The sequence below is a fragment of the Schistocerca cancellata genome, chromosome 2 (genome assembly GCF_023864275.1).
Source record: "Schistocerca cancellata isolate TAMUIC-IGC-003103 chromosome 2, iqSchCanc2.1, whole genome shotgun sequence".
Taxonomy (NCBI): Eukaryota; Metazoa; Arthropoda; class Insecta; order Orthoptera; family Acrididae; genus Schistocerca; species Schistocerca cancellata.
Genome location: NC_064627.1, coordinates 841,509,150 through 841,797,507, shown reverse-complemented (window position 1 = coordinate 841,797,507; position 288,358 = coordinate 841,509,150). Strand labels below are relative to the sequence as shown.

General features: G+C 41.3%; 1 protein-coding gene and 1 non-coding gene across 2 annotated transcripts; both read left to right on the top strand.

Moving 5' to 3' along the window:
• The first annotated feature begins 41,067 nt into the window (after positions 1-41,067).
• On the top strand, positions 41,068-41,142 carry Trnas-aga (transfer RNA serine (anticodon AGA)). The gene has a single exon. It is a non-coding gene; the product is annotated as a tRNA-Ser (tRNA).
• A 28,384-nt stretch (positions 41,143-69,526) lies between these two features.
• Positions 69,527-252,861, top strand: LOC126162758 (sodium-independent sulfate anion transporter-like). The gene is made up of 12 exons (XM_049919446.1): positions 69,527-69,611; positions 162,087-162,337; positions 181,830-182,025; positions 208,929-209,149; positions 209,233-209,407; positions 209,792-209,956; positions 210,967-211,128; positions 214,533-214,673; positions 230,813-230,958; positions 236,451-236,615; positions 241,554-241,707; positions 246,667-252,861. Exons 1-12 carry the CDS (start codon positions 69,536-69,538, stop codon positions 246,693-246,695), a joined length of 1,881 nt encoding a protein of 626 aa, XP_049775403.1. The 5' UTR covers positions 69,527-69,535; the 3' UTR covers positions 246,696-252,861.
• The last annotated feature ends 35,497 nt before the right edge of the window (positions 252,862-288,358 follow it).

The following is a 288,358-nucleotide window of genomic DNA, read 5'->3' as shown; positions in this document are numbered from 1 at the left end:
ACCTGTCATATAAGTTCGCTGTTTGATAACAATAGTAGCGGCCGGCAGCTGTGGCCGAGCGGTTCGAGGCGCTTCAGTCGGGAACCGCCCTGCTGCTACGGTCGCAGATTCGAATCTTGCCTCGGGCATTGACGTGTGCGGTGTCCTTAGGTTAGTTAGGATTAAATAGTTCTACGTCTATGGGACTGATGACCTCAGATGTTAAGTCCCACAGTGCTTAGAGCCATTTGAATTTTGAACAATAATAGCGAATCCTCGTAACCAAATTGCCGCATCTGTCCATCTCAGAACCTTCCCAACAACTCGTTTCTGTCATTAGTGTGACTATCTATGTACTACGAAATTTTGATTGTTAGCAATGAGTGTTTAATCCCTTCAAGATTTAAAGTGTCAGTTTTGGAATAAATTACAAATATACTACATTACTCAGTTATTTTCCCTTCGTATCCATGAGTCATATGTCCCTAGGTACGAATAGTAAGAAGTTCAGCGAGACCCACTCGGCTCAGAACCCAGTAACAGATTACGTTTTATTAAATTCAGTTGCATAATTTAATCATCACTGGCTCCTGGTGAGTGATCTGTCGCCGTAACTGCATCGGTCAGATCAATCAGGCGCAAAACCAGAGTTCTCGTAGAATCTCGCACACTTGCATCACATTTGGCATGGCTGACAACGTGTTCACGTAAAGCATTTATCGTCTGGATCTCTTTCATTTCCTAAAAAAAAATTAAAACATTTCCTCAGTAATATTTACCAGCTACAACTACTATATGAAGAACGATTGATAGCGATGTGTGTCGTTGTTATTTAAATAAATGGTTTTATCTCAGAAACTGTTATTGTATTCTGAATAAGTTACATTCTGTAATTGATTTTCACTTGCATACGGACAGGAAAAAACTAAATAAACCCGGTACGGAGTCATCTTTCAGCAGTTGTATATCAGCTCCTGGACGAAAGACACAGCAGTCTTTTGATCGCTGCAAATGACACAATATTTCGACAGAGTCCAGTATTCCCTTCATACTGCATGCACCCACTTTTTTAACTTCAGGACGCAAGTGAGGAAATCTGAAAAGATTTTACGTATCTCTGTAGCATTTTTTACATGTCTCAAACATCATTGTCTTTTCATAATACACTGCCTGAAAAAAAAAATTAGTACGCCTCGACATACTATGTCAGTTTTGATCCAATCACGGTATATGCCACCTGTGGGACAGTAGATGTACTGATAATCGTTTCAGCGTCGTGCGTCAGCAGATAGCATAGTGGCATAGCTATGAGAGCGCCATCTGTGTCTCACATTTAATAGGATATACTCACAGCCGGAAGGCTCAGTGAGGTGCAAACGTGTGAAGCAAGCAAGCAAGCAAGCAACCATCTCACGGAAAAGCAATCGAACTTCCTATACCCAAATGAGTGAGTTTGAAAGAGGTCAAATTGTGGCCTTCCGAGTGTCGGGATAGTCCTTTCGGAGAATTGTCAAACAACCCCTCCCGAGGTTCATCATATTGTAAGGGCAGCAGGCTTGTGAGCCCAGACTTGTCAATATCAACTGTTGCCAAGCGGTTACTAGCAGTGTGACTAGGGGCGCACATACATGTAGCCTCTCTTCCACTCACAACACAGCATCGACTGGTGCCATCAGAGGATCACTTGCAAAGGTGCGTCGTGATCTTCAGTGATGAAAGCAGTTTCTGCCTGCACGCAAGCGGTGAACGTTTGCACGTACGGCATAGACCGGCTGACGCTGTCTCGTAGACTTCTTACGTCCAAAACACACCGGCCCCGCCCGAGGCCTCATGGCCTGGGATGCGATAAGATAAAACTCTCGTTCACTTTTGGCGCTTCTGGAGGGGGCGCTAACACGCACTCGGTAGATGCAGGATGTTGGTAGACCCTGCAACAGGAAGGTGGTGGTGTGGTATTCCCACACGATAATGCTTGTCCTCACTCTTCCCGTGAAAGTTATCGTGCTCCTCAAGATGTGCAGCAACGTCCCTGGCCACCACGATCTGCGGACTTGTCTCCAGTCGAGCACGTGTGAGTTATGACGGGACGAGAAGCGACGCGTGCGACTCGTCGACAACAAAGTTAACGGAACTACGTCAACAGGTCGAGCAGGCGTGGCATAATGTGACCCAGGTTAGTACTTGCCTTCTGTACGATGACTGAAAGACGGAGTCAGCGCCTGTATTGCCGCCTGTGGAGGCAGCTCTATGTACTAACATGGATGTTTCGGCGTGGGTCGATAGCTGGTCCCACAGAACCGCTTGTGCTACTGATACGTTACTCTAATCATTTCATGTACTCCATATGCACAGTTGCAGTAATAATTCTTGAATCAATTGAAAACCTCTAAAAAGGCATAAAAACTTTTCTTTGCGGCAGTGTATTGATGTGTACGTAACTTACTTATGGAACTAGACGCCACTTCATGTCGTCCAACGATAACTGCAACTGTACATCTACATCTACATCTACATTTATACTCCACAAGCCACCCAACGGTGTGTGGCGGAGGGCACTTTACGTGCCACTGTCATTACATCCCTTTTCTGTTCCAGTCGCGTATGGTTCGCGGGAAGAACGACTGTCTGAAAGCCTCCGTGCGCGCTCTAATTTTACATTCGTGATCTCCCCGGGAGGTATAAGTAGGGGGAAGCAATATATTCGATACCTCATCGAGAAACGCACCCTCTCGAAACCTGACGAGCAAGCTACACCGCGATGCAGAGCGCCTCTCTTGCAGAGTCTGCCACTTGAGTTTGCTAAACATCTCCGTAACGCTATCACGGTTACCAAATAACCCTGTGACGAAACGCGCCGCTCTTCTTTGGATCTTCTCTATCTCCTCCGTCAACCCGATCTGGTACGGATCCCACACTCATGAGCAATATCAAGTATAGGTCGAACGAGTGTTTTGTAAGCCACCTCCTTCGTTGATGCACTACATTTTCTGAGGACTCTCCCAATGAATCTCAACCTGGTACCCGCTTTACCAACAATTAATTTTATATGATCATTCCACTTCAAATCGTTCCGTACGCATACGCCCAGATATTTTACACAAGTAACTGCTACCAGTGTTTGTTCCGCTATCATATAATCATACAATAAAGGATCCTTCTTTCTATGTATTCGCAATACATTACATTTGTCTATGTTAAGGGTCAGTTGCCACTCCCTGCACCAAGTGCCTATCCGCTGCAGATCTTCCTGCATTTCGCTACAATTTTCTAAGGCTGCAGCGTCCCTGTATACTACAGCATCATCCGCGAAAAGCCGCATGGAACTTCCGACATTATCTACTAGGTCATTTACATATATTGTGAAAAGCAATGGTCCCATAACACTCCCCTGTGGCACGCCAGAGGTTACTTTAACGTCTGTAGACGTCTCTCCATTGATAATAACATGCTGTGTTCTGTTTGCTAAAAACTCTTCAATCCAGCCACACAGCTGGTCTGATATTCTCTTACTTTGTTCCGCAACATAGCTTTTAACCATTTTTGCTAAAGGCAAAAAAAAAGGATAAAGGCAGAATCGCTCTAAAGTCGCAAGCAGATAAATACATACGAATGCTCCTCTCCACAATGGTGGCTCCAGCGAAGATTCACGTTTTCCTACTAGTACCAGAGCCCACAAAAAAACCATGTCTCACCGTTTTACGGCCAAAATAATCCGAGTAGGTAACCCTCTAGGGGTAGCGTCTTTGACTAGTAATCAAAAGGCACCATGTCCCGGGTTCGAACCCCACCACTGCTTAAATTCTGAATATAAATCATCAGCAATGACGGCCAAAGACTTCCGACATAAGTCATCAACATCCTGCCCAACACCTTGTCTTAGAAAGAGCAAGAACGGGCAGAGGTTCAGGGCACTCTCTTGCCTCTGGGATGGGAATCTGTCTCCAAAAGACGAAAGAATCAGCAATGATCAACAGCATGAGGATGCAGAAAGCAAAGGAAACCACTGCATTAAAGACGCATAATGTATATCCACAGGAAATGTAGCCTGCAAGGAAAGGAGAATGCCAAGGGGAAGCAGGCCATGAGAAAAAGATTGAATAACCCACGAAAGGATAACGTTTTATGAGTCGGAGCGTCAGAGATAAGAACTTGGTAGGGAAGGTAGAAAATCTGGTAAGGGAAATGCTGAGGCTGAATCTAGACATAATGGGGGGTCAGTGAAATGAGATGGAAAGAATACAAGGATTTCTGGTCAGATGAGTATAGGGTTGTATCAGCATCAGTAGAAAGTAGTATAGTGAAAGTATGACTCGTTATGAAAAGGAAGGCAGGGCAGGGAGTCAATTACTGTGAACAGATCAATGATTGATCTGTTGTCATCAGAATCGACAGCATACCAACAGCGACAACGATAGTTCAGGTATACACGCTGGCGTCGCACGATGAAGACGAAGAGACAGAGAAAGTGTATAAGAATGTTGAACGGGTAATTCAGCACGTTAACGGAGATGAAAATCTAATAGTCATGGGGAATATGAACGTGGTTGCAGGGGAAAGAGTTACGAGAAAATATGCGCATGGCTGGACGAGTGAAACAAGAGAAAGGCCAACTGCATTCTGCAGTAAATTTCACCTAGTAATAGTGAATCACAAGAGGAGGAGGTATGCTTGGGAAAGGCCTGGAGATACGGGAAGATTCCAGCTAGATTACGTCAAGGTCACACAGATTTCGAAATCATATATTGGATTTAAGGCGTACCCGGGAGCAGACGGCGATTCAGATCACAATTTAGTAATGATGAAGAGTAGTCTGACGTTTAAGAGAGTAGTCAGGAAGAATTAGTGAGCAAAACAGTGGGATACGGAAATACGAAAGTGTGAAGAGATACGCTTGAAGGTGTTTGAGGCTATAGATACTGCGATAATGAATAGTTCAGTAGGCAGTTCACTCTAGGAGGAATGGAAACGTCTATAACGGGCAGTCACAGCAGTTGGAAAGAAGAACATAGGTACAAACCAGGTACCTGCGAAGAAACCAGGGTATCGTAAGAAATACTTCAGTTGATCGACGAAATCATACAGTACAAAAATTTTCATGGAAATCAGGAATACAGAAATATAAGTCACTTAGGAACGAAATAAATAGGAACTTCAGACAAGCTAAGGTGGAAAGGCTGCATGAAAATGTGAAGAAATCGAAAAGGAAATCATTGTCCAAAGGACTGACTCACCATACAGGAAAGTGAAAACAGCCTTCTGTGAAATTAAAAGCAAGGGTGTTAACATTAGGACTGCAACGTGAATTCCACTACCAAATGCAGAGGAGAGAGCGAATAGGTAGAAAGAGAACACTGAGGGACTGAATGAGTGGGTGGCCTTACCTGACGACGTGATAGAAGAAGAAACAAGATTCGATAAGGAAGAGAGCATTATAACAAAATTTAAAGGAGCTTTAGAAGGCTTAAGATCAAATAAGGTGCAAGGGACTGATAACATTCTGTCGAAATTTCTAAAATCATTTGGGGAATGTGGCAACATCAAACTTTCGGATAACATAATCCACACAATTCCGGAGATTGCAAGAGCCGACAAGTGCGAGAATTGTCGCACAATCAGCTTAAAAGCTCATGCAGCCAAGGTGCTGACAAGAATAACATACAGGAGAATGGAAAAGAAAATTGAGATTCTGTTACATCTTAAGAAAGGTAAAGGCACCAGGGAGGGAGTTCTGACGTTTTGCTTGATATTGCAAACGAGGTTTACTAAAAATCAAAACAAGTTCATAGAATACGTCGAACTGGAACAAACGTTCGACAGTAAAAAATGGAGTTACATGTTCGAAATTCTGAGGAAAATAATGGTAAGCTATGGGCGAAGACGGGTACAATATGGACAAGAATCAAGAGAGAACAGTAACACTGGAAGACCAAGAACGAAGTGCTCGGATTAAAAATGGTTGGAAGCAGGGATGTGGTCTTTCGCCGCTAATTTTCAATCTATAGATCGAAGAGACAATGACAGAAATAATATGTGGCATTAAAATTCAGAGTGAAAGGACATTGATGATAAGATTCGCTGATGACATTGCTATCCTGATTGAAAATTAAGAATAATTACAGTATTTGTTGAATGGAATCAGCAGTTCAATCAGTACGGAATACTGACAGAGTAAATCGAAGAAAGACAAAAGTGATGAGAAGTAGCAAAAATGAGAACGACAAGACGTTACATCAGAATTGGTTACCACGAAGTAAAAGAAGTTAAGGAGCTCTGCTATCTATACAGCAAAATAATCCACGACGGACGGATCAAGGAGCACGTAGAAAGCGGAATAGCACTGGCAAAAGGGGCATTCCTGACCAAGAGAAGTCTACTAGTATCGAATTTAAGGAATAAATTTCTGGGACTGTACGTTGGAGCACAGAATTGTATGGTAGCGAAGCATGGTCTGTGTTAAAATCGTAACAGAAGCGGATCGAAGCAATTTACTATGCTACAGAAAAACGTTAAAAATTAGGTGGACTAATACGGTAAGGAATGAAGAAGTTCTACGCAGGATCAGTGAGGAAAGGGGTATATAGAAAACATTGACAAGAAGAAGAAACAGAATGATAAGACATTTATTAAGACATCATGGAATAATTTCCATGCTACTAGAGAGAGCTGTAGAAAGTAAAAACTGTAGAGAAAGACATATCGGAATACATCCAGCAAATAACCGAGGACGTCGGTTATAAGTGCTGCTATGAGATGAAATGGTTGAGAAGGGAGACATTTCCGATGTCACCTTTACTTCCAAAAACGGAAAGTAGTTTTCAGCGCTTGTTACGCTCCCATGTTGATCACTGCTATTTACTTGTTTTGCTCTTGTCCGTCGATTCATATCTCACGAACGCATCAAGTTAGACCATCGAATTTCTCAAAGTAATTGAGAAATATAAAATTTAAAGAAGCTCTTTTCGAATTTTAATTATTAGTTGGTCACAACAGGACAAGGCATAGATTATCGTGAGCAAAACTAACCGTATTAATCGTAACATCTGTTATGAAAATTGGTTTGATTATGGTACTAAAAAAACGTAAATGTCGTGTGACTAGGAAATCCCGTAGGGTATAGCTAATGGAGATCTAACTTGTCAAGAACACGAGAAAGCAGATACTAAGATTTTTTATCTTGTTTGTCAAATTAGTTAACGAGGGTGAATATCTAGTCAGTATTCAACACTGACTTGATTATAATGCTTGGTAATATTGAGTTTGTGAAAAGTTCCGTCAAGATTTCGGTGGATGTTGGCATTGGTAATTCCAGCCGTTATATTGTTTCACGTCTGTATGAAACAACAGGATCGCTCAATGAAAATCTTTACCTGCTTTTCATGCTATGACCGGCTGCGACAATAATCCTGCATTCTATCGCAAGGAAGAAAACAGGCCATCGACAATGCTGAAGAATTCTACAAACTAACAACAGGCTCTCACAGATTTAGGCAGACATACTTCTGACATTGGGAATATACTGAATGTCTTAAAAGAATTGATGTGCAGACTAAGCAAAGAAAATAATTAGTTCTTCCGCCAGTCTGGTTGGTTGGTTCGGAGGGAAAGGGATTAACCTGCAAAATCATCAGTCCCTTCAACGGTTAAGTGGCCAACCAGGAGTGGTGGTCAAAGGAAAGAAGCGAAAGGCAAATCCTGGGAAAGCTAAGTGTGAATAACACAACAAAAACAGAGATAAAAGCTTAGAAAGAAGACAGCACAGACAAGTCGTTGAAGGACCAGTCAAAACAAGGCATTGAAATCGAGAAATGAAATGAATAAAGAGAATGAAATGGTGGAAAGGGTATAGCTCTCGGACGCCCAGACTTTTCCTGCCCCTTCGAACGCCCAGACGGTTGATTTTGACCCCTACCATTTAAGAAAAGTTTTCTGAACTATTATTTCGAATTTTTAAGCATTTATTATATTTTAATGTTTACAAGATTTATAGCCATTTCAGATACATGGTTGTGAATAAAAGGAGCAGACACAAATTATATTATTTACTGACATATATACAAATTTTACTGAACCTGGTAACACTGAAACAATTGTAAGCATATAACAGGCTTTTCTTTGTTCTAAATTTTTTAAAAATTGATCTTTTCATGCGTACAGAAATTTCAGCTACTTCAATGTTTTACATAATTGACACATTCGTATTCAGTTTCCTCTGTACATTTTCCACAAACCATCTTCCTACAAACACAGCACTTGGAAATAGTTTTATTACAGTTGCAGAATTTGAGAACTTAACATTTACGGCGCTTCTGTGCCATTTCGTCTTCCCCTTCATTTTCATTCTTTTCATACTTGTCTGCGGTCATACGAGGAAAGCGACTCTTCACATATTCAGAGCGTAGTTCATCTGCAAGGTGCTGAATAAAATGTCTTCTTATGATCTTTTTCTCAGTAACAGCCCTAAATACTACATAAGTTATGCATTTATCGTCTGCTAGGTCAAGGATATTGCAGAAGGAGTTCACTGGCCATCTTCTTGAGGAAGCCTTGACTGAATACTGCGTCACCATTTTGTGTACTAAGTCAACCCCAAATTTCGTTTTGTTGTAATAACGTACAGCTTGTGGAGTTTTTCTCATTTATGGTAACGCAAGGATGAAGGGAAGACATTGCTAGCACATTTTTTGCTATATTTTCTTGATGACTGTCAAGGAAATATCATGTTTTAAAACTTCTGTGGAATACAGAGGACTCTTCAAAGACTTCAGAGCATGTGGTATTTCTCTTCTTGCTTTATTTACTGTTTCTACAATTGAGATTGATTTTTCTTTCAATTTTTTGACTAGTTCGAGTGAAGTGAAGTAATTTTCTGTAGTAACATTTCTGCCTTTGCCCAGAAATGGTTCCATAAGACGCATCACTACATAATCTGAAAACCTTTCGTATTGGGATCGTGCAGTATCCTTACCAAGATAAGGGAAACAATTGAGTATACACTTTCTTTCAAGATTTACAGCTAACCAGTAATTTTATTCTTACTTGTAAGGCGTTGAGGCCATGAATCGTGTGAACAGGCACCTAGTTTTACTTGGGAAGAGCTGCTCGTCTATTGTTATGTCACTTCCAGTTTTCTATGAATTTGTTTCTGACAGCAGAAATGCAAACTAATCATTGTGTAATCGTACAGGGCGAGTAGACTTCTCGTCGAACCTAAGGAATTTCAGTCTCACAGAATCTATTTCTTCTCATGGTTTCTACACAAAATAGTAGGTCCCAGGAATCTGAACATAAGCTGTGAAGGTCTGTACTTCGGCAACCATTCACACCACGAGCATAAATAATTGCAATAAATGCTTCTAATTCTTCCGTGGTCATTGACCAGCTGTCATTCCTAGCACTCTGTGTGCCTCTGTTATAGTACATTTCAAGATATGTTTGATCATATTGTGTATGAACAAGTGATAAGTGCTTGATACAAGTTCATCACTTACATTTCTTTTTGCATGTGGTGTAGATCTAGGAGATTCTCTAAAAATATTGTGATTGGGAAGACGCTCACGTTTTGAATTAGGCACTGCTTCTATCCAGATTGTTCCACCAGGAGGAACTTCTTTATGTCTTTCATCAGACGATGAAGAAGCAGCCACTTGTTCTACACTCGGAGGAACAGGATTATCTCCTCTTCTATTACATCATTCTTTTAGATCTACAGAGCACAAATAATAGAACAAATGTAAGAAAGCCACCACAAAATCTAAATTAATTTCAGTAAAAGTATATGAAGGGCTTATTTCAATAGTGGTACAAGTCCATTTTTGTTCGTTCTGAGATACAGAGTCCTAAAGTTAAATGAGCGCTGAAAAATCTGCAGTTGAGATACCAGAAATATTCAAGTATATATTATATAAGTGTATAAATATATATATATTCAAGTGTATATATTCAGGTGTATATATATAGTATAATATATAATATAATGTATTCAAGTATAATTACTTGAATATTTCTGGTATCTCAACTGCAGATTTTTCAGCGCTCATTTAACTTTAGTATTCTGTATCTCAGAATGAACAAAAATGGACTTGTACCACTATTGAAATAAGCTCTTCCTATGTAGATAATAATATGATGATTATAAATTAACAGCAATAACAATAATATGCTTACTAGACTGTAAACTTCCATTATCTGTATCTGAAGAATCAGAATCATTAGTATTAGATGATTCAGCTTCTCTCAATGTCTGCAGCAAAAACTCTTCCTCTGGATCCTCAGAAAAAGTTCGCCACCATCTGAATCACACTCCACAACTCTTTGTAACTCTGCAAGAACCTCTTCATCTCGTAAATACTCTTTCCGATTCATTTCAATCTTCAGCTCACAATCACCTTTGAAAGACTGATTCTTACAAGGGAATGACGAACAACGGTGAACCGAGTCCATTGTTGTCATTTCATACAGCAATAATATGAACGAAAATAAATTATTGCACTACAGAGTAAACCAACCGAGGCTTGTGAACTCATGAGATACATGTATGGCATAACTAGAAACAAAATTATGGTTTTTTTCTATAGGGGTCAATATGAGCCCTCTGGGCGTTAAAAGTAAAAAATGCACTTTTTTTTAATATAATGAAAGTACGTGTCGAATAAATAAATTTCACGAAAGTAAATGTTGCCTGAATCATTCTTCAAAACCGAAATGGGTCATTTTGACCCCCCTGAGCGTTCGAGTGATAGGCCATGCTGTGCCACCGAGCAGGGGTGGCCAAGGGACCTCTAGAGTGGGGAGGGGGGAGCAGGGGGGAGGACAGTTTCGACGATAGGAGTGAGCTGTGAAAATCGGGCTGTGAAGCGTACTTGGGTAGCTTAGTCGGTTGAGCACTTTCCCGCTAAAGGCAAAGCTCCCGCGCTCGAGTCTCGGTCCGTCACACAGTTTTAATCTGCCAGGAAGTTTCATATCACCGCACACACTGCTCCAAAGTGAAAATCACATTCTGAGAGCAGAGGTAGTTGCGTCCATAATCCTACAAATTTTTAGGCTAGCCAAACTTGTAACGGTATACAACCTTATCCCGTTTATTTTGGCTTTTACATGTCAAAGGTGGACTGAAAATGAAAACAAACCATAGTACACCATCATTTTCAGCTGCCCAGTTCGCGGAGACTTCAGTTATGTTTGAAAGGTCAGATTGCCTTTGTTTTCTAAGTCCCTTCGCATGAATTCGAGGATAGCTCTTGTAATACAAGACATATTCCTGAGTCAGTGCTCCGTCTCTAATGACTACGATGTCGACGGAACGTTAACATCTAGCTCTCCTCTGTTTGTTTCTTCTTTTATCTCTGCCTGGACCTGTACACGCACTGAGTAACTGACTGAAGGTCGTTGCAGCAGATAACCGTCACTGTACGAGAAATGTCACGTGCCCTCAGCAGGTTAATTGACGAAGCGTGAGAGGAATGATTGATTACATGTCTCCACGGCTGATGCAAGTAATGTGACAGCGCCTACAAAGTCTGCACATCAGTTCAATGGCATTCCTAGATTTATCGGTGGAAACTGTTTCCTATTATCGCCTAAGTATATTATTCGCAATGTACTTGCAGTGGTATTAAAAGTGCCCACCAGTACGTGCAGCTTGTGTGCAATAATATCACAAAAATGAAGAAATAATTCCCGTCTTCGTTGTCTTGTTACTGGCTTTATAATTAACGCCTCCAACTCCAAGTGCTAAAGAACTCCTCCCAGATGAGTGGAACACATTCTTCTCTAGTTGTGGCAGTGATACCACTGTCTATAATCTTCACCAATTTCTCTTTATATATTCATTACATTTCATACCTCATATACCGATGATGGAGGATGTTTTAACAGTTATGCAAACTTACTGAAATAACACATATACCGTGATTAATTCAAGATCTGAATTTGGGTACGTAATCCATGGTGTATTCGTCCAGCGGCTACATGAAATGTAGATGTGAGCCTAATGAGATGGCTGAATGGTCCACACACTAGAATCAAGCAATTTTTTAGGTTTCAGATCAGCATCTAACCATCGTGATGTGCATTTTCTGTTATTTTCTTCAATATTTCAGGTGAAGGCACTTCCTCAAGTAGTTACAAAAAATGCCTCTGAGCACTATGGGACTTAACTTCTGAGATCATCAGTCCCCTAGAACTTAGAACTACTTAAACCTAACTAACCTAAGGACATCACACACATCCATGCCCGAGGCAGGATTCGAACCTGCGACCGTAGCGGTCGCTCGGCTCCAGACTGTAGCGCCTAGAACCGCATGGCCACTCCGGCCGGCTCAAGCAGTTACAGGTCGCATTGATCCTTCACTCTTCCGCATATGCGTTACTGTTCCACATATCCGATTTATTTTCTCTTGTAACTGCCCAGATATTTCGCTCTTGTATTCTCGCAGAGTATCAGTTCAGACGCGCACGTGAAGATTGATGTTAGAGTAAGAGTGATCAGGCACTTGGTTTTACACTTCCTGAAAGTTCGTTAGTAGTTACTCGTTAGAACGCGTAATATGTTAATTTATTCATGGTCCAGTCATATTAATATGACCATCACGTAAGTTCGATGTTAACGGGAAATACCCACTCACGGACGGCAGGTGGAAGCACTAGCAGTGGAGGGTATATAAAGAGTGTCTGGGGAACGCGGAAAACAGTGCAGTCGCTGTAATGCGGAAAATGGGGCAATTTATCTGATGTCCAAAAGAACATGATCACTGGCTTTGGATCAAAGGTGGAAGCAGTTCCGAAATCGCGCGTGCCGCCATGGTTAAAGTATACAGTGCATGGTAATATGACGCAATCAAAAACCTGTGTGAGGTAACTGTTATGCATCATCGCCCATAGGGGTGAACGACGAATACAGAGATGTATGCTGGTGAATAGACGTGAAATTGTTGAGCAAATGCTCGCCCAAATGAACCAAGGGGCTAGCAAGAGTGTCTTCTCAACGACCGTTCAGCGGACGTTGCTGCGGATGGGCCTCCGCATCAAGCGCCTTGTTCATGCACCCAAGCCGACTACTGTCATCGATGACGAAGGCTTGTATTAGCAAGCTAATACCGCAACTGGACGTCCACTGAGTGGCCACAGGTGGTATTTTCAGATGAGCCACGTTTCATGCTCCATCGGACAGATGGTCGTTGAGGTGTGCGGCGTGGAACGTCGACCAGTTGCAGAATTTAGGAACACGAATTATGTAGTAACCAAAACCAACTGCGGGAACGGCTTGGGCTGCGGATCGGAACCGCCTGGCGGGGAAGCCGTCGGCGGTGGAGCACGCACCACCAGGTAAACACTGGACGAGTCGGACGACAGACCAACGACAACTGACAACAACCGACCACGACCGACTATGAGCGACACAACAAGGAAGAGATAAACAACGGAGGCTTGTGGAAACCACAACACCAAACACCAACAGTAAATCCACTCGGAACCAAAGCCAGGCAAATGTCAACAACGAGCAACGACCAGAACGCAGTACCGGCGACATAGGAACGAAATCCAGAGCGAGTACCAGACTGACTGGACTAGGTCTTTTTCTTTTTTCTTTATTGTATTTCAATTCCCCATCAGGGCGGGCTGGCAGCAGCATATGCGCTGCTCTTCAGCCGAAAGACATAGAACAAACAATAGAAGACATTTAAAAAGAACAAAGGAGAGAATATGGTGAACATAGATATAAAAAAGGGGGAACATCATGGAAGGCAATAGACAAAAAACGGGGTGACCGTAAAAGGGAGATAAAAAACTGTTAAAACTGATTAAAAGTAGCACACACAAAAAGCCACACACTGCGACAATTAAAAGAACACAAGGCACAGTATGACTGGAGCATGAAAGGTATCGACAGATGGTGTAGCACATAACAAACACTGACAGCGAACCTCAAGGCAGTACACAATTAAAATCACACCTCTTAACGCACAGGAGAAACAGCACTAAACACAACACTGATGTGGCACACTGACGATGATCAAAACAGAGGATCTGCCAGGTGCAAGGAGATGAGGGAGACTGGAAGAAGGGAGGGAGGGAAAGAGGGGGGGAGATGAGCGGGGGGTGGGCTGAAGAGGGCCAGGTAGGGAGGGATGTGGGAAGGAAAGAGGCAAGTATGGGGTGCAGGGTCTCAGGGGAGGGGGGGAAGGAGGAAAATCCGCTCTGGGAGAAGGAGGGAAGAAGAAAAAAGGGAACCCTGGGGAGGGGGGAGAGAACAAGGCCAGGTTATAGTTGGAAGGAAGGGTAGATGTCAAGGCGAAGTTCGTTATCTGGGAGGGGGAGGCGCTGGAAATCGCCCTGATGAAGGAGATGTAGGGTGTGGAGGTGGAGAGAGGGAGGGATACAGCGATAGAGGCGCGGCAACGGGCGTGGGGTGGATAGGAAGGAGGAAACCAGAGGGTGGGGGGGATCAAGCCTGCGGACAATGTAAAGGATGTGGAGATGTTGGAGGAACAGGAGGAGGTGGGGGAAGGGGATCAGTTCATACAGGAGCCGTGTGGGGGAAGGAAGGTGGATACGGAAGGCAAGGCGGAGTGCATGGCATTCAAGGATTTGGAGGGCCTTGTAAAAGCGGGTGGGAGCGGAGATCCAGGCAACGCTGGCATAACAGACGATAGGACGGATGAGGGATTTGTAGGTGTGGAGGATGGTAGAAGGATGCAATCCCCATGTCCAGCCAGACAGGAGTTTCAGAAGGCGGAGGCAGGAATGGGCTTTCTGCTGGATGGTCTGGAGATGAGGGGTCCAGGTGAGGTGTCAGTCGAGGGTGAGGCCAAGGTATTTCAGGGTGGGGGTGAGCTGGATAGGACGACCATAAAGGGTGAGGTAGAAATCATGGAGGCGAAAGGAGCGAGTGGTGCGGCCTATGATGATTGCCTGGGTTCTGCCGCGTGTTCGACTTCCGCGGCGGAAGGTACTAGGAATTATGTTCGAGTATTATGACTTTTCTGGAGACTAGAAATCTACTCTGTAGGAATCAGCACGGGTTTCGAAAAAGACGATTGTGTGAAACCCAGCTCGCGCTATTCGTCCACGAGACTCAGAGGGCCATAGACCCGGGTTCCCAGGTAGATGCCGTGTTTCTTGACTTCTGCAAGGCGTTTGATACAGTTTCCCACAGTCGTTTAATCAACAAAGTAAGAGCATAATGGACTATCAGACCAATTGTGTGATTGGATTGAAGAGTTCCTAGATAACAGAACGCAGCATGTCATTCTCAATGGAGAGAAGTCTTCCGAAGTAAGAGTGATTTCAGGTGTGCCGCAGGGGACTGTCGTAGGACCGTTGCTATTCATAATATATATGAATAACCTTGTGGATAACATCGGAAGTTCACTGAGGATTTTTGCGGATGATGCTCTAGTATATCGAATTCCATAAATTATCTGGGAGTAGGCATCAGGAGTGATTTAAAATGGAATGACCGTATAAAATTAATCGTCAGTAAAGCACATGCCAGACAGATTCATTGGAAGAATCCTAAGGAAGTGCAGACCGAAAACACAGGAAGTAGGTTACAGTACACTTGTTAGCCCACTGCTTGAATACTGCTCAGCAGTGTGCGATCCGTACCAGATAGCGCTGATAGAATAGATATAGAAGATCGAATGGAGAGCACCGCCCTTCGTTACAGGATCATTTAGTAATCGCAAAAGGGTTACGGAGATGATAAACTCCAGTGGAAGACTCTGCAAGAGAGACGCTCAGTAGCTCGGTACGGGCTTTTGATGAGGTTTCGAGAACATACCTTCACCGTGGAGTCAAGCAGTATATTGCTCCCTCCTATGTATATCTCGCGAAGAGACCATGAGGATGAAATAAGAGAGATTAGAGCCCACACATAGGCATACCGATAATCTTTCTTTCCACGAACAATACGAGACTGGAATAGAAGGGAGAACCAATAGAGGTACTGAAGGTACCCTCCGCCACACACCGTCAGATGGCTTGTGGAGTATGAATGTAGGTGTAGATGTAGATGAAAGCAAATCGTCGGAATGGTCCAGGCCTGAGGAATTTTTCGTGGTATTCGCTGTGTGATATGGTCATTCTGGAAGGGTCAATGGATCAACACAAGCATTCTTCTATCCTTAGGGACCATGTGCACCCCTACATGCAGTTTGCTTTTCCTTGCGCGATGTCACCTACCACCATGACAATGCAATGTGCCACACGGCTCCCATTGTACGTTTGTGGTTCGAAGAACACCAGGATTAGTTTACAGTGACTCCTGGCCACCAAACTCTCCAGATTAAAACATAGTCGAGAATCAGTGGGACCACCTCGATTGGGCTGTTCGCGCTATGGATCCTCGACAGAGAAACCTGGCGCAGGTGGCCATGACAGTGGAGTCGGCATGCCTCCACATTCCTGCTGCTGGTACCTTCGAAAACCTCTTCCTGCACGTCTTGCAGTGGTCTATGTTGCAAAAGTTGGTTATTCAGGTTTTTTAGAGGTGGTCAAATTAATATAACTGGACAGTGTATTACTTTCAGCACAGTCTGCATTCTGGTTAGTTTTTAATTCTCTGCTCAGAAAAAATCAATGTGAAATTTCTTCCGTTTCTATTATTTTTTTCCTCTTTTTCCTATATAGAATACTGAATTTTTCATTTCGTATTAAATTTCACCCCTAATTATTTTACAGTTTTATTCCAAAAGGGTCCTATTGTGATTAAGCACGAGAAAGGTGAATCATCAAGGAGATTAATAAAATAAAAAAATTAATAAAATTTTCTTGAAGTGTCCAGTCGCAATGAGTTACTAAATTCCACCTGACGGAGAAGTAAAAATGAAACTCACACACACCATCGTACGCCGGCGCGTCCATAATTTCAAGACAGAAGATACACCGTTCCACTATAAATCAGCAAATACGAAATCCCGTGTCGGTAACAGCAGGAAACAACGCTACAAGAGAGTCTGACAATAACCTAGTAGTACAAGGTAAAAGAGTGCAGTGGAGCAGATAACAATGGTAACTGGTGGGGACTAGTGAATGGGAACAGGCACAATAGCTGTTGTGTAAAGCTGAACAGAACGCAATAAAACTGTAAGCAGTGACGTCGATTTACGTAACGTTAGAAAGTCAAATAAACAGTCAACAGTGATGTAAACATTACGAAATGTGCCCTACATGCCATCAAATTCTCTCAAAGCCGTTATTCTTCTGCTGCCGAAATGGCAAAAGCGGAATAATATAGCAAGTACTGCAAGATATACTGAATCACCAACTTGAAATATTTTATTGCAATAACCGTGACAACAACAAAAGAAAAATACATGTAGTCCAAAGGTAAGCTCTCCTCTGAAAAATAATTTTATTAAGAGGTAAGACTTAACTAAACTATTTCTCAATGTTGGTCTTTATAACACGATAATTATTTCGTACTAGATGACAACCCTGCATTGCCCGAGTGTTCATTTTGCTATTAAAAGCTAAAAACTGTTGATAGAGTAACAACTAAAAATTCTCATTTCCATGTGTTCGTGAAAACACCTTCGAAATTATGAAACAGTCGTACAAACAAACATGCATAATATAAAAATCAGTAAGTACTGTACACCGTACAATTTCTGTGCGCTGCGCGTGTGTACAACGCAATTTTGTAAACGTCTCTATGGCAACGCCTCTTCCTATCTCTACAGACGGCTACTGTTCTTACCTACAGCCGTTTGCGCATAGCAGTTGAAAGCTCTCAAAGGCATTGCTACGTGTCAGGAATTTCGTTGAGTTGACTACAGAGGCAGTGTCCTAGTAGTAACTAAACTTCATGGGGATTACAGGCGAATGGGATACAACCCATCGGCTTTGACCAATAACATCAGAAGTTACCAGAGATGATGTATTGTACATATTTAACAGCAAAGAGGAATGTTGAGAAACAAAAAACAAAGGAATGCAGGACAGAAGAATATAGATGGTAGACTTACCAGGTGTAGAAGTATGAAACCGGAATTTGGTTGCAATAATTACACCTCTGTTGTTTGAATCTGATAAACAATATTTTATTCAAAATAATCTCCACTGCTATTTATACATTTGTCCCACCTTTCCAGCAGGCTATGAGTGCCACGCCAAAAAATCAGTTCTTCTGAAGCGAACCAGCCAGCGAGCCATTTTCGTACATTTTCATACGAATCGAAGCGTTGTTCAGCGAGAGCGTGTCTTATTGATGCAAACAGACGATAATTGTACGGAGCCAAGTTTCGAGAATAAGCCACATGCCCTAGTATTTCGCAGCTGAACGCCTTGATCGTTTCTCTCACCCCTTTTGCTGTGTGTGATGGGGCGTTATCATGGAGCTATATGACTTTGTTTTGCCTTTATCCATATTCCGGTCATTTTTCACGTAATGCTCGATTTAAAGTGATCATTCACCAAGTTTTAGCAGCCCATAATAGATGACACCCTTTTGATCCCACCGAACACAGAGCATTGTCTTCTTTCCAAAGCGATATGGTCTTGCAGTGGATGTCGATGGTTTGCCTGGATTCACCCATGATTTACGACTCCTAAGATTCTCAAAATATATCCATTTTTCATCACCTGTCACTATTCGATGGAGAAACGACTTTCTTTTGTATCTGGTAACCAGCATCTCACAAGTTGTCTTTCGATTTGCTTGCTGTGTTTCATTCAGTTCATGTGGAATCCATTTTTCCACTTTCTGCAACTTTCCCATAGCTTTCAACCGAAGAGAAACAGCTTTCTGCGTACCTGTTGGGTTTGAGTATCATCTTCATTCGACAAGACCTGCAATTACCTTCGACCTTTTTCGGTAGTTTTCCGCACTCGCCGTTTCTCACGTCAAAATCACCACTTTTGGGTTTTTTGAACCACTCGAATCACCGTGTTAACCCAAGAGCACGTTCGCCGAAGGCTTCGACAAGCATTCGATGCGATTCTGCAGCTGGTTTCTTCAAATGATAACAGAAAACCAGTGCTGTCCGCAAATCGTAGTTCGTAGGCACAAAACTCGATATGTTTGCGGGTTTTAAACACATACCGATGTATGGAACTTGGGTTACTGTGTGTTCACATTCGTCGTCAGCTGTTACAGGAAGTAGATGGCGCTGCATACGCGGTCTCAAGGGCACTACACTGACGGCTAGAACCATATGTAGGGAAATTACGGTTTCATACTTCTACACCTGGTATATTACGTACATACACATTTCGAATATAATATTAAGTAATATGCAGAGGAGAGAGCAGATAGGTGGAAAGAATACATTGAAAGCCTCTATGAGGGTGAATATTTGTCTGATGTGATAGAAGAAGAAACAGGAGTCGATTTAGTAGAGATAGGGGATCCAGTATTAGAATCGGAATTTAAAAGAGCTTTGGAGGACTTACGGTCAAATAAGGCACAAGGGATAGATAACATTCCATCAGAATTTCTAAAATAATTGGGGGAAGTGGCAACAAAACGACTATTCACGTTGGTGTGTAGAATATATGAGTCTGGCGATATACCATTTGACTTTCGGAAAAGCATCATCCACACAATTCCGAAGACGGCAAGAGCTGACAAGTGCGAGAATTATCGCACAATCAGCTTAACAGCCCATGCATCGAAGCTGCTTACAAGAATATTATACAGACGAATGGAAAAGAAAATTGAGAATGCGCTAGGTGACGATCAGTTTGGCTTTAGGAAAAGTAAAGGGATGAGAGAGGCAATTCTGACGTTACGGCTAATAATGGAAGCAAGGCTAAAGAAAAATCAAGACACTTTCATAGGATTTGTCGACCTGGAAAAAGCGTTCGACAATATAAAATGGTGCAGGCTGTTCCAGATTCTGAAAAAAGCAGAGGTAAGCTATAGGGAGAGACGGGTCATATACAATATGTACAACAACCAAGAGGGAATAATAAGAGTGGACGATCAAGAACGAAGTGCTCGTATTAAGAAGGGTGTAAGACAAGGCTGTAGCCTTTCGCCCCTACTCCTCAATCTGTACATCGAGGAAGCAATGATGGAAATAAAAGAAAGGTTCAGGAGTGGAATTAAAATACAAGGTGAAAGGATATCAATGATACGATTCGCTGATGACATTGCTATCCTGAGTGAAAGTGAAGAAGAATTAAATGATCTGCTGGACGGAATGAACAGTCTAATGAGTACACAGTATGGTTTGAGAGTAAATCGGAGAAAGACGAAGGTAATGAGAAGTAGTAGAAATGAGAACAGCGAGAAACTTAACATCAGGATTGATGGTCACGAAGTGAAAGAAGTTAAGGAATTCTGCTACCTAGGCAGTAAAATAACCAATGACGGACGGAGCAAGAAGGACATCAAAAGCAGACTCGCTATGGCAAAAAAGGCATTTCTGGCCAAGAGAAGTCTACTAATATCAAATACCGGCATTAATTTGAGGAAGAAATTTCTGAGGATGTACTTCTGGAGTACAGTATTGTATGGTAGTGAAACATGGACTGTGGGAAAACCGGAACAGAAGAGAATCGAAGCATTTGAGATGTGGTGCTATAGACGAATGTTGAAAATTAGGTGGACTGATACGGTATGGAATGAGGAGGTTCTACGCAGAATCGGAGAGGAAAGGAATATGTGGAAAACAGTGATAAGGAGAAGGGACAGGATGATAGGACATCTGCTAAGACATGAGGGAATGACTTCCATGATACTAGAGGGAGCTGTAGAGGGCAAAAACTGTAGAGGAAGACAGAGATTGGAATACGTCAAGCAAATAATTGAGGACGTAGGTTGCAAGTGCTACTCTGAGATGAAGAGGGTAGCACAGGAAAGGAATTCGTGGCGGTTCGTATCAAACCAGTCAGTAGACTGATGACCAAAAAAAATTAAGTATATATCGCTTCTTTGAGTCCTAATATTCATTCTTCAGTTGACATCTACTGTATACTTCAATTGAAGAATGGGATATTAGCGCAAGAAAGAGAAAAAAAAGGGTTAGCATGGAATACCCCGGTTGACATTCATGAGTATAGGTTAACTGCTGTACGGGCTACAAATTTAATGTAAGTCGACTCTTTCGCGTTCGCTGGCACTAGCATCCTATTCTTTAGTTGGCCTTCAGTGCTTGTCATAAGTTTTGGGACAAACATCGTGCACAGTATACCTGGATATGAAAGAATTTACGATGGTTAATGCGGTCTGCAAGTTGTCCATGTAATTATGGGCGATGAGAAGTGCAGTCACATACGTTTGCTTGTTTACAACAGAACAAGACCCAGTTCTTACGAGAGATATGCAACTCTGCACTTCTAAAGTGTTTGAACAAATGTTGGCATATTTCCGTTATTCGTTACTTCCTGAGATGTCAGTTATTACCTGTCAAGAGCTCAAAGGACATACAAGTGTGTTTGTATATAATGGTACGTAGAGGTAAAAACAACACTTTTGAACAGAGGCAATTAGTAATATTCCACCACGAAAAGGGAAGAAAGTGCCGAGAACGTTACTGAGCGTTACTGAATATGAAGAAAAGTACTGTAGGGAACATCGTTCGTCGATACAAATACAAAGACGGGATGGAAAATATGCCACAGACAGGCCGTCCAAGGAAATGTGCGAGGAGAGAAGAGAGGGCAATACAACAAAAGTTCAAGAAAAATCCACGAATCACAGCTACACGAACTGCCATTGAGGCTGAGGAAGTTTGGAAAGAAGGCCAGTCCTAGCACAATGGGACAAGTACTGTACAGAGAAAATTACCATGAGCGAGCTGCAAGAATTAAGGCTCACATCAGTCCTGCCAATAGGAAGAAGATGCTGCTATTCGCAGGAAACATATAAACAAGAACATGGAGTGGTGGAATCAAGTAATTGTTTCGCATGAATCAGAATTTAACATATCAGGACCAATTGGACGAATAACGGTCTGGCGGCAGCCAACAAAGAGCTGGAAGAAAAAAATACGCAAGCTACAGTGAAACATGGCAGGGGCTTTGTTGTGGTTTGGGGTTGTAAGGTCGACCCAGTGAGCGGGTGAACTGGTCTTCATAGACGAAACAATGGATAAAAATGTGTACCTGCAGATTCTAAGGAACAATTTGAAGAAGAGCGCAGAAAGTATGGAGATTGGAGATTGTTTCAGATTTTATCAGGACAACAACACCAAACAAACCGCCTATATTGTACGGTTGTGGCTCCTGTACAACTGTCCAAAAGTTGTAAAACCCTCTCCACGAAGTCAGGACATGAACCCCACAGAGGATTTATGGGAAGCGTTAGAAAGAAATGTTCGAAAAGTCCCCATACAGTCCAAACTAGGACGTCAGGAGACAGCTGCAAGAAAAATCGGAAAATTTAGGCATTTCGTAATCAAAGAATCTTGTACAATGTACGCCAAAACGGCTGACACAAGTGTTACAACGTCGCGGTAGAAGTACAAAGTACTAATACCTCATTATTCCCTGGTTTTTGGTTTATTCTTTGTCCCAAAACTTTTGCGAAGGCAATATGAAATTATTTGTGTTTTGTGAGCCATTAAATGAAGTAAAATGTTCAATTTATTGCTCTGTAAATATCATTCTGTCTCTTGGAATAACAAACGTAATACGTTTGTTTATATGTTATTTCTCAAAGTAAATACAAAACTATTCTCTTTGTCCCAAAACTTATAAAAGGCACTGTGTGTAGATCAACTGAAGAACGGGATACAAATTTTGTAGATGCTTTTTTCGCCTCCGCTACTACTAGCACCCTATTCTTCAGCTGATACTAGTACTAGCGAATGCGAAAACACCAACATACGTAAAATTTATATCTCATACTTTAGCCGAGCTATATAGGAGAACTGAAGAATAGGATACTAGTGCTAGCGCAGGCGGAAAATAGCGACATACGTAAGATTTATATCCTACATCTCAGCTGACCTATATAGGTCAACTAAAAAACTAGTGTCCTATACGTCAGTTGACCTATATAGGTCAGTACGGTATAAAAATATTTCGTAAATCGGTCTTTCCGCCTTCGATAAACTAGTACCGACTGAAAAATATCGTAGTAATATTAGTGCTACCGAAGGCGGAAAAAAGCGACAAATGTAAAATTTTTATTCCGTGCTGCAGTTGACGAATCCTGCTTCAAATCTTCCTTATTCATATGAATAGATAAATCCATACCTGCAAACGAAAATCAAAAGGTGAAAATTGTCCACAATGAAAAACAATTCTCCAAAAATATCTCAAACTCACTAATAATGAAAATAAGTATGCGAATGAATTGGAACAAACAAATGATTCAAATTAATACAAACGACAAAAACTGTACACAATGTCTAGCCCTGTCTTTTAAAAGTACATTAATTTTTTTCAATTTACAATGATGACGCCTCGCCAGAAAAGATAACCGATTTATTATCTATGGCTCGAAAAGAAAGACATTAATGTCTATGAGTAAACTATGACGACAATGGTCAAAGCCGTCGGGTTGCATCCCATTCTTCAGTTGACCACCTTCATGCAAGATGTGGCATTTTTTCCACTAATTTCGGTGTTTATGACGTCATATCGTTTTAACTATGTGACGTACAAGGATATATTTTTGTAGGTACATTCAGCAACATATATGGACATTATCTGCGAAATATGTTGCAAATGGAGTTAGTAGCAAAGAAGTAATAAATTTAAATGTCATGCAAAAAGCGGCAGTTTTTTGCGTCTCAGTTTATGACGTCATTCGTGCTGAACTATGATTCAGTAGATAGGTGGTTCTTACCCCCGACGGCACTTGTTGCCTGACAGTAAGTCATATGTGTACCAAGTTGAAATCGATCCAATGGTTTCGGTAGAGATGTGGAACATGCACACAAACATACATCCATTTTTACAGTATGTTGGATTTCACAGATTTACATTAGGGCTCCGAAGTTTAAATCAGGAAAAACTGAGAAGTAGGAGGAAAGAGGGAAACATATTATTTCCTCCTACATATGTCTCAAAATAATCGCAAAGAGAAAATCTGAGAAATAGGAGCTCATATAAGCTCTACCGACAGTCATACTTCTCACACGCTGTTCTCGAATGCAATAGGAAACGAAGGAACAAACTAAATGTACCAAACATACCCTCCGTACACACCATAACGTGCCTTTCAAAAATGTTCAAATATTTGTGAAATCTTATGGGACTCAACTGCTAAGGTCATCAGTCCCTAAGCTTAGACACTACTTAACCTAAATAATCCTAAGGATAAACACACACACCCATGCCCGAGGGAGGACTCGAACCTCCACCGGGACCAGCCGCACGGTCCATGATTGCAGCGCCCCAGACCACTCGACTAATCCCGCGCGGGTAACGTGGCTTTCGGAGTATAGATCTAGGTGTATATAGTAGATACAGATGTAGAATTAGATGGACAAACAAGCAAAAAATTAGCAAGCAATGCACTTACGTAGGGCGGAAGAGGTCTCTTACCAGAAGAAGAGATATATTTACAAGACTTATTTTAGGAACGTTAATGAAATAAAAGAAGGAGTAAAGGCATAAATTTGTGTCGAGTGCTAGATAGGGAAGTGAAAATCATTGAACTGTCATTAGAGGCTGAATGAAGAAGGAGTACGTAAGTAACTGTGTGACGTAGCAATGGAGCGGTGGTGTTCGGGTTTACAGGCATACGTAATGACGCTCCAATGAAAAAAGTTTCATGCTTTTATTACACACAAATATTTAATCCGGAAACCTCAAGAGGCGAACCCCCAGTTAGCCTTAAAAGAGAATCGATAAAACAATTTTATCACACAATGTTTCTTTAAATACAACTTTTAAGATAATGAGCAGCGAAAATTTAAATTTAAACTTTTATTCCCCTTTTACCTTTAAGAAACAACTAATATTAAGACAGGCGCTAATGAACCAGCATGACATAAACGTACTTGGAATCAACCAAAACAACTTTCAAATTATGTGCTGTGTTCACCTTCCTGCATTTAGAATAAACAGTTTTAAAAGGGCCCACAGATCATCTTTACATAAAAAAATAAATCCAGTCAACTAACATCGCAGATAGAAATCGCACAAATCTCACTAGCAATTAACAAGGAATCGGCATGACATAAGCGTACTTGAAATCAACCAAATAACTTTCAAATTATGTACTGGGTTCACCTTCCTGCATTTAGTATAAACAAATTTGAAGCGCCCACAGATAATCTTTACATAAGGAACAAATCCCATTAACTAACATGGCAAACGGAAACCGCACAGGTCTCACCAGTAATTAAGGAGAACAATTTAAATTTACGCACTGAGTTCACAGTCTGCATTTCAGGATAAATAAATTGCCACAGGTAATCCTCACGCAACAGACAAGTCCATTACGACTTTTAATTGACAGCTCACAAATTAGCATTAACATATGCAGCCCTCCTTCCAAAATGTGAACGACACCCTTTTGAACAATAATCAAATGAATAACAGGATACACAGTACTCAACAGAATATAAGAAGAGTTCAAAAAGAAACACGCTGGAGGCATAATTACAGAAACCAGTACCTGTATGTCAGAAGTATTGACCGTGGCTGTTGAGACACTTGTCCCACTGTGACACAAGGCGGTGAATGGCTGTCTCATAAAATTCCCGGCGCTGCGATGTTAACCAGTTCCGCACGTACTGCTGGACGTCGTCGTCCGAGGTGAATCGTTCGCCCCTCAGAATCTTTTCGATGGGACCTAAAACGGCTTAATCACAGGGAGAGAGGTCCGGACTGTATGAATGGTGGCCGAGAACCTCCAATTTGAATTTCTGCAGGAGTGCAGCGACTGTGTTGACCGTATGAGGCTTTGCATTGTCGTGGAGCAGAATGACCCCATGGGTGAGATTTAGTGGTCGGTTTGATTTGATCGCTTGGCGTAGGGTGGTCAAGGTTTGCGAGTAACGCTGGGCATTCACTGTTGTCCCGTGCTGCAGGAAGTGAATCTGACGGAATGAATTTTTGGCCCCTTAAAAAGACTCTGAGGAGAAAACGATCCACCTTGGACGACGACGTTCAGCTGTACGTGCGGAACTGATTAATATCGCAGCCCGGGAATTTTATGAGACAACCATTCACCGCCTTGTGTCACAGTGGGACAAGTGTCTCAACAGCCAGTGTCAATACCTCTAACATACGGGTACTGGTTTCTGTAACTATGGCTCCGGCTCGTTTCTTTTTCTACGCGCCTTATGGTTCTTGTCAGGACAAGCACTTGCATCTAAAACGACGTGGACTCAATACAATAACCACAATGCACACCAGTAACTTACTTCCCTACAATCAAGTCAATCGTGTGAGCAGTAAATGCCGTTTTACAAGCTGTAACGTCTACACAAGTCCATATAGGCTAACAGCTGCAAATAGCCGTCTCCACCAACATCATCTTTTTTATGTGGCTTTTTAAGGTCGCTCAGAGTCCACAATTCGGCGAATGGCGATATGCAGCGGTTCCAGCGGGCCGCTTCATAAAATTCTTCGTGCTCACTCGATCCAACAATGGCTTGGAACCTCCGGTTGACCCAGCATGTGCTCCGACTAGTCCAACTGGCCACCAAGGCAAGGACTGCAGTCACAACTGGTCAGCCGCCTCTCTCGCAGCGAGGAGTTTTTGTTGTCCCACTCTGGAAGGATCTGCCCGCATGCTGCCAACAGCACGGACGCGACCGACCTCGGAGCGCCCTCTCAGTCACTGCGGCCACCGGAGGCAACACTCGGCGGGAATTCAAAGTGGCGGCCGCTGGCGCCGGAATCGAACCGTCACAAACTGGTTATACTGTTGATGAAGGAAACAACGAGAGATTTAAATCAGGATATTCCTACCACATCTGTCCAGAATAAGACACTAGTGTCTTAAGTGCTGTATGACATTTATCGGCTTCAGAACACAGATGAATGTAGAACCAAACTGTGAAGGGCTATCTTTGTTATTTCATTCACATTGCCCAATAATGATAGCACTGCGTTATAAAACTAGCATCTTCATCCAAATGATTTCTGAACAACAACGCAGATCGTACCAACAACATTTTGCAACCGTAAATAAATAAATTGGAGGGCAGCGTGGAGGGTAAAAATCGTAGAGGGAGACCAAGAGATGAATACACCAAGCAGATTCAGAATGATGTAGGGTGCAGTAGTCACTTGGAGATGAAGCAGCTTGCACAGGATAGACTAGTACGAAGAGCTGCATCAAACCAGTCTCTGGACTGAAGACACAACAACGACAACAGATAAATAAACATACTTAAAAATTTTCAAGTCAAAGTCTATTTTGTGTTAATAACTAATAGAGGTTGTGATCAGTTTCTAGGTATAAGTTTGATAAAATTTGGGTAAGGATGAAGATGATAGGGGAGCGATGAATCTTACGCATTAAGGTTAGAAGAGAAGCCCAGAGAGGTATTTGACAAAATGATAAAGGATGCTTATAGGAGGGGTAAACGGATGCAGAAAACAGAGCAGAGAGTGTGGTTTGGTGCGGTTTCGGAGAGACTTCTAAAACTCTAAGATAGTGATGGTAAGCTTGCCAATGACATTGTAATTCTGCCAGAGCCGGATAATGACTTGGATGAGTAGTTGATCGGAATGGCTAGCGGCCTGAAAAGAGGCCATAACAAGAATGTCAACAGCAGTAAAAGAAGGGAAGTGGAAAGTAGTCGAATCAGGCGATACTGAGAAAATTACATCATAAAATGGGTTACTGAAAGTAGTAGATGAGTTTTGTTATTTGAGTAACAAAATGAGTGACGACGACCGAAGTAGAACTGGTATGAAACGTACAGAGGTTGGACAACAACATGGAACCACCACGACAAATGTATGATTGAACGCAGATGCTAGACAAGACTGCATCTTGCGCTGTTGCATTTGACCATGGCACCTATCCAATGTACTCGGTACGTTGCTAGTGTCAGTTGTTGACAGAAGAATGTTCTGTGTAGTGCTGACTACATTATGACGGAACTAAGCGAATTTTGACGTGGCCGAGTTGTTGGCGGCAGTATGGGGAGTAGTTACGTAACCAAGGACTCCATTGCGTTTGGTGTTTGAAGAGGCACCTTGTTGACGACCTATAGCGAATACAAGGTAAGCAAAAAGAAACGTTATTCGCTAAGTCGCAACGCGAACGAGAGTGCGTGTTGGTCAGCCGGCCGGTGTGGCCGAGCGGTTCTAGTCGCTTCAGTCTGGAACCGCGAGGCCGCTACGGTCGCAGGTTCGAATCCTGCTTCGGGCATGGATGTGTGTGGTGTCCTTTGGTTAGTTAGGTTTAAGTAGTTCTAAGTTCTAGGGGACTGATGACCTCAGATGTTGAGTCCCATAGTGCTCAGAGCCATTTGAACCATTTGAAGTGCGTGTTGAGCGATCGTGACAGACGGTCACTGAAGAGTATTGTGATGAAAAATAAGAGAGCGTCAGATGCAAAAGTCACTGCAGAACTAAATTTCACACTCGCGAACCCTGTCCTGTCAGCACCAAAATAACACGAAGGGAGCTCCGTAAGCAGAGAATTCCATGACGAACTGGAACTCCAAAGCTACTCATCAGCAATGCAAATTCTCGTTACATGAAAGCCGTAAAACCTGGACTATAGAGAAACAGAATACATCGTTTGGTCAAATCAATCTTATTTCACGCTGTTTTCAACTTCTGGCAGAGTTTACGCCATCCCAAGCTTATGATGCAGATTGCCTGCTGTCAAAAGTGAAGCCTAGAGTTGGTTCGATGATGATTTGGGCAACCATACCGTGGTATTCCATGGGCTCCATGGTTACTCTGCAAGGCTGCATTTGCACCGAGGATTATGTGACCATTTGGACTGATCAGTTCCGTCCCATGGCACAATAGTTTTCCCCAACGGCAGTGTTGTGTTGAAAGACGGCCGGGAACCTGTTCAGACAACTCGCGTCGTCCAGGACACGAGGTCGAATTGTCGCTTTTCTCCTGGCCGCCACAGTCACCAGATCTGAATTTTATTGACACTTTGTGGTGTACTTTACAAGGAAGGGTGTTTGACCGCTATTCGCGTCCATCAGCGTTACCTAAATTTGCCACTATTTTATAGTAAGAATTGTTTAAGAGCCGGCCGTTGTGGCCGAAAGGTTTTAGGCGCTTCCGTCCGGAACCGCGCTGCTGCTACGGTCGCAGGTTCGAATGCTGCCTCGGACATGGACGTGTGTGCTATCCTTAGGTTAGTTAGGTTTAAGTAGTTCTAAGTCTAGGGAACTGATGACCTCAGATCTTAAGTCCCATAGTGCTCAGAGCCATTTGAACCATTTTTGAATAGTTTAAGATTCTCTTGAAAACCATCCATTCGGAGACGACTCGAAGCTCCGTTGCAAGTCAAAGGTTTTGCTACACCATACTAGGAATGGTAATGTGGTCGCTGTTTTGGTGTTTCCATATTTTGTCCAACCGCTGAAAGGTATCAACATTGCAGAAGCATTTATGATAAATAACATTTTGTTAACATCAGATACAAATATAAACTTTAGGGGAGCCTATTCTGAGACTGTGTGATTGGAATTTATCCTATTATCGAAGTGCATGTGGACGATTAACAGATCAGACAAAAAAAGAACTCACTAACCGTAAGAAAATCGCAACACCAAGAACGAGTTCTGTGACATAAACGAAAGTTGCTGGACGTATTTCTACATCTCAAAGATGTCTAATCAAATTTCGCGCCAGCAGCATACGAGTGCTGCTAGTAGCACCACTATGAGGACGCAAATGAGGATTAGTTTAAACAGACGCTGTAACTGTCGCGAGCGTTCGTTACTTTGAGAGTGGACGTGGTGAGTTTATGTTAGTCAAGAAAGTCTTTAAGGCGACAAAACGCCTTTATAAACACCTTGCTGAGTTTGAACGAGGTCGTATAACAAGGCTACGAGAAGATGGATGTTCCTCCTGGGATACTGCAAAAAGATTTGGCAGGAATCTAGCCGCTGTACATGACTGCTGGCAACGGTGGTCACGTGAGTGGACTGTCGCAAGAAGGCCGGGCTCCAAATGACCACGTGGCACTACCGAGAGGGAAGACCATCGTTTTCGGCGTATGGCTCTAGCGCATCATACTGCATCTGCAGCAGCAATTTGAGCAGCAGTTGGCACCACAATAACACAACAAACTGTTACAAATCGGTTACTTTAAATATAGCTCCGAGCTAGATACCCCGTTGTGCGCATGCCATACCCAAACCACCGCCATTTGTGATTTCAAAAAATGGTTAAAATGGCTCTCGGGATTAGCCGAGCGGTCTGGGGCGCGGCAGTCATGGACTGTGCGGCTGGTCCCGGCGGAGGTTCAAGTCCTCCCTCGGGCATGGGTGTATGTGTTTGTCCTTAGAATAATTTAGGTTACGTAGTGTGTAAGCTTAGGGACTGATGACCTTAGCAGTTAAGTCCCATAAGATTTCACACACATTTGAACATTTTTTTTTTTTTTTGGCTCTAAGCACTATGGGACATAACATCTGTCATCAGTCCCTTAGACTTAGAACTACTTAAACGTAACTAACCTAAGGACATCACCCACATCCCGGCCCGAGGCAGGATTCGAACCTGCGACCGTAACAGCAGCGCGGTTCCCGACGGAAGCGCCTAAAACCGCTCGGTCACAGCGGCCATCATTTGGGATTTCAGTGTTGTCAAGGGAGTACTTATCGGAGGGCAAGGTGGAGGTATGTAGTGTTCTATGATGAATTCTGGTTCCGCATTGGTGGCAGAGATGGCCGTGTATTGGTTCGAAGGAGGCCAATTGAGGGCCTGCAAGCAACCAGTCTGCTTGCTAGACACACTGGATCTTTCGTATGACAGCAGGAGCACTCTCGTGGTTACCCCACGCACCCAGACTGCAAATCTGTACGTCAGTCTGGTGATTCGACCAGTTCTGCTGCCACTCATGAACGACATTCCAGGGGGTGTTTTCCAACATGATAAAGCTCGCCCATGTACAGTTGTTGTAACCCAACATGCTCTGCGGAGTGTCGACATGTTTCTTTGGCCTGCTCGATCGCCATATCTCTCATCACTGGATGACAACTCTAGCGTCATCCACCAACAGCAGTAACTGTCCCTGTACTGAACAACAAAGTCATGGGGCTAAATCCCAGAAATTGACGTCCGGCAGCTGTACAGCACAATGTATGCACGTTTGCATGCTTCCATTTAATATTCTGGTTATTAATGTACCAGCATTTCACATTTGCAATGGATTATCAAATGGTTCAAATGGCTCTGAGCACTATGGGACTTAACATCTGTGGTCATCAGTCCCCTAGAACTTAGAACTACTTAAACCTAACTAACCTAAGGACATCACACATATCCATGCCCGAGGCAGGATTCGAACCTGCGACCGTAGCAGTCGCGCGGTTCCGGACTGAGCGCCTAGAACCGCTAGACCACAATGGCTTATCTCACTCTTACATTAGCCTTTGATCTTGCAATGATAATCACTAAAATAAGTCTCCTAGACAAATGTATTATAGAAATTTCATTTCGCTACATTAATTATTTTTTGGTGCTGCGATTTCTTTCCGACCGTGTAGAGGCTTTCGAAATGTAGTGCAACAGGAGAATGCTGAAGATCAGATGTCTGCATGAGATAAATAATGCGGTACTGAATTAATTCAGAGGAAAAATTTATGTCACAATTTGACTAAAAGAAGGAATCAGATGACAGAACGCATACAAAGGCATGAAGAGATCGTCAGTTTAGTAACGAAGTTAAGTATGAGGTTTAAAAACTTTGGTGGGAGGCCAAGAGTAGGCCAAAGTAAGCAGGTCCAAATGGAAGCCGTTCGCCGTACTTATGCAGAAATGAGCAGATTCGTACAGATTAGACTAGTGTGGAGAACTGTAAGAAACGATTTTTCGGAACCAAGGGTGTAACGGCAACAGGCGACAAGAATATTATACAAATATTATACGACATGCCGTATTCTTCTTCACTAAAGAACAGACTTTACAGTCCATGAAACACCTTTGATATGGCCGCTGATGTCTACATTTTGATGTTAGTGATATAGTGGTTTGAACCTTGTTGTGTCAGTTCTACTTCTGAGGAAATGACTCGTCATGCAGACCACGAACTGTGTTTCATTTGAATGAGGAGGAAACGGGATGTATGCTCTTCCTGAAAAATGATGGAATAATTACATTTAAGTGGCCAACTGCGGCAGGTGCTGGCACTGACCACGCCCCAGATACCGACAACAATACGTGTGAGGCAGTGAACATGCAGTGGCCATGCAACAAATGAAAAGCGAGCTTTAATTGTAACAAACTTAAATGCTGCAGTTAGGGCGGAACTGGGAGCTGTAAAATGACAAGTTCCAAAGAAAAAAAACGTATATTTGAAACAGAGATGACAATTTACTTATTGAAATATGTTACTGCAAATATTTTCGTATTTCTTTAGCACACCTTTGGTAGTTCTGGGAAACTTCAAACAAATTAAAGATACACTTTCAGAATTAGAAACTGAAGAGTTTAGCTGAAGATACCAAACTATTAAGATCCACCAAATGCAAACAAATGAATATTACAGTTTTAGAATTATGAACGAAACAAATTAATTTAAGGTCGCAAACGTCACCTAACTGTTGTCGTTCTCTTTTATCAGATATTAACAAGCACAGTGTTAACTAAAACAGACAGAAAAACATTTCCACTAGCAGTTTTCGCATGCCAACAAACTAAAATGAATGGACATTTAGACTTTAAGCTGTCAGCTCAGAGCAGGCAATGAGCCACTATTAAAGATCACTACAAAACTAATGGACAATAATAAAAGGTGTACAAATAAATTCGAAAAACGACGCCCAGCTGACTTCTACTATCAGTAATAAATATACTTAATCTGAGTACCCACGGCAGCCCAAATAATACTCGTAAATAACAAATTGAGCCCGAATCTAATAAACAGGAACAATATAATGTAAGCAGACAAAAAAGCTCAACAATGTACATAGCTTTCCTTTCTAAATTCAATATAACTGGAAGCAGAATACCTACACGGCTTCAATTAAAACAGGAAAATTGAAGTGTCCTTTTAGGTGAGTACACATTACAGATATAGTTCGTAATATCCACGAATTATCTACAGGGCACAAAGGCAATAGACAGAAAACAGCGCGAAGCAAAATAAAATTCACTAATGTTATTGCCGGTGATCGCCTATCAGTAACACTGGGGTCAGCTGTCATATAGAAACCACGATTTAAGAATTCTCACGAAACAGCGGATAACTCGAACAAGCTTCTCGTACAAACAACATATTACGATGCTCTCCAAGCAAGTCCATATGCCTCAGCCATTCCATTTTGCCTGCAGTTTATGTAGATACCAAACAACAGACGTTAACACCACCAGATTCGAGCGCCGTGTTTCTCAAGCATGTAAATTGACAGATTGTCAATGACGACATTGCTTAAAGTACTATTCAGTTCCGGCAGTTGCTAGCAGTCTCTATGTCCCACATAACCAACAAAGGCTGCCAATGGATAGCCGTACAGCTGTCATCCTTCGGCAACGACTGAAGCCGAGCTAACCCGCGGCAGACAGAGCGCGATCGTCTGTTGGCGGAACGCTAAGCAGACCGTTGCTTAGCTACAGGCAAAGAGTCTGAATCGCACTTTTGATTACATACCGGAAACGCCACGGCTCAAAATGAACGGACGCTGGTGACAGAAAGAAATATTATTAGCCTGCCGGACAAAATATTGGGAATCGCTTGAAAGAGCATACTGGTCACTGGAGCGATGTAAGCGGTATAGAACTGTGACCCTCCACTGCACCACAGCCGTGAAGTGGGCAATAGAGCAAGGTCCGTTTCCACCCGTTTACTTTGACTTTTGACGTTATATTTTGAGTAAAGAGCGTAGTTTACAAGGGTTACTAAGACAACCACAGATAACATTTAATAACAGACTGATTGCATCCTTCGCAATGGCGACTTCAAGATAGAACGTTACGATCTAAAACAAAATAAAAAAACACACGAAAAAATCCGATCAGTTAATGAAATGAAATTAACGGGGCAACCGAGGAAATTAGAAGTTTTGGACGGGAACAAATTAAAAAAAAGAAAAAAAAGATAATTGAAATATGAATAGGCCTACACGAATTTCTCAAGAGCAGACAGACCAAAAATGCAAACATCGCACAATTAAAGTCGAATATTTCGCTTGATCTGTATAGGTTAAACGACGACAAGGATACCGGATACCCCCCCCCCCCGCCCCAAACTACCGCTTAATGGAAAAATAACACGTACAACTATCTCCAGACTTAACTGATAGAAAACATATTTTAAAAATTGAAATCGCATTACAAACTAAAAGTAACAGTTGTAAAACGGAAAAGAAATAGCTAACCAGTAAATACCAAAGACTTGATCCGATTCAGCTGAGCTATTACCACAAAGAAAATCACAAAAACAGTCACGCACCACAAGAGTGAGCCTCGGGAAACAAAAACACGACCCCTACAGGAACAATCCGTTTAATATAAGTAGCGCCTCCACGACGTCACAGTCGAAAGAAAAAGAACAGCTAAACATGTGTAAACATCGTAAACATCAAAATTGTAAGTAAAATCCCTACTTGTTTCACTCACGAACATTTCTTCTATGTACTTAGTTCCTGCCTAACGTCGTCCACAAAAAACGTGCTACATTACAAAAACAGCCACATAATTGCAAGACATGACATTATTATCACTCATGATTAAAATTATTATGGTTGCTGCACCGCGTCATTTTGTAAAATACTTTGATTATAAATAGTAAAACCAACGTTTCGACCGTATTACAACTGCCTTCCTCAGGACAAGACGGCCGAAACGTTGGTTCTGCAATTTATAATGAAAGTATTTTGCGCAGTCAGTGGTAAAACACCGAGAAGAATTTTAACCATCACGACACTGGCCTCTAAAGCCTACGTAGTTATTATAGTCGCTAATACACTCCTGGAAATGGAAAAAAGAACACATTGACACCGGTGTGTCAGACCCACCATACTTGCTCCGGACACTGCGAGAGGGCTGTACAAGCAATGATCACACGCACGGCACAGCGGACACACCAGGAACCGCGGTGTTGGCCGTCGAATGGCGCTAGCTGCGCAGCATTTGTGCACCGCCGCCGTCAGTGTCAGCCAGTTTGCCGTGGCATACGGAGCTCCATCGCAGTCTTTAACACTGGTAGCATGCCGCGACAGCGTGGACGTGAACCGTATGTGCAGTTGACGGACTTTGAGCGAGGGCGTATAGTGGGCATGCGGGAGGCCGGGTGGACGTACCGCCGAATTGCTCAACACGTGGGGCGTGAGGTCTCCACAGTACATCGATGTTGTCGCCAGTGTTCGGCGGAAGGTGCACGTGCCCGTCGACCTGGGACCGGACCGCAGCGACGCACGGATGCACGCCAAGACCGTAGGATCCTACGCAGTGCCGTAGGGGACCGCACCGCCACTTCCCAGCAAATTAGGGACACTGTTGCTCCTGGGGTATCGGCGAGGACCATTCGCAACCGTCTCCATGAAGCTGGGCTACGGTCCCGCACACCGTTAGGCCGTCTTCCGCTCACGCCCCAACATCGTGCAGCCCGCCTCCAGTGGTGTCGCGACAGGCGTGAATGGAGGGACGAATGGAGACGTGTCGTCTTCAGCGATGAGAGTCGCTTCTGCCTTGGTGCCAATGATGGTCGTATGCGTGTTTGGCGCCGTGCAGGTGAGCGCCACAATCAGGACTGCATACGACCGAGGCACACAGGGCCAACACCCGGCATCATGGTGTGGGGAGTGATCTCCTACACTGGCCGTACAACACTGGTGATCGTCGAGGGGACACTGAATAGTGCACGGTACATCCAAACCGTCATCGAACCCATCGTTCTACCATTCCTAGACCGGCAAGGGAACTTGCTGTTCCAACAGGACAATGCACGTCCGCATGTATCCCGTGCCACCCAACGTGCTCTAGAAGGTGTAAGTCAACTACCCTGGCCAGCAAGATCTCCGGATCTGTCCCCCATTGAGCATGTTTGGGACTGGATGAAGCGTCGTCTCACGCGGTCTGCACGTCCAGCACGAGCGCTGGTCCAACTGAGGCGCCAGGTGGAAATGGCATGTCAAGCCGTTCCACAGGACTACATCCAGCATCTCTACGATCGTCTCCATGGGAGAATAGCAGTCTGCATTGCTGCGAAAGGTGGATATACACTGTACTAGTGCCGACATTGTGCATGCTCTGTAGCCTGTGTCTATGTGCCTGTGGTTCTGTCAGTGTGATCATGTGATGTATCTGACCCCAGGAATGTGTCAATAAAGTTTCCCCTTCCTGGGACAATGAATTCACGGTGTTCTTATTTCAATTTCCAGGAGTGTAGTTTCATTCAACGATTTAAGTTGTGGTGTAAAGTTCCTTCGTAAACTTGCTCTCGGAAATCGTGCCAAATGCAGAAACATTCAAATATTTGTGAGAAAAAATAAAGAAAAATACAATCGTTAGTTGTTTCTCTATTAATTTAAGCTGAGCTCTGAGAGTCCATCCTGACTACACCCCCGTACTTCAAGAGATATTTGCAGTAAAAGTAAGACAGTCACAGACATCATTTAATAACAGGTCGCCCACATCATTCACAATGCCAATTCATAGCGTTACCAGGACGTCATGACCCAAAGCACTCGGGTGGAACCTGATCATGAGCTTGACCAGGCAATCGCTAGTTTGGAATCAACGCAACATGATGCGTCATCGTAGAGACGTAATTTTGCTTCTTTCCACAAAATGCAACGCGTCGGGTGCTTCGACGAGCCAATGCGACGCTCATAACGCATTGTCTGGCTGCGTTAGTTCAGGCTGGAGTTGGTGCTGTGATGTTTTTGGAGTGTTTTTCGAACCACTACCTCGGCCAACTCTTTCTGGTTGTCCTGAATGCGAATCAAGATGTTATCGTAACATTCACCATGAACTGGAGTTGCCTTTTCTCGCACATCTTCATGATGTGTGTGCCGTTCACACTGTGTCTTCCGCGATGACTACAGCGTTGTTGACAGGGCGGTACGCACACGTTCCGGCTTTCACAAACACTCAGGCACACTATAGCACCTTTTGCTGATGTCGGTTGGACCTAGAAATGGGTGCCGAGGAATACGTAGGTGGGTGCTGTGACAGAGAGCAGAAACAATGAGAAGCACTCGTAATACGTACGTAACTCAGGTTTACTTAAACTGAATTCAGCAAGTCAAAATATACTCCAAAACAATTTCGTGAGACCGGCAGGTTCGTCGCATACAGTAACAGCAGAGAGTAACTAGTAATGGTTTGAACGCACCGAGAGAACTCCACGAACATACTGGGCTGGCGTCGCTTCAGTGCGGTTAATCGTAAGTCGGCTCCGTGCTGGAGCCCAACCGCGAGTGCTGCAAAGGCAGTCTTGGAGCCGGGTGCAGATCGGCGGATGACTCGCAAGGATTACTGCCAACCTCCCGATTTGGAGTGCCTGGCTTGGTATCGATAACGTACGACACCACAGATGGCCCGCTAAATCATTCGATTTTAATCCCACGGAAAATATCTTGGACTTTTTGAAACAGCAGGTGAAACGTATCAGTCATACTCTCTGTAGCTTCTTGGTACGCTGATACTGTACGCCGGTCAGGGACCTTCGCCTTTCGCGGAAAGTGCTCTACTGACTGTGCTATCCAAGCACGACAAAGTACTTGCCCTCACATTTTCTTCCCACACACACTTTTCTCCTACTTTCCATATTCGATAGAAGTTCTTGATAGCTTTCGGGACTAACACTCCTGGAAAAAAGGATATTGCGCAGGCATGGCTTATTCACAGCATAGGGGATTTTTCCAGAATGAATTATCAACGTACGGAATGCCAAGATCGGAAGATGCCGCGTGAATTCAAGAGAACATAATTTCACTGGAAGACATGAACATGAAATCGAGGTGAACAACTACTGACTGTTCTGAAATGGATCATACTTTGCAGAATTACATAAGTATTCTTTTTTTCTTTTCACTCGGTATTCCACATAGCAGTGAACATTGCCCATACCGAGCGAGGTGGCGCAGTGGCTAACACAGTGGGCTCGCATTCGGGAAGACGACGGTTCAATCCCGCGTCCGGCCATCCTGATTTAGGTTTCCCGTGATTTCCCTAAATCGCTCCAGGCAAAAGCCGGGATGGCTCCTTTGGAAGGGCACGGCCGACTTCCTTCCCCTTCCTTCCCTAATCCGATGAGACCGATGACCTCGCTGTCTGGTCTCCTCCCCCAAAAACAACAACAACAACAAGATTGCCTCCGTTCGACGTCAACGTGAAATAACCACTCAGAGACGGTAGGTGGCAGCACTAGCAGTGGAGGGTATATAAAGCGTGTCGGAAAACAGTGCAGTCGTTGGCGCATGCTGACATAGACCGATTTATCTGACGGCTTTCGGGCCAACGGTGGAAGAATTTTCGAAACGGTCAGATTTGTAAACTGTTCGCGTGTCGCAGTTGTTAAAGTATACTGGGAATGGCAAAATGGCGCTGTCCAAAACTGGCACCGTGGCAACTGTGGTGCAACACGGGGCCGGCCGCGATGGCCGAGAGGTTCTAGGCGCTTCAGTCTGGAACCGCTCGACTGATACGGTCCGAGGTTCGAATCCTGCCTCGGGCATGGATGTGTGTGATGTCCTTAGGTTAGTTAGGTTTAAGTAGTTCTAAGTCCTAGGGGACTGATGACCTCAGATGTTAAGTCCTATAGTGCTCAGATCCATTTGAACCATTTGCAAGACGGGCCAGAGACGACAGGGGTCAACGACGGCTGCGGAGATGTGTATGGGCGGGCAGACGTGCAACTGTTGGGCAGCTGACAGCCCAAATGAGCCAAGGGGCTACCAACGGTGTCTCCTCAAAGGCCGTTCTGCGAACGTTGCTGCTTATGGGCCACCGCAGCAGGTGCCAGGTTTATACACTTGTACTGGACACATGTGCTGGCTGCTGCTGATCGGCGACGAAGGCTGCATCTGGGACGCCAGTACCACAACTGGACGTCCACTGAGTGGCGACAGGTGGCTTTTACGGATGAATCACTTCTTAAGGGGGGTAGGACGTTGAACGGGCCGACTTGGAGCAGGAGAGGCACCACGGGACATTTTATTTTCTACTGTTCTCTACTGTCTGTAGTCGGCGTGGCTCCACATCCACATGTCGATACCTTCCAGAATGTCACTGACTCTCGTCTTGCGTGTACACGCTGCAGATGTTGGACTTACGGGGTTTTGATAGCTCGTCACATTAATGTCATTGGAACGTGTAAAACACAAGAATTTCTGAGCAGTATTTTCGCAATATTTCATGCTCATCTGGTCTTATTCTTATTACAGAAAAAAGCCACTGCTATGGATGTGATGCTTGTGGGGTATGTCTAACCTTACTGGAATTTTTCTGATGGAACTCGCAACACAGCATCCCAGAGGACGTGTACGTGCTGCTTATCACCATCACTAGAACTTAGAGAACGATCGAATCATTGGCATAACGGGCATGGGACCATCATAACGACATATCACATAGTGTAATGACTGTAGAAAGACTTGTGACAAGATGGACTCAGGACAACGAAGATGCAAGAAGAATAGACATGAATCTTTTCAGAAAGTTTAGAGAAGATAGTATTTAATATTTTTTTCATAATGCGGGTCCACTGTCATGATATATTTCTTTAAAGTCATTATCGCCATTAGACTGTTGTTTATTTACAGTGTTACATTTACACTTACACAATCATGATTTCGGCTTCAAAGTGCCATCGTCAAGTGTTTTAAGTGTTATAAATTGCTTAAGATGGCATACTGTCGTATTAAAATACACTATTAGACATCATAGGCAATTTATAACACTTAAAACACCCGATAATGGCACTTGGAAGCCGAAATCATGATTGTGTAAGTGTAAATGTAACACTAAATAAACAACAGTCTAATGGCGGCACTGACTTTAAAGAAAGAAGATAGTATGGTGGGTCGACTTGGCCCGACGAATAGACAGATGACAACAGCTGAAATCCAGGCAGAGGTCACAGGTAGAGTGTCACCACGGACAGTCCCGAAAAGGTCACTAGAAGCTGGGTTGAGATCAAGAGTTGCCATGCGTCTTTTACCACTGACACCATACTACGGACATCATGGACGTGCATGGAGCAGAGACAGAGTCAACTGCGACGTTGAGTGTCATTCCGTGTTGTTCAGCGATAAGTCATTCTTCTGTTTCTAGTGGTCAGATCGACGCCACCTTATCCACATGTGTGTACACGGCATGGTGAAATGTCGTGGGAGTATGATATTTCTGCAACTCCTGGAATCGTAGTGTGGGAAGCTGTGGAAAGTAACAACAGCTCTAAATTAGCAGTTGTTGAAGGTTGGCTGAATTACAGCCGGTTAGTGGCAAGAATTAAAAACCTTTTTCATCATGGCCTTTCATGACCAGGACACCAATGATATAGACCAGCCCCATAATGCAAGATGCTACAACGCTATTCAGAGAAGCACCGCGTTGTGGAATGCACGGGTACTTTATTCGCCTGCCCAGTCTCCTCTTGATTTGTCATCCATAATGACTGGGAACCGACGGGAAGACGTTTAGTTTCATACCAGCCTCCAGTAAGCAATCTTCATTATCTGACACGCAATGTACGACTGGCATTCAATAAGTAATGCAATTCAGATTTTTCTCGGCTTATTTCTGTTGTATAAATGTTGTGTGACATCATAGAACATTCCCGCTTTAGCTCCTATAGTTTGATGAAATTCCAGTATGTGGCGGAGCTAAACGTAGCCTTCAACATGGCATCTGTAACGGAAGCGTGTTCCAAGCAGAGAGCTGTCATTGTGTTTCTTTTGATGGAAAACAAGAGCATCGAAGATTCACAGGCTCTTGCAGAATGTCTACGGAGAGCAAGCACTGTGAGTCGTTGGGCGAGACGTCTGTCATCATAGCAACAAAGACGCGCAAACTTGTACAGTCTCCAGAATTAGACGAGATACTGGCAGAAGTAAAGCTGTGAGGACGGGGCGTGAGTCGTGCTTGGGTAGCTCAGTTGGTAGAGCACTTGCCCGAGAAAGGCAAAGGTCCCGAGTTCGAGTCTCGGTCCGGCACACAGTTTTATTCTGCCAGGAAGATTCTTGTCCAGTCTCCCACACGCCAGCCGGACGCACACAGTTATGACTCCTGCAATGTTGGACCGTGCGGACTCGCTCATTCGAGGTGATCGACGGATCATAATCAAACACCTCGGTACTCGACTTGCTGTCTCTGCTGGAAGTGCTAACACACACATCCGTAAGTTGGGGTACTCAAAGATGTTTGCCGGCTGGTTTTCATGGGGCCTAGCGCAAGACCATAAAGAGCAGCTAAGGACCGTCTGTGCGGAATTGCTTGCACGTTACGAGGCTGATCCTGACAATTTTGCCGAACATTGTCACAGGTGATGAAACATGGATTCGTCACTCCGAATCGGAAACAAAACGGCAATCCATGGAGTGGTGTCACACCACCCCTTCTTCGAAAAAGAAGCCGCACCGTCAGCCGGTAAGGTCATGACGACGGTCTTCTTTGACTCTGAATGGATTATTCTGCTTGATATCCTCCCTCATGGTGCAACAGTCAGCTCTGGAGTATATTGCTCCACCCTCACGAAGATGAAGAATCTACTTCAGAGTGTTCGTCGCCACCAAAATGCAAACGAGACTCTCCTTCTCGTTGATAACTGAAGACCTCACACAAGTCCGTGCACCCGACAGAAGCTGACAAGGCTCCACTGGACTGTTCATCCACGCTACAGCCCGGATCTCGCACAGTACGACGTCCATGTGTCTGGCTCAATGAAGGATGCACTCCACGGGGAGGAGTACGTGTATGATGTGGACGTTATTGATTCAGTAAGACGTTGACTTCGACGTCGACCAGTAGACTGGTACCACGCGAACTTAAAGGCCGTCGCTTTGAACGAAGGTTAAGTTGAAAAATAGGGATTTTTAACCAAAAATTTGGTGAATTATTGGAATCCTGCATACAGACAGATTAGTAATGATCTGTGGAGGAATGGCAGCCCGTCCTGCCTCTGGAGGCGAAACCGAACAAGATAACGATGTTGGACGCTGCGGTACGGAGCGAAATATGCATTCTAACTAGTCCCATAGGTATTCTGTGAGCTCAGGTCGGAACTCCGTGTGCGCCAGTCTATTTGATGAATATTATTTTGCCAAACAACTGTCTCACAGACGCTGCTTTATGAAAAGGTGCATCGTAATGCTGATACAAACAGTCATCGTATCCTAACTGTTCCTCTATTGTGCGTAGCACAAATGCTGTAAGATATGTTCATAACTTTCCCCATTTGAGGTAACTAATGGCACCACGTCCTAATCGCGAGAAACACCCCCATGTCGTAGTACCACCTCCTCTGTATTTCACTGTTACCATTACACATGATACTTGGTAATGCTCTCCAGGCCGGCCGTTGTAACCGAGCGGTTCTAGGCGCTTCAGTCCGGAACCGCGCTGCTGCTGCGGTCGCAGGTTCGAATCCTGCCTCGGGCATGGATGTGTGTGATGTCCTTAGGTTAGTTAGGTTTAAGTAGTTCTAAGTCTAGGGGACTGATGACCTCAGATGTTAAGTCCCACAGTGCTTAGAGCCATTTGAACCATTTTGAATGTTCTCCAGACATTCGCCAGACGTAAATCACTCCATCGGTTTGACACAGCATATAGCGTGATTCATCACAAAAAATTCCTCGTTTCCATTCATCTGCTATCCAGAGTCTTGTGCGGAAGTGTTCGGCTATTGCGCCTCGCTCTTTATAACTTCCTGCTTGCAGTCACTGTGCTATCAGGATTGTTGGTAGCACCTGGGAAGTCACGAGTGATTGATTCCTCTAATTTGATGAGATTTTTGTGCAGCCACACTCCCCAGTGTTCGACGGTCGGTCACTGTCCTTCAGTACATCAGGCTTGCCTGGTCTTGTTTTGGCTGTCGTTCTCCCTTCACGTTTAAATTTCATAATCACATCACCAACAGTCGACTTGTGCAGATTTAGAAGCGTTGTAATGTTCCAGATGGATCTGTTTCTCTGGTGACATACAACGACTAGTTCGAAGTCATGGAGCTCCCGCGTTACTGCTTCTCTACCGACAACGCAGCACTCCCCACCTCCTGTGACACTTGCGGGTCCAACTCACGTGACATCTAGTTGCCAATTCCCCATTATATTAATATCGCTCTGATTTCAGTTTGTGTATAGATGGCATCTGTAGCCTCAGCATCAACAGTGTATCAACACTTATTGAAATAATCAGCAGACAATAGCACGAAAGAAATTTTATTATTTTTACCTGTTTCAGGCATCTTGTGCCCTTCTTCAAAAGGCTGCGCAGAAAAATATTCTACAAATGATTACAAGCTGGATAAGAATTTTAAATTTAAAAACGAAATGTTTAAAAATTTTAATAACTTGAAGATAAAAATTGTACATACTAATAATTATTGCATTATTTTCGAGTCTCGAAAGTAAGACGCATGCGGCATATTGCTGTGGTTCTTAAAACATACAAGAACAATACGTAATACAATAATAAATCCATTAATACAAAAAGAGCTCGTAAGTGCTTACATCAGATTCATACCACCTGTATAAAAATTATATAAGGAAGACAAACAATAACGGCAGACATCATGCTAGAACTCGAACTTATCAGCTAATCACATGCATATTTCGAGGTTGGTCTCAGGGTGGGGGTACAAGTACGATAAAATAATAAAACAAAGCCTTACACAATAATAGTTGCTAGCGTAAACAAAAATATAATTGCGTGTAAGCAGCACAGTAAATAATACCCACATCAACAAAAGTTTTGCATCACCCCAGTTCCCAGAATTCCTGAAGATAGACGTTGACAGCGGATGTTGTACCATAGACACAGTCCCATTCAGAGATGTAACCTAATCCACCCAAAGATGTAAACAACCATGCATGAGCAGCGCCTATTAGAAGGAGGGGGTCCAACAGCCGACCAGTTCCAGTCATTCTATCAGGAAGGAGGTACACGGCTCGTGTTGTCTGTAGTTCAACCATGCCTAGACGGTCAAACCGCGGTTCGATCGCGTCCGCATTGTTTCTTTGTGCCAGGAAGGGCTCTCAACAAGGGACGTGTCCAAGCGTCTCAGAGTGAACCAAAGCGATGTTGTTCGTACAACGATGCTGTTCCTGTCTCTGAGTAGAGACAGGAATTGTCGATGACACGACTCGCTCAGGCCGCCCGAGGGCTACTACTGCAATGGATGACCGCTACCTAGGGATTATGGCTCGGAAGAACTCCGACAACAACGCCACTGTATTGAATAATACCTTTCGTGCAGTCACAGGAGTTCGTGTTACGACTCAAACTGTGCGCAATAGGCTGCACGATGCAACACTTCACTCCTGGCGCCCATGGCAAGGTTCATCTTTGCAACCACGTCACCATGCAGAGCAGCACAGATGGCCCAACAACAGGCCGAATGGACCACTAAGGATTGGCAACATTGTAAGTAGGCCGTTTAGGTTTTTATGTTGGTAACGCCACGTAGCGCTCTGTATGAAAATCACTGGCTGTGCTGTGTGCAGTCTGTGGCTGGTTAGCATTGTTGTAATATTCGCTATTGTAGTGTTGGGCAGTTGGATGTGAACAGCGCTTAGCGTTGCACAGTTGGAGGTGAGCCGCCAGCAGTGGTGGATGTGGGGAGAGAGATGGCGGAGTTTTGAGAGCGGATGATCTGGACGTGTGTCCATCAGAGACAGTAAATTTGTAACACTGGATGTCATGAACTGATATATATATTATGACTTTTGAACACTATTAAGGTAAATACATTGTTTGTTCTTTATCAAAATCTTTCATTTCCTAACTATGCCTATCAGTAGTTTGTGACTTCAGTAGTTAGAATCATTTATTTAGCTGTCAGTATTGGCGCTCACAGTATTGCAGTAGTTTGAGTAATGAAGATTTTTGTGAGGTAAGTGATTCATGAAAGGTATAGGTTATTGTTAGTCAGGGTCATTCTTTTGTAGGGATTATTAAAAGTCAGATTGCATTGCGCTAAAAATATTGTGTGTCAGTTTAGTGTTGATCGGAATAAGTAAAGAGAGTACTGTCTGAGTGCATTCAGTTTTGCTCAGCTGTTTGAAAAGCAAATAATGTAAGAGGTTTATTAGAACAGTCATTCACACATTTTTCTAAGTGGACGTTTCATATGGCAACCCTGCCAGGATACCTCACTGGAATCTTCTGATTTTTTCTTGTTGTTTGTGTAATTAGTGTAGTTTTTGTTTATTGCTAGTGCGTAATTGTAGAGAGAATCTCCTTTGTAGTTGTTGTTTTTCATTGTTGTACAGTAAAACAGTTGTGGCATGCATGTAGATTTGCACCAAGTATTTCGCAGCTGCACTTGTGATTAACTAGATATTATTTTCAGTGCTATGTTAATGTGTTTTCTTATTTTTGCTCTTCAAATTGTGCTTTTCTGTGTTATCGTGTGAAATATTGTGACAATTATGGCATGTGAAAAACGTAATACTAGGCTCCAAAGTAAACTGAGAAATGACAGTGAAGATGAAAGCAGTGTGTTAGCGCCACCGTGTAATGAATTAACTAATGTTCAACATAGTAATTTGGTAATTGTGCATTGGGAAATGGAGCGGGGGGCAAACAATGGTGTAGACAGTGAAACAACTGGTGAACAGGGAAGCATTATCGATCGATAGGTCGGCAACAGCTCGCCCCAGGAATCCGAAATGACAGGACACAATCTTGCAAATACTGCAGATTCAGGTTTTGGGTCCTCACCGTTTTCTCAAATGAGTCAAGACACATTTTCTGCTAGTCAAAATGTGAATGTTGCCGGTGAAAATGCACTGCTAAAAAGCATAGAGAAACAGATTCCAGACACTAATATATTATTATTGCAATTAATGCAACAAATGAAACAAAATCAGAGACAAACACAGCAAACGTTAGACACAATGGAACAAAATCTTCGAAAGTTAGATACAATGGAACAACACCAGAGACAAACACAGCAACAGCTTCAAAAGTTAGACTCAGTGGAACAAATGCTTGAACAAACACGTGAATATTTAACTGCAGAGTTACTTAAAATCGAATATAAATGTCTAAAACTCTGTAATGACGTAAAAACACAAATTTGTGAGCATTTTCAAATTTTTTTTCGCGTCATGAAAATGCATTACAAAATCACGAAGCAACCATAAAAGAACTGCAAACTATTGTTCATGAAAATCACGATACCTTGCAAGCTAAAATTGATTCAGTTATATCTACCGATTCGGTTATGCAACTTGCAAAAACTCAGGAAAACTTAAAGGACACAGTAGATACGATTTCATCACAAATGGACACTCTGAAACTTGGTTCAGAAAAACACACTGAGGAAATCAGTTCACTATCTGAGAAAGTAGCCGAACTTTCGGATCAGTTCAGTAACTTATCTACAAAGGTAGATGATGATATGAATGACACAAAACCCATAGCCTTCACTGACAGAAGAGTATGAACAAATTAGAAAATTCAAACAAAATCAAAATCAAATCAATACACAGTACAAAAGAGAAATCCGGGAAGTACAAGATCAATTGACACAGGTAATACAAGAATTACATATTTCAGAGGACACTCGCACTCCAATACGGGAAGAGGGACATAGAAACACGGAACAGCCACAAAATAATAACACAGGACACTTCGGAAATTATGAAAGAAATTGGCGAGGTACACCGAATTTTGAGATGGAACCGCCGAAAAGAAGTAACAATGACCGATATGCGAATCGCCGACATGATGATTTTGACTATAAGCTGTTCATTACTACACATAAATTCAAACCATTTAAGAATTCTGGCAACGACATTCATCCACAAGAATGGCTCCATCAAGTCTCTCATTGTTTTCCTCCCAACTGGTCATTGGAGCACAGGTTAGAATTTATGTGTGGCTACTTAGAGAATGAATCATCTGTAAGAATATGATCGGTCATTCACGATTGTCACAGTGAAGGAGAATTTTATCATGCCTTCCTCTCAGCACATTGGTCTCAAGGTACTCAAGACCGAGTAAAACATTTCGAACAATCTGAATTTTCCAGTCTTGTCAAATATTTCGAAGACATGTTACATAAGAATCAGTATCTTTCAAACCCATACAGCTCCTCAGAACTCATCCGCATTTGCTTAATCAAATTGCCTGAACATTTATGACATATTATTTTGGTAGGACGTTGCAAAGACGACATAGAAGATTTTCAGGGACTGTTACAAGAATTGGAAATTGACACAGACCATCGCGGAACGCGAAAACAGGAGCACAACAATTACAGGTCACATCCGTCACAATTCCGTGATGACAGAAATAATAACTGGACACAACAAGGCTGTTCTTACAACGTAAATCGTGACCAAAACAGACACCACCTGTATGACAACCATTGGCACAGTAGTAAGAATTACAGGGAAAGATCATCTCTCTGTGGTAATGACTATCACAGAGACAATCAGAGAAACAGACAATATGGGAACCAAAACAATTATTATCAAGGGAGACAGAATAACTCCAGACACAACGATCCACCGCGCAGTTACGATTCAAGGAGAATTTCTCCACCACGTGACCGACAAGAAAGAAATTATGGAATCTACCGACATGACGACAGACGATATAATCGTAACGACAGACCTGAATTTCATCAGAACTGGCAGGATTCAAACAGGGCAGGGCCGTCTGGACAAGGTGAATTTGTAGTAGTTAGGTCCCCTAATCCCAATAACGACGCGCGCCAACAAAGAGACAGATAATGACTCGCACCGCAGGCAGCCACATGCGTCAGCTAGATCAGCGAAAAATAACATAGATGCTAACCTTGAGAAAAAATTTTAGCATTTCTTACTGACGTATACAACATGATAATTACTTTGAAGTTGAAACTCTGCGTACTAGAAAGGGTGAAGTATTGCACCCCATTTCACATGTAAAACCGTTTCTTGAGAGATAATCTGCTTTTTAACTTAGTCTTTGCTATAAAATTTTTCACTTCACGTTACTGGTACTCTTTGACACACTTATAAACTGTTAACATGCAACTATGTTATAAAATTAACTATCCAGTCTAGAACCTATGGAACATATTTAGACAGTAATGACAAATGCATTGTTATAGTGAACAGATGACGCAGTGTTATTGTGTGTGTACATTCTTGCTTGTTAGCTGCATGATTACATAATGACTATAAGGCTTACATACTTAGAACATATACCAGTACTGCTAATGAGATTTTACTGCAACATTTTGGTTTACTTGAAAATACATTATGGATTTAAAGTGCTTTCTGAGTGATACGAGATGACACAGTGGTTAGTTTATTTGACAGCTACACGACTATATCACGACGCTACTAATGTGTGACACAATTTATATTGTTGCTGTTGCGGTGTATCTGTTTTATATCTGCACAGTTTTTCTGTATTATTCTGGAAAGTAAAACATGTTTTAGTAGTAACTTAGTGGTATAGCTACAATGAGACAGCCTTTTCTGTAGCATAGCAGTACGTTACAGTACAGAACTTACTTCATCACGGCAATAAGCGTAACAACTACAATATCTATACGCATAGCAATTCACTTTGTTTATTACGAGGTAAGTACATTGACATATACAGAACTTTGCTTACGGACGATGATAATTACGAAACTTGGCACGTTTTTTACCCTCAAGTAATGACAGAGATTATCTTACAACAAGACGCACAGTCTAGCGCTACAGTACACGTATTTGAGTGATTAATTTTGTACTTAAAACATTTATTTTCAAAGATATTTGAATTATAGATATTTGAATTACAAGGATACAAAGGTTTTCCGTGATACATTTCATTCCATTGCTGTAATCTGTAACACCTGATGGTATAATTATATAATTATATAATCCTCAGGGGGGTACACGCTTACTTTGCGTACCATGTGTTTGGCAAGCACAAGGAGCCCTAGCTAATATGGTATTTGCTTATACAGCTTTACACATGGGTACCTTATTTCTCTAACACAGAATTACACAGCTATCTGATTATTTAACAGAGGCACAAACATTTTTTTTACTATGTCAGTGACAGATGTTTACGTAATTACGCAGTTGGATAACTTCACACTTATGAAATTGTATTTTGTCTGTACTTTGTGAACTGTTCATATTTGATTGGAACCATTGTGATACTATGAGAGCTTTGAATGATGTATTTGGTATGGGATCATGATTTTTAAAGTACGTTTCAGGTAGTTGACACTATTGAAATGAGCAGAGAATTTTTTTTTTAGGTTTTGACATTATTGCAGAAAGCTACGACGTTTTTGAGATTTGACTGAGGTGTTATGCTGTTATTTTTCCGACGACGATGTGTATTATGCTGTTGAGGTATGTTTATGATCAATAAGCTGATGATATATGAGGAATTTATTGTGATGAAATATTGAGCAAGTGTCGACGAATACGTATATGTGTAATAAGGTAAGGAATACTGAGTAGTGGTTAGGGACTCTGATTTGTGAAAAAGGATGTTGGAAACCAAGAATCGTACTTTAAGAGTTATGAAATGTGTGTAAATGCGTGAATGTATTACAATGCTGACGAAAATTTTTTGGACACTGTTATATTTTCAGGATTTTGTTTCTACACATTTGCAACGCAAATTCTCGACCTGTGAAATTTTGTATACAAGACTATCACTGTAGTGCAAACTGGTGTCGTAAATATTTCGGTAAGAAAGTTAAGTAACCTTGATGTAATGCGTTGTGGACACCAAGCTGTGCCAATCGCCTGAAAAAAGAAAGCTATTAGGTGGAAAAAAGAGGCCATTATCCTCGCAATTGACATTTCTTTGTAGAAAGCATCTCAAATACGACACGCTAAAACTTCAAAACATATGATTACACTGTGGAGCTCTTAATTTATGATATTTACAAATATGCCTAATGAAATGATGAGAAACATTTTTACATCTATTGTCTTTCTAGTTGAGAGATTTTTTTACTGCCTTTGGAGACGCCATTTGCCCAGTGAATGATGTTTCATACCTTCCTTTATACATATATTTGCTCATTTTGTTTAATATATAGTTTCTAGTTGCACTGCAGCATTGGTTAAAATAAAATTTAATAGAGGTACTGATATCACTATTTTCTGTCTACAGACCCAGTAAAGAATAATTTTATGATCTACTTTCTTAAAAAAGGGAGCACAAATAGACATTTCTCTTCACAGGAATTGCACACATAATTTTTTTTGATGACTGGATAACTTCTTTCATAGAGTAATTTATCGTCATGCATCACTCTAGTGTTAAGCTCTGATGTAAGTGTTAGACATATCCTATTTTTACTGTAATATTTTTTCTGTTTGAGCCTTGTCATGTTTAGATATTAGTTATTGCATTTGCTGCTGCTGTGTGCCAGGCATAGTGCTACTGAATTTCATTTTCCATTGGTCTGTTAAGCTAGTTTTACTACTGATTGATTTTTCTTATTGCTGCACATTGGCTCATATTAGTTGTAATGTTGCATTTGCTCTGCTCATTTAGATATACTACTGCTTGCTTTGCCAATTTGCATTTTTTTGTCATTGCTGTTTGTGTTAACTTGTTATGTGCTGCTGCATTGCCTCGTCCCTTGGTATATATATCTGAGCTCAGTAGATTTAAGTTAGCTTAAGAGGGGGTAGACTATATAAGAAACTAACTATGAAGAATACAAAAGCATGCTTGGATAGGATTTTTTGGTGGAAACAAATGCTGAAATAAGAGGAAAGATCTATGGAATGAAGTTTTGGGTTGGACTGCAGTACCAAATGTTACACTGAAAACAAACTCTGTCCTTTCCTTTTGTGTTATCCCGCTATGTGTTTGTGTACCCTTGTGTATTTGTGTTCTTCCTGTCTCTGTGTACTGTTTCATAGAATTTTTTTTTCTCTTCTAGTACTAAGCTACATTCACTATGATGAGGAATACTGTTATCCTCAAATATAATTTGCATTAATAATATGTTATTTTCTTTGTAAACATGTTTATAAACATGATTAATTCTGTTCTGTTTCAATACTCATATGTGAAATTAATGTTTCGAAAACTATTCTCATTATTTTATATACTTACTTATGTCATAATTCCTGTAACACTGATGTGTATGTTTATTTCCATTCTTTTGTAAAGCCTGTATTACTACAAACGTTATCTGTACTATTATCTTCTTTAATCGTGTATTTTGTACCTTTTTAATTGTATTCTTATGTTGTAAATTTATAATTTTATAGACACCAGTTCTTCAAATTAAGTTACATTTCACTGCACACGTTTCTGTTGGTCACAGTATATGCACAATAGATGAGAAGTTGGGACTGTTAGTGTTTGCATGTGTGTTAATAATTCAGCAAGGGACTGGTTAACAGCATTGCTGGTTCTAAGGACAACGCCAAAAACTTTATGAGTGCACAAGTGGTGGTTTATGGACTTGCTATATTATCCGCAAGACTCTTCGATGGTGATTGTGCACCTGCACAGTTGCAACAGATGGCTGCTGGCTGTCTCTACAAGGACCGCAGTGGATCTGCACCTCTGGTGGCCCACCAATACCGTAATCTCTAACAGGACTACAGTGGGTCTGCTCTGTGATGACCTACCTATCAATATTCTTCAAAACTTCGACTGACTCTGCTGTGGGTTTGCTCTGTTGTGGCCCATTGCCTGTCTGCATGTCTAGAGTCAGCACTGTATTTCCGTTGGAAAGACTGCATGGAAATCCACTACTTCTGTGTGTATTTTCTTTTACTGCTCACACTTTGTGCATAAAAGTGTAATTAATGCTATGATAAGTGATCAGGACTGTCTTTATGAGAACAATTTTTGCTTTTGACCAACAGTGTATCAATAAGTGTGAGCATTTGATATCTTTGTTATTGTAATTATGACAAATTTTTTTCAAATCTGTATTGGCCACTGCCCAAAACAATTTGTAAAATTTTTTGTGGGGAGCATGGGGGCTATGTAAGTAGGCTGTTTAGATTTTTATGTTGGTAACGCCACGTAGCGCTCTGTATGAAAATCACTTGCTGTGCTGTGTGCAGTCTGTGGCTGGTTAGCATTGTTGTAATATTCGCTATTGTAGTGTTGGGCAGTTGGATGTGAACAGCGCATAGCGTTGCGCAGTTGGAGGTGAGCCGCCAGCAGTGGTGGATGTGGGAAGAGAGATGGCGGAGTTTTGAGAGCGGATGATCTGGACGTGTGTTCATCAGAGACAGTAAATTTGTAACACTGGATGTCATGAACTGATATATATATATATATATATATATATATATATATATATATATATATATATATATATATATATATATATATAATGACTTTTGAACACTATTAAGGTAAATACACTGTATGTTCTTTATCAAAATCTTTCATTTGCTAACTATGCCTATCAGTAGTTAGTAACTTCAGTAGTTAGAATCTTTTATTTAGCTGGCAGTATTGGTGCTCGCTGTATTGCAGTAGTTTGCGTAACGAAGATTTTTGTGAGGTAAGTGATTCATGATAGGTATTGGTTATTGTTAGTCAGGGTCATTCTTTTGTAGGGATTATTAAAAGTCAGATTGCGTTGCGCTAAAAATATTGTGTGTCAGTTTAGTGTTGGTCAGAATAAGTAAAGAGAATAATGTCTGAGTAACTTCAGTTTTGCTCAGCTGTTTGAAAAGCAAATAATGTAAGAGATTTATCAGCACACTCTTTAATAAATTTTTCCAAGGGGACGTTTCAACATGTTCTCTTCACCGATGAGTGTCGCATATCCCTTCAACCAGACAATCGTCGGAGAGTTGTTTGGAGTGCAACCGGGTCAGGCTGAACGCCTTAGACACTGTGCAGCGAGTGCACCAAGGTGGAGCTTCCCTGCTGTTTTGGTGTGGCATTACGTGGAACCGACGTACGTCGGTGCTGGTCATGGAAGCCGCCGTAATGGCTGTACGATACGTGAATGCCATCCTCCAACCGAAAGTGCAACCGTATCGGCAGCATATTGGCGAGGCATTCGTCTTCATGGACGACTATTCGTGTACATCTTGTGAATGACTTCCTTCAGGATAACGACATCGCTCGACTAGATTAGCCAGCATGTTCTCCGGAGATAAACCCTATCGAACTTGCTTGGATCGCCGCACGGTAGTAGCTGAGCGGTCTGGGCGCTGCAGTTATGGACTGTGAGGCTGGTCACGGCGGAGGTTCGAGTCCTCCCTCGAGCATGGGTTTGTTTGTTTGTCCTTAGGATAATTTAGGTTAAGTAGTGTGTAAGCTTGGGTACTACTGACCTTAGCAGTTAAGTCCCATAAAATTTCACACACATTTGAACATTTTTTGGAACATGCCTGGGATAAATTGAAAAGGACTGTTTATGGAAGACGTGGCCCACCAATCACTCTGAGGGATGTACGCCGAATCGCCGTTGAGAAATGGGACAATCTGGATCAACAGTGACTTAATGAACTTGTGGATAGTATGCCACGCCGAATACAGGCATGCGTCAATGCAAGAGGACGTGCTACTGGGTTTTAGAGGTACCGGTGTGTACGGCAATCTGGACCACTACTTCTGAAGGTCTCGCTCTATGGTGGTACAACATGCAATGTGTGGCTTTCATGAGCAATAAAAAGGGCGGAAATGATGTTTATGTTGATCTCTTTTCGAATTTTCTGTACAGGTTCGAGAACTCCCGGAACCGAGATGATGCAAAACTTTTATTGATGTGTGTATGTTAAAAAAAACTTGCCTATAAATGAAATAAATTAATATCAATGACAAGTGGTGCTGTGGATTGGAAATATGAGAACTAATTTAAAAACAGCCGCAGTGACGTCAGCATATCGCTAGCAGGGAAATTGTCATCAGAAAAGAAGTACGAAGCGCATAATGAAGCTGGAAACTGTAACTGGAGTAAGTGGTGAGAGAATTCTCAATCAGTGACTAATATGGCAGAAATTGTCTATGGAGGAAAGGAAGCGTTGATACAATTATTTACTTCTATTATAGTGAAACGACAAGTACTGGAATACATGCAGGTCGCACGTATAATTTGTGAAAGAATTGTAACTAACGGCATTGATACCAGTTGTATGGCACCGTAAATTTAAGAACACATCGATGAACCGATGTAGAGATGTAAGTAGCGTGCTAACAGGAAATTCGACCGCGCAAACAGAGCACGAGATACGCCAAGGGGCGACACCCAGAAACTGGAGTAAACGGAGAAACGATTCCCAGTCAGTAGGTAAAACTAAGCGTCAAAAATAACTATAAGAGAAAGGAAACCTCGCCATCGGTGTATACTGTTGTGCAATAACTAGTTCAGAACTGTATACAGAGTTATAAATACGCTTCGTGAAGAAAATACACGGCGAGTCACTAATTATTGCCGCCTAGAATAACTCCGAAAGTATGAGAAGACATTGTTTTTTTTGTTTTTTTTTGTTTTTGTTTTTAGGTGGTGTCGCTTCAGAGATATGAAGGTCAACTTTGTTTTTTTTATTATTTTTTAAATGGGATGCTGTAGTTTGGTACTTATTTTCTGATAACGGCTATCGAGACGAATCCAATGATGTGTAACAATAAGGTCTTTGAAGGTCAACGAAGATCACAAAAGTGGCATGAACGTCCCTTTACAGAAGGTGTTCGAAGTGATGACCATTGGTATCAATGCAGTGCTGCAATCTTCTTATCATGAATTGAGTGGTATTCCTTATCACATCGTCACTTATCGAAGCACATGGTCTGACAATTCTCTCTCTCATATCTTCAGGTGTAGTTGAAATGTCTTTATAAACAGTTTCTTTTGCGAACCTCCACAAGAAAAAATCCAGAGGCGTCACGTCCGGCGAACGAGCCGGCCACGACACATCTCCTCCGCGTTCAATCCAACGATATGGGAATTGTCTCTGGAACTCATTTCTAGCCGTCAGCGAGATATGTGCCGGACACCCATCGTGTTCATACCAGATTCTGCTCCTTGTTCCTACAGGTGTTTCTTCCAATAACAGACATAATGTTTCTTGCAGGAATGTGGTGTACTTCTTACCATCAAGATATCCTTCGATGAAATAGGTGCCTATAATTCTGTCCTCCAGAATCCCACACCATACATTCAGCGACCGCGATTTTTGGTGTGCAACTTGCCGCAGCCAACACGGATTTTCAGTTGTCCAAAAATGCATGTTATGCAAATTGACATTTCTGTGGTTCGTGAATGTAGCTTCGTCAGTAAATAAAATCACGTTAATAATTGTGTTATCCCTCTGACTCTACAGTTGAGCCCATCGGCAGAATTTAATGCGACGCATACAATCGGTATTAGTTAATTCTTGGTGTAGACTGATATGGTAAGGATGATATTTATGGTGATGCGAAACACGAACAACACTACTCTGGCTCATGCCACATTCTTCTCGCGAATTAACATAAGGATCTCGAACCACAGTGGCAAGAGTATCAATTTCCGGTTCTTTGTTAGTAACTTTCCTTTGCCGGATATGGTTCCGATGAGTTAAAGATCCAGTTGTTCTCAAGTTATCATACAGATATTTGAATGTACGACGTGTAGGGTGAGAACTTTGAGGATATCTTTCAGCGTACAAGTCTCTAGCTCTCAATGAATTTCGTTGGCATTCTCCGTAAATGAGGAGCATATCGACTTGTTCTTCGAAGGAATACATCATTCACATTCGCTTGATTCGACGATGCTAGTCTTACCGTTCCTATTAGTGTTGTATTGCGAAACCGTCGAACGATGTTTACATGTCAATGGCACGTTAGGTGGATACGCCATATTCGGCAAATATTTAGTATTTGGACGATATACAAGAGAGAATTGTCAGAGCATGTGCTTCGATAAGTGCCGATGTGATAAGGAATATCACTGAACCCACGATAAGAAGATTGCTGCACTGCATTGATACCAATGGTCATCACTTCGAACACCTTCTGTAACTGGATCTTCATGCCACCTTTTTGACCTTCAAAGACCTTACTGTTACACATCATCGGATTCGTCTCGATAGCCACTATAAGAAAATAAGTACCAAACTATAGCATCCCTTTTAAATAAACAAAGTTAACCTTCATATCTCTGACGCGACCCCGCCTAGTAAAGAAACACCAACGTCATATTGTGGCCCCTGTGGTCCCATGCAACATTTGTTCCACGAACTTTTCAACTTCTATCATACTTTCGGAGTTATTCTAGGTGGCAATATTTAATGACTCGCCCTGTATAACTAGCGACAATCACATTCACATTAGCTGTATGAAATAAGTACAATAATTTTGACTTCCTGACAATGAATGACTGAAAGCGCATGTATTAACTGTAAATATAACATATAACTGTAAGGTGGAGCATCTGAAACTATGTCTATAGTTCATATTTATATACAGCAAACCACCTGTAGCAAAAATGAATCGACACGTTTAGGTTGAATTATCTGCAATAATAAATGGTTAACTACCTGGTAATGAAGAATTACTAAAAAGCTGTGTAAAATAAATAAAAAATTGACTATATGGAAGTTATGTACTGAACAGCGAAAGGTTGACTAATTGTACCTGTGAACAGCTGTTGAAATGTGACTGTATGTAGGTAACTAACAGTAACTAAATGCAACAGTGCATGGCCAAGCTATAATGTGTTTAGTACTACTAACGATTTACTGGTTCTAAATAGTAAATTAGTGACCAACTGAGTATAGCAACTTACTGTGTATTATTGAAAATAGGGTACTGATTGCAACATACTGACTATAACTTACTGAATATAACAGCAAACAAGTAGTTGTAGTAACGACTGTAACCTACTAAATGACAATGTTCTACTTATGAAAATTAATAGGTTCGTACAATTAACTGTCTATACCTAAGGATTCCAATTATACACCAGAGACTAACTGTATAGCTGTGTAGCACTACAGTCGTAATAGACCAATAATTAGGAAGACGTGGGGCGGGGGGGGTGGGTACAGTAGGGGGAATTGGGGGGGGGGCAGTCTGGGGGGATTGGAGGAGAGCAAATGAGGTGGACTGGTTTTAAAAATACAGGAAGAGGGTGGCGGTTGTGAGGGAGGGAGAGGTGTGGTAAGGTGGTAAACAGGGTAGAATGAGTTGGTGCGCTGGAATGCTGGACGTGGGAGGGAGATGTGATAAATTGGGACAAAATTGGCTTGTAACAGCTAAATTATTGCAACTGATAAGGTATAGGAATCGTGATAATTAGTTTGTAACCTCCCAACAGAAAAATTCCGAAACCTCCCAACAGTAAAAATATAATTATTTATAATTCACGTTCAGCGTAACCTACCAACAGTTTACTTCCGTAACCTTGGAATAATAACGTGACTAATTTCTCAATAAAATTGTGGCTCCCTTATAACCTTTCAATTGTTGACTGTGAATTTAAACTGGTAAATTTTGGACGTCAGCAGTGCTGCGTCATGGCCCTGAAAGATCATTCTTAATAAATTGAAAATTCTTACCTCAATAAGGCTGCCGGATAACGCATATATATCTGCTCCTATAAGGAATTATTTTGGCACAGCCGAGTGCAATGCTGGCCGATAGATTTGTCATGTATAAAAAGAAACAACTGATTTTTCTTTTCAAGTTCTTACAAGTTGCTATGTGATTATACCAGATTCCTGAAAACTATTGAAAACAACATACTAATTGTAAACTTACAGAGTGTAACCTACCGATTATAACTGTAATCGTGTGTTTGTGTCACCAGCTATCGATTACCAAGTAATTACATTCTGCCTATGAAGAGTTGTATGTTAATATAAGTAAATTTTGGTGAGAGAGGAATTAACTGCGTATTAAGAACTAATAATGAAGTACTGCAGTTACAGGAAGCCAGTTGCGGAAAAAAAGTGTGGGGACAGGGAGGATGCAGAACGAGGATGTGGAAAGGTTTTAAATAAACACAAAAGAGGAAGGAAAGATGCAGTATACTACTACGTGAAACTGAGTGAGCAAAACACATGACATGGGCAGTGTGGCTTGATGGCGGGCGATCAGCACAGGTGAGTGGGGAGGGGGGGGGGATTTGATAAGATGATAAACTGGGAGGGGGGAGGGAGGAGTTGTTGGCATGGTGGGGTTTGGAGGGAGAGAAGGGGGAAAAGTGATGAATAGGAAAGAGTGAACAAATTGGCTTATAAGAGGTAGATTCTTGTGACAAATACCATGTGGCTATCAAGATAATTAGTTGCTACCTGATTATACCGAGTTCCAGCAAACTATTGAAGCTAATATAGCAACTGCAAAACATTCAGTATAACCTACTGATAACAGTTGTAGTCAAATGATTATAGCACTAATTTTGGCCTACTGAATAATAACGTTGTACCCATGAAAGTTAATAGGTTATTGTAAATTATTAGCTGCACCTTAAGAAGAAAATTAATTATACATCAGAGAAAGATTAAAAAGCACTGCAATCATAGAAGACTAATTCATAGATATTGTGGAGGAGGGGCAATTTGGGGGAATTGGGAGGGGGAAAGGTAGGGAAATCTCTGCTGAAATAAACCGAAAGGGTGGATGGGGAGGGGTGTGAGAAGAAAGAGAGCAGATAAACTATATGAGCAAAACTGCATCAGCAGACCATACCGAGCTGAGAATGGGAAGACTAGAGGAGGGGGAGGGAGGGGAGGGAGTTGGGGAGTGTGGGTGGAGTTGGGGGAATTATGCAAATAGCTAGGAAAAATAGTAATATTAATGCAATTGGTGTCTGCACTTAATGTTTTACATATAAAGCAGTTACAGACAGGTTGAACTGAGTTGCAGTTACAACCAGTTTTACTGTTTAGTAAGCGTTACAAATTTGAAATATTAAATTTTGGCGCACTTGGGAGTATATACACACAATCTAACAAAGTCTTGTTTTTAAAGATGTTTTTCCATCAGTAAATTAAATTCCTGTAGCTTGGATTGTTTGTATATTTCTATCTCTTCTAGGAAGTTCATTTTGACTCCCTTATTAAAAAAAGTGCAAAATGTCTAAATTATCAACAGTTGGAGCTCTATGCTTTTTATCTATGAGGTACTGAGCAAAAGTTGATTTATGTGGACTTTTTCCTTCTTTTATTGGGAAGGCGTTAATGGAATCCAGTTTTAAATGCTCTTCCGATTTGCCCGATATACTTGGCTAGACGGCTTTCACAGTTCATTTGATAACTGCCAGATTTATTCAATGTTTTACTTGTTGGTTGCTCATTGTGAACAAGTAATTGAGTGCCTTTATTCTCAGTACAAAAGGCTGCTGTAATACCATATTTTTTAACATTTTGGCGATTTGATAACAGATATTTCCAATAAAAGGAATGTGCAGTGAAGTAACATGTTAAGATGCACGTGTTACTTGTTTAAATAACCTTTGTATTAAATTGGGATTACAACCATTGTTATCTGCCACATATTCAGATTATGGAACTTTCACTGAACACCATTAGCAGAGAGTAGAATCAAAATAATTGTGTCAATAACAAAATTGAAATAGCTAAATTTATGACTTTTTGGATGACAAAAGGTACTGTGAACAATGCTATCTTTAATAGTAGTAGGTTTCATAAATATACCAACAAAGATGTTATTGTCTATGATCTTGCTGGACAAATCTAAGTAATCAATACTGCCTGCATCATCTTTTAATTCATAGGTGAAATTGATATTATTATACTGGCTGTTTAAAGTTTCCTGAGTGTGCGAAATATGCAAAATATGCAAAATTGTCCTGGTTGCGTGCAGACAAACGCAGAGATTTCCGTACACTCTGTCTCATCTACTGCCTTATAAATGTACACTGTCCCTCATATCTCTCCTCGTCCCTAACGCTCGTGTCGGAACAACATGACAGAAACACACGTGCCCATTATAATAAAATCCTATCTGTTCCACTGCATCGCTCAGTCATCTTCTCCAAGTCCTTTACAGTAGCGGGAACCTGACTCTGGAATATCCTCCCTCGTTATGTTAGAGAACTCAAAAACATGTCCGGCTTCAAAAAACAGTTAATGACGTATCTACTTAAGCAACAGTAATGCCTTCCTCTGTACATGAATGCACTTTACCTCACTACTTCCCTCTTTCCCCCTCCTTAATCTCCCTTCCCCAAAACTTGCTACACTAGTAAACATCTACTTTACACACCAAGATATTAATGTACATCTGCACAAATCTTCATTACTATTGCCAATTTTTCTCATGTTTATCATTATTATTTGATTTTTTTACTGTTATTATTATTGCTTTTATCATAATCTGTATGTATAGCACCTGTTGTAAAAATACTGCCAGCATTTACTTTATTAGGTCTTAATCATGTTTATCATTATTATTTGATTTTTTTACTGTTATTATTATTGCTTTTATCATAATCTGTACGTATAGCACCTGTTGTAAAAATACTGCCGCATTTACCTTATTAGGTCTTAGTCACTACTCTTTATTCATATTGTCACTAGAGTAATCTAATTTTGCTCATTTAAACTATTGTCATGATGTAACTCTGATGGCCGGCCGATGTGGCCGAGCGGTTCTAGGCGCTTCAGTCTGGAACCGCGCGACCGCTACGGTCGCAGGTTCGAATCCTGCCTCGGGCTTGGATGTGTGTGATGTCCTTAGGTTAGTTAGGTTTACGTAGTTCTAAGTTCTAGGGGACTGATGACCTCAGATGTTAAGTCCCATAGTGCTCAGAGCCATTTGAACCATTTGTAACTCTGTTGTGTGAAATGCTGCATGTGTGGAACACTGGTCCGATGTAAGAGAGGGCCTCATGGCCCTAAGCTGATCAGGTTAAATAAATAAATAAATATCGTTTTTAGAACATGATGTTTGTGTCAATATTAGGGAAATGATTAAAAAATGGCACTGAGCACTATGGGACTTAACATCTGAGGTCATCAGTCACCTAGAACTTAGAACTGCTTAAACGTAACTAACCTATGGACATCACACACATCCATGCTCGAGGTAGGATTCGAACCTGCGACCGTAGCGGTCGCGCGGTTCCAGACTGTAGCGCCTAGAACCTCTCGGCCACCCCAGCCGGTTAGGAAATGATTAACAAATTTATTTTTCGGTATGTTAATAAAGATATCGACCATACACCCAGCTAGGGAACTGCCCATATCTAGTCCATCTTCCTGTTGGTCTAGTTTATTATTGGAGGAGAAAAGATTGTACGTAAGTGCAGTGTGCAACAACAACAATTTCATCTATTCCATAATTACTAAGAATACTTTGAGCTCTTAAATTACTCTCAATGACTTGGATAGTTTCCACAGCAGGTACTCTGGTATAGAAATTTTACATTTTATTAGCTATTTTATTAATACTGGTACTGTGCATGCACCACAGATGCACGTTTCGTTTTGTTCAGTTAAAGCATCGCCAACGATAGGATTTACTCGGCAGTTTCTTGCTCTTAAACGCAAGTGTGATGTTTGTATGCTCATTTTACTAAAATGTTCCATTTGGGCTCTTGTGATGTAAATAAAAGGTAAAATAAACTGTGAAACCACAAACAACAAATAAAGAAACACAAGAAGCCCGACAAAGTCTAGTAGCAAGGCATTATTTGTGGATGACCAATATCAGAGAGGGTCAAAGGCCTTGCTATAGTGTTAACACCGGTTCCCGTCAGATCACTGAAGTTAGGAGCTGTGGTGCCAGGCGAGAACTTGGATGGGTGACCGTCCGGGTCTGCCCAGCGCTGTTGGCAAGTGACGTTACGAAACAACTCTAATCACTTAGCCGGCCGTAGTGGCCGAGCGGTTCTAGGCGCTTCAGTCTGGAGCCGCGCGACCTCTACGGTCGCAGGTTCGAATCCTGCCTCGGGCATGGATGTGTGTCATGTCTTTAGGTTAGTTAGGTTTAAATAGTTCTAAGTTCTAGGGGACTGATGACCTCAGCTGTTAAGTCCCATAGTGCTCAGAGCCATTTGAACCATTTGAACCAAATCACTTAATAAAGGCAAGTCTACCGGTCCAGATGGTATACCAATCAGGTTCCTTTCAGAGTATGCAGACACAATAGCGCCTTTCTTATCAATCATATGCAACCGCTCACTTGACGAAAGGTCTGTTCCTAAAGATTGGAAAGTAGCACAGGTCACACGAATATTCTAGAAGGGAAATAGGAGTAACCCATTGAATTACGGGCCCATATCACTGACCTCAATTTGCAGTAGGATTTTGGAGCATATACTGTACTCGAATATTATGAATCACCTTGAAGAAAATGATTTATTGATACATGACCATCATGGATTCAGAATATATCGTTCCTGTGAACACAGCTAGCTCTTTATTTCCATGAAATAATGAGTGCTGTCGACAAGGGATCTCAGATCCATTCCATATTCCTAGATTTCCAGAAGGCTTTTGATACCGTTCCTCACAATTGACTATTAATCAAATTGCGTGCATGTGGAGTATCGTCTCAATTGTGTGACTGGATTCGTGATTTCCTCTCAGAGAGGATACAGTTCGTTGTGATAGACGGTAAATCATCGAGAAGAAGAGAAGTGATATATGGCGTTCCGCAAGGTCGTGTCATAGGCCCTCTGCTGTTCCTAATTTTTATAAATGATCTAGGTGATAATATGAGGAGCCCCCTTAGATCAGGGCTTAACAACTGGCCGGTTTTGAGCTTGAGTACTCGCGTCTGCTCAGGCACGTGTTCGCGTGCAGGTGCAAGGTCGTGGAGAAGGGAGGGAGGGGAGGGAGGGGAAATGCGCGCGCATGCTTGAATAGGGCCGCAGCGTGCCTATTGAATTCGCGCCGACTGTGTAACGTTTAAAGTACTACGATCAGCTCAGATTACAGTCACTTCGCTGGTTAAGAATCATGTCAAGTCGCCAAGTTGTGTAACCCCAACCATGCTTTCGCAGTTCAGTATCCATTGGGATGAATTGTATCGGTTTACAAAAAAAGATGGTGTTGCAAAATGTTTAGTATGTCACAAAACGCTGAATTCTTTTAGGAAATTTAATTTGTAGCGATATTATATGTCGTACCACGCGAAAGACCACGGAAGTGGAAAATGTCATGGACCAGATCGTGCACAGGAAGTTATTAAACTTAAAAGGAAGCTATCCGAAGAAGATCTGGACGACGAAGAAAAATCAACCGAGGCAGCTCTCAGAGTGAGTTACAAAATTGCTTTGCTTTTAGCAAAAGCCCTGCGCCCCTTCACTGATGGCGATTTAATAAAAGAATGTTAGGTAGTTGCAGCGGAACATTTGTGTCCATCTCAAGTTGAACAGTTTCGGATTGTGCCATTATCTAACATGACCATTATGTATCGCATACAGGACATGGCAGACGACGTCCAGAGCCAGCTTGCAAATACTGTAAAGATTTTATGGTGTATTCTCTAGCTCTGGACGAAAGTGTTTATATCACTGGAACAGCACAGCTTTCCATATTTATTAGAGGTGTTAATAGAGATCTTCAGGTGAGGGAGGAGCTCCTCGATGTAGTAGCCATAAAGAACACTACAACCGGAGGTGATATTTTAAGTAGTGTTGAAGAAACTGTTGAAAATATAGGATTGTCGTGGAATTCTTTAGTTTCAGTGTCTGCAGACGGTGCACCAGCGATGTCAGGGAAAAAATCAGGTTTCGTTGCGCTGTTGAAGGAGAAAATGCAAAAACTGACCGTGCCGAATGAAATAAGGGGCGTTCACTGTGTGATCCACCAGGAAAAATTACGTGCAAAGAGTATCGCTCTAAAAAATGTGATGAGTGTTGTTGTTCGTACAACCAATTATATAAGGAAGCATGGGCTACAACACAGGCAATTTAAAAGCTTTCTTGAGGATGCAGAAAGCCAGTATGGTAGCCTGCCTTAATACAGCGAGGTCCGCTGGCTTAGTCGTGGCGAATTATTAAATCGATTTTTTTGCCTATTAGATAAGATAAATATGTTCATGGAAATAAATAACATGTGTGTTCCTGAATTGAAAGAGCCTTCATGGAAATGTGATCTCGCGTCCTTAGCAGATTTAACTAGGCATCTGAATGCTTTGAACATTTCACTACAAGGTAAAGATCTGCTAATTACACATTTCATAGATCGAATACGAGCTTTTAAAACGAAATTGACACTTTGGGTGAGTCAGCTGGAAACAGGAAATCTAGCTCATTTTCCTAAATTATTATCCATGCAAGATGTTCACAAAGACTGTGAACGTTATTCACATAGTTTAGTTGCCCTTAAGGAAGAATTTGATCAACGCTTTGAAGATCTGACAGCACTAGACAGTGATTTTGAACTGTTCTCCTCTCCATATTCGGCGAATATTGAAGAGATTCTTCCTGAGCTGCAAATAGAAATTATTGATCTGCAGTGTGACAGAGAATTCAGAGACAAATTTCAGAACAAGAAAAACATTTTGGAATTCTACAGACACTTCCCTCAGGATAGAATTCCTCGTTTGCACAAATTGGCGGCTACAATTATATCAATGTTCGGTTCCACGCATGTTTGTGAACAACTGTTCTCTGCAATGAAATGTAACAAGACGCGCCTGAGAAACGCATTGTCTGATCGAAATTTAAACTGCACGCTGCGCCTACAATGGAAAAGAACAATTACTCCGAACGTAGATGCAATTGGGGAAAAAGTACAAGATAACCGAGAATCCCACACTTGAGTGACACCTTTTATTGTGTAACAGTTCACAAATTAATACGAACGTAGAGGCATACACTAAGCTAATAAAATTATGTGGCACGTGTGCATTCTCCTTTATTTGTTTCATTTGTCGCAGTAATAATTCGCGAGTGATATCCCTGCAGGTGGCCGCGGATTTACATTGACTGGCGGCAGCTGTTGTGTGCCCCACGTGACTCTCCCCCCTCGCCGCTCTGTTCCGGTAGTGGGGGTAGCGTGCTCTGCTCCGTGCTCGCGCCTTGCTGCTCACAGCTTGCTCTGCGAGTACGTATGTTGTGAAGCCCTGCCTTAGATTGTTTGCCAATGACAATGTAATTTACCGTCTAGTAAAATCATCAGACGATCAATTCCAATTACAAAATGATCTAGAGATGATTTCCGTATGGTGCGAAAAGTGACAATTAGCGCTAAACAAAGAAAAGTGCGAGGTCATCCACATGGGTACTAAAAGAAATCCGATAAATTTTGGCTATACGATAAATCGTACAAATCTAAGGGCTGTCAATTCGACTAAATACCTAGGAATTACAATTACGAGCAACTTAAATTGGAAAGACCACCTAGATAATATTGTGGGGAAGGCGAAGCAAAGACTGCGCTTTGTGGGAGGAGATGCGACAATCCCACTGAAGAGACAGCCTACATTACGCTTGTCCGTCCTCTGCTGGAATATTGCTGCGCCGTGTGGGATCCTTACCAGGTAGGATTGACGGAGGACATCGAAAGAGTGCAAAGAAGGGCTGCTCGTTTCGTGTTATCACGCAATAGAGGTGAGAGTGTCACTGATACGATACGCGAGTTGGGGTGGCAGGCACTGAAACAAAGGCGGTTTTCTTTGTGGCGAGATCCGTTTACGAAATTTCAGTCACTAACTTTCTCTTCCGAATGCGTAAATATTTTGTTGACACCCACCTACGTATCATCTTAATAAAATAAGAGAAATCAGAGCTCGAACGGAAAGATTTAGGTGTTCCTTTTTCCCACGCGCCATTCGAGAGTGGAATGGTAGAGAAGTAGTATGAAAATGGTTCGATGAACCCTCTGCCAGGCACTTAAGTGTGAATTGCGGAGTAATCTTGTAGACGTAGATGTAGATGTAGATGACGTGCACTCAGCCTTCGTGAGGCCAACTGAGGTACTACTTGAACGGGAAGTAGCGATTCTGGCCACGAAAACTGAGAACTTACATAATTTGAAGTTGGATGAAGGAGAAACGAAAGGAAAGGAAAAGAAAGAGAGGAAACTACTGATGTGAGTAAAAGTGGGACTTTATGCGGAGTCAGCTGCGGCGACTAAAAACGTGTGCCTGACCGGAATTCGAACTCAGGATCTCTTGTTCACTAGGAAGTTGCTAACCACTACCCCATCTGAACACAGTGCGTACCGCAATTGCTCGTAACAGCTCGGTACGTCCCTCGGTCGACACACGTACCCACCTAGCGCTACCTGCCCTCAGTCCCCTTCCATGTCCTCCATGTTCGCTGCTTTGAGGTTCCCGCAAGAGGTCGAACGTAATCGTGCATCTGCACTGACGATGGTGAATTCATTGCACATCGAGGCGAATCAGTTATATAAATGCACGGTGTTTGTTCTTTCAGAGACGCCTGAAAGAACAGACACTATGCTTACACATAAAACTAACAACAGCCAGGCGAGCGATGTGCTGACCACATGCCCCTCCATACCCGCATCCTGTCACGCGTATCGGCCGAGGATGACACAGCGGTCGGCCAGTATCGTTGGGCCTTCCGATGCTTGTTTGAACGGAGTTATATCAGACACCACGGGAAACACGAACGACCGTTTTTCCACTACCCATAGGCATTCTTCTTAGCTACTGTAACACCCTAATGAACCCCAAAACCCGATTAGGAAAGACCATCATGATGTAAAGTAGGGAAAAGTTATCCTGACAGGTACGACAATTTTGCCGGTGATATAACACCAGAAAGTCTTGATAAACACCAACTTTAAGCATTACAGAGTATGTTTTGGTAGAAAGGAAGAGGAAAGAAAGGTCATCTTTAGTTATTTGCCAAAAATCTAAGTAATAATTGAAAATTAATATCATGAAAGTTAAGTACAAAGAAATGTCGGTCAGAGTCAACTTTTATGTGGAAGAGAGTTGTAAACGGAACGAAGAAATTCAATGCGTCTACAATACTCATTCACGGAAAAAGTAAGTCGCTTGCTAGCTATCGTGCAAGTCATACGAGAGCAGCTCTTGTCATAGTTGAGCGAACGGAGCGCGATGAGATTGTTATACTTTCAAGAGTCGTTGTCGCGTGACGTAGACGCACGGATTTTGTGAACTGATATTCAGACTAGAGACTTGAACCGAGATAGTATGCTGACTGTGTGTACCGAGTTGTTGGACTTTATTAACGAAAGTAGGCAATATTGGACTCAACATTTATATAAGTGAAATAATAGAAAGGAATGGACAAAGTTTCAAGAGACTAATACGCGTTTAGTCTCGAGTAGGAGACATTGACACGAATACATGAAGAAGATACAATTACGCCGAGGGTTAAAGCTGTCGTAACTGTCACAATACTTCAAACTAACAGAACTGCCAGTCCTAATTAACTGTGTGTGCGTGTGGCGTGATGTTTATAAAGTATTTAGCGAAAAGGAACAATCAAATTGTTCATCAAAAGTGGAAATTACACGTGTCGCCTCCATCATTCTATGAATATCTGGTAATTGCTCATCAAAAGTTAATGAACAGTGACTATTTAACTTGTAAGTAAATTCGTGGACTGTTAGTTGTGACAAGGAAGGTTTGGACATACATAGTATTACGACGCAAGATAATTAAGACATTGTTAAAGAGTATCTGTGGATCTCGCGTCATATTGAGCGAACAATTGTACTCAGCAACGAACAAACAACGACCAATACGATCTGCAATTGAAGTTTTTCCTCGCTTTTGGTGATGTGGACGATGCGCATGAGGGAAGATTCATCAATTACTGCACTAAAGTGTTAACCGGGCACATAATAATTCAACTTCAAACCATAAGAGACAATCAGAGTGCGCAGTTCGCATTAATAAGGAAACTGTGCGGACTCGCATCAAACTTTAATCATTAAGGGAGGAACGGTTTCTTAAGAGCTTTTTGAGATCTTGTCTCTCGTTAACCGACGGAGACATCCATCATCGCGCATCGCGTCTCGACTCCACCGACCGAGGTGTAGCAGTAACAGCTCCACGGCGTCGACAACACCAGCACGTGGCGGAGAGGGGACGTGACACTACCTACTGTCCCTACGTCGCTGACGATCGCGTGCGATGATATCTGTGGCGGCTCTTATCCTGATATTAATAATCTACATCTACATACATACTCCACAAGCCACCGTACGGTGCGTGGCGGAGGATACTCTGAAACCAATCATTTCCTTTCCTGTTCCACTCGGAAATAGAGCGAGAGAAAACGACTATCTATATACCTTCGTACAATCCTCATTTCTCATAGTTTATCTTCGTGGTCCCTACGCGAAATCAGGTTGTCGGCAGTAGAATCGTTCTGCAATCAACTTCAAACATCGGTTCTCTAAATTTTCTAAATATTCTTCCTTGGAAAGAACGTCCCACCGTCGCTGACGATCGGGTGGCATGATATCTGTGGCGGCTATTATCCTGATATTAATAATCTACATCTACGTACATACTCCACAAGCCACTGTACGGTGCGTGGCGGTGGCTGCTCTGAAACCATTACTAATCATTTCCTTTCTTGTTCCACTCGGAAATAGAGCGAGGGAAAACCACTATCTATATACCTCCGTACAATCCTCATTTCTCATAGTTTATCTTCGTGGTCCCTACGCGAAATGAGGTTTACGGCGGTAGAATCGTTCTGCAGTCAGCTTCAAACATCGGTTCTCTAAATTTTCTAAACATTCATCCTTAGAAAGAACGTCCCACCGTCGCTGACGATCGCGTGGCATGATATCTGTGGCGGCTATTATCCTGATATTAATAATCTACATCTACATACATACTCCACAAGCCACTGTACGGTGCGTGGCGGTGGCTACTCTGAAACCATTACTAATCATTTCCTTTCTTGTTCCACTCGGAAATAGAGCGAGGGAAAACGACTATCTATATACCTCCGTACATTCCTAATTTCTCATATTTTATCTTCGTGGTCGCTAAGCGAAATGACGTTGGCGGCGGTAGAATCGTTCTGCAGTCAACTTCAAACATTGGTTCTCTAAATTTTATAAATAGTGTTCCTTGGGAAGAATGTCCCACTAATGTCCTATATGCGGTCTCTTTACAGATGAAACACACTCTCCTAACTGTCTCCCAATAAACCGAAGTCAGCCATTCTCCTTCCCTAAATAGAGACTAATCGACGAAATCGTTGCTTAATTTGAGGCACGAGAACCTGCGCACTTGTTAGCGGCAGAAGCTTTTCGATTGTCCTGGACACCGCTGGGTGGAAAACAGTAGTATCTCAAAGGATTACGGTAGCTGATGTCAGGGGCAGAGTGTGCGCAGCGGGACGCGTCCGGCGTTCCGGCGTACTCGGCGCCCCACGGACTGTGGCACCGACCTGCCATCTAGCGGCGCTGCGCCGGCGCCGGCGATGGCCTGCTTGCCATATAACAGCTGCGGCCGCGGACGCGCCCCTCACAGTGTCCCGTGCAGCAGCCACAGACACACCAACAGCTACAGAATGCCGCCACAGCAGGGGAATAGCGCGCCGCCACAGTCTGCGCACCCAGAGGGCGTCCTCGAGTCCCTGCCCACAAGTAGGTATCTGCCCTTGCCTGCTTACGTTCACTGTCAACCCTATCCACCAGCATCTGGCTCATTATTATTAACTCGTTCCACCATGGCATTATCTTCATAATGGTTATTTTCGCCGGAACGCCCAGGGGCGTAGTCAGTGTTATGAAATTACAGCTGGTAGTCACATTACGTTGTTTTTTACCCTCGACCAGTGATCCTGTGTCAGTATTCCGTCATTGCTGTAAGGCATTCCTCTTGGTGTTATTCTAAAATCAGTCATTGAATTGAGGTACCGACATAAAACATCATATGTTGCTAGGCACACTATCCTTTAGGAACAACAATCTGCCCTACTAATTTGATATCAGGTAATGAAGGTCGAGAAAGACATTTTCATAGTACAACCCTCACATTTACTTCTTAAGGGAAGATTATAAAGAGCTGATAGAAACGATAAGTTTTTATTAATTAAGGCGACTATATTTCCTCATTATTTAAGACGCTCACCCAAGCTTACGTAGGTAATTTTCTCCCAATTTATAAGGGATGCTCCCTACAAAGATAGAAACAGGCGTACTCGGGGGTTAGATCTGGTAAGATTTAAGTGGTGACATATTAATTCAAACTAGTTTTTATACTTCATCACAAGCCTAACAGTGGAGTCCATCTAGACGCTTAGCGTAAAAACCATACAATGGCGTAACAGACAACTATGTAAATGGTCGTGAATACAGCAACGACACGCCGGTGTTTGACCTCACACTGTACAGTGCATGCCACCTTACGAAAAAACTTGTTGTGTCTCTTGTTTCAGTTTTCTTGCTGATAAATATGGAAGATGGTCGAGAGTCCCATTACAGATATGCATCATACTATTGTCACAAAAATACCTCTTCAGCACTGCACTGCATTAACTTCTTCTGGTATTTCAAATGCAGAGACGTTTATAATTTAATCTAAACTACGTAAACCGATATGGGCTTTGATAATTACTTCCTTGAGTAACCTTAAGCCTCAAAATATTTAAAACAAACTAAATTTTGCATGAAATTTCCAGTGTTCCTTCTTCTTTCTATCGCAGTGTTACTCTGTTATTCAATGTTTCGTAAATGTATGGTGTTCGATAAGTTTATTGTAAGTGTAGGCTTCTATTGTCCAATTGTCTTACACCAAAACGTTTTCACTACATTTTCATCGAATGCAAACATGTCTTATTCCAACTTGTTGTTTATTTGTTGAAATTAGAAACTTCTACATGATGTTGTGTTCCGGTACAGTATCTTAAAGGGCTTTCATTCTGTATAAAGTAGTGAATGAAAACTCAGTTAAGTGTTGCAAAGTGAATCAGTAGGACATTTGTGAGTGATGCCGATATCCAAAAGTTCACTGTAAGTGAAGTTTCAGAATAACTGTAACCATATTTCAGGATAACTGTCACCACTACGAATCCGGAGCGAAAAGGAAGAGCGCAATTTCCTATCTGACAGAAAGAGTACCAATTTCAATAGTTCACGTCCACGTCTATTTCCTTCAGCACAATGTGAAACAATGCACACGACTGTATCTTTTACTAGATTCTTGGGATCACCTCCGCTTATAAAATTTTTCAAGTTTTTTTTTTTTTTTTTTTTTTTTTTTTAGTAGCTCATTCGCAGTCGATTCAGGCGAAGCAATTCTTACCTTAAATTAGATCTTCTTGTCCGCTCTAAGAGAAGAGTGGAGTTGATAGAAGAGAATCAGACCAACCTGTTACTGCAGCAAATAATCAACTTGCGTCAAAACTAATTTGTGAGAGACGGCTTCATTTATTATTGCAACATGATGTCACTAAAAGAACCAATGGAGCAATGGTTGTTAACACACTGGAGTCAGGAGAAGCAGTGGTGCTGAAATTCCCGTCGAGCCATCATGGCTTAGATGTCCCATTAATTCCCTGAATCAGTTAGAGTGACTGCTAGATTGGTTACTCCCGATGCCTTTATCATCCTTGCTGTGTCCGAACCTGTTCCCTGTCTTGATCTTATGGATGACGGGATATCAAGCCCTAACCGTCATCATTTCCTTAAAAAGTTAAATCTCCTTCATTGAGAACTCTTGGCAAACGTACACTTGTAAAGGTAATTTACTGTCATCAACCTCCAAACTTCCGAAATGGTGGTCTTAGAAATTGGAGACACCAGTGCCAACATAATCACTATGTGAAGGCTCCATGATGTTACACGTGTCTCTAAAACGTACCAGAGTTCAAACCTGTTCGACAGTCACCTAAGGAAGACCGTAAGTTGGCATCTTCAAGATTAAAATACAGTTTTGGATCTTTCCTTGTTGTTTTTGTTGTCTTCAGTCCGAAGATTGGTCTGACGCATTTCTTCACTCCAGTCTAACCTGTGTAAACCTCTTCACCTCTTGATAACTCCTGTAACCTATATACATTTAAACCTGATTACAGTAGTCAGTCTTTGACCTCCCTCTACAATTTTTACCGCACACACTTCCCTCAGTTAACAAATCGACGATTCCTTGATGCCTCAGGATGCGTCTTGTCAATGGTACCTTTCTTTTAGTAAATTTACGCCATGACATTCTTTTCCTTTCAATTCGTTTCGGTACCTGTGCACTAGTTATCCCATATGCCCCTCTAATCTTCAGCACTCTTCTGTAGCACCACATTTTTGTCTCACCTTTTTTTCCCGCCCACGTTTCACTTTTGAACAGTTCACGGAAAGACTTCCTAACTTTTAAATCTACATTCGATGTTAGCAAATTTCCTTTTTTTATAAAAGTTGTTTCACTGTTGCCAATTTGGATTTTACACTACGCTCATTGTCCGTTATTTTGTTGCCCAAATAGCAAAATACATCTATTATTTTAAGCGTCTCTTTTCTTAACATATTTCTCCCGGCATCACCTGATTTGATTTGAATACATTGCATTAAGCTTCTTTCACTGCAATCTGATTTCTATGAAAATTGTAAGTAAAGTTTAGGTGCCTGTATTTTCATCCCTAACACTTCAGAATTTAAAAGAGTGTCTTCCACTCAACATTGCCGAGACCTTTCTAAATCCAGAAATGTTGTAAACATAGGCTTGTCTTACATTTTTGTATCTTCTAAGACAACTCGTAGGGGTAGTATTGCTTCACATGGACCTACATTATTCCGGAAACCAAACTAATCTTCCCCGAGGTCAGCTTCCATCAGCCTTTCCGTTCTTCTGCGAATAATTCTTGTCAGTTATTTGGAATCGTAACTTATCAAACCGATGATTTCGTAATATTCACGCCTGTGAGCACCTACGCGTACTTTCTTTGGAACCAGAATTATTACTTACTTTCTTTATAGCCAAGCAAATACTTGGCAGTGATGTCTCGTGAACTATCGATTTTATGTCCTCTGGATTCTGAAAGTGTAAGACCATTGTTGTTTACGAAGAGTGAGACTCAACAGTCGGTAGAGGTTTCCCAATTTTTGCCCTAATGATTCTGGGGACGCCTTCTCTTTTTTGTTGCTCTAATCTTTGAAATAAAGTAGCAAATGCGTCGTGTTGAAAAAAAAGTAACAGTTTCTTGAGGCTGTTTGTACATCTACACCAGTAAGAGCTCCATGTGGGGTCTAAAACATTAACTCTCCTACACCGGTCGTTCTTGTGAAATACTCTTTCGCTATCTGCAGATGTTTATTTGTTTGTCGTGTCGTCCTGACGCTGCGTAACTCACCAGCTGTCAAGTACGATGACAAGTCGACTTAGCTCCAAGACATTCCTCGCTGCGCGACAGAAGGCATGGAACAGGCAAAGGTTTCCATTCAGTAAAAAGAAATACCAGAGAAGGGACACTAGAACCACCATCATCCTCAGCGCTTAAATAGGGCGATTGGGTTTCAAACCGAACTGTGAATCAATGGCACACCACTTATGGGACAACTTTCTCTACAATCGTTAATGACAACGAGATTATGAAATTAAATAGCGATTGATCTCTTGACTTGCCTTTTTTGGAGTTGACAGTCATCGATGACTAGCACAAGAGAGTTGATAGCGTAGTTCCCTTTCCCTTCTCTGTCCAGTTTTGTGTTCACTAGTTTTATTACCTCCAAACAGTAATCTCTATGACTGAATAGTGCAAGTAATTCTTAACACACTGCTATCTGTTCCTCAGACGGTAGCTCTGACTGGAGTTTGTACATAAACATATGGAACCCCCAAACCGAACTGTGATTCAGACTCTACGGTTAAGTGATGCCCGCCTCCCCCCCCCCCCCTCCCACACACACACACAGGCAGATTAAGTAAGATTCTTCCTAGTAAATTACGGAGTTCAAACCGTGTTACCTTTTTTTTACCTTAATCAGCATGTTTGTGCTAATATATATTTTTTAAAATATACTGATTTGCATGAAAGTAAACGTTGCTTCAGGAATGACTTAAATGCATAACTGTATCGTTCTTTGTGAAACCAAAACCATTTAAATGAGACCCCCAAAATGCACACTGTATCCTAAGAAGTTGTCTGTAACACACGGGTTCACACCACATGTCCGTGTTGATTACCCCTGTTGATTAGCAGGCAAGCGACTATCATTCCATATCACACACTTACTGAGCGCAGAGCTGTGAGTCACTCATACTTCCTGGTCTTTCTTCTGCCTGAATCTGACAAATGAATTAGTAGAATACTGTACTGCACATAACATTCGTTTCTTGTCTGCGTGGTTGCAGCACATAATTATATTTACAAATTACACATTCCTAGTGCCAGCTGTTCTGTATGGGAAATATGTAGTTTGCTAAATATCTGTTAGTAAAATCACTTCTAAATAAGTGATATGGAAAGATTAAACATTTTCACTTTTGACAGAAAAGACGCTGCATTCATCAATTGTGAGAAGTTAAATAGGTGGGACGTTCTGGAAATCTATCTTGGACTCACCCATTGACAAAAAACGCCCTATCTATTAAATCCCCTAGGCACGACTTGCGGACTGAGTCAACCTTTTGAAGTTTCAAAGAAAGTTAGAGAAACCAGCAGCAAGTTAAAGCTTCCAGAGGGTCCTTAATTTGCGCCTGGAATTCCATTGACCGAGAAAGACGTTTGTCTGCGTTCGACAGCTGTCCAGCATTCAATTGCAGCCCAATTATCATTCCATCTTAAATTTCAACTATATGAATTATATGCGATGCGCCACAGGCACTACATCAGGTGTTCCGTTGGTCCAGACTGGCAAAGAGGACCGACTTACGTAACAGCTGCAGAGATACATATAGCAATCGCTTTTCACTGACAGGTCGTAACAAGATAATACACACTGCCAACATATTTGGACCGTAAACCTTCCCAAAAAATGTAAACAGGACGGGCAATTTCGTGTTCCTTTACATTTTTATTGAGTCGTTCAATAGACATTACTCTTATGATAGATTCCCGCTCCCTCCACCTACGGTGTCTCAGAGACGTAGATACGAATGCTTTCACAGAGTTCGCAAAGCTTTTCCGCTCTGCACCGCACTGCCGATTAGTGGACCACCGTACATAGTAACTCCACATATGTGGAACTAGCTAGAAGAATTCTTGACGGATACGACCCAGCATACTTCCCTGGGTGACTTGTGCGCAAATGGCACAAATGTAAAGCATGCGCATCATATGGTGGCTTGTGGTCTCGGTGAATATCAACCACGTATGAGTCAGTGTCAGCAGACTCTCAGATAATTCGCTAATGAACATCTTATCTGCAGGAAAATACGAGTACTGCCGCTAACGAGGTGCACATACAGAACGACGAAGAGAAGGTTCCACTTCCTGTAGTGAATGGGACTGCACCTTTTGTATGTTTGATGACAGGCATAAACAGAAGGAAAGCAATCTGGTTGTATCCGACTATAGTGATAAACCTCTGTACATTTTCTAGTCGCTTTTATAATTGGAAGGAATATTAAAAAGCTATATTCTGCAGTTTGTATTGTACGTGCCCTCTTAAATTAACGTGACGAATTTACGAAGATGTTGAGTGAAACAAAGGACTTAAAAAATCTGAGAAAAGGTCTTCAGTATCAACTGTGAATCTACTAGCATTTAAGTCTCTTTTTATTATCTGCGATAATCATAGAAGCAGACGAAATGAATTAAAATTTGTGCTGCGGCAACGAAGAAGTCCCGGGTTCGAGTCCCGACGGCAGCACAAATTTTAATTCATTTCGTCTGCTTCGATCATTATCAAGAGCGACTCGGTGATTGGTGTGTTTTGGTCTTCTGGTAATTCCTTTAGAGGTAAGAGCAAGGTTCCGTTGCATAATGCGGTGTATTCATTCATCACTTCTTCACGACGACCAGCTGTAAGCCCTGTCAAGCGTTCTTCAGTGACTTAAGGACTACAAATCTAAGCTGTTAATCAAATAAACGTTTTGTATGAGTATAAATAACAGGTTACATCTGCGTGCCAGACCAGATCTCTAAGGAATATAGTACGCATTTAATTTATAATACTACTCCCAGTCATGTCGTTGACTGATGCACCTCTTCTGCCATTCCAAACTTGTCCACGATGACATACCTAAAACAGAGGATCTGTAGGACACACAGTCTTGTCAAACGATATTAAAATAACGTTGTTCCTGAAAATACGTATAACACTTCATTTAGACTACCTTTTACTGCTCTTTGTTGTAGTATATTTCACAGTTTGTTACATAGAATTGTATTAAAGACGTTGGAGAGGTCTATGAAGGCTACATATATTTTTAGGTTGTAATCCTATTGTTTTTGTGTGAATTAAAGTAAAAAAGCGTTGATATGCAAACTTGTTTTGGCTTTCATCGAGCATGATGTTGTGTTTCTTGTATTAACCGATATGTCACAACTGAAAATCAATGAGGAGGTTATGTTCGTGTAATTATCAGATTCTTTCCTGTCGCTCCTTTGAAGGGCGACAGAATATCATTCGTATTCCATTTTCTAATTTTATGTATCATTTTATTCCTTCTACAAATTTCGACGCGCAATTGTAACCTTACATTGACACTGATGTGTATATATCAATTTATTTTATTTAATATTTGTTGTTTATTTAGCCCAGTCAGATTACTAATTTAACGCACTCTTCTTATGTGGCACCAGACAGAACATGAATAAAAATTATTACAAATCGTTCTCAGTCTTTTTGCGCACTACTTTTTCAGTTGCGTCCGTCTGAGAAATTATTATGAAAACTGTTATAACTGTCAAAACAAATAATAATAATGAATAATAACCTTTGGCATTAATAATAATAATAATGTATGAGTACATTCCTCAACTGCTACGCTTCAGGAAATAAAGTGGAAAACTCGCACTTAACAGTGAAGAGAACTGTAAGCTACTGGCAGGAAATTTTAAGAACCTATTTATGTGTGAGAAACAGACCAAATAACTGGAAACCCATGATAGTATTCCAAATGAAAATTCAAAACTACCAAGTTTCGATATGATTAAAAGTTACGTCAAACAATTTAAACACAACAAAAGCCCCAGGTAAAATGATCTCACAGCAGAATTTCCAAAAGCTAGTGGAGATCTAAGTATCATAATCATGAAAGACGCTCAAAATGGAAGGTTACGTTAATTCACCCATTTCAAAAAAAAAAAAAAAAGTGGACAAAACAAACATCATTAATTACAGAGGAATTTCATTAGTACTCTTAGAATACCAGATCTTATCGAAAGCACTTCTGGGCATATCGAATTCCCAATTAGATAAACAAACTGGAGAGTAACAAGCTGCTTTTATGAGTAACAGATCATATCAAGAGCAAATTCTAAACCGTAAACAAATAATTATGTACCAGTATACGAAAATATCAGATTAAAACACGGCTAGTACTTGTTGATTATAAAAATGATTATGATTCGATAGGCAGAGACTCCTTCCTCAAAATTTTGGAGGAATTTGCAGTAAATTAGAAAACTCGGTAAATAACTAAACAAATAACACAGTAGGCCTATCTACAATTAAAGATCTTCGAACAACTTCAGTCACTTCCAAATTTTATAAGGAGTCCGACAAGGAGACGGTTTGTCATCACTATTCTTCAACTGTGCGCTGGAAAAACTCACAAAATGGAAAATAGAGGAAGGAAAACAAAAAGGTAATAACTACAAATATCTGAGTACATCGAAAGGAACGATAAACTGTTTACCTTTTGCAGACGATCTCGTAATAATACCTACAACTTTAGAGGATTGAAAGAAAACACTAGAACCTCTGAATGACACATATGGAAAGACAGATCTACAGATATTGTTTGAAAAGAACGTATGGCCAAAAATGTAACTCGTCAGTAAGACAGAAAACTTCAACTATCTGGATGGAAATATAAAAATGACAAGTGAGAAAAAAAATCATAACTGAAAAACGAAAGGAAAATATGTGAAAGTGTTAAATCTGCACAATAATTTTTTTTCCATGGATTTGATTTAAATATTATAATACAGCTGTAAAACCAACCGAAAACACTATTATTATCGCGAGACAAAATTAAATTAGAAGTTTTAGAAAAGACTAAAAGAAAAATCTTGAGAAAAATGTTGGGTCCAGTCCTGAACAAAGATGGAAATTCGGTTTTGAGACCAAATAAGGAAGTATGTTCATTCTCCCCCAATTAACAGATGAGATCAGAAAATGACATGTTACACTCTACTGACATCTAAAGAGAACGATGGAAGAGTAACGAAGAAGAGCTACATAACCTTCCAAAACAGGAAATTGACATAGAAAATGGATAGTGTGTCAAAACAAAAAAGAAATGCAAGAAAAATAACAAACGCAAATTCGACAGAAGACTTCACTCAACAGAGACAAATTCAAACAAGAAATCAAGAAATTCATAGCTGTCCAGTGAGACAAAACAAACAGAAAAGCATCTGGAGTCAAATGGTCAGATGATAGGAAAAGAGCTCATTCTGAGAAAATGAAAGAATTTTGAGAAGGGAGAAGAAAAGAGAAATAAACATTTATTTTATGTGATCCTCAGTTGCCCTGGAACGAAATCAAATAATAATCAAATAAAGGGATCAAGAATACCAATTACATTGATAATTTTAGCACATTTGAAGCCGTTTTTCAGTATCACAAGTAACGGAAGGGATAATGAAAGCGGGGAAGATTGAACAATGGCTGTTAAGAAAGAACAGACTTTCAATAGAGTACTCTGCTGACAAGGGTCGAAGGAAAAGTGGAGGGGGAAGGGGGTTGACGAGAATGAGCTGCAGATAAATAAGTGGAGAAGATTTCTATTGGGATAGAAGATGGACCACTAGCTGTCTTTTGAAGTTTAAAAGAAATTTAACTTTTCTGAAACTGTTCGGAAGTCGGATTCTAAATAAAGAAAATTATTTTGAGAATATGGATGTGTTTTGTAGTTACACAGAAGAAGTTTTAACTTTCTTGATGTCGAGTATGTCTGCAGTGCTGTTCAGGTAGTGGTGTAAGAATTGGAGATAAATTAGGGGAAGTGGAAAGATTGAGAAGACGATACAGCAAACACAGGGCATGATGATAACCTCTATGTTTATCGGCATGTAGCTATGATAATTGTAGGCAGGAATGATGTGGTCGAAACAGACTGTCACAAATGTATCGCACACAAGCATTCATCGCCAGCTTTCTCGCAAAATTTCTAGGAGTATAGCATAACCATAATCAAGTATTTTGAGCGTTAGTGACTCTACAGTCTTCTTTTTAAGCTCAAAACTAATTTTTTTACATATTTCTGTAATGAATGATGTGACGCTGCCACCTCCTTAGGAGAAAGGGGCCCATACCAACTTACTAAAAGTAAAATTGTCTTTTACAGCTCATTAATGCCGATTGAAATTGTATAAATATGATTTTACATCGGACAGGGCTTTCTAGAGAAGCATATCCGTAAAAAATTCAATATGAAATAATTAGTTTCTCTATGAATTCACATTTTCAAAAATGTCATTTTGGGCTACCAGGTGGGACAAAGGGGCACACCTTTTCTCTTAGCAGAGTAATTCCTTCATTTTTACTATTAAATTGTCAGAATAGGCTTAAATTATAAAATAAAGGTAATTATATTAGACCTTAATTAAGTTTTATTACTGTAATTCTAACAAATTAAAAACGTCAATTCGTAAAATATACCAAAATTTATGGCAAATTATTTCCAGGAACTAAGAATCTTACAATTCACATTTAAAACGGAAGTAGTATTCAATTTATGAATAATATTTTCATTTCAGATAATTAGGTTGTCATTATATTATTGACAGCTCGCACACCAACTTTTTTGTACGCTTAGAAGTCCAGCACAATCAGCTGTGTTCCGTTTTGTACAGCTCCTCCAGTTAAGCCATACTTTCCTTTCATTTGATCGGCTGAATAAATCACAACCGTAAATACACTCTGCGTCCTCTTCTTCGTTTGTAGTTAAGTTCATACATGCTACTTCTTCTTCTTCTTCATGTGGAGATGAAGCCATGGTCAAACGTCGCTTCGCAGTGGCTTGGTTTGATTTTCTCAGTTGCTTTTCCGTCAGTACTTGCAGACGATCCAGAATTATCCACATGTTCTTTCCAGAAGAAGAAAAAGTTACCTCTGTACAGTTTAGGATTAAAAGCGGAAGAGATTCTCTCAACTGAGGAGTTTGTCTTTTGTGAGTGATTAAGATTGTTTTAGATGGGTTACGTTTCAAACCAATGTTCTGCGCTCACTCTACTAAAGCAAGTGAGTCAGCAGTTACATGCTGGATGGCTGTGGTGCGCTTACGTATAACTGAACGTTGTCAGCGTGCAAGATATTGTATGTGTATATTCTCTCTCCGAACAGGCCTGGGAAGGTCCAGCGGTAGCGACGGACTGCCACGTCATCTTCATCCGACAAGTGTCACTGGATGCCAATATAGAGGGGTATGTGGGTCAGCACACCGCCCTCCCAGTCGTTGTCAGTTTACGAGACCGGAGCCGCTACTTCTCAGTCGAGTAGTCCCTCAGTTGGCCTCACAAGGTCTGAGTGCATCCCGCTTGCCAACATCACTCGGAAGACCCGGACGGTCACCCATCAAAGTGCTAGCCAAGCCCGGCAGCGCTTAACTTTGGTGATATAGTGGGAACCGATGTTAACCACTGCGGCAAGGCCGTTGCGTGTGTGTATATTCTACTTCTACAAATTATCCTCGTGCTATTTTTGCCTCAGACCTAGAAGCAGCATCCTGTTAAACTGAGTAGGCCCATTTCGGGATGTCGAATAAAAAGCTTTGTCCGTGGTCGTTCCGGGCCGCTTCCCGTGCTGGAGCGACACCGCTTCACGGTGAAGGCCGGTGAGAGGCCTTCGACTGCCCGTGTCGAACTCGAGGCTGAACTTTTTCGAGACGACTTCTGTGGCAATCGATACAATAGGGGAGTCCGCAAAACGACGCCGTCACCTGGGCTCTGTATTCGGAGCACTCGTAACGCTGAAGCAATCCAGAACTTCCGCCGAACTCGTACCGGTAACGTAGTCGAACGCTACACAAGAAATAACCTCACCGGAGCATATTTTGCAACAACTAGTTCCCAGCATGCGCAGTTAATTTTCGTCAGTAACTTCTTAAAGCAAGAATAACTGTTGCTAATGGATTTTTATAAAAAAAGAGAGTTTCCTACCCTAATATCCGCTATTACCACATCTGCTTCTATAAGAAAGACAAGATTTCTATTCTTTATACCAATAATTACTTATATCTCATGGAAGAATTGGAATTAAATCTGGTGTGGTCATTTGAGGAGCTCATTACTGCCGTCCAATGATTTCCTGAACCCAGGATAAACGCAACGGTCAGCCAGTATTACACTGCAGCTGGACTTGATCGCGGAGTAATGTTACGTTACTAAGAGCACTAGCTTTGTTTTTTTCGTCAGCCTCCTGAATAGTTTGATGCGGCCGGCCACAAATCCCTCTCTTATGCCAACCCCTCTGTCTCATTGGGTAGTACATCTTGCACGGTATGTTCTCAATTATTTGTTAGATGTACTCCAATCTCAGTCTTCCCCAACATTTTTTACCCTCTACAGCTTCCTCTAGTAGCATAGAAATTATTCCCTGATGTCCTAATACATATCCTATCACCCTGTCCCTTATTCCATGACGTTTCGGGATTGCAACCGGATGACACTGCCTTCTTCCCGCAATATTTCGGCTGATAACCGTTCAGCCATCTTCAGGTGAGCGTTTTGCGGTGGAGACTGATAGCTTACATCGCTGACTTTATACCAAAAATGCCGCGGTGACGCAAGCTCAAAGGCAGCCGCTACATGAGCGACCTTTGTCGAGTTTTGCGTACTCTTCGAAAATTGTTCCATCCATGACGCGAAAGTGCATGCATAACAGTGATACCACATATGTCCTCTCTGTCGTAACACGCGCTCACAGCTTTAAAATTCGGATGTCAAAATTAATAAAATTACTGTCTCTATACGTCTCATTAGTCATAAAATGTTTTCTTTCTGAATAAATTAAACAAATCACCTGGCCCCAAGCCTTCTCCAGTTGAAAACTTTGATGATTAATAAGATCTTCCGCCAAACTCAGTTTCTCCTTTACTGTGTTTCAGTTCCCCAACTGGCAGCACCATATGCACTGCCCTTCAGCCAAAAGACAATAATGATACAACAGAAGACATTTGAAATTACAAAGGAGAAAATATGGCAGACAAAATATATAAAAAAGGGGGAACATACTGGAAGAGAACAGACAAAAGGGGGCGACTGTAAAATGGAGATAAAAAACTTAAAAAACTATTGTGCACAAAAACCCTCACACTAGAACACTTAAAAGAACACAGGGCGAAGTATGGCTGTAGCATAAAAGAATCGATGGACGGCGTAGCACATAACGAACACTGACAGCAACACCATGTACAAGTCCAGCACATAATTGAAATCACAGATCTTGATGCACATGAGAACAGCACCAAACACAACACTGACATAGCACACTGATGATGATAAGCAAAACACCGGATCTGCCAGGGGCATGGAGATGAAGGAGAAGGTAAGAAGGAAAGAAGAGAGGGAGGGGTGTAGAGGGGGGAGACATGCGGGGGTACGTCGAAGAGGGCTGGGGAGCGAAAGACGTGGGAGGGACACAGTTGAGGAGGGGGTGCAGGGACTGAGGGAGAGAAAGGAGGAAAATCCAATCTGGGAGAAGGAGGGGAGGAAAAGGGGGCCCTGGGAAGGGGAGGGAACAAGGCCAGGTTACAGTTGGAAGGAAGGGTAGATATAGCGAAGTTCAACATCCAGGAGGGGGAAGTGCTGGAAATTGCCCTGATGAAGGAGATGAAAGGTGTGGAAAGAGGGAGGGATACAGCAATAGTGGGGCAGCAAGAGGTGGGGGGTGGAGAGGAATGAGGAAACCAGGGGGTGGGGGGGATCAAGCCTGTGGACAGTGGAAGGATGCAGAGATGTAAGAGGAAAAGGAGGAGGTTGGGGAAAGGGATGAGGTCATCCAGGAGCCGTGTGGGGGAAGAAAGGCAGATATGGAAGGCAAGGTGGAGTGCAAGGTGTTCGAGGATTTTGAGGGCCTTGTAAAAACGGGTGGGTGCAAAGATCCAGGCAATGCTGGCGTAACAGAGGATAGGATGGACGAGGGATTTGTAGGTGTGGAGGATGATGGAAGGATGAAATCCCCATGTCCAGCCAGACAGGGGTTTCAGGAGGCGGAGGTGGGAATTGGCTTTCTGCTGGATGGTCAGGAGGTGAGCGGTCCAGGTGAGGTGACAGTTGAGGGTGAGGCCAAGGTATCTCAGGGTGTGGGTAAGCTGTTTGGGATGACCATAAAGGATGAGGTAGAAATCATGGAGATTGAAGGAGTGAGCAGTGCAGCCTATGATGATTGCCTGGGTTTTGGAGGGGTTGAGACGAAGCAACCACTGGTTACACTAAGTTGTGAACTGGTCAAGGTGGGTTTGGAGCGTGCGTTGGTACCGTTGAAGGGTAGGATAAAGAGCCAGGAAGGCGGTGTCATCAGCATATTGGAGAAGGTGGACAGGTGGGGGTGGCTTGGGCATATCAGTTCCGCCAAACGTATTTCCACCGATTCCTTAATAACTGAATCCCAGAAGGATCTCGTCCGGGCCAAGATTATCGTGGACGTATAATCCATGGAATGTCCTACGGAGATATAATGCTTGACCATCACTGACTTACTGGGCTTGGAAAGGCCAGTGTGACGATCATGTTCAACATATCTTTCCGACGTAGAGCGCGCATGTAGTTATCACACCAAGGATGAGCCTGCGCCGTATGTGGAGCAGTATTCGAAGAGGGTGCAAACTCGACAGAGGTCGTTCATGTAGCGTCTGTCTTTGCCCATGCCTCTCCGCTCAGACTTTTTGTATAAATTTAGCTATGTCAGCCAGCATTCTCCACCGTAAAACAATCATCTGTAGATGATTGAAAGGTTGTCAACTGAAATATAGTGCAAGTTGTCGACGTAATCCAGCTGCAAATTCCGAAACTTCATGGAATACTTCAGGAATCATATCCTGTTTCTTCTTCTCGTTAGAGTTTTCCTTACTTTCTTCGCCGATTCTGAGGAGAACCTCCTCATTCCTTACCTTAGCAGACCGTCTAATTTTCAACATTCTTCTGTATCGCCACATCTCAAACGCTTCGATTCCCTTCTGTTCTGATTTTCCGACTATTCATGATTCACTACCATACAATGCTGTGCTTTGAAGGAAGGGAACGAGGAGCTGGGAGCGGAAGTTGCCAGGCTAAAGGAAAAACATCATTCCCCAAAAGAAACGAAAATTTTATTTGCTCAGGCCAGCGCCGCATTAATCAAACAAGAAGCACTAATAGTTGCCGAAAGGCTTACATTAAAAGAACACATCGTGCCAAAAAGAGACCAAAGGGGTTCGTAACAGACTTGATGATCCATACAACCAGGAGCCGGCCTCGGTCACCAGTTCTGGAAACTCACTCTGCCAGAGGTCTAAGTTCCCGCAGTAACTGGTCGTACTATAACATTAAAAAATAATTCATTACAACCTAGGCATAAAAGTTTTATATAAAATAAACAAGGCGACCACCTCCATGAACTCTTAAGCCCCAGACGTATCTCATCTGCAATCTTTTGACAGTGGAGACAACATCATGACACGTTTTTCAATTACAGGTCACTTGTCCTGCGGATATACCTTAATGGTTCAACGCAATGGTTTCCTTTGCCTTCTGCATCTGATTCTTCCGGCTCTTAGAAGCGGGTTCCCATCCCAGGGTTGAGAGGGTGTCCTACACCTCTGTCTTCCCATCTGGCCGCTGGCAGAACGAGGGTGACTCATTATACTGGAAGTCTACGGTCACCATTTTTGATGATTTGCTCCTCAGAGTAATGCAACACCTGGGAACTGTTCTGAGGAGCAATGGGTACTCCACAAATTACATTATAAGTGTAACAGCGCCAAACACTCGGCGAAGTAAGGAACCAGAAAAAGAAATGTCGGGTACGGCCTTTCTGCCATACATTCCCAAAGTGACGGACAGAATCGGCCGTATATTGCGCAAACACGGCGTAAAGACGATTTTCAAACCGACAAGGAAGATCAAAGAGTGTCTTAGATCAGCGAAGGAGAAAAGAGACCCACTTGCAATGTCGGGAATATACCGTATACCATGCACATGCGGAAAAGTTTATGTCGGAATGACTGGACGATCAATTAACACCAGGATCAAAGAGCATAAGCGACATTACAGGTTGGGGCAGGTGGAGAAATCGGCCGTGGCAGAGCACGCACTGAATGAGACCGACCACGTAATAAAATTCGCCGACACGGAAGTTCTGGCTGTAGAGAAGCACTATCACACGCGCTTGTTCAGAGAAGCTGTAGAAATCCAAAAACACGCGAACAGTTTCAACAAGAAAGAGGAAAGCCTTAAGGTAAACGGATCCTGGCTTCCCGTACTGCAGCGAATGACCGTCGCAGGTAGCAAGAGGAGAACCGCACCGGAAATGACCGCGGAGAAGCGCTCGGACGTTGGCGCGCCAGGTACATATAGTCTGCGGCCGCGAGCTCGACTCCAGTTCACCTCCGGCAATGGAGGGTGAAGCTTTGACAATGCCAGCCACTCGTGCTGGCGAAACGTCAGAAAAATCATTAGATGAACGTCGGCCGAAGAACCCGAGACAGAAGCCAATAGGCAGTTTGTCATGGTATTGAGCCGGTACATCTCGATATTTAAACTGTTTTGTTTTTTGAAACCACCCGCCATCTCTGTAATCACCGCGATGTCAATATCGAGATCGGATTGGAGTCTCTGGTCGCCGCATATCGTTCGCGAGTTGACTTCCCGCGCACCGGGAGGCAGACAGAACGAGGAAGAAGCGGGTTGCTCGGAGTTATCAAATGGCTGGCTCTGAGCACTATGGGACTCAACTGCTGAGGTCATTAGTCCCCTAGAACTTAGAACTAGTTAAGCCTAACTAACCTAAGGACATCACAAACATCCATGCCCGAGGCAGGATTCGAACCTGCGACCGTAACGGTCTTGCGGTTCCAGACTGCAGCGCCTTTAACCGCACGGCCACTTCGGCCGGCTGCTCGGAGTTAGCTCTGGACTGTGCGAGAGGAGCGACGTCGCTGTCGGAGGGCAAGGCCGCTTGGTCGGTGGGCCCCGCAGAAGCAGTCGGTTGGGTACGGAAAGCCGTGGCCTGGGAGATCCTTGTGTGGAGGGACGGTGTTGTGCCGATGGCGACCATCCTGTGGTCATCCAAGAGCTGCAAAGTGATTTCTTGGTTCTGCTCTTGGATTCCGATGAAGAATTACGGCAAGTTTGGTGTATGAGGTGAATATAAGAATTCCAAAAAGGTACACGTTGGTGGATGTAATGGTCGCCTAGTCGTAGATATTCCTAATTGCTATAATCGCACTATTTCACTCCCATTTACGGAGCTTGTTAGCACTTGATGTTAGGTTGGCACCATTAAAATGCATTGTGGTAATCGCTGCTGCTTGCTGGATCGCTGCTGTGTCTCGATGCTGATGCTGGCTCTAAATCTGGTTGTCTAGGGTTAAAAACATGAGATCCCGTGTTATTTATGTGCTTTTGATGATAAAGAACGAGCGAAACCAACAAATATGTAAACTTCAAATATTTATTACTTTGGTGGCCATCTTAATTCCACTGTCCACCAAAGACCATGACACAACACAAAGTAGTACTTTCTTTACATGTTCTATGCATTGTTTATCCACCTCAAACAATAACACAGAAACACACTTTACTAAAGTGACATTCCGACTGCACCCCCGACCCATCTTGCTGCTGATATTTATAACATTGTCAAAGAACTAATAAAAAGAGATATAGTTTATAAGTCACATGTACATCTGTTATCATAATTTGTGCAGAAAAGTTATTAATTTGCATCGAGTGACATAATTTAACATGTTATTAAAATGACAGACAGATTTGTTGACTTGACAGAATAATTCTTTGTTACAAAAAGGCCGTTTTTTAGAAGTTTGTCAATTGACTTCTCTAATTTGCATAAATAAGTAAGTAACATGACTTATTAAGAATTACATTGGTTTTCGTCTAAAATAGGATTGATTACATGAATACTGAGTGAAAACGCTCCTAGTGAACAAATAGGTTTCACTGGGTGATTTTTATTTAAGGAGATCCAAAATACCTAAGTTGGCCACTATTTTTCGTACTTCATATTAATTATTTAAGATGAACTTAATGTTTTTACATGATAACATTTGCTGTATCAGTGATCAAGTGATATTAACTTTTGTGTGGGTCAGTTATTCAGTATAATTTAATGGGTTGACTGTTTATGGAGACATGTTATGCAATCATTGTTAACATACACAATAACTTTTCTATAATCATAAATACTCGTTAAACTGGTTGAATTTGGAGGGTATCGCATACTTCGGTAAAGTAAAGCCTTTAATATGTTCCGTTACATGGAGCGTATATCAGACTTGTGAGTGGTGTAAGCTTTGCTTCGGTACTGCGGTCTCCAGTTAGAGCGCAGCCTGGGAGGAGAGCGGTAATATCGGCATTGTCATCTACACTCCTGGAAATGGAAAAAAGAACACATTGACACCGGTGTGTCAGACCCACCATACTTCCTCCGGACACTGCGAGAGGGCTGTACAAGCAATGATCACATGCACGGCACAGCGGACACACCAGGAACCGCGGTGTTGGCCGTCGAATGGCGCTAGCTGCGCAGCATTTGTGCACCGCCGCCGTCAGTGTCAGCCAGTTTGCCGTGGCATACGGAGCTCCATCGCAGTCTTTAACACTGGTAGCATGCCGCGACAGCGTGGACGTGAACCGTATGTGCAGTTGACGGACTTTGAGCGAGGGCGTATAGTGGGCATGCGGGAGGCCGGGTGGACGTACCGCCGAATTGCTCAACACGTGGGGCGTGAGGTCTCCACAGTACATCGATGTTGTCGCCAGTGGTCGGCGGAAGGTGCACGTGCCCGTCGACCTGGGACCGGACCGCAGCGACGCACGGATGCACGCCAAGACCGTAGGATCCTACGCAGTGCCGTAGGGGACCGCACCGCCACTTCCCAGCAAATTAGGGACACTGTTGCTCCTGGGGTATCGGCGAGGACCATTCGCAACCGTCTCCATGAAGCTGGGCTACGGTCCCGCACACCGTTAGGCCGTCTTCCGCTCACGCCCCAACATCGTGCAGCCCGCCTCCAGTGGTGTCGCGACAGGCGTGAATGGAGGGACGAATGGAGACGTGTCGTCTTCAGCGATGAGAGTCGCTTCTGCCTTGGTGCCAATGATGGTCGTATGCGTGTTTGGCGCCGTGCAGGTGAGCGCCACAATCAGGACTGCATACGACCGAGGCACACAGGCCCAACACCCGGCATCATGGTGTGGGGAGCGATCTCCTATACTGGCCTTACACCACTGGTGATCGTCGAGGGGACACTGAATAGTGCACGGTACATCCAAACCGTCATCGAACCCATCGTTCTACCATTCCTAGACCGGCAAGGGAACTTGCTGTTCCAACAGGACAATGCACGTCCGCATGTATCCCGTGCCACCCAACGTGCTCTAGAAGGTGTAAGTTAACTACCCTGGCCAGCAAGATCTCCGGATCTGTCCCCCATTGAGCATGTTTGGGACTGGATGAAGCGTCGTCTCACGCGGTCTGCACGTCCAGCACGAACGCTGATCCAACTGAGGCGCCAGGTGGAAATGGCATGGCAAGCCGTTCCACAGGACTACATCCAGCATCTCTACGATCGTCTCCATGGGAGAATAGCAGCCTGCATTGCTGCGAAAGGTGGATATACGCTGTACTAGTGCCGACATTGTGCATGCTCTGTTGCCTGTGTCTATGTGCCTGTGGTTCTGTCAGTGTGATCATGTGATGTATCTGACCCCAGGAATGTGTCAATAAAGTTTCCCCTTCCTGGGACAATGAATTCACGGTGTTCTTATTTCAATTTCCAAGATTGTATTTAGCTGCTTCAAGGTAAATGGCTGTTTTGGATCGAAGGTGAAACCAAGTGAAGGACCGAACCATTGCCTCTCTTATTAAGAAACCTAAGTCGGCCCCAGCGTGTTAAACTCTGTTATCTATAGTTATAACGAGTAATTGAGACTCTGGTAGCGTCCACGAGTGAACTTTGGAGGTACTGTTAAGTGTATGTAGTAAGGGAAAGGTTGACTGTGGAGCTTTTCAGTCGGACGCTTATGAACCACGTTAATTGTCAGTTCACTTATGGTATTTTACGGTCCTACTCGTCGTGAGGAAATCGCAGATAGTATTTTCATAATTTAGCTTGAGACGTCATTCTGTGGTTTGGTGTGGCCCTCCCAAGAGTTTAAAGTACCAGATATTTCCTTACTGCCTTGCTGAGGTTGCCCTGCAACATGTGTTGATTTGTCTCTTGTCTACCCCACGTACTGCTGTTTGGTGCGGAGCGGTATAGTCGAAGTGTTCAGTAGTAGTACAGCATCTACTCCATCGCCCGTTTTAAGATTTGCGAGCCGCATCCACATCGACGTGTAATCAAAGTATGCAATTTGTGTAAGTTGGTGGCCCCCTGTTAACGTTTTGTACATCGTACAAAATGAATGTACATCGTACAAAATCTTTCCCGTGCCGCGTGTGATCCTAAAGAAGAGCACGGTGCACAACAGCGCATGACCACGACAAAACCAAAAGATATGTACTATATATTTTTCAGCGGATGTTGACACTGAGCTTAAGAGTTGATTTGTGTGGTTTTTTAATTATTCTGAAAGTAAATATAACATATATGCTTAATTGTCATAATTTATTGGGTGTAGCACGCATCACATGTAGGGAGGTTTATAGTGTAAAGGGTTTAAAAGAAACGAAAATATTTTGTGATACTTTGCCCATCGTAGAGGCTGCGGGATTTGAGCGTACGTTGATATTAGTCAAATTTTATTGCATTTAAGTTGTTTTAATTACAAATTTTGTGATCAATATTTTATTGTCTTTAGAGATCACAGGTGATATCTACGAAAATTTTGGTATTGCCAAGTGGTGTAAGAATCTTATATTTAACCTTACATTATGCAATTTGAATTTTTTTCTTTGCTTAAAAAGAGGTTTTGAGTTTTAAGCGTTGTGAATTGATTCTGAGAGCTGTTCTCTGATCTGTTAAAATAATACTTCAGGAACTTTCATTAACAAACTATACTGAGTACTGTAACCTCCCCACAAGAAAAATGAAAATGAAAATGAGCTAAGTGTAAACTCCCCACAATATAATAATTAAATGAATTTTAAATATTGTAACCTCTGAACAAAATTGGCTCCCATTTATAGTCTGTGTGCAGAAATGCATTCACATTTAATGTTCCCACAAAATTCTTTTCTCATTTAATGTCAAGTTCGAAACAGAAAAATTCCTGAACACCAAAATAATAAAAAAAGTTTAGTAACCTGATAAATTTTATGAGGACAGCAGCGCTGCCCTTCGGCCCTGTATTCTGAATAAAAAAAGCAAAAATTCTTACCTCAATAAAAACTGCAAATATATCTGCTCTTAAGAAGATATTTTTCGACACAGCTTCGTGCAATGCTGGCGTATTTTTTTTTTTTATTATTGGAAGGAATGATCATGCATTGGAAATATTCTTTAAATTGAAATGAATGCTTTTCTTTAAAAGAGTTACTTTATATTATAAAATTTATTATTTGGGCATTTTTTTTGGAACAAATTAAATTACAATTAACATACATTATTAAATATGCGCAAGGCTGCTTCTTTACCTTCTACAACAATACTCATCCTCCAGAGTCCTGACCAGAGTCGCGAGCAGAGCACACAGCCGACACATGCCGACTCCACCAGACTACTACACACTACTGTCGACTCGCGCAGACAAGCGCAACTAGCGACAAGCAACAACTAACGATAAACTACTCTCTGGTCAGGGATTCTGTCATGCCTCGCCCATCGCCGGCAAAGCATACGTCTTACAGTACCTTGTTGTTCATGATAACGAATGTTCACTTACTATTTTAAAATCAAGTTAATAAAGTTGTAAAATTTTGAAGGTAAGAAAAGGGCTTTTATTAGAGAAACGGTGGTTGACCATACCCTCCAAACTGCCACGCATTCAAAGCATTAGCCTTCGGGCGTTGTCTGATCTTTACCCCGGTATCTATCCCAGATAACGCATGCGCGGCCGTGACAGGGATATCTCCTAATATTGTATAGGACCTCATTTTGCCCGGATCTGTGCAGCAAATCGACGTGGCATGAGCTCAACAAATCTTCGGAAGTCCCCTGCTGAAACGGTGAGCATGCTGCCTCCATTGCCATCCAAAACTCTGAAAGCATTGCCGGTGCAGGTTCAAATGGTTCAAATGGTTCTGAGCACTATGGGACTTAACATCTTAGGTCATCAGTCCCCTAGAACTTAGAACTACTTAAACCTAACTACCCTAATGACATCACACACATCCATGCCCGAGGCAGGATTCGAACCTGCGACCGTAGCAGCCCCGCGGTTCCGGACTGCAGCGCCTAGAACCGCAGCCGGTGCAGGATTTTGTGCACGAAATGACCTCTCAATTACATCCCATAAATGTTCAGTGGGATTCACGTCGGGCGATCTGGGTGGCCAGTTCATTCACCCGATCTGTCCAGAATGTACTTCAAAGCAGTCGCGAACAGTTGTGGTCCGGTGACTTTGGGCATTGTCATGAAGTCCACGAATGGCTGCTAGTGGTCTCCGGGTAGCCGAACGTAGTTTCCTGTCAACGATCGGTTCCGTTGGACCAGAGGAACTAGTCCGTGGTCCGCAGCTCGTGGTCATGCGGTAGCGTTCTCGCTTCCCACGCCCGGGTTCCCGGGTTCGATTCCCGGCGGGGTCAGGGATTTTCTCTGCCTCGTGATGACTGAGTGTTGTGTGCTGTTCTTAGGTTAGTTAGGTTTAAGTAGTTCTAAGTTCTAGGGGACTGATGACCATTGATGTTAAGCCCCATAGTGCTCAGAGCCATTTGAACCATTTTTGAACTAGTCCGTTCCCTGTAAACACAGCCCACAACCAGCCTGCACACTGCCTTCTTGACAACTTGGGGCCACAGCTTCGGAGCGTGCGCCACACTATAGCCTTACTACTAGCTCTCACCAACTATAACCTGGACTCATCTGACCAGACCATGGTTTTCCAGTCGTCTAGGATCCACTCGATATGGTCATTAGCCTAGGAGACGCGCCGCAGGCTGTGTCGTGCCGTTAGCAGAGGCACTCGCGTTGGTCGCCTGTTGCCATATCCCATTAATGCCAAACTTCGCCGCGCTGTCCTGACAGATATATTCGTCGTACGTCTCACATTGATTTCTGCGGTTATTTCACGCAGTGTTGCATCTCTATTAGGACTGACAGCTCTACGTAAACACCGTTGCTCTCGGTCGTTAAATGAAGGCCGTCGGCCACTGCGTTGTCTGTGGAATTTATTCTCAGCACACTCTTGACACTGACATGCATCTAGCTCCAACTGCCGTTCCACTTTCAAAGTCTGTTAATTCCCGGAGTGCGGCCGTAATCACGCCGGAAACCTTTCACATGAATCATCTGCATACAAACGACAGCTCCGCTAATGTGTTGCCCTTTTCTACCTCGTGTACACGATACCACCGCCAACTGTATATGCGCATATCGCTATACCATTACTTTGTCACCTCACTGTGAGTCTTCCGCTCCAGTATGTTACGTGATTCACTTCTTTGTTTTCAAGATTCTTCTGTTATTTCCTGATAGGTTGTAAGATGGCTGTTTTTGATGAGCCGGCCGAAGTGGCCGCGCGGTTCTGGCGCTGCAGTCTGGAACCGCGAGACCGCTACGGTCGCAGGTTCGAATCCTGCCTCGGGCATGGATGTGTGTGATGTCCTTACGTTAGTTAGGTTTAACTAGTTCTAAGTTCTAGGGGCTAATGACCTCAGCAGTTGAGTCCCATAGTGCTCAGAGCCATTTGAACCATTTTTGTTTTTGATTATGTTATTGTGTGTGTTAATATTTGTAAAGGAAAATGATATATTTGAAGATTTGTGGTCAGAGAAACAGTTGTTAGGCAACAATTTCTGTGTCTGCAATGGCAGCACTGTGGAGTCGTAGAATCTTTGACAGTCAGTAGTGGAAAGGTGCGGTGTGCAGTAGACGGGTTTCGTTGAGTGTACAATCTATTGCATGGACTCACTTTTGGAATTATATATTATGAAGAGGAATGATATTCAGAACAATGGTTGGATAGCAAACGGACATAAAAAATCTTTCGAAATAAAGAACAAGGTATTATTGATGAGGCAAGAAGTTTATTTTCATTTGTATTGTTGGTCAGCTTCACCCTGGTCACTGTCTACTTTTTGATAATTATTCTGTTGATTGATCTTCTGAGTTAATTTTGCTGTACCATGGAAGTTATAATATTAGATTAATTTTCATATTAGTCTGTAACTTATAAAAAAGTTCTTTCCTAACTGAAATTTCAGAACTTAAAGGTTGAGTCATGTGTTTCATTGGAATTCTGTATCAAGATTATGAACTCTGTTTCCCTGGACCAACTACAGTTACTTTTAACAGTACTTTTCTAAATGTTGAGTCTTGCTGTGTTGTTATTTCTGGCAGTACTTCATTTTGCAAGTAAGATTTATAATGCGTGATTGTTTCGTTTCCTTTGCGCAATGTTGGTTCTGTTACTTTCTTTATTTTACCAGGGCCATATGTCAGCGCAGAAATTTTCATGTGTTTCAGGTTACACTCTTATACAGGTCGACATTAGTGTCCCTTTTGTTTAATACATTTACAGTTTTTTAAACAGTTCGCATCGGCCAAATCTACTGAGCGTGTAATTATCAGTTTCCTTATTTATTTGCTTGTGAATGAGATAGGTTTTCACACACACAGGATTCTTTTCAGTTTCGTGGAAGTGATGTGGCTTTGAGCTGACTAGCACGTTTAGGCTGTCAGTTCACATTCCCATTTTTGCATTTACCACAACACACACAAACACACACACACACACACACACACACACACACACACACAAAGTAAAGGCTACTCACTCACATGATATGCTTTCATTGCTCCGTAAGACACCTTCAGTTTCTGAATAGTTTTTACTACTACAAATAAAAACTGGTGATATGTGCTTCTTTGGCAGAGGCATCAGAAGCTTTAGTTTCAGAACCCTATTTAGTATAACAAAAGCACTCCAGACTATTTTTACGCTTTCTGTCCGTCCACAAATTGTCTTCATGTGTCGAAAATCAAAGGCTCACCTTCTGGTTCTATGACTTTGGTTACGAATTTCTGATCATCACGATGCAGTCTAACGGAGGTTGTAGGATATACTCCTCAATAAACGTCTTATACAATTTTATGTTCTTCTGGTCTCGACTTATCATTATTGTGTTCCATATTGTTTGTTGCCACAGTTCGTGGAAAAAAGAGGATATTTAAATGATTAATATGCAAATAGCATTTTTCATTCGCTTAGGGCTTAATTGTTCATGCCTCGGTGTGGTGCAATATGTGTAGGTTTTATAATTATGTAAACTCTGATTATAAATGCTCTCACTGATTCTTTTTCTTTCAGAACAAATGTAGTCACAGTGGGTGATTTAAAAGTCTGTATGTTCCGCGAAATCTTGTTTATAAAGCGTTTGGAACTAACTAACAGAAATATCTACTTAACCTGAAGTGAATCGCTATTTTACTGAGCAAACAATTATATGTTTACGTTTGCTAACCCTTAAAGCTCTTATTATGATTTATTAATTTATTTTTTATTATTAAAAGAAGGAAATAGTGAATCATTGAAATGAGGTGATTATTAAAAACGATAGACTATTTCGTTGCTTTCCAGGAGACATTTAATTCCTGCCAGCCGCTGTGGCCTGGCGGTTGTAGGCACTTCAGAGTGGAACGACGCTGCTGCTACGGTCGCAGGTTCGAATCCTGCCTCGGGCAGGATCTCTTTCGGTTAGTTAGGTTTAAGTAGCTCTACGTCTAGGGGACTGATGACCTCAGATGTTAAGTCCCATAGTTTTTAGAGCCATTTGAACCATTTGGAATGTTCAACTCAAGCGTCACGTTGGCTTGAATGTCGAGTATGTCGTCAAAACGATGGCCATTCATACGATTTTTTAATGTTTGGGACTAAAAAAAGTCGCAAAGCGCGAAATGTGTGAATATGGATGGTGGCTGAGAACTAACACTTCTTTTCGCTAGGAACTGCACTACAACTGCAGCCGTCTGAGCTGGAGAAAAAGACCCTCCAGTTCTACTGCTGCGGACGAATCCTCTGAATCCTCTTGCGCAACTGATCCACGACACCCAGATAATTCTGGAAATTTCCAGTGGTGCTGGCAGGGACAATTTGCCTATGAGTAATGCTGTGAACATCAAAACAGCCAATCAGCATTGTCTTCACTTTCGAATTTGATAATCACACCTTCTTCGGACTTGACGAACCATCAGACACTACCCATTCTGACTTTGGCGTTTTGTGTACGTTCGTGATGATAACACCGCGTCGTCACCCATGATGATTTTATACAGAAAAAAATTGTTCGCGTTTTTCATTTCAGTGAGAGCGCCGCAGCGTCCACATGTTGCTTTTGTTCGGGAGTCAAGGTGAATGAGACAATCTTAGCACACACTTTTCTCTCCTTCAAAATACGCAGAAGAATGTCTTGAACACTTCCTTTAGAAATGTTCACTTCTTCAGCGATAGCTCTGCGTGACAGATGACGGTCAGTTTTCAAAAGATCGGACACACTGACCTCTCATTGTCCTCGAACGACACCTGTCCTTTAAAACGTCCGAGTGAATTAAACAGCCGAGCGTGACTTAAAACGCTATCGCCATAAGCCTTTTGCACGGACTCAGATGCCTCCATAGCCGTTTTAGCGAGTAGAAGGTCAAATCGAGTTTCTGGCCGTTGCTCCATTGCGATTTGTGACGCAACAACGTTGACTCGCTAATGCAGAAAGTCCACTACTTAACACTGCCTACTGACTATTGACTGGTCGAATGCGCATCTGTTGCTTACAGCTGTCAGTTCGAACTTCCACCGTTGATACTGCGCTGACGTTTTTTGTACGCCAGGAATAAAATCAGTTTCGGAGATTTTTTGGCAGGAACGTGTAGTACAAGTAGTACTTGACGAAAAATAATATGAACAACAGGAACATCACGAATATGTACACAGTGAATTGAGCACGGCACTAGAAGACACGTTTTACCGAGGCTAACAGAAAAGAAAAATGTGATTGATGGGAAGTGATTAAGTGGGCACATTGTTCTCTGTAGCTGATTACGTATTATTCCGCCATCGATCATGTCTTGTCTCTGTAAAGACCAGTTACTGCTTTCCTGAATGTCAGATATCTTCGCTACCGCTGAATGTGTCGAATATTCGATGGGCAGTTTTTAAAGATGTATCGAAACCAATATTTAAAACACACCTAAACAGATAAACAGATAAACAGCGGTGATGGGCTTCAGCATCGACCGAGATAGAGTGGAGATTTTTCTTCTTCCTTTTTCTCTCACATAGAGCGAAATGGCACAGTCGCTGCAATACACACTTCTTTTAAGACAAAAAAAAAAAAGGACTGCACCACGAAGGAATTACCCGAAAGACGCGAAGTGGTAGGTCTGATGTACATGTGCAGACAAACAAATGATAATATCAAAAAATAGGATCTTCTACTCAAGAGAAAGAGTTTCACAAGTGGAGGAAGGCAGTGCTGCTTTGGTCTACCTGTGGCCTGTGTGCAAGCAGTAATTTGGCTTGGCATTGATTGACGGAGTTGCTGGATGTCCTCCTGTTGAATATCGTGCAAAATTCTGTCCAACTGGCGCGTTAGATCCTCAAAGAGCTGGTTGGAGATCTTTCTGGCCAAGATAGGGTTTGGCAAGCACGAAACAAGCAGTAGAAGCTCTCGTCGTTTGCGGAAGGGCATTATTTTGTTGAAATGTAAGCCCAGGATAGTCTGTCAAGAAGGGCAACAAAACGGGGCCTTGAATATCGTACACGTACCGCTGTGTTGTAAGGATGTTGAGGATGGAAACCAAAGGGATCCTGCTATGAAAGGAAATGGCACCCCAGACCATCACTCCTGGTTGTCAGGACGTATATGGTGGACGACAGTAACACACCAGTGATCGGTTCGTCTCCACATATGTCTTCGCCGGTCGTCAGAGCTCATTTCAGATCGGGACTCCTCACTGGACAGTTCTGCCCCCGTTAATGAGATCCCAGGCTGAAGACGTGTCTGAAGACGCCCCGGACAGTGGTGGGCTTCCAACCTCACTGTCGCCCACCTTTATGGCCCGTCATTTGTGAAGCTTTTTCTCTTGAATAAATCATCCAATCTTTCTGAAATTGTAATTACTTGTGCGATTTACGTCTCATTCGGATAATTCCTTCGCGGTGCGTCTTGTTTTTTGTCTTAGAGTGTAGGCCTGCTAGTGTAGGCCTCGGAAGTATAGCTGTCCATGGTTTCTCAAAGTGGAGTAAGACGAATGCAGGGATCGCTTCTTTGAAAACGGACAAGTCGGGTTATCCACCATACCCCATTGCAAACTTGTCTTCCATCTCCAGTGACACCGTCGATAAATCGCTAACCACTAATGCTTTCTGTCTGTCTCTCTCTTGCACGCATACACACACATTCTAAAGCATGGCATAGTAACAAAACGGATGAATTATATCTTCATAAGTACGGCTTTCGTAACTTACCATGAACATATCAATTCAACCTTTAATGTTTACATCTACCTAATTTACACAGATAATTCAAAACATTATGACCACTGCCCACCGCCCCGTTGGATGCTGCCTGGTGGCCGTAGCGGTCACCAGACGCCGCAGCAGAAGTATGTAAGCGGAACAGACACGGGGGATCATCTTAGCAAAGGTGTGGGCAGCAAGTGGGAAAATTAGTTGAGATAAGCGACTTTGACAAGGGGCAGAGTCCTGAACGATGTGTCGACAGTGGCGAAGCTGGTCGAATATTCACGTGCTACTGTCGTGAGCATCGATAGAAAGAGCTAGATGGACAGTGAAACTACCACTAGGCGCTAAATGGTTGGACGTCAACGACTCTTCACAGACCGTGAGGTTCGGAGGCTTGTCCGCTCTGTAAAGTTGGATAGCTAGTGATCTGTGGCATCTTTGCCGAAAGAGCACCATGCTGGTGCACGCACAAGTGTTTCGCAGCACACCGTTGATTGTAAGTTGTTGAACATGGAGCTCCACAGCAGACCACCACTACGTGTTCACATGTTGATCGATCGACATTGTCAGTTACGGTTGCGGTGGGCATGAGGCCATCGGGATTAGACCGTCGATGAATGGAAGCGTGTCACATCTTTGGGTGAATCACATTTTTGCTGCACTAGGTCGATGGTCGTCTCGACAAACGCCATCATCGAGGTGAACAGCGGCTCGGAACGTGCAGCGCGCTACGGACGCGGGCTGGTAGAGCAGTATTATGCTGTGGGAGACATTCTCCTGCGCTTGCGTAGGACTTGCGGTGGTAATCGAAGACGCACTGTCAGCTGCGAGCCACCTGCATCCCTTCATGCTTGATTCTTCCCCGATGGCGAATTCAACTTTCAGCAGTATAATTGCCCGTTTCTCGTAGCCAGAACCGTGCTACAGTTGTCTGAGGAGCATTATAGTGACATCACGTGGATGTCTCGGCGACCAAATTCGCCTGATGTAAATCCTCTGGAACCCATCTGGGTCGTTATCGCGTACGCAAATGGCCCGTTATTTATGCGAATTACATGACCTGTGCGTAAACATCTAGTGCTACATACCCCCATAAACCTACCAACAAATTCCCCGATCCTTGATATGCAGAATTATTGATGTATTCCGTTCCAAAGGCGGACAAACCAGCTACTAAGCCGGTGATCATAATGTTTCTGCTCATCATTGCATAGTCTGCAAGTCACCGTACAGTGCGCGGCGGAGAGTGTGTAATATCATATGCTTTTATATCAGTTTTCTAGTTCGTTTTCATTAATTCCTGGTTCAGAATTTTGTTTCAGTCACATCTGTCGAATTTTGATCCTTCTTCAGCATTAGTGCCACAAAGAACGACACGGTATCTTTACGCAGGGATTTTGGATTTGCCAAATGTGTATCTCTGTCGGTTCGACAACTTTGGTACTAGCACAAACAGGCAGCCTGGGTGGCTGACTAAAGGTATAAGAATATCTCGTAGAACAAAGTGGCAATTATATCAAAACGTTAGAAACAGTCACAATCTAAATGCAGTAGCCCATTACGAACAGTATTGTAAGGTGCTTAAAAAAGTTATTAGGAAGGCAAAAAGTATGTGGTATGCAGTAGAATAGCTAAGTCTCAGGATAAAATTAAAACCATATGGCCAGTCGTAAAGGAAGTGGCTGGTCTGCAGAGACAGGTCGAGGATATAGAATCAGTGCGTAGTGGGAATGTCCGTGTTACTGATAAGTCGCATATATGTACAGTATTAAATAATCACTTTCTGTATATAGCAGGTGAACTAAATAGAAACCTAGTCCCAACAGGGAATTATACAGCGCTCGTAGAAAAAAGTGTTCCGAGACTGTTACCTGAAATGCTCCTCCATGATACTGACAAGAGGGAGATTGAGTTAATAATTAAATCACTAAAGACCAAGAACTCTCATGGATATGACGGGTTATCTAGCAGAATACTGAAGTATTGTTCCATGTATGTTAGCCCAGTACTTAGCCATATCTGTAACTTTTCCTTTAGGAGTGGTCGGTTTCCTGACCGATTAAAGTACTCGGTAGTGAAGCCACTTTATAAAAAGGGAGACAGGGATAATGTTGATAATTATAGACCTATTTCTATGCCATCGGTGTTTGCTAAAGTTATCGAGAGGGTTGTATATACAAGGTTACTGCAGAATTTAAATTCACATAATTTGCTGTCAAATGTACAGTTTGGTTTTAGAAATGGCTTAACAACTGAAAATGCTATAGTCTCTTTTCTCTGTGAGGTTTTGGACGGATTAAATAAAAGGTTGCGAACGTTAGGTGTTTTCTTTGATTTAACGAAGGCTTTTGACTGTGTTGACCACAAAATATTACTGCAGAAGTTGGAACATTATGGAGTAAGGGGAGTAGCTTACAATTGGTTCGCCTCTTACCTTAAGAACAGAAAGCAGAAGGTAATTCTCCGCAATATTGAGAGTGGTAGTGATGTTCAGTCCCAATGGGGCACTGTTAAATGGGGCGTTCCCCAAGGATCGGTGCTGGGGCCACTGCTGTTTCTTATTTATATAAATGATATGCCTTCTAGTATTACAGGTGATTCAAAAATATTTCTGTTTGCTGATGACACCAGCTTGGTAGTGAAGGATCTTGTGTGTAATATTGAAACATTATCAAATAATGTAGTTCATGAAATAAGTTCGTGGCTTGTGGAAAATAATTTGATGCTAAATCACAGTAAGACTCAGTTTTTACAGTTTCTAACTCACAATTCAACGAGAACTGATATTTTAATCAGACAGAACGGGCATGTTATAAGCGAGACGGAACAGTTCAAGTTTCTAGGCGTACGGATAGATAGTAATCTGTTGTGGAAAGCCCATGTTCAGGATCTTGTTCAGAAACTAAATGCCGCTTTATTTACCATTAGAACAGTATCTGAAATAAGTGACATTTCAACACGAAAAGTAGTCTACTTCGCATATTTTCATACGCTTATGTCATATGGTATTATTTTTTGGGGTAATTCTTCTGATTCAAAAAGGGTATTTTTGGCTCAGAAACGGGCTGTTCGAGCTATGTGTGGTGTAAGTTCCAGAACCTCTTGTCGACCCCTATTCAATAGTCTGGGAATTCTGACATTGCCCTCACAGTATATATTTTCTTTAATGTCGTTTGTTGTTAGCAATATTAGCCTATTCCCAAGAATTAGCAGCTTTCACTCAGTTAATACTAGGCAGAAATCAAATCTGCATGTGGAATGCACTTCCCTGACTCTTGTGCAGAAAGGAGTGCAGTATTCTGCTACATCCATTTTCAATAAGCTATCACAAGAACTCAAAAATCTTAGCAGTAGCCCAAACGCTTTTAAGTCTAAACTGAAGAGTTTCCTCATGGCTCACTCCTTCTATTCTGCCGAGGAGCTCCTGGAAGAGCTAAAACATTAAGCAAATTCCAGTGTTACATTCTTGATTTTCTTTGTTTAAACTAATGACGTGTCGCCTGAATATGTTTCTTATATTTCATTTTATCTGTTTCTACAATCGTGTTATAATTTCATGTATTGACTCGTTCCATGACCATGGAGACTTCTCCTTAATGTGGTCCCACGGAACAATAAATAAAAATAAATAAATAAAATTAAATAAACTATGTAGTGGAGTACACATCAGCAAGTGGGACGCCATGGTGACTGTCGAAATTTAAGGCTTTGTAGCATTTATTTACACTGAACTCACAATTATAAGTAATGCATCGAATGAAAGAGCAACTCTTACAGTTTTGTTTTTATACCTGTCTGCTATGGGAGGAGTATGGAGCGACGAAGAGTGACTAAAGAACGTGTTGAACGAGTGAGAGTCTTTCACGCATAGTCCGAAGGAATCAGTTCGGAAGGCTAGTCGTGAATTAGCAGTTATGAATTAGCAGTTACAGTGATGTCTGTATGTAGACACGTAAGGAGACGCTTACAACTAAGTCCTTATCGACTGCAGTTGTTCCAAGTTCTAAAGCCTACAGACTACGCTCACGTGACAACTTTTCAAAAGAAATGTTGCTGCACGACAATGAAGATTTTTCTGGCTCGTGTCATTTTCAGTAATGAGCCGACATTTCACGCAAGTGGAAATGTGAACACTTGTAGTATGCGTATCTGCGGGGTCAGCAAATCCCCACTAGATGGCACAGTTGCAACGAGACACATCTAAACCTAATGTTTTTTGTGCAATATCCCGGCGGAAAGTTTATGGGCTTTTCTTTTTCATGCCGGCCGCTGTGGCCGAGCGGTTCTAGGCGCTTCAGTCTGGAACCGCGCTGCTGCTACGGTCGCTGGTTCGAATCCTGCCTCTGGCATGGATGTGTGTGATGTCCTTACATTAGTTAGGTTTAAGTAGTTCTAAGTCTAGGGGACTGATAACCTCAGATGTTAAATCCCATAGTGCTCAGAGCCATTTGAACCATTTTTTATTTTTCGCTGAAGCAACTGTAACTGGTATTTCTTATCTGGATGGGCTAGAGCTATGGCTCTTTCCTCAACCGAAATAAGCTGCTTTATTTGGCATCAAGATAGTACGCCGTCTTACTAACATAACACAGTGCGCAAATGGTTAAACGATGTTGTAACCGATCGCTGGGTTGGCTGCAAGGGGCCCGATGACAGATTTTGTTTTGCACCACCTCCACGTTCACGCACATTCTGACGCCATGAACTTTCACCTCTGGGGATTCACAAAGGATCTCTACATGTGCCTCCGCTGTCGGCTGATCTATGCCGTTTTAGAAACAGCATTGTTGCAACAAGTACTTCAGACACACTGATCAAGGTTTGTGAAGAACGTGCCTATCGACTCGATATGTGACGAATTGTTCTCACATTGAGCACTTGTAAGAAAAACTGAGTTGCTCTTCATTTTGTGTATCATTTGTAACTGTAAGTCGGATGTAATAATAACAATGCTTAAAACCCATGCATTCGTTCTGAAACGTCCTGTACTTTCGAATCAACACAGCCGTGATGTCAAACCGCAGTACTGATGATTTTTACGAGGAACACCCTTCCACAACTAAGGAAAAATGAACTAAGTATATACTTTGCAACTTAACGATAGTGTTAAAACCAGTTGGCCAAAGGGTTGATAATGCAGCACTCGAGTGCATTCGGGCAATAGGCGTCGACGGGCAGTTCACATGACGGACGGTAGCTATCGGTGAGTTCCCATGAGCGATCACTATCCCGTAATTTCTATCAGTTATGAAATTGAGAGCACTTGTCAAGATAAAGTCTAATGAGGGTATCAGGTAATATAGCTTAACATGTTCTAAGACGTCGATTGGTTGGCCACGCTAATCCTTTTTCTTTAAAGCGACGGTAATCATATAGATACGAAAGCAGATTATTTTCCAAGATTTCAGACTCTTGTGCTGGAACTGTGTGAAACGTATATCTCTTTGAACAAGTCGACTATATTATGCTTAAGAATTGATTTGCAGATGTCTTGCCAGATGTGAATGTCGCGACAGCAAATCATCTAATTACATTATTCCTGTCTGACGTTGTAATACAGTATCTTAACATTCCATGTCTGAGGGTATTGTCTGTAGACGTTAGCTGATACTGTTATGTTAATTGGGCAGCAGTATATCATAAACAGCGTTAACTGTTGCAGAGTAAACACCTCACTTTTCACCAGAATCAGTGCTTTACTGAACACAGACTACTGCGACGAGATAGTGTGGCGAATGGAAACAGTGTGGTAAATCTCACACCGGGCTCGGTACCCTGTTATCTTTTGTAATTGTCGTTGTGAGACGAGAGAAAATTTCTGAAACCAAGTTTGATGCATTTTCTTACAGTCACATCCCGGAAAGAGAATGGATCAGGTACATTACAGAGATATGAGATTTAGGTCTGTTACTATGCTAAGCAGTTAGAAACTCCCATGTTGAGTATTTGCATTTTAACCGTTATGAGTGAAAACCGTCTTAGAGTTAGACGACTGGCGTTTCTGTTAGCAGCACTTTTGACTCTATCAGATTCCAAAGAACTTGCAATTAAGGAAAGAAATCCCTTAACTGCATTTACATAGCATCGATATATTATGTAGCAGGTTGTTACAGAAACTATCATGGATTTCTTCACAGACATAAACATAAAATGGCGCAAAAATTGTCTGCTCTGGAGGAAGTTTCCAGAAATACGACATAGTTCTCAAAAAGAAGAAGGTATGTGTTGAATAAAGATTAATCCTTTGTGCTGTTATTAGCGTAAATGAATATGTGGCTCGTAGCCAGTTTCGGGGATCAGGAAATATTGTGTAGTTTCTCTGACGGACGTAAGTCCAAACGAACACCTTAAGAAGAGAGAGCACAAGACAGGACTCTGTGACAAGGCATTGTCTAGTGAACACACTACAGTAATTTTTTGCGTTTCTTATGATAATCTGGAACCAAGCACGCCTAAAACGAATTTATAAAATGAAGTAACGCGACTTCGGAAATTGATTGTTTTTAGTTGAAAAGCGAAAGCAGACGAACCGACGGAGGCGGGAACTAATTTCCGAGAAACCGGAGTGAAATGAGAAACACGGACTGTCGATTATAGCCTCAACAGCAAACGAAAAAGCAGATTAGTGCTGGCCAGTGGCACAAAACTGACAAGTTCCGTGTTTCTGACAATACATAAGACGGGTGACAGAATAATTAAAACACTGCATAAATAAGATGTAAGCTTATCACTTGTTAGAAATCTATTATTCTTCTTCGTCAGAGTCGTCTGCGTTCGTTATCGCTCACAGACGCCCCTCACCTGCTGACTGACATTATAGTAAAAAAAAATGGTTCAAATGGCTCTGAGCACTATGGGACTCAACTGCTGTGGTCATAAGTCCCCTAGAACTTAGAACTACTTAAACCTAACTAACCTAAAGACATCACACACATCCATGCCCGAGGCAGGATTCGAACCTGCGACCGTAGCGGTCGTGCGGTTCCAGACTGTAGCGCCTTTAACCGCTCGGCCACTCGGCCGGCCATTATAGTCATTCAGCAATTGACTTTCTGGCATGATTTACAAAAGAATTTACTGACGGAAGCTTCTGCAGACTGAGTCAATTGGTGTGAAGTTCGCTTGATGGCATAACCGCAAGTGACTTCAAGACGCATGGCCCGAGGTCCACGAGAAGCACGGGCCCCGCAACGAACTTGTGACGTCACATTAGTTGCCTTGCCCGACATGCAATGTGAACGCTCGGCTAAGACCGGAGTGAGGTGGGAAAGCAGTTTGAAAACGAAAGGATACTCACTGAAGTCATGTGTTAGCGAGAGTTTGACTGTGTGTAAATAAGCAGCTACTAAGTATTAAACTGGTGTGAAATATTAAGTCCCTGCTGCAGACGGTCGCTGCAACTCAGCATAGCCTCACCCATGCACTGAAATTCACCACCACGTTCAGGTCGATAGCGTTAACGAGCCATAGCAGGCTATACCGTGTCTGACCAGCAATCTTGCGCAACGATTAACTGATACACAACAAAGTTTCCGCGAAAATAGTAAAAGTCCTATGTGTCTCAGGAACTAAGTCGGGAATCAGATGAGTGTGGTAGAGAGACCTTCTTTGCGAATATATTATGGCAGACAAAGACACTAAGTCCCTGTGACATGGCGAAGGTCTGGTCCGCAGACAAGTGAAAGTGGTGTAGGTACACCAGTAGACCAAGAAACGTGATTCCAGTAATTAACGTCGTTTTTCTCCTCTATTGTGATCTGTATCCACATACTGATTCACGGACGAGACTGCTAGCACCAGATCGGATATCCCTCGAACAACAGTGTATTCGTCGGTAGAGGAAGTGGCTGATGACTGACAAAGAACTGCCTTTTCTTATGTGCCCAGCTTACCTGTAATCCACAAGGATTTGACTACAGACAACGTATAAGACACTGAAAGTATGAAAGTCATCTCACAGAGTACTTTGTTAAGCACCATACTATACGAATGCCTAGCGTAACGGAACGTTATAAAATCTGAAGAGGTACGTGACCTTTGTACCAGAAGCTTTATTCCAATACCAAAAAAATGCTTATTCATTACTTCCAAAGAATGTTGAATGCATCTTTTCTGCATTTCTGGTGTACGTTGTTCAGTGACGAAGTGATAAAGCTCATTTAACCTGTTGGTTATTTGGGAACGTGTTATTCATTTATTCATTAGGAGCGTTGGTCGGATTGTTTACACATGTATACATTTGGTTCTGGTAGAAGCTATCTCTCGTATTATTCTTCAGAGACTCAAATAAATCCTACCTGGCGTCTGATTTGTTCTCTTGCCGTACATACGCTATAATGGTAGTTTCACACTGCACTGGTTTCTGATTTAGCCCACAATTCGTATTACTCTTCTGTACTTGTAATTGGCGTGTTGTGGCAATGCAGATCTGCAATACCTCACTAGGTTACGAATATTTCTTTACGACTGCATTTTTCATCATAAGTAGTGTAATCACAGGACTCACACTTTATCCTTATTTTGGAGGAACGCTGTAGCAAACAACATCGACTAAGGTTTTGCGAAAGGCAGAATTCAAAAGTCCCATATTTTCCGCAACGCTCTAAGTCAATTGCGACACAGTTTTGACTCGTTCTCTTGCATACACTGAATACGAACAGTGAGGCACAATTACTGCCTTTAAACATAAATGAAACGCTCTTTTAAAATTTCTACTAAGTATTTGGTAGTACCAGACACTCCTGGGCAATCGTCGACTACTGCACAGTACTTCTCCTGAAAGTTGAAATTCGTTGGCGGACACACAAATCGATTCCACGGAGAGAAATGGCATGTTTTGTTAGAGACGCCGTCAGGTGCAAAGTATTAGGAGAAAGCATTGTTAAACACTTATATCACGAGTGACTACAAGGCTGTCGTGTTTTGTTAGAGACGCCGTCAGGTGCAGAGTATTAGGAGAAAGCATTGTTAAACACTTATATCACGAGTGACTACAAGGCTGTCGAACCTACTCCATTTCATAAAGTAATAGCAAACAGGGAAGACATTTGATACGCGTGCCAGGAGGGTACCTTTTCGATCGACTTCATGTTTTCGATGCCATCAAAGGATGAAGGCGCCCTCAGAGAATCAAAATTGAAAGGAAATACATCACTTACTGAACTACTTTTGCTTTTTATAAAGGAAACTTCTAACTGAGATAGGAGATAGGAAACAATCTATTGTGAGAATAAAATGACAAGAGCAGTTATGGCGTCATCAAATCGCTGATGGCGAAAAGTATGAGGACATTTATTAGTGGACATTAATATGAGGTGTCTCCACCCTTTGCCTTTAAGATAGCTTGGACTCTGCTGGAAATACATTCAATGAGATGTATGAATGTATGTGAAAGAATGGCAGCCCATTTTACCAACAAAGGTTGAAGGAGAACTCAGAGAACTACAACTGAAAGGAAATGCATCGCGTATTGAATCAGAGAAGGTAATTACAATAACCGTTGCGAATCTATTCCAATCCCAGCTTGCTGCAGATACAGAGAAGATAATGTTGTTTGACGCTTAGGTCGGAAGCGAAATAATCTTCTAACTCATCAGAAAGGCAAATGCGTTCCATTGGGTTCAGTTCGGGACTTTGAGCAGTTCTCAGTTTGAGGAATGTTATTTTCCGTAAACGATTGCCTCACAGATGCTGCTTTATGAAAGGGTGCATCATGCTGGTAAAAAAAAATCATCGTATCCGAACTGTTCCTCTGCTGTACGCAGTAAACCCAGTAAACCATGTTGTAAAATGCATTCATATTCTTTTGCATTTAACATTTTCGTAACACAACAAGGGGACTTCAACCTAATTACGAGGCCCACCTCCCTTTATCGTTGACACCGACTCCTGCACACTTCACTGTTGGCACTACACAGAATGGCATGTAACGTTCCCTAGGCATTCGCCAAACGCAAACCCATCCGTCGGATTGCCACAGGGTGTAGCGTGAATCGTCAGTCTAATTCACTCGTTTCCAGCGGTCCTTAGCTTAGTGACGTTGCTCTTTACAGCCTCACAAGTGTCGCTTAGAACTGACGTATGAGAGATCATAGACCATTGCACTATATTCTTTTCAACCTCCTATACACTTTAATATGGCATCTGGACTGCTGGTAGCACGTTGGAGAACTCGAGTGATTCTTCCGCTCATTTCACTCACCGCAGTGCTGTCCGTCAGAACATGAGGTCTCCTTGGTCTTCGTTTAGCTATTGTTGTTCCTTTGCGTTTCCGCTTCACAGTCACATCACCAACAGTAGACTTCGGCTGAACTACGAGGATTGAAATGGCCCTGATGGATCTTTTACGTAACATCCAGTGACTAGTCCACGTTCGAAGTAACTCTGCTTTCCTGACTGACCCTTTCTGCTGTCATTGGTTCTCTACTGACAACAAAGTAGTCCCCGCTTCCTTTTATACTGGCGGGTCCGCCTTTCGTGACATCTAGTGGTCTTTTCCGCACTACATAGGAGGGTTTGCCAATACTTTAATCAGGTAACTAATACTTTTGATCAAATGGCGTAAGTGTACAGCTGTGCTGCCCTACTGAAAATGGTTCAAATGGCTCTAAGCACTATGGGACTTACCATCGGAGGTCATCAGTCTCCTAGACCTAGAGCTACTTAACCTAACTAACCGGAGGACATCACACACATCCCTGCCCGAGGCAGTATTCGAACCTGCGACCGTAGCAGCAGCGCGGTTCCACTCTGAAGCGCCTAGAACCGCTCGGCCATAGCCGCTGGCAGGAATTAAATGTCTCCTGGAACGCAACGAAATAGTCTATCGTTTTAATAATCACCTCATTTCAATGATTCACTATTTCCTTCTTTTAATAATAAAAATAAATTAATAAAACATAATAAGAGCTTTAAGGGTTAGTAAACGTAAACATATAATTGTTTGCTCAGTAAAATAGCGATTCACTTCAGGTTAAGTAGATATTTCCGTTAGTTAGTTCCAAACGCTTTATAAACAACATTTCGTGGAACTTACAGAGTTTTAAATCACCCACTGTGACTACATTTGTTCTGAAAGAAAAAGAATAAATATGAGCGTTTATAATCAGAGTTTACATAATTATAAAACCTACACATATTGCTCCGCACCGAGGCACGAACAATTAAGCTCTAAGCGAATGAAAAATACCATCTGCACATTAATAATTTAAATATCCTCCTTTTTTCCACGAAACATAAATAACAATATTTTAACAGGAGTAATGAAAACACTTGAGGAAGCGGCGAAATACAAGGAAAGCTGGATGCGAGATTTTGACTCTGGGCCTAAAAATGTGAATACAGTCTAGTGTAAAAATTCACTGTCGGAAATGTCACACTTACTAAAATTTTCCGAACTGTTATGCCGTGGTCAGATGAATCTCTTGTTGAAACCCAACGTTTCGTTTCCGTCTATGGAGGAAATCTTCAAGGCAGGTTGCAGTTTTTCCGAAGGTCCGATGCACACACTATCTCGCTACCGACTGAACTGAAATCCCGTTTCCATGTGCTCCCGTGAAGAGTCGTGACGTCACATGTTTTGAATACTCAAGCCCAATTAGCCTTTGTCACTTGTTGTCGTCCGTTATTGCTACCACAGTGTTGGAAGACTGGTGCACATCTTCAGCAACTGAATATGGATGTCATTCAGTTTCACGTCCTCCTCCATCCGTCTAAAATTATTTAAAACCTCTATGGCCTCTCTGAACAGCCTTTAATAAGATCCGCTGCCAGTAATTGAATCTTATCAAACCAAATCCGGTGGTTTCCCGACTGAAAAACATGTTACATAAGAGCTCATCTCTCTCTTTCTCTTCTTCTACAGTCGCCCTTGTGTTCTAATAAAATAAAATTAAGATTCGAGTTTGTCTCGGCGTTAGGAGATCACCCTGTCATTTTCAAGGCAAAACTACAAGTAAATCTGAAACCTCGCTTTGCAGAGCAATTCCGGAAAGATGACACACACACACACACACACACACACACACACAAACTGTAAACACTTGCGGCACCACACCGACCAAAGATCACAGTCGCCAGAAGTTACTGATAGAGAAAATTACTTAACAACGGGTGAAATAGCATTAACTCTTTCCAGCCATTTGAAAAGAGAGAGAGGTCTTCCAGCTAGCAAGTAACCTTGTAAATAGAGATGGAAGTTTTTGTTTAAATTCTGCGTGGAATTCTATTCTCTTTTACCTTGAAAATGACAGTGCGATCGCCTGTCGAGATATTGGCGGTTGTCGACGACGTCATCCGGCTGCATTCCCGTAAGATATTTGAAAACATTTACTTGCTTGAAAGTAATCAAGGTAATTAAGAATAATTTGGAAAATTGCAATACAGGGTGGTTGAAATCAAATTTTCCCTACTTGTGCCAGTGAAGACGGAAAACTATTTCCTGTATGGGTACTAAACTTTACGGGAGACACGTTCAGTCTGTGCGCTGTAGTATTTGCATTGTTTCTAGTCGTAGTGTTGAGAATGCCCTTTAGGTGCCAGTACTGGTACAGCGACATACGGTTGAAACACAAGCATCAGTGAGAACTACAGTTGCAGGCAGTCAACACGGGCCTCGACGAGGTGAGCAGGGCTTCACTCATAAAGCTGTTTTATGAAAGCAACGGCAATAGCGCTGCTGCTCTGCTAGCGTGTCGATGCCTTAAAGCCTACGGAGAGGTCCTCCTTGCGCACCGAGTTGAAGAACATGATTGGGATCTACGAATTACCTGGCGATTTGGCCACCAAGATCATCAGATTGAATCTGTGTGATTTCTCATTGTTAGGGTACCTGACAGGGTTTATCAACGGGACATTATCACACACTGGACGTTGAAGGTGAGTATAGTGAGGGGTGCAGCCAAATACCACCTGAGATTTTTCGGGCAACAGTCGAGCAATCTCTAGTGCAGTTCCAGGCTATCACGAATGCAGATGGTTGTTGCACTGAGCAACGTTTGTAACCTGGAACAAATGTTGACCTCCCATACAGAAATTAATATGTGTTTCTTTCCATGGTTTATTCGTTATTTCTCTTACGTATGTCCTTACAAATGTTGCCACAAAGTTTTTTGTCCTACGATCATTCGTTTCTCATGGGGCTCTCTCAAGTGGCTAACGTTTAATTACGACCACCCTGTATTTCACGAACAGCTGTTGCTAATGTAATGTCAAAGTCCGTCTCTTGAAGGCATAGCTATTTTTCTCATAAAAAAGTTACATTGGTGTGATATTTAAATGTAAAAAAAGGCTTCCTTCGAAGCATGTACTAAATTTAGGATCTTTCGAGAATAGAAGACGCTTGAAAGGCAAATGAGGTGTCAAAAAGTTCATTTCTTCAAGGCATAGTTATTTTGAGAACAAAATGTACCACTGGAGTGATATATGATTTTTTAAATAGATTCCTTCCAATCAGGTACTAAATGTAGTGCATTTTGAGATCAACAGACACTAGGAAGACAGATGAGATTTCATAGTTTCATCTTTACAAGACGTAGCTATTTTACGCTTACAAAGTTCAGCAGTCAAAACGGTTTTCTTCAAAACAAGTACTAAATTCAGAACATTTCGAGAATAGCAGACGCTAGGAAAGCAAATCAGTGGTGAAGGAGATCATGATTCTGAACAAAATTTAAAAATAAAAAACAAATTCGAAAGAAAGTCGGTCAAATGTGATGCGAAATTATTTAACTAAAAATAAGAAAATAAATAGATCATAGGAGCATTTCAAGCGTCTTTGAATAACGCTCGAAATCATACACAGCAGAGGAGGCTCTACTTTATTTCTAACTTGTAGGTAAATCATTTCACAAAACCTTTGACCGATTTCTTTCATCTTTTTCTTGTAAATTTTTCCGACCGTTCTTTTAGCAGTACGCACGTACAACCCACCTTGAAGATGTCCTCAGCACATAGGAGTTCAACGTTGAGTTTTAACAGGAAATTCATGCGACCACGATATAGTAACCTGGAATATTGTAATGACTGTGACATTTCCAGCCGTGAATGCTTACGTTAGCCTGGATTCGCACTCGGCGGTACGGAGTTCAAATCGGTAATCGAGCGTTCCACGTGTTACCCTACATCGATTAAGGCAAATGCTGAGAAGGTTCGCTTGTGAAGCAAATTGCAGATTTCTTTTGCCAGCGCTGTCGCAGTCTAGCTTGTGCTCCGTCTCTAATGATCTTGTCGTCGACGAACGTTAATCGCTGATCTTCCACTCTTCTCCTCCATTACATTTATCTCAATGAAAGAGAACCTTCGATTAACAACACTGCCATTTCTGCACAGCAGTTTGTACACAACGATTTCCATACGTGACCATTAGAAAAAGTAATGAGGGTAAATAGCATCGCCTCCTTCGATGTAGGAGTGGTCTGGAAAATAACTTTTGGGAGTGGAACAGGGAGAGAAGACGCTAGTTGTGGTACGAGGTACCCTCCGCCACGCGCCATATGGTGGATTGCGGAGTATGTATGTACATGTAGATGTAGAACGTTTCCGATTCATATCCTTAGTGTATTCCTGGCCAAGAGAAGACTACTAGTATCAAACATAGAGCTTCAGTTGAGAATGAAAATTCATTTGCATTTAACACACAACTGGGAACGTAGGTTGCAATTGCTACTCAGAGATGAGAAGGTTGTCACATGAGAGGAATTCGTGGCTGGCTCAAAAAAAGAAAATCCTTAGTTTGGTTTCCCTCAACTTTATGCCATGTTTATAGCTCAGCAATTGAGTCGCCAATGCTTGTAAAAGTTTCACGAAATAAGTACTCCGCAGTTTTATTCTATTGTTGCTTAAAGTTATCCTTCAAATCGTTTTACTGAAAAGGTTACTTTACCTTCTTGGCTTCCAACTGCGCAGTCTTCATTTCATTTGTATGAATCAGTTTCGGCTTGTCTAGTGAAGGACATCTTGAACATGCTAAGAAAATACGCTAACCTGTCTCGTTGCTCCAGGCGCGGACCATTACATGCACTACTATCATCGACAGTGAATCGGTATTTCCCCTGAATACCTTTCAACCTGTAGAACGAGGGGTGCAGTGCAGACATGTACCGGAGGATCAGAGCTCATACACACTATCTGGCTTCCAAATTTAATATTAAGTGGTTTTTCTTCAGGTAATGACTGCAATTGTTCCCTCAAAAATGTCAAATCTGAGCCTTTTCTGATATTTGTCCAATGGAGCTGAAGCTTTGTCTCCAGCGATCTCTAACGTTTATGGAAATTCAACCTCTACCACTCCATCACTTTGTCAGTCTCTTTCTTTGGATCATGAGCAGTAAGCATAGTGAAGCATTTGTCATCTTCTGAGGAGAGATTTGTTCCCACTACTGAAAAAGAGTAGAGTCACGCCCATTTACAAATAATAAAATAGAATTGATAGACAGATATTGTCTTGAACAAACCACAACTGTTTATAGCATCATCCTGGAGCATCTTCTGAGTTCAAACATAACGACTTAAAGAAGAACTGCACAACTTCGATGGAGATCAGAATGTATTCTGAAAACATCGCTCATGTGAAACTAGATCCACTCGCACTCGTCGCATACACTATCCTCAGTGCCACAGACAGAAGATACCGAAATGACTAGGCGTCTGCACTTTTAGCCTCCACATAAAATGCAACAATAATTGGTTTGCTCCAGACGAGTGTAGTAGGACCGTACGATTTGTTGCTGTTCTCCTCAGTCCGAAGACTGGTTTGATGCAGCTCTCCATGCTACCCTGTCCCTTGCAAGCCTCGTCATCTTTGAATAAGTGCTGCTAGTTGCATTCTTCTGAATGTGCCTTTACTGTATTCATCTCTTGGTCTCCTTCTACGATTTATATCCCCTACACTTCGCTTCAATATTAAATTGGTCATCCCTTGACGTCTCAGAATGTGCTCTGTAAATCGATCCCTTCTAGTCCGGCTGTGCTACAAATTTCTTTTCTCTCCAATACTGTTCAGTAGCTCGTCGTTATTTATGTAATCTACCCACCTAATTTTCAGCGTTCTTCTGTAGAACCACTTTTCAAAAGATTTTACTCTCTTTGTGTCTGAACTGTTTATCGTCCACGATTTATTTGTATCTAGTGCTACACTGCCTAAAAATACTTTCAGAAAAGACTCCGTGACACGTAAATCAACATTCGATGTTGACAAATTTCTCTTCTTCAGAAACACTTTTCTTTCCACTGCCAGTCTTTATTTTATGTCCTCTCTACTTCGACCGTGATCAGTTATTTTACTGATCAAATAGCAACCTCATGTAGTACTTTTAGTGGCCCATTTCCTAATTTAATTATCTCATTATCACCAGATTTAATTCGACTTATTCCATTATCCTCGTTTTGCTTTTCTTGACGTTCATCTTATGTCCTCATTTCAAAATACTGCCCATTCTGTTCAACTGCTCATCCAGATCCTTTGCTGTCTCCGGCAGAATTACAATGTCATCATCAAATCTCATACTTTTTATTTCTTCTCGCTCTCCTACTACATTTTTTTTTTTTTTTTTTTTTTTTTGCTTTCCTTTACTGCTCACTCAGTATAGAGATTGCTTATGATTGGGGATTGGTTTAAACCCTATTTCATTCCCTTCTCAACCATTTCCTCCCTTTCATGCCCTTTGACTCTCATATCTGCTATCTGGTTTCTGTACAAGCTGTAAACAGCCTTTCGCTCCCTGGATTATACTCCTCCACTACCTTCATTCAGAATGTCAAAGGCAGTATTTCAAACAACATTGTCAAAAACTTTCTCTAAGTCTACAAATCCGAAAAGCGCAGGTTTGCCTGCCCTTTACGTGTCATCTAAGATAAGCCGTAGGGTCACTACTGCCGCACGTATTCCCACATTTCTCTGAAATCTAAACTGATCTTCTCCAAGGTAGGCTTCTATCAGTGTTTCCAACCTTCGCTAAGCGATTAGTGTTGGTATTTTGCAACCACGACTTATTAAACTGATAGCTCGGTAATTTTCACATATATAAGCCACTACTTTCTTTAGAACTGGCGTTACTACATTCTTCTTGCACACCAGATGGAAGAGTTCTGTCATGGCTGGCTTTCCCAAGGCTATCAGTAACTCTGACGGCAATGTCGTAGACTCCCGGGGTCTTGTTTCGATTCAGGTATTTCAGTGCTCTGTAAAATGCTTCTCGCAGTTTCGTATCTCCCGTCTCAGGCTCATCTACGTCCTCTTCCATTTCTACAATATTACCTGCAAGTTCAAGGTTCAGCGACTAGTATTGCATGCACTCCCAGGCTTTTCGCAAATGATGTAGTTACCTATAAGGAAATAATATCGGTTATAAATTACAGCAATATACGTTTACACGTCGGCAAAATATCAGCCTTGTGCAAACGCTACCAATTAGCTCTTACGTAGAGAAAAGAAATGTATACACTTCACGAAATCCAAGATTAATGAATTGCATTTTCTAAAGTCCGTCATGTCACACAAATATTTTGGAGTAACAATGTATAGAGATATGAAATGTATCACATTTTCAGATGTAGATAAAATAAATGACAGACATCGATTCATTGGTAAAAAGCTGAGAAAGTGTGGTTGGTCTACAAGAGAAAGTGCACACAGAAAGCTTTCTCGGCCCATTCGTGAATGCTTCGCGATTGTGTGGTGCCCATATCAGATCGACGGAATACAAAGGGCAGCCTTAAAAGTTGTCACAGGCTTGTGGTCCGGCGAACGACTGTAACAGTAATGTTGAAAACAGGTATATCGCGAACACCTGCTTTGGAAACGTCAAGAACCGTCTTTCAGGGCATTAAATACGAATACTTTTCACCGCTGCACACCACCCGCTGCCACCCATCCTCCAACGTAGCAATCACGCAGTTAAATTCGGGCAAATAACAGCTCAAACAATTGCGTGCAAGAAGTCATTCTTCCTACACTGCATCCATTTCTCACAGCAACATTATTCTGGCTTTCCCACATTATATTAGACTAAAAACTGTTTGTCGCTATTTCTGTCCTCAAAGCCGTTGCACTTACATTCATTTGTGAAGAAATATAATTCAAGCACCAGTAAAGTGTCTGGTGCATCGTATCTGTCCAAGCATAATTCGGCTGCTTTCGTTGTCTATTTATAAATGTAGCCCAGAAACTAAGTGTCTCGGTACAGCTCTATTATATCTGCTTCGTTCCTTCCGAGAACATTACTTTTTCCCAGTAGAATTCTCTAAAGAAAAGAAATAGCTCTTGTACTGGCTGTACAACTCTTGCTGAACTGTGCAGGAGTAACATGGACTCCTTGTCTCAGGCATATCTAAGAATCTGCTGCTGAAACTTTGCAAATGGCAAGAATAGAAAAAAAGTCTCCGATAAACTCACTAAAGTAACAGAAAGCAGATAACGGTGTGTAACGTTCTTATTTAGTGGGCCGTCCATATTATATCACCACAAAATTACTAACGCCGTAAGATGCAGGTCTTATCTCCATATGGGTAACTACCAACTTTGAGAACATTAAAATTAATTAACTGACGAATTTTGCACATTTTCATCCAACGCCCGGAACTGAGCACCTAGAAAATATTTTTTGCGATCTGCTTTATGAAACACTGCACTGATTCACTACATTCGTGATGAATCGTAGCCCTTAGTTTTTCATCCTTTCAGTTCACTTAAGTGGTGCTCTCGAGCCGCTCAACACTGAGTAGCCAAACGGTATCTTAGATTTTACGCCTCCTTAATTGCTTTACATCTTATTTTCTGAATATCAGATGACATTAACTACAACACATGTTCAGTCTCTTCAATTACTTGTACATTCTTCAGATGGTGCCATACAGGCTTTAAGTACGAGCAGAAGCTGTTATTAACGCAAAACAATATTTTGTGAAACTTGTTCCGAACTAATAAGCCCTGCTGAAACTTTGCAAATGCCAAGAATAGAAAAAGTCTCCAATAAATGCAATACAGTAACAGAAAGGAGAAACAGTGTAAAAACGTCTTATTTAGTGGGCTGTCCATTTTATATCGCGACAAAACTACTAAAGCTGTAAGAGTCAGGTCTCATTTCCATATGGGTTACTACCAGCTTTGAGAACATTAAAATCAATTAATTGACAAATTTTGCTCGTTTTCATTCAATAATATTCTGGGTTAATTTTTCTTAGGTGAAAAAAGCGTTCATTACATTAGTAAAAGATAGTACTTACACGTATTTGAGTTATTAAGACAGCTACATGTTGCAGCAATTTTATTTATGTACTTGGAAATACTAACAAATGCCTAACAGTAAATTTTCTAATGCTGAGAATACTACTGAAGCCCGAAAGTAGACTAAAAAGTAATTTATAGTCCTCTCAATCTAGCCTAAATTTTGTTCAGAAGCGACTACAGTACGTAAGCGGAAATCTGTTTGTTAAACAACTGGAAATAAACAAAAATATCTGATAGGGCATCAATAATGTTTTAAATCACAGATTAAGGTTTTCCTTCAAATGATTTGTTCCACATCTTAGCGTTTGTCGTAAGGCAATCAACAGAGAATGTAAGTAATCACAATCAATCCAACTGAAAAGAAGCACGCTGCAAGTAAAACTGAACAAATACAATTTTTAACTTCAACATTTCTGCCTTTCCCTTCACTGACATTGTGAATATAATACAATAATTTATGGATTAAAGCTGCATGAATACTTCCACTAATCTCCAAACGACAATTTCTTGCATTACTGAATTTTCAGAAACTGACGACAGTTAGATATTTATTTTAAGTGGAGTCATCCATAATCTATAATATTTCAAAAAAGTATCGATATATAGAAACTTATGAAATAAAAAGCCTTTGCGGAGCTACTATCGTTGCTTTTGTGTACATTCTCGAGTATTCGGTGAAAGTTCAGTTCGTGTCAGTTGTCCTTCCTTTTCCCAATAAAGAGAAGAAAACAAAGGGGGCGATCACGACGACCCAAGCAACAAAGGTCAGGCTAGAGAAGATTACGTTCGAGGCAATCCCCGTGCAGTAGAACTACAAGCGGATGTTGTGTGAGTGCTCTGGAAAACATTAGTATACCAGAGTGCGACATCTTTTTCCGTACAGTAAGCAGTTGCTAAAATCAAGTTTACCTGACAAATGTTTTTAACTGGTGTGAAATAGGAGACTCTTGAAGTTTACAGCAAAGTGAGATGTTTCTATATTTTTACGACTTATTTCTAAGTAACAGTTGTGTGGCTCTGGGATGTTGTTGCTGGTATCTCGTTCTCAATGACATCACACGGGCTATTAGCAAATCGAATTCTGTTGTTCACAGAGCAGGTAGGTATGTAGTGGAAACGGCTTGTTTAATGCTTTTTACTTGTTCACATGGTTTGAATTAAACAAGGCAATGAGCTAGCTTACGAAATCACAGAAGCTTTCATGGGTGACCAGTAACATGCAGAAAGACTACGTCCGGTACTGATGCTTAATCACTTAATGCTAACTTACCGTTGAATAAATGAGTATTCAGTTGATAACATGTTAAGTCATCATAAAGGTCAATCCCATCTGTAGTGTCAAAGCAAAAAAAGTGTTGATTCAGTCCCTGCAATGAATAAATTTGAAACTCTGTATGAAATATCATTTGATTTTATCTGTGCCGAGTCTGGTGTGCAAATGAGAGCTTGCTTACTACGCAGTATATATAATAATTCATTGAGTTGGCCTCAAGCATAGTTCCGCGAGGAAAAGTGTATGCGCTTCTGTTTGTAATCACTATGAAACATGTTCATAAGCATACTGTGTGGAGACTCCACTATTCACCTAAGCATAAGCCCGAAAATCATTTTCACCAATGTGAGATAATACGAAGATGAAGGTTCAGAGAAACCAAGCTTCATTCTGCCGTCATTTAGCAGAAGCATAGTTGCTACACTTACAGTCAGCAGTTACCTTTCCCTAAACAGTACTCCAGTGGAATATAGCAGCACTACGTGTACGTCCTACAACACTGTAATGGTTCAATAGCCTGTTCGGAATTTGACACTAATAAATCAACAAGTCTACACCGTGAGTTACGTCGCTAAAGCGTAGTACTGTGGCCTTCTTCACGATGAAAGTTTGATTCTGGTTCCGGGGAAGAAACCAAATACAAGTTATCAGTGCAACCTATTCTACAGTAACTCCTTAACACTAAACTTTAAAATGAAGGCTCGCGGTCCGTCTCTAATGATCTTGTCGCTGACTGTAACTTTAGTCATGGATCCAAATTTTCTAAGTGCAGGGTATTCTAGAAAAGTCACGTTGTGCCATTGTTCAAATTTATCGTTACACTGTAGCATCGCCTATAACTGGTTCGTTGAGCTGAATCTCTGCTTAGAGGAAGGCTACAGCACGTCATCTCCAGAGGAAATACTCATAATAAAGCACTGTAGTATTCAAACCAACCTTAGGATCGATGACAGCTTTACTTTCGGGACATGAACTAGAGGTGGCGTGGATGGGCTGTGTTGGTGGTAAGAGCAATGTTTGAAGGGTTCATGTGGCGTGGATGGGCTTTGTTGGTGGTAAGAGTAGTATTTGAAGGGTTCATGTGGTGTGGAAGAGCTTTGTTGGTAGTAAGAGCGGTATTTGAAGGGTTCATGTGGCGGGGTTAGTATACCCGGTTATCGATCCTGGCTAAGCATTACAGTGAGGTAGAAAGGGGACCTGACATGCGAAGGGGAAGAAAGAGTCTGTTAAAATTCATTACGTGGGGCAGATACCTGGATGGATTTCAGGAACTAGGATACGAATTTAAGTTTCGTTGAGTTGGGAGATGCTGCAGCGTGGGTGTAGAAGTAAGGCTGAGATGAGAGATGTTCTGGTATGATCAACCGAATACCAGGATTGGCGATGATGAGAAAGTGTATGCTATTTTGTGTATTGAGCTAAACAGCGCGACCCCATCACTTCAAATTTTGCCATTTATCAGAGTGTGTCAGGTGATGCCAGGATATACGAAAAAAACTGGAAGCAGGTCAGCTTGGTCATGGAAAAAGGTAGAGGAATCTTTGGGCCCTTCTGTATTTTCGGTTCAGAGCATTGTGCAAAATCACAGCACAATGAGGAAACTTTGTCCTTGTTGAACTTGAAACTTCGAAGTGTTTCTGACAGTGTAAAATGGAGGATGTTGCTTGCGATGTGTTTTTGTGTTCTTGCTATTTTCATATCGAAGTATGTCGTTTTTTTCTTATTTTTAATGCGAGTTCCTTTATGAATACTAGACGTATCCTGGCTATCAGCAAACCACGTAGTTCTAAATCCGACATTATCAATCCATGGCTGTGTTAAAATGTTAGATCTCATTCTCCTGAGTGTAATGAGTACCAATATTCATGCGTAATTCTGGATTATTTCGCGGTTCCTGAATTTATCCAAGATTTGAACGTATTTGATTTGCAGACTAAAAATTGTAGCTATTATCAGTATTCTGTTTTAGGTTGGTTAATACCTCCAACTACAAGCGCAAGAGCAACCATTAATGTTTAATTTACCCAGGGCAACACGTCAGGTGTTGAAGTGTGATCACATGGACACAAAGCGGTTGGGCTGTACTTACAGGCGTACTCCAGTTACAGTTGCAGTTATGACAGTGCAGAAAACAGCAGGTAGTAAATTATGTGATGTTTGCATGAAGACTTTTACACACAGAGAAAAACAACAAATACACTGATATGGCTACTTGTTAAGGTACCACTGATCACAATATCTCCAATTATACCCCTAACATCCTGTATTTATGGAAAGTTCCTCCCAGTTAATGATTTACATATTTTTGCACATTTAAATGTGTTGGTCGTAGACTCCACTAGTCCACCAAAACTTACCACCCCGACATTCTCCAACCACCCATGGTTTAAACTTACAACCCCGGCATTCTCCAGCGCACTTATGGTTTGGCCAGAATTTAGCCATTTATATTAGAATGGGTGAGATCCTTCATTCGAATATGAACCCCTTCTCGTTCCTATTTGATCCTCTGATCTCCATTCAGCGCACTGTATCTGATTGTTTTACGCTTTTTATTTCGATATTTTGCATGCATCTTGTTCGTAAGGGATCCTTTATAGCAGACTATATTAAATCAAGGTACGTTCATCAGTGATGCATGGAACTGATTTCCGTTTTGATCTTAACGAATGATCAATAAATTTCAAAATGATTACTAATCAAAGCCCCATAGTTCATAACCGCCTTGCCATTCAGTCACTCTAAAAACCCACAAGAAATACAAATTGAATAAGAGATTTGAGTAAATCCGTATTAAAATGAAGCTTGACCTTGTGCGAGTTAAATTAATCAAAATACAGAGAGTACTGCACTGTTCGTACCACTGTTTTCCACATCTCCTACATACCCATCGAATTCTTAATCTCATCATCCTCTGCGCATCAGAAGTACACTATGTGATCAAAAGTATCCAGACACCTGGATGAAAACGACTTACAAGTTCGTGGCGCCCTCCATCGATAATGCTGAAATGCAGTACGGTGCTGGCCCAACCTTAGCCTTGATGATTGCTTCCACTCAATCAGGTGTTGGAAGGTTTCTTGGAGAATGGCAGCCCATTCTTCACGGAGTGCTGCACTGAGGAAAGGTATCGACGTCGGCCGGTGAGGGCTGGCACGAAGTCGGCGTTCCAAAATATACCAGAGGTGTTCTGTAGGGTTCAGGTCAGGACTTTGTGAAAGCCATTTGCTTAAAACATCAATGTAGGCCTGTGCTGTGATAGTGCCACGCAAAACAACAAAGGGTTCAAGCCCCCTCCATGAAAAACACCACACCGTAAAACCACCGCCTCCGAATTTTACTGTTGGCACTACACACGCTGGCAGATGTTCACCGGACATTCGCCATACCCACACCCTGGCCTCGGATTGCCACGTTGTGTACCGTGATTCGTCACTCCACACAACGTTTTTCCACTGTTAAACCGTCCAGTGTTTAAGCTCCTTACACCAAGCGAGACGACGTTTGGCATTTACCGGCGTGATGTGTGGCTTATGAGTAGCCGCTCGAGCATGAAATCCAAGTTTTCTCACCTCCCGCCTAACTGTCATAGCACTTGCAGTGCGTCCAGATGCAGTGTGGAATTCCTGTGTGATGGTCTGTATAGATGTCTGCCTATTACACATAGTCAACAGACGAGGTCGGCCTGTACGCTTTAGTGCTGTACGTGTCCCTTCACGTTTCCACTTCACTATCACATAGGAAACAGTGGGCCTAGGGATGTTTATGAGTGTGGAAATCTCGCATACAGACGTATGAAACAAGTGACACCCAATCACCTGACCACCTTCGCAGTCCTTGAGTTCCGCGGAGTTCCCCATTCTGCTCTCTTAAGATGTCTAATGACTACTGAGGTCGCTGATATGGAGTACCTGGCAGTAGGTGGCAGCGCAATGCACCTAATATGTAAAACGTATGTTTTGACCACATAGTGTAGATCCGTTATTAATTAGTTTCGGTATTAATTAAGTGATTGATTGTACGCATACAGACGTAAATATTACGCAGATGAGCGAGCACGGACTGCGGGACTGGCGTAGGTCAAAATAGAACATAAGGAGCACAGGGCCAGTTTTCGGCACCACTCAGTCGATGGTACCTTAATAGCATTGACTCAATAACAAAATAAAGAAGAGTAAGTGGAAAACACGAAGACATAAACTATTTAGCATATGACGTAAAGCGTAATAGATTACAGCCTTGCATAAATTAAAATGTTAAATAAGGATGAACACACCATCTTCGCAACGAAATAACAACCTTTAGTAAACAGCTGACAAAGCATCATAGTATCTTACGTCGTCATATAGATACATGAAAGAAGTAAGCGACAGCAAGGAGACATCATTGTATCAACATAATGTTTAAGTGTCTTAAATATTTCACGTACGACCTATGGTCAAAGCAGACTGTAACACTGCATAAAATATTCAGGAAAATTGAAATACTCTTTATTTGCAGGTAAATGGAGACTTTGGCTTGTTCCATGATGGCTAATACTGATTATCAGTTGTCTCACACCTCATTACAATTTCACAATGTAAGTTCTCAACAGGTTATAAATGTTGAGCACAATATTTACGATTTTTTGTTGTAACGACTCATTGTGCTTTGTTTTGGTTTTTCGTTTTAAGTGCACGCTTGAAGATGATCTGTTAATGACTGAGCCGGCCGGTGTGGCCGACCGGTTCTAGGCCCTTCAGTCTGGAACCGCGCGACCGCTACGGTCGCAGGTTCGAATCCTGCCTAGGGCATGGATGTCTGTGATGTCCTTAGGTTAGTTAGATTTAAGTAGTTCTGAGTTCTAGGGGACTGATGACCTCAGATGTTAAGTCCCATAGTGCTCAGAGCCATTTGAACCATTTGTTAATGACTGAAACTAGGCGTGTAATAAATTAATACTGCTGTGTCGGACTACGATCTTTCGACAATTTTAACTACCTGTAAATCGCCGCATGCTCAAAATAATAATTCTGCTAACTGTCGAACGTCCCTTGTTTCAAGGGCATATATTTTGAAAAACTGGATAATTCGACTTTCCCTTCCGCATCTGACTGCGGACCCGTTCGCCACCACGCATCACGGCGCGTGTCGCCAATTTACGTGATCTCGGGAATGTATGGTGCACTCGAGTCGGCCTAAGCTGACAGGGGCAGAAAATTAGTGGCTGATAAGCTCATTTACGTCCGGAGAGCATCGCTCGGCGTTATCAGCGATACGAGGCGAGGTTCCGCGATAGCCACCCGCTCACTCGGCTGCCGGCCGCGCCAGAGACGATGCCCGCGTGGGGGCAGGTGAACGGCGCAGCGCCGACAGCCGCCGACTGGGAGAGCAAGGCTGCGCTGTACGGTCAGTAGCTACGCCCGGCGTCTTACGCTTCTTCTTGAGTGTACGATTTCCACGTGTCTCATTTCTTTGTGTGCCTGCACTTGTGACGCAAGTGTGTGTGTGTATGTGCGCGTGTGTGTGTGTGTGTGTGTGTGTGTGTGTGTGTGTGTTTGTGAGAAACACACCGTGTATCTCCAAGGTAAGTTTTTGAACAATGCGAGTCAACAAACTATTTAAACAGATATAGCTCCGCCAGCCCATTCTTAGCACTTGTCGCTCAATCGTCCGTGGGAAACAACCACTGCTGCTGTTCACGAAAGCGTCTCAAGATTCACGTAGTACACAGAGCTAAAAATTTTCACGTGTGGAAGATGGAAGTTGAGGGGGAAGGTAGGAGGGAGAGGAATAATGTAATTGAAGAGTACCTGCAACACCATAGCGACAGTAACGACCGTGCAGCATTAGAGGTGCTTCTGCAGACTCTACATAGCTACCGATGGCGCCTCCAACATATAACATACAATGGATATTTAAACATATAATGGGTATTTTTAACGTAACTGGTAAGCGGAAAGAGGCATACACATCTTGCTGGTTACGGTGTTATCGGCATGAACGACTCTCTTACAGCATATTGACAATGTCCCGTGAAGTACAGGCGCTATAATCTCTCAAAAACAATTGCCGAGGTGCGACTACGATCGAGGGTTTTTCGCACAAATTTAATTATGTACATAGAGTGTTCATCCATCCTGGGAATCCGGAAACCCAACGATTTTTGTCTGTTATCGATATCGATGCGCCAAGATACTGGTACCGGGAATTCCAAGACTGTATCAAAATCTCAACAGTAGTTCCTCAGACTAGCCCAGTCCTAGAAAAAGAAGAAAGCATAAAACTTCAGTTTATATAAGCAGAGTGAAGATTTAATAAAACACTTTTCGTTTGGTTACTGAAACATGCCATTTTATGTTTGCATGCAATAATTTTTGTGCATTATGCTTTTGACGGATGATGAATTCAATGTATGTTCAAAAGGCGAAACGATTTTATATGTGATACAATTACTACTTAACAAGTAGTAACAGATTTTACTTTATTTGTACTGTGAAACTTGCTTCTTGCCAAATTTAATGATTCCAGGTCAACGGGAAGCATCCTATAGGTTTTGATCAGTGAGCTTTCGAGTGCCAAAATATGTGACGTAAATTTCCGTATCTTTCATTTGAATTGACTTGGAAACTTAAAATTTGTACACTGCAAAGAGATCTTTGACCTTTATATGTGACATAAATTTGAGCTTCATACGTCTACCCATTCCTGAGGACAAGGGTTCTTAACTCTCGGGTAGACAGACTGACAGAGAACAAAGAGTTCGTATAAGGGTTTCGTTTTTACATGAGGCACGGAGCCCTAAAAACGGCTCCACAGTAATTTCCATCACTAGTAGTTTCCTAATAACAACAAGCACTGTTTTGTTTATTAAACAGAAGCTACGAAAGACGTTTTCTATTCTTATAATTGTACAGGTTGTCGAAGTTCACCGTCAGTTGAGAAGTCTTGTAGGTAGTGTGATGGAGTTTAAGACAGGATGGTTTTCCATTGTATTTTTGTCGCCACAGTAAGAACGTTGCATTAGAAAGAGGAATGAGTGACAGCTATCCACTTCCATCTTGGCTACCTGAAATTAACACTATATTGGAGGAAGAATGGAATACGATTCCCTTGAAAACAGTAAAAGACCTTTGTTTATCCATTCCGAAACGATTGGAAGATGTTTTAAATACCAACGGTTTTCATAGGCCATATTAAATATGGCAATGTATTGTGCTTTTGTTGTTTCCATAATTTTTGTCCACTCCTGTATATGCGTTCTTGAGGTTAGTACAATCAATGTACTTTTCATTCTTAATGGCACAATTGAAAGTGTACCTTCAAAAAATTGCGAAGGATTGAAAGAAGATGGGTACGATTGGACAATCCAATGATGTCATTGCTTGTCGAAGACAGTGCAAGAGAATTACAACTTCGTGAGCATTGTCGGTAGTACCGAAAACGCACAATCTAAACTGAACGCAATAATAAACCAGCTTAACTGAATGTATTGGTGAGCAGACAGACAACAAGTTTTTGTAGGAATGAAAGCCGAATCGTCAGGGACTATTGTCTGGCATGGATTGCCCTGAATCTCTTGTCAAATTTACGTATTTATTTATTTATTTTATTTACACTAAACGTTCCGTAGGAACAAATTGAGAAGCAAATCTCCAAGGTCATGGAACGTGTCAGTACATCAAATTGCAATATAAAAGTAATAACAGATAAAAATAACATGTTCATGAACCCGAAAAAAGTCAAGCCATAAGCTTAAGTAAACGCAATCAACAATACAACAAGAATCAGCTTAATTTTTCGAGGAACTCCTCGACAGAATAGAAGGAGTGACCTATAAGGAAACTTCAGTTACGTTTGAAAGCGTGTGGGTTACTGCTAAGGTTTTTGAATTCTACTGGTAGCTTACTGAAAATGGATGCAGCAGTATACCGAACACCTTTTTGCACAAGAGTTAAGGAAGTCCGATCCAAAAGCAGGTTTGATTTCTGCCGAGTATTAACTGATTGAAAGCTATTTATTCTTGGGAATAAGTTCATACTGTTAACAAGAAATGATAGTAAGGAATACATATTGTGAGAGGCCAACGTCAAAATACCCAGACTCGTGAACAGGGGTCAATAAGAGGTTTACGAAATTACACCACTTACTGCCCGAACCACCCGTTTCTGAGCCAAAAATATCCTTTTAGAATGGGAAGAGTTACCCCAAAATACACACATCAAAAAGGTTTTGCATCACCTCGGTTCCGAGAGTTCCGGCGCCTCTACAGAAAATTGGAATAGAGATCATCATAAACATCATTTCCGCCCTTTTTATTGCTCATGAAAACCACACATTGCATGTTGTACCACCATACAGCGAGACCTTCAGAGGTGGTGATCCACATTCCTGTACACACCGGTACCTCTAATACCGAACAGAACATCCTCTTGCATTCATGCATGTCTGTATTCGTCGTGGCATACTACCCCCAAATTCATCAAGGCACTGTTGGTCAAGATTGCCCCACTTCTCAGTGGCGATTAGCGCAGATTCCTCAGAGTGGTTGGTGGGTCACGTTGTCCATGAACAGCCCTTTTCCATCTATCGCAGGTATGTTCGATATTGTTCATGTCTGGAGAACATGCTAGCTACTCTAGTCGAGCGATGTCGTTATCCTGAAGGAAGTCATTCACAAGATGTGCACGATGGGGACGCGAATTATCGTCCATGAAGAATGCCTCGCCAATATGCTGCCGATATGGTTGCACTATCAGAGGATGGCATTCACGTATCATACAGTTGTTACGACGCCTTCCATGACCAGCACCGACGTACGTAGGCCCCACATAATGCACTCGCTGAACAGTGTGACTAAGGCGTTCAGCTTTATCGGGTTTCCTCCAAACACGTCTCTGATGATTGTCTGGTTGAAGGCATATGCGACACTCATCGGTGAAGAGAACGTGATGCCGTCCCTAGCGATCCATTCGGCATGTTGTTGGGCCCAGCTGTACCGCGGTGCATGGTATCGTAGTTGCAAAGATGGACCTCGCCACGTACGGCGGGAACGAAGTCGCGCATCATGCAGCCTATTGCGCACGGTTGGAGTCGTAACACGAAGTTCTGTGACTGCACGAAAGGCATTATTCAACATGGTGGCGTTGCTGTCAGGGTTCCCACGAGCCATAATCTTTAGGTAGCAGTCGTCCACTGCAGTAGTAGCCCTGGCGCGGCCTGAGCGAAGCATGTCATCGACACTTCCTGTCGCTCTGTGTCTCCTCCATGTCCGAACAACATCGCTTTGGTTCACTCAGAGACGCCTGGACGCTCCCTTCTTGAGAGTCCTTCCTGGCACAAAGTAACAATGCGGACGCGATCGAACCGCGTTATTGACCGTCTAGACGTGGTTGAACAACAGACAACAGGAGGCGTGTACCTACTTCCTGGTGGAATGACTGGAATTGATCGGCTGTCGGATCCCCTCCATCTAACAGGCGCTGCTTATGCATGGTTGTTTACATCTTTTGTCGAGTTTAGTGACACCTCTGAACAGTCAAAGAGACTGTGCCTGTGGTACAATATCCCCAGTCAATATCTGTCTTCAGGATTTTTGGGAACCGGTGTGATGCGAAACGTTTTTGATGTGTGTATTTCATAACGGCTGTAGTCACCGCAGTGCCTGTTCCTGTGGATGTACATGCATGTCCAAAGGAACTTTGCTTCGTAATCAGAATTACACAGGCACTGTAATATCATAACCAAAGCTATGGTACCACTGCCAAGCAACACATTCCGGAGAGTAAGGCTGGATTGCTTGAATAGCATATTTTCCACAATGCTACGCGAGCAAAATATGGACGACAAGAGCTTATCAGCTATGCAGAAACATGAGAGCTCTTTATCCGTGTAAGTGTGTCGCAGCCGCGTTCACAATAGTAGGCCACCCACGGTGATAATCAGAGCATGCAGTATCTGCACGAAACACAGATATTCCTGGTGTATTAATCCTTTGATTGTGCCCTTAACCCACTACGAGCTCGTCATCCTATTAGGAAGAAAGACTTCCTCTCCAGCCTTGAAAGGTCTAAGCATTGCGTACTTTGTGACGCGGTGCCTACACGCCTATAGCAATTTATTTTAATGATACCCCAGTAGATTGTGCAGGTGAGTATGTTCGACTAAATCAGTGCAACAATATGTCTGCTTAAAGCACTTACCACTTGTCACAGCAACCAGTTTGTGGTAACAATATTTACTGTCGCACCTACGACTTGTTAGAGGTTCACTTATTTTGCTAGGTGAGTATTATTACGATGCTTTTGTGTGCTAATTTGTTCCTCCGGCAACTACCAGTCGCTGCAGTTATGCGAAACGAAATGAGATAAAACGAGTAGTGGAGTGGTTAAGACATGGGACTTGCATTCGGTCTAGGCGGTTCTAGGCGCTTCAGTCTGGAACCGCGGGACCGCTACGGTCGCAGGTTCGAATCCTGCCTCGGGCATGGATGTGTGTGATGTCCATAGGTTGTTGTTGTTGTGGTCTTCAGTCCTGAGACTGGTTTGATGCAGCTCTCCATGCTACTCTATCCTGTGCAAGCTTCTTCATCTCCCAGTACATACTGCAACCTACATCCTTCTGAATCTGTTTAGCGTATTCATCTCTTGGTCTCCCTCTACGATTTTTACCTTCCACGCTGCCCTCCAATACTAAATTCATGATCCCTTGATGCCTCAGAACATGTCCTACCAACCGATCCCTTCTTCTTGTCAAGTTGTGCCACAAACTTCTCTTCTCCCCAATCCTATTCAATACCTCCTCATTAGTTATATGATCTACCCATCCTATCTTCAGAATTCTTCTGTAGCACCACATTTCGAAAGCTTCTATTCCCTTCTTGTCCAAACTATTTATTGTCCACGTTTCACTTCCTTACACGGTTACACTCCATACAAATACTTTCAGAAACGACTTCCTGACACTTAAATCTATACTCGATGTTAACAAATTTCTCTTCTTCAGAAACGCTTTCCTTGCCATTGCCAGTCTACATTTTATATCCTCTCTACTTCGACCATCATCAGTTATTTTGCTCCCCAAATAGCAAAACTCCTTTACTACTTTAAGTGTCTCATTTCCTAACCTAATTCCCTCAGCATCACCCGACTTAATTCGACTACATTCCATTATCCTCGTTTTGCTTTTGTTGATGTTCATCTTATACCCTCCTTTCATGACACTGTCCATTCCGTTCAACTGCTCTTCCAAGTCCTTTGCTGTCTCTGACAGAATTACAATGTCATCGGCGAACCTCAAAGTTTTTATTTCTTCTCCATGGATTTTAATACCTACTCCGAATTTTTCTTTTGTTTCCTTCACTGCTTGCTCAATATACAGATTGAATAACATCGGGGATAGGCTACAACCCTGTCTCACTTCCTTCCCAACCACTGCTTCCCTTTCATGTCCCTCGACTCTTATAACTGCCATCTGGTTTCTGTACAAATTGCAAATAGCCTTCAGAATTTGAAAGAGAGTATTCCAGTCAACATTGTCAAAAGCTTTCTCCAAGTCTACAAATGCTAGAAATGTAGGTTTGCGTTTCCTTAATCTATTTTCTAAGATAAGTCGTAGGGTCAGTATTGCCTCACGTGTTCCAACATTTCTGCGGAATCCAAATTGATCTTCGCCGAGATCAGCTTCTACCAGTTTTTCCATTCGTCTGTAAAGAATTCGCGTTAGTATTTTGCAGCTGTGGCTTATTAAACTGATAGTTCGGTAATTTTCACATCTGTCAACACCTGCTTTCTTTGGGATTGGAATTATTATATTCTTCTTGAAGTCTAAGGGTATTTCGCCTGTCTCATACATCTTCCTCACCAGATGGTAGAGTTTTGTCAGAACTGGCTCTCCCAAGGCCGTCAGTAGTTCTAATGGAATGTTGTCTACTCCCGGGGCCTTGTTTCGACTCAGGTCTTTCAGTGCTCTGTCAAACTCTTCACGCAGTATCGTATCTCCCATTTCATCTTCATCTACATCCTCTTCCATTTTCATAATATTGTCCTCAAGTACATTGCCCTTGTATAGGCCCTCTATATACTCCCTCCACCTTTCTGCTTTCCCTTCTTTCCTTAGAACTGGGTTTCCATCTGAGCTCTTGATATTCATACAAGTGGTTCTCTTTTCTCCAAAGGTCTCTTTAATTTTCCTGTAGGCAGTATCTATCTTACCCCTATTGAGATAACCCTCTACATCCTTACATTTGTCCTCTAGCCATCCCTGCTTAGCCATTTTGCAGTTCCTGTCGATCTCGTTTTTGAGACGTTTGTATTCCTTTTTGCCTGCTTCATTTACTTTTATATTTTCTCCTTTCATCAATTAAATTCAGTATTTCTTCTGTTACCCAAGGATTTCTACTCTCCCTCGTCTTTTTGCCTACTAGGTCCTCTGCTGCCTTCACTACTTCATCTCTCAAAGCTACCCATTCTTCTTCTACTGAACTTCTTTCCCCCATTCCTGTCAATTGTTCCCTTATGCTCTCCCTGACTCGTGACGACTGGGTGTTGTGTGATGGCCTTAGGTTAGTTAGGTTTAAGTAGTTCTAAGTTCTAGGGGACTGATGACGATAGATGTTAAGTCCCATAGTGCTCAGAGCCATTGCTCTCCCTGAAACTCTGTACAACCTCTGGTTCTTTCAGTTTATCCAGGTCCCATCTCCTTAAATTTCCACCTTTTTGCAGTTTCTTCAGTTTTAACATACAGTTCATAACCAATAGATTGTGTTCAGAGTCCACATCTGCCACTGGAAATGTCTTACAATTTAAAATCTGTCTTCCCATTATGTAATCTATCTGAAACCTGTCAGTATCTCCAGGCTTCTTCCATGTATACAACCTTCTTTTATGAATCTTGAACCAAGTGTTAGCTATGATTAAGTTGTGCTCTGTGCAAAATTCTATCAGACGGCTTCCTCTTTCATTTCTTAGCCCCAATCCATATTCACCTACTACGTTTCCTTCTCTCCCTTTTCCTACTACCGAATTCCAGTCACCCATGACTATCAAATTTTCGTCTCCCTTCACTATCTGAATAATTTCTTTTATTTCATCATACATTTCTTCAATTTCTTCGTCATATGCAGATCTAGTTGGCATATAAACTTGTACTACTGTAGAAGGCGTGGGCTTTTCGTCTATCTTGGCCACAATAATGCGTTCGCTATGCTGTTTGTAGTAGCTTACCCGCACTCCTATTTTTTTATTCATTATTAAACCTACTCCTGCATTACCCCTATTTGATTTTGTATTTATAACCCTGTATTCACCTGACCAGAAGTCTTGTTCCTCCTGCCACCGAACTTCACTAATTCCCACTATATCTAACTTTAACCTATCCATTTCCCTTTTTAAATTTTCTAACCTACCTGCCCGATTAAGGGATCTGACATTCAACGCTCCGATCCGTAGAACGCCAGTTTTCTTTCTCCTGATAACGACGTCCTCCTGAGTATTCCCCGCTCGGAGATCCGAATGGGGGACTATTTTACCTCCGGAATATTTTACCCAAGAGGACGCCATCATCATTTAATCATACAGTAAAGCTGCATGCCCTCGGGAAAAATTACGGCCGTAGTTTCCCCTTGCTTTCAGCTGTTCGCAGTACCAGCACAGCAAGGCTGCTTTGGTTAGTGTTACTAGGCCAGATCAGTCAATCATCCAGACTCTTGCTCCTGTAACTACTGAAAAGGCTGCTGCCCCTCTTCAGGAACCACACGTTTGTCTGGCCCCTCAACAGATACCCCTCCGTTGTGGTTGCACCTACGGTACGGCTATCTGTATCGCTGAGGCACGCAAGCCTCCCCACCAACGGCAAGGTCCATGGCTCTTGGGGAGGGGTCCTTAGGTTAGTTAGGTTTAAGTAGTTCTAAGTGGGACTGATGACCTCAGGTGTTAAGTCCCATAGTGCTCAGACCCATTTGAACTTGCATTCGGGAGGGCAGCGATTGAAATCTGTATCTGGTCATCCTGGTTTAGGTTTCGTGTGGTTACCCTAAATAGATCAAGACAAGTGATGTGACAGTTCCGTTGGAAGGGAACGACTGGCGTCTTGACTGCTTGTGTTCTGGATGTATTTACCACAACGTCAGTGTAATTTTAAATCTGCCTTTTTCTCCCTGAAACGAAAGAATATGTCTGGTTCCAAAGAAATTATGAACGTGCGTAAGTCCGAAACTTAGGAAATTTAAATTTTTTTTAGTTTCAAAGGTACGAAGGCCGCACATCAATCCACATATTGTCGTTTCTCTTTTGAACGAGAACATAAATTAAACTAGTACACAAATAAAACATGACACAGAAACACCTGTTAACTGCATCTCTAGGGGAACAAACAGAAAGCATTCTTCTTGTGTTCAAAGTCTAAGTTTCTATATTAAATGTTTCAATAAAACTCATAAATTCAGATTCTACCCTCCGCTCAAGCAATTTTTTCATAGTTCTCAAAGAGTAAATTTATAATTCTTAACACAAGTTTCAGTCTCTGTTTTACTTCAGATTTTCATTCTACCTTAAGCTTTATTTTTTATACTAATGAGTTTATTTCCCGTTTTTCCTGTAATTGCAAGTGTTGAATTTGTGGAGGATTCTTTCCACTGATCTTTGATACACTGAAGCTAGAATGTGTTTCCATTGCAACTGAAGTAAGGTGAACAACATCACACCTACAATGAAGCTGCTCAGTTTGACTACAGATACGCCATGTAATTTTGTAGTATAATTATTTTCAAACCAGCCATACTCATTTCCGTTCTGAGTTACTTTTACTTTTCGGGACCTAACCTATTTCTGGCGATTATCAGCGCCTTAACTCGAGAGAGTATCGGCAAACTTTATCGCAAATGTAAACGCAATGCAAGGTGATGAAACTATTCGCCTCTCAATCACTTTGAAGAGTTCACAGCCAGTTGTCAACAGATGCGTCTTCTACCAACACACGTCCAGCACTAGTCGGACTAGGAATGTTATTAATATTCACATCAGTTACATGAAGAGCCACTGCATGATGAGAAAAGAGGAGTATAGCGTGAAATTAGTGCACCACGAACTACTGAACCGATCTTCTTCCATCTAACAAACTCATACTACATACAACATACTGCAACATTCTTCAGAGAAATATCTACAAAAACAAGTAACATTTTTCAAGCATGAAAACATTTACGACCATGGCTCGTTGCGAGACTGGATGCCGCATTATTATGTTACTGTACAATATATGTGTTGACGCATGCATGTCAGAAAAAACATTGTATAAAGTGATTTGTCAACACAGAAAGTGTACAGTAACATAACGAGTATTATATGACTACACAGGTTAAAACAACGATCGCATCTAATATCCCTCTCAGGGGAGAATCTTATAGTGTGTGTGCGAGCATTAGATGTGTACAAAAAATGGTTCAAATGGTTCCGAGCACTATGGGACTTAACATCTGAGGTCATCAGTCCGTTAGAAGTTAGAACTACTGAAACTTAACTAACCTAAGGACATGACACACATCCATGCCCGAGGCAGGATTCGAACCTGCAACCGTATCAGTCGCGCGGTTCCAGACTGAAGTGCCTAGAACCGCTCGGTCACTCCGGCCGGCAGGTGTGGACAAGCGTGACATGTGGAGGTTTGAGGCAGTCCTGGAGGCGTGTCCGGATAGCTGAAGTTGCCGCTCGAGTTAAGCAGGAAATCTGGGTTCGAGTTCCGGCCTGGCACAAATTTTCACATGGCACCTATGAATAGTGCAGTTGAAGTCAATTTAGATTCACAGTTTGCGAAAAAGATTTCGCAATATTGAATGCCGCCTGGTGACGTTGCCGGCGCGTGACGTAGTAAGGAACTAAGTAAGTGGAGCGAAGATGAATGAGAAGGCCATCAAAATGGGAAATCAGTTGACATAAGAGACTCTGAGCAGGCGATGAGGTGTTTCACGTCAAAGCCTCATCACACAGCGTGGAAGTAGGAGGTATCTCAGCTCTGTAGCGCAGAATAGGTGGCGATCTGTGGCAGTTCTGACGACATAGTACAGTGCTGGCGCAGGTACACGTGTTTCAGAGAACCCCGTCAGCGCACGCTGTTGAACTTGGAATTCCCCAGCAGACAACTCCTATGTGCTCCCATGTTTCCCGAAAGATGTCGTCTGTTACGTTTATAGTCGGCACTCGATCATCGTGGATCGATATAAAGGAACCGTCAGGTCGAATCAATGGCGTTTTTTCTTGTTACACCACGTCGATGATCGTGAGTGCATACGCCGTCAACCAGGCGACCGACTGCTTGAAATGCACTGCGTCACCGATGCAGGCCGGTGGGAGCAGTATAACGCTACGGGTGACATTGACCTAGGCATCCAGGGGATCTGCGGTTGTAATCGCATGACCACGGCAGCTGTGGACAACGTGAAAGTTATTGCGCTTCTCAAGTACCCATTGTTGCTTGAAGTCTTCTCTGACGGCGATAGAACCTTCCAGTGGCTTTACTGCCCATGTCATAAGGCCATAACCATCCTACGGTGGCCTGAGAGGCTTGGTAGTGAAGCTGGTCGGTCGGCCGCTAAATCCGTCTAATCTGAAACTACTAGAAACATCTGGGACGCCATCGGACGCAGGTTCCACGCCCATAAACCGCCGGTTAGTAATTTGCCGGAATTGCGTGACGTTTGCGTAGACATCTGATGCCACATTCCTTCAGAAACCCATCAAGAACTTGTCTAATCCATGCCGCGCAGAATCGCTGCTGTATTACGTTACAAAGGTGGACCAACAAAGAATTAAGTAGGTGGTGATACTGCTTTCCCTCATCAGTCTATTTCGATACTATAAAAACACTGAACAGTTGTTATCGTTACAACAATCATAGGTATCGAAGAAATGTCGATTCTTCCTCTTATAAGGTCGGAAGTTTCCTAGCTGGGGCTGTGTAGTGCCAGAGAGCTCAAGCAGGAACAATACACAGGGTGCCGTTAACACTCTGTAAGCCGGCTGTGCTGGGCCTCGCCAGACTTCATTGTTTCTCCTCACCTTGCCCGCTGAGTCCTGAACCCTATATCTCCAAATCGGGCGCATAAGCGTGCGTTATAGACCATGTCTGCTATAGGTTTGGAAGAGGAAGGAAGAGACGTTATTTCGCGGTAACATCACAGGGTGGTCCTCCTAGGCATACAAAACTCTTGTGAAACGCCAGCGAGAGTGCCCCACCTTGTAGCCTTATGCTTTCGTGTCCCATTCAAGGTCACTAAGAACTCTCCTTTGACAGATTGTGGTAGAAAAAACGTAATATTTAAATAAACGACATATTTAAATAAATAAGCGCGGATACCCTTACTTCACGTGTAACTGGTTCAGTAGAGCTTCCGAGGAATTTAAAGCACACAGTTTGTAGTTTATTTCCGCAGGTCGCCACAGTTGCACTAACTTTCTCGGAGAATTTAACGCAGAAACGCATATGGTTATTATCGACACTGATAAGGCTTTCGACTGTCTGAATGTGAAAAGTCTCTAATAATATACACCGTGTAATAACAACAGGTAGGAATCAATTAGTAGGGATAGTACTAACCATGTCGTGAGACAGCCGGCCGAGCGGTTCTACGCGCTTCAGTCCGGAACCGCACGCTGCTACGGTCGCAGGCTCGAATCCTGCCTCGGGCATGGATGTGTCTGATGTCCTTAGGTTAGTTAGGTTTAAGTAGTTCTAAGTCTAGGGGACTGATGACCTCAGATGTTAAGTCCTATAGTGCTTAGAGCCATTTGAACCATTTTTGTTGCAAGACAAGGGTGTGGTTCATTAGGCTTTATTCTTCGTAAGTGGAAAAGTAAAGTCAATAAAAGAATTTTGATAGAGTATTATGAGTACCTTAATGATGGGCAAACATCTATTAGGCGCACTACGAATGTAGTGGTGTGGACATGTTGGGAATGTGGATCTCACGGGGAGCGTGCAAGGGATAAGTCCCTGCAGACGCACTATCCTCTGTGCCCGCGGTGGCTCAGATGTATAGAGCGTCTGCCATGTAAGCAAGAGTTCCCGGGTTCGAGTCCCGGTCGGGGGACACATTTTCAACATGTCCCCAATGAAGTTCATCAACGCCTGTTTGCAGCTAGGGTGTCCATTTAATTATCATTTCATACCTTAATGTGCTTCTGTTTGAAAATGATGTCGATATTGGTCGAAAGAATGAAGATGACCTCCAGACACCAGTATTCCAGTTGAACAAAATGTGCAAGAAATACAGTTTAATGGGTTCTAGTAATAAAATGGAAATAATGACCAGAGGAGAATATCCAGTCAGATCAAAATTTCTTTAGGTAATTCGGTGATATAAATTTTAATTTTGATTCCTTGAAAATAAAATGCACAGATTCCAGTCTGTCTGTGGTATTATTAGTTGAACTTCGGGCTGTAAAGAAGAAAACGAGACCACCATGAAATTCTATAAAGTGTTGGCGCTTCCTGTATTTTCCTATGCAAGGGAAAGTTGGATTACTATTAAAAAATTTTAAAAATTTTAAAAAATTATATTCAAACAGCAGAGATGAGGTTTCTGAGGTGGATGAAGGGCTACACAAGAAGACACATGATTAGAAATGAAGACATTAGAACAGAATTAAATATTCCAAGAAATTAATGAAAAAAATCAAAATTGTCGTAAAAATGGGACACATATCTTGAGAATGAAGGTCATTACCCACCAGGTCGTTAACTACGATCCAAACTGAAAAAGAGGTATCGGATGACTTCGGAAAGATGGGATTGATTTTGTTCGTGAGTTCTCAACATGTAACAGTCTACCCCTCTAAAGGAAGACAACGTTGAATTGTTTTCACTACGCCTTCTGATCCTTTTTTAACGAAATTTTTAATGTTAGAGGCGAAGTGTATTCCAGGATACATAGTTTTTCTTTTCTGTTCAGTTTTCCATGTTTATCGAGAAGAACATGTAACTTCATACAATGCAGCTACGGTTTTATTCTTTTACGTTTTCACTTACTGTCCTTCGTAATTTGTTATTGATCGATAACGCGAGTTTTTCAATGAGTTTAATGATTGTGAAATGTTCCCTGTACTCATATAATGTGCGAAGCTAATGACGGATTTTATATTATTATCTTTTAATTTTGTGTCTGGTATTCACGTACCCATACGCCTACTACTTTATAGCTTATATAATCCTGATGTGCGCTCAGTGACAAGAGAGGTTACAGTTTAATAGCTCGAGTGCATGAAGTCGTCAGTGTATTAGTAGTCTGTTACCACAGAATGCGAATCAATGGAAACAGGTCCCAATAGACATTCTAATCCTCCTGAATAACACTTATGAAGTCGCCGAGAGTGACATCTGCATCCCAAAATGCAATCACCATCCGTGAAACATTACAGAGAAACTTGAATATTATTCAGTTACGTTAGTGTACAGTGTTATGATCGTAGTGTACACGCTATCTTCTCTTCTCTACTTGTCCGCCAATAGCTAGTGATTAAAATGTCTGCACAACTCAGCATGGTTTATCAGTAAAATATCATACTTCGTCGGTTTCAGCCATGGAGGCGCGCCTACACGATATTTACACTGAGTGGTCGGCGATAAACTAGTGTAAAAATCGTCTCGTGCACCGATCGATGCGATAAGTTAAAAGCGCCGAGCACAGACTTCTTTCCTTTTGTGCGGATACTATCGTGAGAAACCTGGCGCGAAATGTTGACAAGATCGTTGATAGATTCTACGTCAGTGGTTATCTCTTGAGATAATACCGTGATAGAATGATATTACCTAAAATACAACACACCGTTTGAGAAATACCGCGATAATTTGAAACTGTTTTTAGATCTTCGTAATGCGTCAGAGAAACAATCTTCAAATATTTTCATATCTGCGTAGTAATGTAGAGTAATGAAATTGCGAAAAGACATTTGCCTTGGTAACATATTTAAGTGATTAACATTTCAAGATCATAGGTTAATGAAGCTGGAGATAAGCTATTGCAAATGTGAATTACTCATACATTAACAACCGGAGTAACCGCCGAAACGTTGAATGCAAGCATGCAAATGTGCATACGTTGTGTTGTAAAGCTGGCCGGAGTGGCCGAGCGGTTCTAGGCGCTACAGTCTGGAACCGCGCGACCGCTACGGTCGCAGGTTCGAATCCTGCCTCGGGCATGGATGTGTGTGATGTCCTTAGGTTAGTTAGGTTTACGTAGTTCTAAGTTCTAGGGGACTGATGACCCCAGCCGTTAAGTCCCATAGTGCTCAGAGCCATTTGAACCATTTTTTTGTGTTGTAAAGGTGCCGGACATCAGTTTGTCTGATGAAGTTCCATGCCTGTTGCACTTGGTCGGTCAATACAGGAACGGTAATGCTGTTTGTGGACGACGCTGGAATTGTTGTTTGATGATATCCACTATGTGCTCGATTAGAGACAGAGATGGTGGTGGAGGAGACCAAGGCAACATATCGATACCCTGTAGAGCACGTTTGGTTACAAAAGCGATACGTGAGCGAGCTTTATCCTGTTGGAAAACACCCCTTGAATGCTCTTCATGAATGGTAGCACAGCATGTCGAATCACCAGTTGACGTACGAATCTGCAGTGAGAGTGGGGGGGGGATAATCAGGAGAGTGCCCCTGCTATCATACAAAATCGCGCTGCAGACCTTTACTCCAGGTGTAGGTCCTGTGTGTTTAGCAGGCAGACAGGTTAATTACATGCCCTCAACTGGCCTCTTCCTACCCAACACGCGGCCATCACTGGCACAGAGGCAGAGCCAGCTTTCGTCAGAAAACGCAACAGACCTCAACCCTGCCCCGCCCCCCCCCCCCCCCAGTGAACTCTCGCTTGCTTCACTGAAGGCACAAATGGCGGTGGTTTTTTGCGACTGAAATTCACGCTAACGTCTCTGTTCATTATAGCAAAAGGATAGAACGTTAATGTTTAACTGGCTATAGGTGACGACACCATAACAGATAGACCATTACCTCGTATAGGACAAGAGTGGTGAAGAAAACAGACAGTTTCCATCTGAAATGTCTGTATCGGAATTCGCTTTAATCGACTTCGGGAAACAACTGAAAATCTAAACCAGAATAGCCGGACGAGGATTTGAACTCTTCCTCCAAAACGTGTGATTCGGGCATGCTAACCGCTGCAGCACTAAATTGGCTGCACTGTAGAAATGTATTTCTGCTTGACTGATACGGCCGTAAAAGTTTAACAGCATGTTCTTTCCGATTTGCCGAATGTTAATAACATCAATTATATGAAAATGAAAATATTGTTCACAATTTGATTATCTACGGATATAAACTGATAAGTTGCTGCCCTTTCACTACTCGGTTACTTTTGTAGCTGAAACCAGTTTTCTAGCGCAAATTTCACCTGCAACGTTATGCAGGCGTTATTAGAGTGCAGTATTGTTCATCATGCTCTACATAATTTCGGATTAGGATGAGTATCAATGACGTGATAATAATGCGTACGTAATTATCTCAGATCTCAAGGACAACAAAGGTATCAAATCTGTTGCCGTTATCTTTCTATAACTGAATATGTTTAGGTTCGCCTGAAACAAAACACATTTAATAACGATACTTCTCTCTCACTATTTGTGGAAATGAACCAATATTCCATTTTATAAGAAGTACGTTGCCCATACCCCTCCTCCACATCTATAACTCACTACATGTCAGAAAGGTCAGACAAAAGAACACTAAAAATGAAAGAGTATGGAGTATCCTCTACGTCGTTAGCCCCAGTTCAGTGTGGCAAGGACCCGGAAGTAAATTGTTGCCATTCCAGACATCATCAGGGGTAATTTACAAAAACCATGGTACTCTGACATTACGATGATTGGATGGAGATTTGGATCCTTTTCCTGTCAACTGCGGATCCAATACCTTAAACATGTCCACCTCGCTCCATGTCACACGGCAGTTGTGTCAACGAGGAAATAAAGGTAATGACTTTTACGCGTTTAATCCATACACTAAGAAGAAATCTAAAGTCTATCAGAATGATATGGTGATGCCTAATTGTGGAAAGAAACCGGGATTTATCTGGATTCTCCGAAGAAGAGCGGTTAAGATAATAAGATCTTGAGCTGATAGAGTGTGGGTCACAGTACAAGACCTTGCAGCGAACACAAGACAATGGCGATCGCTTCTGGATGTACTGTGGTCGGGGGAACAATGGGAATAAGTCAAAGAAACGAAAATAGAATTGGTGGAATGAGAGTTCCCTGGAAGAAAGAGACAGACGCGGTTCTTACAGCCATCTGCCCTTGACTACACTGCCGCCTGCTTTTTATTCGGCTGTCGTTGTGGAAAAATAAACGCTGCCGGTATACTTTTATTTTACTGTTGGCGTTCAAAACGAAACCTTCTGAGTACATACTTCCTAAGAAGAACATGGGTGTTAACGGTCCCGCAAGAATACACTAACCAAAAAAACTAACTCACCTTTCCACCAATGTGAAAATGTTAGTTGACAACATTAACGAAAGATGTTCCGATTATGTCTTACGTCTTCCATACTGGAGTACATAGCTTACCACTTTTTTTCTTAAACTAACACTGGTGATAGTAAACATCTCCAGTTTTCTTATGAAAGAGTGTGGATTCATCACGAAGAAATACCACAACAAACGAAATCATCAGTTTTTTGCTCATGGGATCATGTTCTACAGCAGGAATATAAATTTTACGTTCCCAATCACAAAAGATAGCATTTTTTCTATTACAGTACAGACGATTTTTGCTTTTATTTAAAATCGTCTTCGCTGTCTGTACAGGAATATTACACGCTTTTGGTTTCACAGGTTTACAGCAGATGCTGCCTGTTTTAGCGTAAGTTAAACAGGCACTTACAACATTTTCCTTTAATTTGCGCCTTCTACACACTTCCGCGTATTCTTCCTCCACGTTAATGCTGTCTGTGAACGTTTCATCTCTATCGGACCTCCTCAAACACGCTGTAGTTTTGAAACTGATGTCGGAGGCTACTTGCTTATGGAAAAGAATTGTTAACTATCTACACTTACTGTTATGACCAGACGAAAATACAATCGTCCAACCATAACTATTGGTTCTTTGACTGCTCTGAGAGGTGCCTCATCTGAACTACAACAAATGTATTGGTTCATTTTATTATTTGAATGATAAAAAGATTTACTCGATACAAACTTTTGCCGCAAGATTACTTGATAATGTGCATCTGTCACTGACTATTAAAGCCCCACTTGACACACTAATTAACAAACTCTCCTCTTGTACTACAATGTCCAACATTTACAAATGTACAATTCAATTTGAGCCTTGAATAACTCTTTAGCCCCTATTCGATGATAATGACTACTTCAGCTGAGGTCACGAAGTGGGCAGAGCGGATCCAAGCACAGCTCTATATTGACCTCCACGTGAGGGCGCTGCAGTGCTCAGACAGAGGGCGTGGTTTCTTCAGCCTCTCCCATTCGTTGTTGCCACCTGCAGCGAGACATCGATAATATTTGTGGTATCGATGTGTGTTGCCGACTTCGGTGTGGCGCCGCGATCTTTGGACGATATCACACCTACGTTCCCAGTCGCCACTGAAAACATGTTACAAATACTTTTTTACACACTGCAAAGCGACCCTGGGGATATAAAAGTGACAGTAACATTGTCCGAGGAAGAGTAGTTTACTACAGCCAGAAGGAGAAAATGAGTGAGCGTCTGTGAAGCCTCTCGGTAAATGAAAAGCAGAAATAATTTGCACAGTGGATGGAGCGAATGCAACTTTTGAGGACTCTAATGGGTCCTATTTTTAAGGCGATCACCAGTAATCGAGCGTATGTGGTAACTACACAACCAAAGCAACTGAAATCACTCAGCAGTGGATATGCCACTGGAACTGAAGGCTTATCAGTTCGATTTACACGGAGTATTCGAAAGGACTTGTCCCTCGTGTAGCCGCAGTGTACCGTAGGTCTATAAGGAGCGAAGCGTTCCTAATGATTAGATAAAGACGCAAGTTATTCCTGTTGTCAAGAAGTGTCGTTGAACAAACGCTCAGATCTATAGGCCTATATCTCTTACGTCACTCTGTTCGAGAATTTTTGAACATGTTTTATGCTCGCATTTCGGAAGACCGAAAATCGCCTACAAAGGAATCAACAAGGGTTCCAAAAACAGCGATTGTGTGAGACCCAGCTCTCCCTGTTCGTCCACGAGACCCGGAAAGTACTAGATACAGCTGGCGAGGTAGATGTCGTGTTCTTTGACTTCCGGAAGGCGTTCGATACAGCTGCACACTGCTACCTAATGAAAAAAAATAGGTACTTAGGAATATCACACCATCTGAGTGACTGGACTGAAGAGATCATAGCAGACAGAAGACAGCACGTTATTCTCTATGGGTAGAAGTTTTCAGACCTAAAAGTAATTTCGGGCGTACCTCCACAAAGGAGAGTTATACGACCATAACTTTTCACAATATAGATAAATGACTTGGTAGATAACGACGGGTCCCCTGAGTCTTTTCCTGGAGGGCGCTGCTGTGCACAGAGAAGCCGCGACACTTGAAAACTGTGACGAAAGACCTGCGGGGGACCGACTCTTGGTGCAAGGGTGTGTCTCAATATAAACAAATGTAAAGTATTGCGAATTCACACTTCAAAAAAAGTTTTGCATCACCACGGTTCCGAGAGTTCCGGAACCTGTATAGAAAATTGGAATAGAGATCAACATAATCATCATTTCCGCCATTTTTATTGCTCGTGGAAACGACACATTGTACGTTGTACCACCATACAGGGAGGCATTCAGACGTGGTGCTCCAGATTGCTGTACACACAGGTACCTCTAATACTCAACATCGCATCCTCTTGCATTGATGCATGCCTGTATTCGTCGTCGCACTCCATCCACAAGTTCATCAAGGCACTGTTGGTCAAGATTGTCCCACTCCTCAACGGTGAGTCGGCGTAGATCCCTCTCAGTGGTTGGTGGGTCACGTCGTCTCTAAACAGCATTTTTCAATATATCCCAGGCTCTCCGGTAGGGTTCGTGTCTGGAGAACATGCTGGACACTCTAGTCGAGCGATGTCCTTATCCTGAACGAAATCATCCACAAGATATGAACGATGGGGACGCCAATTGTCGTCCATGAAGACGAATGCCTCACCAATATGCTGCCGATATGGTTGCACTATCAGTCAGAGGATGGCATTCACTTATCGTACAGCCGTTACGGCGCCTTGCATGACCAGCAGCGACGTACGTCAGCCCCACATAATGCAGCCAGAAACAGCAGGGAAACTCCACCTTGCTGTACTGGCTGGACAGTGAGTCTAAGGCGTACAGCCTAACCGGGTTTCCTCCAAACACGTCTCCGACGATTGTCTGGTGGAAGGCATATGCGACACTCATTGGTGAAGAGTTGAGCCCATACTCACCTTTTTTAGATGAGCTCAGGTTTGTGAAGAGAGTTGCTGCTTTGTTGGGGCTCAACCATTCGTTTCTTTTCCTTATGTTAGCGTGAAGACACCATTTCTCGTCATCAGTAACGGTGTGGGGTAGGGATGGTCGGTGTTGTTCACGATCCGGTAGATGACAAGCATGCAGAGATACGCAATTGGCACTCACTGATTGTTATGATTTTCACTTAGATCGTGCGGTACCCATACAACCGATTTTTGAGCCTTTCCATTGCATGCAAATGTCGAACGATGGGGAAAGGCCGCAGATCATCACATTTACCAGTTCTTTAGTACACTGACGAGGATCATCGTGGATTAATGTGTTTAAACAATCTTCATCAAACCCCGAAGGTCTTCCTGAATGTGGAGACACTAATGTCAGCCGGCCGCGGTGGCCGTGCGGTTCTAAGCGCTGCAGTCCGGAACCGCGGGACTGCTCCGGTCGCAGGTTCGAATACCGCCTCGGGCATGGATGTGTGTGATGTCCTTGGTTAGTTAGGTTTAAGTAGTTCTAAGTTCTAGGGGACTGATGACCTAAGATGTTAAGTCGCATAGTGCTCAGAGACATTTGAACCAATTTTGAACACTAATGTCAAAATGATCTTCCTTAAACGAGAAAACAATTTTCTTGCCGTGCTCTCTCCAGTGGCGTTGTCCCCATACACGGCGCAAATGTTTCTGGCGGCCTCCGCTGATGTCACCCCTCTATGGAACTCAAACAGAAGAATATGTCGGAAATGTTCAGATTTCTCCATTTGTTCCAATAAATATCTCCAAATAAGAAAATGACAATATGTAAACTCAAATAGCAACAGTAAATGGAAATGCCGTGTGGCCAGGGCCTCCCGTGGGGTAGACCATTCGCCGGGTGCAAGTCTTTCGAGTTGACGCCACTTCGGCGACTTGCGTGTCGATGGGGCTGAGATGATGATAAGGACAACACAACACCCAGTCCCTGAGCGGAGAAAATTTCCGACCCAGCCTGGAATCGAACCCGGGCCATTAGGTATGACAGTCCGTCGCGCCGACCACTCTGCTACCAGGGGCGGACATAGCAGCAGTGAACCACAAATTTTAAAAATGAGATCGATAAATAAATCCATAGCAACCGGAATACCAACATGCAAAGCAAGAACGCTACGAACTTACGCACGAACCTAATAACTTTCACGCAAATGAAGACAGAGTGTAGGTGTCAGGTCGAGCTATTTTGGTCTCGTCCTTCCAGAGCAAGTGGGAATGGCACTGCAGTTTTCGGCGATACCCTTATCCGGGTGACTGGAAGCAGCGCTCAGCTCGGCGCCTGACCCTGCGGCAGTCCCACCACGACCCTGGCAGCCTCGGCCCAGTCAGTGGCGCGTGGGCGCCGCGACGCGACGCGACGCGCCGGTAACACGGCCGCCGCGGCGACGCCGCCGTGATTGCCTGGCTGTCAGGTTGACGCGCGTTAACGAGCTCCAGCACGCAAATTAGAGCCGCGGCTATTCTAGGCAACAGTGCCTTCCCGGTGTGCGTGCGTCCGGCACGGCGCTGACCATGGATGGAGCTTACTCGGTCGCCGACCGCGGCGGCAATCGGCCAGAGGACAAGTGCGAGACGAGTGGCCACCAGCCGCGAGTAGCAGGTATTCAGTCGCCAGCGCCTTTCGAGTAGATCGTTTCGGCGATGAGATAGTCAATGAGAAGCCATTCTTTTCTGTCAATAGTAATAATATTGCATAGGGTATTTTTTTTCTCTTGTCACTTTATTTCTCACTTGCTGTACCAGTGATGAGTCCCGCTTCGAACTGAATCCCGATGGCCAACGTACTTTCAATGAAGAAATGGGGTATTTTACAGCAAGGCTCGGCACATGAGCTGCCCGCGAAACTGTCCGCAGCAACCGTGGGCATTTGTATCGCTGTGCATTCTCTTACAGTTAGTCGCTGTCGACAACACACTATCGACAGCTGATGCTCGAAATTGTAATCACGTTAGATTGTTAAAAGTAGATTGTTTTCATTGTCGTGATTATTATAGTAGGACGACGCAAATACAACATGTGTTCATATTTGACGATGGTAGCCTCCCTTGTATTACATAAATGTGCCATCGAATGAAAAAGCAATAACATTTAGCTTATAATAATTCTGATGTGAAGCAAATCAGATGAATTTACGCTAGTGTACAGGTTTTTATGCAACAGCTTGTTCAAAAAAATGTTCAAATGTGTGTAAAATCTTATGGAACATAACTGCTAAGGTCATCAGTCCCTAAGCTTACACACTACTTAACCTAAATTATCCTAAGGACAAACACACACACCCATGCCCGAGGGAGGACTCGAACCTCCTCCGGGACCAGCCGCACACTCCATGACTGCAGCGCCTTGGACCGCTCGGCTAATCCCGCGCGGCACCAGCTTGTCCATAAGACTTTACTCGTCAGTTATTAGCTTCTAAAATAGTCGTGTTGTTTTCCAAAGCTTTTCAGTGAGCGAAATTCTATTTGTAATATATCTTTTCTGTGCGCCCAGTTCATGTTCCACTTGACTCTGAACTCGAATGTGCCGTTCTCACTTATTTCGAAAAAACTAAAGGCAGGTACACGTTCAGGCGATACCAGCAGACGATAGGGAAGTCACTGACCGTCTGTAGTTCGACTGAGGCACAATACAGCGACAAAGAAACGAATAAAGTATAACCTTTTCACTTCGTAATGGCTTATTGAGCACAGCAGAGCCGCAAAGTAATACACTGCATAGAGATGGCAGCTGGTACAAGCAGTACGATTCGTTGCAAACTTTGAAACTTTGTCTTTCTGTTCGCTGGAGAACCGGGGTTCGGAGGGGGCGGGAGGGGGGGAGGTGGTTCAGAGATAAAGTAAATAACGAGACTTACTATCAGTCTCATCGACTTAATTTCCCAATCCCAAATACAATAACCGAAAGTTAACATCTGAGGTCATCAGTCCCCTAGACTTAGAACTACTTAAACCTAACTAACCTAAGGACATCACACACAGCCATACCCGAGGCAGAATGCGATCCTGCGACCGTAGCAGCAGCGCGGATCCGGATTGAAGCGCCTAGAACCGCTCGGCCACAGCGTCCGGCAGTGTCCAGTGATGTGAGAGCTCTATGTACTAAAGTTCGCATAGTGTTTCTTCCCTTGCAGCAGAGAGAGGTGCGCCCTACAAATGCTTTTTTATTAAAAATCTGTTAACTTAATCTTACTGAGAAGTGTTAAGTTCGGAGCAGGCACGTCTTACTGCACGCTCGCCAGTAACGAACGAGTCATGTTAGCACAGTGGTGGAGGGGGAACTGCTGGTGGAAGGGGAAATGCTGGCTGATAACGCCCGCGGGCAAGCAGTGTGTGCGCACACGGGCTAAAATGGTTCAAATGGCTCTGAGCACTATGGGACTTGACATCTGAGGTCATCAGTCCCCTAGAACTTAGAACTACTTATACTTAACTAACCTAAGGACATCACACACATCCATGGCCTAGGCAGTATTCGAACCTGCGACCGTAGCGGTCGCGCAATTCCAGACTGAAGCGCCTAGAACCACTCGGTCACCTCGGCCGGCGCACACGAGTTCCCGGTCCCGCGTTAGCACATTTGTCCATCCCTGGCTTACAGCGAGACAAGTATACACAAGGATAGTGCAGTGACGTCTAGAGTTTCACGGACTGTCGGCACAGCGACGATTTTTGCATCTTCCCTTGCAGCAAAGAGAGGTGCGCCCTACAAAGCGCTGGGCACACATGTGCCACCACGCCGTCTTCTCAGACAAGTTCCAGTTGTGTATACAGCATTACTATGAGCGTATGCTTATGTGGAGGCTCCTGGGAGGACGAACGTACCCAGACAGTTTTGGTCATCCTCGTAAGGCCTCTGCATCAACGGTGAAACAATAGATTGCCACTGGGTGCACATCACAATCACATCTGGTTCGCATAGTCGATTATTTGGTCAGCAGCCGTTACATTCTTGATCTGTTATGGTTGGCAGCTGTGCTCTGTTTCATAGATCTCCGTGACAATGCCTGTTGACAACGGCGCTTAGGAGCATACTGTGTTCCTTGACATCAAGAAGGCATTTGACACCGTCCCGCACTGTCGTTTAGTGAAAACAAAAAAAAAAACGAGCTTGCCGTGCATCGGACCATATTTGCGACTGGATGCAGACAGAACTCGACACGTCGCTCTTAACGGAAAAACATCGACAGGTGTAAAGATAATTGTCGAAGTACCCCTAGGAAGTGTGCTAGGACCGTTAATGTATACAAGGTACATAAATGATGTAGTAGAAAGTGTTGGATGCTAATTTAAGACTGTTTGCAGATGATGCAGTGGTTAATAACAAAGTAGCAATGCCACAAGACCGTATCGAAATGCAGAATGACCTGTAGAGGACTCATGAATGATGCAGTTGACACTGAATGAAAATAAAAGTAACGTACTGCCCTTACACAGGAAAAGATAGCCACCACTGTACAACTTCACTATTGATGAAAAACTGCTGGAAACAATATGTACCCTAAAATATCTGGGAGTAACTATCCAGATCGAAATCAGTGGAATGACGACATAAAAAAACTAGTACGAAAAGGAGGCTCCACACTGAACTTCATACGAAGAATATTACGTAAGTATAATTCATTCGCGAAGAAAGTGGCATAGAAGTTGCTTGTTCGACCGATTTTTGAGTACTATTTATAAATCTGGGATCCTTACCAGGTAGGACTGATAGGAGAGACAGAGAAGATACAACGAAGAGAAGAGCGTTTCATCACAAGTTTGTTTAGTCGGCGTGAGAGCTTTACAGAGATACTCAACAAACTCCAGTGACAGATGTCGCAAGAGAGGCGTTGTGCATCATCGGGAGATTTACTATCGAAATTTCGAAAGAATACTTTTCGGGAAGAGTAGGAGAATATATGACTTACTTCCACATACAACTCACGTAATGGTCACGAGGAAGAAATTCGAGAAATTAGAGCCAACACAAAGGCTTACCGAGAACAATTCTTCCCACGCGTCATTCGGTAGTGGAACATGGAAGGGGGAATCAATTAGTACCCTCTGTCATATATCGTTAAGCTGCTTGTGGAGTATGATGTAGATGTAGAAGATAGCTCAAGACCTCGGGTTACCGATGCCGCTCTGACCTACCTGGCACGTCCTCTATTTCTCTCACCCACTGAAAACAACTGGTCATTGGCTGCCTAGAGACTGGTGCGCCATCTCTCGCCAGCCACTATGACTGGCTTAAAGTTTAAGCACCATATAATGGAGTGTCTGCATCTTTCATCCCTGCTCAGTTACCTCAGTGTCCAGTGGTGGTTCAAATGGCTCTGAGCACTATGGGACTTAACGTCTGAGGTCTTCAGTCCCCTAGACTACTTAAACCTAACTAACCTAAGGACATGACACACATCCATGCCCGAGGCAGGATTCGAACCTGCGACCGCAGCAGCAGCGCGGTTCCGGACTGAAGCGCCTAGAACCGCTCGGCCACAACGGCCGGCAGCACTATAGTGTCACTGTCAGCTATGTTCCACGCCAATATGTCCCTCTCTTTCTCTCACAGTGCCATTGTCTCGTATTTTGCAGTCTCTTTTCCACTCTCACTGTATCCTTCTCTCTCAGCATAAAAAAGCGCGAATATGTTCACAATCCAAACTTTTTGGGAAAATTTTTAAAAGGTGCTGACGAAAGTGGAATGAGGCAGCCAGTACCCCACTTTTCAGACAGAACCTTTTAAAACAAGAACGTATTCGCCTCTTTTGTGCTCCGATAAGAGCATTTTTCCGCCGTTTCCCTTCATTTCCCTGCTGCAGTAGAAAGTGCCACTCATACGAAAAGAACTTTATATGTCAGTAAACGTTTAAGAGTTTACTTAAGTGAATGTGAAATAACGCAGAACTAACTTTACATCTCAGACTGTTTTTCACGTACACAAAAATTTTGCATATCCTTCAGTACCACAACAACATGGGGTTCCCAGAAAGCTTGCGATGATAAGGGAGACACTTTACAGTATTCCGCGCTACGTCACTTCATAATCCACCTTCCGCCTCACACCGGATTTCACGTGTATAAACAGTATAACTCTGAATCACAGTACCTCGAAAACGGTTAAATATACCAAGAAAATTTTGCGGTTGTTCGGAATCAAGATATTGTAAAAAATTCAACGATATGCTGTGCATCGCCGTCTTTGAACCCACGCCTCGGTTTTGCAACTCAAAAACCATGTTTTTCGGATTATTCCAGAGGCGCCCATGAACTAAATTCTGACTCCATAAGCCTCTCATGGCGCACTGTAGACCGTAACTAATGCAAAAAGGACCAACCGATTTGATTCTTTTGCCTAAGCTGGAGGAATTGTGCAATATTCAGACTTTGACCCGGTGCTCTAGGACAGTTATAGCAAGACAATCCTTCAGCTTGTTATATAAATTGTCATCGACTCAAAAGCTATCCGAATACATAACCCTACCTTTCCATCGCAAGTAGAACCCGAGGTATGGGGACCGAAAAAAATTCCGTTTTTTATGCGTGGAGTTTTGGATCGTATTAGGTAGCGTATTAGGATGTTTCAAGAATACCATTATGAGCATCATTCTCTTTCTGAACTGTGGCGTATTATTTAAAGAAAATTTCAAGACCGAATGAGGGTACAATAAAGCGGCAAATAAAGATCTGCCTCTTTAAACAGTTCTCTGCCTAAGGTTCGTGGCTAGAGCAGCTTCTTACTTAATTTGATACTATAAAATGTCATTTCTTCTAAGAAAAGGAGCTACGGTTTACACGACTTAATATGTTTCGGAAAATATCGACTTGCACCACGGGACATTTAATGTTTTTAAACTGAGTGAATATGTGAATAGATTTCACAGTTGACCTACCATCACAAATCTTAGATCCCTTTAAGTGTAGTATCAGTACCAAGATGGAATACTAGAGAGTACATTACTTTGTTAGAAGGATTAATAAAAGTTAACCAAGCTATATCTATCGAAATCACACTGCTCAGCAGTAATGACGGAAGCCACACCCAGAGACTAAGGGCAGGAAACCAGCCTTAACAGGCCCCAGGAGCACGTGGATTGCTCTCTACTCGACTCGACCATGCCAAGGCGCCTATTGATTTGGCAAGAAAACTCAAGTGGCCTCTGAAAATGCCGCTGCGATATCGCTGCATCGGAGATCGTTACCTCAGAGTCAGCGCGTTTCACTTACAACAGGCCCATGAGCCAATTATGTTTTCCCAGCTGCTCTCTTCAGATACGAGAAGGCCATTTAACGCAGCTCCAGGAATTCCTGATTCCGCTGATCATTCCGCTGGTATTAGACTCTTGTGGTGAAGGGCTGTCTGGGAGAATACACGACCTGGGGCAAAACAGCAGCACAGTTCCCGAGTATTATCACCAGAGCGAGTCTCATCATTGTGCAGCTCACAGTCATTCCTCCTCATATATTCACACTGAAACACGCTGCAAGGTTTCACATGCAACATGTGCGTGTACCTAGGTAGAAAACACAGACAGTCAGCTCCTGGAGGAAGGGTTGGAAACACCATTTGCTATTAAGTACCACCTCCAAAATTAATTAGCCGACAAGACGTTCTTTTCCAAAACAGTAACAAGAAACAACCATCAATGTATTTTCTTCTGTTTAAAAAGTGGGAAAAAATTAAAGATCAGCTTTAAGAAATATTATTAAACTCCAAATACCAGATTTTAAACAATTCCGTCATGCTTCACATTTTTAAATGGAGTACAAAAGATCAAGCACATTAAATATTAAGCAATTACGACTGAGCAGCCCGATGTCAGATCAGGGCACAAACCCACTGACGACACAACGGACCCCAGACATAGAACTGGAGCCCCCGCGCCCGGGCCGGACGGTGTGGCCGAGCGGTTCTAGGCGCTTCAGTCTGGAACCGCGCGACCGCTAGGGTCGCAGGTTCGAATCTTACCTCGGGCGTGGATGTGTGTGATGTCCTTAGGTTAGTTAGGTTTAAAGGGTTCTAAGCTCTAGGGGACTGATGACCTCGGATGTTAAGTCCCATAGTGCTCAGACCCATATATAAGCCAGTTTTCTTACGAGAAGAAGTTAAGGAGTTGAGCACATGCCAGCGGCCCTTCAAATATACACCAATTAAATGTAAAATGTGCCAACGAAACACAATTGAAGTTGGAAAAGGTAATCACGAAGCGGATTCAAACAAACTCCAGGCACTATAGACAAGTTTCTGGCGAACATTGAAAAGGACGCTCATCCATAAGCAGGAAGAGACAGAATGTGGCTCTGTCCTCCACTGTGAAATCCAAGAAGGCGTAGACCCGGTGTTCGGCAAAATCCCACGATGAAGGCGTTCCGAGCGACTAGGATAGCCCGAGGCACGATTCGCAGGCTTCGCCGAGTCGCGCTGACTTCGGCAGGAGGAACCACCGAAACCGCTCATACTAGCGCAACTACGAGGGCTATTCGGAAAGTAAGGAACGATAGGTGAAAATCAAAACTGTTTTATTTGCAACGGTTAGCTACACCTTCCAGCCTCTTCTCTACACAGTCGCCGCTCCGACTTAGACATCTGTCGTAGCGTTGTACCAACTTTTCAATTCCGTCCTTATAGAAGACAGCCGCCAGTGCTTTTCGTCAATTTTCTACTCTGGACTGCAGCTCGTTGTCTGTGTCAAAATATTGTCTTCATAGCCAGCGGTTCATTTGAGCAGAGATGAACCTCAGGGCTAGCCAATTACGGGCTGTATTGTGGGTGACCAAACACTTCCCATCGAAAAGGCTGCAGGAGCATCCTCATTGCCCCTGCAGAGTGTGGCCGAGAATTGTCGTGCAGAACGGACCGCCTGATAGTTATGTTACGTGGATTGCATAGCTTCAGGCGAAATCTTTCACCAGGCCCTCATACTTGGCGGGAGACGCTAATTTGTAGCCGTCTTTACGTTCCCACTGTGAGCTCAGAACTGAAAAGAGCGACATGACGCGATCGATGGGCATACTAGACACAGTGTCCAGCGCATGTGCGCAAAGCTTCATCAGATTTTCACTGTATTTTTCATTTCGTGACAGACCGTTCCTTACTTTCCGAATAACCCTTTTAGTTCAGGTGCAGCCTTGCCAAGCACGTCAGCTACCGCACCGTCCTGTGCGGTAAACGCCGGCTTTCGGCGCTCGCACTAAAAAATCCTTGCGCCAGAAATACTGGCCAATTGCTCCTCGCCAATTGCACGTTCTCTTCGCTGGACACCACTACCAACACCCGTTAGCTTCGAGCACCTCCACTCCTTTCGTACCATCATAATCCTCGAATCGACAAAGAAAATGCTCAACTCGCCGAGCGCGAGCTATCGATCTCACAGCACGATTCGCAAGTGTTTTCAGTAGATTAGTTATCATTACATTTTCAAGCGCGAAGAATAAAACTGCATGGTCGGTTGTCAATCGCCTGTCTTTCAAATTAGGTTCTATAAAATATGTACTAAGTTTCTAAAACAGGACACTGATCTGCATATTATTCAGACAGGGAGTTGTGGGTTTTATATTGAGATTTACCTTATCTTACCCAATAACCTTCCGTTATCAGGTACAAAAGCCATGCGCTACACGTTTCCGGAGCTCCCTTTCGCAAACAAAAGAGTGTCACTGTGAATTTGTGACGTCCGTTGCGCGCCGCGTGCTTCGAGCAGCAGCTCGCGTGGATGGAAGCGTATCTACACACAACCATCAATCTGATGTTACAAGGAGCGTGAATTATCAGAACAGGTGACACGTTTCCATTGATAGACGGTCTAATCTCGATGATCCCATAGCCACTGCAATCGGAACTGATCTCCTCGTTGTATCAACTAGGAACACGTAGGGGCCGTCTGACGAGGAATCACATCTTCAACAATGTGTTCCGAAACACTTGTGCCTGCAGCAGCATTGTTCTGTACCGTTGGACCTGCCTCATATCGCCGCCTATCCTGCTGTACAGATCGGGTAATGCTGCTGCCTCTAAGTTCTGTGATTAGGCGTGGGCGCCCAACACCTTGTCTCTGCTCCTGGTTACACTGTCTACAGAAGTTGATGACAGTAGCACGCGATTAGCCGACCAGTTTCGCTGTTTCCGAGATTCTCGTTCCCAGGCACCAGGCCCTTACAATCTGCCCTTTGCCCAAGTCATTTATATTAGCTGAATCTTCATTTGCGGCCCATATCGTTCCTAAAATGAGTCCCCATTTGTCTCTGCTCCACTTACACAGGGGATGGACAAATATATGGAAACACATTATCATACCTAATATGTTGTAGGAAAACCGTTGGCACTTAAAACAGAGTCGTCTCGGAATGGATAAATACAGGTCCTGTTTCGTTTTCTAGGGAATCGTATGCCGTTCTTCCTCCAAAACACTGGTAAGTCCAAGTAACGACGATAGAGGTCGACGGAGATCACGTACCCTTCTGTCCCAGGTAGACCACAAAGGCTTAATAATAGTGAGTTATGATGACTGTGGTGGCCAGCAGAGATGCGAAAATTCACCCTCGTGCTCACAAACCGAGTCCTGAACGATGCGAGCTGTGTGAACAGGGGCCCCGTCGTTTTGGAGCCCATCAGCACCATTGGGGAACAAATAATTGATGGACCTGATCAGCCGAAATGGTCACATAACCCTTGCAGAGTAACCATTGGGCTCCTGAACTACCCCGAATACCCGCCATGTTTCATTCTTGGGACGTTAGGTGGGCCATAAGTTGTTACCAGTGTGAAACAGAACCCATACGACCAAATAACTTTCTTACATTGTTCCATAGTCTATATTTTATGGTTTCGGCACCACATTTTCCTTTTAGGGGCATTTGCGTTACTGATGCGTGGTTTTGGAATTTCAGCCCGCGCTGCACTTCCTGCTTCTAGAACTCCCATTCTGTTCTGGTGCTGACAGGGTTCACAAATGTAACATTCAGTTCTGCAGCGACTTCTACAGCTATACGCCTTTTCTTTTTGACACAGTTCTCTTCGATGACCATCACGGTGATGTTTCTCTGCTTTCGCGATATAAATCTTCGAAACACCAAACGCTGCGGCTACCTTAGTTACGGAAGAACCAACAACTTCCCGGCGTTATACAGGGTGGCCCATTGATCGTGACTGGGCCAAATATCTCACGAAATAAGCGTCAAACGAAAAAACTACAAAGAACGAAACTCGTCTACCTTGAAGGGGGAAGCCGTACGGCGCTATGGTTAGCCCGCTAGATGCCGCTGCGATAGGTCAAACGGATTTCAACTCCTTTTCTTTTTTTTTAAATAGGAACCTTCATTTTTATTACGTATTCGTGAAGTACGGAAAGAAGTATGAATGTTTTAGTTGGACCACTTTTTTAGCTTTGTGATAGATGGCGCTGTAATAGTCACGAACATATGGCTCACAATTTTACACGAACAGTTGCTAACAGGTAGGTTTTTTAAATTAAATACAGAACGTAGGTACATTTGAACATATTTTTTCGGTTGTTCCAATGTGATACATGTACCTTTGTGAACTGCTGTTACAGCGTGATTACCTGTAAATACCACATTAATGCAATAAATGCTCAAAATGATGTCCGTAAACCTCAATGCATTTCGCAATACGTGTAACGACATTCCTCTCAACAGCCAGTAGTTCGCCTTCCGTATGTTTGCACATGCATTGACAGTGCGCTGACGCATGTTGTTAGGCGTTGTCGGTGGATCGATGGCAAATATCCAACTTTCCCAACAGGAAGAAATCCCGGGACGTCAGATCCGGTGAACGTGCAGGCCATGGTATGGTAAGTCGACGACCAATCCACCTGTCATGAAATATGCTATTCAATACCACTTCAACCGCATGCGAGCTATGTGGTTGAGGTTTCACATGTGCCTGAACACTTCCTTTTTCCTTAAATAACGTAACTATCCGGCGAACGGTCCGGACACTTGGATGATGTCGTCCAGGATACCGAGCAGCAAACATAGCACACGCCCGTTCGGCATTTTGATTGGTAAACGGTTCATTTTAACGAAGCAAATACCGTCCGCACTAGCGGAATGTTAATTGATACCAGGTGCTTTTACGTTTGTGACTATTACAGCGCCATCTATCACAAAGCGAAAAAATTGGTCCAATTAAAACAATCATATTTCTTCGCGTACTACACGAATATGTAATAAAAATTGGGGTTCCTATTTTAAAAAAACGCAGTTGATATCCGTTTGACCTATGGCAGCGCTATCTGGTTTCCCCCTTCAAGCTAGACGAGTTTCGTTCTTTGCAGTTTTTTCGTTTGATGCTTATTTCGTGAGATATTTGGCCCGGTCACTATCAATGGACACCCTGTATGCTTCTGACATGGTCAGTCTGAGGGTGATCTACAACCTATGATAACTGAAGACAACTTTACAAGCCAAGATCGCTAAAAAAGCATTTTATTGGATGACCAGTTTCAAAAGCGTTATGCTGTCCTCATCGGACCTTACACTTTGTGATGGACAACATGCTGTAAAAATTTTAAAGCGTAATAACCGATGGTGACAGTATAGCTCTTTTGAAACCAGCCATCCAATGAAATGCTTTTTTAGCCATCTTGGCTTGTGAAGTTTTCTTCAGTTGTTAAGTTCTCCACGTCTGAATACACTGAGCTCCGACACAGTGGACTCATAGCTACACAGACCACTATTCTGACTACGACGGACGCGTGCAATATTTTGAGGACACTGCACGGGTGCCATTCGTGGTCAAATGCAACAGCGCAACCTGCAGCCTCGGCTAGCATCTGCATTTACATTCAGGCATGTGTTTCCCGTTGTCTTTCGAAATTTTTGTCCAACCCCCTGATGGGGCTCATCTAACTAAAATAATGCCAAGGTGTCGAAAATATTAGTAACTACTTAAACACACCGAGTATGTTCACTGATAGCGTAGAGTAATGAAAGCATCGTAACGACAGCTAAGAGTAACCTAAATACATCTGTAATCTGTGGTAGTCAGGATTAATACGGGTACAGTTTCAGGGTGCCAGACTGCCAGAATACCTTTTATCCTACCATTTCAACATAACTTTTTAAACTTCGGATATCACGAAAACTTCTTTATGATCCATGATAAAGAAATTAACTACATATTTCGCATACAGGTGTTGCTGAAATGTTGTGAAGCAACAGTGCAGTCTTGCCTGAATGAGAAAGGTGCAAGTTTGGGAATATAATTGCAGATATTAAAGTTTTAGTCTACATAAAAATGAATGAAATGTAGATGTATTAGATAAATCATACGAAGAACTAAATGTACGAACAATCCTGCGATGGAAACTAATAACATAGTAGTTAAAGCCTTGTGGAGGAGAAAGGGAAAGACGGGCAGTGAAAGGCCTAAAAGTAACTGCAGAGGAAGACAAAATTAATGGACGGTCACAAATTACATACGACGTCGGACGTATACGGGGTGAGTCACCTAACGTTACCGACGGATATATTTCGTAAACTACATCAAATACTGACAAACCGATTCCACAGACCGAACGTGAGGAGAGGGGCTAGTGTAATTGTTTAATACAAACAATACAAAAATGCACGGAAGTATGTTTTTTAACACAAACCTACGTTTTTTTTAAATGGAACCACGTTAGTTTTGTTAGCACATCTGAACATATAAACAAATACGTAATCAGTGCCGTTTGTTGCATTGTAAAATGTTAATTACATCCGGAGATATTGTAACCTAAATTTGACGCTTGAAACCTCCGACGTTCAGTTGCGTGTTGTAACAAACACGGGCCACGGTCGGCGAGCAGCATCTGCAGGGACATGTTTACGATGACGACCGTGTTTACGAGTGTGGCTGTAGTGCACTGTTGTGGTTTGGTCTAGCTGTCGCAGTGTCCGCATGTAGCGCTTGCTGCTATTGTTATTCTGCATTGTAAGTAGGCTGTTTGTGTTTTCTTATTGGCAACGTTACGTAGCGCTCTGTATGAAAATCACTGGCTGTGCTGTGTGCAGTCTGTGGCTAGTTTGCATTGTTGTCTGCCATTGTAGTGTTGGGCAGCGGCAGCTGGATGTGAACAGCGCGTAGCGTTGGGCAGTTGGAGGTGAGCCGCCAGCAGTGGTGGATGTGGGGAGAGAAATGGCGCAGATTTGAAATTTGTAAGATTGGATGGCATGAACTGCTATATATATTATGATTATTAAGGTAAATACATTGTTTGTTCTCTATTAAAATCTTTCATTTGCTAACTAGGCCTATCAGTAGTTAGTGCCTTCAGTAGTTCGAATCTTTTATTTAGCTGGCAGTAGTGGCGCTCGCTGTATTGCAGTAGTTCGAGTAACGAAGATTTTCATTCTTTTGTAGGGATTTTTGAAAGTCAGATTGCGTTGCGCTAAAAAGTATTGTGTGTCAGTTTAAGCACAGTCTTGTATAATTTGTCTAAGGGGACGTTTCAGCATTCGTCTCCGCACGCAGACCAACTGTAGTACACCGTGTTACCAGACGTCTGTGATAGTGTAGTGTTGTAGGAACTGTGACCATGGTGTATTCGAACTCTGAAAAGGCGGAGATGATACTCATCTATGGCGAGTGTCGACGAAATGCAGCTGAAGCCTGCAGGGTGTATGCAGAACGGTACCCGGACAGAGAGCATCCAACGTGCCACACATTGCAAAACATCTACCGCCAACTGTATGCAACAGGTATGGTCGTAGCACGCAAACGGGTTCGTAACAGGCCCGTCACAGGAAAAGCGGGTACAGTTGGTGTGTTAGCTGCTGTTGCCATGAACCCACACATGAGTACACAGGACATTGCGAGAGCCGGTGGACTGAGTCAAAGTAGTGTCATGGGCATACTGCATCGTCACCGCTTTCATCCGTTTCATGTGTCACTACATCAGCAATTACATGGTGATGACTTTAATCATCGAGTGCAATTCTGTCAATTGGCATTAACAGAGAATGCGTTGCAGTTCTACCTGTTTACCGATGAAGCGGGTTTCACAAACCACGGGGCAGTGAATCTACGGAACATGCATTACTGGTCCGTGGACAATCCTCGCTGGCTCAAACAGGTAGAGCGACAACGACCGTGGACTGTAAATGTATGGTGTGGAATCATTGGCGACCACCTCATTGGTCCTCACTTAATTGCAGGAGCCCAAACAGCTGCAACATACATAGCGTTTCTACAGAATGATCTGCCAACGTTGCTCGAAAATGTCCCACTGGAAACGCGTCGACGTGTGTGGTATCAGCGTGATGGTGCACCTGCACATTCCGCAATTAAAACTAGGCTGACCCTTGACAGGATGTTCGACGGGCGTTTCATAGGACGCGGAGGACGCATAAATTGGCCAGCCCGTTCTCCTGATCTTACACCTCTGGACTTATTTCTGTGGGGTACGTTAAAGGAGAATATGTACCGTGATGTGCCTACAACCCCAGAGGATATGAAACAACGTATTGTGGCAGCCTGCGGCGACATTACACCAGATGTACTGCGGCGTGTACGACATTCATTACGCCAGAGATTGCAATTGTGTGCAGCAAATGATGGCCAACACATTGAACATCTATTGGCCTGACATGTCGGGACACACTCTATTCCACTCCGTAATTGAAAACGGAAACCACGTGTGTACATGTACATCACCCCTCATGGTAATGTATGTACATGTGCGTCAGTGAAAAAAACCAATAAAAAGGTGTTAGCATGTGGACGTAATGTGCTGTTCCAGTCTCTTCTGTACCTAAGGTCCATCACCGTTCCCTTTGGATCCCTACGTAATTCGGTGCTCTCCAATACACACGATCGAACAGCGGAGGAGCGGTACTCTAGCGTCAAATTTAGGTTACAATATCTCCGGATGTAATTAACATTTTACAATGCAACAAACGGCACTGATAATGTATTTGTTTATATGTTCAGATGTGCTAACAAAACTAACGGGGTTCCATTTAAAAAAACGTAGTTTGTTTTAAAAAACATACTTCCGTGCATTTTTTTATGGTTTGTATTAACCAATTACACTAGCCTCTCTCCTCACTTTCGGTGTGTGGAATCGGTTCGTCACTATTTGATGTGGTTTACGAAATATATCCAGCGGTAATGTTAGGTGACTCACCCTGTATAGCGGAAGAGACATACAGATTTAGAAGACTGTCGTAGACTGGAATGTGTCGTGTACGCCACTATACTAACGTCATAGTCTTAAATCCTCGTGTTGTACTTCTGTGACATTATTGTTCATATTTTTTAAAAAAATTGTAAGTATTTTATTGAAACTGTTAAAGCAGAAGTAGACACATCTTGTTTGAAGCGAAATCGATACTGAAACTCTTTGATAAGATTAAAATGAATGTACATATTAAGAAAAAGGCTGTAATATTTACTTTTAAATATTGTAAAGATATCTATTTGTTATAATTATTAAATGTAAAAAGGTGCTATAATGTAATTATGTATGTAATAGTTACTGGACTCACTTAGGGCTGTATGAGATATGTGTAGTGTAAAGATGGAGTAGTTCCGTCAGGAACGGAAAGCTGTGTAAGCGTGGGAAAAGGTGGGAGCGGAAACGTTTGGCGCGCTTTGGCGAGCGCGAACCAAGTCAGTCGGTGGCCAGTGATCTTAGAGGCAGCACGTACAGCGCCAGCATGGCGTGGAGTGCGCCATATTGTTGCATCTTGCCTCGGTTGGAAACTGTAGTTTATCATGGCCTGGTATGGGGAGAAAAAAGGGCTATTGATTATAAGATGGATCATCGCTATGAATAGGAAATAAGTCCGACATGGATAACTGCTCTTGGCCGTTCTGATATTAATGCAGTTATTGCCACCAACGCCACCGTCGCTGATCACAGCTTACAGGGTACGACATTTTAGCTATGTATTATAGTGTGTGCCAGGAAGTTGAAATGTGCTTCAAGAATAATAACCATTATCCAAATTAACAATTGTGCCCACCTGGTAATTTATCCCGCTCATAAACCAAGCAGGATCCTACCCTGGTAAATGAAAGTTCCGAGTGACCTGTATTCAGCCAAGACTTTGAAATCTTTAATATATTGTTGGCAAATCAGTGATTAATCAGTTAAATAATTGATAAAAAGAATAACTGAGAATTTCATAATTAACATTGCTATTATTTTCTGTGTTAAAATGATTACGTAAAGTTATGCCAGATTCAGAGACCACATTAGATAAATTGTTTGCTGCTTTACATTACGTATTAATGAAAGGAAATACTAAGTTGATGATTAATGGTGATTAATAGTAACGTTAAACAGTTTATAGTGAATCAATGAAATGTTGAGTACCAAATATGTTGCTGTAAAAACCTCCCCCGTCCAAATTTACTTTTGCTTTTATGAAATCAGTCTGTTTACTTAAGCAATTGGGTACTGTAGTTTTGTTTCGAGCGGCTAAACTTTTGGAACCATCTTTTATCTAAATCTAACGTGAAGTCTGTTATGTAAGTAGGGAGTTGCAATCTTTTCTGCTGTCCTACTCGGCTTCATTACGTATGCCTAATTAGTCTGGCGAATAATAGTGTACCACCAACCACATATGTTGTTATAGATGCAGAATAGTAGTCCAACTACTGTTATTTGCCATACCTCTGAACTAATGACTTATTTGAAGAAACGAGTTAAAGTCTGATGCTTATTCCTTAGGTTAACACACACGGTTATTGTACTTGTTTTTGTGGGTTTGCTGTCCGGATAGGTAACTGTATTTCTGTTTGTTACACTGCTTTTTATTAACAGTATAGTATAAGAATATTACAGTTGGCTTTGCATGACAGTATGTTTTGTAAACTAATTCAGAGAATACAAAATACACCCAGGTATTACATCTGGTTCTACATGTCAGGACAGTAAATAACACACACAACATAAGCAAGAATATTACACTTCAAGATGGAGAATCTGCTTAGTAAACTTCCAGCGTTTGCTCAAAGCTCGTAAACTTGCGATGACAGCGACGGCTGCAAATCGTCGATGGGATACGTCTGTTTCTTATCTCCAGACAGATAAGAAGAGCGCCTTGTTTCTGGCAGGGATGTACTACACAAAGAACGCTGGATCATGAGTATCTGGGTTAGTGAAGCGAGATCATCCGGAAGTTGCAGAGCACATGGGGTCTCTCACTTACCAAAATTACTCCCTCGTTGCCACTGACAGCGAGGGTACACTTATTTAGTTGCTCGTGTTATTATATATTCCGCGAGTGTGTAAAGATGCTGGAAGACTTTTGTTTCCTCCTTCCAGAACATGACACAGACGTTACGGCAGCGGAAGAGCGCGCGGTCAGCTGCTCGGCTGTGCTGCGCTACCTGAAGAAGTCCGCCTCGGAGGCGTGCAGCGTGGCGACGGCCCGCAAGCGGCTGCCCATCCTGCAGTGGCTGCCCGCGTACACCTTGTCCACCCTGCTGCAGGACGCGGTGGCCGGCATCACCGTCGGCCTCACCGCCATCCCCCAGGGCATCGCGTACGCCGTCGTCGCCGGCCTGCCTCCACAGGTGAGCTGCCTCCAGCCGTGCCCGTCCTAAAATGAAATGCGCCTATTGCAGTATTTACCAGCAGTTCCATTCTGGGGAGTTCGGCCTAGAGATAAGCAAACTTTTAATAATATTGATTTATTTTGTGTCCAGCTTTATAAAATGCGTCGATATTATCGATTTATAAATATCGATAATCCGACGTACCGGTCGACATTTTCAATATTTACAGAAGTTTAAAAAAATTAATCGATGTTTCAGAAATGATCTAAAAAACAGTGCCGGACCGAAACTGGCACTCGGGACGTTTGCCTTACACGGTGAAGTGCTCTACCACATGAGCTATATGAGCACGACTCACGACCCGTCCTCACAGCTTAATTTCCACCATTACCCCGTCTCCTACTTTCCAAGGTAGGAAACGAGGTACTGGGAATGAAAGCTGTGAGAGCGGGTGGAGGGTCGTGAGTCGTGCTTGGGTAGCTCAGATAGTAGACCACTAGTCCGCGAAACGCCAAGTTCCCGAGGTCGAGTTTCGGTACAGTACGTAGTTTTAATTTGCTAGTAAGTTTCATATTAGAGCACACTCCGCTGCAGAGTGAAATTTTCATTCTGGAAACATCCCCCAGGCTATGGCTAAGCCATGTCTCCGCAATATCCTTTCTTCCAGGCGTGCTAGTTCTGTAAGCTCTGCAGGAGAGCTTCTGTGAAGTTTGGAAGGTAGGAGACGACGCACTGGCGGGATGAAAACTGTGAGTCGTGCTTGCGTGGCTCGGATGGTAGAGAACTTGTCAAAAAAATGTTCAAATGTGTGTGAAATCTTATGGGACTTAACTGCTAAGGTCATCAGTACCTAAGCTTACACACTACTTAACCTAAATTATCCTAAGGACACACACACACACACACACACACACATGCCCGAGGGAGGACTGAAACCTCCGCCGGGACCAGCCGCACAGTCAATGACTGCAGCGCCTCAGGCCGCTCGGCTAATCCCGCGCGGCTGGAGCACTGGTCGACGAAAGGCAAAGGTCCAGAGTTCCAGTCTCGGTCCGGTGCACAATTTTAATCTGCCAGGAAGTTTCAAATCAGCGCACACTTCGATGCAGAGAAAAAATTTCATTCTGATAAAAATATTTAAAAATTTGACATGTACTTTATTTTATCCAACATTAACCAATAAAAGACACACAATAATCTATAAAATCGCTAACTTACAAAAAAACTAATTAATGAAACCAATAGCCGTCACCGACAAACATTAACAGAACTCTTTGTTCCGTATGTTCCGCTGTCAATCCGCTTCTGTTATCTAGCACAACCAAGCTTACTAAGGAAGCCACAGTTTCGGACGAAACAGAACAGGCTTGGCATATTTCGTACTTTTTAGCAGTCTCTGACAAATCAGGTGTGAAATGACGACTAAGCATTTCAGCCAACTGAGTCCATTTTCCATTAAATACCAGTGCAGTAATGTGTGTGGTACTTGTGCCGAGTGTACGATACTTTTACAGTGCGTCTATCTTTTCTTGATCCAGGCAATCAGGGCACAAGAGAAGCGCACATTCTGCCTCATAGTTTGGAGCAGAGAGTAATAATGTTACCAAATGTGTCCATTTTGCACCTCATATCTATCATTTGCAATGGTAGGAGCGAAACACAGAAGTTACAAGCTTTCATGAATATGCAGTATAGATACACTCATGCTCAACTCTGGTGCTCATTTCTAGTACTGAATATGAAATTTAACTAAGCCCTTTGCAAGATATTTACTGTCAGGTTGCGAAGATTTGTAGTAGCTGGAATGGGGAAGAAGTCTACTGATGAGAACTATAGTGCCTATGAGTCAAGAAAAGACAGACAATAAAAGAGTCGCTTTTAGCGTTAGTTATTAAATACCGATTAATCGACATTTCGATAATATAATTACTGACGTTACACATTACTATCAATTTGAAGAGATATCCATATTTTGATAAATCGATACTCATTGTCAGTCTCTATTTTGACCACCTGGTCCAAGACCTTTTATTTGGCACCATTTCGGTGGCTTGCGCTATGATGATGATGAAATTATGATGAGGATAACGCACAGACATACACATTCACACACAAACATACACACACACAAATCGGCGACCAGGCATGGAATTGAAAGCGAGGCCCCGTGATCGAGAGTCAACAATGCTAACCACAAGACAAGGAGCTGCCAACGTTCTCATCCTAGAGAGCATGTATTACATGGGAGGGTGATAATCCTAGGATATCACAGAAAATGAGAGGGGCGATTTGAATCGAGCGCCGACAAAGGCTATGGTAACCTTTTCTCTGTTTAGTGGACTTGATGTGTGCGGCGTGGCGTGAGTCGCACCAATCCCGACTGACCAGGAGAACACGGCAAGTGCACCAGTCGATTTGCCAGGAACTTCGCTAGGTGAACACGTGTCTCGGCTTATCCGTAGATACTCGATCCTTTCTGAAAAAAAAAAAAAAGAGTCAAAGTCTTCGAGGTACATTCGAAGTCCATTATGTGCCTTTTACCGAGCGATATCCTCAAACAAAATGATGGCTCAATGGTTAGCATAGGGGGTTCTTAGTTTTGCGCCCCGAGTTCGAAACCAGGTTATTGTTTTCCTTCATTTTGTTTTATTTATTTTTTATCTACCCTTGTCCGTAGAAGGTTACTACATGAATGTTTGTTACCAAATTAGGGGACACAAGGCGTTATATTAACTGTAAAATTGTAAATGGATTTCCAATAAGTGATATATTTATGATATAATGTGTTTGTCTCTGACTGATGATGTTTCATTCCCTTCTCAGTTCTTATACTATTTCTTATATTTTATTGATATGTTTGTTCTTCAGCAAGACTTGGTACATTTCCTTGGATGATATCGATCGTGTAAACACTCGAAACACCCGTATTCCGAACACCACAAGCATCCCGTCAAAGCAGCTTTACCACAGTGATATTTCTCCGTATGAACCTCACTCGGGAAAGAAACATCGTTAACATTGCTGAAGACTTCGAGCGTTGGAAATAATTTCACGGAAAATCATGGATAACGGATCACTTTTCCGAAAGCTAGCGCTTTCAATTGATTATGAATAAAGATATACCATAAGTATTTCACTGAAAACAATTTCAAATAATTTTCTCGTTTTTTTATATTCATTCATCTGATATACACTCCTGGAAATTGAAATAAGAACACCGTGAATTCATTGTCCCAGGAAGGGGAAACTTTATTGACACATTCCTGGGGTCAGATACATCACATGATCACACTGACAGAACCACAGGCACATAGACACGGGCAACAGAGCATGCACAATGTCGGCACTAGTACAGTGTATATCCACCTTTCGCAGCAATGCAGGCTGCTATTCTCCCATGGAGACGATCGTAGAGATGCTGGATGTAGTCCTGTGGAACGGCTTGCCATGCCATTTCCACCTGGCGCCTCAGTTGGACCAGCGTTCGTGCTGGACGTGCAGACCGCGTGAGACGACGCTTCATCCAGTCCCAAACATGCTCAATGGGGGACAGATCCGGAGATCTTGCTGGCCAGGGTAGTTGACTTACACCTTCTAGAGCACGTTGGGTGGCACGGGATACATGTGGACGTGCATTGTCCTGTTGGAACAGCAAGTTCCCTTGCCGGTCTAGGAATGGTAGAACGATGGGTTCGATGACGGTTTGGATGTACCGCGCACTATTCAGTGTCCCCTCGACGATCACCAGTGGTGTACGGCCAGTGTAGGAGATCGCTCCCCACACCATGATGCCGGGTGTTGGCCCTGTGTGCCTCGGTCGTATGCAGTCCTGATTGTGGCGCTCACCTGCACGGCGCCAAACACGCATACGACCATCATTGGCACCAAGGCAGAAGCGACTCTCATCGCTGAAGACGACACGTCTCCATTCGTCCCTCCATTCACGCCTGTCGCGACACCACTGGAGGCGGGCTGCACGATGTTGGGGCGTGAGCGGAAGACGGCCTAACGGTGTGCGGGACCGTAGCCCAGCTTCATGGAGACGGTTGCGAATGGTCCTCGCCGATACCCCAGGAGCAACAGTGTCCCTAATTTGCTGGGAAGTGGCGGTGCGGTCCCCTACGGCACTGCGTAGGATCCTACGGTCTTGGCGTGCATCCGTGCGTCGCTGCGGTCCGGTCCCAGGTCGACGGGCACGTGCACCTTCCGCCGACCACTGGCGACAACATCGATGTACTGTGGAGACCTCACGCCCCACGTGTTGAGCAATTCGGCGGTACGTCCACCCGGCCTCCCGCATGCCCACTATACGCCCTCGCTCAAAGTCCGTCAACTGCACATACGGTTCACGTCCACGCTGTCGCGGCATGCTACCAGTGTTAAAGACTGCGATGGAGCTCCGTATGCCACGGCAAACTGGCTGACACTGACGGCGGCGGTGCACAAATGCTGCGCAGCTAGCGCCATTCGACGGCCAACACCGCGGTTCCGGGTGTGTCCGCTGTGCCGTGCGTGTGATCATTGCTTGTACAGCCCTCTCGCAGTGTCCGGAGCAAGTATGGTGGGTCTGACACACCGGTGTCAATGTGTTCTTTTTTCCATTTTCAGGAGTGTACAATCAGTAGACGAATAAGGACAATATACGCTGGAAAACATTCTTGTAGTAACATTCTACACACATGAGTATATGAAGGAAAACAAAAATAAAAGAAGTAATCGGGTTTCCAACACGGGCCGCAAGAATAAGAAGCGGCGGTGCTAATTACTGTGCCACCGTTTCACCTGAGGTTATCACGCTGTAAAATGCACTTATAGTAGCTCCAATATACCTGGCAAACTTTGAGCGTCGTTGTTTCCGAAAAGGACGAGTATCTACGTATAAGCCGAGACATGTGTTCGCTTATTTTGACCCCTCTTCCACCGAGCTAAATTCATGGAATATCGTATGATGGCACTTGCCGTGTTCTCGTGGTCAGTCGGGATGGTGCGAGCCAGGCCATGCTGTCCAAATTAAACGAACAAGACGTGATCGTGTTGTGTACCCAATGGCACCTCATACCATCGCTCCAGGTGCTTGATCTGCGTAACGATGATGAGTGCAATCTGGCAATGGTTGTACTCAGCCTGGGCTTTCGGATACACCCGATATGGTGCCAAACATACTCCTGTGTCCAGTGTTAGAGTTGGGCGCACCACTCTTAGCATACCTATATTGACGCTCAAAAGGAAACCGCAAAAATGATCGCCACACCGACAGTCCATCGTGTTCCAGTTGTTTTCGTACTGTCTGAATACGTGTCTTGCTGTAAACTCAAAATTATCTGGTGTTTCCCAGATAAGACGAGAGAGTGTAATGCTGTTTTTTTCTCAGAATTCTTAACATAACTGATTGTTTTGTTTGGCCGCTCTACGCAACGAAAACACTGTCACAGTGAAACAACAACCAGTCATACTTGTTTTTTGTAGGTTGCCTAACCACTGAAAAGTCATAGACCAGCGAAGGATCTTGAAATCTTAAGTCAGGACTGAGATTGACAGTGATTTATTTTCTCTAATGATTGACATGAACCATAGTAAAATGAACAGACAGGATTTTTCTCTAAAAATCAAATCAAAACACAAAACGATTCTAACGAGGTGGGGAGGCACCAAAAATCGTGAAAGACTGTATTGAGAAAGCTCATCAAGATTTGCGGCTCTGCGCAGAGCACGAAATCAAAGTTAACAGTACAACAATTTGCCACAAATTATAACCAAATTAAGCAGCACAAGCTGCGTGGTAAATTAAGCAAGTAATGAGCTACTAAGAATGTAGATAGCACTACCAAAAGATGCGACTCTTAAATTTTTCCAAATCAGGTAGCTTGCATTAGTAATCACAAACGGATGCCAGAGATGACCCCCTCTCAACGACGGCCCAGAGACGAATGCCCTGAATCTAAATTCACTACCTTCGACTCTAGTTTCAACAAACTCTACGTGGAAGAGACGACTCAATGCTGTTGACAATGTGACAGACGAGAATATCGCTTATTTCACGAAAAAACAGAGAACTGCGGCAAAAACTTCCCAATCTCGACGTTCAAGATGTATTTTAACATGATTGGTACCATTGTGGAACAATGTTTCCTCTACTGATCGGGCCCTTCGCACCAAGCATGGTGGTGGCGCGATTCAGTTAAAATGGGTAACTAAAATTTGGGAGCAAAAACAACCATCGTTCTCACACCAGTTGGTTAGTACTGTAGCATCTCGACCTTTGATGTTCACGCAGAAAAGGCAAAAACGCCATCCACGAATATACTTTACGGTCAGGATGGCATGAAACCCTCTGCCCACAGCTGGGCCAAGGTACGAACTGTGTCCACACTAGCACAAAGCAGGCCCAGTCTCATATGCATGAAAAGTGCTTGTCTCCCTAGGAAGATACGCTTATCCCAATGAGATCCACAGTCTGCCTTTTGTCTACGCCGGCTGCTGTGGCCGAGCGGTTCTAGGCACTTCAGTCCGGAACCGCGCTGCTGCCGTAGTCGCAGGTTCGAATCCTGCCTCGGGCATAGATGTGTGTGATGTCCTTAGGTTAGTTATGTTTAAGTAGTTCTAAGTCTAGGGGACTGATGACCTCAGATGTTAAGTCCCATAGTGCTTAGTCATTTGAACCTTCTGTCTACAAGAGGATTTTGAGCCCACATCGGTAGCGCATTGTCCTAGCGGAAAAACTCAAAAGCTTTTCTCCGAAGCACTTAAGTCTAGTACACACGAAATAATAATGGCGAGATAGTGACATAAAATGAAGCAATATTGCTTAGAAGGACGTGAGAGTGCTGTCTCAAAACAAGCCCATTGTGTGACTCGAGGTGTGCGATGTGGCTGTACGATACTGCAACCTCGCCACACAATTAGTGGCCTAGAGGGAAGACAGTGTTCGCTCAGAAAACTGTCCTTCCTCTCAGGCTCTAGTCGTGTAACGAGGCTGAGATCCTGCATGCCATTGAGTGTGAGCCTCTTGAACCCATAGATTAGATATTCTAACGACAGTCACGGAAACCCGAACAGCAATATTGTAGAAAGACAAATCGCTGTCACCATAAACCATGATCCGCCGTTGTCTAATTCAGAACGTACTGGTAGTCGCATCAGCTTCTTGTACGAGACATAGCACGATCTTCTCACGAGAAAACAACACTTAAACGTGATTTCTGAATGATAAAACTGCTGCTTAATCTTTCATCGTATACATAATGCAAGTGACGTAATACTACTTTGTGCAGTAGCTCTGAAATATTAGTCATTTGCATATCCAGGCATTTGGTACAGTTTGTGCCAAGTGAGTTTGTTGTATACCACCTCCATTGTGTTACAGTTTTAATGGCGAGAGGTGGACAGCTCTGTATCGAAATAAGCGAGAATTTTCGATTTCAGTCGAAAGAAATCTGCTAGTTTGATGTTAAGGACGTTACCAATGAGAGTTTGACAGCATATCAGTTTCACCTCGCTTTCCAGATCGGAATTTTGTCTCAGTTACTGATGGTAAGCGAAACAACTGAGATACATCACCAGAAAACGACGTCTTCCTTGTATAAGTGACATTAATTGAATATGCTCATCATTTTTCTATGAGAAATATTTTCTGAGTTTGATTTATTCTTTTATGGTTCAAACACAGGATTCTATGAATTCCATTCTAGTCACCTGCGAGCTGGTGAGACTATACTGTACAATGACAAATGGCTCTCCGTTGCTTTATTTATTTACTTATTTTTAAAACGGAGTGAACCACCCCTCACCATCCTCTACCGTTCCCCCACCTCCTTCCGACTCCCGACAGATACCAACATATAAGCATCACATACCCGACCTCATCTTATGAAACGTAAAGTGAAAAGATTGTCAGTTATGTGCATAGAAATGTAAAGAATTACGTATCGACGTGATTAGGCAGTCTTGCTCTAATCCCTCTGGATGAATTCGATCCAGAGATTTACGGGGAGCCGTTTACCAGTGGCTTTGCCCTGTATGCATATATCACTTATATCTAACATATACACTCCTGGAAATTGAAATAAGAACACCGTGAATTCATTGTCCCAGGAAGGGGAAACTTTATTGACATATTCCTGGGGTCAGATACATCACATGATCACACTGACAGAACCACAGGCACATAGACACAGGCAACAGAGCATGCACAATGTCGGCACTAGTACAGTGTATATCCACCTTTCGCAGCAATGCAGGCTGCTATTCTCCCATGGAGACGATCGTAGAGATGCTGGATGTAGTCCTGTGGAACGGCTTGCCATGCCATTTCCACCTGGCGCCTCAGTTGGACCAGCGTTCGTGCTGGACGTGCAGACCGCGTGAGACGACGCTTCATCCAGTCCCAAACATGCTCAATGGGGGACAGATCCGGAGATCTTGCTGGCCAGGGTAGTTGATTTACACCTTCTAGAGCACGTTGGGTGGCACGGGATACATGCGGACGTGCATTGTCCTGTTGGAACAGCAAGTTCCCTTGCCGGTCTAGGAATGGTAGAACGATGGGTTCGATGACGGTTTGGATGTACCGTGCACTATTCAGTGTCCCCTCGACGATCACCAGTGGTGTACGGCCAGTGTAGGAGATCGCTCCCCACGCCATGATGCCGGGTGTTGGCCCTGTGTGCCTCGGTCGTATGCAGTCCTGATTGTGGCGCTCACCTGCACGGCGCCAAACACGCATACGACCATCATTGGCACCAAGGCAGAAGCGACTCTCATCGCTGAAGACGACACGTCTCCATTCGTCCCTCCATTCACGCCTGTCGCGACACCACTGGAGGCGGGCTGCACGATGTTGGGGCGTGAGCGGAAGACGGCCTAACGGTGTGCGGGACCGTAGCCCAGCTTCATGGAGACGGTTGCGAATGGTCCTCGCCGATACCCCAGGAGCAACAGTGTCCCTAATTTGCTGGGAAGTGGCGGTGCGGTCCCCTACGGCACTGCGTAGGATCCTACGGTCTTGGCGTGCATCCGTGCGTCGCTGCGGTCCGGTCCCAGGTCGACGGGCACGTGCACCTTCCGCCGACCACTGGTGACAACATCGATGTACTGTGGAGACCTCACGCCCCACGTGTTGAGCAATTCGGCGGTACGTCCACCCGGCCTCCCGCATGCCCACTATACGCCCTTGCTCAAAGTCCGTCAACTGCACATACGGTTCACGTCCACGCTGTCGCGGCATGCTACCAGTGTTAAAGACTGCGATGGAGCTCCGTATGCCACGGCAAACTGGCTGACACTGACGGCGGCGGTGCACAAATGCTGCGCAGCTAGCGCCATTCGACGGCCAACACCGCGGTTTCTGGTGTGTCCGCTGTGCCGTGCGTGTGATCATTGCTTGTACAGCTCTCTCGCAGTGTCCGGAGCAAGTATGGTGGGTGTCAATGTGTTCTTTTTTCCATTTCCAGGAGTGTATTAACATATTTCAAACGTCTTTGTACAAACAGTTCTCCTGTATCTCAACGAATTTCGCCCTGCAGTTTCGTTTTTACGCAGCTCAATGCCTATGACATCATATCTCCTGAATTAGATGTCGTATAATGATACACTAATGTCATTTTGTAGATGCATTCAGCGGCGTATGTAGGTACTGTTGCGGAAAGAGTTAACAGTAAAGAAGTAATAAATTTAAACGTCACGCAAAACGTGGCAGTTTGTCATGTTCCTCAGTGTTTGACTTCACATCCCTTGAATAAATTTTGTGTTGCGTAATGACATAATTTTGCAGGTACATTCAGGGGTGTGTGAATTCTCACTGCAAAAAGTGTCGCGAATACGGTCGGTAGTAAAGAAGTAATATATTAAAACGTCATTCCTGATGCGGCAGTTTTACTGCGTGAACAATAAGCGATAAACTTTTCTCCTTTCACCATTTCGTGTGTGTGGGGGGGGGGGGGGGTCTGTAAGCGAGAAAAATTTTCATACAGGTTTGAAATTATGTGTAAAGTTGTTGCAAGTCACTTAGTGCTGCTTCTTCTCAAAGGGGGAGGAATAAAGTATAGTTACTCACGCACTGTGGGCTACACTTTCTTTGCACCTCACTACTACCACTTTGATAGGTAGGTGATTCTTAACCCCCACCCCAGAGATTCTTTCCAGACAGTGGTAGGTGCCACGTGTACCGAGTTTGGTTGAAACCGGTTGCACCAAATAGGGAAATAATATGAAACGAGTCGTATACAGCCTATTTAACTGCAATTTTTGTAGATAATTTACATGCTGTCAATTTACAGATTACTTTACGCAAGAATGAAACACATTTTGGTAGCAAAAGGAGTTATATTACTTTGATATGAAAGGAAAGAGACTGCTCGCGTTACTGAGGAACTATTTGTCATGGCGTATTAACGTAAACATTCTTTGGCCTTAAAATGTACTTTTTGCGCTGTGACAAGTTTAGTCACAATCGATCCACAACACCTGGTGACAGTTGATGAGCAGTTTACTGGAAATGTTTTCTTCCGCTCTGACGGAAAAGTCTTGGTCGAGTCTTATACAAAAGAAATGAGTGACGCTGCTAATTAGAGAACTTATGAAATAACATCCGGTTTGTATTTGTTCCTTCCACTGCCCCAGGTTTATGTTCATCGTTTGTATGGAGAACAGGTTCCCGTCAGATCACCGAAGATAAGCGCTGTCGGGCTGGGTTAGCACTTGGAAGGGTGACCAACCGGTCTGCCGAATGCTGTTGGCAAGCGGGGTGCACTCAGCCCTTGTGAGGTAAACTGAGGAGCTTCTTGATTGAGAAGTAGCGGCTCTGGTCTCGTAAACTGACGTACGGCCGGGAGAGTGGTGTGCTGACCACATGCCCCTCCATATCCGCATGCAGTAACGCCTGTGGTCTGAGGATGACACGGCGGCCGGTCGGTGCCGTCGGGCCTTCCAAGGCCTGTTCGGACGGAGTTTAGTTTAGTTTAGAGTTTATACAGAGCCTCTGCAGTTTTTGTCTTCTGGTGGAGTGGGAGAACTCTTCTGTCCAAGACTGCTCATCCACTGCCAATGATTTTATAGATTTTGCGTATATAAAACGACTCATAGCGTAAGAACACTCTTCGAAATTGAAAAACAGACTTCTATGAAGAAGCCATTAAAATAGATCCTCACTAATGCGAGTAGCTTCTTTCTTTTGTGGCGTCGTAATGTATGGGATAAAGTAATAAATAAAATTTTAATCGTTACGGAGTAGAAAATTACGTTTGCTTAATATCCGGCATTTTAATATTAGTGGGTGAGTGATGAAAATTTTTGTAGCAACATAGGTCCACTCCAATGAAGAGTAATGAGATTCAATTTTCTCTTTAAGGTAGAAATGAATTCATTAACATTATTACTTTTTCTGAAGTGCAGTTGATTATTTATAGCAGATATATTGAAAGAAAAATATTTCAAGTAGAACATTATATGCCTCATCCCTTAAGCAGCCGTCTAGAGCACTACCATTTGTGAACATCATAAATTATTCTTATTACACCTTTAGTGCAAAGAACGTAGCGCCCATCGTTAGTCATTGTTATTTTGATGTAGTGCCGCTGTTTTTGTTGATAGCCTTTGAATAGTGGACCCCTGAAATAAGTTACATAACCTTGCTGTTAAAGTAGATATTGACAAATGGAACCAAACATTTTCAGACATCTCTGGATCGAATTCATCCAAACTTGGTACACATACTACTTATTATCTGGAAAGAAAGGCTGTGGAAATAACAACCAAACACCTCGTATTGGAGTAGGGGTGATAAGGTGGAGAGAGAAGAGGGTAGGAGGCGATGGAGAGAGAGGCGAAAGGAGAGCATGGGCATTGATAGGTATGGGATGGAGGTTGACAGAGAGAAGAGAACGGGTATATGGACAGAAAGGAAAGAATATTTATATGCTCATCCTTGTAATGGACGGTTACCAGAACTTGGGCTATCCAGTATGAAATGAAAATCAAAACATCTACATTCAGATCCTCAATGTTGTCCTGACAGTCGTTGGTTGATGAACGAAGCGATGGCGTCTTGTAAACCAGAAATTTACAGACACCAGTTAAATAATATTGGCTTCCGTTATGACTGCACATGAGATTGGATTCATCTCAGTTTCTTTGGTCAAGGGACCTGCAGATGGCGTATTAGAAATCCGAAACTGCCTACACAAATAAATCGCATGCAAAATTGATGGCTGTAAGCGTTTTAATTTTCATTTCAAAAGAGAAGAGGTGTAGGTGGCTGGAGAGAGGTGAGAGGAAGAGATGGCCAGAGGAAAGAAAGAGGAGGAAATGGACAGAGGAAAGAAAGAGGAGGAAATGTACAGAGGAAGAGAAGAGGAGGAAATGGACAGAGGAAGAGAAGAGGAGGAAATGGACAGAGGAAGAGAAGAGGAGGAGATGAACAGATGAAGGAAAGAGGAGCAAATGAACAGATGAAGGGAAGAGGAGCAAATGAACAGATGAAGGGAAGAGGAGGAGATGGACAGATGAAGGGGAAGGAAGGAGATAGACAGAGGAAGGGAAAGGAAGGAGATGGACAGAGGAAGGGAAGAGGACGACATGGATAGAGTGAGGGGGAGGAGGAGATGGACAGAACGAGGTGGGAGGAGAAGATAGGCTAAGAGAGAGGAGGAGATAAGACTTAGGGCAGTGAGGAGGAGGTAGAGGGGGAGGAGGATATTGACTTATAAGATGGACAGAGGGGGGAAGGAGCACATGGACAAAGGGGGAAGGAGCACATGGACAGACGGGTGAGGAGAGATGGACAGTGAGAGGGGGTATGGGGAGATGGATAGAGAAAATTGAGGGGGGAGATGGACAGAGAGAGGGAGAACGAGGAGACTGGAGTAAATACATACCGTGGCAACGCTGGGTACTCGTCCAGTCTTCTATACTACTAAGTGAGTATCTCGGAACCCAGAATGCAGTTTCTGTTGCAAGCTGCCTGTCTGACAGCTCCCAGAGGCAACAAAAACCTTATTTTCAGTATTTCGTGTAAGTATTGATCGAATTTAAGGACTTAAAATGCTGTAGTAAACTTTTCATTAAGAGGTATAACCACATGTTAAAACTTTAGCACAGTAGTACAACAGTTAGGAGCTGTGTGCTTGTACTGAGGCAGCGTCACTGACGACGAGCAAATACCCGGGCTTTATTCATCCATCATTTGAGAATAAGAGCACATAGCGACTTCCAACAGACTTTACATCTTTTCTACAATATTCGTCCCTGACACACGGCCCAAAATGATGAAAGAAAAAAAAATATATCGCTAACTGAATTTTCCTGTTCGTGCAGTAAAACTTCAGCATCTAATATGACGCATTAATTTATCACTTCTTTACTACCGACGCTATTCACAACACACTTTACAGACAGTATCCACATATAAGCTACATTCAATGTAACTACAATATTATATAATTGTACGACACGTAGTTCAGGAGATACTACGTCATAAACATTGAGTGTGTGAAAAGCGTGCTTTTGTTTAAAATGGAGCGCAAGTTGCACAGAGTATATTCATCAAGTATTTCATAATACTTCCAACAAACTTTAAGCAGAATTTCAAATCTTTTCTAAACTTTTTCTCCCTTATGTGATTAACGTCAAATATTTAACACATCACTTATTTGTAAAGTAATAAGACGTTTGAAGCCATTTTATACATGGAAGATTGATTCTTTAAACAATCGGGGGTTTCCTGGTAATCATCTAACTATAGCTGAAGCAGCAGCCTAATAACTAAATGCTCTGAATTCATATGCCGGAACTGCTATTTTATGCTCGCCTGGACGGTCCGGGAATTATTAGTCCGTTCTCCCCATCGAAATTAAATTAGACAGAAACGCGATGCGCTATCAATCATTGTCACATTACGTCAGCAGCAAGCTGAGCTGCAGACGACCAGAGTTCTAAGACCCGCTACATCGCTCTCTCGTATTCCGAATCATTACTTAGTCATACAAACAGGTGCAAAAGAGGTCACTGTTGTTGCCGAAGGCGCCTGAGAGAAGTGAGGTTCAGTTTTTCCTGATTTATCGACTACGTAGAGAGTTCCCAGTAATGGTATTTTGCTCCATCCACGATTTAGAAAGCCGGGTATTTAAGTCTATGTCTACAACAATTATTATTATTATTATTATCATTATTCTCTCAAGTAACAGATTAAACATTCCGCTGTGGCTTCTTTTCCGTGTGTTGTGTCCATGTTGTATAGTCGCTGTTTTCCTATTTAATTATTTAAGAAATTCTTCCGATGTAAATTCTCTGTAATTAACTCTACTGTTGTTTATACGATCAAAGGCTGACAAAAAGTATTCCAAACTTCAGTTGTGAGAGAATCCTCCCGTACAGGGGTTAACACGAATCCTCGCATAATGTTCCACAGTATCATTAGCTATCTTCCACTGTCCTTCATATTACATAGATGAAACAGCTACCAAATAACGCGCGGGGATGCAAAGTGAAAGCAACACTCCAACTTACAAGGGGACAGAGCCTAATCGTCATCATTGATTTTGTCCAAATTTGTGATATATACAGGGCTTGGCCATGAATGAGTGTCAGAAGTGGGAACTCAAGATGGTGTACAGTTTCAACAAAGTATTTCTGGCGCGGATCGGGCGAGGCTTGAGCCATTTACGTCAACGTGGTTTTCAAGCAGCGGTTGGCACAGCGGTAAGAGGTCGGTGGTTGATTCGCTGTGCAGAAACATTTTTTATTTCTTCTAGTTTCCAATTTTTAAATTACTTATACTGCAAATATTCCGAAATAATTTTCAGTGCCTTATTCCCATAAAAGGCATGAAAAAGAAAGGCAAAGGAAATTTCGGATTACAAGTAGATTTCCAAGATAGGATTGTACTGACAGCGACCACGAGATCTCCGCAAATAACTATCCAAAAGAGATCGTAATTGAATCGTAGAGGACTTCCCATTGCGTTAGTTTAATTTTGGCGTTCGAGGAGCTCTCGCCGTATACATGCGAATGATATATGTTTCCCATAGAGCTAAAATCAGCCCATCTAGAGAGGGAAAGAAATCACATACCGGGAAGATTGCATCAAAATACATTACACTGTACATCACCAGCTATCCTCGCCAATATTTGGCGAAATGATTTGTTATGCGCAGTTTGCTGCCAAACTGTGCGATGAGTGTAAACCAGGTTTATTTCGTACAGAAAGTTTAAAACAACCGAGTAATTATAAAAATGCGACGTTTATAACGTATGCATGATACCGAGACATTGTCTATTTCCTCTGTTGTTACTACGAATATTACCCTAGCACGTGTAAAAATCAACGGTAAAACAATAAAAGCATGCTATTTTATATACGAAATTCTCGTGTAGACCTTGCCATCCTTCGTGGAAGTTTATTTACAATCCGAAACCTTCCTTTGCCTTTCCTTTTAATGCCTTTTATGAAAAAATTAATAAATACAATATATTGGGTTTTATTTCGCTTTATTTACCATGTAAGTAGCGGAAAATTTTAAAATAAAAAAGGATTCCGCATAGGGACTAGACCTCCCGACGTATGGTTTAACTTTCTGTATGCTTTCCGCGGCACTAACGGTTGCCTGGGATGTACACTTACATAAATGGCTGATGTCTCCCCAATCGGCGCCAAAGACGCTTTTTTCTTTGTTTTTTTTTTCTTTGTTTTTTTTTTTTTTTCTTTCCTAAACGCTTGGCCATCTAGAGTTCACAATTTTGGTACTTTCATTCCCGGTCAAGCCCTGCACATACCATAAATTTGGACAAAATCGCTAACGAGTAGGCGCGATTCTCTTGTTAGTCGTAAATTGCTGGCGGTAGGAACATCGAGCTAGGTGGCGTTACTGCAACTTTACGCGGCAAGAAGAGTATGCAGTGTAAGCGGAGAAGAGATGAATGGGGAACCAAACTGCTAAAACTACTAACAGCCGAATCAGGGAGTACACCACTCCAATATTCTCCAAACCTATAATACCCTGATCCGACCCATCCTCTGCTACGCAAATATTGCATGCATATCCGCCCACAAAAAAATCTAAGTCCCTCCCAATCCTTGAACGTTACGCACTCCGTCTCGCTTTCTGCATCCATTTACCTTCCCCCACATGAATCCTCCAACATTTCATCAGATTCCCACCTCTCCTCACCCACATCAAACACCTCCGTATCTCCTCTACTATCCGCAAACTAGATTTCAATAACCTCATTGTCCCTCCTCTGATCACCAACACTGATATGCTGCCGCACTTTTACACACTCCTCGTACCGTCCCTACACTTGCACACACTGTATAACCTATCCCAACGCAACTTCAACCAACTCCCTCTCCAAGACAATGGGCTCCGCCCCAATATTTATCCCTCCTACCAGCTTTAACTCTTTCCCATCCACCCCACTGCACATCAGGGCTCTTCTCTCCTCTTCCCTTTCCATGCATCCCCATCCCTTTCCTCTTGTCACCACTACCCTAGCTACACACCAAACTCCTCCTCACCTTCTGTCTTTCCCATCTTCTGTATTCCTATTACCCACCCCAACCGCTACCTTCATCTCCATAGCTGTCTCACATAACTGATCCTTCCTTTTCCATCCACACTTCTCTGCCCTGTGGGACATACTCCTTCCTCCCGAAATACTTTTCATCCACTGCAGGTCATTCAGAGTTTTTAAGTGAAAACACAGTGATGCAGCGGCTTTTTTTCTTCTGCGCTGTGTTTTTAAAATGTATATATTTTCTTCTTTTAGCTGCCTGTCTTTTATTTTTAATTTGAAATAGAAAAACAGTCCTAATGCTTTTTTTGTCATTCGTCAAATATTTTTAAAATGTCCTTGGTTGAAGAGTGGTATGTGTATTACTGACAACCCAGCACCCGATCATTTGTGGCGAGGGGAATTAAATAACAATAAATAGAAAAAAAATGGGGAATCTACATCTACATCTATATCCATACTCCGCAAGCCACCTGACGGTTTGTGGCGGAGGGTACTTTGAGTACCTCTATCGGTTCTCCCTTCTATTCCAGTCTCGTATTGTTCGCGGAAACAAAGATTATCGGTATGCCTCTGTGTGGTCTCTAATCTCTCTGATTTTATCTTCATGTTCTCTTCGCGAGATATACGTAAGAGGGAGCAATATACTGCTTGACTCCTCGGTGAAGGTATGTTCTCGAAACTTCAAAAAAAGCCCGTACCGAGCTACTGAGCGTCTCTCCTGCAGAGTCTTCCACTGGAGATGTCCGTAACGCTTTCGCGATTACTAAATGATCCTGTAACGAAGCGCGCTGCTCTCCTTTGGATCTTCTCCATCTCTTCTATCAACCCTATCTAGGACGGATCCCACACTGGTGAGCAATATTCAGGCAGTGGGCGAACAAGTGCACTGTAACCTACTTCCTTTGTTTTCGGATTGCATTTCCTAGCGAAGATACGGGGCCCAAATAATGAAATACGCCGACACAAAAGACTTTTACAAAGAACAACATCATATGGTCCAGCACGTGGTAACGAGCATCTCGGAAATTACGAAAATGGTCAGCTGTATGCGTGCTACAGTCGTGAGCATCTGTGGAAAGTTGTTGAAGGACAACGGAATCGCTAGTGGGTGAAAAGGTGTTAAACGTCTTAGCCTCATCACAAGAACGTGAATGTCGGCGGCTTGCCCACTCAGTACAGCAGGATGGGTGGCAGAACAGGTAGCAGGGGGAACACTTGGAGCACTCCCATCAGGGCAAATTGTCGAGCATGGCGCTCCGCCACAGCAAACCTCTACGTGTTCTTACGTTGACGCAACAACAACGTCAATTACGATTGCAATGAGAAATGACCATACAGAACAAGCTGTAAGAAAAACAGATGCCAAATTGCGATTCGTAGGAAGAATCTAAAGGCAAAGTGACCCATCCACAAAGGAAGTGGCTTACAAGGCGCTTGTTCGACAGAATCTTAAGCATTGTTCATCAATCTGGGATCCTTACCAGGTAGGACAAGTAGGACAGGTAGAGAAGATCCAATGAAGAGCGGCGCATTTCGTCACAAGATCTCTTAGTCCGCACGAGAGTTTTACATAGGTGCTCGACAAACTCCAGTGGCAGACATTACAAGAGAGGCGTTCTGCACCATGGAGAGGTTTACTTTTCAAATTTCGAGAGAGCACTTTCCAGAAAGAGGCGTATAACATACTACCTCCTCCCACATACATCTTGTGTAATGACCACGACGACAAAATTAGAGGAATTAGAGCCAATACAGAGGCTTACCGGCAATCACTCTTCCCACACACCATTCGCGAGTGGATCAGGGTATGAGGGATCAGTTGGTGGTAGCAGAAGAACCCTCCGCAACGCACCTTTAGGTGACCTGTGGAGTATGAGTAGATGAACATTATTGTTGTCCACATGGTTGCACTGTTGCTTGCTGTCTTCCTCGACGGCGACAGTGCCTTCTAGAAGTCCGTGTCACGAGGCCGGGATATTTCTACGTGGTCTGAGGACCATGGCAGTTACTACATGAAACGTATTCACAGTTGTGCATGTGGACAACCGTCAGCTGTAAAATGAAATCACAATGAAATTTGTGCCGGACCAGGACTCAAGCCTGAATTTCCCGCTTCTCAGGGTTCGAATCCCAGTCCGTCACAAATTTTTATTGTTGCCATTCTGTTATACAGCTGATGGTTGTCCATATTCGCAGCTGAAATTACATTTCATGTACCTATTTCATAATGGCTGTAGTCGCCGTGGTGCCTGTTCCTTCGGACATGCACAGAAGCCACTGGTCTGGAATTTATAGGCACTGAGTGACCTTACGTAGACACCTGATTCCACATACCTCCGGAAACCTAGCACGGCATTTGTAGAGTCCATGAAATGCAGAATCGCTGCTGAATTGCTATCCAAAGGTGCACCAACACGCAATTAAACTAGTTGTCATAATGTTTTGCCTCGTCACCGTTAAGTTCTTGCCCCAACTCCACCCTTACAGCCAAAACTTGTCAGTCGACGTTCACCGCACCATTGTTTTAATGTTTGATTGCCTACAGTCCAACAAAAGATATGAGTGAACTACTCGTTCTAATACCCTGTCAATAGATTGTTCCTTGTACCTCACAGCCACCTCAACAATGGTTAAAACGTGTACGGCTAAAATTTCGGTCCAAAATGTACTGAATGTAGATGGCAAGCCTGGAACAGCTGTTACGAGCTCTATGGCATGAAAACAAATGTAGATGGTATGGCCATACAAGTTAATTGTTTTACTGTTTATTTCAATGAAACTAGTTACACAGCCAAGTTTATGTGTTTTATGAAGAAAATATATAGAACTCGTAATGGAATGCTACACTGTGTAAAAAAAGGCTAATAAATAGGAAATCGCCATTTCATTTCACTGTTTTATTAACATTGCTTCCCGTTATTTTCTTAACTTTGTTTATAAACCAGCTCCTCCTAAGCTCATTTGCCATTACAGTTTAACTAAAATCTAGTAATTCTTTTTACAGTATGGATTATATGCTGGATTTATGGGAGCTTTCGTTTATATATTTCTGGGAAGCTGTAAAGACATTACAATTGGGCCTACAGCCATCTTGTCGCTAATGACACAAGATGCACTTGCTGGAAAAGGAGTGGATTTTGCAATACTGCTTTCTTTTCTCACTGGCTGCATCATATCTGCATTTGGTATATTGCATTTGGGTAAGTTATAATTTCATTAAACTATGATTATTTGTATATTTCATGTGGTAGTTAATAAAACTCCTTCTGCATTTGAGAGTTATACTAGTAGATACTAGGTATCTTAAGATCAGTGAGTCATATGAGAATGAAACCTGCAGCCTAATTCCCTCGGGAACTAGTGGAAAGACTCACATGTGATGGGTTATGAGGGAGAGCGTATATGGCCTTAGCTGGTTTGTAGGGTGTGAATGTATTGCGTTTTCATGAAGAAAAAACATCCAGTAGTCGTGTGTTTCACTTAATCACAAGTGGCGAAATTGAAAAGCACAACTACCAGGAATATATAGACAGAGCCTCCACTGTAAAAAGTACATTGATTGTCATAAAAACAGCTGCATCCAGGACGACTCGACCGATCCACTGCAAACGGGTGAATATGTTGCACATCATCAGCTATGTACCAATGATTACTTTTGCGTGGTCAGCTGTGCACTTGGGGATTGGAGGGGGAGGGGCACTAAGTGAGGTCACACAGTGATTATCACACAGGACTCGCATTTGGCAGGATTGTGATTCAAACACATGTCTGACCAAACTGATTTAGGTTTCCCATGATTTCCCTAAATCACTCCCAGCAAATGCCAGGATGGTCCCTTTGAAATGGCAAGGCCAATTTCCTTTCCCATCTTTTCCTTATCTGAGCTTGACTTCTGTCTCTAAAGACCACATTGTCAATAAGACATTAAACTTTAAACTCCCCATCCTCCTTGTCCTCCTCCTCCTCCTGCTCCCCCATGTGGGCACACGATATCGTACCCATTGATTGATATACGTGGAGTCCAAACCGCTGTGCTGGCAGGTTTGGCAGTGACTAACATCACCAGAGCATCACCTGAATGTGCACTCTGCCCAGGTGGTGCACTGAGGACTATCAATGACAAAATAAAGTAGGTTAACATTAACAGATGAGGCAGGATTCAAAGGACATGTAATAGTAAATTATGACAATATGCACATGTGCAGAGAAGCAAATTAATGAGCAATCATAGAGGTGAGGGGTCAGGACCATTTCACTACCAGTGAATGTTCAGGAATTGTCAGTGATAGAGTCAGAGGGCCAAATACTTTACAAAAGAGATTAACATGTGCTGCACATCACAGATTTATACACGAAGAATTACCAATACTATTGGAGAATGTCACTCTTGCAGAAAGATGACAAATATGGCATTTGCACGACAGGGCATCACCCCGTGTTCTATGGATCATACAACATTACCTTAATGCAATGTTCCATAGGCAACAGATTAGTCAAGGAAGCTCATTCCGTGGCCTCCCAATTCACTGGATCCAAATCTATGGGATCTCTGGCCATGGGGGCATTTAAAGATACTGACAATGTGCGGTAGTTACTAGAGTATGTGACCAATGAATGTGATGCAATTCAAATTGAGCCAGGTGTATTTGAAAGAGTTCATTATTCACTGCAAAGAAGGGATTCAGTTATGACAGGATGCATGGCAACCAAATGCAGCACTGCCTGTAGTATCAATTTCTAAGCAGCATATATTGCCCCATATCACAGCATGTATTGGTTTCTCGACATATCATTAGAAAAAATTTATTCTAATTATGACCAATATTACCTCTTGTAGGAATAAGTGTTGTTGTTGTTGTGGTCTTCAGACCTGAGACTGGTTTGATGCAGCTCTCCATGCTACCCTATCCTGTGCAAGTTTCTTCATCTCCCAGTACCTACTGCAACCTACATCCTTCTGAATCTGCTTAGTGTATTCATCTCTTGGTCTCCCTCTACGATTTTTACCCTCCACGCTGCCCTCCGATGCTAAATTTGTGATCCCTTGGTGCCTCAGAACACGTCCTACCAACTGGTCCTTTCTTCTCGTCACGTTGTGCCACAAACTCCTCTTCTCCCCAATTCTATTAAATACCTCCTCATTAGTTATGTGATCTACCCACCTAATCTTCAGAATTCTTCTGTAGCACCACATTTCGAAAGCTTCTATTCTCTTCCTATCCAAACTATTTATCATCCATGTTTCACTTCCATACATGGCTACACTCCTTACAAATACTTTCAGAAACGACTTCCTGACACTTAAATCTATACTCGATGTTAACAAATTTCTCTTCTTCAGAAACGCTTTCCTTGCCATTGCCAGTCTACATTTTATATCTTTTCTACTTCGACCATCGTCAATTATTTTGCTCCCCAAATAGCAAAACTCCTTTACTACTTTAAGTGTCTCATTTCCTAATCTAATTCCCTCAGCATCACCCGACTTCATTTGACTACATTCCATTATCCTCGTTTTGCTTTTGTTGATGTTCATCTTATATCCTCCTTTCAAGACTATCTCCATTCCGTTCAACTGCTCTTCCAAGTCCTTTGCTGTCTCTGACAGAATTACAATGTCATCAGCGAACCTCAAAGTTTTTATTTCTTCTCCATGGATTTAAATACCTACTCCAAATTTTTCTTTTGTTTCCTTTACTGCTTGCTCAATATACAGATTGAATAACATTGGGGACAGGCTACAACCCTGTCTCACACCCTTCCCAACCAATGCTTCCCTTTCATGCCCCTCGACTCTTATAACTGCCATCTGGTTTTTGTACAAATTGTAAATAGCCTTTCGCTCCCTGTGTTTTATCCCTGCCACCTTCAGAATTTCAAAGAGAGTATTCCAGTCAACATTGTCAAAAGCTTTCTCTAAGTCTACATATGCTAGAAAGGTAGGTTTGCCTTTCCTTAATCTATTTTCTAAGATAAGTCGTAGAGTCAGTATTGCCTCACGTGTTTCAACATTTCTGCGGAATCCAAACTGATCTTCACCGAGGTCGGCTTCTACCAGTTTTTCCATTCATCTGTAAAGAATTCGCGTTAGTATTTTGCAGCTGTGACTTATTAAACTGATAGTTTGGTAATTTTCACATCTGTCAACACCTGCTATCTTTGGGATTGGAATTATTATATTCTTCTTGAAGTCTGAGGGTACTTCGCCTGTCTCATACATCTTCCTCAGCAGATGGTAGAGTTTTGTCAGAACTGGTTCTCCCTAGGCCGTCAGTAGTTCAAATGGAATGTTGTCTACTCCAGGGGCCTTGTTTCGGCTCAGGTCTTACAGTGCTCTGTCGAACTCTTCTCGCAGTATCATATCTCCCATTTCATCTTCATCTACATCCTCTTCCATTTCCATAATATTGTCCTCAAGTACGTTGCCCTTGTATAGGCCCTCTATATACTCCTTCCTTTCATCAGTTAAATTCAATATTTCTTCTGTTACCCAAGGATTTCTACTAGCCCTCATCTTTTTACCTACTTGATCCTCTGCTGCCTTCACTACTTCATCCCTCAGTGCTACCCATTCTTCTTCTACTGTAGTTCTTTCCCCCACTGCTGTCAATTGTTCCCTTATGCTCTCCCTGAAACTCTGTACAACCTCTCGTTTAGTCAGTTTATCCAGGTCCTATCTCCTTAAATTCCCACCTTTTTGCCGTTTCTTCAATTTTAATCTGCAGCTCATAACCAATAGATTGTGGTCAGAGTCCACATCTGCCACTGGAAATGTCTTACAATTTAAAACCTGGTTCCTAAATCCCTGTCTTACCATTATATAATCTATCTGATACCTTTTAGTATCTCCGGGATTCTTCCATGTATACAACCTTCTTTTATGATTCTTGAACCAAGTGTTAGCTATGATTAAGTTATGCTCTGTGCAAAATTCAACCAGACGTCTTCCTCTTTCATTTCTTAGCCCCAATCCATATTCACCTACTATGTTTCCTTCTCTCCCTTTTCCTACACTCGAATTACAGTCACCCATGACTATTAAATTTTCATCTCCCTTCACTATCTGAATAATTTCTTTTATTTCATCATACATTTCATCGATTTCTTCATCATCTGCAGAGCTAGTTGGCATATAAACTTGTACTACTGTAGTAGGCGTGGGCTTTGTGTCTACCTTGGCACAATAATGCGTTCACTATGCTGTTTGTAGTAGCTTACCCGCACACCTATTTTTTTATTCATTATTAAACCTACTCCTGCATTACCTCTATTTGATTTTGTATTTATAACCCTGTATTCACCTGACCAAAAGTCTTGTTCCTCCTGCCACCAAACTTTACTAATTCCCACTATATCTAACTTTAACCTATCCATTTCCCTTTTTAAATTTTCTATCCTACCTGCTCAATTAAGGGATCTGACATTCCACGCTCTGTAGAACGCCAGTTTTCTTTGTCCTGATAACGACATCCTCCTGAGTAGTCCCCGCCCGGAGATCTGAATGGGGGACTATTTTACCTCCGGAATATTTTACCCAAGAGGACGCTATCATCATTTAACCATACAGTAAAGCTGCATGCCCTCAGGAAAAATTACGGCTGTAGTTTCCCCTTGCTTTCAGCCGTTCGCAGTACCAGCACAGCAAGGCCGTTTTGGTTATTGTTACAAGGCCAGATCAGTCAATCATCCAGACTGTTGCCCCTGCAACTACTGATAAGGCTGCTGCCCCTCTTCAGGAACCACACATTTGTCTGGCCTCTCAACAGATACCCCTCCGTTGTGGTTGCACCTACGGTGCAGCCATCTGTATCGCTGAGGCACGCAAGCCTCCCCACCAACAGCAAGGTCCATGGTTCATGGGGGAATAAGTGTCATTTTTAAACACCATGTATTTTTAGGACATGAACATTTGTACTGTTTTTATGATGTTATAAAATTCTTCTCACTGTAGTAACAGTTGTTTTTAGCTTCTGTATAGTAAACTGTATCCTATTACATTTTTGTTACTAGAAACAAAAAGAACTTAGGATAAAATTAATGTTTAGATCATATAAGCTATTAGAAAATAACACTAATTACTGCTGTAAAAGATGTATAACAAAAGAATGCTTTACTGAATAAGAAGTTTCTTCAGATGAGTGACCTAATAAAAGACAAGAGCATGGATTAAAAATCCTAGGTCAAAATTGCAAAATTGTTTTTATTGATAACTTGTTTCAGCTCATTGTTGAGCCCTCTTCAGATCACTATAGAATAATTATTTTGTTCAGTATGTATCAGCCACCAGGCATCACACATTGTCATAATCTGTTGAGGTAAATTGTGCTAATTAAATTGAAGGATAGTGTGGGACATGTACACACTGGAGTGAAAGGTTGTCATTGGCTACAAAAGCTTTTCTAACATTGGCCATTTATCAGATATAGATCAGTGTTCATATTGCCACACTTGTCTGCTAATGCAAAGCAACTGACAGTAGTAACAGTTACATAGTCCATATGAGGCTGTAAACAAGACATGTCGCTCCTAACATTAGCCAGAGGAATGGGGAAGAATAGCTGTACTATGGCTGTAAGAGAACTTGTCCTTCAGTTTAGTAAGAGTGATTCAGTTCAGCAGATTAAGATGATTTGTGGTGCCTGGTGACTAATACACAATGAACAAACCAATAATTTTATGTTTATCTGAAGATGGCTCATCAGTAACCTGAAACCAGTTATTAATAAAGATATTTTTTATCTCAATATAGAATTTTTAAACCACACATTTTAACATAATAGATTGTTTGTCTTCCTATTTGTCAGTGTTAAATAACAACAAAATGAAAGAATATTGATTAGATAAAGACAGACACAAATCCACATGGTTTACTTGGAAATTAGGCAAAATTTGATTAAGCAGCCTTACTTTTGCAATGGACATACTATCAGAGGTAACAGACATAAACTGCAAGAAAGTTGTGTAGACCAGTTACTTTGAATCCAGAATTAGGCAGTGTTTAATTTTTGGGGGTAAATTCAAGCCAAATGTCTCTAATCTTGTTATTTGAGAAAATAATCATTAGAAAAATGTGTGCTGCCCCTCTGAGAACATTCCGTCATCTATTATCCACAAAATTAAAAATATTATCTATCACTGCATTGTGTATTTTTGAGATTATCATCTTTTTACACAGTAATTCACAGCTAACTGAAGAAAACCATTTCAAATATATGGACGACACTAGACACAGAGAAAATTTCATGCTTACAAAACACCAATTACAACCCCACCAACAGACACCTCAGTATACAGGACTAAAAATCTACAGTAAACTCAAGGGTAAAGATATACTGAATATGGTGACAAGTTTATTGAGAAGAAAACTACATGATCACCTGTTAGAAAAATACTACTACTCAATGGAGGAATTTCTAAATGATGAGAAGATCGTTTGAACACTGTGACAATATGATGTTTTAGTGTGGTATATAATACTGTAATTATAAAATAATGTCAGGTAAATTTAGTCACTAGGTACTCATACATCACAAGATGAACAGTTTACCTGTATTACTTTGTTCAACATAAAATTGTGCTTATGAAAATAGTATTAGAGTATTAACTATGTACCTCTTAAGACAAAAACTGATGTATCTCCTTTATAATACAATTACATGATTGTAAAATATGTGATACAATATGAATATATATTTCACAATATTGCAAAAACTGAACACACGCAATCCACACAATGCTCCCTCACTTTCACAATTACACTGTTTCCACCTAACATCTCTTGAATCAAGCACATGTAATGAAAATCCTGGGTATTTTGTACTGAACACAATCTTCAGATTCTCAGTATTTCCTCGTTCTCCTAATTTTCTCTTTGTCAATTGTTATACATTTGAATCTTACTTTAATATCATGTACAATAATTTTAGCTTCATTTATAACCACATTATTATATTTATCAAGTTTTAATGACAATGCACCACCAATTACCCATACCTAAAATGACAAAAAAAGGCACCATAGGTGCTGCATTATTGTGTCTTTCACTCCCACATGAGAATCTCGTTTTAGTTGAATTAGTAAAAGACAGAACCCATTTAACCATGACAGAACCCATTTAACCATGAAAATAAATCTTGGAACAGCAGTAATATTACTATGGTAGGTTTTATCATTCCTCAGCACACCGTACAAGCAGGTAATTCATTAGTTCATGATAGCTGGAAGTCCTCATGATAAATGAAGAATTATCTCTATCTCTGGATAGAGGTGAATGTTGTAAAACTTTTCTTTCTGTACATCAGTGATGAAGGAGAGTAGACTGGGCTACTCTTAGCATTGTTATCATCTGTTCAGCAACCTTGAGGCATTAATTACCACTTTCAAGTTCCATTTGCCTCTATGCAACCTGTACTATTAACTCCAGTGAGTCTTGCTGGGTCTCATATGTACTGTCTACAAAAGATAAATATTCCATTTCACATCATGGTTACTAGAACTACAAAATGGCTTTGCTCATCCCCATATCGACTGGGTTTGGTATGGCAGTTTGTTAAATCTGATTATATGCTGTGAATGAATGAGTGTAAAACAACTGTGCAGACTACCTAGCAAATATAATTTATTTTTTGACTGTCCCTGATAGATATTCATTATAACTGAAAATCTTGATGCAGTAAGGTGAACTATACAAAATAGATATATTTATAATGTCAGCCAATTGATAGCTTTGAGTAATCCAGCACAGTGGTGCAGTGATAACACAATGGACTCATATTAAGAAGGATGGTGGTTGAAATTCTCATCTGGCCATCCAGATTTAGTTTTTCCATGATTTCCTTGAATGAGTTAATGTTAACATTTACATTTGAATCTTACTTTAATATCATGTACAATAATTTTAGCTTCATTTATAACCACATTATTATATTTATCAAGTTTTAATGACAATGCACCACCAATTACCCATACCTAAAATGACAAAAAAAGGCACCATAGGTGCTGCATTATTGTGTCTTTCACTCCCACATGAGAATCTCGTTTTAGTTGAATTAGTAAAAGACAGAACCCATTTAACCATGACAGAACCCATTTAACCATGAAAATAAATCTTGGAACAGCAGTAATATTACTATGGTAGGTTTTATCATTCCTCAGCACACCGTACAAGCAGGTAATTCATTAGTTCATGATAGCTGGAAGTCCTCATGATAAAAGAAGAATTATCTCTATCTCTGGATAGAGGTGAATGTTGTAAAACTTTTCTTTCTGTACATCAGTGATGAAGGAGAGTAGACTGGGCTACTCTTAGCATTGTTATCATCTGTTCAGCAACCTTGAGGCATTAATTACCACTTTCAAGTTCCATTTGCCTCTATGCAACCTGTACTATTAACTCCAGTGAGTCTTGCTGGGTCTCATATGTACTGTCTACAAAAGATAAATATTCCATTTCACATCATGGTTACTAGAACTACAAAATGGCTTTGCTCATCCCCATATCGACTGGGTTTGGTATGGCAGTTTGTTAAATCTGATTATATGCTGTGAATGAATGAGTGTAAAACAACTGTGCAGACTACCTAGCAAATATAATTTATTTTTTGACTGTCCCTGATAGATATTCATTATAACTGAAAATCTTGATGCAGTAAGGTGAACTATACAAAATAGATATATTTATAATGTCAGCCAATTGATAGCTTTGAGTAATCCAGCACAGTGGTGCAGTGATAACACAATGGACTCATATTAAGAAGGATGGTGGTTGAAATTCTCATCTGGCCATCCAGATTTAGTTTTTCCATGATTTCCTTGAATGAGTTAATGTTAACGCTGGGGCCATTGATTTGAAAGGCTATGGCTGAATTCCTTTCCCACCCAGACTGAGTTTGTTTATGTCACTAATGACCTCTTTGTTAACAAGACATAAATCTTAGTGTTCTTGTTTTTCCTTCTTTTTGAGAGGAAAAATATAAACAACATGATGTGCCAGTAGTTTCATAGGTGTCCCAACATAATAAAGGTAGTACAAAAGCTAACTGCAATGGAAAATAATAAGATACAGGTGAGATTATGTAAATAAAATAACTGGACAAGAGCATGTAGGACTCATGCTCTGGGGGTTCCACACAAACTTAATTATGTATATAGATAACTCATCTATCAGTTTTGATGAGCGAGTTTGTATCAAAATATGTGACATAAATGGCTTTATCTTTTGACTTCATTGACTCAGAAAATTAAATCTTTTACATCATCAAGGAACTGTCAATCTTAGCAAATGACATAAATTTCAACTTGATAGATCTACTGACTCCTGAGAAAAAAGGAACTTAACAGAAAGCCTTAACTTTTGCTTTCAGTGACTTAGAAGCTTAAATTTTTGACACTGATGTGGGGTTGTAGACCTCAGTATTTGACATAAATTTCAAATGGAAACCTTAACCTGTTCCTGAGGAAAAGGGATCCTAACAGTGAGACAGACAGACAGTGAAAGACTGACAGATAGGTAACAAAGTGGTGCTATAAGTGTTTCATTTTTACTTACTGAAGTACAGAACCCTAAAAAGTGAACCATTTGCACAGAAAAATTTTGAAAATATGAACTAATGACCTACAAATCCAGAAATTCTGGAATAAATGCTCTATAGTCAAATAATTACAATAAGTAGAACTATAAGCAACTAATAACTAATGCATTTCAGTCAAGATTAATTTTCATACTAAATATAAGGTTTTATGTGTATCTTGGTAGCTAAGTGGGTAATTGCCAGATTTAAAATCCAAAGATCCAGAGTTCCATCCAAAGTCAACCCCTAGGACTTTTTATAACACTCAAGTCATGTTCTGTCTCTGGTAATGGTTGGTAAATATGAAAAATGTCAAGTTGCACTGTAATTCAAAGTCCAAGTTAAAATGTGATAACAGGATGATTTAAGTTGGTTAAAAAGTACAATAGGACCATGCCAAATAAAAGCACTGCAGTGTTAAAACCATATAAGGACATCTTTATTAGAACAGCCTCATCACATCTTATCAATAACATTTCTGAACCCCAAGGCTGCAGTTAAATAGAACTCTCCAGTATATCATTTCCCCTAATGATGTTAGACAGGTGCAGATTCAAGGAGAAGGTGTGTCATGAGGGCCATGACAACCCACATCCAACAAAAAATTCAAAAATTCACAGCTCACTTTCAGAGAATAAAATAGCATGAAAACAAAGAATCTTGAAAATGGCAAGGAATTCTTGAACTTACAAGCTATATTTAACACAAAAGAATTCTCAGTTTCCTGCAGGGGGCTGAATCATGTTGACGGGCTTGTAGCCTAACTGCCTACAGAGAATGCTCCAGTCAAGTAAAGAGACACATTCATCCCCTTATTTGCACGCTTATGTATGCACAGCCAGCTCTGGAACATTTTCCCACCAAAGTAAAATATCATTTGAGTCCCCCCTCCCCTATTTTTTCACAGCAGTGATGTACTACTTGGCAGCCCCTCTTCCCTCCCTCATACATCCATAAGTTGCCATTGCTCAAGCTCTTAGTAAGACCTTCAAAACTAAACAGAAATCTATTAAGTGTGGAAATGGGTTGTTCTCACCACTGATTATGATATGCTGTGTACAAGTTTTTCACCAGGGGCATCCTGGCACCCCTCTCAGCTTGGAATCCTAAACAGTCCTTAAACTGGCCTTGCCTATAGCTATAGTTTGCAGACCAGTGTTCACAGTAATATTGATTAGCGAAAGACTGATAATTGTGGGTGCACAACTAGATTTTATATTGTGTAAATTACTATGTTATCAAAGCTATGAATGGTATTTCTATTGAATATCTTAATTTAATTGCATGACAGATGTATTTTTCCAGTTTTTGGATGTAACTTGTATGCTTTCCAGGAGTCTCAGACACACAGTAACAAACTGTGACCTACCCACCCCCTCCAAACCAAACCCAGGATCTGTGTCTAGGTTTAGTACCATAGCATTGTATAATGGAATGTTTCTGGAATTTGGAAGGTATGGAAAGGACATAGTTAAAAAAGTGTGTGGGAAATGCAGGAATGCAGGTTTGAGTTCCAGCCACATGCACAGCTTGAAACCATAACCATCTGTCACTATAATTATATATGTATCACAGTGTATACTCTCATAGTTCATAGCCATAAAACTTGTTCAAATCAGAAAATATTTAAATGAAAGTGCTCATAAATCTGTTACATGGATAACAGATAATTGTCTACTGCAATACACTTCAAGGTTATAGAAAAAACTCATGGACAGCCAAGAATGTCCATGTATTTGGATGCATTCAAAAGCAGTACTACTGCGTGTATGTTAATAAAGTATGTTAGGTTTCTAAGGTCATTGGTTTTCTTTCTTAGTAACTAACTAGTTATGTAAGGATGACTTTGTTGTATTGCTGGAGGATCAAATGATATATATATAAATGAGTTGTTCAAGGCTAGCACAGAACTGAGAAAATGCCTCAATAATTTATCTCACATGAATTTACTCATTGTAAATATCCCGCATCATCACAATTTACTGAGGTGGTCGTGTGTAAACAGAGAAATTCATGCGGCAAACAAGAGTTTCAGTGAAATATGTACTCACTTCGTAAATGCAGATGTTATTGACATAAACAGTTTGGAGCGAAATGGTTCAAACCAAAAAGAAATGAAGCACAAACTTTGCAAGCTCCAAAAATATTGGAAGGCAAACAAGCTGCTGTACGTGTGTCTTCCAGAACAAGTAAAGCTCCGGAGAGAAACAGTGATTTTTTATGGCTGGCACCAGGAAAATCACTTCAGCACCATCCAAGTCCAGTGCCATCAACAATGTAACTATGGATGTAAGCACACAATATCAGAGTGACAAAGAAATGTACAAGCCAAGTGAGCAACCTGATCGCCTGCTACAGAAGAATCCAGACCTACCATACCCTTTTGTGAGGATGGCTCATTATTAAATATTAGGTCTTTAAAAAATAAAATTGATGATCTTAGTAGTAACTATACAATGCATTTTAATATAAATAGTTTAAGTGCTGAATACTCATGTGACAGAAGCTCTAAGTTAGATGAGCTACAAGTTTTTTTTTTATCTGAATTTCTAAATGTCAAAGTAATTTGTTTAAATGAACACTGGCTTAGTAGTGACATCATACAAATCTAAAATAAAATTGAAAACTTCAAGATAGCTACCAGCTTTTGTAGGATAAATAAGTCACGAGGAGGTTCATGCATACTCATTCATTCTGATTTAGATTACCATGCAAGATGTGACTTCAGTTGTTTTAATGAAGAGGGTTGCTGTGTTGAGTTAAAGGACTTAAATGTTGTTATAATATCAATTTATAGAAATCCAGGGAAGGTGACAACTGAGCATTTCCTACGTAAATTTCAGGGTTTGTTAGAATACCTCAGTAAAGAAAAGAGGAAAAAAAATTGTAGTTGCTGCTGATTTCAACACCAATGTGTTGAATGAAACGTGAGGTATCAAAATTTACAGACTTAATCAAAAAATATGGCTTCAAATTAAATTTTTCTGAATCTACAAGAGAAAATGCTCAGTCAGCTACATGCGTTGACAATATTTTAATGAATTACGTATTTGAAGATGGATATAAATTTTGCTTAGATCTAGGAATTTCTGATCATTCATCATTATTCATTGAGCTACCCAGAGCAGGTAGAGAAGTCCTATGTAAAAAAGCTTATGTAAAAAGGATCTTCAACCAAGAAACTTTGACTATTCCATGATAAGCTGAAGGAGACAGAATTTCACATTGATAAAAATATTTCAGGCACAGCAAATTTTGAAGCATTTCTAAGGGGTTTTCTAAGTGTTTTCAATGAACTGTTTCCACAAAGAACTTATTTTAATAAAATGACAAAATTAAAATGGATCACTAAAGGTATAAAAATCTCCAGTGCTAAGAAAAGGCAGCTACATAAGGAACTAAGACATAGTAAAAAAATTGAATTTATTGAATATATTTAACAATACAAAAGTACATTTAAGAAAGTTGTCAAAGCAGCAAAGCAAATGACAAATAATAAATTAATCTTAAAACATGAGAATAAATCAAAGGCAGTGTGGTCAGTTGTAAAACACGGATTAGGTATCAATGCCTCTAGACATGGAATTAGCACAATTAAGCTTGAAGATGAAATCATTGTAAATCTGCCTCAGATTTCAGAATGCTTCAATGAGTTCTTCATTAATGTAGTGAAACCAGAGGTTAATGTTGCAGATTATGAGAACAATGTATGTCCCTTTGGACTAAATCATAATTCTGAATGCCTCACAAAATTGAAAACAATTTTAATAATAGATGTAGAAAAAATATATTAAAACTAAAAAACAAAAATTCTGCAGGTTGGGAGGAAATACCGGCAAAACTCCTTAAATCTGTGTGTAAAATAATAGGATACCCACTATCTAAGATAATAAACCAATTGTTTGAACAAGGAAGCTTCCCAGAGGTGCTGAAGTATGCAGATGTAAAGCCGTTGCTCAAAAAATGGGTCAAGAGAGGATATGGGGAATTATCGTACCATCTCCCTTCTTCCTATCCTATCAAAAATCTTTGAAAATGCTGCTGCTATGCAGATCCGAAATTTTATGGAGAAATATGATATTGTATATATGGTTCTCGGGCGAGACGTCGGATGTCACAGTGAAAACTCCACAATTTTTCGTCAGCGCAACTGGCCGACATCTTCAGGTGTGACAAACACACTGCTAAGGCAGGACCAGAGCCCCCTATTTATGCCAGTCTTAGGCAGGAAGTGCGCATGCGTTGAGGCACCAAATTTGATGGCCAAACTTGTTGCACCGAAGAAGAGAGATGCACTGAACACCAACGCTACACTCGTCGGAGCAACCAGAGAAGTCTGCAGTGGCCGAGCATTGTCTCAGTACAGGCCATTCTATGAATTATCAAGATACAAAAATTCTTGCATCTAAGAGTTCGTACTGGGACAGTGTTATTAAGGAAGCAGTCGAAATACATAGCTTGACAAATCTTGTAAACAGTGACACAGGCTTTCAGCTTAGTAACAGCTTGGGATCCAGCACTGGCCGTATTGAAGTTGCTTTGAGCAGAGAGGAGTACTATTGGTCATAAGACGGATGACAATTCACCAGCAACATAAATATTCTGTTGACAATGGGAGGATAATCAAGACGCCTACGTGGACGCGCATTTTTGCCTGCGGCATCCGACAGAGGTCGCTGGGGCGGCCGATGGCAGCACATCTGCGCATGCGCCGCAGTCTTTGGTTCTTCATTCTGTAGGTGGCGTTGCTGTCCTTCCAGCTATCGGCTGATATAGTCACTATTGGCCATTGAATTTGGTGCCTCCACGCATGCGCACTTCCTGCCTAAGACTGGCATAAATAGGGGGCCCTGGTTCTGACTTAGCAGTGTGTTCGTCACACCTGAAGGTGTCGGCCAGTTGCACTGACGAAATATTGCGGAGTTTTCACTATGACATCCGACGTCTCGCCCAAGAACCATATATTCAACATGTCCGTCGGGAAAGCCTCAAGCAACACAAATATGATATTATTACGGAAAACCAATTTGGTTTCCAGCGTGGCAAAAGTACTATTGATGCAATTAACAAGTTTATCAACAAGATCAGCACATCATTAGACAACCATAATAAAGTTGCAGGAATCTTTTGTGATCACACAGTAGCCTTTGACTCTGTGAATCATGCACTGCTCATCTATAAGCTTGACAAGTATGGGATCAAGGGTAATGTTCTAAATTGGCTTACTTCATACTTATCAAATAGGAAACAAAGAGTGATTGTCTCATCAAATGCAGCAAATGACTGTTCAAAATGGAAAACAGTAGCCCAAGGTGTCCCTCAAGGCTCAATCCTAGGACCTATTTTGTTTTTGTTCTATGTTAATGAGTTACTGAACAATATAAATGCTACATTGGTTTTATTTGCAGATGACACATCTGTATTAATCAAATACCAGAAGCCAGGAAACATCCCTCTCTACATAATAAACACAATGAACAAACTAGAAACATGGTTTCAACTGAATGGATTAAGACTGAACATCCCCAAAACCCACATGGTCCAATTCAGAACAAAACAGTCAAAGCCCCAAGAAATTAAAACAACTCATAAAAATCAGGATATAGAAGAATTGGATTCTGTGAAGTTTTTAGGGTTAAACCTAGATAAAAATTTAAATTGGAATAAACATGTTGACTACCTGTTAAACAAATTATGTAGCTTTGCATTTGCTGTGCAAATATTAGCTGGTGCAACAGACATGAACACAAGGAAAATTGCATACTACAGCTACTTTCAATCAGTTGGAAAGTATGGTATTATTTTTTGGGGAAATTCAAGTAATATATTGCACATACTAAAGTTACAGAAAAGAATAATAAGGAACATGTGTACTGCCCATCCAATGACATCACGTTGCCCACTATTTGAAAAACAACAGTTATTAACAGCTCCCTCCTTATACATCTATGATATTATCATCTTTCTACACAGCAATTTAGAGTTATTCGAGAAAAACTGTTTCAATCACGTGTATAACATGAGAAACAAAGACAATTTTATGCCTCCCACTCATCGCTTAAATCTATATTCGCAGTCTCCTCAGTATATGGCAATGAAAATTTATAACAAGCTAAAAGGAAAGAATGTTCTGAGTATGAACCTAGAGACACTGAAAATAAAGCTATATGATATACTTGTCAAATGCTGCTACTACACTGTTGAGGAGTTCATGAAGGATGAATTGAACAGTTGAGCAGGATAAGTTTACATATAGTCTTGTGTGTAAATGTAGCTGTCCTTCACAAAAGAGAGGAAAGAAAAATAAAATTTTATATTAATGTTAAAATTCTTTGTACCAATTAGGCCTGAGTTGTGTTATCCATTTTTTGACATGTCTCCTGTACACTAATCGTATGATGAGAAATTGTATGTTATGAGACAAATAAAACACTATTCACTGTTCACTAAGATGTTACATACATTGTTATCTTGCTGCCAGTATCACACCAGTCAGGCAACAGTCATATAATCTATGTTGATCCTCAATGCACTAGTTGACACTCTGCAGTAATACCTGCTCAGCACAATTAGAAAAGACATACACACATTAAAAAAAAAGTTTTGGAACACCCCATTTCCCAGAACTCCTGAAGATAGACATTGACTGTGAATGTTGTATCACAGACACAGTCCCTTTAACTGTTCAGAGATGTCACTAAACCTGCCCAAAGATGTAAACAACTGTGCAAGAGCAGTGCCTATTAAATGGCGGGGTATCAACAGGCGATCAGTTCCAGTCATTCCACCAGGAAGATGGTACACTGCTCGTGTTGTCTGTAGTTGAACCATGCCCAGATGGTCAATACCACAGTTTGATTGTGTCTGCATTGTTACTTTGAGCCACGAAGGGCTCTCAACAAGGGGAGTGTCAGGCATCTTGGAGTGAACCAAAGCAATGTTGTTCGGACATGGAGGAAATACAGAGAGACAGGAACTGTCGATGACATGTCTCGCTCAGCTGCCGAAGGGCTACTACTGCAGTGGATGACCACTACCTAAGGATTATGGCTCAGAGGAACCCTGACAGCAATGCCACCATGTCAAGTAATGCTTTTCATGCAGCCACAGGACATCGTATTATGACTCAAACTGAGTGCAATAGGCTGCATGATGTGCAAGTTCACTCCCAGATGGGCCCAACAACATGCCAGTAGACCACTCAGGATTGGCATCACATTCTCTTCACCGATGAGTGTCACAAATGCCTTCAACCAGAAAATCTTCAGAGACATGTGTGGAGGCAACCCATTCTGGCTGAACGACTTAGACACACTGTCCAGCGAGTGCAGCAAGGTGGAGTTTCCCTGCTGTTTTGGGATGGCATTATGTGGGACCAACATATGCCCCAGGTGGACACGGAAGGCACTGTAACAGCTGTACAATACATGAATGCCATCCTCTGACTGATGGTGCAACCACATTGGCAGCATATTGGTGAGGCTTTCATCTTCATGGGCAATAATTCATGCCCCCATCATGTACATCTTGTGAGTGACTTCTTTCAGGATAACAACATTACTTGACTAGAGTGGCTAGCATGTTCTCCAGACTTGAACTCTATCGAATATGCCTGGGATAGACTGAAAAGGGCCGTTAACAGTAAACGTGACCCACCAACCACTCTGAGGGATCTACGCCGAATTGCCATTGAGGAGTGGGACAGTCTGGATCAACAGTGCCCTGATGAACTTAAGGATAGTATGCCATGATGAATACAGGCATGCATCAATGCGAAAGGACATGCTGTTGGGTATTAGAGGTACCGGTGTGCACAGCAATCTGGACCACCACATCTGAAGTTCTTGCTGAATGGTGGTACAACATGTAATGTGTGGTTTTCATTAGCAATAAAAAGGACAGAAATGATTTTTATGTTGATCTCTATTCCAATTTTCTGTACAGGTTCCAGAACTCTCGGAACCAAGGTGATGCAAAACATTTTTTGATGTGTGTATATTTATTGTCAAGTTTTAAAATGGGTGTTACAATACACTGAATATTAGAGAATAAGGCAGAAGAGACACAAAGCTAAAATTCCACATGACATATGGAGTGCCAATAATTTTATTTATATATTTATTTGCACGTCTAGTTCCATAGGACCAAACTGAGCAGCAGATCTCCAAGATCATGGAATGTGTCAGTACATGAAATTACAACATAAAAGTAATAACAGATAAAGTGAAATGCTTATGAACCCAAAAAAAGTGAAGCCGTAAGTTTAAGTAAATGCAATCAACAATGTAACATAAGAATCATCTTAATTTTTGAAGGAACTCCTCAACAGAATAGGAGGGACCCACGAGGAAACTCTTCAGTTTTGATTTGAAAGCACATTGATTACTGCTAAGATTTTTGAATTCTTGTGGAAGCTTACTGAAAATGAATGCAGTAGTATACTGCACACCTTTCTGCACAAGAGTTAAGGATGTGTGATCCAAATTCAGATTGGATTTCTGCCTTAACTGAGTGAAAGCCACTAATTTTTGGCAATAAGCTGACATTGTTAACAAGAAATGACAGTAAAGAATGTACACATTGAGAGGGCAATATCAAAATACACAGACTAGTCAACAGGGGTCGACAAGAGGTTCACGAACTTGTACCACTTATTGCCCGAACTGCCCATTTCTGAGCCAAAAGTATCCTTTTAGAATGGGAAGAGTTAGCCCAAAATGTAATACCACATGACATAAGTGAATGAAAATAAGCAAAGTAGACTAATTTTCCTGTCAAACGATCACTTACTTCAGATACTGTTCGAATAGTAATACTGGCAGCATTAAGTCTTTGAACAAGATCCTGAATGTGGGGTTTCCACGAGAGCTTACTGTCTATCTGAACATCTAGAAATTTGAACTGTTCAGTTTCATTAATCATATTCCCATTGTGTGAAATTAAAATGTCAGGTTTTGTTGAATTGTGTGTTATAAACTGTAAAAACTGAGTCTTACTGTGATTACGGGTGGCAGGGACAAAGAATCCAGTGAAATTTTTTTAAGTGCTTTATCTGAAAACTACCTTGAGCAGTTAAACAGAGAACCGACTCGTGGCGATAACATATTAGACCTTCTGGTGACAAACAGACCCGAACTATTTGAAAAAGTTAACGCAGAACAGGGAATCAGCGATCATAAAGCGGTTACGGCATCGATGATTTCAGCCGTAAATAGGAATATTAAAAAGGGTAGGAAGATTTTTCTGTTTAGAAAAAGTGACAAAAAGCAGATTTCAGAGTACCTGTTGGCTCAACACAAAAGTTTTGTCTCAAGTACTGATAGTGTTGAGGATCAGTGGACAAAGTTCAAAACCATCGTACAATATGCGTTAGATGAGTATGTGCCAAGCAAGATCGTAAGAGATGGAAAAGAGCCACCGTGGTTCAACAACCGAGTTAGAAAACTGCTGCGGAAGCAAAGGGAACTTCACAGCAAACATAAACATAGCCAAAGCCTTGCAGACAAACAAAAATTACGCGAAGCGAAATGTAGTGTGAAGAGAGCTATGCGAGAGGCGTTCAATGAATTCGAAAGTAAAATTCTATGTACTGACTTGGCAGAAAATCCTAAGAAATTTTGGTCTTATGTCAAAGCGGTAGGTGGATCAAAACAAAATGTCCAGACACTCTGTGACCAAAATGGTACTGAAACAGAGGATGACAGACTAAAGGCCGAGATACTAAATGTCTTTTTCCAAAGATGTTTCACAGAGGAAGATTGCACTGTAGTTCCTTCTCTAGATTGTCGCACAGATGACAAAATGGTAGATATCGAAATAGACGACAGAGGGATAGAGAAACAATTAAAATCGCTCAAAAGAGGAAAGGCCTCTGGACCTGATGGGATACCAGTTCAATTTTACACAGAGTACGTGAAGGAACTTGCCCCCCTTCTTGCAGCGGTGTACCGTAGGTCTCTAGAAGAGCGTAGCGTTCCAAAGGATTGGAAAAGGGCACAGGTCATCCCCGTTTTCAAGAAGGGACGTCGAACAGATGTGCAGAACTATAGACCTATATCTCTAACGTCGATCAGTTGTAGAATTTTGGAACACGTATTGTGTTCGAGTATAATGACTTTTCTGGAGACTAGAAATCTACTCTGTAGGAATCAGCATGGGTTTCGAAAAAGACGGTCATGTGAAATCCAGCTCGCGCTATTCGTCCACGAGACTCAGAGGGCCATAGACACGGGTTCACAGGTAGATGCCGTGTTTCTTGACTTCCGCAAGGCGTTCGATACAGTTCCCCACAGTCGTTTATTGAACAAAGTAAGAGCATATGGACTATCAGACCAATTGTGTGATTGGATTGAGGAGTTCCTAGATAACAGGACGCAGCATGTTATTCTCAATGGAGAGAAGTCTTCCGAAGTAAGAGTAATTTCAGGTGTGCTGCAGGGGAGTGTCATAGGACCGTTGCTATTCGCAATATACATAAATGACCTGGTGGATGACATCGGAAGTTCACTGAGGCTTTTTGCAGATGATGCTGTGGTGTATCAAGAGGTTGTAACAATGGAAAATTGTACTGAAATGCAGGAGGATCTGCAGCGAATTGACGCATGGTGCAGGGAATGGCAACTGAATCTCAATGTAGACAAGTGTAATGTGCTGCGAATACACAGAAAGATAGATCCTTTATCATTTAGCTACAAAATAGCAGGTCAGCAACTGGAAGCAGTTAATACCATAAATTATCTGGGAGTACGCATTAGGAGTGATTTAAAATGGAATGATTATATAATGTTGATTGTCGGTAAAGCAGATGCCAGACTGAGATTCATTGGAAGAATCCTAAGGAAATGCAATCCGAAAACAAAGGAAGTAGGTTATAGTACGCTTGTTCGCCCACTGCTTGAATACTGCTCAGCAGTGTGGGATCCGTACCAGATAGGGTTGATACAAGACATAGAGAAGATCCAACGGAGAGCAGCGCGCTTCGTTACAGGATCATTTAGTAATCGCGAAAGCGTTACGGAGATGATAGATAAACTCCAGTGGAAGACTCTGCAGGAGAGACGCTCAGTAGCTCGGTACGGGCTTTTGTCAAAGTTTCGAGAACATACCTTCACTGAAGAGTCAAGCAGTATATTGCTCGCTCCTACGTATATCTCGCGAAGAGACCATGAGGATAAAATCAGAGAGATTAGAGCCCACACAGAGGCATACCGACAATCTTTCTTTTCACGAACAATACGAGACTGGAATAGAAGGGAGAACCGATAGAGGTACTGAAGGTACCCTCCGCCACACACCGTCAGGTGGCTTGCGGAGTATGGATGTAGATGTAGATGTAGATGTAGATTTAGATTTAGTGTTAGTTCATTTTCTACAAGCCAAGAGCGCATGTCATGAACTACACTATTTGAAACAGAGCCAATGTCACACATAACATCATTTACTACCAAGCTAGTACCATCAGCAGAAATATTTTAGAGTTACCCTTAATACTAGAGGTCATATCATTTATACAAATAAGGAACAGAAGTGGCCCCAACACTGATCCCTGGGGCAGCCCGCATTTGACTGTACACCACTCAGACCTTACATCACAGCCATTTCTCAACACTGTGAATAATGACCTTTGTGTCTGTTGTTAAAGTAAGAGGTGATCCGATTGTGAGTTACTACCTATAGTCCAACTTCTGGAACAATATTTTTTGATCAACACAATCAAATGCCTTAGTTAAATCAAAAAATATGTCTAGCATATGAAGCCTTTTGTTTTACCTCACAGAGAAAATAGAATATAGCATTTTCAGATGTTAAATTTGCCACATTATATTGGGCTTCAATCAGTTATCTGCTATTCAGATGACACAACATTAATTGCTACAGTTTGAGATACACTATGTGATCAAAAGTATCCGGACACTCACAAAAACATACGTTTTTCATATAGGTGCATTGTGCTGCCACCTACTGCCAGATACTCCATATCAGTCACCTCAGAATTCATTAGACATCATGAGAGAGCAGATAGGGTGCTTTGCAGAACTCATGGACTTCAAACATGGTCAGGTGATTGGGTGTCACTTCTGTCATAAGTCCGTACGTGAGATTTCCACACTCCTAAGCATTCCTAGGTCCACTGTTTCTGATATGATAGTTAAGAGGAAATGTGAAGGGACACATACAGCACAAAAGCAGACAGGCTAACCTTGTCTGTTGAGTGACAGCCAGTTCAAGAGGGTTGTAATGTGCAATAGGCAGACATCTATCCAGACTATTACACAGGAATTCCAAACTGCATCAGGATCCACTGCAAGTACTATGACAGGTGAGCAGTGAGAAAACCTGGATTTTATGGTTGAGTGCCTGCTCATAAGCTACACATCACGCCGGTAAATGCCAAACGACACCTCACTTGGTGTAAGAAGCATAAATATTGGACGATTGACCAGTGGAAAAATGTTGTGTAGAGTGATGAATCACAGTACATAATGTGGGAATCTGATGGCAGGGTGTGGGTATGGCAAATTCCCTGTGAATGTCATCTGCCAGCTTGTGTAGTGCCAACAGTAAAACTCGGAGTCAGTGGTGTGTTGTGATTATGGTTTTCATGGAGGGGTCTTGCACCCCTTGTTGTTTTGCACAGCACTATCACAGCACAGGCCTAAATTGATGTTTTAATCACCTTCTTGCTTCCCACTATTGAAAGCAATTTGGGGATGGCGATTGCATTCTTCAACACGATCGAGCACTGATTCATAACACACAGCATGTGGCGGAATGGTTACACATTAATAACATCCATGTAATGGACTGGCCTGCACAGTATCTTGATCTGAATGCTATAGAACACCATTGCGATATTTTGGAACACCGACTTTGTACCAGGCCTCATCAACTGACATCGATAACTATCCATGGTGCAGCACTCCGTAAAGAATGGGCTGCCATTCCCCAAGAAACCTTCCACCACCTGATTGAACATATGCCTGCAAGAGTGAAAGCTGTCCTCAAAGCTAAGGGTGAGCCAACACTGTTATGAATTCCTGCATTACCGATGTAGGGCGCCAGAAACTTTTAAGTTGTTTTCAGCCAGGTGTCCAGATAATTTTGATCATATAGTGAAGTTTAAGGCTATGTCAGAAATCTCAGGACACACTCCTTAACATTAAACTGGTTCACATCTAATAAACTACTGTGAAATCCAGAGAAAATTCAATACCTGCTGCTGGGACTAACTAAAGGCATAGAAGCAAAATCTGTAAAACTTCTTGAAATACATACGGGAATTATCTGATCTAGTGACAGATGAATATCTTAGGATAGCTTACTTTAAACATTAGGATATGGGCTGTTGTTACGGGGTACTCACATCACATTAGCGATGTATTATTGATTCAAGAAAAGGTGCTAAGAGTAATGTGTAAGGTTGGTCCAGAGGAACACTGCCACCCGTTATTCACTAAGACCAAATAATGACAGTGATAAATCTTTATATCCATTTATAATTGATATCTGCAAGAAACAACATAGCAAAGTTTGGCACCAGAGACAACATACAGTGCCATACACCAGAAATATGATGAATATTGACATTCCTAGACATAAGCTGACAAAAACAGGCAAAATTGCCTCATTCTGCAATAAATAAAGTAGAGCAGAGTAGAGTTTTATTGGTCCTGGTAATCTTATAGTACACAAATAGTACATTCTGATGTAGGACAAGTCAATGTATAACAAAATATAATATTAAATTTGCATTAATTTCATTATTTCTACTTTAAATGATCACTGAGTTACAATATACAGAGCAAATATTGTACAAAAATAAAGAATAGATTTTTTTAAGAAGAAAGAGCATGTACTGTATTGTCAGATTAATATTTGTATTACAGCAACATTTATGTGGTAAATTGTTAAAAGGTAAATCGTTCAATAATTTTAAAAGTTGTATAAAGGGTTAATAAACAATCCAGTCTACAGTTTAAGAGAATTCTTGGATACTGGTAGTGTAAAAATTGAGTTTTAGGATTAGGATTACAATTCTATACAATAGTTTAATATAGAATAAATTATTTGTACATGCAATGTGAAAAGTAGTCTAATTAACAGAGTGATTGCTTATTGTATAGCTGTGTTAAGCCCATTCCACTACATGTAATCAGTGGATAATAAAGAATCTGAATCTGGATCATAAATTATAAACTGGAGTGCGTACTTCAATTTGCAAAATACTAAAAGACTGTGAAGCAGTATATGTACATAAGAAATATGTTAGTCAAATTCCATACAAATTCAATGAAAAGTAAAAAATTAAAGAATTCATCAGATTTCCAAGCTTCTTTTAAAATTCAGGGAGCTATGGGCCTGCTCTGCAAATGAGTACTGTCAGACATTGAAAAAAAAAAAAAAATAAAGCAAAAAGTAATTATTGAATGATACTTGTTGAAGAATGTAAATAATTTTGGATGAATGGATATCACTTTCCAAAAAGCAGAACTGCTGAATACTCTATAAGCACACACAAAAGAAAAAAAATTGCTATCTTTCATACTTATCCTCTGATGAGCTAACAATTTTCCTTTCTTTTGTGTGTGCCAATCAGCAACTCAACACTTCTGCTTTTTGATGAGTGACCTCTTTTAGTTTAAAAGCATTTAAAAGTATTTAAATTCTACAGAGAGAAAAGTCAGTCATACTGCTATTAAATCTCAAGTGTAAACTTATGAGGCCTTCACTGGCATGGGAATCAATTACTGCATAAATATACACTTCTCAAATGAATCATTATAAAGCTTCTTTTTCCATTTAATATGGCACACAATTGGAATCAAGAACAGCTTTTGATACAGACACTACCAAAATTCTAACAGCTTCAATACTACAGAAAAGGAGAGAATGGTCTTTGTGTTTTGGAATCCTGCTTAAATAACAACAGCAAGAGTGTGAAGACAATTTAAAAAATCACATTTTCAGCAGTTGCAAAGGCTGTGCCTAAGGTCTCAGTTCTTTGTCCATATATGTTCAATGACCATATAAATAATATACCTTTAATCCTTCCTTGTGAAGCAATGGGCTACTGTACACCAATAACACAACATTGGTTACTCAAAATTCTTATCAAAATGAGCTACAAGAGATTGTACTAGCGGTGAAGGCTGCATGAGTTTGCATAGTTTCAGACAAAATTCCTAAAGTTAAAAAAAAATAAAACTGTAGATATCATAATTAATTTCCATATTACCAAACAATACAGTAAATCTTTTATGAATACTACACTGATCAAATACTTAACTCAGATTTTCACAATGACTAGGCTCTCAAGTGTATTCCACCTACTGCATTATCTGAGAGGCTACTTCTGTAAAACATAGCCTATGTATGCTTATTAAGCCTTCTTCCATTCCTATCTGATTAAAGGTACTCTATTAGAAGGTAATTTTACTATCTTTAAATGGAAGAAAAGCCCTATCAGATGCAGCTCTGGAAATGCCCAATGAAAATAATGTATATGGTATTTGAAAGAGCTTAATATTATGACTGTCCTGAGTTTATATATTTAAATTAGCAAGAGCATATAAAGTAAAGGCTCAGTAAGTACTGTACACCTTACAGAATATTAGTACAGCACCATAACACGAGAAATGGACATTTGATTAATATGTCCATTTACAAAGCTGGTAAAGTTCACTTACAAACATATTGCCTCTACTCTCTGTAATAAACTCCCCAAAAGTGTTGAATTGGGGCCTATGCATAGATTCAAGAGCATGGCAGTGAAATGGGTACAACATAAAGGATATTGTACAATACAAGAATTTCATGAAAAGGGTAGACTGCTGTTCACCACATGGAGGATATGCTGAATCAAAAACAGGCACAACAAAAAGACTGCTATACATATATGCTCTCAGTCAAAAAGAGTCCACACACACACACACATACACACACACACACACACACACACACACACACACACACACACACACACACACACACACACACAGTCTTTTTGTTGTGACTGTTGGCAACACAATGTCTCCTCTATGTGGTGAGTAGTAACCTATCCCTTTCATAATACTGTTGTTATTCCATCCTGAACTTTCCATTATTTGGTTTCAAGAGTTTCAGGTAATTTCATACATGACCTGGAATTTTAGTACCAAATTGTACTCAATGATAGACAGAAATGGCATACAGTATCATTTAATGTGATGTATCCATTTTAAAGTCATGTAATATAAATGGCAGATACAGTATATGTAAAATAATAAATTATTATATTATACATCATCATTTAATCTAAAAAATACAATGATGCAAACAGAATGGAATAACTGTCTTAAGTTTTTATACTAGGGTTGCTTAGCAAAGGGACTGTTTAAGCAATTAATATAATTTCTACATGTTAATATACATTATAAGGTGACACTGATTACATGTAAACATGTTTAAACATCAGTAAGCCCTATGGTTCCCCTTCTCACTGACGTATAAAATATATATGCCAAAGAGTGTCATATTAGCAAAATCAGTTTATTATTATTGAATCATGCCAACTTTTGGAAATTCAGTCAATTACATCACAAGGTATTTTAAACTCCTCCATACATGAATTATTCAGTATATATGGTGACCCAAAACACCATTAACATTTCAAAATCCAATACTTCACGTGAAAATGTTGGTAGTGAGGTAAAAATTGACACACATGAGTGAAATGACATGGGATTTTATTGAAACTGCAAAAAATTGCACAAAATGACCAACAGATGGTTTTTCATCTGATACAAAATTGATAATTAGCATAACTATTGATTTTTAGCAAAAACAGTGGTCTTTATAACAAATGCTCAACAAGTCAGCTGTCATTCATCAACAATAACTATAGTTGAGCGACAATGTGGTGAATAGCACTGTAGACGCACCACATATCAGTAGGTGTGGTGAGAAGTTGCCATTGTATGTTGTCTTTTAGCATCTCTGAAGAGGTGAGATGATCATGGTAGACTTGCGACCACAGGGGTAGCCTCACAAGCAATAATCACCTGGATTGCCGACAGGGGACCTGGGAGGCCAATCATGATGGAAGTGGTGGATCAGCATGTGATCCTCACCAAACAAAATGTGCAAGTGATATTTCACATATGGAGTGCTATCCTGCATAAAATTTGTGTTTATCAGACAGGCTAGGGATGGTGAAATTCTGTAACTTAATGGCATACCTCACACCCTGTGGTGTCACTAACATGCTGCTGCCAAGTGGCATCTGCTGGTCAGTTTTTACACTTGTTTTTTTGTTTCAATAAAACACCATGTCATTTCAGGCATCTGTGTCAATTTTTACCTCTGTGCCTACATTATTCCATGAATTAGTTTATTTTCAAATGTTAATGAACTTTTGGGTCACCATTTGTGTGTGTGTGTGTGTGTGTGTGTGTGTGTGTGTGTGATTTTAAGACTTCAATAAGTTAAGTATTAAAATTATATTGTAGCTGTAATGTGAGCACTAACATTTAAACTTCCAACTATCTCATCAACAGGTTTTCTTGTGGATTTTATCTCAATGCCAGTGACAACAGCATTTACATCAGCAGCTGCTATTACTATTGCATTTTCCCAGCTGAAAGGTCTGTTGGGAATTGGAGGCACTTCTAACGATTTTCTTGAATCATGGTCAAACCTAGTGGAAAGAATTACATATGTTCAACTGTGGGATGTTGTTCTAGGAGTCTGTACCATTATAGGACTGTTATTTTTACAGGTATAAACTTGAATATACTGTGTTCACTCACCGTGTAACTTAAAAGCATAAATAAACTTACCATCTTTTTTTTACGATTTTAGAAACTGAATGATATTGACAAAGGAAGAGATCTTTCTGGGAGTTCTAAAGCAAGGAAAGCACTCAGCAAAGTATTTTGGTTTCTGGCCCTGAGTCGAAATGCCATTGCCTGTATTGTCGGGACTCTTTTGGCATATCTCATGTACACAGATGGCAATGCTCCTTTTTCTTTAACAGGTTTGTTTTACTTTATTTGAACTCTCTCTCTCTCTCTCTCTCTCTCTCTCTCTCTCTCTCTCTCTCACACACACACACACACACACACACACACACACACACACACACACACACACAAATAAAATAGGAAAATACTAACATTTGAAATATATATGAACATCTAAATGCGTCTTCTGCTAAGTAAGGCAACTGAATGTTTCTTTCAAAAAATTATAGTGTATATCAGCAAAATTGAAAATGAATCACATGAATTTTGCATAAATAGGAAGCAGTCATAAATCTCATACATGTACCATACTTCAAGTCTTTCTTTATTTTACATGTAACTAGTGAAACTCATCCAGTGTATTACATGAGGTAACTGTGAAATTAATTCAATTTTAGGTGAAATACAAAGTGGACTCCCACCATTCTCTCCACCACCATTCAGTACAACATATCAAAATGAAACATATAGCTTCCCAGAAATGGTATCTGCTCTTGGCACAAATATCATCACATTGCCTCTGATTGCTATACTGGAAAGTGTGGCAATTGCTAAAGCATTTGGTAAGTTAATTTCTATGTGATATTGTATTTAAATTAATTTATGTCTGAGTGATATTATATTTAAATTATTTAACTATGCTGTTACAGATGAAAAGTAATTTCAGCTTTCATCACTGTAGTTCTACCTTGGATTTTCCCCACTCTTTGTCTTTTGATCTTACTCTCTTTCCCCTACTGTTCCATGGTGCACAATTAGTTAATTAAAAACTGCATGCTTCATTTTCTGTCACATTTATTAACATCATCAAATTGCAAATTTTGTTGAAACAAAAAATGAGGTCACAAATACCTAATAGGACAAACCATCAAGGATAAGCTTTAATCACACTCTTGATCAGTTTAAAATGTGCATATTAAAATTATAGAGCAATTACATTTCTCTGACATATTTGATTTTATAGTTTCTAAAATTTCTATAAGGAAAGAGCTCTCAATAAAAAAAAAAACTACAGTGCACATACATTCACTATGTAACATCAGGCAGAGCCCCAACAAAACACCACAAAATCTGGAACCAGTTTATCTGAAAAATTGAGGGTATCTTATGAGGTAAGAAAAGACTGAAGGGCAGAAACAAATGGAAAATGAAAACAATAGACATTACAAGTTGTAACAGTTATGAGATATGTTAACAACAAACTGAATGAAAAATCATAAATGATATGTTACCATGCAAAAAATTCAGGGATGATAAAAACAATAATGAGAAAACATCTAAGCAAAGACAAAATTAATGAAGTTGGCAAGTGAAAGTGGTACCTCCAACCCTCAGTTACTTTTTCTCCAGAGGACAAAATCGCTGGATCTGAAAGTTAGTATATACGTATCTTTCTGTTTGTACCTGTGCTTTTTTGTTTGGTATCTAGATTTATTTTCCATCTATTTTTTAATTAAATGTAATTCTATGTAAGTACACTTAAAATTGTATTTTACCTTGGAATTTAATAATATTTCATTTTGAAGTCTTGTAACAGGGGGTTTATATTTATTTTTCTTGCTCATTGTTGTAGCTGGTGGGAAACCTATTGATGCTACACAAGAAATGCTTGCCCTGGGAGTATGCAACATTGCTGGCTCATTATTTTATGGAATGCCAATCACTGGATCTTTCACAAGAACAGCTGTTAACCATTCATCTGGCGTGAAAACAACAATGGGTGGCCTCTTTACGGGTATGACCAATTACTCAAATCATATAGCACTTCATATACTTATTGTTGCAGTAATTTGTAGTTAATAAGATTGAAATACAACTGAATAGTCACATTGTCCTAACCATTTAATCATGTAAGCACAATTTTAATTAATACTTTAAAAATTATATTTGTAGTGCTACACTATATGGTCAATATGTGGGTTGTATAATAATATGCCCTCCATGAACCATGGATCTTGCCATTGGTGGGAAGGCTTGTATGTCTCAGCGATACAGATAGCTGCATTGTAGGTGCAACCACAACAGAGGGGATCTGCTGAAAGGCCAGACAAATGTGTGGTTTCTGAAGAGGGGTATCAGCTTTTTCAGTAATTGCAGAGGTAACAGTCTGGATGACTGTTTGAACTGGTCTTGCAGCATCAACCAAAACAGCATTGCTGTGCTGGTACTGTGAATGGTTGAAAGCAAGGGGGAACTACAGCCATAATTTTTCCTGGGGGCATACAGCTTTACTGTATGGTTAAATGATGATGGCAGCCTATTGGGTAAAACATTCTGAAGGTAAAATGGTCTACCATTTCAATCTCCAGGTGGGAATTACTCAGGAGGACATGACTACTAGGAGAAACAAAACTGGCGTTCTGTGGATTGGAGCATGGAATGTCAGATCCCTTAATTGGGCAGGTAGGTTAGAAAATTTAAAAAGGGAAATGGATAGGTTAGTGTTAGATATGGTGGGAATTAATGAAGTTTGGTGGCAGGAGGAATAATACTTCTGGTCCAGTGAATACAGGGCTATAAATACAAAATCAAATGTGGGTAATTCAGGACTAAGTTTAACAATGAATAAAAAAAGCAGGAACACAGATAAGCTACTAAAAACAGCATGGTGAATGCATTAGTGTAACCAAGATAGACATGGAGTCCTTGCCTACCACAGTAGACCAAGTTCATATGCCAACTATCTCTGCAGATGATGTAGAGACTGAAGAAATGTATGATGTGACAAAGAAATTATTCAGATAGATAAGGGAGACAAAAATTTAATAGTCAGGTGGGATTAGAGTTTGATAGTAGGAAAAGGAAGAGAAGGAAAAGTAGTAGGTGAATATGGACCAGCAATAAGGAATGAAAGAGGAAGCTGCCTGGTAGAATTTTGCACAGAGTATATAACTTAATCCCCCATGAACCATGGACCTTGCCACTGGTGGGGAGGCTTGCGTGCCTCAGCGATACAGATAGCCGTACCGTAGGTACAACCACAATGGAGGAATAACTGTTGAGAGGCCAGACAAACGTGTGGTTCCTGAAGAGGGGCAGCAGCCTTTTCAGTAGTTGCAGGGGCAACAGTCTGGATGATTGACTGATCTGGCCTTGTAACGATAACCAAAACGACCTTGCTGTGCTGGTACTGTGAGTGGCTGAAAGCAAGGGGAAACTGCAGCCATAATTTTTCCCGAGGGCATGCAGTTTTACTGTATGGTTAAATGATGATGGCGTCCTCTTGGGTAAAATATTCCGAAGGTAAAATAGTCCCCCTTTTCGATCTCCGGGTGGAGACTACTCAAGAGGACATCATTATCAGGAGAAAGAAAACTGGCATACTACGGATAGGAGTGTGGAATGTCAGATCCCTTAATCAAGCAGGTAGGTTAGAAAATTTAAAAAGGGAAATGGTTAAGTTAAAGTTAGATATCGTGGGAATTAGTGAAGTTCGATGACAGGAGGAACAAGACTTCTGGTCAGGTGAATACAGGGTTATAAATACAAAATCAAATAGAGGAAATGCTGGAGCAGGTTTAATAGTGAATAAAACTATAGAAGTGTGGGTGAGCTAATACAAACAGCATAGTGAATGCATTATTGTGGCCAAGATAGACACAAAGCCCATGCCTACCACAGTAGTAAAAGTTTATATGACAACTAGCTGTGCAAATGATGAAGAGATTGATGAAATGTATGATGACATTAAAGAAAGTATTCAGATAGTGAAGGGAGATGAAAATTTAATAGTCATGGGTGGCTGGAATTCAATAGTAGGAAAAGGAAGAGAAGGAAACGTAGTAGATGAATATGGATTGGGAGTAAGAAATGAAAGAGGAAGCCGCCCACTATCCTTCCTACCCCTCCTAGGGTGTCATTCCTCCATCCACCGAACCTACACAATGTACTCGTCCATCCCTCCACAACCCCTGCTCCCAATCCCTTACCTCATGGCTCATACCCTTGTAATAGACCTAGATGTAAGACCTGTACCATACATCCTCCTACCACCACCTACTCCAGTCCAGTCACTAACATCACCTATCCCATCAAAGGCAGGGCTACTTGTGAAACCAGTCATGTGATTTACAAGTTAAGATGCAACCACTGTGCTGCATTCTATACGTAGGCATGAAAACCAACAAGCTGTCTGTCTGCATGAATGACCACTGACAAACTGTGGCCAAGAAACAAGTGGACGACCCTGTTGCTGAACACACTGCTGAACATGATATCCCTTATCTCAATGACTGCTTCACAACCTGTGCCATATGGATCCTTCCCACCAAAACCAGCTTTTCTGAATTGTGCAGGTGGCAACTTTCCCTGCAATACATCCTATGTTCCCATAACCATCCTGGCCTCAACCTTCATTAGTCACTGTCCTAACCCATCCAGCCCCCTCCCTGTTCCCATTCCAGCACTACACAGCCGTCATTTCACTGCCACACCCAGTCTTTTAATTTCTTCATATTTATTTCCTTTCTACTATTCCTCCCCCCCCTCTCCCCACCTTCTCTCCTGCCCTCCGTCTAAACTGCAGCACTTCACTGTCTGCCACCCCCACCATACTATCCCTCCACCTCCCTGCCCCAACCTCCTCCTTACCCCCACCCAGTTGCCACTCTCATCATGCACTGGTGCTGCTGCTCACAGTGTGGTTTCAGTTGTCTGAGGCTGCAGACATGTGTGCAACTTATGTTTGTGTGAGTGTGTGTGTATGTGTGTCTATTGCTGACAAAGGCCTTAATGGCTGAAAGCTATAATTGTGTGAATCTTTTTGTTGTGCCTATCTAATATTGTTACATTCTGGATTTTCCATTGTTTAATATAAAGAAAAGGATAGTTGCTACTCACCGTATAGCAGAGATGCTGAGTCACAGAAAGAGAGAGAGAGAGAGAGAGAGAGAGAGTGTGTGTGTGTGTGTGTGTGTGTGTGTGTGTGTGTGTGTGTTTGTATATTGTTTATTTTTGACAAAGGCCTTGTTGGCCAAAAGCTAACTTCCTGGCGGTCTTTTTGTTGTGCCTTTCTGCAATTCAGCTCATCCACTATGTGGTGAGTAGCAACTATCCTTTTTATTATACTGTTATATTCATAACAAATATTTATTTGGCTCAAACTATTCAAGTAATTACTTATGGGACTGTTCATTACAGGTGCACTGGTGCTGTTGGCTCTAGCATTTCTGACCTCAACATTCTTCTTTCTTCCAAAAGCGACATTGTCAGCCATTATTTTGGCAGCTATGTTCTTCATGGTTGATGTGTCTGTCATCCCGTTGCTGTGGAGAACTAGAAGTAAGTCATCTGCAATTTTTAAACACTTTTAAACATGGTTTGGTAACCTGAAAATTAAATAAGTATTTCATGAAAGATGTGAATCATTTTTCCCTTCATTGGTTGATTATGCAGTTATTACTACTCCTTGTCACTAAACTGAACAATTACAAATTTTCTAATGACGTTTTTCTATTTAGTTAACATCATTTCTGACCACTCCATCTGAATGTCTGCCGTAAATTACATGTTTTATGTTTATAGGAGAACAGAACTTAATTTAACATTTAGTCTACACATTTAATTAGGATGTTCCATATCCTAAATTTACCATTAAACTAGCCATATTTTTTGTTCAGTTAAATGTTTATTGTAATAGGTGCTAGACAAGATTTAATGTGGTTGGTGCAAAGCTACTCATGAAGATGTAAAGTAGACCCACTTTACTGTAGGGAAAATGTTTAATCCTGTGTAATGAGATAGATGACTAAGGATATCATTCAACAGTTCATTTGCTGAGAATAAGAATGAATCATTACTCAACAGCCTCTTCTATTTGCTGAATTGTGATCTGTCTTTATACACATATTAAGTTCTATAAGGTATAATGTAAATCACCTTCTCACTTGCTATTAAGGGAATGCCTTACTACCAGACCAACGTCATCAGGTGATGAGTGCCTGGGACTTGGTGGAGTGCTTTAACACACATCAAGCAGTTACATAGCACATAGCTCTACACCTAACCTCATGTTGCAAGCCACCAAGTGTAAATACCTTTGACAACACAGTAACAAAAAGCCAAATCAATCTTATTACATAAAATATTTTGGTATATACTAAAACACCCCACTCCATGCTGATTATGTTCAGTGAATGCCAGCAGAGTGAAAATTAAAGCATTTTCTTAATAGCAGTTGACATAATGATTTACATACAACTTAAAGAATTAACAGCTATGCAGCACAACGCAAAACAGACATAAAATAATCACACATTATATTCCATCCTGGATTTTCCATCAGTATAATTAGTTTTGCATGATTATTTAACTAAGAGAATGGTGACATTGTCATTTTAATTATCAACATTTGGGCTGCTGATGTAAAGCTTAGGAGCTTGACTAAAATCTTAATTTTGAGATGTTTAGTACATTAGAAGATATTTACTAATGAACTTGGGGATGTTCCACTTATTGTAGTTCACAGTCTCACCTCAGTTTTAAAGAATCTTAAAGTCTGATACCTAGTCCAACTGAAATGATTTCCTGATAACTGATGCTATGTGGGATAGATCCAAGAGATATGAACTGGACACAAAATGGGATTGAGAGGTGGTTCATCCAAATATATTTGCAATATATCCTAGTTGGTGGATAATTCAAGTTTCACAATTCACAGTTTTTACAGGTGGATGCAAGTGCTCCTCCTCCTTTTATAGCCCATGAGGAAGGGGAATCACCCAATTGTTGAGCAGGGTCACAGTTTGGGATAAAGATCACAGAGGCATAATATCTCTAAGGACCGAAACATGACTTTAAGAGCACACCCAAAGCAACTTGAAATATTGTCACCAGAATTTAAAACACTCACCATATAGTGGTAGCAGCGATGCTGAGCCACAGATAGGCACAACAAAAGTACTGTCAAACAGTGCACTTTTGGCCAAAAAGGCCTTTGTTGAAAATATGATGAGAGGTAGTTGATACCTTACCTCTGATTGTGCCCTGAAATGAGAAATGTCCTATCCACTATCCTTCCAGCCCCACCCACAGTGGTATTCCACTGCTCATCAAACCTACACAATATTCTCATTCATCCCTACACAACCACTTCCCTCATGGCACATATCCCTGAAATAGACCTCGGTGCAAGAACCTGTCCCATACATCCACCTATTTGAGTCCGGTCACAAATATCACCTATCTCATCAAAGGCAGGGCTATCTGTGAAACCAGTCATGTGATATACAAGCTAATCTGCTATCATCTACATCTACATCTACATTTATACTCTGCAAGCCACCCAACGGTGTGTGGCGCTGTCATTACCTTCCTTTCCTGTTCCAGTCGCGTATGGTTCGCGGGAAGAATGACTGCCGGAAAGCCTCTGTGCAGGCTTGAATCTCTCTAATTTTACATTTGTGATCTCCTTGGGAGGTATTAGTAGGGGGAAGCAATATATTCGATACCTCATCCGGAAACACACCCTCTTGAAACCTGGACATCAAGCCACATTGTGATGCAGAACACCTCTCTTGCAGAGTCTGCCACTTGAGTTTGCTAAACATCAACGTAACGCTATCATGCTTACCAAATAACCCTGTGACGAAATGCACTGCTCGGATCCCACACTGATGAGCAATACTCAAGTATTGTTGATGGACTACATTTTCTAAGGACTCTCCCAATGAATCTCAACCTGGCACCTGCCTTACAACAATTAATTTTATATGATCATTCCACTTCAAATCATTCCGTATGCATACTCCCAGATATTTTACAGAACTAACTGCTACCAGTGTTTGTTCTGCTATCATATAATCATACAATAAAGGATCCTTCATTCTATGTATTCGCAATACATTACATTTGTCTATGTTAAGGGTCAGTTGCCACTCCCTGCACCAAGTGCTTATCTGCTGCAGATCTTCCTGCATTTCACTGCAATTTTCTAATCCTGCAACTTCTCTGTATACTACAGCATCATCCGCAAAAAGCTGCATGGACCTTCTGACACTATCTACTAGGTCATTTATATATATTGTGAAAAGCAATGGTACCATAACACTCTCCTGTGGCATGCCAGAGGTTAGTTTAACCTCTGTAGATATCTCTCCATTGAGAACATGCTCTGTTCTGTTTGTTAAAAACTCATCAATCCAGCCACACAGCTGGTCTGATATTCCGTAGGCTCTTACTTTGTTTATCAGGCGACAGTACAGAACTGTATCAAATGCCTTCCGGAAGTCAAGGAAAATGGCATCTACCTGGGAGCCTGTATCTAATATTTTCTGGGTCTCATGAACAAATAAAGTGCGTTGGGTCTCACATGATCACTGTTTCTGGAATCCATGTTGATTCCTACAGAGTAGATTCTGGGTTTCCAGAAATGACATGATACGCGAGCAAAAAACATCTTCTAAAATTCTACAACAGATTGATGTCAGAGATATAGACCTATAGTTTTGCGCATCTGCTCGACACCCCTTCTTGAAAACTGGACCTGTGCTTTTTTCCAATCATTTGGAACCTTCCATTCCTCTAGAGACTTGCAGTACATGGCTGTTAGAAGGGGGGCAAGTTCTTTCGTGTACTGTGTGTAAAATCGAATTGGTGTCCCGTCAGGCCCAGTAGACTTTCCTCTGTTGAGTGATTTCAGTTTCTTTTCTATTCCTACATGGGTATGACAACCAACAAGCTGCCTGTCTCCATAAATGGCCACCAACAAACTGTGGTGAAGAAACAACTGGACCACCCTGTTGCTGAGCACATGGGTCAACACAATGTTCTCCATTTCAATGACTGCTTCACAGCCTGTGCCATCTCATTCCTTCCCACTAACACCAGCTTTTCTGAATTATGCAAGTGGTAACTCTCTCTGTAATATATCCTACATTCCTGTAACCCTCCTGGCCTAAGCATTCATTACTCATTTTCCTTACCCATCTAGCCTCTTCCTTGTTCCCATTCCAGTGCTAAACAACCCTATATTCCACAAATGCACCCAGTCTTTTTACATCTCTCCTTTTCCACTATCCCCCTCTCTCCTGCACCCTCCCCCCCCCCCCTCATTTAAGCTTCCAACTGCACCTAGCTGCCCTACTCTCCACCTCACCCCTGCATGCTCCCAGCAGCACTTTACCATCCCCCACCTCTACCCTGCTATCCCTTTCCTCCCTGGCCCAACCTCCTCCTTACCCCCACCCGGTTGCCTCTCCCATCATGCATTGTTGCTCGCAGTCGGGCTCCAGCTATCAGAGACTGTCGTCATATGTGTGTAATTTGCAATTGCAGGGGAGAGAGAGAGAGAGAGAGAGAGAGAGAGAGAGAGAGAGTGGGTATAGTGGGTGTGGGAGGGTGAGTGTTTGTATTGTCTGTTTTTGAAAGAGGCCTTGTTAGCTGGAAGCTCACTTTCCAACAGTCTTTCTGTTGTGCCTATCTGCAACTCAGCACCTCTGCTATATGATGAGTAGCAATTATCCTTTCCATAAAATTGTTACATTCGATCCTGGATTTTCCATTGTTTGAACTTATAATACTATCACATAACTAATGTTTGTAGATAATTAGTTCTTTTAAGTTACTTTACTATTTCACCTGAGATTTTGAAACCCTAAGATGTTACACGCTTTCACATTTTCTACAGACACACTTATTGTGCAAATTATATCAAGATGCAAAATTTCACCTTAATTGACTGAAAATTGTGAGCAACAGGTTAGCTATATGCAGACTTTAACACAAACCAACATACTGGTGTTCTCTCTGTGTTTGCCAGTCACAAACTTATAATACAAAACCAACATGTATACATGTTGCCTGTGTATAAGTCTAATGTGATCCAACATACACATGGTAGCAGTGTACTGGTCAGAAGTGAACTTTTTTTCATACCAATACTGCTATGTTATCTGAGTGCTTGCAAGCTACTATTGCAGTCTTTGGAGTAGCGATGGCTCTATGGAGACAGCTCTAAGAACATGATGTTAATTCTGAAACTACATAATGCTTTGAAATTCTCTTACTTTAGATTCTGCTGTTTGTCATGGACTCTAAGATTTTACTTCTGTTTGATTTATGTAAAATGTTCCAGGTTTGTAATTCACTATATTACATGGAACATTATTATTACACAGTTTTTGACATCCATAATTTATGAGTATGGCATCATTCTCAAAATGAATACTTTATTATGCTTAATTATTTGAAATTTTAAGCATTGACTGAATTAAATAGTGAGTGGTGCTGTCTGATCTAGAAAAAAGTGAAGCAATAAAATTACACTGTGAAAGTTCAGGATCTTAAAGTCATTAAAGCAAAATAAGTGATTGAAATTTGGGCATCCAGACTTTTGGTGTCATTTATCTCTTGAGTTACTCAATTTCAGATAATTCTAAAAATATTCTTGGAAAGTTGGGATTGCCTGTTTTTGAACGGTTGGTAACAATATCTCCTCTACACCTTATTTGCTCAGAATGTTTTCTCCAGTACATGATGTTGTTGTAGTTCTAATTAGATTTCACTTGTAATTACTCAGATTTCCAGTAAGACCAAGTGCATCATTGTAAGAAATATAAATGTAAACAACAGAGCTGTATATTTAAATGAGATTTTGCATAAACAACAATTTTACATATTCCTGTACATGGAGTATATTAAGTCTCACTTCATAAAAAGCAAAAAAAAAAAAAAAAAGAAAAAAGAAAAAAGAAAAAAAGTTATCTTCGAGAGCAACATAGTAGATGGACTGGATTTCAACTTGCTATGTCTCAACATCAGATTCTCTTTATGTTAATTTTTCCTCAGGAAATAATTAAAAAGTATTTAACAGTAAACAAAATAAAAAACAAAATTACTTTTCTTTTCATTTGTCTATATATCAACAATTAACTTCTTAACATAACTTTGCAAAGAAGAAAATGAAAGGCATGAATTCTTCCATCCATCAGATCTGCCACTGACTTGCAACTTTTCCATAGTTTTAGTCTAATTATCATTGAAGTCTTTCTTATTCCACAGATGTGTTCCTTCTTTATTTCACTTTCAATAATTTTATTTCTTGATTCTCTCTGGAACACACAAATTAACCTTTGTTGAGTCTGTAAAGCTCCAACCTGATTTTGTATAGCCTCCATCACTTGCTCAGTAACACGTTCATTTGTTGTCTTGAAGCTGAAAGTCTATTGATTATTTGATGGTGTTTGTCCCAGTAAAATATACCCAACATCACAATTTAGGTTGCACTTATTGACACATTTCATTAGCTTCAAAATTATATTGTTTGGGTGATGACTAGTTTTTATTCTTCATGAAATTGCCAGCATTTACTATCTGGTCAGCACTTACAAATAAACTAAAAGCTACAGTGTCAGAAATATTCATATGAATTGCAAAGCTATTAAAAACACAGTAAGGAAATGCTGTCCAATAATCGTAGTCCTAACAAGTCACTGAACAAAGTAATTATGTGTGACACAAAATAATGATCATATTATTCAAAAGTCATTGTGCATAGATTGTAGGAATCTACTGGATGAAAGTACAATTCAGTTGCTCACTTAGTTCACTCATTAATTAAGTGTCACAATTTTCAACAATATCTCATTTGCATTCTGACATCTCCTTAGAATCACAAAAACTACAAAAATTTAGTTAAAATGTTGTTAATTAAACCAATTTTTACACAAAAACTGAGTGTGTATTGGAGATTATAAGACTTAAGATATTATTAGTATAAAGTATTAAGTGGAAGAATCACTAAATAATATTTTGCTCTAAACTTATTTCTCATGCTGGCTGTAAGCACTTCTTTCTCTTGGCACAGTCATCATAGGTTAATGATATAGTCACGCAGAAACTGCAGAGAAGTGTCTGGCTTCTGTTTATCCATACATCAAATCAATAATACCATGAAGGAGGAACATAGTTTTCTTTTCCTTTTTTTTTTCAAAATTATTTTACTCCATATTTTGAAATTTCCACAAATTACCATATTCATTGACAAGAATTTCTAACTTCCAACTGTTACATCTCACAACAAGAACTGCTTTCACAACTACATCAGAACTGTCTCCCCCTCCCCTATGAATTTATAAGACTTTTTGGAATTACTTCAGTAAAACAAGAACACAGATATATCCATTTCAGTGCTGTCTCCCTCTCCCCTATGAATTTATAAGACTTTTTGGAATTACTCCAATAAAACAAGAATGCAGAAATACCCATTTCAGTACAATGATGTTGTTGTTGTGGTCTTCAGTCCTGAGACTGGTTTGATGCAGCTCTCCATGCTACTCTATCCTGTACAAGTTTCTTGATCTCCCAGTACCTACTGCAACCTACATCCTTCTGAATCTGCTTAGTGTATTCATCTCTTGGTCTCCCTCTACGATTTTTACCCTCCACGCTGCCCTCCAATGCTAAATTTGTGATCCCTTGATGCCTCAGAACATGTCCTACCAACTGGTCCCTTCTTCTCGTCAAGTTGTGCCACAAACTCCTCTTCTCCCCAATTCTATTCAATACCTCCTCATTAGTTATGTGATCTACCCATCTAATATTCAGCATTCTTCTGTAGCACCACATTTCAAAAGCTTCTATTCTCTTCCTGTCCAAACTATTTACCGTCCACGTTTCACTTCCATACATGGCTACTGTTAAATCTTCAAATTTAACACATATATTTTGGACAACACAACAACTCATATAAGTCACTGAGTAAGTGGACCTGTGTACAAGTCGGCATTCCATTAAACACTAAGTCTCAGTCTAGCGGCCGCTGCTCGGCTGGCTGCTTAGGTGGCGCAGCTGCTGCATGGCTGGCAGACAGCGCCGCACGTAGAGGATGTGCGTAATTGCGCGGCGGCACTTTGAATAATCGGCGAGTCACAACACTTTTCCCCCCTTTTAAATTGTTGCACTGGTCTTGATGGAGGTGTCCTGGAGATGGCTAACATCCATAGGCGTTGTCTGACTCGCTGCAAAGTCTCGGGGAGGAGGCTTCCCATACGGACGGAAGTGTCCCCGATGATAACGGGTCGAGATGACAGGAGACGTAGGGGTCAAATCTGATGGGGCCCCATGCACCAATCCACCCGTTGCGGCAAGTCCAGTTGATATGACAGGAGACATGGGCGATGTGTTGGCGTCCATTGGAGGAGGAGGCGAGTAGATGTACTCTGACAGAGGATGGTCCTCCGGTTCCTGCATGGGCACGTCTCCTGGTGGCATCCGTTCTGGTGCTGGCATCGCGATGACGGTGAGGGGGCTGCGTTGTGAGTATTGAGAGATGCCAAGATCCCGAGCATCAGGTAGAGCCAAAGGTGGTGTGGCGGCATTCGGAACAGGCGTTGCTGGCACCCGAGGCCGAAGCTGGTCCGAATGATGCACTGCAACACCCGTGTCCATCTGGATTTCATACAGGCGTCTGCCACGGTGTCGTAAGATGCGGCCCGGGCTCCATTTTGGCCACCTGCCATATCCCCGTACCCAGACGAGGTCGTCGGTGGTGAACCGGCCAAGTGAAGGCACCCGCGGCTGTGAGGTGGGAGGCCGCAGAAGATGAAGTAGCGTGCGGGGCTGTCGGCCATGTGAGAGCTCAGCCGGGCTGTGATAGCCCATGGGGGTGAAACGGTAAGACGCCAGGAACTGGAGAAGCGCATCATCAGCAGCAGAAGAAGTCAGAAGTTTCCGCATCTGAGCCTTAAATGTGCGGACGTTCAGACTCACTGTTGGATTGTGGATGGAACGGCGGGGCCGTGACATGCATAACGCCGTGACGAGCACAAAAATCCGCAAAGTCGGAAGAGGCAAATTGCGGACCATTATCAGTAACAAGAGTAGAGGGGAGGCCTTCCAAAGAAAAAATGCGGGCGAGAGCACTGGTGGTTGCCGCGGTGGTAGGTGACGTGCAACGGACAATGAAAGGAAAGTTAGAGTAGGCGTCAATTACGAGGAGCCAATAAGTACCTAAAAAGGGTCCCGCAAAGTCAGCATGAATGGGCTCCCAGGGCTTCTCAGGCGAAGGCCACGGTGACAAAGATGACTTCGGGGCAGAGACCTGTGACGCACAAGGGCCGCAGGCAGCGACCATGTGTGCGATTTCAGAGTCGATGCCAGGCCAGTACACATGACGGCTTGCCAGAGATTTTGTGCGAGACACACCCCAGTGCCCCTGGTGAAGGAGGCGCAAGACCGAAGCATGCAAAGACGCAGGTACCACAACACGCAGTGAAGCATTGTCAGTGGAGAGGAGGATAACACCATCCCGAGCCGTGAGGCGGTAGCGCAAAGTGTAGTAGTTCCGCAACGGATCAGAAGTCTTAGCAGACAGACGATCTGGCCAACCCTTCTGGATACAGTGTAAAACCCGGGAGAGGGTAGGGTCAGAACCCATAGCAGCCGCCAGCCAGTCCCCAGTGATGGGGAACCCGTCCACAACCAGCTGCTCGGCAACATCCAGGTGGAAACACAAAAGTTTGTCCCTATCGAATGCCTGATCAGGACCCATGGGAAGGCGAGACAAAGCATCAGCATTCACATGTTGAGCCGTTGGCTGGAAATGAATCTCATAATTGAAACGGGACAAGTAAAGAGCCCAACGCTGGAGGCGGTGTGCAGCCTTGTCGGGAAGTGACGTTGATGGATGAAACAAGGAAACAAGTGGTTTGTGATCCGAAACAAGATGAAATTTTGAGCCATAGAGAAAAACACCAAACTTATGAAGAGCATAAATGATGGCCAAAGCTTCTTTCTCAATTTGAGAATACTTCTGTTGGGCACCCGTGAGCGTTTTGGAGGCATAAGTGATGGGTTGTTCCGAACCATCAGAAAAACGATGCGCAAGGACTGCACCGACCCCGTATTGAGAGGCGTCTGTGGCAAGAACAAGATGTTGGCCAGGTCAATAAGTAGCCAGGCATGGGGCCTTTTTCAGCATAGTGTTTAATTTCCGGAAAGCCGCGTCACATGACGCGGACCAGTGAAAAGGCACGTTTTTATGCAACAGGCGATGCAACGGCTGAGCCACCGACGCCGCAGACGGTAAAAACTTGTGATAGTGTGCTATTTTCCCCAAGAAGGCCTGCAGTTCCTTAACAGATGTAGGGCGAGGAAGGGCATCGATCGCAGCAACAGTGTGTTGAAGCGGACGAATACCATCCCGAGAGAGTTGAAACCCCAAGTACGTGATAGATGCCTGAAAAAATTGTGATTTCTGAAGATTACACTTAAGACTGGCAGTCTGTAAGACATTAAAAAGTGTGCGGAGATTTTGAAGATGTTCTTCAGTGGTGGAGCCAGTGACAACTATGTCGTCCATGTAATTGATACACCCCGGGACAGGGAGCAATAATTGTTCCAAGAATCGCTGAAAAAGAGCAGGGGCGCTAGCAACCCTGAAGGGCAAGCGTTGGTATTGATAGAGGCCGAAAGGCATGTTAAGGACCAGAAACTGCCGGGAAGCAGCGTCGAGAGGAAGTTGATGATAAGCTTCCGACAGGTCAATTTTAGAAAAATACTGTCCTCCAGCGAGTTTAGTGAACAGTTCTTCAGGACGGGGCATAGGGTAAGTGTCGATGAGGCATTGAGCATTTACAGTGGCTTTGAAATCGCCACAGAGACAAATATCACCATTGGGCTTAGCAACTACAACGACAGGAGAGGACCACTCACTGGAAGTGACAGGAAGCAAGACCCCCGAAGCAGTGAGACGATCCAACTCCCGTTTTACCCGATCACGAAGGGCCACAGGAATGGGCCGAGCCCGAAAAAACTTAGGCCAAGCAGAAGGTTTGAGCGTGATATGAGCTTCAAAGTCGTTTGCACGGCCTAACCCAGGAGAAAATAGGGACGAAAATGTCATCGACAAGGAATCCAGTTGAGCATAAGGAATAGCGTCAGAGACAATATTGACAGAGTCATCTATGGAGAACCCAAAAACGCGAAAGGCATTGAAACCAAAAAGATTTTCTGCGTTGCTCTGGTCGACCATAAATATGGGAACAGTGCGAACAATGGATTTGTAAGATACCTCAGCATTAAACTGTCCCAAGAGAGAAATCTTCTGTTTATTGTACGTCCGTAATTGCCGAGTGACAGGGGACAGGAGTGGAGAACCCAGCTGAAGATACGCCTGAGAATTAATTATAGTGGCAGCAGAACCGGTATCCACTTGCATGTGAACATCTCGACCAAGGATTTGGACAGTGAGGAATAACTTCCCTGAAAGGGAAGAAGTGCAATTGACAGACAACACAGAATCAGCGTCATGTTCATGAACATCGTGTATGCGGTCGGATTTACAAACGGAAGACACATGACCTTTCTTTTTGCAATTGTGACACACAGCCCAATGTTGGGGACAATCCTCGTGTGAATGTTTCGTAAAACACCGCGGACATGAAGGAAGTTGCCGGGGATTTTGCTGCAGTTTCTTAGTGGGCTGTTTAGGGCTAGGCCGAGGCTGCGCGTGGGAGCGTAATGCCGACACGTTGGCCGGCGGGGACGCGCCGCATGCCTCGTCAACAGCGCACAGAGGTTGTATTTCCCCGACATCACCCCACGCTTCTATTTGCGCCCCAACGGTGCGAGAAATTTCAAAAGACTGCGCAATGGAGAGAACGTCATCTAGAGTCGGATTCGCCAACTGAAGGACACATTGCTGAACTTCTTTGTCGGGCGCCGACCGGATAATAGCATCCCATGCCATGGAATCAGCATAGGATTCTTTGTGAACGTCAGTAACAAATTGACACTTTCGACTGAGGCCGTGAAGTTCAGCAGCCCAAGCGCGATAGGACTGATTTGGTTGTTTTTGACAACGATAAAAGGCAACACGAGAGGCTACCACATGCGTTTGCTTTTGAAAATAGACAGACAGAAGGGAGCACATTTCAGAAAAGGACAAAGACGTACGATCCTTCAAAGGAGCCAATTGCGACAACAACCGATACATTTGAGGTGAAATCCAGGAAAGGAACAGAGACTTACATGGTTGTTCATCCGTGACATGAAATGCCAAGAAGTGCTGTCGAAGACGTTTTTCATAATCAGACCAGTCTTCCGCCGTCTCGTCGTAAGGTGGAAAAGGAGGTACAGCCAACGACGAGAAACGCCCCGCATTTGACGCCGCGACGAAATCGCGAATCGCCGCTGTTAAAAGCATTTGCTGTTCAAGGATATTTTGCAAGAGCTACTCGACAGTAGCCATGGAACCCTGTGAGTCAACGGTGAAAAGGAAAAATCCACTACCTCGTCGCCAGTTATTAAATCTTCAAATTTCGCACATATATTTCAGACAACACAACAACACATATAAGTCACTGAGTAAGTGGACCTGTGTACAAGTCGGCATTCCATTAAACACTGAGTCTCAGTCTAGCGGCCGCTGCTCGGCTGGCCGCTTAGGTGGCGCAGCTGCTGCATGGTTGCCAGACAGCGCCGCATGTAGAGGACGTGCATAATTGCGCGGCGGCATTTTGAATAATCGGCGAGTCACAACAGCTACACTCACTCCATACAAATACTTTCAGAAACGACTTCCTTACACTTAAATCTATACTCGATGATAACAAATTTCTCTTCTTCAGAAACGCTTTCCTTGCCATTGCCAGTCTACATTTTGTATCTTCTCTACTTCAACCATCATCAGTTATTTTGCTCCCCAAATAGCAAAACTCCTTTACTACTTTAAGGAGTTACAATGAAGTACAATGATATACCAATGTAAATAATCGACTTATGAAAATATAATGTAAATGGATAGATAAAAAAAATCTACTCACCAAGCAGCAGCAGGAGAAGACACATATAAAGGTATTAAAGTTTGCAAGCTTTTGGAGCCAGTGGCTCCTTCTGGCAGAAGGAGAAGGATGAGGGTTGAAGAAGAAGGAATGGTCAGGTTTAGGAAAAGGGGTAGAGTTTGGAAAAGTCACCTAGAACTGAGTCAGGGGACACTTACAGGGCGAGATAGAAGGAAAGATTTTCCTCCTTATCCTGTCCAATAAGTCTCCCCTGACCTAGTGTTCTGGGAGACCTTTCAGAGCTCTACCCCTTTTCCTAAACCTGACCAGTCCTTTTCCTTCACCCCTCTTCCTTCTCCTTCAACACTTCTGTCAGAAGAAGGAGTCACTGCCTTTAAAAGCTTGCAAACTTTAATACCTTCATATGTGTGTTCTCCTGCTGCCACTTGGTGAGTAGACTTTTCATTCATCTAATTATATTATATTTTCAGTGCAAGGGTGTGTTTATGTGATCAGTATAATCAATATCCTTGACCAAAGAACTGCAATTTGACTAATATTTCATAAAAGCAAAAAGAAATACAATTTCCTATTGATTTTATCTTTTTGAACAATTATGGAAAACAGTAAGTATGATTGTAATAGAAAGTCTAAATATTGTTAAAAACACAAATAAACAAAACTGTGAAGTACATTAGAAATATAAAGATTATTATGTTTCTCATAACATAATTAATTTTATGTCAGCATTATGTTTCATCAATATACATTTACATCAAAATTGTATTGGCCAGTTTCATTACAGCATGACAATGATAGTTTACACCTCCTACCAATTGTGCACAGTACAGTCAAAATATCCATTAATTTGAGTTACAGAGATCACTTGAAAGTACTAGTCATCAATATTAGTGATCTTTTGCAGCATGAATGCACATCGTTCCTGCACATAGCTGAAGCATGAGCAAGACTGGGAGTGTACGTGTTATGTGCTTGTTAACTCAACCGAGACTGGATGCAGTCTGAGTCACTTTGAGTGACGTCCAACTATTTATAAAATGGGCATGAACAAACTGTTATTTCAGAAATTATACAGTTATTTAATGAATGACTAGATAAAATATTTCTATTCAGGATGGACTACAAGTACTTACAAAGTTTTGGTTTAGAAAAATACAGTGAGCTAAGATTTTAGAAAAGTTTTTGGAATCACTTTATATCTATGCACTAAGAATGCACAGATCAAGGGTACTCATGCAATATTTAAAAAAAATATTTTGTATGATGACAAATTATTCAAAATCTTAATTTATCACTCAATTAGTAAGGTGTGCAATACGACCCACAAAAAAGGAGCAACATAAGTAAGTGTTGAAGTTCAGAACCTAACAAACCCAAAGATAACATCAGCAATAGCAATTATGACAGTATGGAATTTTCAGTGCTAATTACCTCTCCTAGATAGTTTCATGTGAAATAAAATACATTACCATGAAAATAGGATACCAGGTTTTATAATGAACGGTCTGACCACTTTAAGATGTACAGATTAGCTCAAATGATGTCAAAGTTGTACGATAGTAAGAATTTCAGTTACCAGAATTTTATGATTAACATGCCATGCGTGAAAACTAATTATACTGTTGGACTCAATGCAATGAAAGTAAATTACTGACTAAGGAATTTAGGTGTAGCAAGGAGCATTTCAATTTTTCAAGTATTTAGGTATATGTCACATATGTACAGTGCACCTAACAGTATGATAATTAATATAGTTACTGCAAAGTAAAATTATTAATCATCAGGGGCACAATCATTACAAGTGGGTGTTGTTCCAGCTTGCTATGATAGAAGTCATATAGGCCTACTAACATACTCATTTTCATAGCAGACAAGTTTTTCTACATTTTTTCTTGACTTTCATAATCAAGGTGAGAATAAACTGACCAATTCTCTCATGCAACCTTGCTTTATGGTGCCTGCTATTGAAAGACAGCATACAGTTCCAGATGATGTATAGTATATTTCAAAAGATTTGTGCCCTGCAAAAGCTCTCTCCAGAGTGAATACAACTGCTAAAATATGAAAATGTCTATCTTCTGTCTCTTCAAAGCATGTATGAAGTTTTTCATTCAGATGAGCAGTTGCTTGAAAACCCATGCTGTGTGAATTCTACTCTTGTTTTCTGAGGTCTGTAGCCTTTGGCTTACAAAGTTCGATCATAACTTTAACACAAAGATAGAGAGAAAGAAGATTTAAGTTTAATGACACTAAAGTTTTATTTGAAATCTCTAACTGTCCCACTATACAATATATTATACTTGTGATTAAAGTGCTCATTTATTTCTGTATCAATACCAGTCTCAAAAAATTCCAGTCCATTGTTGCATACTTCACTTTCCCATACCTTACCATACCTGCATTGTTTATAAAGTTAAATTTCATTTCATAATAACTGATAATAGCTTTACCAGACTTGCAAAACAAGTGCTAATGTTCCAATAAACAATGTGAATTAACTTACTTGTGTATCAGGTTACCAAATTTTTGCAATGGTATATTTGTTGTTTGGTCTCATGGATAACTCTGTTATGAACATGAACATAATTTGGTTCCTTAGCTCATAGTCATTAACTAGTCATAAACTGAAATTAGTCTCTATGTATCAAGGTTTTTCACTGTAGGCATACTTTTCTATGTGTTTAACCCATTACCAGTTAGTTTCCATACCTGAGTGGTCAGTGTGGTAGAATGCCATGCATGAGGCCTGGGTTAGACTCGAGGCCATGTTGAAGATTTTCTCCACTTGGGGACTGGGTGTTGTGTTATCTTCATCATTTCATCTTCACTGAAGTGGACTTGCTGATCTGACATAAACTGAAAAGAATTGCTTCAGGTAACCAGTCTACCTGAAGGGAGGCCCTAGCCACACACACATTTTACATTTCACCTATTGCTGAACATTAAAATGGTAATCTGTGCAAAGCTGTGTTCTAATGAGGAGATTAATCAACAAAAACATTAATAACTATCCTGGCACAATCTGTAGATACTCAAAAACTATAAAATTTAAAGATGCAACAATAATATCTTGTCACAATCACTCTTTAAATCCAAGTCTCTCCTCACTCCACATAACACAATATTCTGTCTGTCAACAAATCTCAGGAACACTTTTTGAATACCTGTTGACATGCTTCTTACAACATTTATCTTGTTGTATGGTCATACAAAATGCATCAGCTGACTGAATAGACAGCAGCACAGCCATGACCACAGTTCCAGCCCTTCATTTACTACATTTCTTCCTCCTAGTGCAGAATTTCAGACTGCAAAATGAAATCTTTGCTACCTAAATCACAGGCACTATGGTGAATACATAACATTTAAGGGAGGTGAAGTTTGAATCCCTGTCTTACCATCCTGGTCAAGGTTTCTGTGGGTTTCATAAGTTATTTTAAATGAATGGGAGGAATGTTTTCATTGAAGAGGCACTGACCAATATTTCTCACCATCCTCATCTAATTAATCCTTTTTCCCTTTTTAAGATTATGTCTTCATTTTTTATGCAGTCATAATATTAATTTATAGACCCTTTCTGGCAAGTGTTGAATAACAGATACCATTACTTTTATTAAGCATAAACTTTAATTGATTGATTTAAAATCTTGAAGATAATGTTAATTGTTTTGGTTACAGGAATTGACTTGATTCCTTACTTCATCACATTCTTGGCTTGCCTCATCATTGGTCTTGAGCTGGGTATGGTCATTGGAGTTGGTGTGAATCTCATTTTCATTCTATATGATGCAGCCAGACCAAAAATTATCATTAAGGAATGTTCTGTAAGTACATGTTCAGCTTGTGCATGGGACTGAATCTCTCAGCAGTGTCTCAAAGCCACTATCACTCTTCAACACTTCTTCTTTTTTACTTTTGTTCAGTTCATCATTAATAAAGCTAGAACAACTATTTAATGAAGCAGTGTCTTCCTATTGCTAATTTTAGTTTCACACTGGCATTAATATATAAACCAATACTTGCAAAACATTGCTGCTCCCTGAGTTACGCTAAGTACCTGGTGTCTACCTATAATTGCATTTGTCACATTTACATGAAAACAGTGATAAGTGTCTAAGGATAATATTTATAATTAAGTCTTAAGGGAAAGTGACAGTGTTATGAAAAGGATATATTGCTACTTACCATACAGAGGGGGTGTTGAGTCACAGAAAGTTACAAAAAAGACTGCTGAACAAGTGAGCTTTCAGCCAAACGGCCTTCTTCTAAGGTAGACAAAACACACACACACATGCACATGACCACTCTCTGGCCACAGAGACTGGCATCAGTGGCCAGAGACAGTGATCATGTATGTGTGAGTTGTAGCTGTATGTGCCTGTTGTTCACTTTAGAAGAAGGCCTTTTGACTGAAAGCTCACATGTTTAGTAGTCTTTTTGTTGTGACAGTCTGTGACTCAAATCTCCTCTGTATTGTGAGTAACAATCTATCCTTTTTGTAACACTTGCTAACAGGGGTTTTCAGTTCTTGAATCTATATAATTAGATTATTTCTAGGAGGAATAGGTTAGAAGCAATGTTTTAATTTTCTGTAAAAGTTGTACAGATTTTCATTTCATTACTTCGTAAGTATGCCAGTAGCTCATTAAGAACTCACAGCAGAACAGGTAACTCATTGCTAAATGTAACGTATTAAATTGACAGGAAAGCTGTTATTTTAATGAATAAAAGCTATTGAATCCTTATTTATGTTAAACAGGTACTGTTTATCTCCTTTTGCTAGCTTAATATTATCATGAGAATACTGATATTTAACAAAGAGAAAAGTTGAGTAAGACACACATTATAGACAAACCATTAATATGATCACAGAATAACAGCAAAATGGGTCAAATATTATTGCTGTTCACCATGGATGATCACACTGGAACACCATTCACAACTGCTGCACTTCTATTCTTAAATCCTTTTTGTATTGCTGATCAATCCAAAGAAGTTCAAAGGTTGTTCTTTGGTAAAAACTTAGAAATCCAGCTGGTATGCAAGTTTGCCCTTGACACTGATGTATTGTGTAATTATCTGTTTAGTACACCCTCTTATTACAAACAATATAAGATAATCTCCAGATATTAAGACATGCTATCATTGTGCCTTTCTATTGTTGGATACTTAAATTTGCCAGCAAACCTATGTAGTGACAGTCAGGGGGTACCATTAGATTATCTGTAACCTTTATCTGTATGTAAAGTTCACTATTGCATCCATGTTTCTCTGTCACTTGCTAATGTTCTATTTTGCACATTTTACTGGTTTTTCTCTAATGTCATCTCTTTATTTATATTAATTGTTATATTTTTGTCTTGTTTTGTATCTTCTTCTTTTTCTGGCTTTATCAAAATCAAAGATAATATTTACTAACTACACCACTTACCCTCCCCACATCTTAACACTACTCTCCAGTGTACCATACTTCTAGTATAATCCCACATGCAGAATATAATACTTGGATTTTGCTACATACATGGCTTCAAGTTCTATAATGCAACACTTCACAGTGATGAAATTTAGCAACTATTTATCATTACTAACAAAATTTCTATTACAATCATTAATCATCCAGAAAAATCTTTTATAACAGAGAAGAGTCAATGACTTAATGTTGGACACACTGAATGTATCACACCATATGTTTTATTTAATTGGATGGAACAAAAATGACTCATCAAGTGGTGGCAGAAACACACGTAAAAGACTGTTGTGATTGGCAAGCTTTCAGAACCAGTGGCTCCTTCTTCAGGCTGAAGGGTTGAAGAGGAAGGAAGAAGGGTGAAGGTAAAGGACTGGAGAGGTCTAAGAAAAGGGGTATATTTTGGGAAAGTCACCCAGAACTGTAGCTCAGGGGAGACTAACTCTACGGGATGAGAAGGAAAGACTGATTGTTGGGGACTGCATTGGATGAGATTTGAAAACCTGAGAGCTTAAAGGTGGAGGACAGAATAATATGCAAGACAGAGATTACTACTAAAACATCATGCATGAATTAATATGAGCGAGAAGCTAACAGAGGTGGGGGTGGGGGGTGGGTGGGGGGCAGTGAAAAATAGATGGGAAAGATAATGAAAGATGTAGAAAACTAAAACGGAATGAAGCAAAGAGAAAAGCTGAGTTGGAGGAATTTCATGTAAATTAACGCCAGGTGGGTGGCGAGAACCAAGAAAATGTTGTAGTACTAGTTCCCACCTGCCGAGTTCTGAGAAACTGGTGTCAAGGGAAAGAATCCAAATGGCACATGTGGTGAAACAGGTGCCAAGGTCATGAATGTCATGTTGTAGAGCATGCACTGCAACAGGATATTCCGTGTTGCCAGCATATACCCTCTGTCTATGCCCATTCATCCTAATTGATAATTCTGTGGTAGTCATGCCATTGTAGAAGGTTGAACAGTGTTTACATAATAGCTGGTATATGACGTGTCGTTTGGCAGGTGGCTCTCCCTTTGATAGTATATGTTTTGCCAGTTATAGGGCTATTGTAGGTGGTGGTAGAAGAGTGTATAGGGCAAGTCTTGCAGCTGGGTTGCTCCTAGGGTCAGGAGCCATAGAGTAGGGAGATGGGTACAGAAGGGGCATAGGGTCTAACAAGAACATTGCAGAGATTGAGATGGCGACAGAAAGCTATTCTAGGTGTGGTGGTCAAAATTTCAGACAGAATGGATCTCATTTCAGGGCATGATTTTAGGAAGTCATGGTCCTGTTGAAGTAGCTGATTAACACATTCCTGACCAGGATAATACCGAGTCACCAACAGTGTGCTTCAAAGCTACTTTGTGGAGGGATCAGCAGTACCAGGATTTGAACAGTTCTATGGTATCCGGCTGGGTAGCGTCATAATTTCTCCACAATATTTTGGCAGACATACATGCTGCCATCTTCAGGTGGTTCCTGACAAATGCTGACCAGGACTGGATGTGTGGCCTGGAAAATCTGCTTTTTAACTAGGCTGATGGAGTAATAATGTGCAGTGAAGGCTGAGGTGAGAATGTTGGTGTATTGCTGTAAAGATTCTGCATCCAAACAAATAAATTTGCCTCAGATGTCAAAGCTGTATGGGAGGGAATGTTTGATGTGGAAAGGATAGCAACTGTCAAAATGTAAGTACTGTTGTTTGTTGGTAGGTTTAATGTAGACAGAAGTGTGTAGCTGACCTTCAGTGAGGACAAGATCAACATCAAGGAAAGTGACATGGGATTCAGAATAGAACCATGTAAAATTTAATTGGGAGAAGGTATTCAGAGATTCCAGTAATTTTAGCAAGTCAGCCTCACCATGAGACCATATGGTAAAGATGTCATCATTGTATCCAAACTAAACCAGGGGCTGAAGACTTATGAATCCCAGGAATGCTCCTTCCAAGCAACCCATGAAAATGTTGGCATAGGAAGGAGCCATCCTGGTTCCCATGGTCATGCCCTTGATCTGTTTGTTTGTCTGCCCCTCAAAGGTGAAGTAGTTGTTGGTAAGTATGATGTTGATTAATGTGAATAGGAAGGATGTCATAGGTTTGGAAACAGGTGGACACTGACTGAGGAAATATTCAGCAGCAGACAGACCATGAACATGGGGGATGTTTGTATAGAGGGAGGTGGCATCAATGGTGACAAGCAAGGTGTGTGGTGGGAGTGGGATGGGCACAGATTTCAGATGATCTAGGAAATGGTTGAGATCTTTGATGTAGGAGGGGAGTTTTTGTACTGAGGGTTGCAGATGTTGATCAACTTAGGCAGATACATGTTCCATGGGTGCTTTGAAGACAGCATCTATAGGAAGGCCAGGATGATTAGGTTTGTGAATCTTAGGAAGAAGGTAAATGGTGGGGGTGCGTGGTTTGGGTGGGGTGAGAAGTTCTATGAATTGAGGTGTTAGTCCTCAAGGGGGGCCTGAGGTTTTAAGGAGGGACTGTAGGTCAGTTTGAATCACAGGGATGGGATCTTGATGTCAGACACTGTATGTAGAGGTGTTGTCAGACAGCTGACATAGACCTTCACTAACGTACTCCTTTTGGTCAAGTACTACAGTGGTAGATCCTTTGTTACAGTGGTAGATCCTTTGTCTGCTGGGAGGATAATGATGGAGTCATCAGCTTTTAGGGAATGTAGAGCCTGGAGTTCTGAATAGGACAGGTTAGGGTCATTTTGTAGTGACCTGAGGAAGAGTTGTGAGGAAATATGTTTTTGCAGATCCTGTACTGAGTTGTGTGGTTCCTTTCCACTGACATTAATCTCTCTGTGCTGCTTTTGTGAAAATATCTCATTAATACAGCCTCAGCCTCTGATGAATATCACATAATCTGTCAATCATTTGCCTCAATCCTTTTTGAATTTGCCATTTTTAGTTTAATTAACTTAAACATTACTCAACATGTCAATCATCATTTTGTTCTATGTACAAATTTAAAGTTTATTTTTCATAAGTGACCAAATGACTTTAATCTGTAACTTTCTTTTGTTAGTACTATAACTGTTTCAGTTTATTCACCCTCCCCCTTTGTTGCCTTGACCATGTGACTAAATTCTTAGGCTTCTTCCTTTTCTTTTCCACAGATTGAAATCAGTATGTCAGATTTTACAGTAAAACCATGTAATCCAACTATAACCACCTCATTTGCTTGATATAAGAAATTAATTGGTTTAAACATTATTAATTAAATTATGACTCATAATTATTGGCCAGTACCTAATTTCAAGAGGCATAATGTATAGTGCCTAAGATACACACTTATAAAAGTAAAAGGGGAACTTCCTAGCTTTTGGGACAAATACTTCCTTCATTGGGGAGAGGAGAGGAACATATTGTGGAAGGTTGAAAAGGATGGGCAGGTCATTCAGACTCCAGGATGGGAGAGGCCCACTTGTAGTGAGGACACTGTCTGAAGTTAAAGAGTGCACCCTTTTATTTTCATATGTCTCTGTTGACAGTACTCCTGCAGGTAGAAACTGTCAAAAATTCTGTCTCATAATTTATTAGTTCCCTCAACTGAATTTTCCTTTCATGTAAACATTATTAGAATAGTTTCATTTGCTCTGTCCTGCTAATAAATGTAGATTTAATTTGTAGAGTGAAGGTATTCTGTTATTTATAAAATTTATGTCTTTATTTTTGGTTTTTTGTTGTTATTGTTATTGCTGAATTTACTTCTTAATAAATCATGAATTAATGATGAAAATTAAAGATTTTTGCATAAAAGTATTGAACATACATTATAAGTTGTGATAGAAAAGTTTTGGTAATATGACGAAGAGAATTTCCACTGTTTACAGGTATTTGACATGAATGTACTTCTAGTGGCACCACAGCAGAATCTTATGTTCCCGGGTGCAGAGTATATACGTGAGGAGGTAGTGCAGATGTGTTCAGAATCCCAACCTGCTGTTGTCATAATTGATGGTGCAAAAGTGAAATGGATAGATGCCACAGTTGCTAAGGTATAATATATAATTTAGTACTGGAACTCTGAAGAAGGGCTCCTCTAATTTATAAATGTTTGTTAGTGTAGTCTCTCATGGCCCAAAATCAATAAAAGAAAAACAAAAGAGATAATCTTTTGCATGTCCTCTATATAAGTTTGCTCTCTTTATTTCTGTAACACTCTGTATTAACAGTCTGGGCATACTGAAAACTATAATGTGTCTGATGTTCAAAGATGCCAGCTGACTGAAATCTATAGGCAAAATTTCAAGAATTATGTTTTAATGATGTATCATAGCAAAAAATATTCTTAAAAGACAGTAATGAAGGTATAACATAAACAAGATTACATTAATGACAAGTTACAGAGCAGAATGTAAACAGTCCTTGTTCTCATGTGCAATTTGCATGTAGAGTGGGAGGAAATCTTAATATATGAAATAATGAAGTCTATCATTTATCAAATTCTTTATTTTTTTCTGAAATATCATTATATCCACAGATGAGTAACACTACTGATAGTACGTATGTGAATTTGATTTAGGGTGTCCCTCTATCTGTCTCCTTTGTCTATAAATAAGAACTTAACGTCCTCCTCTATTCAAGTTGTTTCATAGAGCACACTGCTGTAGATGAAGATCATACAGATAATTGCTCTATAGTTACTTAAACAGCAGTCCATTCCTCTGTGTAAAAAGTGATTAATAATACAGGGTGAAGAAAAATTTGCACACTCAGACTTCACAGTGCAATTCCTCACACACTGGAAATTCAAAAATGTCTCTCACAAAATTTTGCCAGGTATGTACAGGGGTATTACAAATGATTGAAGCGATTTCACAGCTCTACAATAACTTTATTATTTGAGATATTTTCACAATGCTTTGCACACACATACAAAAACTCAAAAAGTTTTTTTAGGCATTCACAAATGTTCGATATGTGTCCCTTTAGAGATTCGGCAGACATCAAGCCGATAATCAAGTTCCTCCCACACTTGGCGCAGCATGTCCCCATCAATGAGTTCGAAAGCATCGTTGATGCAAGCTCGCAGTTCTGGCACGTTTCTTGGTAGAGGAGCTTTAAACACTGAATCTTTCTCATAACCCCACAGAAAGAAATCGCACGGGGTTAAGTTGGGAGAGCGTGGAGGCCATGACATGAATTGCTGATCATTATCTCCATCACGACCAATCCATCGGTTTTCCAATCTCCTGTTTAAGAAATGCTGAACATCATGATGGAAGTGCAGTGGAGCACCATCCTGTTGAAAGATGAAGTCGGCACTGTCGGTCTCCAGTTGTGGCATGAGCCAATTTTCCAGCATGTCCAGATACACATGTCCTGTAATGTTTTTTTCACAGAAGAAAAAGGGACCGTAAACTTTAAACCGTGAGATTACACAAAACACGTTAACTTTTGGTGAATTGCGAATTTGCTGCACGAATGTGTGAGGATTCTCTACCGCCCAGATTCGCACATTGTGTCTGTTCACTCCACCATTAAGAAAAAATGTTGCTTCGTCAATGAAAACAAGTTTCACACTGAACGCATCCTCTTCCATGGGCTGTTGCAACGGCGCTGAAAATTCAAAGTGTTTGACTTTGTCATCGGGTGTCAGGGCTTGTAGCAATTGTAAACAGTAAGGTTTCTGCTTTAGCTTTTTCCGTAAGATTTTCCAAACCATCGGCTGTGGTACGTTTAGCTCCCTGCTTGCTTCATTCGTTGACTTCCACGGGCTACGCATGAAACTTGCCCACACGCGTTCAACCGTTTCTTCGCTCACTGCAGGCCGGCCCGTTGATTTCCCCTTACAGAGGCATCCAGAAGCTTTAAACTGCGCATACCATCACCGAATGGAGTTAGCAGTTGGTGGATCTTTGTTGAACTTCGTCCTGAAGTGTTGTTGCACTGTTATGACTGACTGAAGTGAGTGCATTTCAAGCACGGCATACGCTTTCTCGGCTCCTGTCGCCATTTTGTCTCACTGTGCTCTCGAGCGCTCTGGCGGCAGAAACCTGAAGTGCGGCTTCAGCCGAACAAAACTTTGAGTTTTTCTACGTATCTGTAGTGTGTCGTGACCATATGTCAATGAATGGAGCTACAGTGAATTTATGACATCGCTTCAATCATTTGTAATAGCCCTGTATTTCAGGCAGTAAATGGACATTGAAGATTAACAATCTGGCAACACTGTAATCACCTGTATGGAAGCTACCTCTCTCAGCAAATCAGCAAATAGAGCATTTCTGTGCAGTTGGTGCAGTAGATAGTGTTTTGTGTTGGCATGCAGGAGGTCGAGGTTTCAATTCTGGGTTGAGGCATATTTGTTTTTATTTGCTAAAAGTAGTCTGTGTGGTATGGTATCTGGCAGTTAAATAATCATGCAGTGATTGCAGTGGATCTTCTACAAAACATTTGCAGTTACATACTACGAACATAGAAATGGAAGTACAATCATTTTCATTGGTCGGCTTTTAAAGAAGTCTCTTGCATGTCATGGACACAAACGGTTTCACATGACTACAACTACTAGAGTCCAAACCTGTTTTCTGTGTACCCTCCCATAATGGTCCCAATGAAATTACTTTGCAAAGCACATTGCTAGCCCTACTGGTGACATAAGGCCCAAACAGACTGTAATGGACCTGAACATGGCAAGAATAATAGTTGACATTAACCAATGGAACCATTGGGGGAAAGTACACAGAAGAAAAGTTTGGAATCTAGCAGAAGCAATGATGTGAAACAATTCACATCCATGACATGCAAAAGGTTTCTTTAAAAGCTGACCAATGAAAATGATTGTATATCCATTTCTGCGTTCATAATATATAACTGCAAATGTTTTGTAGAGGACCCACTGTAATCACTGTGTGAAGATTAAGATGCCTGATACTATACCATGCAAACTACTTTTAGCAGATGAAACAAATAATCCATGACCAGGAATTAAACCCTCAACCTACTGCATTCTAACCCAAAACACTGTCCACTGCACCAACTGCACAGCACTACTGTTTTATCTTGACAGAGGTAGTTAGTGTATATGTGATTACAGTGTTGCCATATTGCTGATATTTAATGTCCATTTACTGCATGAAATATAGCAAAATGAAATTTTGTGAGAGACATTTTTGTACTGCCAGGACGTGAGGAATCACACTACAAAGTCCATGTGCACAAACTTTTCTTCATGCTGTATATTATTACATGTACCAGTATAATTATGAAAGCTGTGTTTTTAGTACAGCTTCTCTCTGACCACTTTATTCCTAAGTCTAATTTTTGGTGGATCGCAAAAATCAGTTTATTACATATGCAGCTTTTAATTTTTCAAAAAGGACATTTACTTATATCCATACTTAAAAAACAAATGGCAATGCAAAAAATGCTTTATTAAGAGATATATTACATAATATGTTATGAGTGAAGCTTATTTAAAATGCAAATTATACGTGAGGGCGTGTCAACAAGTAAAAGCAATTTTTCTGTTCCATAGGTTGAAAGCTAACCATAGTGCTGTACTTGTGTGTTAGCTGTGTTGGTTCATGAAGTAGCTATTTTTGGAGTATGTTATCACAAATGTCACATTTTCATAGGTCCCAAGAGAAAAATGAGGACAATGTATCATTGTATGTACTCTGAAGAGAATAAATTTGTGGAGATTGTTCACAGAAAGCAGCTGCAATATGGTGAGAGATGTCATAGTGAATGAAAAATTTACAAGTGCATAAATTACTTTATAATTGTACATATTACTGTCTGCAAAGAAGAGCATTCAGATTGGCCACCCACTTCAAAAATCCAATGGAACATTGAGACACCTGAGCAAATCATTTATGTTGATGAAATTCTGCATAAGATGAACATCTGAGATGGTTCAGCATTTGTAATCATCCATGAAGCTCTATATTATCACAAATTTTGTACTTCTTGGGTACTGTATCAACTGATAGACAAACACAAACAAGAACATTTGGAAGATGTTGAAATCACATTTAAAATCTTTTGAAAAGGAAGCAAAAAACTTTCTCAGTCACGTAGTAATTGTTGGTGAGATGTTGGTCCATCACTATCAACCACACAGTATGTGAATGAACACAATGTGCAAATCTATCTTCATCTAGAGCCAAAACTTTCAAAAATCAAGCTTCTACAGGAAAGTTGATGATGGTAGTGTTTTAAGATTGGAAGGTCCACCAGTGATTCACTTACACACCTAAATGTCTAACTGGAAATAGTGACATCTACTGTCTGCTAGTGCAAGATCTGAAACTCAAATAAAAATATAGAGGAGAGGGAAGCTTTCAAAAGATATGATTTTCCTTCAGGATAATGCTCACCCTTGTACAGAAGAGAAAATAATGCAGTGGATTCAAAATCTTGGTTTTGAGCTATTAGATTATCCATTCTACAGGTCTCACATAGCTCAATGAAATTTTCACCTTTTTCATCAAGGCTTTTTTTCAGATGACAAATCCATTGAGTCAGAGCAAGAATGGACATGCATGATGCCAAACAGCTTCTTGCATGATGGAATTAGGAAATTTGTCAAGGGAGACACCAAGTGCAAGAAATGACGTTACTTAAAATGTTGTCAGCCTAATAATTGTTTTTTGTTGCCCTTACCTTTTGACTTACCCTTGTATTTTAGCATGTCAGATAGAAAAATGGCAGCTACAAGTGTCAGGTAGGAATTTTACATAGTTATAAAATCATTGCTGGATGAAAAATTGTTAACTAATATAATTGAAATACACTAAATATTAACACATTATTTCAAACCAAATTATTTTAAATTTTGTAGAATTTCAACAATTTAGTGTTAATCTCACTAACTGATATTTATATCACATAACCTTCATAGAATGTATTGTGACTTAAGTATCTGACTTACTACTTTAAAAAAATAGCATTGATATACATGTCTTTTAATTGCCTTTGTTATATAGGTGGTGAAACTACTAATGAAAGATGTGACTAGTACTGGAAGTAAATTTCTGCTCTGGAGGTGGAATAAGCAAACGAAAGACACACTAATAGCTATGGATGAAGGCCTCAGATCTTTCTTTTTCTACTCTGAAACACCTGAGGATGTTATTAAAGGTAAGAGTTACAAAATGGGTCATGCCACACTGAGACTGTACTGAAAATAGTCTACAGTGGCAATTATATTAGAAGTGGTAATGGTACTAGTGTTGACAAATTTATTCATTGTGGGCATACTGGTTAATGTTGGCAACTGCAGCTGAAGTAAAAATGATTTATGCTAGGCCTATCAATACGAAGATTACATAATTTTTTAAATGGTATGGAAGGCCTTGGATTATAAATTTTATTGGATCTGTAAATTTAGACCTTAGAGAGTTAATGGGCATGGCGACACAACCATAAGATGTGTAACTGATTAATCACACTTCGTTTTCTCACATTCCACTCAGCAAAGGCTGCAGCTATATGCTTATGTAATTAAACACCTAATTGGTAAAACCATTAACTGTATGCACATGACTGTGAATTCAATCCCAGAGATTTTCTCTGATTTCATTAGGTCCACAAGTCTGCTTAGGTCTGCAAGTTGGAGGGGAATAAGGGAGCAACTAATTTCATTATGGAGGGAAGAGTGGAGGAAACAAGCATAGTTTTGTAAAAAATAGTGCTCAAGGCTATTGAATACCTGAAAGCATTAATTGCCAAATATACTAATGCCCTCTCATTATAAAAGGCATTGATTACAAACATAGTATGTAAAGGAGAAAATAATAGTTTGTGGTTTGTACATGTTAATTGGCTGTCAGGCAGGTGACATTCCAATAGATGTGAATACTTCCAATACTTGTATTTTACTAAATTTTCACTTTGTATAGTAACACAAGAGAAAACATCAATATTGAAGCTATAACACTTCGAAAAGTTTTTACAAGTGAGAGATGTGTTGCATTTTCAGTCAGAAGGAGAAGAGCAGTGAACTGCAAAATACTTTTGAGGTTCCATGACAAATTGTGTTACTAACACCTGCTTCAAATCAATATTATTAAAATGTGCTGGTGTATAAGATGGCATGGATAAATAACAATTAATGAAATGTGGCTCATTTGCTTTTTTAGAACTTTATTAATTTCAAGTGATCAGTTTCAGCCTTTATACTAGGCCTTTATATTAGTGTATCTGAAACTGCCAAATGGTCATACATAATATGATGGGTGTACAGATATTTTTTTCTTGTATCAGGAGATGAGAGACAATGCTTATACACATCATAGTAAAGTACAGAAATAATGTACAACTTACATTATGCTGTAGAGAATCAACAAAATATGTAGAAAACTGCTGTATAATCTAATGTCCAGTGAAACAAGCAGTAGATTGCTGTATAGTCTAAAATCAGCTGTTGCCTGTAGGGAAAACTAACAGTACCACATCTCATCCAGTAAGCAATGGTTTACAGAAAAAAACTATTTCAATCATGTGTGTCGATGGAACCTTAAGCAGTTTCAGTTTGAATATTCTTGTCTGTTTCTGCAATACAAGTCATGAACAGATCTAGTGCTTGCCTAACCTTCACTGTTCTGTGTTAGTTCTGATTCTTTCAAAGGATGCAACAATTATATGCCAGTATTTGTCTCACTCATTCTTTATCATATGTTGTTATATTTCTGAATGTGAGCACCATCAGCAGTTTCTATATCAGAACAAATTGGATCAGTACTAAGCACATCTTTAATTATTTTTTCTCTTCTGCACATTTAAACAGAAATTATACAAATCTCCATCACTGCTATATCACAGTTCATAATAAACCTTGATTTTTTTTGGTTAACTGCACTGTATTGTGATGTGAGTCTTCATGTTAGTCATATTTCACTATCCATAGCCAATAAATCAGTGGAGATTGTTTCCAACACCAAGTATCACTTCTCAACAACTTTCTCCATGGATACGCACAAACCTTTTTTTAAGTCTTTGAGGAACAAGCATAAGCATGCATTTTTAACAGGCTATATCATGAATTTATTGAACTTCTTAAATTTAACTTGTGTACAGAGCAGTGCAGATAACATTAATCTAGATCCACTTTTGTCCAGTTTTGGACCAACAGGCCACATGAATTTAGAGTTACTGTTGTGTGGCTTCAGATAAAACCCTAAAATAACATATCAACAAGCATAGAAAGTCATAGCTTAAATGTCATGGCAACTTGTTTTCAGAATGAAGCTTTCACTCTAGAGCAACATATTCCCTGTAATTAATCTCCAAATTAGTTAATCATATGTCATACCAAGACTCAGTTCCATACCACAAACTAATTATGGTGCTCAAGCGTTACTTTTCATCAGCCATTAATTTGGAGAAACAATTACATGTTAAGCTTAAAGGCAGATCTAGTGCTCTGATGGAAGTGTCAGTTTTCATACACTTGATCTTTCATTTTTGATGATCCAATAAAATTTTGTCTCTGTTTTTCACAGTTTTGTTTCATTTTCTTTTATGCACCAGCAACTGTGTTTTTACCAGAATTCATTATGAAGTATCTCTATACACAACTAATAAACAGCACAGTCTTTGACAGTTGATAGTAATGTTAACACATTGTTATAAGCTCGTTCTTTGTTAATAGCAACCATGGCTGCACATTTTATGCCATCTACTGAATGGAGTAGAAATCAGTCGAGTCACTGACTTAGGTTGTTTCTGCAGTTATCACAATTTTCTATGGGTCTGTATCTTTGAGACAAGGCAAAAGATTAACTTCATTTCTGCACTATATCCTGACTGAAGATAAGTCCATAAATACCATAAAACAATTTATGAAAAATTTCAGGCTTAAGTGGTTTCTAAAATCACTAATCCAATTACATGAAACATTTAAGCATTTATAAACATCCATGCATGACTTCTGCCTGATGAAGCACAAAACACAGGTGTGATGCTTGCATTATGTGAGAGAGGTCAGGTTTGATCCATCCTTACTTTTTCTCTTTATATGGGAGTCTCTGTATGAGGTGGAACTTTCTTACTCAGCTACTCTTATCCCCTTTCAAGACTGTCTAAGTTAAAATGCACACATACTAATAATGTACATTTAATGTCTGGTTCGGATAGTGAATGATACAGGCTTCTAAAGCTGACAGAATTTTTCATTAACAAGATATATGAGAGTAATTTATAGTTAATCACATACTCATTATCACAGCTGAAACAAGCACAAACCCAGTTGCAAAAAGCATTAACCTATAGATAGAAAGTAGACAAGTATCTGATTCCAACTCAGTGGTTAATGAATTTAACACTATTTTAGCAATATAGAAAATGGCCTTATACAACAAAAACTTTGAAACTAGAAATACACATTGCTCTCACAGTGGAAGACCTCCCAAAATATCCATGTTTCTCAAACAGGTCACACAAGATGAGCTCATACTGGCAATGAGGTCACTCATGAAACTTTCATCTGGGATTGATGATGTTCCAGAAGGCATTGTAAAACAAATAGGGAAGTATATTGTTGATCCTCTGAAATTTATTATTAATCATTCCTTTTCAACTGGTAGATTTTCTGACCTTCTAAAGGTTGTTAAGGTCACACCATTGCGAAAAAAGGTAGTCACAGGCAATATTAACAATTATAGGCATGTAGGACAGCTTAGTGTCTTTTCAAAAATCTTTGAGAAGCTCTTTTCCAATAGGGTACAAGAATTTACAAACTAATACTCATTACTATCAAACTGTCAGCATGGCATCTCGGAATCCAGATCCATAGCCACAGATTTCTGTGAGTATGTAAATGCAATCCTGAAAGCTATGGACCAAAAGGAAATGGCTACTGGAATATTTCTGGACTTATCTAAAGTGTTTGATGTTATAGATCATGCTACCCAACTACACAAAATAGAAAGTAAGGGTATTAGAGGTATTTAAAATGAATGGATCAAATCATATCTTAAAAAATGGCAACGAAAAGTTATTCTTAAACATGACACACAAACTGGAAACATCATAAGAACAACAACACACTTGTCAGGGAAAACTTTCCTCAAATATGGTGTGCCAAAAGTGTCCATATTAGGCCCAATTCTCTTCCTTCTGTATGTACATAACCTGAGGGCTCTGTTCATGACAAAAAGAAAATTCTGTTTGCAGATGACATGATCATTTTGATAACAGGATCAGATAAAAAAGATCTTCAGTTCAAATGTTTAAATACGTGTGAATTCCTAAGGGACCAAACTGCTGAAGTCATTGGTACCTAGACTTACGCACTACTTAAACTACCTTAAACTAACTTATGCTAAGAACAACACACACCCATGCCTGAGGGAGGACTCAAACCTCCAGAGGGAGGGGCTGACCTTCAGTCATCAGCAGTTACTAAGACTTAATGTGTAATCAGGATTAGTTTCTGTATTGTTTTTATGTTTAAATGTGTTCATATGTGTATATTGTATAACAGTATTGTCTGTAGGAATCATTTATGGGGTTTCAATTATACATGTAGTGAATGTTACTTAAACTGAATATGAAATCATGGTTAATTTCTGTCTTGTTCTTATGTGAAAAATTTGTAATTTTTATCTCTGCATTATATTTTGACTTGACCTATATCTACACAAGATGTCACAGGACAAAATAAAAATAAATAAATAAATACTGTGACTGATGGTCATAATTTCTCAAAATACTGTATTACATAACTCTAATAACACCGATATAACTTCTATACTCTCTACTATGTGATTCATATTAGAGTTTTTAATGCTGAAAAAAATTAGCTTCATTTATAATTTTGACTAGCTGCCGAACTAAAAAAATATGGTTACTTTATATCAATGGAAATTTTCAGTTTGACTAAGTTTATCTGTAGGTTGTTCATTCATGATTTTTTTTTAAAATCAAAATTTGTTTTGGAAAGTAACATTTTCGTCTGCTTTTTTATTGTCCCTACCTGCTCATTAAATGGCAGGTTAGCATCTCTCAGTGGTTTGCACTGAGATAATTTCATGTCATTACTTCTTCCTTGATCCTCCCATTGACCCTATATCTCCTAGATTTTTTTTTCTCTTTCAGAAGCTGTAAAGCCACACAGAGAAACCTGAAATGTGCATGAGAATGTTGCGAGGATGTATCTCTCAATGGGGTCCCCACTGTTCTGATGGTCACTTCATCTACCAATATATTTCAGTGAAACCACAAGAAGATATTTCCAACTACTACAATTGGAATGCATGTGACCAAAGTACACAGATTCAATGTCTCTGTCAAGAACTTCTAGCAAACCACACTAGAATTTATCAGACACATTATTTTAATAGCTTACAACAGTTTGCTTCTTTAGTGTGTGCCAGACAAAGAGATGACCAAGTGTTTGCACAGTCTCTGAGAGTTAGGGATAGTTGAAAGGGAGTGAGGCAGGTCTGCTCATATTAACTCATACTAGTTTTGTAGTGAATGACCAAACCATTTCAGAATTTCACAACAATGATTCTGGGTACAATTTTCTACTAGTCAGTATCCATTATATGACCTTGTTTTTCAATTGACATTAAATTTATAGATATATTTATGTGGCAGGGCAGAATATGAGTTCAATTTGCAAAGATCTTTTTTTTCTAGGGCATGGCCATGGAGATGATTACTTCAGTTTCATACCAAGCCATGTTTTTCAGATGCAGGAAAAGTTATGAATACAGAACATTTGAATCTGGTAAAATGTTTGTTCATATACTCTAAATAATTCTCTCTGTTTAACTATAACATACAGAGTAAATTAATGATGCAACATTTCAACTTTTGATTGTCGTTGCAAGTATATTCTGTATTTGCATTATTCCTTACCTGTTGCACTTATTGTGAACAATCAAGCAACTGATTTTAATTTATTCTTGGTCGAAATTTACTTTCATGTTTAATTGTGTTACCATACACTGGTGTGGTCTTCAATATTTGACTTTTGTTTTAAAAAGTCATAAGTTATTATGAATAGTTCAGTATAATTATGCACTGTATACAGTTTTACACATAAACAGTATTATAACTGGCAGGTGCAGCATCTTATTGAATACAGGATCAGACAAACTCTCAGACAAGAAACTATTATAAGCATCCTGTTGCGAGCAAATAATTTATGCATCACTTGTTTAAAATTCATTCAAGAACAATGTTATGTCATACAGTTAGATGAAATGAAATAACAACTGTAATTTTAACATCTTAAAAAAATCTCTTGCAATATTGTCTCTCATTTTATCTTATTGTGATCTGCCATGGCACCTAATGCAATAGCATTTTAATCAGATTTCAATAGTGACAAGTCTATATTTTTACATAAATTCATCCAGTCATTGTGGTCTGCCATGGCACTGAATGTAATAGCATTTTAATCAGTCTTCTGTAGTCACAATCCTATATTTTTATGTAAATTCTTCCAGATGGATATAATGCTTAGATCCAAGTGTATTTTGGAAATGGAAAAGTATTGTTAGTTATCTTATTTGAACAATGATATTTTTTATTTTGTATTACATATTTCGTGTTTGTCATTTACTATCCATTTTATGCACTCAAAACTAACAGAAACTCAGTCTGGTTTATTTGACAACTCAAGATATGTTACAAAAAATTCCCAGGCACAGTACAAGTTGTCTTTCAGTAAACAGTCCAACCAAATTCCAGTTCGTGCAGTGTCAGAGTCCCATCTGTTAATAATAGAGTCTAAAAGGTAAGCATTCATAAACCAAGTCCAGTGTGCACTTCCACTCTATCGACACATGGCTAGTAGAATCATAACTAGCTCAGACTGGTCCTTGGCTGGCCTATATACAGGAGATGTCAGAGGATGCTTCTGGTGACAAGTGCCACCTGTGTAGTGGCACCATAGCCATCAACACTAATTCTGTGTGAGCTAATCACGTTTTACAGTGACATCAGGTGGTGCCAATATACAAGCCTTCCTACACCCTCCAGTCCGCATCTCATGGTCGTGCGGTAGCGTTCTCGCTTCCCACGCCCGGGTTCCCGGGTTCGATTCCCGGCGGGGTCAGGGATTTTCTCTGCCTCTTGATGACTGGGTGTTGTGTGATGTCCTTAGGTTAGTTAGGTTTAAGTAGTTCTAAGTTCTAGGGGACTGATGACCATAGATGTTAAGTCCCATAGTGCTCAGAGCCATTTGAACCAACCTACCCCCTCCCCCAGCAGCAACTATTGGGGAGAAGAAGCATGTGGCATGCAGTCCAGTAGAGCTGCCACCAGGGAAGATTACATATTATGGGCATCACTGCAGAATGCTAGAGCAGAAGAAGGCTTGACAGAAGTTGCATGAACTATGTCAGGATCAAATGGTCCACTAGAGATGTGGAGGAGGGGGGCAGAAAAGTAGGAGGCGGCTGATCGTGAAGGTAGGATGAAGCTGATTTTGATGGTATTGCAAGGACCCATGGTGGGCAGAAGTCATCTCACAGATCCAAGATGGGCGCCATCAAAACATGTGGACATCACCAAAGTCCCCAGCTAGGACAGAGAAGCCTCAGAAAAGACATTTACTGGCAGAGGTGAGAGCAAGTCCGAGAGGGCACAGTGAGGGCAGCCATGAAGTCACTCTGGCATAATGTGGCTTTCAAATTGGGGGGGACCTGTAAGTTGCCAGAAAAATACAAGGGCATTAGGTGCATTGTTGGGCTTCATTTCCACCTGGAGTAGGGTCCTGAAAGTGTGGATACAGTTTCCATATGACATGGAGGTTGAATGAAAAAGTTCTCTATGAATCTGGTGAATCCTTGTATAGGTACAAAACTATTCAAAGGCATGGGAGGAGAACACTGTCCTATTATATGAAATCATGAAGTACATAGGTGCCTTTAAGAGCAACAATTTTTTCCAAAGACATGGTAGTAGTGGGTAAGTGACCTGGAATGTGTGGAAGATAAAAGGGAATGGAAAAAGGAATCAGTCATAACCAACCATGTGGCCCACAAAAATGGGCTGGCAGAATCTAGTCAGATACTCTCCCACAGCTCCTCAGAACTGCGACAGGAAGAGAACTGCAAGGGAGGAGTAGCTTGATGGGCCTGCCAGGCAGAACAATGGCAGACATTGTTACCAGTGGAGTGACCCATTAACTATGGAGTATGTGCAGTAACACTTATTCACAAGTGAATCTGTCCAGTTCTGTTTGAGGGTGTCCTCTAGAGCAAGAGTCACTATGTGAGCTTTATTCAATTACAGAGTAGCCACCATCTTAAGAGTGACGTTTGAATATATCACAGAAAGTCTTTAGGGTGGTGCAAGGTCTTTTGGATTGTGTGGAATGTACTGTTTCATGAACCATAAACCCAAAATCATGGAAAGAGTCTCCCCTTAAAACATTGTCCACTCTGGAGTCCACTACCACAAGAACATTTACTGGATGAGTGATTTGATTCTAAGTAAGCAAAAGTTGTCCTAATAAGGACACAAGAAGGCTTACTAGGCTCAAACATTTGTCTTGGCAGCCTACAAAGACAGTGATGCTAAACTTAAGTAAGTGGTTTGACTTATCAATGACACAGAAGCACCAGTATCAAGAAGTAACTCCACTGATGTTTGTTTATGAATGCATCTAAGTACATTTCCTGAGCTGAATTCTGAGAAGTCTAAACTTCTGTAGGTTTATTGCTCACTTGGTTCACTTCCACAGGTTGAGATGTATTTGTGGCACAACTGCTAAAGCATATCTCTTGCAAGTGTCCCTTTTTGCAGAACCTGTGACATGTTGCACATCAATGGTGCTTGCACTGCATGCATGGTGAAGAGAACAGTGTTTACAGATGGGCAACAGTGCTGTAAGTAACATACCCCATCTCCATTGGTGGTGTTGTTTATGCGGTCATCCAGACCATGGAGAAGGCACGGGCCCTCGTGGCATGATGTCTATGTGACCTGTGCTGGTGAGCTAACTGCCATTTCATCTTATTCCATCATAAACAAGCTCTGGGCTGCATGGACAGTTTCAAAGTCTTGAGCTATTTACATTACTTCCATCAGAGAAGGATTTTGGTTCCTTATTGTATGGTTCCTCACTTCCAAGTAGGGGTTAAGACACACTATAACGTACCTGATTAAAGAACCATTATAGATCTGTCCATGCAAACATTCAAAATTGCAATTCCTACTTGATCTTTGTGGGTCAGCAGCCATCAAAATTTTAAGTTGGCTGCAATAATATGTTTCTTCATCAAGACATGTTCTTGTAATAACAAAAATATTCTAGGCAGCTCAAGTTTCAGCAGCTTTGATAGTGGCTCCAGTTTCTGCATTTGGTGATAGAACTTGGTGCTTCTTAACAAGAATATGGTCTTTTGTCTTTCCATGCTGAAAATTTGGCAAGCCAAAAAATTGAAATAGATCATCAGTAGTAAGTGTCTCACTCTTCACTTTGTGCATCAAAGGGTGGAAAAACTGTAAACACAGGTGGCACAGAAAAATTATCTTTTGCGTTCAGTATGGCTGGCACTGCTGCTGCTAGCTCTTGATAACTCCACATGGTTTGCAGTAGTAGTAGTTGTTGTTGCTCGATGGTTGAAGATCCACAGTCTTGCCTAATCACAAAAATGTTCAAAGTGTGACTTGCATGTTTCACAGATCTCGAGTTGTCACCACTTTTGTACAGATGATCTACACCCATACCTAGTGGAGATTCATTCTGATTTAATAGACAATTTGAGATATTTTACACTATGGATTCTAACATTTATCTTTCAGAAGGTATTAATACAAAAGTACGAGTAAAATGATAAACCAGGAGTTTGGATTTTTGGTACACCTGGTATCAGTATTTGAAAGAAGCATGAGGCACATGTTCACAACTACATAATCAGTGTCAGTGCTAGATATGTGATAGGCTCCCTCAGTAGTTATATGTATTATAACTATTCTTTATTTCTTCAAAATTCAGTATTGGTTGCACCACATGTTCATGTCTTAATTTGTGCAAACTTTCTACAGTTCCATTAGCAAGTTAAACAGTGAAAATATTTCTTGACAGTTCCTTTATGTCTGTTTCAATAATGACGCTTGTATTCAGACTATTGAACTTCCATACCTACAACAGTAATCATCAGCATTAATTATGTACTTCCTACTTAATCTTCACAACAAATTTAACCCAGTCATTTCAATCACATAGGAAAACTCCTGTCATATACAGTTCTTTATAGGTATACTGTTAAAACTATTTCTATATTTCACCTGATTCCATTCTGTTCTCATTTTTACCATTATCCAAATATTGCACAGCAGTGTCAAAGATAGAATGAGAACTTAGCATTTTATTAATGTTTTTACGGATCATGTTACATTTATGATGAGTAAAGATTCTACAACTGTGGTTTAGCCTACCAGTTCCCTCATTTGCTGAATAAGTTTCCAACATTATGTAGGAAGATATCTGATTTCTCCCTTTCTTAATATTGTGCATAACCAATATGTTTTTACCAGACCTAGATTTTCACTCTGCTGCTGAGATTTTTTACAAGTATTTGTCATCCTTTTACAATATGTTCAAATAATAATGTTCTTGATTGCTACAAAGTCACTTTTCTACGTGGATTTTATCTGCAATTGACTTGCTTTGCTTAAAACTATATTGTTCGTCCAACAGACTCAGCTCAAAGCTGAGTCCAGCACAAAGTAAAAACAAAGAATACAGCCAGAAAAAAGAATTTTCAAGAGGAGTAGGCAAAAAGCCACACATCATTCACATGTAAAACTAAATAGACAAGATATTTATCTCTTAAGTTTCTGAATCAGCATTAAAGGTGTTGCAGCTGCCATGTTATTTGTGTTTTTGAAATTTTATGTTCCATTACCTGCCTTCCATCCAGTAGTATACAGCAGTTGTCAAATGTTCAGATTTCAGCTATTTATGTTTAAGTTGCATAATGATTATTAGAAAGATAAATTTGTTATTTTTTCTTGTTTTTAAATTCCTTCAACCACTTCTTTTAAAACTAGATGTAAAATCTAACTGCAGTTTTTAAAAATATGATATTATAATATATTTGCAAATATATTTTATAGTGATTTGAATCAAGGTACAAATTGTCTGTGATATGTTGTTTCCAGTATTTTAAATATTAGTATATGATACTGCAGTCAGTTTGTGTTGAAAAGTGCACCAGAGTTTATTGAACTTTACTTATCCTGTTTTATATTTAATAAACATAAAACTGATAAAACTCATCTTTTGTTTTCATGTTTTGCTAACAATACCTTAATTCCAGTTACCAAATATATGGGTGTGTGTAAGAGAAAAAGACAGAGGGAAAGGAAGACTTAGAGAAAAAACAAGGCAGACTAATAGTAGCGAATAGAGAAACTGTAATTACATTTTATAAGTTACATCTGCTGTCAACAAGAGTAACTTAGAAGCAGGTACCCTTGATGTAGTGAAACAATTCAAATTGCTTAATAAATGGAAGTCTTCCACTTGAAATTATATACCAATTAAATTCCTTTCAGAGTATGTTGACGCAATAGCTCCATAGTTAGCAGTGCCATAAAACCACTTGCTTCACTAAAGATCAGCACCTAAAGATCAGAAAGATGTGCAGGTCACACTAATCCTTGAGACAGGCAACAGGAGTTATCTACTGAATTTCAGACCCATATCACTGACATCAATTTGCAGCAGAATTTCGGAATATATACTGCGTTCAAACATTATGAATTACCTTGAAGAAAATGATCTACTGATTCACTGTCAGCATGAATTCAGAAAACAACTTTCTTGTGCAACACAGCTCTTTATTGTCATGAAGTAATGAGTGCTACTGATTGTGAATCTCAAATTGATTCTATATATCCAGATTTCCTGAAAGCAGCTTAATCAAATTGCATGCCTATGGACTACTGTCTCAGTTGTGTGAGTGGATTCATTGTTTCCTGTCAGTCACAGGTCATAGTAATTAATGCAAAGTCATTGAGTAAAACAGAAGTGATATCTGACATTCCCTGGGGAAGTGTTACAGGTCCTCTGCCATTCTTAATCTATGTAAACTATTTACGAGATCATCTGATCAGCCGTCTTAGGTTGTTTGCACATGATGCTCTCATGTACTGTCTCTTGAAGCCATCAGAATAGCAAAACCAACTGCAAAATGATTTACAAAACATCTGTGTAACCTGAAAAGTGACAACTGATTCTAAACAATGATAAGTGTGAGGTCATCTACATGAGTACTAAAAGGAATCCATCAAGTTTCAGTTACATGATAAATCAAACAAAAGACTGCCAATTCAACTAAGTACCTAAGGACAACAATTACAATCAAGTTAAACTGTAACAATCACACAGATGATGATGTGGGGAATGTAAACCAAAAATTGCATTTTATTGGCAGAACACTTGAAAGAAGCAACACATCCACTAAAGAGTGTCCATCCTCTGCTAAAGTATTGCTATGCAGTATGATATCCTTACCAGATAGGATTGATGGAAGGCTTTGAATAAGTTCAAGGAAGGATTGTTCATTTTGTGTTGTCATGCCATGTGAGTTATGGTAACAATCTAGCAATCATTAAAACAAATGTGTTTTTCATTGCAGTGAGATCTTTTCATGAATTTTCAATCTCCAACTTTCTATTCCGAATGTGAAAATATTTTGTTGATACCCAAGTACATAGCGAGAAACAATAAAATAAGAGAAATCAGAGCTCATGTAGAAAGATTGAAGTGTTTGTTTTTCTTGCAAACTTTTTGAGGGAGAAGCGGTATTGAAATAGTGTGAAAGTGGTTTGATGGACGCTCTATCAGACATTTAATTATGAATTGTAGAATAGTCATGAAGACATAGATACTGGCTCAGAGAGTCTTAAGAATATGTGTTTGCCAATATTTATTTGACTGTTATACAATTGTTTATCTTTTTTTAATACTCATGAAGAGGAATGGTTGGGAGAGGACTTCTTTGTTAGTTGTAACCATGATAGAATTCTTGTACTGTTGATTTAAATGAAAGACGTATCTCATGACTCGAGGTGAAATACAAGTGCAGTCTTTTACATGATAGCTCCAACAACTGATTGTACAAAAGTATTTTCTTGCATTTACATGTAAGAAGATGTAATCAACATTTGTACTGACAGCAGCCAAGTGAGCACACTTGGAAAATCATCATACAGCTCATACATATTATTGTATATATTCTATATCTCTGTATATTTCATGGTGCATTAATTACTATGTCAGTTCATGATGTTGTAGTCTTCAGTCTTCTGGTTTGGTGCAGCTCTCCGAGGCACAACCTGTGTGAGCTTCTTCATCTCTACAGAACTATTGTAACATTGTTTTGTTTCAAACTGCTTACTATAGTCCAGCCTTGGTCTTCCTTCACACTTTTATACTCAGGCCCCCTCCCCATCCTGTCCCCCCCCCCCCCCTCCCACTTCCATGTCACACACATGAACACAAATCCAGAGTGATGATTGTTGATGCCTCAGATTGTGAACTATCACCTGATCGCTTGTTGTAGGAAGGTGGTGACACAAATATCTTGACTCACAACTTCAGCTGAGTACCTACTCCTCAGTCCTGTGATATACCCATCTGATTTTCAGCATTCTTACATAGCACTACATTTCAAAAGTTTCTATTCTGCTCCTCGCTGAGCTATTTATTGTCCATGTTTAACTTCCATACAAGGCGAAATTTCAGACAAATGCCCTCAGAAAATACTCCCTAACACTGAAATTTTTATTCAATTTTAACAAATTTATCTCTTTCAGAATTACATTTCTTGTTGTTGCCTTCCTTCATTTTGTATCCACTTTCTTTCTGTAATCATCAGTTACTTTTATGCCAAATATCTCTACTAGTTTTAGTGTCTCATTATGTATTCTAATGCCTCCATCAACATCTGATTTCATTTTATTATATTTCATTGCCTTGAGTTACTTGTGTTGAGATTCAACTTGTAGTCCATTTCAAGATACTATCAATTTCATTCAACTGGTCTTCTGAAGTCCTTTGCTATTGTTAATTCGGCTCTTGGAGCCTTATTTCACTTTCCAAATGTCTACCTGGTTTCTCTTAAAGTTTGTGCAGTGTACATATTGCATAACATTACATCCACATCTCTACATATATACTCTTCTAGCCACCAAGCGGTGTGTGGCGGAGGGCACAATTGGCACCAGAGTCATATTTCCCCCCTCTGTTCCACTTGCGGATCATGTGAGGAAACAATGACTGTCTGAAAGCCTCAGTACGAGCTTTAATTTCCCTTATCTTTGAGTGATGATCACTGCGCAATTTGAAAGTTGGTGGTAGTAATATATGCTCTACATCCTTGGTGAAGATCAAATTTTGGAATTTAGCCCCAAGCACACTATCTGCACGTGTGTCCCACTTCAAAGTTTCTATGAGATTTGTAATGCTCTCGCGATGGCTAAATGTACCAGTCAAGAATCTTGCCGCTCTTCTTTGGACCTTCTCAATCTCTTGAATCAGACCCAACTGGTAGAGTTCCATACAGATGAACAATACTCTAAGACTGGATGAACTAATGTATTGTAAGGTATTTCCTTTGTTGAAGGACTGCATCGCTTCAGGATTATACCAATAAACTGCAGACTTACCTGTTACATGTGTAATCTGATCATTCCATTTGAAATCATTTCAAATAGTCACACCCAGATACTTGATGGATGTTACTGCTTCCAAAGACTAGGCATTTATTTTATACTCGTACATTAATGGGGATTTTCGCCTTGTTATATGCAGTATGTTACACTAACTAATATTGAGAGATAACTGCCAGTCATTACACCATACATTTATTTTCTGCAAATCCTTATAGATTTGTTCACAACTTTCATGTGATACTACTTTCCTGTAGACTACAGCATCATTGGCAAACAGTCTAATGCCACTGTCAATACCTTCAACCAGATCGTTTATTAGAAATAGGCCACAATGTACATGTCACCTATCAGAGCCATGTCTACATGTATCAGGGGTCCTATATCACAACAACTGCACAAGCCCCACACCATTACAGAGCCTCCGCCAGCTTGAACAGTCCCCTGTGGACATGCAGGGTCCACAGATTCATGAGGTTGTCTTCATACCCGTACACATCCGTCCACTTGATACAATTTGAAATGAGACTCATCCAACCAGGCAACATGTTTCCAGTCATCGGTAGTCCAATGTCAGTGTTGATGGTCCCAGGTGAGGCATAGAGCGTTGTGTTGTGCAATCATCAAGGGTACATGAGTGGGCCTTTGGCTCCAAAAGCCCATTTTGATGATAATTCATTGAATGGTTTGCACGTTGACACATGTTGATTACCCAGCATCGAAATCTGCAGTAATTTGTGGAAGGGTTGCACTTCTGTCACAATGAATGATTCTCTTCAGTCATTGTTGGTACTGTTCTTGCAGGATCTTTTCCCAGCTGCAGCACTGTATAAGATTTGATGTTTTACCAGATTCCTGGTATTCATGGTACACTCGTGAAATAGTCATACAGGAAAACCCCACTTCATCACTACCTCAGAGATGTATCCCATCACTCATGCACCAGCTATAACACCACATTCAAACTCACTTAAATCTTGAAAAGGAGCCAGTGTAGCAGCAGTAACTGATCTAATAACTATGCCAGACACTTGTCATCTTATATAGGCGTTGCCAACTGCAGTGCCATGTTCTGCCTGTTTAAATATCTCTTTATTTGAATATGCATGCCTATACCAATTTATTTGGCACTCCAGTGTATTTTTCCAATAGCTATGGGTGGTTCTACTGCTTTGTATTTCTCCTGCATCCACCTCATCTTCATTTAGTTTCTCTCTCCTTAATATAATATTAGCTTCATGTTTCATGCTATATATCCCTTCTACCTTACAGCCTTACTATCTTTACTTGGTATTGACCTGTCATATGAGCTCTTAATTTTCATACAGTTGCTTCTCTTTTCTCCAAAGGTGTCTTTAATTTTGATATAGGGAGCATAATTATGTTTTTTCCATAGCCGTGGATGCTTCTACAGCTTTACATTTCTCCTGAAGCCATTTCTGCTTCACCATTTTGCACCTTCTGTCAATATTATTGTTTAGTCATCTGTATTCCCTACTGCTGCTCAATTTACTGCATTTTTATAATTTTCCTTTGTACAAATAAATCCAGTATTTCATGTGGTGTTCAGGGATTTCTCCTGGGCCTTGTCCTTGTGTAGTTGTTCCTCTGTTGTCTTTGTTTTTCATCTGTCAAACCTATTCATTCACTTTGTATTATTTATTTTTATATTTATTTATTCATTCATCCATCCATGGAGCATTTAGTACAATATTATGAGACATGTCATAAACATACAGAAATAATATATCCATACAAAATATTAACAAAATAGGATAGGATAAGGTGAGGATGGGAATTTCTCTATTTAAGCCAATTGTTTCCTAACGTTCCCTTCCAAACTCTCAATGACTTCTGGTTCTGTCAATCTATCTAGATCCCATCTCAATTTCCCACTTTTCTCCAATTTCTTTAGTTTTAGTTGGGAGTTCACACAGCCAATAAATTATGGCCAGAGTTCAGATCTGTCCCTGGAAATGATCTTCATTTTAAAATATGTCTTACCACAATATAATGCCTTTAATCTTCTGGTGCATACAATCTTTCATGGTTTTTTTATCCAAGTGTTATCAGTTGATATTTCATCTGAGTGAGTAATTGCACAAAAAATTGTTCTCTCTTCCCCTCCCTAACAGAAATTGTTAACAGAAGAAAAATTCGTAAAAAGAGACGTTTTAAGGAAATTCAAAATCATTAAAATGCCATTTATTTAACTAAGCCCAATCCAGCTATGCGGAAGTTTGCCATTTAAGTAGCTATGAACACTGATGCTCTAATGGGAGAGGAGGGAATCAACTGTCAAGAAACCGGGCCATACAGCTTCGCCTCTGTGACACTGCACAGAAAATAATAACCTTCGGCAAATTTCATTCATGAGCCACAATTTCATAAGAATGTTCAGTGCCCCACACCGTTACAATGTTGGCGATTAACCTCTCCTGAAAAACGGAAGCTTGCTTCATCGCTGACCATCAGCTTGGAGGCGATATGTTTATCCTCAAGTGCTTCATGCGTTGTAATGCGATATTGAATGCACTGGCCACATAAAATTCTGATTCTAATTGTTGCATGAGTTGCAGACAATATGATATATCGCAAAATCTTCCACACACATTGCTGCGATATTCCTAGTACGTGGCTTGTGTGGACTGCTCATTTTTTGGACTGCGTACGAAATTTTCTTGTACCCTCTCCTGAGTAGCACCTGGAACAGTTGGTCAACCGGTATTTTTTATTTACAGAGACAACCAGTTTCCCTAAACTGTTGATAGCAACAGACAGTGCTCTGTTTACATAGCGGTTCTTTTCCATAATTTATCTTGAATTCACACTGCGTTATTGTAAGACATAAACATCTCGCATATTCCAGCACTCAAAGACTCTTTTCTTGCTTTGTAATGCCAACCGGTGGGCACATGCCAACTTGGTGAGTTTGAGGTTCTATTCATCCATTATTCATATCTGGACATTTAATGCTTTGGAAAATATAGAATGCAATCCATATAAACCTGAACTGCTTTAATGAGTCGTAACATTTGAAATAATCATAGGATACATTTGCAATTTCTGGAGATGATAATACACAGTTGAGAGATTACATACATACAAAGTTCTCACAGCAAATGTTGGAAATGCTCTCCATCAGCATCAATGCACGACCATAGAGTAAAATACTGTGGGCGGTAGGTGTGCAGTCGGCAGGGCAGGGGTGGCGATGGCGGTAGTGGCGGGTGTTAAGGGCAGGTGCTGTAGGAGAAATGCCGAGCACTGGAGGGGAAGTACTATTCTACACTGAAGCCTACAGTTATATTTTTGTAAATATTAAGTGGATCTCCTAGACACCCACATTTGCATGGTACCACTCAAAAATATGTCACCTCTGCCTTGGTTAGTATCCAAAAAGAGCTCTTCTGAAAATGCAGCGATTTATTTTCAAAAATGGTTCAAATGGTTCTGAGCACTATGCGACTTAACTTCTGAGGTCATCAGTCGCCTAGAACTTAGAACTAATTAAACCTAACTAACCTAAGGACATCACACACATCCATGCCCGAGGCAGGATTCGAACCTGCGACCGTAGCAGTTGCGCGGTTCCGGTCTGAGCGCCTAGAACCGCGAGACCACCGCGGCCGGCGATTTATTTTCACTTGGTTTGTTAACCAATTGTAACTTTCAGAGAAGCGTCATGAGTGGCGAATACTGAGTAAAACCTACATATATCTGTTGCTGCCATGTTAAAATTTGCTTCTTTTGCCAAAACACAATGGAGTTTATAAAATGTCACCTCACTAACATGTTGCACAGACACAATTGTGAGAGAATTCTGAAATAGTGGTTTATTTGTAGGGAACTGAGGAAAAATAAGGTCATTATCTTATGTAAAAGCACATTCTCAGTACAAAATAAAAGTGTAATGTCTTCAATTGTGCAGTTCCCAAACTCGTTTCACCAGCTATCGATGACCATTAAAAATTAAATTCTTTCATCGAAAATGTCTGTAATCAGTGGAATAACACAGTAGATAATGAAGTTTTGCGTAATAAACATATGGCAAAATACTCTCGTCTTTGCGTGATATGATTTTCCAAAAATCTCTTTTCCATATCGCAAATCGTTTATGAAGTATGAGGAATGTTACAAATATTCCACTCTGGTTTTACGCTGGCGCGGCGCGATCCCATATGAGTGGGCTACGTCAGATCAATTTTCTAGAGATTGATGGCAGGTTGAGACTTCAACACAAGTATAAGCGAAAGTTTGATAAATTTCATATGCAGCATCATATTATGTGATATGCACCAAACGGAAAATCATAGTGGTATCTATTTTTCATTGTAAACTTTTTCGAATATCTCGCAGTGTCTTACTTCAATGTAAATATCATAATAACTATGACCATAAGCGAAATGATGGTCACATCATCATGAACCTGACATATAAAGCTATAAGTAACGCAAAAATGAATTTTTTACCAAATAGTTTCCGCAAAATCGTTTGAGAAAAATTGCAGGGCTTGTCGCTCGACTCTGTCATCACTGACTGGCCAAAAGGTGGCAAACACTGTCGGCTTCCCCTTCTGAGTTCGCCCAGCGCTTTGGAAAAAAATTTATCTCTTGGAGCTCTGCAGTTGTCGGTGGTCTTTTTTGTACACTCGGCTTTTAAGATACCCCCACAAGAAAAATCCAATCATAAAGGAAGTCAGGCATTGGAGGGGGAGGGGGGACATTTTTTTGAGACTATTCGGTCACCAAAGAAACTGGATCCATGTTGAGTGCAAGCGTAGAAGTGTGAGGCGTTGCTTCAACTCGTCAGAAATAATTTTCTGTCAGTTCGGCGTCATCCAGCTGCCCCACAAATATATTGAAGATTCCTGTATAAACTGTGGTGCCTACGGTCATATCAAAGAAAATAGGGGCAACAATCCAGGAAGCTGACACCGTGCGCCACACTCCAAACTGTCCATCATGCAGTGGTGTTTCGTGGATGATACGGGGAATATACACTAGCCTAGTACCTGCTGTTTTGCATGTTCATGTAACCTGGCAGATAGACCCATGCGTTATTTGTAAACAAAGTCGCACGTCACTCATTTATGGTCTATGTTTACCACTGCCACTGTTTAGTACACTAGTTGATTTCAGTTTCCTTACAGTCAATAAAACTGTTGCCTTTGTTGGAAAATCGCGCACGTTACATTCTCTCCGGAATGTCCGTTGTGTTGTAATCAATGAGTCTGCCTTCTAGTACGTTTTCACAACAAAAATCCGCTTTCTAACTGTGCACAGCATGTCTCTGCCAGCTAACGACTACGAACGAATCACTAATTTGCTCTTTCAGTCAAGCGGCCTGAACTACACACTCACAGACTTCACAAACCGCGACCGACGAGGCTACGAATGGACTAACATTAGGGCCTCATGCGCCGAGACAACAGTCAACTTGCCAACAACGGGCGGTTCTTTTGAGTCTTCCAGAGCTACTGAGATCATTAAAACAACTTTCCCGTTACTATGTGCTTTCGGAAGGGAATTGAAGTAGTCCAGGTTTATATGGATGGCCCTGTAGAGCTCTGAAAACGAATGAATCGTTTATAACAGCCCTTTATTTCCATAAATACATGCGTCTGTACACTGAGAGAATGGTGGTAGTGCTGTTGCCACAATCAGAACGGCTGCTGCACCTCAAGACGATCCGCAGCTGTTTCATCACTTCAGTTAGCAGCTCTCCCGTTGGGAACCGCGACGTTTCAGAATGTGCGACAGCTGCGACACCAGTATGTTGGATTGGTAACGCCAAAAAGCAGGAGAGAACTCGCACTAAGATGCAAGTGAGTCATCGGAACTGCAGTTAGCACAACTACTCCGTGAAGGTTTTCTCAGTGTAAATATGTTCCTTCAGATTCAGAGTGTGTAAGATATCCACTCTGAAACTTATGGGTGGGTACGATTACCCACTATACACATACTTACTGCCGGCCCAGCCAGCGGTCAAACTGCGCACTGTGCAAAATTCTACCATATGGGTTGCCCTTGCATTCCTTTCCTCCAGTCCATGTTCCACTATTTTTCCTTCTCTTCTTTTTCCAATTGAATTTCAATCCCCCATCATAATTATATTCTCTCTTACTTAACGCTTTGAATTATTGCTTTTATATTCTTTCAAACTCTTCATCATCTGTGAAGTTAGTAGTCATATAAATGTTCATTACTGTAGTAGATGTTGGCTACGATAATGTGTTCACTATACTGTTTGCATCAGATCACCTGAATTCATGTTTTCTTATTCATGTTAGACCTATTCCTGTATTGCCTCTATTTAAGATCTGGCCATAAGTCCTGTTATTCCTGCCACCGCACTTCACTGTTTCCCACTATATCTGATTCAAACGTATCAATTTCTCTTTTTAAATTTTCTAACGTAACTACCCAGCTAAGCGATCAAACAGTCGACGCTCTGACCCATAGAGCCATATTTGTTTTCCGCAATGATATCATCCTCCTGAGTATTCCCGACACATAGCTGTGATTGGAGGAATATTCTTGCTCCAGGGTACTTTAGCCAAGAAGATACCATCATCACCAAACCATTCAATAGAGCCGCGTGCCGTTTGGAAATAAAACATCTGTTATTTCCCCTTGCTTTCAGTCATTTGCGGAAACAATATAGCCAGAACACATTGTCTAATGTTAAATGCAAATAAACCAGGCAGCTTGATTGCTGTCCCAGCAACTTCTGAAAAGGTTGCTGTCCCTCTTCAGGAACCATAAGTGTCTCCACACATATCCCTCTTTGACTACTAATCAAAAAGCCCTGGGTTCTGGGTTAGATTCCAGCCACTGCCTCAATTATTAATAAAAAAATAATCATCAGCAATGACAGCTGACAGCTTCCAGCATAAGAAATCACCTTCATTCTGCCAACAACCTTAACAAAGAGAAGAAGCGGACAAAGATTCAGGGCGTCCTCTTGCCCTTGAATTGGGAAATGGCCCCTGAAATGTGGAAGAATTAGCTAAGACGAAAGGCATGAGGAAGTAAAACGCAATGGAAACTACTGATAGGTGTGTGTCCACAGGAAATGTGGCTCATAAGTGAAAAAGTGTCATTATGATCTCTCCTTTGGCGAAAGATTCCCGATTGATCCCCCGTTTTGATCTCCAGTAACGAACTACCTAAGGTAAGATGACAGAAAAAGATTGAATACTCAATAAAAGAGTAACATGCTACGAGTCAAACCGTGGAAAACCAGAAGTCTGAATATGGTAGGAAAGCTAGAAAATCGGAAAAGGAAAACGCAAAGGTTTAATATAGATATAGTGGGATTCAGTGACGTGAAATGGAAAGAAAATAGGGATTTCAGGGTAGATGAATACAGGTTAACATCAACAACAGCAGAAAATTGTATAAAAGGGAGTAGGATGTATATTGAACGGGTAACTCAGAATGTAAAATGAGACGGTAACCTTACACATGTTGGAAAGTTATGGTAGGGGAAGGAACTGGAGATGGAGTTACAGGAGAACATGGGCTTGATACTAGGAACTAGTTCTGCATTAAACTTCGGCTGGTAACAGTAAATACAAGAGGAGTAGGTATACTTCGAAAACATAATAATATGTTTACCCTGTGGATGAACAAGTTGTATGTATGTTACATAGGAAACATTAGAGACTCAGGGATTGCATTGAAAATAAAGGAAAGTATTCGAAACTATTCACCATTAAAAATTATATGCAACTGTTATGGGAGCACAAATAAATAACAAATAGAGATTCTGGTCCTTTATGACGACGCAATGTTGAATTGCACATAAACTGTTTTTTCCAGATGAATTCTGCTTGTCGCTTGTATATTATTCCATGTTAATAAATAACACTTAATGTTCAATGTTAAATGATGTATTATTTATGTGGGTAGAACATAGTTAGTCTTAATCCCATAGTTGTGATCCCAATGATTCACAAATGGGATATGCACTGATCACCTGCGCAGCTGGTTTATGGAGAGCAGCTGCAAGGGCCGGCGAACTTATCACACCTGCTTCGCTGCGGTCTCCTTCCCCGGAGGTATGCAGAACTTTTGTGCAACAGTTAAGTGCACACGTGCAACATCTCTGACCGCACAGTCCAACGAGACACGGAGAGAGAAATATATTTATCCACGAGGAGCTGTAGTCGTTTCAATACGTTTGGCACAAAGACAACTATGTTCGCCCACTGTTCTCACCACAATAATCCAAATCCTACAGTGCTATTTCCAGGGGGATCAATACGTTCGTTAAAGAAGGGAAGCCGGCTGGTGTTGACGAGCGGTTCTAGGCGCTTGAGTCTGGAACCTCGCGACCGCTACGGTCGCAGGTTCGAATCCTGCCTCGGGCATGGATGTATGTGATGTCCTTAGGTTAGTTAGGTTTAAATAGTTCTAAGTTCTAGGAGACTGATAACCTCAGATGTTAAGTTCCATAGTGCTCAGAGTCATTTGAACCATTTAAAGAAGGGAACGGTAAACAAGACACAGTATCTATTGAACTACTCAAAGCGCAATGTACTGACGAAGACACACTCCTCTTATCTTTCAAATTGCTGCTTCAGAACTCAGAGATCACGACCACTGCAAGCACCTCCACTCAGATACCAGATTCTGCAGAAGAGACCACGGCGCCAGCTACAGAGGAGCCAATGCAGAATCTGTCGCCACCTGCTCCTACAACCATTTCTACATGAACTGGGAGGCCAGGGCCACCTGGGTTCAGAAGAGGGATACTCCAACCAATATCTGACGCAAATCAGCTGATGGGCACATCCCCTGCCAACTATCAGTCAACAGCTGACACTGTGTGCGCACCAAGCTAACACTTGCGTGCAAGTGACAACAGGGGTCTACAGTAGCAGATATACATACACTCCTTTTTCACTGTTCGCTGTCACTGCCGAACAAAAACATGGAGAAAGGGTCCAGCTGTGTACGCTCATGCAGCAGGTCACCTCGCAGCTGGTTGCCTCCCACAAAATTCCTCGCGAAGGAGTAAAGAAGATGAGGTATCCGACGTTTCCAGCCATCGTGCACATTCTGGGCCTAAGCTTTTCAAAAAAGGATAAGCTGATGGGGCATAAATAGTCAGCGTGACGTCTACAGTAGCCAGCAATGTATGTCATCATTTAGGCTTCGCTGCCTGTACTTAGCTTTAACGACACGTGATATAAATGCGCTCCGATCATGTGCATATTATTGAGTGTTAAGAAATAGCATTTTAGTACGTTCAGCGCTAAATAACTTGTTATTTATGTGGTTATGCCCTTGGAGCCCCTAATACTGCGATACTTTTAATTACTTTTTGTGAGATTTTTGAGTTGTTCGTCCTCCTCATTTGTCTGTATCAGTCAAGAAATTTCATTTGTTCTATGTATTCTTCTGCAGTGAAATGCGACAAATCTAATACCACTAGCACGCCTTGCATTAGAAATTTTCAATTTCCGAAATTATTTCCATCTAAAACTGGAACTCGATATTCGCTTTCATATTCTCCAGACATCTTGACGTTCCATCCAGATGAATCAGAAACACAAAAATGCTTGCACTGTGATTATGTTTTAAACTTTGAACTATTTACTTTTGTCGGCTCTGGGTCCATACGTGGTGAGAAAACTGGAAGCAGAGTATGGTTAACTGAAGAATATTTGAATTCTTAATTATTAGTTATACATATATATGAAGTCCCATTCTGCTTGACAGAGCGTAGGGGAACGATGCGGAAGACCCGCACCGCCGTACTAGGCAAGATGGTAATGGAGGCGGTTTGCCGTTGCCGCCCTCCGGCCGTAATTGGGATGAATAATGATGATGAAGACGACACAACAGCCAGTCATCTCGGGGCAGGTGAAAATCCCTGACCCCGCCGCGAGACCAAGAGCGGCGGACAATTATTACTTATAGATAGATTAAATACATAGTTTCTGAGCAGCGCAAGAGACTGCGGAAGGGGCGAGCTGGCCCGCCGGCACAGCGTGTTCTGTCGAACCACTCAGAAGCTCCGCACACGCAAATGCTACATAAGAATTTTATTTAATGAAAAAGGAAATGTTATAAATCGATGTCAGACTCCAGCAACTTCCGAAACCGCTATTACATGGGAGAAGGCATATTCATTTAAACACAATTTTTATGCTCGTAACAGGAACGATAGCTTAATGCTACTTCACTAAACATCGGACGAATTCACTCGGCGGCGGCGATCATTGACGACGAAGCATCCCCTTTGCAATGCGGCTCCTTTGGTGTGCGGTAGCGTACACTTTGACACTGAAGTAGCTCCTTTGCGGTGCGTCGACACATGCTGTGTGTCGGGCGCAGCTATTTTTTTTTATGAAGAACGAATCTAATTAAAGTACACTATTTTATTATCACTTCGTCAGTAGTTGTTGTTAACTCGAACACAGCGTTCCGTAACTATCGAAGCTTATGATATTTATTTTGCTTCGATATTGATCGTAAAAAGCGTGAAGTTGATAGCCAAAATAGGAAGGCTTTGACTAGATGTATTGAACAATATTCCCTGCCTCATAAGCCCGGAGCTGTTCCAGTTTGCCTCCTATGCTACGGAGCTGTCGCTCTTGTTAAAAGTGCCAATTTAAAGTGACACCATGGAACAACTTCCCCGCAGTTCCACAAAAATTTTCCTCTGAGTAGTGAAGCACGTCAAGAAAAAACCCAGGCGTATCTAGCTTCTTACGAAAATAAGCACGGCCTTTCTAGTTCGCTCTATGAGCGAGCAAGAAAAATCTGCAGAAGCAGCTACGTGCGTGTGTGTTGGACATTTAATTAACACCAGAAGTTAATTTCAGACTCTGAGAAAGTACAAAAGTATATGTTGGAAGTTGTGGTACTTTATGAAGAGAAAAAGGACTTTGTTGGCACGATTCAAGGTATTCCATTGTCGACAAGAAGTAATACAAGAGGAACCGAAAGTTTGCTGCTGTTTGCTCGAACTTCTGCAGAAGGCGCCTTGTTACGCCATAGCACTAGATGAATCATTCGACGTTGTCGATGAAGAACAAATGTCCATCTTCTTGCAATTTTTGGACATCGAAAGTAAAGAATTTAGGAAAGAATTGTTAACAATATTGCTGTTGAAAGGCAGGGCTCGTGTAGAAGTTTTATTGTCATTTCTATCTGTTACAGACGTACCAAGTCCGCCTTTCTGTGCATCACCCATCTTGCCATCTTGGAGGGTTGGCGGCTGAATTTATAGATGTATTCTCATACATTGTGCATCGTTTAGATGAGGAAGACTTGATGGCATCTGAAATGCCGACCATGGACACGTATCTCCATAAGCAGCATCTCTCTCTCTCTCTCTCTCTCTCTCTCTCTCTCTCTCTCTCTCTCTTGTGTAATCGTGTTGGCCAGAAACACACGAAAATCTATAATTGTGGTCTTATTTTTTCATCACATTTTAAACTAAATTTCGACGTGTACTTTATGAAACAAATTACACACATCAAAAAAAGTTTTACATCAACCTGGTTCCCAAAACTCCTGAAGACAGACGCTGACTGTGGATATTGTATCACAGACACAATCCCTTTGACTGTTCAGAGATGTCCCTAACCCGCCCAAAGATGCAAACAACCATGCATGAGCAGCGCCTATTAGACAGAGGGGGTCCGACAACCGATCAGTTCGTCATTCCTCCAGGGAGGAGGTCCGCGGCTCGTGTTCTCTGTAGTTCAACCATGCCTAGACGGTCAACACCGCAGTTCGATCGCGTCCCCATTGTTGCTTTGTGCCAGGAAGGGCTCTCAACAAGGGAAGTGTCCAGGCGTCTCGGAGTGAATCAAAGAGATGTTGTTCGGACATGGATATGATACAGAAAGACAGGAACTGTCGATGACATGCCTTCGCTCAGGCCGCCCAAGGACTGCTACTGCAGTGGATGACCGCTGCTTACGGATTATGGCTCGGAGGAACCCTGACAGCAACGCCACCATGCTGAATAATGCTTTTCGTGCAGCCACAGGACGTCGTGTTGCGACTCAAACTGTGCGCAGTAGGCTGCATGACGCGCACCTTCACTCGCGACGTCCATGGCGAGGTCCGTCTTTGCAACCACGACACCGTGCAGCACGGTACAGATGGGCCCAACAACATGTCAAATGGACCGCTTAGGATTGGTATCACGTTCTCTTCACCGATGAGTGTCGCATATGCCTTCCACCAGACATTCGCCAGAGCCGTATTTGGAGGCAACCCGGTCATGCTGAACGCCTTAGATACACTGTTCAGCGAGTGCAGCAAGGTGGAGGTTCCCTGCTGTTTTGGGATGGCATTTTGTGGGGCCGATGTTCGCCGCTGGTGGTCATGGAAGGCACCATAACGGCTGTGCGATACGTGAATGCCATCCTCCGACCGATAGAGCAACCGTATCGGCAACATATTGGCAAGACATTCGCCTTCGTGGACGACAATTCGCGCCCCCATCGCGCACATCTTGTGAATGACTTCCTTCAGGATAACGACATCGCTCGACTAGAGTGGCCAGCATGTTCTCCAGTCATGAACCTTATCTAACATGCCTGGGATAGACTGAATAGAGCTACTTATGGACGACGTGACCCACCAACCACTCTGAGGGATCTACGCCGAATCGCCGTTGAGGAGTGGGACATTCTGGACCAACCGTGCTTTGATGAAGTTGTGGATAGTATGTCACGACGAATACAGGCATGCATCAGTGCAGGAGGACGTGCTACTGGGTATCAGAGGTACCGGTGTGTACAGCAATTTGAACCACCTCCTCTGAAGGTCTCGCTGTATTGTGGTACAACATCCAAAGAGTGGTTTTCGTGAGCAATAAATAGAGCAGAAATGCTGTTTATGTTGATCTCTATTCCAATTTTCTGTACTGGTTCCGGAACTCTGAGAACCGAGGTGATGCAAAACTTTTTTGATGTGTGTATTAAACTGTGTGAATACTGTGAGCTACAAGGGATGCTATAAAGGACAGTGACAGTGTACACGTTAATGAACAGTAACTGTCGTTAGAAAAGAACTGTTTACATATAAATAAATTGCACAAACTTACTGAGCTGCCACCGCGTTGGCCGGCCGCGGTAACCGAGCGGTTCTAGGCGCTTCAATCCGGAGCCGCGCGGCTGCTACGGTCTCAGGTTCGAATCCTGCCTCGGGTATGGCTGTGTGATGTCCTTAGGTTGTTAGGTTTAAGTAGTTCTAAGTTCTAGGGGACTGATGACCACAGATGTTAAGTCCCATAGTGCTCAGAGCCATTTGAACCATTTTTTTGCCACCGCGTTAAAACATTGGCAGCCGTCGTGCAGACTTTCAAACTGTTGATGACGTTTGGTACTATTTTTGCCAGAACTGTGAATACGCGATCTTAAGTGCTAAAAGCGGATGGCTACTAGTTTAGCGTTTAGCGAGACAAGGTGAATTTTATATACACCATGTGTGGGGTGCGGTTATTATGCACACTATATTGTTGTTGTGGCATGTGGCAGCCTCCATAATTGAAGCGTCCGCCATTAGATTCCAAGCGCCGACCAATCATAGTAAGGCTGCTCCTTTGCTGTTGGTGCAATGCTCACTATAATTGGGAATTTTGTATTTTACAGCTGACAGGTACCTCAGTTGCCCGCTTACATTCAGAAGGATGTCATTTCACGCCATATTCATGACCAAGTGCAAAACTGTTTGGCTGTTCATTTTAGATTATACCCTGTTTCATCATAGTTTACGAAATTATTTGCAGGATCTTCCACAATTTATATACTTTGGGAGCTCGCAACCAAACTCTGAGGTGGTTACTTTCTTTAACTTTGAAAGTAAAACTGGTTCTTTTAAGTTTAAATTATCAAAATTTACGCTCAAAATTACGTAAAGTAGATCTCTGACAACCTCTGTCTTCACATACCGTGTTGTGACAAAATAGTGTTATTTTAATGCTGTATTGAAGGGGAGCTACAAATTTTCGTGTCGAAGTTCGAAATTTAGTGGGTGGTGTAATTTGTTTTGTTTTCGTCAGGTCTACAATACGACGATTAAAGATAATGGAAGGGCCGCTAGCTTCCAGACATGGTGAAGTGAACAGATGGGAGTTAAAACTACATGACCTGTTACGGAAAACGTAGACAATGGATTTGGGTTTACCTTTAAACTGGAACCAACCGTCAAAAGAAGGGAGGAAATAGAACGTGTGTTAGTGGAAATGAAAGAAGGGTACAAGAAACTGCTGAAAGAACTGCGAGAGCAAACAGAAACTGTAACCAAAAAGACAGCTGAATCGCTAAATAATGTGTGTCGAATGTTAGATAAGTTGGTAAGAAGTAGATCAAACATTTTAAAAAGTTAAAAATACAATATTTACAAAACAGGGAGGGTCAGAAATGATTATGAATGAAAAGGCAGGATACTTGGACAATAACTTTGAAGCCCAAGCTGTTGAAGGCCAATAACAGAAAGCCAAAGAAGAGAATGGTGTGGTAAGATTTTCCAGGAATTTAGTAGGGAGAATGAGGCAGAACTCGAAGAAATTAAAGCGATCACACCTGAAAATGGGGATAAAGTAGATAATTTAGAAGGGAATGTTTAGGACAAAAGTATATTTGGGGAATCTTCAGTAATTAAGATACAGAGTGATAGTGACATTGAAGCATACCTGTTGATTTCACTGTGGAACTAAATTCTATTTCTGTTGTAAATATTGCTACAAGCCAGGAGGATGTCTAGAAAAGCTTAAACTGGAAAGAGTGAAAAGAGGTAGTGTTAACTTATAAAGAAAAATATTAAAAGGGGGGGGGGGGGCGGGATGATCTCCAGAGAGATACAAATATTTGGAGAACTTCTGCAGAATACTTGGATGTGTACTGGTTTGAGGATAGACAAGACGAAGTATAAAAGTTAGTGAAACACATCCTGTCTACGGTAGGAGGTGTAAGGAACGTGTGAAAGAATATAGTAACGCAGTAGTTAGCAAATTACAACTTTCAGACAATACATGGAAAATAGGTGATTTTGTAGGCCTGTGGGTAGGGAAATTGCCTTATCAGAATTTATAGGTGAGAGCTATAGGTTAAATAAATTCCTGTTCAGAGTCAGAGTAGTGGTAGATGGCATTCTAACTACAGAGAGCTGAGCGGAGACACCTTTGCGTAAAGTCAGTATAGCTTTTGGGAACCTGTGAAGTGTCGACGACGCCAGCAAAACAATATTGGAGTTCAGTTACTTATTCACAATGTTTACAAGTCGTCGTTCTTCTGCAGCAGCGCCGGTTGCTGCTAGTCCAGCTGCCTGTTAAGAGTTCTGACCGTCTGTCGAGTCAGCTCAGCTTTTGCACGCCCAGGAGGTGATGTCAGTGACACTGGCGGAGCGGCAGCTACCCAGCACGAAATGGTTCTCGCGCCGGCTGCGAAGTGTACTCAGTCCCACTCCAAATCCTATGATGACCCATCCGCAATGTACATGGTGTCGGAAGTCGTGTGGACGGTTGATCTCCCTACCTCTTGGGGGTTTCAACACTCGAAGGCGCCTCAGTGTTCAACAGGAACGTGGACCCAAAGAGGCCCTGTTGCTGCCTTCCACGTTGAAGTCCGGTATTGGCAACGCTCTGCGATGTGGTGGTGTCAAAAGACAGTCAGTTTCTCCATCAGTAGGTGACAAGAAACATGAAGTACATCCGGTGGAAGGCACGATCTTGAGCACATCCTCACTAGTCCGTAGACCTGCTGGAGTATCTAGGACATAGATTCTGTTAGTGCTGCAGTCATGGAATCCAGTGCTATTAGTGTGAATGTCATCGATCCCAATGATCAACTCGTCGCAAGAACTGGAGTACGACGCAAAGCTCGGTTCGTTATGACAGAATGTGTCCTTATACTGCTACATTCACTTATCGATCTGTTAACTGCTGTATCGGTCCACTGCTATGTACGCTTATGAAATAGTAAAGTTTCTTGCGACATGCCTTATGAGCTAACGAATATGCTTGTGTCGTTTCCTTTGGTTTTCCATCCTCTTCCCCTTATTCTGCTACATTCACTTAACAGGTTGTTAACTGCTGTACTGGTACATTGCTATGGGCTCTTACGAAATAGATACAGTTTCTTAGAAAATGTCTTACGAGCTAACGAATATGTTCGTCTTGCTTCCTTTGGGTTTCCGTCTTCTTTTCTACTGAAGGCTTATTCAGTACTCGACAGACAGTGTCATCGACCTGAGCAATTTGCACCATAATGCCCCGCTTCCTACTTCAGCCTGTCTCTGACATGACTTCAACTTACCTGAACCAATGCGAGTGAGTTTTAATAAAAAAAATTTTAATTTCTACCCCTTACTATTCTGTGCCGTAATGTAGCTGTTGTCTTCGTGCAAATGGAAACGTTGATGAAGGCTATGAATTGTGGGATCCAAGAGAGATGGCAGAGAAGTGATCAGCTGTCAAAAAGTGAACCTCAGGTGATTCATTACTCGTTAGCGAAAATGTGAAGTAATGTGCATAGGCCCCCAAGCTGTTGACGTATTTTTCCTGCACTGCATCCTACTCTTGTCATATCTGTAAGTAAGTAATAGATGAAAGGTTTGTAAATCAATAAGAATAAGAACAGCTTTATGTAGTAAGTTTGAGTATACTGATAAAAAGCAAGACGGCTATGGTAGTGTGGCACTATATGAATAGTTAATTTTGATTTGGGCTGTGTAATTTGAACAGAAATAACAAAGATTTTCGAATATTTTATTACTGTGTAGGAGTAATGATTGATGATAGAAAGGAACAAGTGTGTAATAGGTATGTAGAGAACAGCAAGTGATAAGTGATTGTTTTGCTGATATGTTTGTGAAAGAGTAAGGTATGATTGCTAGATGAACTCATGAATTTTGATGGGTAATGGTAAAAAGAAAGTATTATGTAATTAGTGAAATAAAGTAGGAACAGATTAAAATAACGGTTAATGAGGAACAGATAATGTAAGATGAGAAATGATGGTGATAGGAATATGACATAAAGCGAAAGAGAGAAATGAATGATTAGATAGGAAGAGAAGAGAGTATAATATGTAAAAGTTGTTAGCGACCATGCCATAATGTGAATAAGAATGAATAAATTCACAAAAAGTGGAAGTAATTAAGCCCTATGTTTCGAGGGATTAGCAAACAACGTGGAAAGTGATGGTTAATGTAGCAGTGTTCATCATGAGAAACTGAAGGAGGGTTAGCTACAATAACACTTGAAATGTATACACAGTAGTAATAAAGATCTATCACAATAATACCTGGGTTATCTAAATAAGTCACAGTTTTGAAATTTTGTCCATTAGTATGTGTATTTGCCCGCTAACTGTATCCAGAAGGAGTGAATTGTGGTAGAGTGTGTAACTTTCCTTTCAAAAACAAATAATATGAATTTGATGAGTAGGGTTGTTGATAAACGTGTTACTTGGGATAAGGTTGTGGAACCATTTTCAATATTAGTAACTTAATTGAGGGATATATTTAAAGATTACTTCTTGTACATAGGATTTGATAATATAATGTATTCTAATATTGATTCTGTAATGAAAAAATAAGCTGATGCATGGTGTGAGATGCTTGGTAATATGACGAGATGTTTAACTAACAGCTTTGGTAAACTGGTTTTAGTTGTTATAGCATACTGAGGAGCAGTAACCTCCAAGAGATATGACATAAAATAAGGAAGATATGTGCAAAGACAATTTGTAACGAAATGTATTATTTGAGTACATTAAAGTACACCAAATTACTAGGACTGAGACTCCACGATTATAGAGCCAAACTATAAACAAACTCGTAAGTGTGTGACGAAAAGTGATACTTACTGCAGGTAAAGAACTAACTAGGTATGACTTCAGTATCATAGTATGAATCTATTGCAATTACTGTATTTGTTTTGCTTGGTTTCTTTAAATTGCAACAGTTCATACTTTTTTATTGCTAATTTTGAGAACATGAGATTGATTACTTCTTTATTCGTTAAGCTCTTGATATCTGTACTCTGTAAGAAGTTTGTAAGATACTGTTTCCATTATTGTTAGGTAAATTTCATATTAATACACGGTATATTTGATGAATGTTGTTGGACGCCATGGGTATAATTTTTAGTATTTAAAACTGATACTCTTCAATAATTATAATAATAATAATAAGTAAAAGATACAGTAAGATAAAATAGTTGTATGAGGCCATATGTCTCGCTTATTGTAAAAAAAAATTATCTTGAAAGATTCTTGGGAACATGTCATAATGAAACGGAGGCCACATGTAAAGATATTATCATTTATGAGATATACATTTCTTCCTTCTTTCTTTTTATTTTCATTTACTCTGTATGTATATCTTTGATGGTTTAGATTACTTATTGTTTTGTTCTGAAGTATGAAATGTAACTGTTTTTCTTGTTACTTGTAGCGCTACATGACTCTCTTGTTAATTAAGCATGCAAAATGTCGATGTGTGTTTCATCTTCTTTGTAATGCTTTTGTCGTACGCTGTGTAAAACTAAATTTAATATGCAGTATTGTTCTACGAATGACGACCCGGGTGTGATACTGAATGTTAAACTGTATGAGCACTATAAAGAGCAGTAACAATGTACACCTCAAAATACAGTGAGTGTCGTTGTTAGAACCGAACTTTTTGCACAAAGCTGAGTTGCAGGAACTAATATACCTTAAGACACTTATCTCGTTAGCGACTTAATGAGCAGTCGCCCACGATAAAACATCACTGCATTAAAACAGCGCTTGGAGAATCATACAATGGAAAAGAGAATGTATTTGTCGCAATTTCATGACTGAAGTAGCTACTGCGACAAGCCGCTGTTGATGTCACTTCACAACGATATGCTGCAACGCCAAGCGCTCTCGTTCTGTAAAGACTCAGTTTAATTATAACTTATTTTTCATTTGTTACATAATTTTCTTAATATTAATTTTTTTAAATTAAATGTAGTTTCTGTAAAGTGTGTTCGCAATCAGTACTGACATTGTTGGTGCCACCTGTAACGATAGTGACTATTTAACTTCACTGTCTTATTCCTTTATTTTATTGTAACTTTAATTGTACGTGTTTCTCCTATCTTTTGGAGAGTCCGTTGCAACATGTGTTTATTATGCAGATTTACAAGTCTTTTCATTGTGGTATGTGGCAGTCCGCCTAAGTTGTGGCGTCTGCCATGATTCCAAGCGCCGAACCATCATTGTGAGGCTGCTCGTTAGCTACTGGTGCAACACACTCTACAAATGGCAGTATCGAATTTAACAATTGTGAGCTACGTAAGACGTGTTCAGCACGACGTCATTTTACAGGATATTCATGACCACATGGAGCTTCTTTGACTGTTCATCTAACAAGGGAACCTCCCCATCGCACCCCCCTCAGATTTAGTTATAATTTGACACAGTGGATAGGCCTTGAAAAACTGAACACAGATCAATCGAGAAAACAGGAAGAAGTTGTGTGGAATTATGAAAAAATAAGCAAAATATACAAACTGAGTAGTTCATGGGCAATATAAGCAACATCAAGGATGATATGAGCGCAGGAGCGCCGTGGTCCCGTGGTTAGCGTGAGCAGCTGTGGAGCGAGAGGTCCCTGGTTTAAGTCTTCCCTCGAGAGAAAAGTTTACTTACTTTATTTTTGCAAAGTTATGATCTGTCCGTTCGTTCATTGACATCTCTGTTCACTGTAATAAGTTTAGTGTCTGTGTTTTGCGACCGCAGCGCAAAACCGTGCGATTAGTAGACGAAAGGACGTGCCTCTCCAATGGGAACCGAGAACATTTGATCCAGGAAAACACGTCTGATATATTCTATACGACACTGGTGACGGCATGTGCGTCACATGACAAGAATATGTTGTCGACCCACCTAACTTGCACACTTGGCGAATGGGTAAAAAGATTCTTCTACCTTGCCCGATTTAGGTTTTCTTGTGGATGTGATAATCACTCCCAAAAAAGTGATGAAAACATAAGAGTGTGTCACATAAACTGCAACAAATGAATGCAACAGTTTCACAGTCGCACAGTTTTCTCTGTGCTCTGTCAAAACATATGTTTTTAACATTTTCAAATTTTTCCGTGTGTAGACCGTCAAATCCTGCATATGTCCAAGCAAATCTGAACATGTCCTGGAATTTTGGAGAGCGAAGTTGATTATGTGTGAGTGCCTGAACTCTGAACATTGTTTGAAAATAAAAATTTAAACTTCTCACTCGAGGGAAGACTTGAACCATGGACCTCTCGTTCCGCCGCTGCTCACGCTAACCACGGGAAAACGGCGCTCTTGAGCTCATACTATCCTTGATGTAGCCTATGTTGCCCATGGACTACTCAGTTTGTATATTTTGCTTATTTTTTCATAGTTCCACACAACTTCTTCCTGTTTTCTCGATTGATCTGTGTTCAGTTTTTCAAGGCCTATCCACTGTGCCAACTTATAACTAAATCTGAGGGGGGTGCGATGGGGAGGTTCCCTTGTAAGATGGAACCAAATTACACCCTACTTCATTATCGCTTATGAAATTATTTACGGGATTTTCTTTAATGTGTATTCTTTTGGAGTTTGCTACCAAGCTCTGAGGTGGCCAGTTAACTTTGGAAGCAAAATTGGTACAATATATTATCAATGATCGATTACCAGCGAGCTGCATCCAGAGAGACCGAAATAAAATGACTACCTAAAACAACGTGTAGGAAAAAAACAAATGATCAGATTCGTGGTGGAATTTTAGATAAATGTAATTCATCGACGAAAGAAGTGGCTTGCGAAACACTTTATCGACCAATTTTTGGAGTACTGCGCGTCAGTTTCGGACCTTTAGTAGGTCAGATTAACATAAGAGTTAGATGAGATCTAATATACAGCGTTATGCACGTGTCCGTTTATTCGATGTGAGATGTAGAACAAGCACATGTGGTAGAAGCTACAAAAGAGGTGTTATGCGTCATGGAACGGATTGCAGCTGAAAAAAAGACCGGGAGATAACATTATTTCCTCCCACATACGTCTTTCAAAATGACCACAACGAGAAAATCCGAGAAACTGGAGCTGCTACAGAGATTTATCGATATTCATTCTTTCCATGTGAATGGAACAGGAACGGGGAGGACGTGGCTGAGTAACAGAAGTAACAGAAGTTCCGTCTTCGGAACGAAACGTAGGTAACGAACTTTTTTGTTTTACCATCATGATTTTCTTTTTATTTATCACCTGCGTGATTCCGATTTTCAGATGAATTTCCCTTATTTTACTCCATTTATTTGTAATATTTTCGACGTGTTGTTTCATTCTGTTGCCTTTACTGTAATGATTAGTGTCGGTATTACTGCACCGGCATCTTTAAGTGAGGAATTCCCAAAATTGGCTGTTATCAGTGGATGTATATATGTTCATGAAACGAACGGTCTACCATTTCTCTCAGTTTAATAGATGTTCTAGTAACAGTAGTAAGGCTGGCTCAAGCAGTCTGCATATGCGGATTCATAGAACATAAGAGATTATTGTCAGACATTCTTAAACTCTCGTAGAACAGTCGTTTCATGAAGTCAGACTGGTATTTGTAGCGTAATTATCGAGCTATACTCGTTTTCGATTAGCCTGTATTCTTCTTATTTCACTAACACCTCTCAGTTTGATACCTTGTTGTCGACTACGTTTCCCTCTATAGCCTGTATTAGGAATTGTGAAACACCCCGCATAAGTGAACGTCTCCTATTACGATGTAGTTTACATTTAAAACTAATTGTTTTGTGTTTGTAAGGGTTTTGTCGACTGAATACGCAACGCTAAATCAGTTAATATGAACGTATATTTTGTCGACTCAATACGCAACGCTGAATCAGTTAATATGAACGTATAGTAATGTGACTGCACCTCAACTTGGTTCGTTACAATTCCGACGTGTAATATTTTACCTAGCAGCGTTCTGCAGTATGTTCACTGGGATCATAAGAATACAAGAAAGACATTACATCGCTCATAACCAACTCTCAGTGCGTCTATGTCGTGGCATTAATCGTTTATTTTGAAAGGAAACAAAAGAGTCATTCAAAGCATTGATAAGTACTCAGTAGCTCCAAACAAAAGAAGGTGAACCGAATTCATCTGTCATAATGATGGTTGATTTTGTGTGCAATGCAAATAGGCATGTTTTGCTAGGGATAAAAGGAGAAAAGGTGAATGATCCAAAAGTCTAATGGATTAAATTCATCCCAAAATAAGAGAAAAGAGACCTGTATCGAGTGGCATCTGCCATGTGTCCATTACAGAATTTATCACCGTTTACAGCACATTACTGGTAATCGAAAATGTAGTGCAATGGCGCAAGATTAATTGTTTGCCCTACAGAAATGTCCACTCACCATGCGGTGACCCTCCCGTCTTCTGCAGCTCGAACTCCCGCCTCCCTTGTTAGAAACAAACCAGTGTTGCTCGACTGGCAAGCTGTAGTAAAACCAGCGGCACTAATTGTATCAACATGTCGCTTCGTTAACTGAGCTATTAAAGGATAGATAGTCTGTGAGTGAAAACATCAATATATTGTTACTTGTCTGATACAAAACACCGACAAGGCCGTGCTAAGCGAAAGTTACAGTTTCGCCATTCAAGTGCAATCACACTCATTTGTAATACCCAGATTATGGTAGTTAATGGAAACCTGTTACCGGAAAGATTATAAAACGGAGTGTCTGTGACAGATGCTCGCTCAACTATTCCAACACTGTCTTTGAACGTTCACTTCTCGTTCCCGACTTTACCAATACGTCACGCCGTTTTTGGTTACTGAAAAGTTACAGTTTACACATAAAAATCGTAATTTTATGTGCTCGTCTTTCACATATGTTCGCGATCACTTTGCAGCACTCCCCATTTAAGTTTAACTCACGATTCTGCAAAATCATCACATCTGTTCTAAGTTCCTAATACACGTGTCAGAACATGATAAAGGCTGTGCACTAAACTTCCCTTTAAACTACCCAAAGCAATTCTTTAGTCCACAAAATACGCGGAAACATACTTCTTCTGATTGGTTGATACACCGGGTGATCAAAAAATCAGTATAAATTTGAAAACTGAATAAATCACGGAATAATGTAGATAGAGAGGTACAAATTGACACACATGCTTGGAATGACATGGGGTTTTATTAGAAAAAAAAAGTTCACAAAATGTCCGACAGATGGCGCTGGACAGCAAAACGTCAGTGACTGCGCATGACAATCGTGTGTAAAAGGAGCTGTAATGAGAGAGAGAATCAGATGCGCCAGCAGTCGCAGCATGTTGACGTTACCTGAAAAGGCGCTTTTAGTGAAGATGTATTATCAGAATGGGGAATGTGCTAGTTCAGCGTTACGATCCTATTGTCATAGGAAGGGGATTCGAACGGGTAAAGGTCCGTTGACAAATGCAGCTGTGGCGAGAATGGTTTTGAAGTTCGAAGTCACGGGTTGTTTAGACGATAGACCCCGTAGTGGACGACCGAGCACAAGGCGTAATGCTGCAGAGACAGTTCAGGAAGAAATGGAGACTGTAGCGGGTTCGTCTATGCACGGGGAAGTCAGCGCTCGTGCAGTCGCACGTCGCATCGGCATTCCATATACTACTGTTTGGTTGGCACTTAGGCGTACCTTCCGATGCTATCCGTACAAAATCCATGTTCATCGTGAACTGTTACCTGGTGATTTAGTGAAGCGGAGGGCATTTGCGGTGTGGGCGTTTCAAAAGATGGCGGAAGATGACGATTGGTTGAGTAACGTGTTGTGGACCGACGAAGCTCATTTAACGCTCCGAGGGTCTGTCAACGCCCACAGCTGCAGAATGTGGGCTACCGAAAATCCTAAAACTGTCATGGAAACTCCATTGCACGACGAGAAAGTCAAGGTATGGGTTGGATTTACCACATCTACCGTTATCGGGGCTTTTTTCTTCGAGGAAATGCGTGATTCTGGTTTTGTAACTGCTACCGTGACGGGTGAGAGGTACGTCGATATGTTACAGAAACCATCATCCCCAGCCTGGCTGATAAACACCTGCCGAAACGTACGATGTTTATGCAGGATGGCGCTCCACCCCATATTGCTAGACGCGTGAAAGATCTCTTGCGCGCGTCGTTTGGTGATGATCGTGTGCTCAGCCGCCACTTTCGTCATGCTTGGCCTCCCAGGTCCCCAGACCTCAGTCCGTGCGATTATTGGCTTTGGGGTTACCTGAAGTCGCAAGTGTATCGTGATCGACCGACATCTCTAGGGATGCTGAAAGACAACATCCGACGCCAATGCCTCACCATAAGTCCGGACATGCTTTACAGTGCTGTCCACAACATTATTCCTCGACTACAGCTATTGTTGAGGAATGATGGTGGACATATTGAGCATTTCCTGTAAAGAACATCATCTTCGCTTTGTCTTACTTTGTTATGCTAATTATTGCTAATCTGATCAGATGAAGCGCCATCTGTCGGACATTTTTTGAACGTTTGTATTTTTTTGGTTCTAATAAAACCCCATGTCATTCCAAGCATGTGTGTCAATTTGTACCTCTCTATCTACATTATTCCGTGATTTATTCAGTTTTCAAATTTATACTGACTTTTTGATCACCCGGTACATCAATAGCCAATCCGATACCACTATTAAACCATTTAATACCACGTCTTTTACATTTGACCAGTCACGACTTAATAGTTTCTATGACCAATTTTTTAAGGTAACAAATTTAGAATCCACAAATATCAGAATAACGTCTTCTTTAAATAACTGAGCAATCGCAAAATTTTTCTTGTTTCACAGTACCATGAACTGAAAATTATACACAACAAATTTGCCCTGAGAGTATGATTGACTCTTTCTATACAGCCACGGTTCTCACGTTAATTTATACTCAGCTAACATAAATAACAATATTCATTTATCACATTACTTCGAATTCACTCATTCATTCACATTAATAATTAACCATATTAAATCAGCAATAATTAAAAGAAGTCATAATAGTCACCAAAGATACAGTTTTGCTCCAAGATACCTATTTTGACCGTTGGGTATTTGGTCTGTAAGATGTTGACACCTTTCAGCAACAGCCATAATTACATGCAGCTACCTACTGGATCGGATCGTACATCTGTTATGAGATAGCTATTACTCATGTTTTCTGTAAGCTGCACGCCCCTATTAATTGCTATAGGCGTTATGTAATGGCAATACGCCTCAGTAGCGATCTCCTTCACAGGAATTGATGGTATGTGAACGAACAGTTTGGGTGCACGCCGAGTAAAAGTTGTCTGCAGAGGGCAGGTCTAGGTGATGAACTACAGCCGATCGCACTGGGGCAGCGAGGTGCAGCGTGGTATCTGTAGTCCTTTTCTGTGTCATCCATATCGTTCGGTTCCTCAGGTTAGCCTTGGTAGTGACGTCATTATCGGTTCAGTAGCCGAAGTTCTTAGTTACTCTGTTCACTACTGAGGCATGTTAATGATTGGTCCGCCTGGCGATTATTCGTCTTGTGTTCCGAGAGATGGTGAGGTATCAGCAAGGCCGTTCATTCAGTTCGGCGTGCTTTGATTGAGGAGATAATTTATTTCTGAAGTGCTGAGTGATTTTTCTGTTTTGGATTTAGTAAAAGAATAAAATGAGCATATGGCATCGTTGGCTGGGAGGACCCATCCGGGGAGTTCGGCCGCCAAGTGCAAGTCTTATTTCATTCGACGCCACATTGGGCGACTTGCGCGCCGGTGATGAGGATGAAATGATGATGAGGACAGCACAACACCCAGTCCCCGAGTGGAGAAAATCTCCAGCCTGACTGTGAATCGAGCCCGGACCTGCTTGCATAGGATGCGAGCACGTTACCACCCACCCTAGCAGGTGGACTTTGGATTTAGTGATTAGGTTTTAATGAAGAATCACCAGGATGTGTCCATGTGGAATGTGAGTTCATAAATGTTATTATGCATGTATTTCAGCCGAGAATCATGGACATGGTGCATGTGGTACTGTTAAGAAGATGGCAGGAGCATTGAAGGCAGGCAAGGCGGCTTGAGGAAATGCGGTGCCCCGAGATAGGCAACATAATCTGTGGAAACACAATCTCTGAAATGCCAGAGAGTAGCTTTGTGGCGAGGTACAGGCTGAGCACAAAGAGGCGGCCTGTAATTGATTAACAGTGGCTGTGAATGAGAGCCCATCAGAGAGCTACAGCCATCCCTTTGCACCTGAAGGCACATTCGTTTCGTGAGTCCTGAAATGACTAAATCAGCTGAGCAATTCTGATCATTCATCAGATGATCTTCTAGGTTTTGACAGCTCTTAACTTCTTGGGACTTGGGTTTGATCAAAAGGTGGTAGGGGATGTGACAGTTCGGTTGCCATGAATCATTCAAACAACTCAAGGTGCACTGCAAAGTTTTGAGGTTTCTCAATGTGCCTGCAGTCCCAAACAATAATGGGAATAGTGTGTTTGGTAGTTGTGTCAGCTGGCCGCTTCCAGTGTGGGGCACTGTGTGTACTCCAGTGCGCCGTGCAGGGTGCGCAGTTGTCGGGTGAGCAGCCATTTTTGGATCATAAATTACACTAATTGGGTAATAAATTATAAAGAGGTATGGCTGAAAGTGACAGGTCATAAATTATGCTGATAAATTAGATCCGCCATCACTGGGCAAACGTGGCAACCATATGGGCTGCGCCAGTTTCCCAGACCAAGGGGACGATGGCCCTTTGAATTCTGCACCGTTTACCTTTCACTCAACGAGCCTAGAGAGAAGGTACAGGCGATTTCACAACGATGTAGACTGTGCCAGCTCTCTCCCAGTTCCATTACTGTTTGAATTTCCCTCCATTTTATGTTAAAACTAAAATTTATTACGAATGTTAAATCACAATATTAATGTGGTTAAGTGTTGTTGACCAGTATTAATGGAATGACTTACAACATTCCAGAAAAATAAAATCGATGTAATAAGTTTGAAATTAGAGCAGTATTTCTTCAGTTTTGTTGCAGAAAATTTTATTTTTCACAGAGAAAGTGGGATGTGTGTAATGTTTAAAACAATATAAGACCATTGTAATTTAAAAGAGTTCATTGTGTATGCATTAGACAACACCACGTAATATAACGCTGATTGCTGTACTTATATAAATATATAGATGGTGGGAACCGAGAGGTTTGTGTATGTGACTTTAACTTTGATGTGGAATAAGTGTGCTTTGTTTCTGAACAAAATAAAAAAAATATTTGGAACCAGATGGTGTCGAGTTACTTGGAACTAAAAACCCAGGACATGTTAATACTGTTCCAAAGATGAATATTAAATTGGAATGTAAAAAGTTTCAGTTATTTCTTTGACATTACCAGAACCATCACTGGCATGTGATGATGTGATATGATTATCTGGCCAAGGTAATTACTAGCTGTACGGTACTAATTTTCAAAAAATTATTAAGTCCTTTTATATTTTTATGCAGCAGGAATGTTAGAAGAGGCAAATTATAGATTCAGAAAAATATGACTATATGCAAAACAAAAATGATTGCACATTGCAAAAGAACTTTTTATAAAAAATAGCCACTAATGACCAAAAATGTAAAGCTTGAGTCAATAAAATGATATATGGAAAGCTATATATTGATCACTGCTGTAAACAGGTGTGAAACTTGGACAGTAGGAAGAACAAGAGAGAAAATATTATAAACTAGCGAACTCGACAATGCTTTGCAATTGCTAAATATGTTTCGGAATTGCATATACATCCTAAATTCCTTGCCCCCCTCTCTCTGCCTATCGTCTCATCCTCTGTCTCTCTCTCTGTACATCCCTCTCTACATAACCTCCTCCCCCTCTTTCTATCCATCTGCTCCTCCCCCTTCTCCATGTCCATTTCCATCTGAATGTTTAGTAGAGTATCGTGTAAAAATCTGAAGTAAATCCGTCAAGTTCTTTTCGGGACGCTTGGTAACTATGTTCGCCCTTTATATAGTACACATATATTTGTATATGGTACTTATTACAAAAATTTATACCTTATGTGCCTTTGAATGTTCGTTGAGTATCGTCTAAAAATTGGAAGTAAGAACTTTTCGAGATTTTCGGTAACATATTTATTTGTACATTATATATATATAACTGTCAAACTGATTTTTTTATTATGAAATCATGTGACAGCAGAATTGTCAAACTGAACGAAAAACTTTTTAAATTTCTTTTTTATACCAAAAATACATTACCATCCACAATTACGAACACAGCCAAAAATCAACCAAAGTGGTCCAGCCGTTCTCAGATTATAATCTTCCATACATGCGGCAACTGACTTTTATTTTTATAGATATTCGAAATATGTGTTGCAGGAGACTGCTGATCAGACGGACGTCACGTCCTGCAACAAGTCAACGGGAAAAACAGACTAATAACGAAAGTAACGAAACGAAGTAGCAGAATATTTGTGCACGTTTTACAGTACGATTCTTTATTGAAAACAGTTGTTTAAGGCATGGTAGAGGGAAAGAATCATAGATCAGGCCTAAATATGAATACACAAAACAAATCGTTGATGACGCGGGTTACAACAGTTATGCTGAACTGAAGAGGTTAGCTGACAAGCAACATGAATAGAGATCTGTACTGAACCAACTTTCGGCTTGATGACCAAAGCAACATTCAGAAATACGGCAGATGTTTGGTTCAGCAATGGGATGAGATGGGGATTGACTTTATCCTGGCTAATGGCTGATAAATCTTACCAATCTTCATGTGATCTGATCGCTCATTGCAGTATTAAAAATAGCTTATTCGTCCTTTTTGTATAGCATCCGCATGGCTGGTTTATTTCGGCATTTTTTATTGATTCATAAACAGGGGTCCACTATAGTTCCATAAATGTCTCTAGTTTCCCGAACATCCCGTGCCCGGTACTCTAATATCCCTGGTCGGTAGCTGGTCAGGAGTGCGTCAGTCATCAAGTCAATCGTGACTTCACATGCCTCGCAATCTATCGGACACTCAAAAGCAGGAGCACCTTTAGCCTCCTTTATCTGACATTGCACGCAGAGTCAGAGATCACAGAACGTTGTTTGTGTATGAATTAGAAATGGGTTAAATTTGTTGATATATTTAATGAAGACACTCTTCGCACACATTACTCAAGCGTAAGGTCCGTAGTGACCGAAAAAAGTAAACATCAGTCCGGAGTCATATGCCTTCTACCAGAACTGTTACTCCCGCCAGCCATCGAGCCGTAACTCTCCTTAGAGTGAGCAGCTAATATCGTGGATGTGGACCCAGGGTCCAAGTTGTCAGAATGGCCCAATCGAGTCCAGGTTTTTCAAAGGATGATGAAGATCGCCACAAATTCATGAAACATTACACCTTTGCAAAAGTTTAACTCGACACCGAGAGATGGTTAGACGTATGTTTCGTTGATCATATCCTGGATAAAATTCCTGATGTAGAACGTGTCAAATGCAAACAATATTGGGTAAACAACCGAAAAATTAAAAGTAATTATATGCCTACACGCTCGCCTTTAGCGGTTTATGACTGACTCCTTACTTCTATTTAAGGATTCCTCGACAGCATCTAAGGAGTTGTAAAGAAGAAACAACTTTAATTTACATTTAGATGTCACTTCTTCTGTGAGTCAGACGTTTTGTATCCATGATCAGAGTGTTTAAAGTTTTATGTCCGTGTATTTCACTTCTTTCCGTGGCAAAGTTAGATTTACTGGAGGGAGATGGAGATCTTTTTTTGTCTTTCTAGTATTGTATTTATTATATTTGTGAACGTCTACATTAATCTCAAATTGGAACGGACAATTGACAACAAATTGCGCCAGTTACTTAATGTGCCGTGAGACTATGATTAACAATCCCAGCTGTATCCATAGATGCCTGTAAGATGCATGTGTACGAATCGTACACATAATTCTAATTACCTTCTTTTGTATCATATCCCTCTTCCTAATCCACAAAGTACATTAACTTTTATCACATTCGTTTTCTGGAAAGAAAGTGCTTTACGGATTTTACCCAGACGTGCTTCAGTTCTGATTTGTCAAGATTAATCTATGTCCAAAACAAAACAAAATTGTAATTAACTGTTTCAAATGTCCATACCTGTACACATTTGCATGATTACAGGCCTTCATATTATGCTTCATTTTCTCTGACTATCGCTGCAAGTCACCACGAGGAGCTAGTAAAACTATGATAAACTGACGTCCTCTAGATATAGAAGAACATCCAACAATCTATTACTGCGCTGGAGTTCTGTCAACTTTTTATTTCAGTGTTGATCATAATGTACAGCCGAGCCAAGCTTGGTAGTAACAGAAGGTATGCATTTGTTTTGCTGAAAGTATTTCTATAAATTTAGAACTACAGTAAAATGCACACTACACTAAGGCGCACAATTCATTCACTGGAGGTATTTGTAAATGCTGTAAATTATGTGAAGTTAGCGAATGACACGCCCCTATCATTGCATTATTTAGACAAAGTTTTACACTGATAAATATAAATTGTGAAATATATCTTAGTGCCTAAACAACAGCTGACTGACATAAACAGAAAAGCGGCAGCTTTTCCAACGAGGATTAACATTACTGATAAATGTTAGCTTAGCATTCTGACGCAGTTAATATCCGGTGCGTTTCTCTGTTATACGGGTGCTTCCTTCCATGATGCAGTTCTCAAAGATCTTCTTCCTGGGATCTACGGAAATCGATGTGGGAGTGATTTATTGTACCAGAAGTGAATTTCGTGGTTCAAGTTTAAGAAAACATACTTGCAATTTACTGAAGATAAAAAAAATGTTCGAAATGATTAATATCACAGCTTCACAAATAGACGTCTCTCTGTTTGGTTAGTAAAAAAGGTCGCATCACTTATGATGGTTTTTCCTAGAGCGAGGGTTTTTTTTTCCAGCAAGAATACCAGGGTCAATGAGATTACAGAAATAAGATACTGCTTTTGACAGGAATCGAATACCACTTACAGAAAGTTTGAGTCATGCGATACATTTCGAGATTTCGGGAATACCAGTGGTATTGTGTGGATAACGAGTGATACAGCATGGTATCATACCGGAGATATGCTGAGCGCGAGGAAAGAGCTTAGATGAAGGCCAGTGTCGCGTGTTCTGACGTGAGATATACGTTAAAGAAACAGGTTATTTACTGCTGCTATTAACATTGTAGAACTAACACCGACATCTTTTAATCTTATTCAAGATTGTAACGCTGCCCTGCTCTTACAACAGATCGCTGAAACGTTGCCTGTTGCTAGGAAACCTTTCTCAAACAGCTGATGTAACTTTATGCTCCCTTTCACTTGCTCCCCGTTCACTGTACACCACACACTTACGAGCCAAGCAACAACATATCTCTACGAACTGCTAATATCGAACATTCTAAATGGTTTGCAACGAAAACCCATTCACGTAAAAGGGAATGTATATAGAATTTAATACATTTGTAGTTATAAAATACAAATGTAAAATATGTATTAAAAATAGTTAACTGGCTGTCATGTCTGTGAGTGCTGCTTGTAAGACAGTGGTTCTTATTTTTTTGTGTTTACTAGTCTATGCATAAATACGTTGCCCAGAGTTATATTGCCAGATTCAAATTTATCTGTGAAACAAGTGAGTGGTAAGGGTTCTCGATTGTTTCTGAGAGGCTTGGAAACTGAGTGGAACGAAAGAGTTGTTGCGTTATTTGTGAGGCACTGGTGTGTTAGGAAACGAAATTTAATATTTTGATGTTGAACTTGTTCACTTTGTCAGAGACGAAGCGAATGTATGAATACCCAAACAAGGAAGATGAGAGTCTTTCCACTAGTCTCCAAACTGTAATGAGGGAATATTTTAATTTTGTACTGCGCTTATTCTAACACATTCACAGAATCAACACACTAAATTACAAGTCTGTGAACATAATGGAACTGTTACTTCAATCTGTGTTCAATTATTCTTTCGTCCTTTCCGGAGCATCTTCTGCTACTGGAGTTTATCTGAGTTTTTTCCGCACAACATAATTCTACAGGGATAGCCAAAATAATGTGAACAGTGGTAGTAATGGGACGGCTGTGTTTGACGGTCAACAACGCAGGTAAGGCACGTTGCGCGCTG

Excerpts from the sequence above, each read along its gene's own strand:
- LOC126162758 (XM_049919446.1), top strand. The coding sequence starts at position 69,536 with ATGCCGCCACAGCAGGGGAATAGCGCGCCGCCACAGTCTGCGCACCCA. Across the intron at positions 209,408-209,791 it reads TGCTCCTTTTTCTTTAACAG|GTGAAATACAAAGTGGACTC; the intron begins GTTTGTTTTACT and ends ATTCAATTTTAG. Across the intron at positions 230,959-236,450 it reads TTATCATTAAGGAATGTTCT|GTATTTGACATGAATGTACT; the intron begins GTAAGTACATGT and ends CACTGTTTACAG.